At 47.1% G+C, this 288,358-nt stretch overlaps 2 protein-coding genes across 5 annotated transcripts; one reads left to right on the forward strand and one right to left on the reverse strand.

The window, feature by feature from the left end:
- Nucleotides 1-3,789: 3,789 nt before the first annotated feature.
- LOC147122050 (interleukin-12 receptor subunit beta-2-like) lies at nucleotides 3,790-56,617 on the forward strand. Its single transcript, XM_085982744.1, has 15 exons — nucleotides 3,790-3,865; nucleotides 9,574-9,858; nucleotides 16,098-16,212; nucleotides 17,263-17,489; nucleotides 24,556-24,695; nucleotides 24,980-25,127; nucleotides 26,483-26,562; nucleotides 31,901-32,111; nucleotides 34,131-34,325; nucleotides 37,631-37,732; nucleotides 38,012-38,164; nucleotides 46,722-46,862; nucleotides 48,695-48,803; nucleotides 50,295-50,394; nucleotides 54,136-56,617. Exons 1-15 carry the CDS (start codon nucleotides 3,796-3,798, stop codon nucleotides 54,661-54,663), a joined length of 2,604 nt encoding a protein of 867 aa, XP_085838870.1. The 5' UTR covers nucleotides 3,790-3,795; the 3' UTR covers nucleotides 54,664-56,617.
- Nucleotides 56,618-60,645: 4,028 nt separating this feature from the next.
- LOC147122051 (SERPINE1 mRNA-binding protein 1-like) lies at nucleotides 60,646-119,124 on the reverse strand. Of its 4 annotated transcripts, none has more exons than XM_085982742.1 (9): nucleotides 118,753-119,124; nucleotides 98,740-98,896; nucleotides 85,067-85,204; nucleotides 84,107-84,178; nucleotides 83,915-83,989; nucleotides 76,732-76,912; nucleotides 76,281-76,325; nucleotides 73,502-73,717; nucleotides 60,646-68,911 (listed from the first exon to the last, which is right to left on the reverse strand). In XM_085982742.1, exons 1-9 carry the CDS (start codon nucleotides 119,003-119,005, stop codon nucleotides 68,855-68,857), a joined length of 1,194 nt encoding a protein of 397 aa, XP_085838868.1. In that variant the 5' UTR covers nucleotides 119,006-119,124; the 3' UTR covers nucleotides 60,646-68,854. The 4 variants fall into 4 exon arrangements, with proteins under 4 accessions (XP_085838868.1, XP_085838867.1, XP_085838866.1 ...); XM_085982741.1 differs by having other exon boundaries at nucleotides 85,067-85,207; nucleotides 118,753-119,123; XM_085982740.1 differs by having other exon boundaries at nucleotides 84,107-84,190; nucleotides 85,067-85,207; nucleotides 118,753-119,122.
- Between the last annotated feature and the right edge of the window lie 169,234 nt (nucleotides 119,125-288,358).

Here is a 288,358-nt window from a genome sequence, read left to right on the forward strand (position 1 = left end):
ATAAAAGTGCGGTTTGCACTCAGCGCAGACTTGGCAGTTCTTGGTCATGGTCCTGACCTCCTCGATGGAGTAAGGCAGGTTGTGGGCCTTGATGAAGTGGAAGAACCTGGTGACCCCCGGGTGGCAGAGGTCATTGTGGAGGGCCCTCAGCCTATCGATCTGCGCGCTGGCGCAGGTGCCACGCGATAGGGCATCTGGGGGTTCATTGAGCTTCCCAGGCCGGTACAAGATCTCGTAATTGTAGGTGGAAAGTTCGATTCTCCACCTCAAGATCTTGTCATTTTTGATTTTGCCCCTCTGCTTGTTGTTGAACATAAAAGCAACTGAACGCTGGTCAGTGAGCAGGGTAAATTGTTTTCCGGCCAGGTAGTGCCTCCAATGATGCACAGCCTCCACAATAGCCTGGGCCTCCTTCTCAACAGCGGAGTGTCTGGTCTCCGGGCCCTGGAGGGTTTGTGAAAAGAATGCCACAGGTCTCCCCGCCTGATTAAGGGTGGCGGCCAGAGCGAAGTCGGACGCATCGCTTTCCACCTGGAAGGGGATGGATTCGTCCACTGCGTGCATGGTGGCTTTGGCAATGTCCTCCTTGATACGGTGGAAGGCCAAGCGGGCCTCTGCCATCAGGGGAAAAGAGGTGGTTTTGATCAGCGGACGGGCTTTGTCTGCATAGTAGGGGACCCACTGAGCGTAGTAGGAAAAAAACCCGAGGCACCTCTTCAGAGCTTTTAGGCAGTGGGGCAGTGGGAGTTCCATAAGGGGACGCATCCGGTCCGGGTCGGGACCGATGACCCCGTGTTCCACAACACAGCCAAGGATGGCGAGGCGGTCTGTGCGGAATATGCACTTCTCCTTGTTATATGTCAGGTTCAGGAGTTGGGCGGTGCGGAGAAATTTCTCGAGGTTTGCGTCATGGTCCTGCAAGTCATGGCCGCAGATGGTCATATTGTCTAGGTAAGGGAAAGTGGCCTGCAGCGCGTTTTGATCGACCATCCGGTCCATCTCCCTTTGGAAGATGGAGACCCCGTTGGTAACGCCGAAGGGAACCCTAAGGAAGTGATAGAGGCGGCCGTTTGCCTCAAAAGCAGTATACTGGCGGTCTTCAGGGCGGATGGGGAGCTGGTGGTACGCTGATTTCAGGTCAGTGGTCGAAAAGACGCGGTACTGCGCGATCTGGTTGACCATGTCAGCTATGCGGGGGAGTGAGTAGGCGTCCAGCAGGGTGTAGCGGTTTATTGTTTGGCTGTAGTCGATGACCAGGCGTTGTTTCTCGCCGGTCTTAACGACCACAACCTGGGCTCGCCAGGGGCTGGAGCTGCCCTCAATAATCCCCTCCTTCAGGAGCCGCTCCACTTCGGTTTTGATGAAAACCCTGTCCTCGGCACTGTATCGCCTGCTCTTTGTGGCGATGGGCTTACAGTCGGGGGTGAGGTTAGCAAACAGTGGGGTGGTGGGACTCAGAGTGTGGAGAGGTTGCATCTGGTGCGCGGCGGGCAATTTGGAGGCTGCTGGCTGCGGACTGTGAGTGGGGGGAGGGGGCCAGCGTAACGCTTTTGAGGTGGCACTGGAAATCCAACCCCAGTAGGACGGCAGCGCAGAGGTCGGGCAGGACCAGGAGTTTAAAATTATTGAACACAGTCCCGTCTACTACTAGTGTCACCACGCAGTAGCCGCCAATGTCCGCTGACTGGGACTCGGAGGCCATAGAAATCCGCTGGTGCGCAGGCAGGACTGGGAGAGAGCAACGCCGCACCGTGTCGGGGTGGATGAAGCTCTCTGTGCTCCCGGAGTCAAAAAGGCAGTTTATTGCATGGCCGTTTACCTTAACGTCCATTTTGGACCGAGCTAGCTGGTGCGGTCTCGTTTGGTCCAGCGTAACAGAGGCCAGCGTAGGGGTCGGTGTGTCGCTGCGGGTATCAGATGGGGGGGGGTTGGCGGTCTGCTGCGTCCCGGCTGGTGTCCAAGATGGCGGCGTCCATGATTCCCATGTGGCTGGAGTCGTCCAAGATGGCTGCTGCTGCGGTGGTTCGCACATGGCTGGGGAGGCCCAAGATGGCGGCCCGCACGGCCCACACGCGGCGCTGTTGGGGGCCCAAGATGGCGGCTCGCACGGCCCACACGCGGCGCTGCTGGCGTTCGGGGTGGCTTTGGCCTTGCAGACGCTGGCGTAGTGTCCCTTTTTCCCGCAGCCCGAGCAGGTCGCATTCTTCGCCGGGCAGCGCGCTCTGGGGTGTTTGGCCTGGCCACAGAAGTAGCATTTCTGGCCTTGGGATACTGCTGTCTGGCTTTGGGACACTGCTGCGGTAGTTGGGCCGTTGCTGGGGTGGCACGGTGCTATGGGGCTGTCCTACCGTGTCCCAGGTTGTCGTTCCCCGCGGCGTCCACGGTGCAGAGGAGTAGGCATCCATGCCCCGGAAGGCTGCGTCCAGCGTTAGTGCGATGTCGGAGGCTTTGTCGAGGGTGAGGTCACTCTGCTCCAGCAGTCGCTGTCGGGTGTAGTTGGACCTGTGGCCCGCTACGAAGGCATCCCGGATCAGTTCCTCCGTGTACTTAGCGGGCGTTACCACCTTACACCCACAGGCCCGGCCAAGCACGGACAGTGCTTGGAGGTATTCCTCAGTCGATTCCCCAGGTTGTTGCTTGCGACTCCCCAGACGGTGCCTGGCGTATACTTCGTTCACAGGGCACGTGTACTGGGTCTTGAGGAGCTGGAGGGCGGCTGTGTACGAGGTCGCATCCCGGATGACTGAGTACACTCGGTGGTTCACCTTGGAGATCAGGACAGACAGTTTGTCCGCATCCATTACAACCGCAGTGGAGGCAGTCAGGAATGTCTCGAAGCACGTGAGCCAGTGAGCAAACTTGGTGGAAGCGTCTGCTTCCCGACTGTCCAGGTCCAGGCATGCTGGTGTGAGGATCTTCTCCATTATAAAAAATTTAGTTAATAAAATTGATGCGCCATCAATTACTCAAAAGACTGAGGTTAAGCGAGTAACAACCAGGCTTTTATTAACTAAAGAATGAAGGTCTTGTCTCGAGTGGTCGACCCGTCCAGAATACTAAGGGACTGGGAGGTAGTCACTTATATACCTGGAATAGTGGGAGGAGTCAGCCGAGGCATGTCCAGACCTGTACCTAGTGGAATACACATACACATACAGACAGGTATAACAGTGTTTTACCACACTGTGTCAATGCAATCTAGTGTGATCATTCTTCATATAATATGGGAAACTGCTTCACTTCCACTCTGCAGCTGCCCACAACGGCTTAGCTGACATCAGGAACTTGCCATCTCTTTTGAAGTGTGTGCCAGTACTTTGACCTGAGTGAATATTCTTCAGGTATGAGCTTAGACAGCAAGTGTTGGCAGGCTATTTGACCATGAGTTGAATTCATTCTTATCCTCATTGGATATTTACATGTGTGTATTTCCGAGTAGAGATTACTGGATATCAATCAGGGGCAGTTGATTTTTCAACAGGGTGCTGGAGCCAATCACCTCTATCGCTACCTTGGCTGAAATAAGATAACTCAGCATAGACCAGGCACTGAACCTGGATCTTTCTGAGCTGATCTAAGAGCAGAGTACAGATCCGGGTTGAGGCTGACTCAAACTCATTTTACATTGGCTGGTAGAGGAACAAAAAGAAAGAACTTAACAAAAGGTGGGAATGCATGGAGCCAGCAAAGGTGGATTGAACCTGAAATATGGAACTGAGACTGTTGAATAATCTCTTTACAGGAAGAGTCTACAATCTGGAGTTTCTGGATCACGAGCTTCCCTTGCATTATTTGATGGAGTTTGTTGGAATATGTTGGTTAATCAAACTAGTCACCATCTTGCTGTGCAAGAATAAGGGAGCCGGTAAGTTTCATTTAAACAATTCTAATTATACATATTGATTACTGTGTTGTAAATCTTCTTTGAGCTCATTGCATTACTCAGTTACGTTAATCGTTAAATGCTGACTCATGCTGGATGTGGTTCCACAGGCACTGGCATCCCCCTGAAACTACAGCCAACCAGTCACCTTCATGTATGAGCCCAGACACTGAGGCCACGATTTTATCGATCGATGCAGCTTGGGAGCAGGTCAGCTGGTTTCAGGTTCCAGTCCCGCCCCCAACTTCATCCAGCCCACGGACGTGATTGTACGTCAGTTGGCCTTGTTAAGCCCGCCCTGCTGGATGTGGGCGTCAATTGCCAGCCAATTAAGAAGAAGCCGGTCAGATGACGTCATTTGATGATGCGTCATCTGCCGGTTTTCTTAAAGGGACCACGCACATTTTTTACTTGACAGCTCATTTCTCAGTGTTTAACAGCATTGAGGTGCTGCAAACACTGACAATGACTGTTCACAGGTGAATTTTTGCACCCATGCTCTCCAGTGACTCCCTCCTTAGGCTAGAACAGATGGCAGCTGCAGGTGAGGTTACAGAAGTGATCTATCACTGGTGAGAGAGGTTCTCCCAATGAGATGGGACTAGACATACAATTCAAAACTTGTTACCTACAGAAAAGTCTAAATGCATTAAAAATGAATTTCCCAACATTTACTTACCTCTGAAACTCACCAGTGCATCAATGGATCCTTCACACCACTTCTGCAGCTGTCATCAATGCAGAAACATTACAGCAGACTCACAACATGCCACACTTACCTGGACGTCGGGAAGCCCGAAGTAGAAGTGTCAAAATTGCAAAAGAGCCTATTAACTGCCTGTTAATCCTCTTTCCGCCGCTAGGTGTCGGGTCCATGCACAAATCGGAGACCCGACACTTGGGAAGATTGATTGGAGGCAGGTTATACCGGATGTCCTGCCTCCAAACCCACCCCCTGAGCGCCGGCAAAATTCCGGCCTGAGTATTGGATGGCTAGTCAATCTCAGGGAGCATCAGTGAACATAGGAACAGGAGTAGGTCATTCAGCCCCTCAAGCCCGTTCCGCCATTCATTGAGATCATGGCTGATCTGCAGCCTAACTCCATATACCCACCTTTGGCCCATATACCTAATACCTTTGGTTAACAAAAATCTATCAATCTCAGATTTAAAATTAACAATTGATCTAGCATCAATTGCCATTTGCACAAGAAAGTCCCAAACTTCTACTGCCCTTTGTGTGTAGAAGTGTTTCCTAATTTCACTCCTGAAAGGTCTGGCTGTAATTTTTAGACTATGCCCCCTAGTCCTAGAATCCCCAACCAGCGGAAAAAGTTTCTCTCGATCGACCCTATCTGTTCCCCTTAATATCTTGAAAACTTCAATTAAATCACCCCTTAACCTTCTAAATTCTAGGGAATACAACCCTAATTTGTTTAATCTCTCCTCGTAATTTAACCCTTGGAATCTGGGTATCATTCTGGTAAACATACGCTGCACTCCCTCCAAGGCCAATATATCCTTCCTAAGGTGTGGTGCCCAGAACTGCTCACAGTACTCCAGGTGTGCTCTAACCAGGGCTTTGTACAGCTGCAGCATAACTTCAACCTCTTGTACTCTAGTCCTCTAGATATAAAAGGCCAACATTCCATTAGTCTTTTTGATTATTTTCTGTATCTGTTCATGACATTTTAATGATCTATGTAGCTGGACCCCCAAGTCTCTTTGGACCTCCACTGTTTTTAGCTGTTCACTATTTAGAAAGTACCCAGTTCTATTATTTTTAGATCCAAAGTGATGACCTCACATTTGCCTATATTGAAATCCATTTACCACAGTTTTGCCCATTCACTTAATCTATCGATATCTCTTTGTAATTTTATGCTTTCATCTACACTGCCTACAATGCCGCCTATCTTTGTGTCATTGGCAAATTTGGATATGTGACTTTCTATCCCATCATCTAAGTCATTAATAAATGCAGTGAATAGTTGAGGCCCCAACACAGGTCCCTGCGGGACACCACTAGTCACATCTTGCCAATTAGAGTGCCTACCCATTATCCCTGCACTCTGGCCAATTAGAGTACCTACCCATTATCCCTAACTGGGCTCGATTTTGCCAATGGGGAGCTTTCGGAGGCGGGACTCCCACTTGTCGGGTTTCAGTCCCGCCTCCATCCACTTCTGGCCAACCCACTCTATTTTCCCTTGATTGACCTTGTTAAGCCCGCCCAGCAGGCTTAGCAGGCCAATTAAGGGAAAGCCGGTTGCAGAGAAGTTTTTGACAGATGAATTGTCATAGTTTGACAGCTCTGTGAAGCTGTCTAACACTGACATTCTCTGTAGTTTGATGAGTTCTTGAATTCAAGACCTCATCAAACATCTTTCTTTTGTAGAAATTAGACTGTTGCTGCATTGGAGAATCCAATGGCCATCTGTCATCTCTACCGCGGAGGTGCGAAACTCTCCACATACCCACCAACTGAAGCCTGCAGGAAGAAACAAAGGTAAGTACACTTTTTCTAACACTTTGCACTTACCTCAGATACTCACCACTCCACACTTGCAGCCATCACTCACCTCCACAGCACACTTTTGGACCCCTCCGACCCCCGCAGACCCACTACTCGCCTCGGTGACCTAGCGGGTTTCGGAGCCTTTGGGAAGCCCGCACTCGTGTGGTAAAAATGGTGATAAGCCTATTTTCTGCCTGTTAACTACCCGTTAACAGGCAGTTAAGTGGCTTTAATCCCTTCCTGCCTCCAAGGAGATGGGACCCGGCGCGGGACGGCTACCCGCCTCCTGGCAAGCTGGCATGGAGGCAGGTTGGGGGCGGGTTGAGCACCCACCCCCAAATTCTGCCATTTTCCCGGCAGTCCTGCCTCCATACCCGCCTCCCCAGGGCTGGCAAAATCCTGCCCTCTGTCTCCTGCCGCTCAGCCAGTTTCATAACCAGGTCAATAAATTGGCTTCAATTCCATGGGCTTCTACCTTAGTTAACAGAGGGATTTATCAAATGCCTTCTGGAAGTCCATATAAATAACATCAATCGAAACATAGAAACATAGAAAAAATAGTAGCAGCAGTAGGCCATTCGGCCCATCGAGCCTGCTCCGCCATTCAATATGATCATGGCTGATCCTCTATCTCAATACCATATTCCCGCTCTCTCCCCATACCCCTTGATGCCTTTGTGTCTAGAAATCTATCTATCTCCTTCTTAAATATATTCAGTGACTTGGCCTCCACAGCTTTCTGTGGTAGAGAATTCCACAGGTTCACCACCCTCTGAGTGAAGAAATTTCTCCTCATCTCAGTCCTAAATGTCCTACCACGTATCCTGAGACTGTGACCCCTCGTTCTAGAAACCGCAACCAGGGGAAACATCCTCCCTGCATCCAGTCTGTCTAGCCCTGTCAGAATCTTATACGTTTCAATGAGATCCCCTCTCATTCTTCTAAACTCTAGTGAATACAGGCCTTGTTGACCCAATCTCTCCTCATACGACAGTCCTGCCATCCCAGGAATCAGTCTGGTGAACCTTCGCTGCACTCCCTCTATGGCAAGTATATCCTTTCTTAGGTAAAGAGACCAAAATGGCACACAGTACTCCAGGTGTGGTCTCACCAAGGCCCTGTACAACTGTAGTAAGACATCCTTGCTCCTGTACTCAAATCCTCTTGCAATGAAGGCCAACATACCATTTGCCTTCCTAACTGCTTGCTGCAGCTGCATGTTTGCTTTCAGTGACTGGTGTACAAGGACACCCAGGTCCCTTTGTAGATCAATCTTTCCCAATCTATCACCATTTAAATAATACTCTGCCTTTCTGTTCCTCCTTCCGAAATGGACAACTTCACATTTATCCACATTACACTGCATCTGCCATGTATTTGCCCACTCACTCAACTTCTCTAAATCGCCCTAAAGCCTCTTTGCATCCTCCTCACAACTCACAATCCCACCTAGTTTTGTGTCGTCAGCAAACTTGGAAATATTACATTTGGTTCCCTCATCCAAATCATTGATATATATTGTGAATAGCTGGGGCCCAAGCACTGATCCCTGCGGTACCCCACTAGTTACCGCCTGCCACCCTGAAAAAGACCCATTTATTCCTACTCTCTGTTTCCTGTCTTTTAACCAATTTTCAATCCATACCAGTATCTTACCCCCAATCCCATGTGTTTTAATTTTGCACACGAACCTCTTATGTGGGACTTTATCAAAGGCCTTCTGAAAATCCAAATACACCACATCCACTGGTTCTCCCTTATCTATTCTACCAGTTCCATCCTCAAAAAACTCCAGTAGGTTTGTCAAACATGATTTCCCTTTCATAAATCCATGTTGACTTTTACTAATCCTGTTGATATTCTCTAAGTGTCCTGTTATCACATCCTTTATAACAGATTCTAGCATTTTCCCTACTACTGATGTTAGGCTAACCGGTCTGTAGACATTCCCCTGACCACTACTTTAGTCACCTCCTCAAAAAATTCAGTCAGGTTTGTCAGGCATGACTTGCCCTTTACAAATCCATGCTGGCTCTCTCTGATCAGCTGAAAATTTTCAAGGTGTTCAGTCACCCTATCTTTAATTATAGACTCTAGTAATTTCCCGACAACGGATGTGAGGCTAACTGGTCTATAATTCCCTGGTTTCCCTCTCTCGCCATTCTTAAATAGCAGAGTGGCATGTGCAATTTTCCAATCTAAAGGAACGGTTCCTGAATCGAGAGAACTTTGGAAGATTATAGTTAGGAGATCTGCAATATGCTCACCTATTCCTTTAAAACCCTGGAGTGGAAACCATCTGGTCCTGGGAATTTGTCAGTCTTTAGTGCCATTATTTTCTTCATTACTGTTATTTTACTTATATTAATTTTATGGAGTCTCTGATTCAATATTAATTTCCTTGGGATTTCTGGCATGCTATCCTCTTCCTCTACTGTAAAGTGCCGAATCCTGTCTTCCCCGATGTCCCTATGGATACAGCAGGTGTCAATGGCTAGCAATCAGAAAGGATCCTTGACTGATTTTTGTGCCCCAACATGGCCTCTCCTGTGATCAGCTAATTCAGCACATATGAGGATTGAACCGAGAATCTTTCTGGTCTAGAAATGCCATAATTCCACCATGGTACATTTGCCGCTGAGCCATGCAGGGAACACTAATTTTAATTACTTATCTAGGAATGCTATAAAACAATACCCAACGAGGAATTCTGGGATACAATTAGTAGTCTACCCATGGCACTGACCGTAAGTCATTTGTTTGAGTTATCAGGCCATCCTGCTCATGTCTTATCTGTTACTTACAAAACACAGCTTATTAAATGAGAAGATAGAGAGGCCTCTTCCACAAAGAAAGAAGAAGAAAATTGCAATTATATTGCACCTTTCCCAACCTCAGGACGTTCCAAAGCGCTTCATGGTCATTGAAGTACTTTTGAAGTGCAGTCACTGTTCTAATGTAGGGAAAGAGATCTACATTGTAAAGACATAATAATAGAAATTACTGTTGGCAATATTAGCAGACAAATCTTAACACAATTCAAATAAACAGGTTAACATTTGCATTACAATAGCAGGAGCAGAAATATCATACGAAAACGTTATCTTCTGATATCGTCAATAGCTTTTCTAGATTTTTACATGATTTTAAAAATGACACAATCTTGTTCCAGAATCCTGTGCTAATGGGGAAATGCGAGTCAGCCCTGCATCCATAATAAGACTTGGATCGAGCATTAACATATCGTGCATCTTAAAGGGATCATCCTACAATCAGTGTACAACTCAACAGCTATGTATTATTCAAGACAATACCAAACGGCTTATTACTGAACAGATCTCCACCAATGCAGTTACTGCACACATTCCAAAGTTTGAAAACCCCAAGTCCAGTTTTGCCTGTAAGCTGCATTGCAACACTGAATATTTGATCTGTGGAATTGATATTAAAGCTGGCAGTAAGTGGTATTTTTTAATTTTATTGATTGAATTGAGTGTACAATGCTATGACCAATTACTACATTTTATAAGCTTCTCAGTTCTTTGTTAATTGTTATAACTATGGCAACCGTCCATCTCGCAAGACGATGGTGTAAATGGCAAAACACTTCAGTTACTCTGCAACATCATGAGTGGCTGAAGAATCTAGTTCTCAAGCGACAGTCCTTGCCACAGATGGTGCCGGCGTAAATCACAGGACAAGGTGATGAAGCTTGATGGACTTTCCTCTTTGCTTTCGTCTCATAAGAACATAAGAAATAGGAGCAAGAGTAGGCCAATCGGCCCCTCGAGCCTGCTCCACCATTCAATAAGATCATGGCTGATCTGATCCTAACCTCAAATCTTCTATCACTCTGCATCCACCCGAACCCATGTGATCTCCCGGGAGAGGCGAAAAACCAGATAAAGACCCAATGGCCAATTTGGGAGAAAAAAATCTGGGAAATTCCTCTCCGACCCATCTAGGCGATCGAAATTCTTCCAGGAGATCACTCTGTCCCTATATTTTCTACAGTACTTACCTTCTGTAAAGGCGATCTCCACCCCAGCCAGGAACAGGAATAAAACCATCTCCTGAAATCTAACAGAATTAGAACACAGTAGGAGCAGAACAAGGCTACACGGCCCCTGGGCCCGCTCCACTACCCACAGGGCCATGACCATTCCGAACCCAGACTCATGTCCAATTTCCTGCCCGCTCCCCGTAACCCTTTATTCCCTTTACTTCTAGGAAACTATCTATTTCTGTTTTAAATTTATTTAATGATGTAGCTTCCACAGCTTTCTGGGGCAGCAAATTCCACAAACCTACCACCCTCTGAGTGAAGAAGTTTCTCCTCATCTCAGTTTTGAAAGAGCAGCCCCTTATTTTAAGATTATGCCCCCTCGTTCTAGTTTCACCCATCATTGGGAACATCCTCACCGCATCCACCCGATCAAGCCCCTTCACAATCTTATATGTTTCAATAAGATCGCCTCTCATTCTTCTGAACTCCAATGAGTAGAGTCCCAATCTACTCAACCTCTCCTCATATGACCACCCCCTCATCCCCGGGATTAACCGAGTGAACCTTCTTTGTACTGACTCGAGAGCAAGTATGTCTTTTCTTAAGTATGGACACCAAAACTGTATGCAGTATTCCAGGTGCGGCCTCACCAATACCTTGTACAACTGCAGCAATACCTCCCTGTTTTTATATTCCAACCCCCTAGCAATAAAAGCCAACATTCCATTGGCCTTCTTAATCACTTGCTGCACCTGCATACTAACTTTTTGAGTTTCGTGCACCAGGACCCCCAGATCCCTTTGTACTACAGTACTTTCCAGTTTCTTGCCATTAAGATAATAACTTGCTCTATGATTTTTCCTGCCAAAGTGCATAACCTCACACTTTCCAGTATTGTATTCCATCTGCCAAATCTCTGCCCACTTACTTAGCCTGTCTATGTCCCTTTGCAGGTTTTTTATGTCCTCCTCACTCACTACTTTCCCTCCCATCTTTGTATCATCTGCAAACTTTGATATGTTACACTCGGTCCCCTCCTCCAAATCGTTAATATAGATTGTAAAGAGTTGGGGACCCAGCACTGACCCCTGCGGAACACCACTAGTTACTGGTTGCCAATCTGAGAACGAACCATTTATCCCAACTCTCTGCTTTCTGTTAGAGAGCCAATCCTCCACCCACGCCAGAATATTACCCCCAATCCCGTGATTTTTTATCTTGAGCAATAATCTTTTGTGTGGCACCTTGTCAAATGCCTTTTGGAAGTCTAAATACACTACGTCCACTGGTTCCCCTTTATCCACCCTGTATGTTACTTCCTCAAAAAACTCAAGCAAATTTGTTAAACATGACTTCCCCTTCATGAAACCATGCTGAGTTTGCCCTATTAAATTATGTTTATCCAAATGTCCCGTTACTGTCTCCTTAATAATGGACTCTAACATTTTACCAACCACAGATGTTAGGCTAACAGGTCTATAGTTTCCAGCCTTCTGCCTACTACCCTTTTTAAATAAGGGTGTTACATTAGCAGTTTTCCAATCTGCCGGGACCTTTGCTGAGTCCAGTGAGTTTTGGAAAATTATTACCAATGCATCCACAATCCCTACCGCTACTTCCCTCAAGACCCTGGGATGCAAGCCATCAGGTCCAGGGGATTTATCCGCCTTGAGTCCCATTATTTTACCAAGTACCACTTCCTTAGTGATTTTAATCGTATTTAGTTCCTCCCCCCCAGAGCCCCCTGTTTGTCCAGTGTTGGGATATTCTTAGTGTCCTCTACTGTAAAGACTGATACAAAATAATTGTTCAGTGTTTTTGCCATCTCCATGTTTCCCACCATTAATTTCCCGGTCTCATCCTCTAAGGGACCAACATTTACTTTAGCCACCCTTTTTCTTTTTATATAACTATAGAAACTTTTACTGTCTGTTTTTATATTTTTTGCTAATTTACTTTCATAATCTATCTTCCCTTTCTTAATCAATCTTTTTGTTATTTTTTGCTGTCTTTTAAAGACTTCCCAATCTTCCATCCTCCCACTAGATTTGGCTACCTTATATGCCCTTGTTTTTAGTCGGATACTATCCTTAATTACTTTACTTAGCCACGGATGGCTATCTTTTCTTTTACACCCTTTTTTCCTCAGTGGAATATATATTTTTTGGAAGTTGTAAAATAACTCCTTAAATGTACACCACTGGTCATGTACCGTCTTACCCTTTAATCTATTTTCCCAGTCCACTCTAATTAATTCCGCTCTCATACCTTCATAGTCTCCTTTATTCAAGCTCAGCACGCTTGTTTGAGATCCAACCTTCTCACCCTCTAATTGAATATGGAACTCAACCATGTTATGGTCACTCATTCCAAGGGGATCCTTTACTAGGACATTTTTAATTAATCCTGTCTCATTACACAGGACCAAATCTAAGGTTGCTTGCCCCCTGGTCGGTTCAGTTACATACTGCTCAAGAAACCCATCCCTAATACACTCAATGAACTCTTCCTCAAGGCTGCTCTGCCCAATTTGATTTGTCCAGTTAATATGATAATTAAAATCCCCCATAATTATAGCTGTTCCCTTATTACAAGCCTCAACTATTTCCTGATTAATACTCCGTCCAACAGAGTTGCAACTGTTCGGAGGCCTATAGACTACACCCACTAGTGTTTTTTTCCCCTTATTATTCCTTACCTCCACCCAAACTGTTTCACTATCCTGCTCCTTTGACCCAATATCATTTCTCTGTATTATAGTGATTCCTTCCTTTATTAACATAGCCACCCCACCTCCTCTCCCTTCCTGCCTGTCCTTCCTGATTGTTAAATAACCTGGTATGTTTAATTCCCAGTCATGGTCACCCTGCAGCCATGTTTCTGTAATGGCCACAAGATCATACCCATATGTCATTATTTGTGCCGTTAACTCATTCATTTTGTTACGAATGCTACGTGCATTCAGATAAAGAACTTTCAAATATGTTTTGTAACACTTAGTTCCCCTCTCTTTCCCCTCTCTCTCTCTCTCTCTCTCAGGCATCTGTCTTCAGCCTCCTTGACTCCTTGATGCAACGCCAAAGGATCTTTTGCACAATTGTTGTGATTGCTTTTAAAATCAGTAGGGATGATTTTGTTTTCCTAACCTCTCAATTTGCGGTCAAAAACGGGATTGTAGCAGGTGGAAAATCAAATGTCAGACACACAGCTGACTGCTGTGCATCTTCAGATTATGTCAATGGCAGCTTCGTCCATAGTGGTGAGTATTTGCAGTGTGTCTAGCACACTCCTCCCATGCTAGTCCTCTCCCTCCTGCTGTGTACTGGCCTCTCCTGCAAGAAAAGTGGAGCTGGGTAAATATGTGCCCTAGGCAAGGGCTTCAACTCTCACCATGTATTAGTCAACTTAGCCAACGTACTATTGTGAGCATGATGACAGGAACCAGCAGCGAGTGTGGTCAAAGGGAAAAATAGTTGTGAAGGCTGTACCAGGTTTTGAGGGCGTGAGTACAAGCAGAAAGAGTGTGCAGGGAAGTTTTTCCTGCTCTTATGGAGAGCCATGGGAAGTGGGAAAGGGAAGGATTGATGGTGCTGAGGCAAAGGTGGGACTCTGCAAGGCTGTGCAGAAATAATCTGCGATGTGAAGGGGAGTCTTGGCACTCGAGGTAAGATCAATAAATTTCTTTCTGCACTGCAGCCAGGCCCTGAAGATCATGCTGTTGGCACCTCTCTCTCCATGCCCATTCACCAACTTGCTTTGGAACCTACCAACTATCCAAGAGGAAGCAGATATCGCTCCTCTCCCAAACTTCTCCATAGCTGTATCTGTAAACCTCAGGACTCGGTTGGAACGCTGGTATCTTTCTGTAGCCCCACAGCGTTGGCCACACAAGAGCAGCTCCTCTTTAAGCTGTTGCAAGCCCTTAAACCTGTAGCAGCACCCAGTTTACTGCTTCCGGATTGGCGAGCTGCCAATGGGGTGGCATGTGTCACACTGGCAGCCAGTCTCACTCGTGCAAAGGAGCAACGACCCATAAACTGGGACAGGTTCCCCATTAACTCCTCCGAGCAACCATTGCACTTACCCCACACACCTCCCGCCTTTCTCGATGGGAGACCAAAATCGACTTGGGTCACTTGGTAGCAGTTCTGGGTCAGAAGCTTGTAGTACCCCAAACCAGAATTTGAGCTGCAAGTCTAGACTAATCAGTTTAGTTTGCCAGATACTGAGGGATTGCTGCATTGTTGCAAATTCTGTCCTTTAGGTTAGACCAAGGCCCTATTCATCTGTTCTGATGGTTCAGGTGTTTTTTAAAGATCCCATGGCACTACTTTGAAGAAAAGTAGGGAGTTCTGCTAGTCCTCTCGCCAACATACTTCCCTCAATCAATAGCACACAAAACAACAACTGACAAAGGGTCTTGGTTATTTTACAGCTTTCAGTTCTGAGGCAAGATGTTGCATCAAAACCTTAACATGTCCTTTTTATTTACAGATGCTTACTTTATTTCCAGCATTTTCTGTCTTTATTCAAGATTGTTTATTAATTTTTTTGCTGTTTGTGTGATCTTACTAGGCCCAACCATCTTCAACTGCTTCATCAATGACCTTCCCTCCATCATAAGGTCAGAAATGGGGATGTTCACTGATGATTGCACAGTGTTCAGTTCCATTCGCAACTCTTCAGATAATGAAGCAGTCCATGCCCGAATGCAGCAAGATCTGGATGACATTCAGGCTTGGGCTAATAAGTGGCAAGTAACATTTGCGCCACACAAGTGCCAGGCAATGACTATTTCTAACAAGCAAGAGTCTAACCACCGCCCCTTGACATTCAATGGCATTACCATCATCGACTCCCCCACCATCAACATCCTGGGGGTCACCATTGACCAGAAACTTAACTGAACCAGCCACATAAATACTGTGGCTACAAGAGCAGGTCAGAGGCTGGGTATTCTGCGGCGAGTGTCTCAACTCCTGAATCCCCAAAGCCTTTCTACCATCTACAAGGCACAAGTCAGGAGTGTGATGGAATACACTCCACTTGCCTGGATGAGTGCAGCTCCAACAACACTCAAGAAGCTTAATACCATTCAGGACAAAGCAGCTCGCTTGATTGGCACCCCATCCACCACCTTAAACATTCACTCCCTCCACCACCGGTGTACCATGGCTGCAATGTGTACCATCTACAAGATGCACTGCAGCAACTTGCCAAGGCATCTTCAGCAGCACCTCCCAAACTTGTGACCTCTACCACCTAGAAAGCCAAGGGCAGCAGGCACATGGGAACACCATAACCTGCAAGTTTCCCTCCAAGTCACACACCATCCTGACTTAGAAATATATCGCCGTTTCTTCATCGTCACTGGGTCAAAATCCTGGAACTCCCTCCCCAACAGCACTGTGGGAGTACCTTCACCACACGGACTGCAATGGTTCAAGAAGGTAGCTCACCATCACCTTCTCAAGGACAACTAGGGATGGGCAATAAATGCTGGCCTTGCCAGTGACACCCACATCTCAGGAACGAATAAAAAAAAATACTGGCACAAAATAACTCTTGTTTCTGCTAGTCACTGCCTTTCACAAATTCATTGCGTAAAGCACTTTTGATGTTATAATAAACATGTTTAGAAATTCTAGGAAATAATTCTACATCAAAAATTCCAAATTCTGCCATTTCAGATCCTCCAGATCAGCCCCGAAACCTGACATGCATTCAGAATGGAAGAGACGGTGATGTAACGTGCACCTGGGAAGTAGGACAAGTCACGCACATCAGTACAAATCACATATTGTGGTAAGGTGATTCTCCAGATTCAACACTGGTGTTGCCCTTAAGCATTAACTGAATGATAGAGACACATAAGAAAGCATGGAATAAGAAAAGGCCATTCTGCCTTGAAGCTTGCTCCTTCCACAAACAATGTGCAAACTACCACATTGTGGAAACTGTCTCATCTAGTTAATTTTTTGAGGGAAAATTCTGCATAAATGCTCCCTGATCTCCAAATCCTGGCATCTCCATGATTCAACCCTGATCTGGGATTTCCACAAACACCTTTCAACTCTTTCTTCCCCCACCATGCACCCCGCACCCCCTAACTACCTCCTTGTCCCCACAGTGCAGCAACCATTGTGGTTGAAGGAAGCTATTTCTTTGCCAGAGCAATTCAAAACTAATCCTACTGCCCCCTGTACTCTTCATAACTCTGCTTCAAATATTTATCCAATTTTTTCCCTTAAAACATGCAATGATCTCTGCCTTAGCCACTCCCTTTTGGCAAAGTACTCTGTGCTCCAACAACAATCTGTATAAAGAAACTCCTCCTACGCTCTCTTCACACTCTCTCTTACTTGTAAATTGATGACCTCTCGTCACTGTGAGGAACCTATCTGTCTATGTTCCCATCAGCTACTGGTGCCAAACCTGTCCTTATTGGACTGTCTCTGGCTGCACCCTTACATTATACTGTCCAATGTGCAAATATATTTGCCTGGGCATCGCTGGGCATATCTCTACAGTGTCTCAGCTGAGGGCTGAGGACAGAAATATCCATACAGAGGATCATGGGTATGACAATGTGTCACGGTGCTTTGGAATTCTGGCAAAACTCACTGCCACCGCCCTACAATATATCTAGCAGCTCAGCAGATCTCAATCATGTGGGTGTTAAATGTTTTAACTATGGTCTGTGTTTTGCAGAGTATCCGGGAAATTTTGAACTTGAACTAACACTTTGGTTATTGCTATTGGTGTTTTTTTTCAGTGCAGAGAATGAAGTGCTGCACCTTTCATTTCAAACGTACAGATATGTTTAAACAATCATGACTGTAATACATTTTTCAGGTTCAGAAATGAGTCACACAGTTTCATTGCCTCAGCTGCATCTGCAGAGCCATCAACTGGAAAATGCACAAGGCACAGGAAGACTCAAGAACATCAAAAGCTGGGCTTTGCTTGTGAATCTGGGCACAGATTCAACCCATACTCTGTTTATTCAACTTGGGTAACTGCTTCAAACCAACTGGGGAATCAATCTTCAGCAGTCATGAACTTCACCTTGGATAAAATTGGTGTGTGGCAGTTTTTATAAAATGTTTATACTTGCACTCTGTACCATAGATCATGCTAGGCCAAGAGGCTGGGTGACTTGCTCCCTAAAATCCCAGAACTTGGCCAATGTTGTTTTGAAAATAGCTGCACAATACTGGCCTGGAGGTGATTCTTCCACTAATTTTCCCTCTACCCAGAGTGGATATGCAAGTAACTGACCCCAGTAATGGCAACCGCCACATTTTCTGGTCATGAAAGGGCTGAATGTGAGCAATACTACATGCTAACGATGCGGTTTTTGCATATCTTGCCTTTCTAGACTACCTTTAATCATCAGAGAAGATGCATGCCTAGAAATTAATCTGGTAATTTGCAACTTGCAAAGGAAAAATACATGGGTGTCAGAAATTATTCCCTGAAATATGTTAAAGCAACTAAGGGTTGAAAGAGATTTATTACTAGACTCAGTGTTTAACATGTCCAGTCAATACAGAGCAGCAATGAACATGACAAATAGAATGCTGAACTATTTAACCAAGACAGTAGAGTAGAAGTGTTGAGCTGCAAGATGCCAGTAGAGAGTGTGAGAGGCCCGAAGAGTGTGGAGTTTAGCCTCCATAAGAGTTCAGCCACAGACTGAGTTCAACCTTGAGTTTGGACAGGAATTTTTCCCCCTAAAATTAATATTTGTGTGAAGTGAGTAAGAGGAGTTTGATTCTTGCAGGAGTCTGGTGCTAGTGTGAGTTCAGGCTAACACTACCTACATTTTTTAAGTTAGGCACCGAGGGATGGCATTGCAGGGGACCGGAGTGATTTGTGTGGAGTGCAATGTATGGGCCAGCACTGAACCTCAGTGTATCCAGAGGCAGCGCATTTGAACTAAGTCTCAGAAAACGCAGTTTCTGGAGCATCACAGGAGTGTTATCAGAGAGAAACATTGAGACCGAGCCAAAGAAGGAGCTATTAGGAGAGGTGGCTTAAAAACTTGGCCAAAGAGGTCGGTTTTAAACAGGGTTTCAAAGGACAAGAGGGAGGTAGAGAGACGGAAAGGTTTAGGAGAGAATTCCAGAGCTTAGGGCCTAGACAGCTGAAAGTACGGCTGCCAAAGGTGGGACAAGGGAGTGGGATATGCGTAAGGTCAGAGTTGGAAGAATGCAGAGTTCTCAGAGGGTTGTAGGCAGCTACAGAGATTGGGGGAAAAGAGGCCATGAAGGGATTTAAACATGAGGATGAAAATATTAAATTGGAGGCATTTGAGGACCGTGAGTCAATGTAAATCAAGCGAATACAGGGGTGATGGGCAAGTGGGACTTGGTGTGGGTTAGGATACAGGTAGCAGTTTTGGATGAGCTCAAGCTTATGGAAGGTGAAGGATGGGAGGCTAGTCTGGCAAGCAATGGTATGGTCAAGTCTGGAGATGATAAAGGCATAGGTGAGGGTTTCAGCAGCAGATTGGCTGAAGCAGGGGCGGAGACGGGTGATGTTACGGAGGTAGAAGTAGGCGGTCTTTGTGTTGAAGTGGATATATGACTTTTAAACAACTACACATGCACAAATTTGTGCAGGAAACCTAATCATTTTGGAGTGGTTCTGTGTAATATAAAGACAGCATTGAACATTAAGGCCCTGGATTTATGCTGTGGGATACTAAAATACAAAGATAGGTTGTTTACATACACTTTCCTTAGAGAATAGTGTGAAGTAGCAGAAGGATATGCAGGCTGATAGGCCACAACGTAAACGCTCTTTCCATGTTCATAATCATCTTTATACCAATCGATAGGGTGGTTACTCCTATATGGCAGGAGGGTTTTGTGGGCTCCCATAGAGTGAGGGGAGGGGCACCCACTGGAAGTGGGGATCCCACTGGATGGCAAACCAGAATTCCAGACCCCCGTCTCCACTCGCCAGGACTGTCTGAAGTGAGGTATGAACCCTGCACCCACTGGCAATATTACACAATTAAAATCAATGAGCTAATGCCACTGCTAAATTAGCAGAAAAGAATTTCTGAAAAACACGCTAAGCATTTGTTGTTGTGTCCGTGTGTTAATAGAGACACTGAAGACAGGAGTTGGTTTCACAGGTGTTTACTGAACAAAGTCTGGAGGGGAACTAACTGATACAACACAATATACAGGCTTATATAGCCCGAGTGGCCATTACCGGCATTACAGGACACAGGGGGCTCTTAAAGGCACATACACTACAATTCCTCCCCTTTTAGCCAACCAGTAAATAATATTTTAAGTAATCATTAATTACATGTTACAAGAAAAATAATCTACACATTGCTGCAGTTAATCAATTATAAGTCAGTCTCTCTGGAGGCTTCCTGACTTGGTCCGGATAACGCCTCGGTGGTGTAGTAGTTTCTGGTGGTGTAGTAGGTTCTTTTGGCAAGGCTGATTCGGCTTGAATGCCAGTGTCGGGTTCATCGGGTTCCAGTATCACCGGATCGGAGGTAGATACTATGGGTATCTCTACTTCATCATTAGGCATATAGAGTTGTGGTGTAGGTTGTCCCTTTTCGGATGACTCTATGATTTGGTCAGCATGGCGCCTTATTATGCTTTCTCCGATGTCCACGGTATACATCAGCGGTCCTAGTCGTGTGCAGATAGTTCCAGGCTGCCATTTCTCGGTACGGTAGTCCCGGGCCAAAACTTGTTGACCTATCTGGACGGTTCTAGTTGGCCTTTCATTCATGCCTTGAAATTGCCGGTTCTCCACGTCCCTTCTGATGTTTGGCTTGATCAAATCCAGCCGGCATCCTAGGCTTCTATTGAAGAACATCATGGCGGGAGTTTGGTTTGTAACCATATGTGTTGCATTCCTGTATGCAAACAAGAAGTTATCCACCTTATGCTGAAGTTTTATGTCTTCATTACCCATGGCCTTTATGGCCTTCTTGAAGGTCTGGACAAACCTTTCAGCCAATCCATTGGTGGCGGGATGGTATGGGGCGGACGTGTAGTGCTTAACCCCATTGTTTTTTAAGAACTTCCTGAATTCTTCGGACACAAATTGCAGTCCATTATCAGAACAGATCTGTTCAGGCAGCCCATTCCTGGCAAATATGGTCCTTAATACTGTGATGGTTTTTTCCGTGGTGGTGGAGGACATCTTTATTACCTCCGGCCACTTGGAGTGTGCATCAACCGCGATTAAGAACATTGAGTCCATAAATGGACCAGCAAAGTCGATGTGTACCCTTTGCCATGGAGATGAGGGCCACTCCCATGGATGTAGAGGGGCTTGTGGTGGAGCGTTTTGGACCTTCTGGCATCCTAGGCAGCTCTTGGTCATTTCTTCGATGTCTCCATCGATACCTGGCCACCATACAAACGCCCTGGCTAGGTTCTTCATTTTCACTCCACCCAGATGCCCCTCGTGAAGCTCCTTTAGAACTTTATCCTGGAGTTTGGGTGGAATCACCACTCTGGATCCACACATCAAGGTTCCTCGGCACACTGACAGCTGTTCTCTTCTTTGCGAGAATGCTGGCAACAGTGGTTCGCCATGTGCTGGCCATCCCTTCACTGTTAAATCGTAGACTCGTGAGAGAGTCGGGTCATTTCTAGTTTCCCTTTCAATGGCAGAATTTGTTACTGGTAGACATTCGACTATGGTAGAGTGGAAAATATCCACTGGGTCTACGGTAGGCGCTTCTTCTACCGTTGGCAACGGTAGGCGCGATAAACCGTCAGCATTCCCATGCTGTTTTGATCCTTTGTATTCTATGTTATATTGGTGTGCCCCTAGAAAAAGGGACCACCTCTGTAGCCTTTGCGCTGTCATAATGGGAACACCCTTTTTAGGGTTGAATATGGAGATGAGGGGTTGATGATCAGTCAACAAGGTAAATTTTTGTCCGTGTAGGTAATGGTTGAATTTCTTCACTCCCCATACCAGGCTGAGTGCTTCCCTGTCGTGTTGGGCATAGTTACGCTCAGCTGAGTTCAATGAGCGTGACGCAAAAGCTATCGGCCATTCCGAGCCATCAGGGAATTTATGCGATAATACTGCTCCTACGCCGTAAGGGGATGCATCGCACGCCAGTCTGATTGGCAGTGATGGGTTGTAATGAGCCAAAATCTTTGGACGTGATTAAGTCTTTGCATTTATGGAAGGCACGTTTACAGTCTTCGCTCCATTTCCAAATTACTCCTGTTTGTAGCAGTTCATTAAGAGGGTGCAGAAGAGTTGATAAATTCGGTAAAAATTTATGATAGTAATTTATTAATCCCAGGAACGACCTTAATTGTGAAACATTTTCAGGTGCTGGGGCTTTTATGACCGCTTCAATTTTTTTCAGGTGACTTATGCAACCCTTCCTTATTAATTATGTGGCCACAATATGATATTTGATTCTGGAAAAATTCGCACTTGGGGCGATTTGCTCGTAGGCCCCGTTCTCTCAACCTAGTGAGCACCTGCTCCAAATTGGCAAGGTGCTCGTTGTCGTTTTCTCCTGTTACAAGGATGTCGTCTAGGTAGCATTGAGTCCCCGGAATCCCTTGGAGGACTTGCTCCATAGCTCTTTGCCAGATAGCTGGAGCGGATGCTACTCCGAAAACCAGTCGATTGTACTGGTACAGGCCTTTGTGTGTATTTATCATGAGATACTTTTTAGAGGCCTCTTCAACCTCCATCTGTCGATATGCCTGTGCCAAGTCAATTTTCGTGAAACGTTTCCCTCCGGATAGCGAGGCGAAAATATCTTCTATCCTCAGAAGAGGATACTGTACAGTGTGAAGGACCGGGTTTACAGTCACCTTGAAGTCTCCACAGATGCGAATTTTTCTCTGTTCTTCAGATTTATCATTATTCAACGTTTTCTTCATGACTGGGACGATGGGTGTTGCCCACTCGCTCCAATCTATTTTGGATAATACGCCTGCCTTTTCCAAATTCTCCAGCTCTGCCTCAACTGCTGGACGAATTGCGTATGGCACCGGTCTTGCCTTAAAAAACTTGGGAATTGCCGCATCTTCCACTTTTATTGAGGCGGTGATGCCTTTCAAGGTTCCTAGTTTCTCTTGAAACACTTCTTTGGCATTGGCCAAGATGTCTTTTAATCGTTCAGGTATGACATCATCATCGTTTTTTTCCTTACTGGTCACCGTCAGTGCCTGAATGGAGTGCCAGTCTAAACGTATTTTCCTGATCCATTCACGTCCCAACAGCGGTGGACCACCATCTTGTAGAACGTATAAATACAACTTTTGTATTTCCTTGCCGTTGTATACAACAGGCACCCTTATTTTTCCTTTGGGGTATACTTTCTGCCCCGTATATGTTTTCAAGATAATGGATGTGTCTTTTAAAGGTATATGCGGAAATAGCCGCTCGTAATCCCATCGATTTATGACGGTCAGAGCTGATCCTGTATCTAGCTCTATTTTAACTGGGGACCCTGCTATCGTGAGGGTAACCCAAATGGTCTGGTAATCTTCTTTGGCAATTACATTATGTAATTTGAGACAGCTTAGTCTCTTGTTTTCGGAGTCGCTATCGCTCTTCTGGTCTTCGGAGCTACTGTCCATCATCATTTGTACCTTTCTGTACTTTTCTTTATTGATTTTTTTTCCTGTCCATGGATTTTTTTTGTCCAGATCGGCATACCCATGCAATGTGTCCAATCTTTCCACATTGCCTGCATGCTTTGTCCTTGAACCAGCAGTCCCTCTGGTCATGGGTGGATCTGCCGCAGCGATAACAACTCTCGAAACCCTGTCATTTCATGGGTGCCGAAGTCCTGTGTCTTTTGTTGTATCTCTGCAGCTCCTCTTGCGGCTGCTTCGTATGATACAGCCATACTGAAAGCCTTGTCCAGTGTTAAATCTTTCTCAGAAAGCAGCCTTTTCTGTGTTCCTTCACTTAGGAGACTGCAGACGAATTTGTCTCGAAGATAATCTGCTAGTCCTGCCCCGAATTGGCAGTGCTTTGATAGCTTTCTTAATTCGGTGAGGTAATCAGCGTTTCTTTCATTCTTGTGTTGATTCCTCTTGAAGAATTTGAATCGTTCCGCTATCAGCAGCGGTGTTGGGTTTAAGTGCTCCTGTAGGGTATCAACAATTTCTTTAAAATTCTTGTCCTTTGGTTTGGCTGGAGTGATTAAGTTTCGTAACAGCCCGTATGTCTTTGCGCCCATTAGATTTAGAAGTACTGACGCTTTTTTTTCATTTTCTATTCCATTTGCGGTGCAATATACCTCCACTCTTTCCACATATGTGGTCCAATCCTCTATATCATTATCAAAAGCATCAATATTGCCAGACTTAGGCATCCTGGAAAAAAATGGCGCTTCCCGCGCTTTTCTTTCTTTTCTGCAGAAAAGCTATGGCGCTTCCCCGCCACTGCTGCCGATGACAACGCTGTTTTCTGCGGGTTTCTTTTTATTTATTTACAGGTGGAGACTCGTTCCCGCCGGACTCTTTCTGCTAGTTCTGAACGCCGACCTGCTTGCAGCGCCGGCCGTCTCCCGAGTGCTCCCTCCCCGTCTGTTACTGCTTGCCGCCACCTTCGCTGCTTGGCCTCGCTGCAAAGCCAGCCAATGGAGCCCCAGCCCGACGCCCAGGAAGGATTATTGCAGTACCTGCCACCAGCTCGGCTAGCTGGTGAAACCACAGCTTTTTCTTTTTCTTGCTTTTCTTCGACTTTGGATGCCAGAGGAATCGATGTCCTTGAGGTGCTGCCGAATTGCAGGTAAGTCCATTTCCAATTCATCGCCACTGTTGTGTCCGTGTGTTAATAGAGACACTGAAGACAGGAGTTGGTTTCACAGGTGTTTACTGAACAAAGTCTGGAGGGGAACTAACTGATACAACACAATATACAGGCTTATATAGCCCGAGTGGCCATTACCGGCATTACAGTACACAGGGCGCTCTTAAAGGCACATACACTACATTTGTATTCCAGCATCCCACAGCATACATTCTGTGCCTTTATATGATGCTGTCAGTCAGAATCAGTGCACATGCTTTTTATTTCTACATTGAACCAGTGCTTGGTCTTATTTGTAAATCGATATATTGATATCAATACAGTAACTATAACTGCAATCTATATTTTTTTCAGTGAAACCCAATCCTCCCAATATCAGCAAGATAGAATTCAGCAGCAGTTCACCTATAATTAGTACAGTATATTGGAAAGACCAACAGAAGGCAGAGTTGTTTGAAATCCGATGTCAAAGTACCAACAGAAGATGGGAAAAGGTAGCATTTATTTATTTTAAACTGTTTATTCCACTTGCAATATTTCCATTTGATAACTTACAAAAGCCTGGATTTCTCACCAAGTATTGGATAGTGGCGCAAACGGGTGGCGCTAAGGTAGGGAATTTCTAGGCCACAGAGCTGTGTTTAGTTTTAATAGTGCAATGTATCAACATAGGTCATACTTTTAAGCCAAAATGAGCAAGTCCGAGTGAAACACAACAGTTCTGACTTATTGGTGACTTTAGCCAGGTTTCTCATACTCTCTTCTGGCTTGATTTCAGACATTCTCAGTCAATTCGACAAGTTGCAAGGTGTATGATTTGCAGCATTTTGCAGAATATGAGTTCTGGGTTCGTTGTAAGTTTTGTTGCACCCAAGAACTATGGAGTGACTGGAGCCCTTCCTTTGTAAGCAAGACACCAGAGGCAGGTACAGTTTTCCTCCATTGCTGGATTTGTTTTGTGTCAGTTCTGTGGAATGATTTGTTTACTGTGTGAGCATCACTCCATTTTGGTTCTGGAGATCCACATTGCCATTTCTTAATTATGACTTCACAAGTTGCTCATTTGAAAGAATATAAAACAAAAGAAAACTGGAGAAAGACTCTTCCATTGTCTCAGCGGGTAAGTGATGTGGTAATGAACTATACAGAGCAGGAAGGCCCCAGTTTCAATCCTTGGTTGTGTTGAATTAACTGATCTCAGCCATGGTAGTGATAGGGACGTGGAAAATAGTCACAGTGCCCCTGAGTTCCTGCTCCTAATCACAGCCCAGTGACTCTTGCTGGAAGTTGCGTGTGGGAAGTCAGGTGAAGAGAGGATCGTGCTCCAGTCAAATATTCTGCCAACGTTCACTGTACTGGCTCACGCATAAAGAAAAGCTACTTGGATGAGGCACCAGAATGTGTCTGTAGAACTAAGCCATAGAATAATGCTTTCTAGATGAGTGAAGAAACTAAAATCCTAGAGGGTGGTTTGCAGGGACCAGTATTGGCTGGTTGCCTCTTTGTAGGTAACTCATACTGTACTTTTCACACCCAGCCTCCTGACTCAAACAGCTCCTGCTCAGTCACAAAGCAGAATGTTGACCTCATTACTTTCTTTATGAAGGACTAATGAATGATTTGACCAGAGGTGTGAAATGCATTTAAAATATTTCTTTCATTGTTAAATCTGTTGACTTTGTGCTACAGTAATACAGTTACACTGTGGGCAGCAGACACGTTGGAGTTCAGTTGGTGTAAAACGATTCCTGTCAATTCTGGCGTAGATCCAATAACTACAGCAACACACTCACGCTGACGTTTAAAATCTGAAATCCATCCACATGTCAGAATGCATCCTATGAACGCTGTGTTATGTGCAGATCATAAAATGTTTTAAGTGGCCATAGATTGAGCAGTCACAGCAAGTATGCAGCAGAGTCCTTGCTTGTTACACTGTATTTTGTCAATATTCTGAGAAGAAGGGAAGTCACCATGATTTAAGAATCTAGCAAATGGGTAACTTTGGAACTGTCTAGCTTATGCCTCCATATTGGATCTGTTGATAACATTGTACACATACGTGCATGATGTTGGTCAATCTTTCTATTTTATCCCTGACTCTTTTTTTCCATTAACAATCTGTGTTATATCAAAACTGATAGTGAAGTATTACTGTGCTGAAGAGGAATTCATTCAGTGAAACCTACATAATGATGGGCATTTACAATGAATATGCATTAACCTTTTATTCCAGGTTATTATGTCACTTCAGCAGGTTCTTTTTTTTGTCCTTGCACAGTTCCCGTAGGACAACTGGATGTCTGGTATACAATGGATCTGTCAGATGCTAACAACCCGAGAGTCACTCTCTTATGGAAGGTGAGAGATTCCAATTGCTAAATCAATGAGCCATTCTTAAAATAATTCAATGTCTGGTTTTACTTACCAGGTAAGTATGAGTAAACAGTAAGTTTAAGGATTAGCTCTGGTGATGATAATTAGTTTCACAGGAATAACCTGACTTCAGCCCATTGACTACCAAACCAGATCTCAGCCAGAGAGCAATGGCTGTCCCATGTACTGTACCTGCTGGGTTACTGATCAATGCTCTGACTGCATGTCAGTGAGTGACCATGAGGACAAGGTATTACAAGGGACGAATGGTTCTAGTCTTGAGCTTATACCATTCTGCTACTCCCTCGGTGCTCTCATAGCCAATGATGCCACCTGAAAAGGAGCCAATTCCTGGAGCCTTCTCCAGTTCAGCTCTGCTCCCTTTTATTGTATGCTAGAGAAGCAGTCCTGAGCTGTTGTTAGTTTAAGCAGCACATACAGTGATAAAAATGACCAGCATACATACCAACCTAAGCATTAGTAAATGAACATCCATATGCTGCATTGTGCAGCTAGTTTGTGTTAGAAGGATTTGCTGTGTGATGTCCCTTTAACAACAGTTGCAGTTCTAGGTTTTAGTGTGCATTGTGCCGTTGCATGGTAACAATTCAATAGGCAGTAATTTTGTATGAATGCTTTGTATGGGGCAGCAGGAAAAGAGTGACAAGTTATCAGGAAATGCTTTGTTCAAGGCTTACTTGAGGCAGCTACTTGCCATAGAAAGATGTTCTATAAACCCTACATTACAACACTAACTACATTTCAAAAGTGCTTCATTGGCTATAAAGTGCTTTGGGACGTCCTGAGGTTGTGAAAGGTGCTATATAAATGCAAGTTCTTTCTTTACCTTGGCAGCTTTCTTGAGGCTTGCCATCTCCTTCTGTATTTGAATCCAGCTCTTTTGGGTGGTGTACACAGCACTGTCCTGTCAGCCATCTTCTGCCAGACCTGCTCTACTGGTTGTTGCTGGGAGGGTTTTGTCAAGGACAAAGAGCCCTTTTTATTTTCACTTCCTGCAGCATCATCAAATCTAGTAGTGTGTGAACATTCTTTTGCGAATTTCCACTGCAAATCCTTTCCTACTGTCCCACGTGAAACTGTTACGGGTTAAATGGCTACTCGAACCATTTAAATTTGCTTCAGATGTTCATTTTGTGTACACACTGCATTAGACAGCCTGTTACTCAGGTAGTAGTTCACACAAAATCCTTATATATCTGCTACTAGCATGAGAAATAAATGAATGACTTCAACACAGGATAAAGCCAGCTAGGTGTCAGTTGCAATGGTTGTGCGAGTACCATCGTGAATGATAAGCGCTATTTTTTAATGTCTTTTATGTACAAGAACAAAATGTCTTAAACCGACATTCACAGGATTAATATCTGTGCATACTCACTGGGAACAGTAATGAAATAAGATCAAAGGATTGAGTGCACTCGAAGAGCTTTCCTCTGATAAACACTGGGTATAAAAATGAAAAAATGTTCATTTAGCAAAAGAGCCTTTTGTTTGCGAGCTGTACATCAGATAAGTTAATAAAGCACGATTCTTATCTGAAATTAAGGTGTTGCTGTTGATTAAATTCACACTCAAGGCTCATGTTAAAGATCGGGGGTTGAATTTCAACGAGGGTTCTGTAGCTTTCAATAGCAATCCTATCCAGAGTCATTCAATCTGTGGCTGTTCCCCAACACCAAGCTGTGAATGTGCACAGCTTTTGATCACACAGTTAGAGTAAGCAGTTTTACAGGTGACTGCAAATGATTGCATTTTTATCTATAAAGTAGTGGCAAGCTTGGGAACCGGAAAAAAATGGAAATGAGAAAAAGCTATTTAGCTTATCAAGTCAGTTCTTCTCACATATCATGTATAATTTTTCCAGTCATGCACTCATCATGATCCACTCAGTCATATGACGTAGGTGGCCAACTATAGATAAACTCCATGAAAATAATTCTTTGTAAAATTTCTCCCCCCCCCCCCCTCCCCCCCCAAGATAATTAATTGGGGTAGATTTTCAACTTGCTGCCTGGGGGTAAAACTAATTCAATGGTAATGAAAATTGAGGGGTTTCTACAACAGGCGAATGATTGCAATGACAGTTTAATGTCCGAGCGCCAAATTCAAAATCTACTCCCATAATTTTTCTTAAACCCATAATTATAACTCTGACCAGCTGCATCACACAGATGACTTATCCATAATCTGGAAGTATCTATAACAATGATTAACCTTTAATCCTGTTCTTAAATAGATATTCATCCAATTTGATTCACTCTTGACTGCTTTGGTTGGAAGTCTATTTCTCATATCCACTATTCTGTGGAAAGAGTGTCTTCTACTTGAGTCTTGCAATTTTACTGCATATATTTCCTCTAATGCTTACAGCTCGAATTCAATAACCCGTTTCCATCTACATTACCCGTACCTCCTGTCATTTTAAGTAACTGTACTGTGACTGTCATTCGAGTTTCAATAATTGTTCTTCTTTCAGGACAAAATAAATCCCACTGTGGAGAAAACAAAACAATTCTGTAGCGTATAGATATTTACCACCAAATGCTTCAGTCAATCTATTTTTGAATTTTTAAAAATCCCACATGAAAGGCCAAGTTGAAGACACCTTCAGATTTGAAAAGAGTAGGAAGAGGAGAGTAGGAAAAGAGGTAAATCAGGAAGTAAAGAATTAGGTGATGCTGCGTTTGAGTTTTAAAGTCTGTACGTTAGAGGAGAAAGAAAAGGTAAGGAGTTTTGAGGAGCTGGGAAAAATGAAGCTTAATAGGAGAGTTTGGTGAGTCCTGATTTCAGCAGAATGATGATGAAGGAGGAGGAAGCGTATGTAAGTCCACATATTTAAAATCTATAAAGCGTAAGAGAGAAGCTTGAAAAGAACAGAGCATAGTAGTATCAAATAAACAGAAAGAGACACACAAGAATCTGTTCCATCTTTAGATTCCCTACTAAACACATACCATTCTCCTGATGAGTGGGCAGGTCAGAGATCTACTCCCAGTGGGTGCTCTAGACCAGGGTGCATGGAGCTGATTCTCCATTTGATTCTTCTCCCTCCTTGTGAGAAACAGTTTGGCTTCCACTCTGTACTTACCCATAATCATCTTCTTCTTAGGCAGTCCCTCGGAACCGAGGATGACTTGCTTCCACATTAAAAATGAGTTCTCAGGTGACTGATGAGTCCAATGCGGGACCTACAGTCTCTGTCACAGGTGGGGCAGACAGTGGTTGAAGGGGCGGGTGGGTGGGGTGCTTGGGTTGACGTGCACTCCTTCCGCAGTTTGCGCTTGGCTTCCACTTGCTACCAGCGAAGTGACTCGAGGTGTTCGACACCTTCCCGGATGCTTCTCCTCCACTTTGTGCGGTCTTGGGCCAGGGATTCCCAGGTGTCGCTGGGGATGTTGCACTTTTTCAAGGAGGCTTTGAGGGTGTCCTTGAAGCGTTTCCTCTGCCCACCTGGGGCTCTCTTGCCGTGCCGGAGCTCCGAGTAGAGCGCTTGTTTTGGGAGTCTCGTATTGGGCATGCGGACGATGTGACCAGTCCATCGGAGCTGATCGAGCGTGGTCAAAGCTTTGATGCTGGGGATGTTGGCCTGAGCAAGAACACTGACCTTGGTGCGCCTATCCTGCCAATGGATTTGCAGCATCTTGCGGAGGCAGCGTTGGTGGTACCTCTCCAGTGCTTTGAGGTGGCTGCTGTACATGGTCCATGTCTCTGAGGCATACAGCAGGGCGGATATCACTACTGCTCTGTAGACCATGAGCTTAGTGCCGGGTTTGAGGTCCTGGTCTTCAAACACTCTCTTCCTCATGCGACCGAAGGCTGCACTGGCACACTGAAGGCAGTGTTGGACTTCGTCATCGACGTCTGCCCTTGTTGACAGTAGGCTCCCGAGGTATAGAAAGTGATCCACATTGCCCAAGGCCTTGTCGTGGATTTTGATAATCGGTGGACAGTACTGTGTGGCGGGGGTAGGTTGGTAGAGGACCTTTGTCTTACCGATGTTTAGTGTAAGGCCTATGCTCTCGTATGCTTCGGTGAAGGTGTTAACAATAGCAAGATCATGACTATATACATGGAGAATCACTAGGGCAAAACTTCACCCCCTCATTCCATAGCACAGCCCACTGGAGAACCAAACCATTACACCACCAAGACAGAATTCTAATTGTAGCTACTTCAAATCAATCTAAATCAGCAGCCAGAAGGTTCTGGCTATTGTATGTGTATAATATCAGTTTCAGTGAGCAAATCTGTCTGTCTCCTGGTTGTGAAATTAGTTTGGGATATTCTCACTGTGCTTCCTAATATGTTCAAGGCTACACTGCAAAACCATCTTGAGTTTGCTACATATTGGCAAACTCACTCAAAAGGTTGGGATGGGAAATAATTATGGCATACTGGACTAAAAGGGGATGCTGTTCTGGAGCTAAAGTTAAGACATACTGGGAGCTTTAATCCAGATCGGGCCTTTACTATAGCTGATTTGGAAGTGCTTGCTGCTGACTCTGGGCTGGGTGCATAAATTGAAACAGCGTTCCTTTCCCCAGCATCTCCTCATTTGACGAACTAAAAATGCACCCACCAATTCTAAGGAGAAAAAAATAAATTGGAAGCATGACTTAGCTTTATAGCCTTGAACTGGATAATATTGATGAGATTTGGAGGGAGGAATGCAGTATTTAAAAGAAGAAAGTGATGTCATTGTTACAGGTTGAGCGTCCAATATCCGGAGCTCCGGACTCCGGGACGATTGGTGGCAGGGTCGTCCGGAATCCGTACAATGTTCCGGAATCCGGAACTTCGGATTTTAGACGCTCAACTTCTACTTCAAAAAGCCATTAACTTTTGTTGTCTTTTTTTGAAAAATCCTATGAAAAATGCGAGTCGTGCAATAAAACTTCAGTGTGTTTTATCCTCCTTAATCTGCTCAGCTCCACTAAGTGTTTCCGCCAGGCTGCGGCCACGGCACCACGCCGCCCTGGTGGCCTAGTGTGGGCCATCGGATGCTCTGCAGAGCTCGCAGTGTCCCGACCCTTTAACAGAAGGGGAGGGGCGGAGAAACGCGTCAGCGCTACGCAGAGCGGCCCAGGCATTTCTGGACTCGGAACGTGTTTCTGATGTCCGAAGTCCGGAAACGCCCGAGCCCAGGTTGCGATGTTTTCGGACTTCAGAAACACGTTCCGAAATCCGGAAAAACACGAAAACCGGCTCAGCCTCGGTCCCGAGTTGCTGGATTTTGGACGCTCAACCTGTATCTTATTTTTAAAAGAAGAGAAAATGAACTAAATCACTGTTACTGTCATAGCTCCTCAAGGTGCTTGAAAGCAGAGGAAGAATCCTCGGTTACAATGTAACACTTCAGAAAAGCACAAAGGAAAAAACAAGCAACTGGACAGAGCAGACTGTGGACACATGGTACACTGTGGGCATCCCCAGGACAGGCTGTTCTGTCACTGTGTCTGCTTACAACTCCAAGGGAAACTCTCCACCTACTCAACTCCACATTCATTTCACAGGTAAAAAAAAGGCTTTTCTGTTTACAGTGTTGCAAGAAGGTCTGGTGTATCCGTTTTGAGGGAGATGAGAGGGGAGGGGGGTGGGATGGGGAGAAAACATGAGAAAACCAGAAAGAAAATAGTCAAATCGGGTTTTTTTGTTCAATTGTCTCCTATTTCCCACCCAACTAGTTATCCTCCTCCTTTTCCTGAAGACCCTGGTTTGTGCTGGGCGAAGGTTCTACAAATGCCAGCTTTCCCTTGGCACCTTGCCCAAATGGCCATTCTTCATATGTGAGCCTAGGCTTCAAGTACTGGCTGGATGTCTAACAGTGCAGCACATCACATTGAGCCTCATTCTTTCCTCACCGAATATCCACCATCCACATTTCCAGCAGAAGGCACTAAATAGTGATCAGGGTGGGGTGGGAACACTGGCTGAATTTACATCTTAGAATTACATAGAATTTTACAGCACAGAAACAGGCTATCCGACCCAAATAATTTATGCTCCTCTCACCTTACTTCATCTCACCCTATCAGCATATCTGTCTATTCAGTTCACCTTACATAAAGACAGGAGAATTCATGTGGCAGCATGTTATATTCCAGTAGCTGGTGTACAGAATAAGGGTTCTCTGTTACAATCCCTGGGCCATGCTATCATTATCTAGATATTTGGCAAAATAAAGATGCATTACAGGGATGCGAGGTCTGCTTACGAGTAATTGGTGACACTGAAGCAGAGATCACAGCCTTGAATTTCCTCGGACTTTCTGCCGTGTTTAAACAGGGTTTCCGCCACACTTCTGATGAATTTACGGCATCTCAGTGGCAGGAAGTCGAGAAAATTCAGGGCTAACATCTAGCATAAAACCTCAAAAACTGTGACAGCATTATATAGGAGAGTACTTCTCAACAAAAAGTACTGAGATTTTCCTTTTCCCATAAGAAATTCCAAAGAACATACATCAGGTGTGGTGAGATTAAGGAGAGTTAAAAATTGTAAAAAGGACAGATGCCATACATGATAAAAATGGGTAATATGGGACAACAGGTTTGAATTCATTTACAATAGAGACCAGAGCTCTTAAGAGGGAAGAGACATTATGAAGGACAGTCAACTGGAACCTATCATTCAAAGCTTGTCCATAATCTTCTAAAAATATTTCTGCATCTTGCATGGCATTGCACATGATAAATCAGATGATACGCTGTTTATAAGGACAGAAGTGTTTTATCATGTATTGCACAATTATCTTATTTTGCTATGGTAGCACTAAATCACTTTAAGATTACAAAGTCTAATTTAAGTAAATTGTGTTCAGTTTCCTCACCAAGGCTGATTATGGTGCCCCTATTTTCACTACAACTGAGATCAGGTAATTCAATGCAGACCAGACTTAAACCTAAGGCCTTTCTGGCTGAAAACCACACATGATCAACATCCATGGAATTGTACCTCAGAATGAGTCGAGGCCTGTAGGAGATGAACAAAAAAAACTCCAGGAAGCTATATAAAGCATTATTTATATTACACCTCCCTCAGCAGAACTCGCTGCTTGAATGGTTCCCAGATGTATTGAGATATTTTTCTTCCCTCCTCTCCTGAAAGCAGTGGTTCCTTGCTGGGATATGTTTCTATGGACACTGGGCCAGTACCTTACCCAAGTAATTCTTTTTGATGTTTGAGACTAGACCATGAGTGTTGCCAGAATCTTCCACCATGGGAACATTATAGTTGCACCTGTCCTCATACTATGTCTATTCATGCATACTTGAAGCAGGGATCACTGGGTAGCAATAGGAGCCCTGCCTGATTTCCCCTCCCTAACTCTTGAGGTGTTGAGGCTACCTGATCCCTGCACTGGCTAAAATAATTTGCCACAGACTAGATATTGGACCCGATACCTTCTTGATCTGCGTGGTACAGCTACTCACTGAGTAAATGCTCTGCGCCATAAGAAGAACCTGTACTTGTACATCTCTAACGCACTCTACTCACTTTTTTTATCCGTTGACTTTTTTTTAAATGGACAGATCTTCCTCCACCAAGAAACATCTCCGCTATGTATGCCGGAAACAACCGCTTCTTAATTGAGTGGATGGAGCCAGTCAAACAACCAACCCCGGTCCAAGGATATGTAGTGGAATGGACAGAAGTAAATGGCAAAGTTAATCTGAATATAAATTGGATTAAACTCCCTCCTCAGAACTGTTCAGCAACATTAACAGGTAAAATGGATCACTTTTTTTTAAACAAGCAGCAAACTTCACCTAACCTGTCCCACTGTCATAATCGGGTTTTTTGGCAGGGTTGGCAATAAATTCCACATGATTGTGTGACAGATCAGAGGTCTGTTCATTTTCAGATCTTAAGATTCTCTATATTATGGGATAGATTTTGCACCATCTGGGCCTGAGTGAAGCATAGGAAGGAAAACTGGCCAGAGGATTGTACGCCCATAACAGAGCCTGCCTGATCGTCCCTCCATTAATTTAAATGGAAGAAATCAACCATGATCCATTATGATCATGTGATCCTCCGTTCTGTGCTCCGCCTCCAGCTGGTTAGGATGAAAATCTACCCCTGTGCATTTTAAAATAAATTTTAACCACCAGTCCAATGGATTGTTTTTAATGGAATCTCAGCGAGTCCCTTGGGGAAGCTATTGTTTCTGCAGTTTGGGGGTGTTTAGTATGCAAAGTCAGGTCATCTGAGGGGGAAATTAATTAAATCTATACCCCTGTGCGGTATGTGACAACACTTTATAAAGTCATTTGTCTGACCTCTTGTTCAACTGGGTTGCTTCCCAAGTATTACAGATGACAAGCGTATCTGTTTTGGCTATTCCACCAGAGACAGACTCGCTCTTATTGTTGCTTTGTTCTACCAAGTATTAAAAATTGATGACGAAACCTGTCGGGCAACCTTTATGTCTTTGAACCCTACTTTGATTGACAATTTTGACTAATTATAAGGGTACCATAATCAGTCTTTTGTTGCAGCTTGGATTTCAATAGGAAGAGAAGCATATAACCCAGGCTAATAGGCCAGATTCTTTTAAAAAGCAAAATACTGCAGGTGCTGGAAATCTGAAACAAAATCAGGAAAGGCTAGCGACACTTAGCAGGAAGAAGAATGTTGTTGAATAGTGATGTGAGAATAGATGACTGCTCCAATGTATTTCATAGGACGCTGATTAGCAGCTTAAATGGGACTACTGCCAGACTCAGGTTGCATAGCTGTAGGCCCGGGGGGAGTATTGCCATGACCACAGTGATTGAAGCAATGGAGCGGTAGGTCATTGACCACCATTTTCGTGGTGTTACTGTCCCGTTTCTGCCGGGCAGAAGGCCTGATAATTCAGCCCTCTTATGTTTGTGTGTGGGCAGTAAACATATATCATGGCACAAACCAAGTGTACATGGCAATAGGTCAAATCTATACTGAAAATGCATTGATTGGTATTCAAGTTGGAATCAATATTTAAACACAGTGCGACTGAAAATCCTTGATCCCAATGGGCTATCTGGTGCGCAAGTTGGGCGCGGAAGGCCCAACGGAAATAGGAAGTCTGGCAGGATCCGGAAACAACAGGCCTCTCTCTGCATAGCCTCCCAATTTGCACAGAGGCCCGGGTGGGTGGAGCTTCTGTCCATCCCATAACCTAGTCCCTGATGACAAAGGGAGAGGAGCCAAGGGGGGGGATTTCCCACACTGGGGATTTCCTCAGCCCCAGATTTTCTTATGCCAAGGTAAACCTGATATACAGCTTGGCTCGGTAATGGAAATGGGGGTCCACCTAGGGATCCTGGGCTGGGCCCCCCATAAGAACGCAAGCAGACTGAGTTGTACCAGCTCCCTTATACAAACGTACATGTCTGGTCCATTGAGCCTATATAATAGCGGCATGGGGTAACTGCAGTGCTTCTTCACCATCACCCGAATTCAACAACTGCACCCCCCTGCCAAACTCAATGCAGCCAAACAATTTCCTGGGAGATTTTTTTTTAATTTTTTTTAAATCGCAGGCTAATTTAAGAAAAACCCTGGGAAATTCCTCTCCAACCTCCTAAAGGTGATCAAACAAGTTCCAGAGACTCGAGGAACAGCACCTCAAATTTCGATTAGGCACTTTACAGCCTTCTGGACTCAACATCGAGTTCAACAATTTCAAACTATAACAGCTGCCCCCATTTTTCATGCTGTATGATTTTGCCATTCCCATTTGCAACATTTTATCTTTCCTGCCTCTTACAAAAGCACAGTATGTTCCTTCAATTCCACCCCACCCCCCTCTCTGCACCTGCTTAATATCGGTTACATCTCCAGCTTTTTCCAGTTCTGATGAAGGGTCCCAGACCTGAAACGTTAACTCGGTTTCTCTCTCCACGGATGCTGCCTGGCCTCCCGAGTTTTCCCAGCGTTTTCTGTTGTTATTCCAGAGACTATGTTGACTAGGAGACACAATCTCCAAATGACCCACCTACCTTCTATATGAAAATATGTTAACCGCTCTCAAGCACTCATCCAGTTCACTTTTGAATGTTTGCAACAAATCCGCACTCCCTGCACAAGCCAGCAACATATTCCAGAGGTCGATGATCCTCTCCAAAAAGTACATCTTTGCATCTTGGTTCTATGTTTATGTAACTCACACCTATGCTCCCTGATCCTCCCTAACCTACCTAGCTCAAATAGCATATCCACTTGGACTAAGTCTATTCCTTTCATATTGTGATCTTCCAACGCCTATAAATTGGAGAAGAATGGGTAAACTTAACAACGTAAGGAGTTCCACAATTTTGAGATCTTGGAAAAGAATGAATTAGAGTGCGAGATGATCAGTTTTGAGTTGAACACGCTGAGGATGCAGGGAAGAAAAGGGCAAGTATTTGGAGGAACAAGAAAGGACAAATCAGAGGAACAATGATATTAGTAGCAGTGATAAAATAAAGAGGCATGAAAGGCTACAACAGGAAAAGGCTGATGAGGAATGAGAGAAGATAATTGTTTAAGGAGATTAAAGAATTTAATAGGGCAGATAGAGAGAAACTATTTCCTCTGGTGGAAGAGTTCAGATCAAGGAGGCATAATCTTAAAATTGGAGCTCGGCCATTCAGGGGTGATGTCAGAAAGCACTTCTTCACACAAAGGGTAGTGGAAATCTGGAACTCTCTCCCCCAAAAAGCTGTTGAGGCTAGGTCAATTGAAAATTTCAAAACTAAGATTGATAGATTTTTGTTAGGTAAGGGTATTAAAGGTTATGGAACCAAGGCGGGTAGATGGAGTTAAGATACAGATCAGTCATGATCTAATTGAATGGCAGAACCGGTTCGAAGGGCTGAATGGCCTATTCCCGTTCCTATTTTCCTATAACAAGCTACCCAGGAGTGTGAGAGATACACTAAAAGATTTTCCCCAGTTTTTTCACAACAAGCTGTCACATATTCTCTCTTCTGTCCCCCCCCCCCCCCCAATACATTAGGCACAACAGAATACTTTTGAGTACAACTACTATCTTTCTGTATTGCAGAAAATATAAAACCCAAGACTTGTTTTCGGATCTCAGTCTATGCCATTTATGAAAGTGGGGCAGGGAGACCACTGTCAACTCAGAGATACTCAGCACACGAAGGTAATCAAAGTAGTGGTAAAATTCAAACCATGAGTAAATAATCGACATGCGCTGGTGGTAATGAGTAATGAGCAATGTTCTCTGTAAGCTGCACTTTGTTCTACGTGGCCTGTTCCTTTTACTGCGCGGTCCCTTTAAATTTCTGCGCATGCGCGGTACTTACAATGGAAAAGCCGGTGAGCAGCCTGCGCGGGACCTTTCAGATTACTGTGCACCTTAGTGGGATCATTGGTAATGAGATGTTATTTTAATCAAAACTTTTAACAATTTTTTATTCAGCAGCACCACTGTCGGGACCTATAGTCTTAACCAAACACAACACAGCTGTAATATTCTGGAAGAATGTTCCACAAGACCAGGAGGAGGGCTGCATCGAAAGCTACACCATCTACTTACAGGAGGAGAATTCCGAGCTACCTCCTGCAATTTATAGTATGTACAGCGGAGAAATAGCGGTTAAGAATATAAGAAATAGGAGGAGTAGGCCATACGGCCCCTCAAGCCTGCTCCGTCATTCAATATCATAGCTGAACTTCTACATCAACTCCAGTTTCCTGCCCTCTCCCCATAAATCCCCAGTATGGAGAAATATCTGTATGTGAATGGAATTGAAAGTCTTAGAAATAGATAGAACCACAGAAGTTAGCAGCACAAGTGGAGGCCATTTGGCCCATCATGTCTGTGCCGGCTCTTTGCTTCAACTACTCCCTGTGGCAAAGCTTTCCTTACTCAAACAACCTTCTGTGTGAAGAAATTTCTCCTGACCTCTCTCCTTACTTTCTTAGGGACAGTTTTAAATTGATGATCCTTTGTCACTAGCTTCCCAACCAGAGAAAATGAGCTTTCCCTATTCACTCTGTCAAAACCCTCATAATTAAAAAATCTCAGTTAATTAGACCGAGAAGGTCTCCTTGACAGCTCAGATCATGAATTTAAGGTTGAGTGAGCAATAGAGCCATGTGCTCCAATCCCAAATTTGTGCTGTTATCTGTTCCCAGCTAGAATAGCAGTAGGAGCACTAAAATTGGCCTCAGTGTCACAGGATAGGGAGGGGAAATTAGCCAAAGTCTCCCCTGCTGATTGTTTTCCCAACATTGCAGGGAGGTGTATGTGTGTTGATGTCAGGTGAGGACAGGAGTGGGCTCAGCTGTAATTCCCTCATAGTTGAATAGTTACCAACACTCGCTCTATTCTCTTATATGAAGAATGACCACTTGAACAAGTTCCTGTGAAAATGTGTCCCGTGATGAGTTAGGACTTTCAGGAGCTGAGGGGAGAAAAAAAAACAAATATACTCAGACAGTGGAATAATCCACAAGCCATGATGCTCCTTTGTTACTGGGGTTACATCTGTGGAGGGCAGAACGCCAGAGGTTGGCTGACAACTGTGGAGGGCAGAACGCCAGAGTTGAATATAGGAATTATGAGGATGGATAAATATTCTGGGGTGATTATGGGCAAAAGACAATATTGTGGACAGTTTTTGAGTCCGTGATAGGGAATATTGCAAACGGCCTTTTCTCATTGCATAGTATTTTATATTCTAAGAAAGTTCTAAGCAAGAATAGGGACTGTATATATAGATTTATATGACAAACTGATCTCCTGTGGCATTACTCACAGGTAGTCTGGGCCTGGAGCAAGTCGTGATGTTTAGCTGCTAACCTGGCCTCACATTATGGCCACTGCTCTGATTCTCCGTGTGAATAGATCTGGAAGTCAATTGGGTATGAATCCAGTTACTCTTTGAAGTTCTTTACATTGACAACTGCTTGATTCTGCTCCTTGCAGAAAGGCCAGTTTATTTCAAGGTCAGGAAAATAGTCAGTGAATGGTTTTCTTTCTCTTTTTATATATATTTTTTCTGCAGAACCTCTGCTGAAAACCCTTAAAAATCTTACGCCTGGTAAAAGTAGGCAAAAAAGGCCTTTTACCAGCATAAGAATTTTAAAAAGTAAATAAAACATTTTTTTCCCACTCATTTATAATTTTTAAATACTTTAAAAAATAAGTTTATTTTTAGTCCCTAAAAAACTTTAATTTTTTTTCCAAAAAATTTAATTTTTGTTTAAAATATTTAATTTAATGTAATTTTAACTAATTTTAAAAACGTGATTTAATTTTTTTTTAATGTTTTGATGTGTTTTTGGAGTGATTTCCATTCATACTTTTGACAGGTCTAAGCTGTCAAAAATATGAAGGGAGATTCCCTTCTCCCATTGGGCGGCACGGTGGCATAGTGGTTAGCACTGTTGCCTCACAGCGCCAGGGACCCAGGTTCAAATCCGGCCTCGGGTGACTGTCTGTGTGGAGTTTGCACATTCTCCCCGTGTTTGCGTGGGTTTTCTCCGGGTGCTCCGGTTTCCTCCCACAGTCCAAAGATGTGCAGGTTAGGTTGATTAGCTATGATAAATTGACCCTTAGTGTTAGGGGGATTAAATACGTGGGGTTACGGGGATAGGGTGGGATATGTGTTGGTGCAGGGGTTACGGGGATCGGGTGGGGATGATCAGCCATGATCTCGTTGAATGGCAGAGCAGGCTCGAAGGGCCGAATGGCCTACTCCTGCTCCTATCTTCTATGTTTCTATGTTTACCCATGGCCCACGTGATCCCAGGGATGCTTGCGAACCGCATGCGCCCCTGGGATACGTGGGCCCTGCGCATTTCGTCGTGGAGAGGCCCAGGAGTGGAAATGGCCAGACCTCTGGAGCCCTCAGGTAAGGGCGTAGATTTTTTCCAGATCGGAGGCCTCCACACGCAGGAAGCCTCCGATTGGAAAATACGGGCCATTGTAAGTAAAATAACAGTAATGAAGAAAATAATGGCACTGAAGAGTGACAAATCCCCAGGACCAGATGGTTTCCATCCCAGGGTTTTAAAGGACGTAGGTGAGTACATTGCAGATGCCCTAACTATAATCTTCCAAAGTTCTCGATTCAGGAACCGTTCCTTTAGATTGGAAAATTGCACATGTCATTCTGCTATTTATGAATGATGAACGAGGGAAACCAGGGAATTATAGACCAGTTAGTCTAACATCTGTTGTCAGGAAATTACTAGAGTCTATAATTAAGGAGAGGGTTACTGAACATCTCAAAAATTTTCAGTTGATCAGAGAGAGCCAGCATGGATTTGTGAAAAGTAGGTCGTGCCTGACAAACCTGCTTGAATTTTTTGAACAGGTGACTAAAGTATTGGACAGGGGAATGTCTATGGATGTTATTTATATGGATTTCCAGAAGGCATTTGATAAAGTCCCTCATAAGAGACTGTTAACGAAGGTAGAAGTCCATGGAATTGAAGGCAAATTATTGACCTGGTTAGGAAATTGGCTGAGCGGCAGGAAACAGAGTAGGGATAACGGGTAGGTATTCAAATTGGCAGGATGTGACTAGTGGTGTCCCGCAGAGATCTGTGTTGGGGCCTCAACTATTCACAGTATTTATTAACGGCTTAGATGATGGCACAGAAAGCCATATATCCAAATTTGCCGATGACACAAAGATAGGTGGCATTGTAGATGAAAGCATAAAATTACAAAGGCATATCGATAGATTAAGTGAATGGGCAAAACTGTGGCAAATGGATTTCAATGTAGGCAAATGTGAGATCATCCACTTTGGACCTAAAAAGGATAGAACAGGGTACTTTCTAAATGGTGTAAAGCTAAAAACAGTGAAGGTCCAGAGAGACTTGGGGGTCCAGGTACAGGAAACTTTGTGCTATCCGGAGGTTGAATGTCTGGCAGCTTCGATCTAACGGCAGAAATCAGCAGCCGTTTTGGTTAGGTTTTTTTTCTTCTCCTAGCATTCTTTTCACAGGCAGGCTCTGGAAAGCGTCTTTGTAGCTCAGCAACAGCTTCAGAGACGCTTCCAAGCTACCGGGCCGAGTGTTTACAAGCTGTTGCTGAGCAACAGTGTTTGTGGTCAGATACGGCAGGCTCTAGAAAGCGTCTCTGTATCTTAGCAACAGCTTCAGAGATGCTTCCAAGCCATGGGCCAAGTGCTGACAAGCTGTTGCTAAGCAACAGTCTTTGTTGTCAGATACAGAGATGAAAAGTGTAGTGTATGTACCTTTAAGAGCCCCTGTGTACTGTAATACCGGTAGTGACCACTCCGGTATATAAGCCTGTATAGCGTCTTGTATCTTTTAGTTCACCTCCAGACTTTGTTCAGTAAACACCTGTTAAACCAACTCCTGCATTCCGTGTCTCCATTTACACACGGATACAACAGTGGCGACAAATTGGAAACTGACTTACCTGCAATTCGGCAGCACCTCAAGGAGATCGATTCCTCAGACGAAGGTCGAAGAAAAAAGAGAGAAAAAAAACTGTGGTTTCACCAGCTAGCCGGGCTGGTGGCAGGTACTGCACTAATCCTTCCTGGGCGGCAGGCTGGGGCTCGATCGGGTGGCTCTCAGCAGGGCCGAGCAGCGAGTCGGAAGGCGGAGGCAAACAGAGATGGAGGGTGGAGCACTCGGGAGACGGCCGGCGCTGCAAAGCAGGTCGGCGTTCGGACCAAGCAGAGGGAGGGGAAAGTCCCAGAGAGTCCGGCGGGAACGAGTCTCCAACTATTAAAAATATCTGTGTAAATAAAAACCGCGGAGAACAGCGTTGTCAGCAGCAGGAAAGCGCGGGAGGCGCCATTTTTGATTTTCAGGATGCCTAAGACTGGCAATATTACTGCTTTCAATAGTGATATAGAGGATTGGACCACATATGTGGAAAGAGTGGAGGTATATTGCACAGCGAATGAAGTAGAGGATGATAAAAAGGCATTGGTACTTCTAAATCTGATGGGCGCAAGGACATACGGGCTGTTACAAAACTTAATCACTCCAGCCAAACCGATGGACAAGAATTTTAAGGAGATTGTTGATACCCTACAGGAGCACTTAAACCCAACACCGCTGCTGATAGCAGAACGATTCAAATTCTTCAGGAGGAATCAGCACAAGAATGAAAGTAACGCTGATTACTTCACCGAATTAAGAAAGCTGTCAAAGCACTGCCAATTCGGGGCAGGACTGGCAGATTCTCTATGAGACAAGTTCGTCTGCGGTCTCCTAAGTGAAGGAACACAGAAAAGGCTACTTTCTGAGAAAGATTTGACACTGGACAAGGCTTTCAGTGTGGCTGTATCATACGAAGCAGCAGCAAGAGGAGCTGCAGAGATACAGCAAAAGCCACAGGACTTCGGCACCCATGAAATGACACGGGGTTTCGAGAGATGTTATCGCTGCGACAGATCCACCCATGACCAGAGGGACTGCTGGTTCAAGGACAAAGCATGCAGGCAATGCGGAAAGATGGGACACATTGCACGTGTATGCCGATCTGGAAACAAAAAATCCACTGACAGAAAAAAAATCAATAAGGAAAAGTACAGAAAGGTACAAATGATGACGGACAGTAGCTCCGAAGACCAGAAGAGCGATAGCGACTCCGAAAACAAGAGACTAAGCTGTCTCAAATTACATAATGTAATTGCCAAAGAAGATTACCAGACCATTTGGGTTACCCTCACGATAGCAGGGTCCCCAGTTAAAATGGAGCTAGATACAGGATCAGCTCTGACCGTCATAAGTCGACGGGATTACGAGCGGCTATTTCCGCATATACCTTTGAAAGACACATCCATTATCTTGAAGACATATACGGGGCAGAAAGTATACCCCAGAGGGAAAATAAGGGTGCCTGTTGTATACAACGGCAAGGAAATACAGAAGTTGTATTTATACGTTCTGCAAGATGGTGGTCCACCACTGTTGGGATGTGAATGGATCAGGAAGATACATTTAGACTGGCACTCCATTCAGGCACTGACGGTGATCAGTAAGAAAAAAAATGATGACGTCATACCTGAACGATTAAAAGACATCTTGGCCAACGCCAAAGAAGTGTTTCAACAGGAACTAGGAACCTTGAAAGGCGTCACCGCCTCAATAAAAGTGGAAGATGCGGCAATTCCCAAGTTTTTTAAGGCAAGGCCGGTGCCATACGCAATTCGTCCAGCAGTCGAGGCAGAGCTGGAGAATTTGGAAAAGGCAGGCATGTTATCCAAGGTAGATTGGAGCGAGTGGGCAACACCCATCGTCCCGGTCATGAAGAAAACGTTGAATAATGATAAATCTGAAGAACAGAGAAAAATTCGCATCTGTGGGGATTTCAAGGTGACTGTAAACCCGGCCCTTCACACTGTACAGTATCCTCTTCCGAGGATAGAAGATATTTTCGCCTCACTATCCGGAGGGAAACGTTTCACCAAAATTGACTTGGCACAGGCATATCTACAGATGGAGGTTGAGGAGGCCTCTAAAAAGTATCTCACGATAAACACACACAAAGGCCTGTACCAGTACAATCGACTGGTTTTCGGAGTAGCATCAGCTCCAGCTATCTGGCTATGGAGCAAGTCCTGCAAGGGATTCCGGGGACTCAATGCTACCTAGACGACATCCTTACAACAGGAGAAAACGACAACGAGCACCTTGCCAATTTGGAGCAGGTGCTCACTAGGCTGAGAGAACGGGGCCTACGAGCAAATCGCCCCAAGTGCGAATTTTTCCAGAAACAAATATCATATTGTGGCCATATAATTAACGAAGAAGGGTTGCATAAGTCACCTGAAAAAATTGAAGCGGTCATAAAAGCCCCAGCACCTGAAAATGTCTCACAATTAAGGTCGTTCCTGGGATTGATAAATTACTATCATAAATTTTTACCGAACTTGTCAACTGTTCTGCACCCACTTAACGCACTGCTACAAACGGGAGTAATTTGGAAATGGAGCGAAGACTGTAAACGTGCCTTCCATAAATGCAAAGGCTTGATCATGTCCAAGGAAGTGTTGGCTTATTACAACCCATCACTGCCAATCAGACTGGCGTGCGATGCATCCCCTTACGGCGTAGGAGCGGTATTATCGCATAGATTCCCTGATGGCTCGGAGCGGCCGATAGCTTTTGCATCACGCTCATTGAACTCAGCTGAGCGTAACTATGCCCAGATCGACAGGGAAGCACTCAGCCTGGTATGGGGAGTGAAGAAATTCAACCATTACCTACACGGACAAAAATTTACCTTGTTGACTGACCATCAACCCCTCGTCTCCATATTCAACCCTAAAAAGGGCGTTCCCATTATGACAGCGCAAAGGCTACAGAGGTGGTCCCTTTTCCTAGGGGCACACCAATATGACATAGAATACAAAGGAACAAAACAGCATGGGAATGCTGACGGTTTATCGCGCCTACCGTTGCCAACGGTAGAAGAGGCACCTACAGTGGACCCAGTGGAGATGTTCCACTCAACCATAGTGGAATGTCTACCAGTAACAAATTCTACCATTGAAAAGGAAACGAGAAATGACCCGACTCTCTCACGAGTCTACGATTTAACAGTGAAGGGATGGCCAGCACATGGCGAACCACTGTTGCCAGCATTCTCGCAAAGAAGAGAACAGCTGTCAGTGTGCCGAGGAACCTTGAGGTGTGGATCCAGAGTGGTGATTCCACCCAAACTCCAGGATAAAGTGCTAAAGGAGCTTCACGAGGGGCATCTGGGTGGAGTGAAAATGAAGAACCTAGCCAGAGCGTTTGTGTGGTGGCCAGGTATTGATGGAGACATCGAAGAAATGACCAAGAGCTGTCTCGGATGCCAGAAGGTCCAAAACGCCCCACCACAAGCCCCTCTACATCCATGGGAGTGGCCCTCATCTCCATGGCAAAGGGTACACATCGACTTTGCTGGTCCATTTATGGACTCAATGTTCTTAATCGCGGTTGATGCACACTCCAAGTGGCCGGAGGTAATAAAGATGTCCTCCACCACCACGGAAAAAACCATCACAGTATTAAGGACCATATTTGCCAGGAATGGGCTGCCTGAACAGATCTGTTCTGATAATGGACCGCAATTTGTGTCCGAAGAATTCAGGAAGTTCTTAAAAAACAATGGGGTTAAGCACTACACGTCCGCCCCATACCATCCCGCTACCAATGGATTAGCTGAAAGGTTTGTCCAGACCTTCAAGAAGGCCATAAAGGCCATGGGTAATGAAGACATAAATCTACAACATAAGGTAGATAACTTCTTGTTTGCATACAGGAATGCCACACATGTGGTTACAAACCAAACTCCCGCCATGATGTTTTTCAATAGAAGACTAAGATGCCGGCTGGATTTGATCAAGCCAAACATCAGAAGGGACGTAGAGAACCGGCAATTTCAAGGCATGAATGAAAGGCCAACTAGAACCTTCCAGATAGGTCAACAAGTTTTGGCCCGGGACTACCGTACCGAGAAATGGCAGCCTGGAACTATTTGCACACGACTAGGACCGCTGATGTATACCGTCACATGCACTATATAAGCTGTGTCTTTATGCATCTCTTCACTTCACCTGACAAAGGAGCAGCGCTCCGAAAGCTTGTGATTTCAAATAAAACTGTTGGACTATAACCTAGTGTTGTGTGACTTCTTACATTTTGAATGTGATGTAGGCAAAGGTCAGAGATCAGGTCACCCACCTACCCTCTCAGCTGATTACACTGCATAGCCCACGGAGACCCAATGAAGAAGAGAAAATAGCTTTAAACACATAGAAAAGCAGAATGCACTCAATGGATTCACTAACATTATAGTACAAGAAACATGAAAATAGGCCCGCCCCCAAGGCTCAGTTGTATTTCCACTACATGTTGTGGTAGTGAAATTCCTGGTCTGTGCCCAAGTTACCCAAGGTGGCAGTGGGGGTGCTATAGTTTACATTAGTGACCCTAGCTAGGAGAAGAGAAACAAACGAGACAGGATTCCAGTTCCACTGATCAGCCTCACTGTGGAGCAGCATGAGTCACCACTAACTGGGTAGGAGGGGGAGAAATTGAGGAGATGAATGAAAGTAACACAGATCCTAATAAAAGGACAAACTGGAACAGAATGATTTGGGGTCTATGATTTGTATTCATTCTTTGCTGTTGCACAGGGCATATTGATCCGACCAGCAGGAATTACACAATTCCAGATCTGAAACCCGGAGCAGGATACATTGTGTGGATGACAGCGGTAACTACAGCTGGAGAAGGGAAGAATGGAGAACAACAGAGATTTTACTTCAACCAAGAAAGTAAGGAAGTGTAACAGAACTCTGAATGTTTCTAAATGAATTTAAACAAATGTGTACAATAGGCATATTGGTTCAAACCTGCCACTGTTTTACCCCAGATAATAACATTGTAATATCAATGGCCATTGACTAAACCACGAAAGAAATGCATTAGGAGAGTTTAAAATGGCACACAAGCAGTGGATAAATCTATCTCCTTGGGGTGATTTTTGTGCTGCTATGGGCCAGTTTGTTTAGAAATGGGGCAGTAACGGGACCAAAATCAAGCAGCAGGTCATCATGCCGAATTACCATCCGTCCTGATTTTTTCTGGGCAGGCCAGAGGCTGGGAATTCTGCAGCGAGTGTCTCACCTCCTGACTCCCCAAAGCCTTTCCACCATCTACAAGGCACAAGTCAGGAGTGTGATGGAATACTCTCCACTTGCCTGGATGAGTGCAGCTCCAACAACACTCAAGAAGCTCGACACCATTCAGGATAAAGCAGCCCGCTTGATTGGCACTCCCTCCACCACCGGCGCACTGTGGCTGCAGTGTGTACCATCTACAAGATGCACTGCAGCAACTCGCCAAAGCTCCTTCAACAGCACCTTCCAAACCCGCGACCTCTACCACTTAGAAGGACAAGGGCAGCAGACGCATGGGAACATCACCACCTACAAGTTCCCCTCCAAGCCACACACCATCCTGACTTGGACCTGTATCGCCGTTCCTTCACTGTCGCTGGGCCAAAATCCTGGAACTCCCTTCCTAACAGCATTGTGGGTGTACCTACACCATATGGACTGCAGCGGTTCAAGGTGGCGGCTCACCACCGTCTTCTCAAGGGCAATTAGGGATGGGCACTAAATGCAGGCCTAGCCAGCCAGCGACGCCCACATCCCATCAATGAATAAAAAAAATCTCCATCCAGCCATCCATAGCTTCCATCGAAAACAGGCAGGAGGCGCTTGCATACATGCAGATCAGGGTCAGATGACAAAGTTAAGACCCCCAATGTCACACCTGACTTATGTGCAGTTCCTGGTCCCACCCACCAACCATGGGCAGTACAAGTCTGAAATCAGCCATTTCTCATAAAAATCAGCCTCAGTCAGGGAAAGCTGGACAGCGGTTTGGGAGATTTTATGGCAGTCACACGTGAGTCTTTTTGAACCTTAAAGGAAAAGTAAATTTTATGTATTTGCTGCTGTAGGTTCTGCACACAAGATGCCTGCTGCTCTAAAGTGCAGCCTGTTTTAATTCCAGATAATTAAACCCCTCCCCTTTAAAGTGCTGCTACAGGCCCTTCACATTCGTCCACCCCACCCGATTACCTGGCTCCAGATAGATGAGCTGCCGATTGGGGAGCATGGGTCACGCCGGCACTGAACACGTTATAATGAGGACCCAAGACCAATATGGATCGGGGACCACACTGACTGCTCTGGGCAGTCGCCACATGCAGTTTTAAAATGTAATACAATTCGGCCCACCACTTGCCTGAATAACCCTCGAAATGAAAATCCCCCAGGGTGTATACTGAACCATACAAACCAAAAAGGTCCCATAGGACCACACCAACCAATAAAAGCATTTTAAAACAGTCTACACCCACATGTGAAGGATAGCCACTTAGATGAGGTATCAGAGGGTGGTCATATCCTGGCAGTAGTCAAACGTCTTTAGTGGTTTAGAAGGATAGAAAATTGGACGGACAGGAAAAAACAGTTCTCAATATTGTAAGGGGGGAGATGGTCACTATTTTAGAGTTATAGGCAGAAGGTTGGTCAGTCTGTTGAAGTTGTTATTCTGCTCAGTGGATTGAAACTGTTGAAATGTTCTTGCCCTTCAGGTACTCCAAGCTTTGACAGCAAGTCCATCATAGTGGTCGTCGTTGCAGTAACGTTCTTGGGTGCTGTCATAATTTCTGGATTTTGTTTATGGCAGTCGGCTAGAAACAGGTAATAAATCTGAAATTATGGTATGCTTGCTGTGATTAAATGAATTCACAGTCTCTGTTTAAAGGTAGACCTCACTACTGTTTGTTATGTTGATAGCTCTGAATTTCTGGCACCAGTAAAGGACAGACCGCAGATTAAATAACAACTTACACCAGTCTTCATTTTTAAATCTTTCCCACCTACCAAACTTCTTTTAAACACTATTGCAATCAGGAGTTGCTTCTTCAATTTTGCCGTTGCTGAGTGTTATGGTTAGTAGAGAATAATTTACGCAATTTTCAGTGGCAGGTTGTGAGTGGCATTCAAGAGGATCTCCACTTGATGCGAGAGAAGGAAAAAAAACAACAGATGGATCGAGCTCTTTATTTTTTAAATTAAGATGTTCGGACTGGTTCATGCACTTTAGATTCAAGTATTTCTCATCCATTACCTTTTGCATGGGTGTAGCCATTGGTGGGCCTGGGAGGGTCACGATCCCTCCCCCATTAGCACCAGGCCCACCCAAATCCTGCCCACGCTGAAGCAAAATGCAACAGCAGCAGAGAAGCGTAGCGTAGATTCCCCCAAATTAACAGTCAGACGCAAGCAGAGCAGCAAAGCCCAGTCTTAAAACCAGGGAGATTGGCCACCAAGAAAGGTGATCAGAACAGACGTAGAGCGGACCTCTAAATGTACCGCCCGTCTATCAGTCTCAAGTCTTTTAACATTGTGTCCATTGGGGTGACTGGGAGGGAGCAGTAGTTGGAACAAAGAAGTGACTTGAGTTATTTGTACAATATATTATAAATGATTTGCTGCAACATCAGACCTTTGCCTGCCCACCCACCATAAGTTGGGGCCCATCCAAATTCCCATTCCTAGATACCTCATCGGCATAAATTAAACCAATCCCTGCTCCTGATCTGTTCAAATGTGCCCAACCACTCAAGGAGTGCATTATCAAGGGGTGGGGTGGGGGGAGTGGCGCAGGGGGGAAAAGGGTTAAAGGCTAGATTTTGGTTCCATTTAATTGAATATTCAAATTGTAACTATTCAATCAGTTGATTGATGGTCTGACACTTCAGCCTGATTTAAAGTGAACATTTTCCAAACCAGGAGTACAGCTCATTTTCATTCTGAATACTTACACTCCTCCTCTTTAAAGTGCTGCCGCAGGCCCTTCACATTCGGCCACCCCACCCGATTTCCCAACTCCAGAGCTGCCTATTGGGGAGCTAGTTTCACGGCGACACCAAGCACATTATAAGGCCAAGCACATTATAATGAGGACCTAGGACCAATAGGGATCGGGACCCATGCTGACTCCTCTGGGCAGCTGCCACATACAGTTTTAAATATAATATAATTTGGCCCCACCATTCACCTAAATAGCCCTCAAAACGAAAGAAATATTACAGAACGTGGACAATCAGTGTATGTGATCATTCCTCAAGCTAGGCTTTATGAACTGACAAAAGGTACTCATCTGTCTTGTATTTTATATTGCCGCAGGATTTGGTCCATTTTATCGAAACTCACATCTCGACTGTATGTTAGAAACATTCCTGATCCAGCTAACTGCACTTGGGCAAAGGAATACACTGTAATTAAGGTAACATGTTTGTTATAAAAACTTTCCATTCTATGTTCGAAAATACATTCTACATGGGTTGGGATAGTGTCAGTAAATACAAGTTATTTGGAGAATCCTTTTTCATTATTACTTTTCTTTGTCTGTCAATCAAATTTACAATGACTTTGAATCAAATAAATTGAACAGATTTTAGCAGTTCTTGGTCAAGCCACTAGATGGAGCACTATGCAAGTGTTATCCACTCCAACCCAGCAACAGGAAAAAAATAAGCTATGCTCCATTTGTAACTGTTTTAAGTGGTCCTCGCATTCAGAAAGATGTCACAGAGCATTTTCCAGGATGGAAGGGAAACAGTGACCAAGCAGGAGGAAGGAAAAAGGGGAAAAGGGAGCAGAAAGCACAGGAGAGCTTTTAAAAACAGATGGGGGGATGGCAAAGGTGAACTGTGTTCCTCCAACTCTAACCTCTTGTGCAACCCCCACTTCCTTTGCCCCACCATTGGCAGCTGTGCTATCATCCATCGAGGCCCTGCGTTCTGGAATTCCCTCCCCAAACCACTTCACCTCTCAGTTTCCCCAAGACACTGCTTAAAATCTACCTCTCCAACCAAGCATTTGGTCACATGCTCTAACGTACAATCATAAAATGAACACAGAAGTAGGGCATTCAGCCCATCATGCCTGTGCCGGCTCTTTGAAAGAGCTAATCAATTAGTCCCATTTCGAACGGTCTCAGCTGTGGCTCAGTGGATAGCACTCTCGCCCAAGTCAGAAGGTTGTGGGTTCAAGTCCCACTCCATAAACTTGAGTACAAAAGTCTAGGTTGACACTCCACTTCAGTACTGAGGGAGGTGCAGTCTTTCGTTGAGCTTCGTTGGAACAGTGCAAGAGGCCAAGGACGGAGAGGTAGCATAGTGGCTATGTTACTGGACTAGTAATCCAGAGGCCTGGACTAATGGTCCGGAAACGTGAGTTCAAATCCCACCACGGCAGCTGGGGAATTTAAATGCAGTTAGTAAATAAATCTGGAATAAAAAGCTAGCATCAGTAATGGTGACCATGATTGTCGTAAAAACCCATCTGGTTCACTAATGTCTTTTAGGGAAAGAAATCTGCTGTCCTTACCTGGTCTGGCCTATATGGGACTCCAGACCCACAGCAATGTGGTTAACTCTTAACTGCCCTCTGAAATAGCTGAGCAAGCCTCACCACCACCTTAAGGGCAATTAGGAATGGGCAATAAATGCTAGCCTTGCCAGCGATGCCCACATCCCATGAACGAATAAAAAGTCAGAATGGGAGTGGAGCAGAGAATTAAAGTGACAGGAACACATGCCCTTTTACCTCCTCCCTTCCCACTGTCCAGGGCTCCAAACACTCCTTCCAGGTAAAACAGCGATTTACTTGTACTTCTTGCAATTTAGTATAATGTATTTGCTGCTCACGATGCGGTCTCCTCTACATTGGGGAGACCAAACGCAGATTGGGAGACCACTTTGCAGAACACCTCTGTTCAGTCCGTAAGGGTGACCCCAAGCTTCCGGTTGCCTGTCACTTTAACTCTCTGCTCCACTCCCACTTTGACCTCTCTGTCCTCAGTCTTTTACGTTGAGCTTTGGAAGAACAGTGTAAGCTCGAGGAACAGCACCTCATCTTTCGATTCGGCACTTTACAGCCTTCTGGTTCAAGTTCAACAATTTCAGACCATAACCTCCGCCCCTATTTTTTTTTCCCACATGACAGCTGTTGATGATTCTGCCATTCCCATTTACACTTCATCTAGACTCATCTTGTGTTTCTTAACTTGTCCCATTACCATCTCCTTTTGCCTTGCAGCATCATCCCTCGTCACTTAATCACTCCTGTCTTCCATCCCATCACAGACCTTCCCTTTGTTCTTTCCTCCCCTCCACCTTTTCCCTGCCCTTGCTTAAAAATCTGTTACATCTCTAACTTTATCCAGTTCTGACGAAGGGTCATCGACCTGAGACGTTAGCTGTTTCTCTTGCTACAGATGCTGCCTGACCTGCTGAATATTTCCAGCATTTTCTGTTTTTATTTATTTTAGGGATGTTGCTTGAAGGATAAATATTGGCCAGGGCACCAGGAGAGCTTCTCTGCTCTTTGAACAGTGCAACGGAGTCTTTTATGTCCACCCGAGAGAGCAGAAGGGGTCTCGGTTTAACATCTGATCCAAAGATTGCACTACCTCAGTACTGAACTGAAGTGTCAGCCTGGATTATGTGCTAAAGTCTATAGCAGGGTTTGTACCCACAATGTTATGACTCAAGGGGCAAGAGTGCCATTAACAGAGCCAGGCTGGGTGATGAGGACCGGTTTTAAAACACTGTACAACAATCCTGCCAAAGCTTCTTGCAGATAAAGTTACTGACCTGAGTTAGGAAGGGGAATCGATAAGACAGGGAGCGATGTCCACTCTGATGGCAGTTTGTCTGTGGATTTTGAAAACCCACTCTGGGGAGCATACACTGTGCTAAATAGTTAAACAGAAGAAAAAGCAATTTCTGCTGATTGGACCCAGATATCACAGCACAGATATCACAGCAATTCACATATGCACACCACTTAAAATTTGCTCTGCACAGAAACAACCGACCTACCCCACCCACCTTTTACAAAATATTATCTGATAAATTTAGCCCTTGCTTACCTCTGGGCAACAACTCTGTCACAAGCTTTATTTCTACAATTGTCAGTGCTCCTCTGAACTTTCTCTTCTTCCCTCCCCCCAACCTAAAAAATCCTACATGCTGTTCTTCTGCAGTGAAATCAAGACTCGTCATGCAATTTCCTACACTGACTCATTCTTTCCCAACACCTGAAAACGGTGAAACTCATTACTTTTTAAACAGAATAGGGTTAACTCTTTCTGCAACAGAAAATCAAAGATTGATCCAGTCATAACTAATCCATCCATTTAGGCCTCTGCGTTTTTGCCCCTAATCAGTAAAGATAGTCAAAACTTCAGCATATTCATCCCTCCTCAGATCTCTACAATCCAATCTGGCCAGCTGCCCTCCAAAGACATCATTTCCACCCCCTCCCCCGAGCAGTACACAAAGCATTGTGTCCCGTGGAGCATTTAATCTATGCCTTTCCCTATAACCGCCAATATTATGTTACCAATTTCAGTAACAGTATTTCTTCAATGCTCAAGGATAATTTTGGCAAAGAAAACAGGTACACAATCAAACCACTTTCTTTCAGATATGACCATCTTTTTGTCTCTTGGATTTTTTTTAATTTTTTTTTTTAAACTCAGTGAATTTTCTTCTAACCCATTTTAATCAGGTGCTCAAGTGTCACTACCCCTCATCGGGTTGGTATACAACCTTGGGGTTGCCAACCATTTGATTTTAAGAAGTCTTCGATTGGTTTATATTTCATACATTTCCAAAACAGGCCAAAGAGATTGATCATAACCTCTTACAGCATGTCCAAATAGGAGGGAGTGAAAATCAGAGTCAGACCTTCATGGTCTCTGCTGCCTCGTGGCAACCAATTGCAGGCAATGTTGGCAGTTGCCTGTGAGAGGCCCACCTTCTTAACGGCAAGCTTCTACCCTGCCAGCAGAAAAAGATTCTTAAAAATACAAAAACACTCCATGAGGGGAAAGGGAAATTTTACCTAAAGACCCATTAAAAAAATTATAAAATGTACTTATCCATGGTTATTTGCACTTTTGAAATTTGATTTACAGATGCATGATTCCTGAATCTGCTCACTTTTCTTACTACAGGGCAAGATGGACTTGACATACACCGACTTCCAAACGGAATCAACTTCCGCTTATGAAGATCCCGAGACTCTACAAGTAGAGGAAATGTCATCCGAGCAGGAATTGTGCAGCAGTGTGGAGATTGTTGACCAAAATCAGAGTAGCCAGCAATCCGTATTGCTAATTCAGTCCACAACTAGTCAGCTGCAACAGAGCAAGGAACTGAGCCAAGGTCTTTCACCAGGGAACAGCCAAGAGAACATTCTGGACTACAAGTGCCAACTCCCTTGTTTATACATTGAAAAGCTGCCCTCTGTGGAAATTAACCAGGAGCTCACAGATTCAAACAACTCCATAATGAACCAAAATGTTGGTTACATCCCCTCCAACTTCCTACATGTTACTGACAACACTACAGAGACCAACAGTGATTTTTTTGCAGATTCCTTTTCATTCATGCCTCTTCCTTCCTTATCCAGAATGGAAATCCCCTATGGAGAACTAACATTAGATGTAGTGAAAATTGATTGTAGTTTGCTTGTGGAATAAGATAATCACATTTCTTAATTTTCTTAATCAAGCAGTACACACTGTATTTTGAGAGCATGAATTGCTGACCATTAACTGCCAGGGAAAGTATGACACTCTCAGATAATGGGCACTTCTTGCTCTTTTCCAACATTGTGCTATGTGATTGTTTGAGCATCCATCTAGGAAGGTTGCAGGTACTGTACTGCAGGGGTAAGCATTCGGGCCACTGAGTGCACATGTGCATGTAAAACAGAATGTTTCAATAATATTGTTATATACAAGGTGAGATAGCTGTGTGTCTCAGTCACCTTGAGCATTCCACCCCTCCCCCCCCCCCCCCCCCCAAAACTGTAGAACTGCTGGCTGGAGGCAGTCTGGGACCAGATGTTTTATTGTAAATATATTTTTCTGTGACATCATGAAGTTCTGCTCCAGTGCCATGAAGTAGATTTTATGGACATCGCTCCCCCATTAGTGGCAGCACTGGAACTTAATGACATCTTAAACACAATTCATGATGTCAAAGGAGCTTCACACAAAATTAGTGCTCCCAGGCTCCTCCAACCAGCAGTTTAACAGAGCAGTTAACTCCTGATGCCCAAGTTTTTGATGCATGAACATTTCCTTCAACTGAATGCAGACAAAACAAGAAACACCCTTTTCTCCTTCCATGCCTCTCTACTTAGTTCATCAACTTCCCCAACCAGCAATGCTGAACCTTGGCATGGTCTATTTCAAGTTTAATTTGCTCAGTCATCAAGACTGCCGTCTTCTAGCTCCACCTCTGCCACTGTTGCTGAAATTGTCATCCATGACCATCATCTCAAGGTGTGACCGCTAATGCTCTTATCCCATCTTCCCTGCTTCCACCCTCCATAAATTGGAACTCATGCAAAATGCTATAAGCCTTTCCTTACACGTTCAAAACCCCACACTTCCATTCCCGACGAGTTCCATAGGCTCCCTGCATCAAACTCCAAAATCCTTGCCCTTACCTTTAAAATGTCATGAACTCACCCCTATCCTACCTCCTCACATACTTCACTCTTCTGACACATTGTTCATTGTTCCCCATTCCCTGTACTCCCCTTGACGGCCGATGTTCACACAACTCCTCACTAAATCTCCTCCCTTCCGGCTTTCAAAAGACTTTTCAAAAAGGCACATACCCTTTCAGTCCCCATTGCCTAATTCCATCTACTTGTTCTTCCCTCTCAATATCCCGACATCCTTTCAACATGAACACAAAGTCAAAATACTGCAGATGCTGGAAATCTGAAATAATAAACAGAAAATGCTGGAAACACTCAGCAGGTCAGGCAGCATCTGTGGAGAGAAACAGTTAACGTTTCAGGTCGATGACCATCAGAACTGGAAAAAGTTAGAGATGTAACAGGTTTTAAGTTACAACTATATAAATACAAGTAGTTATTAAATACACTGGTGTGGTACAGAGCTATACAGACTGGGAAGGTGCTATATTTGATTCCCAGACAGGGTAGCAGTAGGAGAAAATCAACACGGGTTTCCAATTACTGGGCAGTGATACCTGCTGGTAAATTTGCATGTGGATGTTGGTCGAGGGCAGTTTTGAGCTCAGCTTTGATGCTCCCATGATCAAATAGCCTACCAACACTCAGTGTCTTGGCTCACAAATGAAGAATGGCAATTTAGGGGAGATACTGAAGGGCCATGGAACCATGCCCAGGCTTCAAGAAAATTGTCTAAAAAAGGAGAAAAAACACAGCAATAAAAAAGGCGATTGAGACACATGTATAAATGTACAGACATCTTTTATAACATTTAGGATTCAGTAACCAATATCGCCCTCATTTTAAAATAAATCATGATTTCTTCTATGCAATGAAACGCTCTACCTTAAAGCTATTGACCTGCATTATTTTGAGGCACTTTTTACACCTTATCTACTACTTTGACAAATAGGACTTGAATTAAATATCCTTTTGCAAGATCTTGGTTTAATGGCTCATCTGACAGACATCTCTAGCAGTGCAGCACTCCCTCAGTACTGCACTTATGCGCTCAAGTCTCTATCAACATTTCATTGTGCAGTACACAGTCTGCTGCATATTATGACAAATAAAATTGAATTGAGTGGAACTTGAACCCACAACATTCTGACTCTGATGACACTACCACCAGAGCCAAGGCTGACACCTTCTAGCCAACAGAGGGAATAATTTCATGCCATCCATCTGGGCTTATTTCAAAGCCAAGTCCGAGAAGTGAAATAATAGTGCTGTTAAACCAGTGGACCATCCAGTACCAATAATTTAATTCAAACATTACAGTAGTTTGAAGAGAATTCTGAAGGTGGCGAAAGTTGTAGCGGCTTATGATAAAAATTTCAGAGGGCAGAGGCTTGATGGCTGAAGGCTTTACTAGTGCCAGGGAAAACGACACAGGAGGCATGAATTGGAAGAATGGACAGTGCAGTATGGTGGCAGGTGATTACAGAAATAGGGTGGAGGAATGCCATGGTGGGATCTGTAAATCAGGGCAATGTGCTGGGAACACAAGGCCAAGGGGTATAGGTGAGCAGATCATAGAGGATGCAGGCAGCCCAGTTCTGGTGAATTCAGATTTTGTGTAGGGTGGAACCAGAAAGTCCAGCAAGAGCATTGAAGTAATTAAGGTACAGATGAGCACTTCAGAAGCTGTGGGATGAGGTGGGGACAGAGGTGGAAAAATTATGAGGTGGAAATAGACCCATCTTGTAGTTGGACTGGATGTGGGGTTTGATGCTTGGGACAGAGGTTGCACACCCTTTGTTTTAACCCGAGCTAGGAGATGGAAGAGGGATAAAAAAAATCAAGGCTACGGTGCAAAGTTTTTAAGCAGAGGGCAAATAGGATGGCTTCAGTTATGCCGATTGAGCTGGAAATGGTTCTGGCTCATACAACTCAATGCACAGTAACAGCTGTGGAATACAGGGTGGTGATGTAGAGGTGAAACTGGGTATTGTTAGCTGACCCTATGTTTACAGATAATTTGCTGAACAGCAATATGTAGATGAGAGATAGATCAAAGATGGAACATTTGGGGCGTACCAGAAACCTTTGCAGATGTGCCGACTAGTGGGTTAGGTAGGAATGGGACCATGAAAAGGCAGTCTCAGATGGGCCAAAGGAGAGTCACTGCATTAGGATCAAATGATCCATCGCATTGAGGTAGGGAAGGGATAACATAGAATATCATTGGTGACTTTGTCCAGGCCTGGGGGTGGAATTTAAGCTACTTTGAAGGGAGTGGCATGGAGTTGGCTGGCAACAATGCATTCAAGGACTTTGGAAGACCAGGTGGAAATGGAAGTTTTTGGAGAAGCCAGATGAGGTGAGGGTGGGCTTTTTAGAAAAGGACAAAGGTAATGATAGCAGTTTTGAAAGCGCAAAACAATGCCAGAGGAAAGGAAGCAGTGGATGACGCAAGTATTGGACCAGGGAGTAGTAAAGTGGCCACGAACAGAGCTGGGTCTGATGTGGATGGGAGGGGGAAGACGGGAGAAGCTAGAATAATATTTTATAGGAGAGGAAACAATATTGCTTGAAGAGCTCAAGGCAAAACTGGTGATGGTCTAAGTTGTTTGCACACTATGCACTCGATTTGAGGCTACAAGATGGATGTTGGACTGGGGTAAATGCTGGAAGCATGAGGCCATGAGCAGCAATCATCAGTGCCCCTGGACTTGGTGGGGGGTAGAGGAGCACAAAATTTGGGGCCCCTGTATGGTGAAAGAGCTTTTGAGCATTAGTAAGTGGCTCCTGCTAGAAAGCCTACACTGCGGCTGGCTGTTAAAGATCAGAGAGCTCATTTTTGCGTGTAAGCTTGAATAACAAATATCAACATGTAGTTCAACCAGTGGGGTGGAGCACCAAATGACCACGCTGGCAAAGAATCAGAGGGCTGCTTGCACTCATGTTACTGCTCTGAAGTGATCCTACAGGAAGGTGCACAGTGTGTGGCTGCCTCGATGGTGAAAAAGCCTGCCAGAAGCCACTGTTTAAGTTCATGAATCAGGAATGGCCACTTGTGCAAGTTATCAATGCTGCTGGCGATCTTCCAACTGGACCTCAGCATGGGTTAATGCCTTTAATTGTGTAGGAGAAGAGGCGAACTGGAAAATAAAATATAGAATAACCAGCTGAATAATTTCAATTGGTTCTTTTCCCAACTGGAAAGTTTATTTTTCTTCTGCAAACCACCGCTGTGCATTTTTAAGTGAACATATTCTGACTCAAACCTTCTGAATTGCATCAACGTAAAATGTATTTGGCTCTCGTGTACAATGTAGTTATTAATCAATTTAAACAAATTGCAGGTATAAATCCTAAGATTTTTCAATGAACTGTAGTGAAACAAGATCTTTTTCACAGCACAAAGATAGATTATGCTTGATACATTAATGTGTTTTTGATGTCATCAGCTGCCAATTCCTACTCCATGTTGCTATCACATGACCCCACAGTAAACAGTGCATCCCTGGACGCTGGCAAAAAACAGAATTCACCATCTAGACTTGGATGAATAGCCACTTGCACAAGATACACAAGAGTAACTTGGCACTCTTGACAGGAATACCAGCATGAATCAATGTCTTCAAGAAGGGGTCAAATTGAAGGATAGCTTGATAATGGCTTTCAATGTTGTGACTTAACAGAATGATGCCGTCAACTGCAAGAGCTACCTGAAACCATTTATAAAAATTAATAATCGAAGCCTTACCCTTAGGTTACAAATCACTAGATTACACCCTTATTTTCTATACTGCATGTAGAATTGTACATGTTTACTGATTGTTCCAGATACATCATCAGGTGTGTTCCATAGTCTCAGTGCACTCTGAATGACATTAACAGAGATATATTTCTGAGATTACTGAAGTTAATTGAAACATGCTGCTGTGGATTGAAAGGAAATACCATCCAATATAAACTAACATTAGTCACATCGTAGATACTGCTGTTTAGCTGAATTTCCTTAAATCTTTCCCATGAAATACACACAATCTTGAGTAACGAAACATGGAGGTGATTCTATTTTTGAAACGTATTTTGTAAAGTCCCATGCATTCAGCTATAGGTGGGGATACTAAAGCCATGGCGCTCTCGATGTGTGTGAAGTAGTTTTGAAAGTGAAACCCAACTGCTAAACATTACTGGGAAAACATGTGACTGAAGTTCATCAACTTGAGTATCCTAACACACCACCTTCCCATTAAAATGGTTTCTGCCCCACTACCTGCACCAAACACTCAAAAATTTTAGGTTAAGACACCTCCAATTAAACACACACTAATCCTGCAACTGCCTATTGACCAAATAAAATTCATGTGGTCTCCTCAAAAGGAACCTTCACCTCAAAAACCGTAACATGCTACAGGTTTACAGCACGAGGGGCCATTTGGCCCATGATGCCTGTACCAGCTCTTGGTTACAGCAATCCAAAACTATTCCCATTGCCCTGCACCGTCCTGTTTCCAATACTTATTCAAACTTCCCTTAATACCCTCTTAGCCTTCCACATTAGTTTCCTTGCTATGCCCTCAATATGACAGAGCTTAATTAAACTAACTGAAAGGACACTTGGGGTGCTTTAAAAAGGTATTGTCCCAAGAAAAAGGCAAGCCTTTTCATTTCACTGGAAACACAAAGTCAATGACAAGTCAAAGTACAGGTAGACTATCCTTTATCCGAACTTCCGAAAACCTCTAAAAACCGAAAGTTTTTTCATTCAGCGTAAGTCGTGCGCACGCCAACCCCCCGCTGACGCCGACCCCCACCAAATTTCCCAGTCTTATAAAATACCTTCTGAAATCCGAAATTTTCCGAAATCCGAAACACTGCTGGTCCCGAGGTTTTCGGATAAAGGATAGTCTACCTGTACTTACAAGCACACAATTTTTATCCCTTTCCCTCATGCCATTGGGCATAATTTGCCACAACTTTTCATTAAGAACTCCTTTAATGATTGTAAGTGACCAACAATGCAAAGGTATTTAATGTAGCATTTCCACATTAATGAAGCATTACATCACTGTTATTACACACAATGGAACTGCAAGATATGGAAAGAAAAATACAATTTTCAAAACTAAAGATTAACTTGTGACCAGTTGACTTCTCACGAGTATGAACTTTTTACTGGTGTTCAAGCAAAGTGTCACATTGAGATCATGTTGCTCCACTATAAATAAAACCATATTCTACATCCTCCTTTACAGTATCTGCTGCTCTTTCAATTCAGCTCCCTTATGCCATTGTGGATAGTAACTCCCAAGTCAGTTTTAATTTGTATATATTTGTTGGTTGTCATCAAAAAGTGGGTGAAATCTGATTTATTTTTTTTATTTTTTTTTATTAAATAAAAGAGGGTATTTCTGGATGCTTCTGTATTTTGCTCCCTTTTTCTTCACCTACCAGACCTTGCAGCCTGCTTCGAGTACCACCAGTCTCCTGTAACCTGCTGCTAGAGATATTAAGTGTGAACCTCCCCTCCAATTTCCTCTCCTCCCTGCTGAGAAGTCAAGTTTAAAGTTTAGGTTTAATTCCCGATGATAGGAAACATAACATTTTTATAACTGGAAATATTGAAATGTAGTAACTCATTGAATGATTCAAGGTACAGTAGCCCAATGGTTATGGTACTTGACGAGCAACACAGGAGGTGATGAATTTAAATCCCACCATTTGTTGTGAAAATGAATTCAATAAATTTGTCAATTTGTGGGCCAGCACCACAAAAGGACAAGCAGCTGCTGGATTGTTGCAAAAACCCAATTTGTTCATTAATGTCCTTCGGGCACTAATCAGGCACGATGGGCCGAATATGTGCTACAAGATTCTATGATCCAAGGAAAGGGAACTCGCCATCCCTAACTGGGTCTTGCCTACACGCAACTCCAGTTCCACACTACATGGTTGACTCAATGTCCTAAAGGGCAGCAAGGGATGGGAAATAAATACAGGATTGCCAGCATAAATCCATCCAAGAATTTTTTTTTTTCTATTTGTTCCTATGGATTGCCAACACCATCAGATTTAGTCCATCCTTCTCACTTCCAAGTGGAATGGGAGGAATAAACACTGATAGAAAACCACTTAATACAACATTCTACAATGTAGGGAGCAATACTTCTTGTAATAAACCTTCAATTGTATGGTTTTTATGCTCAATTTGTACAAATATGAAAAAGCTAGTTCAGATCAAAGTAAACAGCTGCTTAAAACAAAATAACTACAGACCAGTTCAGATCGATTACATTAACCTGACCATTGCAAAGCAATTGTTGGAGCAATAAATCAAATCCTATTGAACCTAAATAACAATTATGTTAAAAAACTGCAACGTCTTTCCTTAGCAATATTCACGTTTTTCCACAAAGGACTGACCAATACATTAAGACAGTTTCCATTGCGCAATAATGGAGAACATGCATATCTTCCAGTGTTTAAATAGCATTCACTTTGCAAACAAAACAGCTTCTTTTAAATATAGACAAACTCGGTTTAAAAAACGATCATGTTCCTCACAAATATGTTGCATATACTAACATAATTCAACACATCCAAACAGATTTCTGCTGACTCATGTTTCAAATCACTTCAATATAATGAAAGTTGCAAAGGGACATTGATGGAGTTTAATGTGGGAGAAGTGTAAGGTCATCCACTTTGGACCCAAGATAGATAGATCAGGTATTTTCTAAATGGTGAAAAGCTAGGAACTGTGGAGGAGCAGAGATTTAGGGGTCCATGTACAGAAACCACCAAAAGCTAGTGTATATCTACAAACAAGAATTAAAAAGGCTAATGGAATGCTGGCCTTTATGTAGGGTTGAAATATAAAGGGAGAGGTTGCTGTTACAGAATGCTCCGGTTATACCCCATCTGATGTAGTATGTTAAGTTCTGGGCACAACGCCTCAGGAAGGATTAGCCTGGGGCGGGGGTGGTGGTGAGGGGGGGCACCAGGGTTAAAAGGGTTAAATTATGAAGACAGGTTGCATAGACTAGGCTTGTATTCCTCAAAGTATAGAAGATCAAAGTGCTAAAATGGGATTTCATAGGAAGAGAGAAACTATTTCCTCTGGAGAGAGTCCAGAACAAGGAGGCATAACCTGAAAATTAGAGCTAGGCAGTTCAGGGGTGATGTCAGGAAGTACTTCTTCACTCAAAGGTTAGTGCAAATCTGGAACTCTTTCCCTCATCCCAACCCAAAAAGCTGTTGAGCCCAAGCTAATTGAAAATGTCAAATTGGTAGGCAAGGGTATTAAGGGTTATAGAACCAAGATAGGTAAATGGAGTTTACAGATCAGCCATGATCCAACTGAATGGCAGAACAGGTTCAAGGGGCTGAACGGCATACTCCTGTTCCTATATACCCAGTTTAGGTGGGCCATGATTAAGAAGTTTGCAGATGATACAAAAATTGGCCGTGTGGTCAATAAAGAAAGCTGTAGGAAGATGAAGAATCTGGAGAAGTGTGAAGTAATGCATTTGGGGAGGGCTAACAAGGCAAGGGAATACACTAAGTGGTAGGACACTGAGAAATGTAGAGTAACAGAGGGACCTTGGAGTGCATGCCCACAGATCTCTGAAGGTAGCAGGACAGGTAGATAAAGTGGTTAAGACTACATAGGGGAGTCTTTCCTTTATTAGCCGAGGCATAGAATGGAAGAGCAGAGGTTATGCTTGAACTGTATAAAACACTAGTTAGGCCACAGCTAGAATATGGCGTACAGTTCTGGTCACATTACAGGAAAGATGTGATTGCACTAGAGGATACAGAGGAGATTTACGAGGATGGTGCCAGGACGAGAATTCTAGCTTGAGGAAAGATTGGATAGGCTGGGGTAGATTTCTTTGGAACAGAGGAAGCGGAGGGGAGACTTAAATGAGGTGTATAAAATTGAGGGACCTAGATAGAGTGGATAGGGAGCACCTATTTCCCTTAGCAAAAAGAGGTCAATAGCCAGGGGCATAGATTTACAGTAACTGGTAGAAAGATTAGAGGGGAGTGGAGAAATGTTTTCACCCAGAGGGCAATGGGGGTCTGGAACACACTGTCTGAAGAGGGCTTCTGCCTCACATTTAAACAATATTTGGATATGCACTTGAAGTGCCGTAACCTGCAAGGCTATGGACCAAAAGTTGGAAAGTGGGATTAGGCTGGATAACTTTTCGCCCGGCGCAGACACGATGGGTCGAATGGCCTCCTTCTGTGCCATAAATTTCTATGATTCCAGTAGTAGCAGACAGGAAGTATAGTTTGCAGATAGCCATTAATTAAACAAAATCACAACAGAAAAATGTGGTGTACAACAGAGTTCTGTACCAATAGTGCGCATTAAAAAAAATTACCTCTAGTGCATTACCAGGGAGATTGCTGACAATATTTTAATTTTAAGTACTGAGTTTTATTTTGTGCAGACGTGATTACCCTTAGGATTACCAACAGCAAGTCAGAAGTATTGCAGTTTGTAAACATCAGGAGCAATTGTAAACATCAGGAGCATTGTATGATTTAACCCACTATGGTATGGTAGATCGCGTCCCTTTATAGCCACATTGTCTACAACAGGTAGAACGTCCCAAATCCAGCAACCTTGGGACCGAGGCCGAGCCGGTTTTCCCAGACTTCGGAACGTGTTTCTGATGTCCGAAGTCCGGAAACGCCCGAGCCCAGGTTGCGATATTTCCAGACTTTGGACATCAGAAACACGTGCAGAGTCCGGAAATGCCTAGGCCCAGGTTGCACTTTTGGTAAGCCTCCCTCAGGGTGTCCAGATTCCAGAACATTTTACAGATTCCAGACCCCTGCCACCAATCGTCCTGGAGTCTGGAACATTCTGGATTTGGGACACTCAACCTGTACGTGCTTTAAATAGGCACATCCTCAGATCAATTATACTGGGACAGATAGAGGTCAGTCAGAAGAAGAGTATGGGGAAGAGGGGTGGAGAGGACTGGAAAAAGTTAGAGATAGGGATGGGCAAGGCCAAGTAGGGACTTAAACACTAAAATAGAGATTTTAAATGAAGCATTGCGGACCAGCGGCCAATGTAGGTTCAGCGAGGAAGAGGGCGATAGGTAAGATAGAATAAGTGCAGAGTTTGATACAGGACCAGGCTGGCCAGATTAATGGAGAGAGTCAGGAAGTGACAAAGCCATGAGTGAGGGTTTCACCAGAAGATGGGTTGAGATAGTATATGTGGAAAGAGATACATGGTGGTCTTTTTGATGGAAAAGGCACATGATCAAACAGCTCAAAGTTGAGAACAGTGATTCAGCCAGAGTGTGTGGTCAGGTAGGGGGAAATAGTCAGTGGCGAGGATATGGTGTTTGTGCTGGGGCTAAAAGAATATGGTTTTAGCCTTCCCAATGTTTAGCTGTAGGAAATTATGGCACTTCCAAAAGTGAATTTGGAGAAGTCATCCGATAGCAGAGGGTTTAGAGGCAGAAGGGTAGAGCAGAGCATCATTAGCTGACCCTATACCTGCAGATGTTGTTGCCAAGAAGCAGCGTGTTAATAAGAGGGGGCAAGGATGGATCTTTGGAGAGGGGGAACTCCTAAAATGACAATGCAGGGATGGGAAGAAAAGCTGTTGCTAGAGATATTCAGGCTACAAATCGGATAGCATTAAAACCAAATCGAACATAGTCCTACTTAACTGGACATTGCAAGAGAGGCGGTGGCGCAGAATGTATGATCTGACCATATTTAAGAATGCAGAGGCTGAGGAGGAATAATGAATTAGTCAGTGAATGTCATTTGTGACTTCTGTTGGGCTGCATCAGTGCTGTGGGAGAGACAAAGGCCAGAACAGAATAATACAAATAGTTATGGGAAAGAGGGGCACAGATCTTGAACAACATGTCAACGTCATTGGAAAGGGAAGTTGGAGATTTGGTGGTAGTTAGAGAGAAGAGGTTATGAATGGGTTCTTTTGAAGAGGCAGAGTATGAAAAAAATTAGAGGACTTGCTTTTATGTATAGCACCTTCTCATGTTTCAATGTGCATAGAATAAATTATATTGTAGTAAAACATATGTAAGCAAATGTAGCAGCCATTTTGCACACAGCAAACTGTCACAAACAATGAGATGACTAGTTAATCTATTTTTGGTGGTAGTGGTTGAGGGAGTAATGTTGGCCAGGACACATTCCTTCTTCAACCATCAAAAGCAGATTAACTAGTCTTCAAATCCTATAGGATCTTTAATCTGCACCTAAACTTTAAAAGCAGGCAGACAGGATTGCAAGTTAACAACTCACCTAAAAGGTCTATGCCTCAAAAAAAAACACAATACAGGAAACTTTGGTTTATCCGGAGGTTGTATGGCCGGAAACTTTGCTCTAACGGCAGAAATCAGCAGCCGTTTTAGTTAGTTTTTTTTTCTTCTCCTAGCATTCTGTTAACGGGCAGGCTCTGGAAAGCGTCTTTGGAGCTTCGCAACAGCTTCAGAGACGCTTCAAGGTACGGGCCGAGTGTTTACGAGCTGTTGCTGAGCAAATGTTTGTTGTCAAATACAGAGATTTTCATCTCCGTATGCTTCAACGTTGACTTTGCATGTCCGGCACTTTTGATAGATCGGCAACACGCCGGTCCCGGATATCAGAACTTTTCCTGTATTCCATTCCTACTGCATTAAGAGTGTCAGCCTAGCTCGTGCTGAAGTTCTAGAGTAGTGCATTGTAGATACCTATACACTTACTAGTATTTCAGTCACTCCCAAGGCCCTTACAGTCAGGTCAGAAGCAGATATTTAATGGCAAACTTCCGATGATGGGACATTATGAATGAGAACACTCAATTGTGGACAGCATTCCTCATTCATCACAAGAGGGTTGAGGTCCATATAGGCAGTTTTTCCACCCCAGCCTATCCCATATGCAAATAGCAATTCCAAATGCATACAACAGGGTACCTTGCAGTAGAGGTATGTAAAATCCACCTTTAGAACATCTGGGATATCCGAGTAATTCGATAGACTACAGCTTGTACACCAAGTAAATCTGCTGCTCCAACGATTAATAAAATGTGGAACAGTTAATGACCATTTATGCTTATAGGTTTGTTATCTCGACTAAAAGAATCAAGGATTTAACAGGACATACCAGAAAGGGTGCAATGTAAAGATTTAGTGGATTTCACCGGTGAATGGATAGAAATCTTACCCCAAAAAGTAACTGTAGCACTTTTGCACATCCTTTTGCTGAGGTCTTTCACAAAGTGAAGCTGGCTAGATGTTGACATTAGGCAGTGTTTTTGGGTGAAATTTATGGATTTCTTTTTTGAAATGCTGGATATGGGGCACTTTCTCCTTTTAAACATCTAGTGCCTACATCAAGCAAGCCAAGTGCAAGTTAGAAGAACAAAGCTTTCCAGACTTTGCACCAATATGCCTTAACATGTCAAAAGATACTTCCAGTTTCAACTATAGCACCAGGAAGACTGACATGGGCAACAAGATTTTCAACTTGCTGGAATACTAAATTAAGGGCAATTTTGTATTTCAGGCTCTTGCCCTGCAAGAAAGCAATTGAAATTGAGAAGATGCTCATCCCATCATCAAGAGGTCAAAGACCAAGGTCTGACCCATTAAACCACTCAACTAAGGAGAAATTAATTCAATAAAGCCAATAAGCCCCACACATCTTTCAGCTGTTGCAAACCTGTAACAAACTCACGTTAACAGTTTACATTGGTTATCAGTTTGTGAATATATGGGGATTTTTTTTTTTTTTTTTTTGCAGTACACTAATAAAAATAGCCATTATCGTTATGTCTAAACAAGAGTCTTTCTGGGTTCAAAACAAAACTAGCAATTTGCTATCTGGCAACAACTATATGGACCATTTTAACTTGCTGGGGCAACGTTAAAGCAACCAGACAAAAATATACACAAGGTGTATAGTTAAACTTGGGATTTGTAGATTAAAAAAAAAAAATGAAATACCATTTCACTAAGTTAATTGACACGTCAATGGTATCTCACTTGTTTTTGTAACATTTCAAAAGTACACCTTTATTAAAACTTCAGCAACAGAAAAAGCTAGACTTCCACATTACAGCGTTTATTTTGAAATCCTAGTTTCCAGTATTTCAGGCTCACCATAAATACTAAAACTTAAAGAATCCACACCATCAAGGTGGCTCAGCAAATTGAGAGTATAAATCCAGTGCCTTAAAAAAGTAGTAATGTAGGTTGCTGTGCAGAGTGGCCAGTCTTCTCTCATTACCTCCTAAGGAAGAGGGGCAAGAGAAGTATTAAATAGAATGTCAATAGAGCTGCCTGGACACACTGGTCCAGCAGATGGCTAAACAGCACTATTTGGCAGGGGCCTAGAACATGAGTCCCACCACCCTCTCAGACACAGATGGCGTATGGTCCAGTGAGGCCTGTATATGAACAGAGAGTGGATTAGAAGGGGGTGAGGAGGGAGAAGAGAGAAGTAATTTTTTAAAAATGGGTACTAACCAGTGTCCATTTCAGTGACATCTGCTCCATTAGCCAAAAATATTCAAAATTGATCTTTCAGCAAATGTTCAGAATCTGCAACAATTGGAGGGGTGGGGGGGCAGTGGAATCCTAGTCCTTGCAATGTCAAACCACAAGACAATTTCTTCCCAGAAAAACAATTATCTTTGAGACAAGTAGTACCTTTTCCATTCTTACACAAGGTTGCATTTCCTCCAAACCCACTGCACCAGTTGGGTCATAGATCAGCAGCATACTAAACTGCACTAGGAGAGAATTCATCTGATGATGGCAAAAGGATTCTATACGCGTTGAAATAAAGCACCTCATTGGACTCATTGATGCACACTCTTCACACCTATATTTCAAGTTTGGAAATGCATATTTTCAAGCAGCAATACAAAAAAGTATCAATCCATGAAGAATGCATAATTTCTGAAAATTTATTATGAAAACAGCTTTTTTCCTCTGCTACCATTTACTTTTTTGTGGATATAAAACCAGCTACCAACATTTGTTGCTTCTGTGTAGCAAGAGAAGTCCATTTCAACAATTCCTTGTGGACAGTTCATATGTGTGAATGGCATGGATGACAGTCTTTTTTTTCCTTTTTTTCTGTTAATATAGTTGAGAAGGGTTCCTTAAGCATGCAAGCCTCATAGAGGGGGCCCCCCCCCGAGGATTTCAGGCCAGGCTGACGACATCCACTTAGGCCAGAGCTGGGAAAGCTTCTGGGTCATCAACATTTGGAACAGAGATGCTAGACTGCAAAATAAAAAAGAAATTTGATCAGAAAACCCAGAGTAAAGTAAGAGGTGTGCAACAAAACTAGCACTATAAAAAGCAAATTCAGAAACACTATTTAAGGAACAAAAATATAATATATCTGAGTTATCTAGGTTTCCAGGGCTTTATTTAGTAAGATTCTGGTTTAAATTTGGACAGCTCATTTCACTGCAATGTAAAGTACTGTTAAGAATTTAAGGGAAGTAACAAGTTTATATAATCAATATCTTATTTTAGTATTAAATGACTCTTTGATAGAGTTTGGATTACAAGATTAAATAAAACTGCCCCTTGTACAGTGATGTTCAACACTTAGTAGATTATAGTAATGAAAATTGAAGATAAGTGAGCGAGTCCATTGAGTTTAGTACTCCTGCAAAATCCTAGAGCTGAATGCCTGCAATCTTGAAAGTTAAATCAAATCAATAGTACTAGACACCTTTTGAGAAAACAAATTATACTGTCCACTCTCACTATAGGGAAAGCAAAATGTTTACTTTACTCGAGCATTTTTTTAAAAATCTGTTCAACCCAAGAAAATGTTTTATTAAAGATAGTTTTGGTATTCTGATTTACTTTCAATAAATTAAAGGATGCAGTAAAACTATTAAAACCAATAATAATGTTCCTGCTGAGAAAACAAAAAATTCCTGGAAGTTTTAAAATTGGAAACAAAAAACTATTTGCTGAGAAAATGTAGTCAGCTTGAAGTGTCACCTCAAGTACTGGTGCATGAAAAGGAAGGTAAACTGGTCTAGTTATGCAAGGAGAACAGCTTTCTTGTGCATTAACCTCGAAGCAACCAGATGAAGAATTTGACGGACGTTGGAGTGCCTCGATTAACAAAATGGGCTAGGAGCAATATTCAAAAGCAGCAAATCAAAAAATCTCATGCCATCTGATTAAATTGACCATTCACACGCTTTACTTTAATCCTGTGCTCATGCAACTGAGGAATGTTAGTGCTAGCGAATGAAACTGTTTACATTACAGGCATCCAATATCAGCATCAAGTGCACAGGCCAGTTACTGATCAACAATCCCTCTATTCAGCCCCAATAAAGTGCCTTAATCTCCATGCTACACCAGTGTGATATTCCATTTCACACACCAGTCACCCTGTGGGGGTTTTTTTTTCATAAATATAAAAAGATTACAATTTTAGTACCAAATTAAGGCCATTAGGAATTGATGCGCATTTCATAGAACCTTTACAGCTAGAGGAGACAATCACATCTGGGACCTGGGTTTAAATGCAGCCTAAACTGATGGGACGAAAAGTAAGTCAGTAGTTTTAAATACTGGCTGGTTTACTTCCCTTCTCCCCCCAGTATCAGAATACATTGTGGAGCATGTATAGGAATGGTATTTAAAGCTGAAGCTGCATCAAGTCAGCCAGCAAGTCTTGAATCTGAAAGCTCAGACTATGCAACCTAGTATAAAAATTGTGTAAAAGTACTGACCTTCCATTGAACTTTCTGCTCAAAATTCAAGGATTATAATGTTCCAGAAATAAAGCAATGCCCCACTTTCAGCATTAAGTGCCAGCATCAAAAGTACTAGACCAGGTACGCTAAGCAAATGGAGAGTAAAACTCCCCTTACTCTGCCAAACAATGTCCCTTAATACCTAACCTCAAGAGGGCTCCTTACATTCTTTGACCATACTAAATCTTAATAGCTTCTGAACAAGACTAGATTTATTACCCATTTGTGGGTAATTCTGCACTTCTTAACCACATCCATAAGGAATTAGATTTGAGTTTGCCAATTTACATAGTTGGCAGAATAGGCTCTCACTCCACTGCCATGGATTGGATTTGAAGCCAGTTTACTCGAGGTGAAATCATACTATGCTAATCCACTGTACTAGCCTCAATTTTAACTTGCATTGTGTTGAAGGAAAAGTTATGACTTGTATCTTTAGGCACAGTTCAACACCAAATATTAGAGTGCTCAACATTAATCATTCCCCAATTATTTAAATCATAAGGTTCAAACAAGGTTTCCTGTTGCAGCCCTATGTACTTTGAAACAAACCTATCACTATAGGAGCAGCACACATTAGGCAATGAGAGGGGAGTTAAGATAACAGAAAATACTACAGCTGCCTGGCACTTGGATCCCCAAAGCATGCACATACCCATTTGTCAAGCCATAGCTTAAGGACTGGTTTCTATTTTTGAGCAGTTAGAAAGAACATTTCATCTACAGAGCCATTGCTGATCAGTGGAAATGAGATGCGACAGTGAGTCTTGCAGGCCCCAGACGTGACAGTTTATAAGAATTGGGGTTGCAATTAGAAATCGTTAGCTGGTAAGATCTTAATTTTTTTTTGAACTTTTGCGATTCCACTGACTTATTACAGCTATTGAATTGGTTTAAGATTTCATTAGATTTAAACATGCACAAACAGAAAAGTGTAACTACAGTCCTGCTAATTGACAAAGTGCAACTGCTCATTCTAACTTAAAAATATTGATTGATACATGCATCTTTAACCATCTCATTTCAAGTCAACTAATCCATAATATTTAAATAAAGTACAACTTCTCTCAATCTTAGATATTATTTAGATGAGCATGGAGCAGTGTTTTGCTCGCACTACAACAGCTAACAAAACACAGGTGCACTCAGGTTTTAAAATCCTATTAAAATATTTTCTATTTGTCCATGTACCGTTGATAACCAGTTCAAAATATTTCTAGTACAAATTGAGAACCACTTGCAATTTTGTTGTTCAAATTATAGCAACTTTAAGCATAACAAGTGCACTGACACTACTCAACTCGTTACGGACATAAAAAACCTGCCTGCACACTTCTAGAAGAGATAAACACTGCACACTCAACTTTATAAAACAAGCCTTCCTCCCACCTCCAGGTCTAGTATAGATGATGGGATCAACCTTCCCATCACCGGATTACATTCATGCAAAACTATTCCCACCCATGAGAGAATATTTTTAATCTGTTCAACATTTTGCTGCTGTACCACTGATAAAAATGCAGCTAATTATTAATGATAAACTGATCAAATTTGCAGACTTAGGATTCCAGACTGCACTTGCAGTTTTCGCAAGTTTCTCTTGTACATATGCCTCAAAATCATTTCAGTACCTGGAGGTCACATCTTGCATGCAGTGAAAATCACACTGCAGTTTTTACACAAAATAAAAAAATGTTTGCTCCACATTTGAAGTTATCAAATTTACTTTGAAATTTTAGTTACCAAAACCTCAAAAAAATTGTACTCAACACAAACTGGCAGCAACCAGATATGCTGTAATTTAATGGCACACCCTAATTGGAGGGGAGGTCTTTTGGCTGGCCTCATCCTTGCTCAAAGCCTATTGGTGGTTTTATTAAAAAACCACACTGCACATGTCCACAATTTAACAGGTTATGGATTCCATGTTAAAACAGTTAAATCAAATATTGTACTCTTCAGTGCTTGGGCCAGGATCAGTTATTTTTTAAATTTAAAACATTAAAACGTTTTGCACGGTTTTTTAAGAAAAAATTGCCATTTAGTGGGTTATGTTCAATGTTTAAATGGAAAATGCTGTAAATTGGAGCAGGAAGCTTGAGATCATCTGTGAGAGCTGAACAGTGAGTGTTTTCAGCAAACTCCTTGCTTGCTGTGCTTAAAGAGCCCAGTGACAACTATGAAATGAGGCTTTGATCAATCTATGCATCAGATTGTTTCATGCAGGGATTTTTTAAAAATCTGCTTTAGTTTAATAAATACTGATTTTTTTTTAATTATTATTTTTTTTTTTAATTTTTTTTTTTTTTTTTAAAGATATATATGTACTTGATTAGCTTTTCTGGGACATTGAAGGCACAGTCTATCCAGTTCAGTAAAATACTACCTAGTGATCCTACAACAGTTGCACACTCGCTGATCAGATTTAGCAAGCTCCACCTTCATTAAGAAACTCTCAACCTGCCAACAGGGAGATAGAGGGAAAAAGCAAGAAGGGTAAACAAGGTCAACACTCTTCACATTGAGCATTAACCAGCTTTATTGAAATCCTAACAATCCTTTTCCCCTGGTTGTGGCTCAACTAAGTGCAGGTGCTCACAAGAAAAAGAATTTGCATTTGCAATACCTTTCACGACCTCAGGAGGTTCCTGGATTACAACAGTGACTGCACTTCAAAAGTACTGCATTGGCTGTAAAGCGCTTTGGGATGTCCGGAGGTTGTGAAAGGTGCTATATAAATGCAAGTCTGTCTCTCTTCTTTCAAAGCCATCCATATACGGACACTTTCCAGCAGTAGTCACTGAATAGTGAGCAGCAGTAGAAATCCTGGCTGAATTTCTTTTTCACTAGTCCCACACACTAAAGCCAATTGTACCGCACCAACTGCTCTCGAGTGAAGTGAACTCAGCAAAGAACCGGAAACAAACCTAGGACCTTCTGGTCTCTACAGCTTAGTATGATATTGGACAGTGTCGTTAACCATTATGAGCAGTGTTACTTGTTTTCTAAATCTTTAATTCTGTTTTAATAACTTGGCTGGAAAGTACCATTCCATCCAATGCTACACAAGTGCTATTGATACCTTGTCAGGTCTCATTCCACGGATGCTCCTGCTGCCGCCGCCGCCGCCGCCGCCGCCACCACCACCACCACCACCACCACGTCCACGACCACCTCGACCTCCTCTGCCACCACGGCCAGGGCGACCCAAATCACCAAAATTGATTTCCAGCTGGGAGGTTATATCATTTGCTGGTTTGCGAAAGTGATGCTCCAGACCAGATTCGTCAGCAGAGACCTAATAAAAAGAAATTCAGTTCACATTTCCATGCCACAATGCATTCATTTCATAAATCTCTCAAATGGAAACATTATATATGTGGAGACTTCTTTCTCTGCTCACCCAAAAGACATGCATATTCAAAGTGCTCAGAAGATACAAGATCCTCCAATGCTTAAAGCTACTGTGAACAGAGAACCAAAAATGTGAAACTGCAGATTCTAAAAACCAACTTTCCTACATTCCATTTGATTTCCAATTCAAAATACAAAGTTAGTTTAAGATAGTCTGAAGATTTTGATGAGTACAGAAAATAATTTGCATTGTTCTTCAGTATACTTTATCCGGTCTAATTTTAATCGTTTGGAATTACAGGTATTAGGTAAAGCCGAATGCAAACTGGGGAAAAATGTAGACCCACATTCAAAAGTCAGAACCAATCTGCATTTACAATTATATTGCAACTAGAATTTCAATGTGGATCAAGAGCCAAGTGTGGAAATATTCAACTGCCTCTACAGATCGACTGTGTAGCTTGAATCTTAATCAACTTAAATTGCACTTAAAAAGTCAATTCTCAGTCAAGTTATTGGATGTAATATTTCACCATGAGGGATGGGGTGGGGGAGAGGAAGAAAAATTCAGCAAGACCAGTGCAAGCCGATAGAATTGCCCCTCCTGGAGACATTTTTATTTTGAGCAGGGAAACTCACAATGACAGTTATCAAACCCAACTTAGCTCAAGGCCCTCTGAAAATGACAAAAATACAAAATACAAATAAGTTTTGAAATACGAGGAATCACATAATACAGAAAAGCTATTTGGCATATCCTTAGTACACCAATGCTATTTCCAAAAAAAGGTCTCGAGACAACATATCTGAAAGCAGCGCAGAAGCTAACAAACTGGCAAGTCTGCTGCCCAGATTTTTGCCCTTAGCTGAAGGAATCACTGCGGCAAGAGGGATCCGAATGATTAGAGAGGCATTTTTAAACAGAAATCAAATCAGAATTTGAATGGAATGGGCAACCATTACCCTCAGCTAAATGAATCTTGATGGAGGTCAAAGACAATCACAGGGGCTTGTTTACCACTAGGAGAAATCTTTAAAATGCAATTGAGTGATAATTGTGCACCATCATGCCAAACTGCAGGGAAAAAATAGGAAGACCTTCAATCTCAAGAAATTAAATCCATGCTGCATTTTCAAGACAGCAGACATGCATGAGTCTGTTACTGAGTATGTACTAAAGTGGATATAAACACTTTTGTTTGGGGTGGTTTAACCAAAGGCATCACCAAGTTTTTAAAACCTGTAATATATATTGAAGGTGAAGGCACTATGACAGGGTTAAAATGAACTAACCTTGGGCTGTAGCCAATATCTATATCAGCATTCCAATAAAAAATTCTACAGAAGTTCTAAAATTAATATATTTCCCCTAAAATGAAAGTGCTTTCCAAATTGTATACAGAACAGACAAAACTGAAAAAGTTAAAGCTCAGCTAATGTTGAAGTCAATGCAATTTAGGAAAACCTGACACTTAACACTTTCTTTGTAAACCCAAAAGTGCAATTACATCAAGGGATGAGACAAGCTGTAGTGTTTTATATTCTGTATATTGACACAGTCACAAAACTGCTTTTCCAGATATCCAGAAGCGGTTAGTCCATCTAACAGTGAGGAACCATGATACTGCTACAACCTGTGGAGTAGTAGGATCTGACTAGAGATTCATGGAGATTAAAGAATTGCAATTACATTTCATAACATCTTCAATTTGAAGCAATATAGCCTTCAAAAGGATATAAATGGGAAGCCATGGTATTAATTGACCAACTATCACTTTAGTCTTTTGCCAACACATTGAGGGGGAATGGTATGGAATTACAAATTGCAGAAATTATAATGCATTTGGAAACAAAATATCCATACAAGCTAAAATTGAATTGTGTGCCCAGTCCAAGTATTTATTCCAGAACACAATTTTAACAAAGTATAATTAAAAGCCATCTCCCAATACCACTCATGATTAAATAGGTCTGCCAGAATTCAGCTTACTATGCAGTAACCGTCAAAAAGTGATGATGTGTTGAACCGCCATGCTGATAATCCAAAATTTCTTTAAATAAGCATTTTTAGTGTCAATAGGTACTGACAAATCCAGGCAGCTTTACGAGGTTGTAAGTGCTTTCAAACACTAAGCCTGGCCATATCTAGTGTTTTCTTTTTGTTAAGTCTCCAACCATTCATTATGCTCTCTATATTGACCCCAAAGGTTTACTACACCAGCAATTTCCAGCACTGATCCAAAACATGCTCTCTCTGTATAGTCGCATCTCTGAAGAACTGAACAGTTTCGACTGGCATATTTTAGAACACGCAGTTTTCACCAGAGCGCAATTGGCCTTTAACTGTTTCTATTGTGTTTCATCTACTGCATAAGTATTAAATATCCAAAGTGATGACTTATAAAATTATACAAATTGTTGGGACACAATAAGGAGTTTATGACAAAGCTCAGCAACAATAAACAGAGAAAAATTGAAAATTTACAAAGTTATAGGAAATGTATTACCGTATATTCCAAGGTATGAACATCTGCTTCATTCTCAAAACGTTTCTAGCAAATAAAAATGCAAAACATTTCTGAATATAGATTTTTGGCATTGATAGAGATACAAAAGTGTAAGCTCATAGGCTACTGAAAAATCAGAAGTGATGTACTGCATGACGGCCGTTATCATACGATTTATACATATTATAAGATAGGAAACATTGTAAGTTTTGTGGTTTTCACAACTACTAGTGTAACTTTGGCCCAATTCTACAAACTGACATTTTCATGATTCCTAAAATGTTAGCTGTCTAGCTACAATGACATACGGCTTACTAAATAAAACTATGGCACAGCAACAGTTAGAACATATTTATTTTTCTTTTAAAAACAATTTACTGCAAGAATAACCATTCAAGATTATTCAATACAAGACTGTTCTGTTCTGCAATCAGAACTGTGCTGTACTTACCTCCTCAGTTTTAGGCTTGCGCAAAACAAAACCCTTTTTCCACTGACTGCTGTCACACCCCTCATTAGGCTTGCGGATGTTAAACTCAGCTTTTGCCCGTTCTTTATCTTGCATGGCTTTCCACTCATCCAGGGTCATTTCCTTTGGGCCTTCCTCTTTGACCTCTTCTACTTCGTTTTCCCTGTGATAGACAGGCAAGTATTAGGTACAGGATGCAACCACTGAACATGAATTAGATCTGTAAATTTTCTCAACAGTGACCAGCATGCATAGACCTTTTCTCGAGTACGGACATCTTGAAAACATGTTCCATTAACCATGACTAGCCTGTAGCTCCTCATTCTTTAAATATTTGCCTTTCCACAAAGTAGTCATTTTAAGCAACCAAGCATGGTCTCAGTACTTCATTGTATTTTAAAATGAGAACATTTCATGTTTACGATAACCTCTTATCCTACAAATGCTTTAAATGAACGAGAGAAAAAAACACATTAGCTCCCTATAGAATCACAATTTTACAGCACAATAGGAGCCCATTTGCCTCATCACACCTATGCTGCTTCCCCACTTAGTCCCATTCCCTACTAAAATTTACTTTTTCATATATTTATCCATTTTAAAAGTTTATGGATTCGGTTTCCACTACCGCTTTTGGTTCAGCATTTCAACCCTCTGCAAAAATTCTCTTAACATCTCCCGTCATGATCTTAAATGTATGCCCTCCGGTTACTGACTCACTGATCAGTGGAAATAGTTCTTCCTAATTTACTTTATCAAAACCTCTCTATTCTGAACACCTGTTCTAATAAAAAGATCCCAGAATCTCTAACCTCTTCTCATGAACTAAAGCCTCTTAACCCTGGAATCATTGCCAATCTCTTCTGTACCCTCTCCCAGGCCTTGACAGCCATTCCAAAGAAACTTGCACACAATTTCTAACTGCAGCCTAACCAATTATTTGTATTTGTTTAGCACTACCTCAGTTTTTGCACTCTATAACTCTATTCATAAAGCTGCGTTTTTTCATTATTTTTTTTTATAAAACAACTTCATCAATTTGCACTCACTTTTAGGGATTTATGTAACTAAACCCACAAGAGTCTACTCTTTTTGAAGTTTGATTATTTATTGTATGAACCTTCTCAGTCTTCCTCCCAAAATGCATCACCACATTTTCCATACTAAATGTCATCCAACATCTTTCTGACCAATCTACTAATTTGCCTCATGTCCTGCTAAGCCATTTCCAGTCCTCTTCACAATTAACTACACTCCCCATTTGTGTCACTTACAGATTTTGATCCTGTGCCGAAGTCTAAATTCCATATACATGCAGAGAAATGCTGTGGTTTCAACACTGACCAGTGGAAGACACCACTATTTACATCCTTCCATTCACCACTGCTGTTGGTTCTTTGACCAACTTCCTATCCATGCTGTCATATTCCCTCTAATGCCATGAGCCTGAATCTCTCAGAGTCCTCTGCAGCACCTTATCAAATGCATTCTGAAAATTCATATGCACATTTATTTTGTCAATGCACTCCACTGTATCCTCAATAACTTCCCTTTTATAAATCCATACAGGCTATCCTTAATTAACTCATCTTTCTAGAAGAGTATTAAGAGGCCTCTAGAAGCTTACCCATTAGGCTGACTGATCCATGGTTACCTGGTTTATCTTGCTCCCTTTTTGAACAGAGGTATTATATTGGCATCCCTCCAGTTCTCTGGTACAATTTCCATATTTAAAGGATATTTGAAAGATTGTTGAGAGTTTGTTATTTCCATTCCGACTTCCTTTGGTATTCCGAGATGCATGCCATTAGGACCTGGCGCATTTTCCTGAGTCCCAACAACTTTTATCAGTAATTCTTTAGTTATTCAATGTAATGGGCCCACTTTTTGTACCCCTTCATTTCCACTAGTTCTTTTTCATCTAATTAAAATTTGGCTTATTTCCAGTTAAGTACCTTTATCATTTGGCTATTCCTACTCCTTTTCCATTTTTTTTATTTTTTTTTTTATTGGATCCAATTGTGTTATGGTCGGTTTCTTAGATGTCCTTACATAGCCTACTTGCCTCACTTAATTCCCTAGAAATAGTTCTAGCAATGCAGCTTTTCTGTTTGACTGAAAACATTCATCCAAAAAAGCAGTCCTGAGCATATTGTAGAAACCAATCCGCCACTGACACTTACATCTACTGGTCTACATAACAAATAGGAGCAGGAGTACGCCATACATCCCCTCGAACCTGCGCCGCCATTCAATATCATGGCTGATCATTGACCTCAACTCCACTTTCCTGCCCGATCTCCATATCCCTTGATTCCCTGGGAGTCCAAATATCTATCTATCTCAGCCTTGAATATACTCAAAGACTCAGCATCCACAGTCCTCTGGTGCAGAGAATTACAAAGATTCACAACCCGCTGAGTGAAGAAATTCCTCCTCATCCGAGTCTTAAATGGCCTACCCCTTATCCTGAGACTATGCCCCCTAGTTCTAGATACTCCAGCCAGCAGAAACAACCTCTCAGCATCTACCCTGTCAATCCCCTTCAGAATCTTGTATGTTTCAATGAGACCACCTCTCATTCTTCTAAACTGGTTCAAGGTTCTTACTCCCTGTGGGGACAGGAGCAGGGACTGCAGGATGAGCAACCTGGCCACAGCACCGTGGAACGGGGGGGGGCCATTCAAGAGGGGGGAGTAAATAGAAATGTTGTAGTGGTAGGGGATAGTTTTATTAGGGGGATAGATAGAGTTCTCTGCAGCCGAGGGCGAGAGTCCCGAAGGCTGTGTTGCCTACCTGGTGCCAGGGTTAAGGACATCTCCTCTGGGCTGGAAAGAAACTTGGTGGGAGGGGGTGGATCCAGTTGTCGTGGTCCATGTTGGTACAAACGACGTAGATAGGACTAGGAAGCCGGTTCTGTTAAAGGAGTATGAGCAGCTAGGGGTCAAATTAAAAAACAGAACCGCAAGGGTAATAATCTCTGGATTATTACCTGAGCCACGAGCAAATTTGACTAGGACAAATAAAATTAGAGAGTTAAATGCGTGGCTCAAAGACTGGTGTGGGAGAAATGGGTTTTGCTTCCTGGGACACTGGCACCAGTACTGGGGCAGGAGGGAGCTGTTCCGTTGGGACGGGCTTCACTTGGCCAGTGCTGGGACTAGAGTCCTGGCGGATCATATAACTAGGGCTGTAGAGAGGGCTTTAAACTAACTAGTGGGGGGGGGGGGGGGGGGGGGGGGAAGGTTCCTAGAGAGCAAATAATACAAATGACAACAGAGAAGGTCATAGACTTAGGTAGCAGTGGGGAAATTAAAAACCAGAGCATGTCAGGAAGGGGCAGAAGGTATGGAGTAAAAGGTAAAGTAATAAAAAGGGCAAAAGCAGGAACTAAGTGTCACAAAACATATTTGAAAGTTCTCTATCTGAATGCACGTAGCATTCGTAACAAAATAGACGAGTTAATGGCACAAATAACTACATCTGGGTATGATCTTGTGGCCATTACAGAAACATGGCTGCAGGGTGACAATGCCTGGGAATTAAACATACCAGGTTATTTAACGATCAGGAAGGACAGGCAGGAAGGAAGGGGAGGTGGGGTGGCTATGTTAATAAAGGAAGGAATCACTAATACAGAGAAATGATATTGGGTCAAAAGATCAGGATAATGAAACAGTTTATGTGCAGATAAGGAATAATAAGGGGAAAAAAACACTAGTGGGCGTAGTCTATAGGCCTCCGAACAGTTGCAACTCTGTTGGACGGAGTAGCAATCAGGAAATAGTTGAGGCTTGTAATAAGGGAACATCTATAATTATGGGGGATTTTAACTATCATCTTAATTGGACAAATCAAATTGGGCAGGGCTGCCTTGAGGATGAGTTCATTGAGTGTATTAGGGATGGGTTTCTTGAGCAGTATGTAACTGAACCGACCAGGGGGCAAGCAACCTTGGATCTGGTCCTGTGTAACGAGACAGGATTAATTAAAAATGTCCTAGTAAAGGATCCCCTTGGAATGAGTGACCATAACATGGTTGAATTCCATATTCAATTAGAGGGTGAGAAGGTTGGATCTCAAACAAGCGTGCTAAGCTTGAATAAAGGAGACTATGAAGGTATGAGAGCGGAATTGAGTAGAGTGGATTGGGAAAATAGATTAAAGGGTAAGACGATACATGATCAGTGGTGTACATTTAAGGAGTTATTTTACAACTTCCAAAAAAAATATATTCCACTGAGAAGGGTGTAAAAGAAGACACCCATCCGTGGCTAAGTAAAGAAATTAAGGATAGTATTCGACTAAAAACAAGGGCATATAAGGTAGCCAAATCTAGTGGGAGGATAGAGGATTGGGAAAACTTTAAAAGACAGCAAAAAATAACAAAAAGATTGATTAAGAAAGGGAAGATAGATTATGAAAGTAAATTAGCAAAAAATATAAAAACAGATAGTAAGAGTTTTTGTAGTTATATAAAAAGAAAAAAGGGTGGCTACAGTAAATTTTGGTCCCTTAGAGGATGAGACCAGGAAATTAATGGTGGGAAATATGGAGATGGCAAAAACACTGAATGAATATTTTATATCAGTCTTTACAGTAGAAGACACTAAGAATATCCCAACACTGGACAAACAGGGGGCTATAGGGGGGGGGGGGGGGAGGAGCTAAACACGATCAAAATCACTAAGGAAGTGGTACTCGGTAAAATAATGGGACTCAAGGCGGATAAATCACCTGGACCTGATGGCTTACATCCTAGGGTCTTGAGGGAAGTGGCGGTAGGGATTGTGGATGCATTGGTAATAATTTTCCAAAACTCCCTGGACTCAGCAAAGGTCCCGGCAGACTGGAAAACTGCTAATGTAACACCCTTATTTAAAAAGGGCAGTAGACAGAAGGCTGGAAACTATAGACCGGTTAGCCTAACATCTGTGGTAGGTAAAATTTTGGAGTCCATTATTAAGGAGACAGTAACAGGACATTTGGGGATAATCATAATTTAATAGGACAAAGTCAGCATGGTTTTATGAAGGGGAAGTCATGTTTGACAAATTTGCTGGAGTTCTTTGAGGAAGTAACATATAGGGTGGATAAAGGGGAACCAGTGGACATAGTGTATTTAGACTTCCAAAAGGCATTTGACAAGGTGCCACACAAAAGATTATTGCTTAAGATAAAAAATCACAGGATTAGGGGTAATATTCTGGCATGGATAGAGGATTGGCTATCTAACAGAAGGCAGAGAGTTGGGATAAATGGTTCATTCTCAGACTGGCAATCAGTAACTAGTTGTGTTCCGTAGGGGTCAGTGCTGGGTCCCCAACTCTTTACAATCTATATGAACGATTTGGAGGAGGGGACCGAGTGTAACATATCAAAGTTTGCAGATGATACTAAGATGGGAGGGAAAGTAGTGAGTGAGGAGGACATAAAAAACCTGCAAGGGGACATAGGCAGGCTAAGTAAGTGGGCAGAGATTTGGCAGATGGAATACAATACTGGAAAGTGTGAGGTTATGCACTTTGGCAGGAAAAATCGTAGAGCAAGTTATTATCTTAATGGCAAGAAACTGGAAAGTACTGAAGTACAAAGGGATCTGGGGGTCCTGGTGCACGAAACTCAAAAGGTTAGTATGCAGGTGCAGCAAGTGATTAAGAAGGCCAATGGAATGTTGGCTTTCATTGCTAGGGGGATAGAATATAAAAATAGGGAGGTATTGCTTCAGTTGTACAAGGTATTGGTGAGACCGCACCTGGAATACTGCATACAGTTTTGGTGTCCATACTTAAGAAAAGACATACTTGCTCTCGAGTCAGTACAAAGAAGGTTCACTCGGTTAATCCCGGGGATGGACATATGAGGAGAGGTTGAGTAGATTGGGACTCTACTCATTGGAGTTCAGAAGAATGAGAGGCGATCTTATTGAAACATATAAGATTGTGAAGGGGTTGGATCGGGTGGATGCGGCGAGGATGTTCCCGATAATGGGTGAAACTAGAACTAGGGGGCATAGTCTTAGAATAAGGGGCTGCTCTTTCAAAACTGAGATGAGGAGGAACTACTTCACTCAGAGGGTGGTAGGTCCATGGAATATGCTGCCCCAAAAAGCTGTAGAAGCTACATCATTACATAAATTTAAAACAGGAATAGACAGTTTCCTAGGAGTAAAGGGAATTAAGGGGTACGGGGAGCGGGCAGGAATTTGGACGAGTCTAGGTTTGGATCGGACATGGCCCTGTGGGTAGCGGAGCGGGCCCAGGGGCCGTGTAGCCTTATCCTGCTCCTATTTCGTGTGTCTATTTCTGTTAGATTCAGGAGATGGTTCTGTGATAGTAGATTGGCGGTTAGGATCAGATCAGCCATGATCTTATTAAATGGCAGAGCAGGCTCGAGGGGCCGATTGGCCTACTCCTGCTCCTATTTCTTATGTTATGTAAACTTGAGAGTATCGGCCCATTCTACACATGGTCTGTTGCTGCACAATTAGTCACCCATTAGTATGACCTTATTGCTCTTGCATTTTTCTCCAATATGTCTACATCTCTTCCTCGATTTCCTTTCCTCAGCAGTCAAGTATAGTCTAAGCCACTCCTCCATCAATGGTATTACAACATACCCAGTCATAGCAATTTGTGTATCTAGTTCACCAATTTTATTCACGATACTTAGGGCATTTACATGCATTCTACACAAACCTCCTGTTTCACAATCTTCCTCACTTTCCTTCCTCCTCCATCTGATCTGTTTTTCTTTCATCTTTCCTATCGGGGAGGAGGTGGGGAATTTCCAGTGACCCAATCTCAGTAATGAATTATTCTGGATAATTAATTTTCATTAAAATCAATTCACAAGTTAAATTTAGTAAATTTTTCCGGCCTCGAGCTCACAGTTTGCACGGTCACTTGTGATTTACAAGACAATGACGTTGAATTATAGAACCAATTAAATATACATGCAAGGCTAAAGTTAAGTATTCAGTTTTACAGACTATATACTGGACCTTACTACAGAAAGATTCCTGTATGATCACATTCTACCAGGTTTTGGCAATTCTGAGATTTCTACTTATCCCTGAGATTACTGCAACAGATTTTGGCAAGTGAGAAGTTTGTTAGATTAAGATTTTTAAATGGATATAGTTGCGTCAGTTCTAAAAACTCACTTGTTCTCAGAGTCAACTACTTGTTGCTCTTCTCCCTCAGGCACCTCTTCAGTAACAGCCGATTGATCAAGTTCACTATAATGGTTGGATGAAGAAAAATAAAAAAGTTTACACAGGCAGTCTTCAGAGCCAAAAAAAAATTACATTTGAAATTGAACAAAAGGGAAACCACATTAGTGTTCTTGTACTAACCCAAGTTCATCCTTCACTGTTCCCCAATTATGTGATCCACTGCCGCCCCGTTTGTCCTCCGGTTTCAGGCTACTGGAAGAGAAACTATTCTCTCTATATATCTGCTGTATGTGCATAACCACTCAATTTAAAAAACCTCAAACTTAATAGCATTTCTACAAGTATTGGCACCCTGTAATATATTAGTACTTTCAATCAATTCACTGCACTGGCATTAAATACAAGCTACTTTCTTCTAAATTAGATTTTAAATGATCTTAAATTAACATTATATCTTCAGCAGACGCTTTATTCTGTTAGTTCAAAATTTATTGAGTACTTAAATAAAAGTTAAACAATTCATGTTTATTTGAATTGGCAAGTTACTGCAAGTATGAGGTTTTACATTTATCAATACAGGAAACTTTGCGCTATCCGGCACCCACGGGACCGAGCTACTGCCGTTGCCTCAAAACTTCTGGATAGAGCAGCGTCAATGTTATCAGATAGGAGCTTTTCATCTCCGTATCTGACAACAAAGACTGTTGCTTAGCAACAGCTTGTCAGCACTCGGCCCGTGGCTTGGCAGCGTCTCTGAAGCTGTTGCTAAGATACAGAGACGCTTTCTAGAGTCTGCCGTATCTGACCACAAACACTGTTGCTCAGCAACAGCTTGTAAACACTCGGCCCAGTAGCTTGGAAGCGTCTCTGAAGCTGTTGCTAAGCGACAAAGACGCTTTCCAGAGCCTGCCTGTGAAAAGAATGCTAGGCAAAGAAAAAAAACCTAACCAAAACGGCTGCTGATTTCTGCCATTAGATCGAAGTTGCCGGACATTCAACCTCCGGATAGCACAAAGTTTCCTGTATACCCATTTTGCTTGCTGTCAGGATTATAATTTATTTTAAGTTTAGTATTTTTGGTTAACAAAGCAAACGTGCAAGAATTTTATATTACAATAGTTAATTGTTATATCAACTTACGATCGGTCGCTTCCACTATGCCTGTCAAATTCACGTTTTCCACGGGAGTCAAAACCATCACTCCTTCCGAGACCACGACCACGGCCGCGTCCTCTTCCACCTCCACGTCCGCGCAGTGGTCTTTCACGATCAAGAGGCCTACTGTGTTAAAACAATAAATTAGACAGCATAATACCGGAATGTACTATCCCATGCTATATATACAGCCCACAATGATTGTCACCATCTTATATGCATCACACCAACTAACCCTAAAACCATAATTAAGCATCTGAACAAATTAATTTCAACAAAGAAATTGCTAGGTTAAAGGTCCAAAGTAATTTCCAGGACAGCATAAGCCAACCTTTGCTATAATTAGACTATACCATCTCATCTCCCATGATGTGGTTCTTGGTTAGTCTAGTGTCTGCATAGTTGTAATGTTAATATGCTAAATCTAACCCTAATAACTGTAGGAAAGTGGTCTTAATCAGGACACACTGACGTCAATTAGAAAGTAACCTGCTGTTGGCAGTTTCTCTGAAGTGCAGGTGCTTGGCTCAGAAATGAAAAACCTGCAGCAAATAATTGGTGTACACACACACACAAGATTTTTACAAAATGACAAGCAGGCCACAACATCCCATTTTAAAGTGCATTGAAAACTCCTGTACTCCTGAGAATGCATCTCAAGAGTCAACATTTGGGTGCAGTACAGCACTATGATGAGGTATTAAATATCAGGTACTATCGGGGCAAAAACTAAGCTGATTCTTTTTACTGGTCACTTTTCATGCAGTTACACACCCTGGCCAGCGGGTGTGTCTGTAGCAATTGAAGGCTACAATGCATGTGTTAAGAATACTACATGTAATTACCCATTTAATCTAACTAAATTATTTTCTGAAGTCTGCCTCCCCAGATTTCCTGCTTCCTTTAACCTTGCCTGACCTGGTCAAACTCAAGCTCCTACTTTGTCAAATTACTGGCTTCTTCTTCATAGGCTGCCCAGGTCTCGCCGTGCTTTGTTTACTTTCTGCAACATACCAGTCCCAAAGCAAAGGTTCCCGCACCATACCCGATCTCTCTACCCTCTCACCCATTGATACAAATGACCCATTAACTTTTCTGATCGCCCCGGAAGGTCAGATTCCTCACTTCCTCCTCCTGTGAATAATCTTCCATGTAAGATGTACAAGTTCTCCAACCCAGAACTGTCACCCCACTTGTCAAATTCCAACCCCCTCCAGCTGAAAGACTGAAATTCCCCCTGCACCACCCCACCCTGCTCCATGTCGTATTCTCCATCCACCCCCGACTGACTTTCCAGCCTGGAAACCCTTCCTCTCCAAACACTTTTCATCCCTTACTCCCATCCTCAAAAGGAAAGTTCTTCACCTTGGCCCACCAGCTGCATTTTCATCCCCCCCTACAATAGTTCACTGACCTACATTGGCTTGCAGTTAAGCAACTCCTCTATTTTTAAAATTCTCATCCTTGCTTTCAAATCCCTCCATGGCCTCACACCTCCCTATCTCTAATCTTCTCCAGCCTCACAACCCTCCGAGATATCTGAGCTCCTCTAATTCTGGCCTCTTGAGCATCCCCAATTTTAATCGCTCAACCATTGGTGACCGTACCTTCAGCTGCCAGGGCTCTAATTTCTGGAATTCCCTCCCTAAACTTCTCCGCCTCTTTTTCCTCCTTTAAGGCGCTCCTTAAAACCTACCTCTCATCTGCCCGAATATATCTACGTGGCTCGTTGTCAAATTTTGTTTTACAACGCTCCTGTGAAGTGCCATGGGACATTTTACTACGTTAAAGGCACTATATAAATACAAGTTGTTGTTGTTCCATCCCCAATGACAGTTTGCTGGTCTGTCCCAGTCCTCCTCATCCTATGCCTTGCTCCGCGCCCCTGCCAAAACTGGGGAGGGAAGGAGGACGGGGGAGGCAATTTTGTAACAGAGGAATTTTTAAAACGTTTAGGTTTAAAACAGGATATTGACCTTTGACAAATGTTTAAGTGCTAGACGCCTAAAGCTTTGTGTTGTGTCAATTCAAATCCACACAATACACAAATCTGTAATGTCTCGGTTAGCTCCTGACTTAGTACTAGTATGGCTTGGCTACCAACCAAATATGGTTATAAATCAGGGGTGTGTCAGTTCTTAGAAAAGCATCTTGGGATGTTTATACAGTACTACATTAAAGGCGCTATATAATGCAAGTTATTGTTGCCTGGTTAAGACCAATTGCAAATGGATTTCCAAAAGTTGTCTTCATTGGCAATGTTTTTAGTGGTGTTGGTTGAGTGATAAATGTTGGCCAGGGACTTTAACCCATAACCTTCTGTCTCAGAGGCAAGTGTGCTACCACTGAGCTGAGGGGAGGAGACAAAAAGAGGTCCCAAGGTATAGCAGCAGTTGAGTGAGTGCATGGCACGGCAGTGCTAGTAGGCTGAACTTTGGATGTGGTAGCATGGAGATAATGGCGAGGGTGAGTGTACTTTCGGAAGGAGCGAGTTGCTGTATGTGGAAGTACTGGGAGGGAGATCCTGATCAGTGTCAACAGTGGGAAAGTGGCAGGGTGCTGCTGATAGAAACATTCTTGAACCAGCAGCAGTGGAGATCAAAAGACTTGCATTTATATAGCGCCTTTCATGACCACCGGACGTCCCAAAGCGCTTTACAGCCAATGAAGTACTTTTAAAGTGTAGTCACTGTTGTAATGTGGGATACGCGGCAGCCAATTTGCACACAGCAAGCTCCCACAAACAGCAATGTGATGACCACCAGATAATCTGAGGGATAAATATTGGCCAGGACACGGGATAATTCTCCTGCTCCTCTTCGAAATAGTGCCATGGGATCTTTTACATCCACCTGAGAGTGCAGATGGGGGTCCTCGGTTTAACGTCTCACCCGAAAGACAGTCTCTACGACAGTGCTGAGGGAGTGCCGCACTGCACTGGAATGTCAGCCTAGCTTTATGTGCTCAAGTCCCTGGAGTGGGACTTGAACCCACAACCTTCTCACTCAGACGAGTGTGCTACCCACTGAGCCACAGCGGACACTTAAGTACTAAAAGCAGCGAGAAGTAGTAAGGATTGGGAATGGCAAGCTGGGAACAAGGTGCTTGGGGCAGGAGTGGGGATGAAGGATAAAAGGGTTTCTCCAGCATTGAACTGAGGAATTGTATATTAAAATACACATACTCAGTAGTATCTATTCTAAATGCAGGCTTCCCAGGTCACTACTGGGGAAACCTTTAAGAATCCCACTTTCACCCATGAAAAGAACCACATCGCCAGTCATTACTTTGAACTGGTTTTTAAGTGCTTAGCACATTTTTAAAATTGATCAGCTTTTTCCAAAAAGGACTGAAAATGGCAAAGAACTTCAAACTGGTCCATGGGAACAGCATTTGTGGGGTTAGGCCCTTGTGGCTCAAAGTTGGGTCGAGGGAGCTGCAGCAGGTAATTTTAGGCAACAGCACAACCTACCTTGGAAATGCAATCAGAGGTAAATAAAATTAACAGATTAGTTTAAATGTGAGTTAGGTGTAACAGAATTTGCTAAAGGAAGCAAATACAACACTTGTAGGGTGTATATGCAGTACTCAAAAGATATCTAAACTTAAAATATCCATTTTAGATGGCAGTGTCAATTTCATGAGATCATGAGGGCACCGTAAACCAATTTACAATTTCAAATGGAAAATTAAGATTTATTTTCATACAATTAAAAACAGTTAAACAATAAGCATTGCTAATAAAATTCTCTCAGTATTGCAGCTACATGGCACTTCAGTTTTGCCTTGTTAAACTAAGCTCAAATATAAATACCCCTCCACCAACCACCCTTTTCAGTGGGAGTGGCATTTTCTAATATCAGTGCCCAGTGCACAGGGAGGCACATACAGTTTTAGAATCACTGTTCTACATGTCTACTTTAAATAATAACTTTGGTTGGCATCCAATGGCTGTAGTTTCAGCACAAACCATTTCTTGGCCCAATCCTCTGCCTTAAGATAAATACCATTTACAGGCCAGTTTCCACGATGTTCAACTACCAGGGCTTTCACGCATAGCCCAACTCACTTACTGACACAATAGAAAACATTGCATAAAGGGATGTGTCAATTTGCGGACAATACCAAATTAGGGGCATGGTAAACTTGAAGAATGAGGAAAACAACAAGACTGTCAAGTTAAGGAAGCGGCCAGCTATGTGACAAAATGCAGATCATCAATGTAGATAAAAGGGAAGTAACATATTTTAGCAAAACCAGAAGGTAACATACCCTCTCATCAGAGTTAGAAGGTTGCATGTTCAAGCCCCACGAACAAGATCTTATCTGTCCCTTCAATGCAGTACTGAGGTAGTGCTGTATTGTTGGAGTGATCCGCCTTCGGAGGAGATATTAACCAACAACAATCCACCCGATTCAGGTGGACGTTAGTTCTCTTGGACAACATTTCTCCTTCTATTGGTCCATTCAGCTCATTGTGGTTTGTGGGATCTTGCTGTATGCAAAACACTCAAGTTGACCAACATAGCAAACCTGACTCCACTTCGAACCATTTGCTGCTTATGAAATATTGTGCGACACCCCAAACGCTACAATACACTATATAAATGCAAGTTCTTCTTTTCCTAAACAAATTCTCAAATGAAAAAGAGGAAAAGATCCTCGGCTGCAAACACACAAATCTTGAAAATCAGGACTGCAGGTAAAATTCACATAGGCAAATGGGGTGCTGCGTTTTATACTTAGGGGCTTTGAACAACGGTCGGTTAGGGAAAGCTAAAAGACTCATGTAGAAGAAGCCACATTTAACAGTAGAGTACGAAATTCAGCATCCTATTATAGAAAGAATAATGGCCATTGAAAAGGTGAAGCATGGATTCACAGATGTTAGGGATAAGATACAGGTATGATACGATGTGGAAAAACATAGGCAGAGGTTAATTAGGGTGGCAGAGATTCAATAGAAGCATGTAAAACTAACGGTTTTGAGAGAGTAATGGTGAAAGAGGATTTCTGGTGACCAGTGAATCGATGGTAAGGGGGTTCAAATCTATGAATAAAAGAAAAAAAGACTTGCATTTATATAGCGCCGTTCACGACCTCAAGACATCCCAAAGCGCTTTACAGCCAACGAGGTACTTTTTGAAGTGTAGTCACTGTTGTAATGTAGGAAATGTGGCAGCCAATTTGCACACAAGCTCCCACAGCAATGTGATAATGACCAGATAATTTTCTTTTTATAAATGCTGTTGACCGAGGGATAAGTATTGGCCAGGACACCGGGGAGAACTCTCCTGCTCTTCTTTAATATAGTGCCATAGCATCGTTTACGGCCACTTCAGAGCAGATGGGGCCTCGGTTTAATTTCTCATCCGATAGACAGCACCTCCAACGCCGCTCAGCGTTGCACTAAATAGTACTAATTCTAGAAACATAAAGGGAGATTTTCATGCAACAGATTATTAGAGTATAGAATGCATTAGCATGTGCCTATTGAAGCCAAATCATTCAACATTTAAAGAGGGAATTAGAAAAGCATGATGTAAATTGCTAAGAGAGTACAGGGAAATGGAATTAAGAGGGGAGGCGGAGCCAAGGTTTAACGTCTCATCGAAAGGCAGCACCTCCAACAGTGCAGAGTACTGGATTGGAGTGTCAGCTGAGATTTTTGCGCTCAAGCCTCTGGAGTGGGACTTGAACCCACAACCTTCTGACAGAGGCAAGGGTGCTACCAACTGAGTCATGGCTGACAATGGCCTCCTTCGGTGCTGAAATTTCTAAGATTCTGACCAGAATTAATTCTCTCCGATTCTATGGAGTCAACTAAATCTTTTGCTTTAATTATAAATCATTGAATCGTGGAAGTTTACAGCACAGGAGGCGGCCATTCAGCTTAGTGTCTGTGCCGGACACAATGCACATGCTCGAGTATTTTTCCTGGTTTCCAGTGACAGAAAGGAGGAGCCAGTTACACTACCCAGATGGATCACTGCCAAGTATCGCCGAAAATACTGAGATCTAAGCACAGAATGGTGATTAAACAGCCAACTGCTGTTGAAACTTAATAATTGAAAGGAGCTCTTTTTTCAAACCATTGGAAACCAACTGATGACAGAGGGCGCTGCAACTACACTTCAGCTGATACAGTGCTAGCTACGTAATATGCCATGTCCCTGGTTGAGACACACCAAACTCTGCACTGATGCAGTACACCAACACACACACAATAACAGGCATAAAATGCACAGAAGCTCAAAAGGTGAACTGGAGTAATCGCTATTAATTTCCAGAGGCTCAAAGTACAAGAGTACATCCTGAATTCCAACTATATAAAGAAACTGCTCGTTAAGCATATTCACTAGTGTAAAGACAACTCATCATGCTAATAGAACTACACGTTAGTGGAACATTTTTATATTATTTGCTTAACCTCGATACAGGATGCTAAATTTACTTCCTTATACAAAACACATCCCTTTACTGTTTCTGATAAAAGACCTCACCTGATGCTAACCAGGTTCGATATGTGCCACTTCATTATTGGAGGAGTTCTGAACGAAGCTGGAAATTGTGGAATCGTCAAACAGCCTCTTCCCTGACCATCCGGCAGAGGCAAGGTCATTGATGAAAGCAGCTGAAGATGACTAGTCAGAGTCCACTTCCCTGAGAAGCTCCTGCAGTGAGGATTGTGGCTGGTGGATGTCAATCATCTTCCTTTGCATGATGTAGGACTCCAACCACTGGAGGGTTTTCCCTCTGACCCCCCATTAACTTCAGTTTTGCGAAGGCTCCTTGGTCGAAAGCTGCCTTGACGTTGAGGACAGCTACCATCACCTCTCCTCTGGTGTTCAGCTCTTGCATCCATGTCTGCAACAAGGCTTGTGATGCGGTCTGGAGCCAAATGCTGTTGCGGAACCCAAAGTGTGTGGTAAGCAAGTTATTGTTGAGGTGTCGCCGTCAATGGCTCCTTCCATCACTTTACTGATGATTGGAAGGAGGCCGATAAGGTGGTAATTGATTATTTATCCTCTTTGTGGATAGGACATACCCGGGAAAATTTCCACATCAGATAGATGCCAGTGTCACTGTGCCCTCACCTTTGGTGGGTTGATGCTGCCGGTGGAACACACACAGGGGTAGCGACTGGAGTCTCGGATGTTGGCTTATAGATGAGATTCTGTGACCACAGCTATGTCAAGGGCTTGACTAGTCAGACAGCTCTTCCAACTTGGGCACCAGCCCCAGATGCTGGCAAAGATTTTGCAGAACTGACTATTATAGTCTCATTCTGATAGGATGGAATGCCTGGATTGTTACAGTTAGGCCCATCCAATCTCATTGAACACCGTTTCCAACTGGGTGGATTGTTACTTTGAAGGTCTTCAAGAGTCAACCAGTGTAGAACTCGTGCCACAAGTAGGCCAGATTTGGTAGGCTCCCTTTCCTGAAGACCACTATTGAACCAGTTGGGTTTTTACAATCCGGAAGCCTTCATGGTTAGTTTTCTGGTGTGAGCCCACAATTCACCAGATTTGTTGAATTTAGTTTCACAACTTGCCATTTGAATGCATGCCCTCCAAGTTGCTAGCCCAATATTATAATCCAATAGTGGATCCACCTCTCAATATGCCAGCCTTTGCTGACTACGGCAGCAACTCATGGTACTTCAACAGCACCTCCCTTCCCTGTCACCGCTACCAGAGGACAAAAGCAGCAATGTCGTGGGAGCACCATCACCTCCATGTCACAAACCACCCTGACTTGGAACATATCGTTAGTCCTTCATTGTGGGAACACATCACCATCAGGATTACAGTAGTTCAAGTTCCACAAACTGCTCAGGACAACTAGCAATGGACAATAAATGTGGCCTTGCCAGTATGGCCCATATCCCAACAAATAAAAAAAAACTCTCACCACTTTCATAAAATTACACCTGCACATTGCAGTAGTGCCACACTACACAATGATGGGTGCCCTCAGGGTGTGAAGACAAAGTCTCAGCTCCAAGAATTGTGCAAACTACTTTCTGAATTTTGGTTGAGTACTCAGCCAATCTAATTGTAAAACGGTCCAGAAATTTCACTGGATTTCCCATCACGTCATTTAATTTATGGAGGGCTGATTATATGGCTCCATTATTATTATTTTTTTTTTGAGAATGACAAACTGTCAACACTCATTCTAATAAAAGTATTCCTACTTGCATCATAATTTAGACAAAACTCCTTGCTGTACTCTACACTTTCAAAAGCATATAACCTATAGTATTGACTACAGCCTCAATATAAAGTGTCGACACACACCAGAGAGCAGTTTCAAATTTAAACCTGATCTACAAAGACCAGAGGATACATTGTACTTAGCAGCAACCAAATGTTTCTAAACAAACACCCTCAAGCACAATATTTACACAGTAACGTTCACATGATCAGAGCTAATTTTATACTGCAGGTTACTGTTACGAGAGCAGTCTGCTGACTGCAGCTGAAATCATGTAAACAAAGTAATGTGCTACTACAGGCAGAGCGGCCTGAATCCAGCAACCTCGGGACCAAGGCCGAGCCAGTTTTCGTGTTTTTCCAGACTCCAGCCCAGGTTGCGATATTTCCGGACTTCGGACATCAGAAACACGTGCCGAGTCCAGCAATGCCTGGGCCCAGGTTGCGTTTTTGGTAAGCCTCCTTCAGGCTGTCCAGATTCCAGACCCCTGCCACCAATCGTCCTGGAGTCCGGAACATTCGGATTTGGGATGCTCAACCTGTATAAAGTACAATCCCACTGAAGATCAGTGGTGTTGAAATTTGCTGCAGGTCAAAGTCTAAAACAGAACAGGGTCGCATACTAGCATTACCAAATCTTAATTCCAGCCACACTGAGGTACTATTGAAGAGGCTCCACATCTCCTCAGTTTCCATATATAAAACTAGTAGGCAGTAAGACCAGGATATATGAACATCTCCCGTCCTCCAGGTAACACCTTCCAACAGTTGCGGTCAGTCTCAAGAGTTTCCTGATCAGTTTGATGGTGGATACCCACTTACAAAGTCATTAAAAGACCTAAAAGGCAGATGTTGTGCCAGCCACATTGATGTTCTTGATAACCAAATCCAATGCAGTGTGCCAAGCTTACTCATTACCAGCTACTTAATCCACACATCCTCATGAGGTACTTTTGCAAAGAGGCTTGCCTGCCACAGCTGGCACCATTTGTTTTGAAGGGCCGGGCCCAAAGCTGTTCTTTTCACAGATGCCGATTGATCTACTGTCTACCTCCAACATTTTATTTCGGTTTCAGATTTCCCGTATTTATAGTTAACAAAAAATTATTCACCTTCCAGGCTATTCAATAACATGTCAATGTAGGCAAAGCCCTCCATCTCTGCAACTGCTCCTCTTCTCAGCAACAAAGAGTTCCAGATTAGTTATTGGCCTTAGACCATAGGAAGCCACTCCATTGCATGTCCAGTTCTGAACTACAAAGGAACAATGTTTGGACCGATCTTGCGCGTCACAAGCTTAACTTGCATGGGGACTCCGTTGTGATTCAAGACTAAATCACATTCACCCATTCTCTGTAGTCCTCAATGTGTCTGGGCTCAAGTTGGACATCCACCAGGCCCTCCAGGTACAGATATGAATTAATAGGAACAGATGTCGTGCAAGGCCATACCATACTGGGGTCATCCACCAACATCTCATTGATTAGTGCATAATTCAGCTGGTTAGTACAGCACATTTCCCAGATGAATCTGACCAGCAACAGGACCCCGAGTGAAAAGGATCTTGAAGCAGGAATAGGGTAGACTACATTTAGGTATAAATCAACCCCACTACCCAAATCTAAAGCAATTGCTAGCCTTGGCCCTAAAGCAAATATCTTCACCAAGGATACAATGAAACTAATTTTATTTATTTCATTAAATGGGGTGTCCTGAAAATGCAATTTTTCCAAGTTCTACACTTGATACTATCTGTCATACCTGGATGTAAATTCAATTTGTTTTGTGGAACTTGCTGGACATAATTGAGCACAAGACAATCTATATACAAGATGCCCCTCTTCCCTAAATTCAGCCAAAAACAACCTGGGGCAGAAAATGCATGACTAAGCAAAACACTGACTCAAAATCCCCATGGCTCATTTTATTTCACTTCAACCCGAGTATTCTATGCGATGCCACCGCTGTGCAACAGACAGGGAGCGGGAGGCCAGTGGCTTGAGACAGATTGGATAGAAGTACATGACCAGGCCAGCAGCAGGGGCATACACTCGGATGACTTGCTAAAACATCTGCACTTTCAACCCTCAAACTAACCCAAATGTTTAGTGTTATATACATGTACACTGCACTCCAGCGGAGCTATTGGAGTACTTTTCCTGCAGTGATCTTTGCATTCCCATTTAGATACTAACTTCAGAGAGTTTGGGCAAAAGGGTTCTTGCATAGAATTTTACAGCACAGAAACAGGCCAGCAGATCTAGGTCAGTGTTTATGCTTCACACAAGTCTTCTCCCACCTTTATACATCTCATGCTAGCAACATATCCTCCTATTCCTTTCTCCCTCATGTACTTATCTAGCTTCCCCTTAAAGGCATCTATGTTATTTGCCTCACTCAACCATTCCACGTGGTAGCGAGTTCCACATTCTCACCACTCTCCCAAGTAAAGCGGTTTCTCCTGAATTTCTCATTAGATTTATTGCCAACTATTTTAGATTTACGGCCCCTAATTTTGGATTCCCTGCAAGTGGAAATATCTTCTCTACGTTTACACTATCAAATCCCTTTATAATTTTAAAGAACTCTATCAGGTCTCTTCTCAGTCTTCTCTTTTTTTTTTAATAGAGAAAAGAGCCCCAGCCCGTTCAGTCTTTCCAGATAGTTGCACACCTCAGTTCTGGTATCCTTGTAACTCTTTCTCCAGTGCTTCTATATCCTTTTTGTAATATTCTTCACTGGGAAGCAGGTTTCAAAACAGATGCTGCACCAAAAATTCTTACCACAAAAGATACTAATGGCTAGACAAAAATTAAATACATCGAAAAATACAAACTAAGTTATAAAGAACAGCAAGAATTAAATAATCTGAAAAGTGCGCTGTAATATCTGCCAATTTTGCAGGAGCACCTAAAGTATTGTAAATCAGGAAATGTGCATTGCAGAGTCATTGTTATATCCACATGTGCTGCAATTTGAGGAATGCCACTTAGCTATAAAGCAGGTTCTCAACTCGTTGAAGCAGCATTATGGAAAACAAGCATTTCCTACTCTTGCCTAGAGCTTTGCTTGAATCAGCTAATCTTAAAACAAGAAAAAAAGTTAAAGCCCAGTATTTTTGGAGTCACTATCATACTTTTCAACAGTCTGTAAACTGCTGGGACATTAGTACATCATCACACCAGGCCTATGGTAAGGTTATTACTATACTACAGGTGAGACTAGTAAAATTGAAAAAGGACTGGAGAGCCAAATTGCTATATTGGTAGTTTGGTATTTCTCTATGCTCTGGGAAAGCCAATCTTCACGTTTGCAAGTATATGCAGTTTTATTCACCAGCATTCAAATGCTGGTTAAATTTTAATGTCTACAGCTCTCCAACATTAAAAATTAGTTTGAAGAATCCTGTTACCTAATAGACCATCCTCATATTAAAGTACTGTACCTGCAGAGAATCATGACTGAATGCCTATCGGATACAAGTGAGCAGTGACTCAGAATTTGTTGCAAGTTTGAGCATGTTTGGCTGCTTTCCGACACCGCCCCATGTGCACAGGTTACAACCTTCATTAAGTTCACAGCAACATCGAGCAGCACCTAGCGGACTGGAATGCAGGAAGGGGTGATGTTGGAAGGAGACCTCGAACTTGCACTATTTAAGGGGTCCTAATTAAACCACCTAACTATATACGGTGTGCACTGTACCACAACTAATTAAGCCGAAGAAATGTAAAATTCAAGGTCTGGCACGCCTTGGCCAAATTTGAATTGGACAATGTATCACAAACTACATTGCAGTTTGCACTGAAACAAAACCACGTTGCAACAAAACAAACTGCAGTGCAACTGACATATTGGCATTTCCTCACCAAAACTCGATCAACATTCTGCTTTGCTCTCTGAACAATTAAAAATTGAACAAAATAGTTTGCAAAATACCCCAAAACAATCCACTGGAAGACTACTTTCCTAGCACTGTATTCACAAAGCTGTAAGGAGACTGGAATAAGTACAAGAAAGTCCATCACTGAGGTTCTAAACCAGCTTAGAAGTTCTCTCACGAGTCCAACATAAAACCCTAAAACAAGGACTGTCTTATACTGAAAAAGGAGGAGTTATTCACGTCTATCTTATTACCTCATTTTACTAAATCAACTGTGGCATTTTCTTCAAATAGAGATTAAGCATATTTGACTGAAAGCACTGTTGTGGGCCACCTAAATGGCTCCATCAGTAAATACGCAGGCTAATGGGGAAATGAGTAATACAGACCAGTCTGTTGAAGTGAGCAATGACAGCAATGCAAGTGCTACTGAGCTGCAGAGAAGCCAAGGGGGTGGGTGGGGCTTGAAAAAAAAACATGGCTCTCCCTCCTGCTGGAGGTGTAGGTGCGTGGATGTTAGGCGAAGACAACAGCTGGGATCCTTCTAGATTTAAAGGTTGTTTAAATTCTATCTAGGATCGCACTTGGGTGAGGTACTATAGGGCAGCTAACACCCATAGAACTGTACCCAAACATTAATCACTGCCTTTAGGAGAAACACATCATTATTAATTTATTGCCATCAGGATTCTCAAATTAAACCTGGTATTTGCTCACTCCGTCACATGCTGCAGACAGTAAAAAAATTTTGCAATTGGACAAGACAATGTACTTAGATTTCCAATTCTAAAAGCTATGGAGAGGAGCTAGCAGTCATTTTTTTTTAAATGATAAAGGCTGTAGCAGTACAAGAGGTAATTCCCAGTGATCTTGATTTGCAGAGAACCTGGTTGCAACTTAAACATAAAACTCCTGTTTAAGGCCAAATTTAAACCTTGTCAAATGTTACAAGTGTGTTAATCATTGTGCGGTCTTTTTTAAAAACAAAGATTAGCATTGCAAACCTCAAAAGGGCTAATTTTGGTATCTAACCACTAACAAAAAGTAGGAGTGAAGCTAGGACTTCCTAATTGAACTCTACCTCCCTTCTCTACAATTTGCAGTGCTGTATACACCCTCTTATGTTAGATCATGTTTACATCTATTCTTAACTGGCTATATACCATGGTCAACTTTTTGAAAGTGAAGATCCAACATCGTTACAGTTTACAATGAATGCTCCATGTCTCTAGCAGCTTTAGAGGAGCAAATGTAGCCAAATTAGCACAGTAACTAATTTCTCTCTTCGTCAACTAGATCATATATTTGGCAAATAGTTTTAAGTACTTTTTACAGCACAAGTAGAAAAGCTGAACAATTTTCAGTGCTTCTCAGTTGGGTAATTTTCAATGATTCATGTATACTGATGTGTAACAGGTGAACCGTAACAACCATGCAAAAGCAGATCCAGTTAAAATCGAATTGACAGTACTCCAGTCGAAGGCTCAGCCTGCAGCAGTACTAGACTTCCCTCTACAAACCAGTGGACCCATTCACGGACACTTTGCACCTACTTTTCAGATGAGAATTCTGCCCCCTCAGCTTTTTCTTCCACAGGTCTATCGAAGCGTCGCTCGCGAGGTGGTGGTCTTCTGTCTGGCCTCCTCTCACCAGGTTTCCCTTCACCTTGAGATTGCTGCTGCTCAGGCTTTCTGCCAATCCTCCTGACACCTAAAATACAAGTTTGTAAATGATAAGAGGCATGTGTTATGACATCAGGCCATAGCAAGACTTATACCATATGACAAGACAGAAATTATTCCCAAGAAAAAAAAGTGATGTATTAGAAATACACTCACCCAGATTTCAGGGCAGCAACAGCCACCTGTAACACCCTCTAACAATTCTAAATGGTTTTAAAATAAATAAAGGACTGCAAAGTTTCCACCTCTACAAAACTAGCCATTTTCCTTTTCTTCAGTTCTCTACTTGGAATTGCACGGCATCAAAATAAAGTTACTGAAAAGCTAATGGGGGTTAACTTACCCGTGAACGAATACTAAAGAAATAATGAACTTGCATTTATATTGTGCCTTTCACATCCTCCTGATGCCCCAAAGGCCATTAAGGATTAATTTTTTTTTTTGATGTGCAGCAACTAGGGTTGCAAAGGGGTGGAAATTTTCCACGGGAAGTTTAGCTTGGGAATTTTGCCCAAAAAAGCACATGCTAGCATAATATTGTTTTTTTTGTATTTTTCTTTCCCCCCCCCCCCCAGGTCCTCTCTTAAAATTACTAACAGAGATGGAATCTTAATTATTAAGGAATTTCTTAATCAATATATGTTTATCTTCTTACTTGGCTTGTTTTAATAATTACAAGTTTTGTGTGTGACTGTGAACAAATGTGTCCTGATTGGTTGGATGAGTGGATGAGCGATTAGCTCCCTCGATTTGTAATATTTGCATATCGAATTGTGATTGGCCTGCAGGCATCTGTAAGACTGCTATAGTTTTTTTTTTTTAAGATCAGGTTAGGGGTCCTGAGGGAAGTCATTTTGTTTTCTGCTAATGTTGTGATGATGCAGTAAGTAAATCAAGACTTTATACCAAATAAACCAGTTACTTGTTGAACTCTGTTGTCCTTCAATTTAAAATATACAAAATAATACACTATTGGTGATGTAGCGTCGTGTGTGTGTGTACAGGTCATGCTTCCAGCACATGGAGCATCAGCAAAAATGTACTCACCCTGTTGCAATCGTGCTGATCGACCGCAGTTCGACAGAGATGAATGCCCTTTATTTCTCTGCATAGAACAATGCCACGTTTACCGTCGGATGTGTGGAAGCATTTTACCCCAGGCATTAAAGATGGAAAGACTGTGTACATGTGCAAACACTGTAGAAAGCCATATGTAAAGAATGCCACAAAGATGCAGCAGCATTTATCCAAATGCAACAACTTCACTCAAAGCTCACAGCAGTCAGCCCAAAGTTCCTCTGCTTCCATTCAAGAAGATGATGGTTCTCATTCAGCATCAGGCTCCTTATCATCAGCAACTCCTGGCCCACTTGGAAGGTTCTTTGATACAATGGATAACCATAGCCAGAAGAATGCAGATGAGTGTCTTGCTCGAGCTGTATGTGCAACAGGCTCACCCCTCATGCTCACAGCCAATGTGTACTGGAAGAGATTTTTCAATGTTATTCGCCCTGCATACTGTCCTCCCACCAGACATGCTTTGTCTACTTATTTGCTGGAGGCCGAGTATAACAGAGTCCAAGGAAAGCTCAAAGAAACGATAGCGATGGCAGACTGTGTTGCAGTTATCTCAGATGGGTGGTCAAATGTACGAGGGGAGGGCATCATAAACTACATCGTCTCCACTCCTCTCCCAGTGTTCTTCAAGAGCACAGACACGAAGGACAACAGACACACAGGCACATACATTGCTGATGAGCTGAAAGCGGTCATCAACGATCTTGGATCACAAAAGGTCTTTGCAGAAGTTACTGACAATGCTGCGAATATGAAGGCTGCTTGGGCTCAAGTGGAGGAGGCCTACCCTCATATTACGTCTATTGGGTGCGCAGCTCATGGGCTTAACCTGCTCAAGGACATCATGGGTTTGAGAACCATGGAAGCACTGTACAAGAGAGCCAAGCAAGTTGTTAAATATGTCAGGGGAAAACAGGTAGTTGCAGCAACCTACAACTCCAAGCAAATGACAAAGAACAAGAACACCACACTGAAGCTGCCCAACAACACTAGATGGGGTGGTGTTGTCATAATGTACAACAGCCTTCTGGAGGGTAAGGAGTCGCTGCAAGAAATGGCAATATCCCAGTCTGGGGATATGGAAACGACCATCAAGAAAATACTGCTTGGTGATGTGTTTTGGGAGAGAGTGGTTAGCAGCCTTAAACTACTCTCACCAGTAGCATCTGCAATTGCTCAGATTGAAGGAGATGACGCTGTCTTGTCAGATGTTCTCAGGCTTTTTACTGATTTAAAAGAACAAATCAGCATTGCCCGACCCACATCCCTGCTGCTCAAAGCAGAGGAGAAGGCAATTGTTCAATTCATACAGACACGTCAAGAATTTTGTGTCAAGCCGATTCATGCTGCAGCATACATGCTGGACCCAAAGCATGTTGGGAGACCAATACTTTCTGGCGAACAGAACAGCGCTTACAGTGTGATTTCTACCCTCTCACACCATCTCAATCTGGATGTGGGCAAAGTTCTGGGAAGTCTGGCAAAGTTCTCTACCAAGCAAGGTCTTTGGAATGGGGATGGGATATGGGAATCATGCAAGCATATCAGTGCACATACCTGGTCTTTGTGCATCTGAGGCCCTGTCACCTATTGCATCGGTGATACTCCAAATCCCACCTTCATCAGCGGCCTCTGAACGAAACTGGTCACTTTTTGGGAATACGCATACAAAGGTGCGCAACAGGCTGACTAACAAGAGAGTGGAGAAACTGGTGGCTATCCAGGCGAACCTACAACTTATTGAGCCAGATACAGAAGTGTCCACCACACAGCTAGACACTGACACAGAGGAGGAAATGGACACGTCAGAGCCAGAGAATCAGGAGGAGCAATGAGGATTAGAAGACTCAGAAGACTCAAAGGGACAAAATAAGGACAAATTACAGGCTAAATAAGCTGACGCTCTTTTTATTTTATTTTAGATGGGTCTTTTTTGTGGGGGTTCAATAAAGTTCAAAATTATAACCTAAATAAAGTTTTGAAAGCCTGTTTTTATTTGTATGGAACAGTATGTCTATTTTGACGACAAAGATAATATAAGGGTCAGAGACAAAAACCATCAGTGTGCAAAAAAACTCTAAATTCCCATAAATTCCAAAATTTCCCATGTAAAGTTTCCTCTTAAAAATTCCCAGAATTTTGCAACCCTAGCAGCAACTCTTAAGGCAAACATGGCGGGCAATATGCGCACAGCATGGTCTAACAAATCACAAATTAGATAAATGACCAAGTAATCTGCTTTGGCATGGTTGGTTAAGACAATTTCCTATTTTTCTGGTTACGATCTCAATATAGGCTACTCCAAAAATGCAGCACGCCTCAGTAATACACTGAAGGTTAGCCGTGTGCTCTGGTCCTTACATAGGGCTTAAACCAACAATATTCTGACTAGGGAGGAATTCTGCCACAGGCACAGCACAAATAAAGCTTGCCACTAGTTAGGAATGTTCAATTCAGATTCAGAAGCAAATTCAAATCTATTTTGGTAATTAATATTTAAGTGAACTCAATTCTAGCCCACAAGGGATAAACATTCAAGGGATTCTGAAGTAACCACTTAACCTTGCACAAAAATAGAATTTTCTTTCTTTGCAAACTAAATGAACATGTGCACTCCCCTAATTTTTTAAATAGTAAAACCTAAGCAACAAAGCAAATTTATAAATTTTAGGGGGGAAAACTGGATTAAGTTGCACCTTCTGGGAATCTCTAGTTACATTCCCTTGTTTGTTCATCTTCAATCTACAAGTTTGCAAATTCTTTCAGGCAACACATTCAAATGTCTTGTGCCACAAGAGTGTCTATGTCTGAAATAGAACACCTTAAACTGACATCAAGATTATTTGAAATTGGTTTTCTCAAACTACCACAAGTTGCAAGTGAATGTCAATAACTAGATAGTGTAATAGGGTTATGTTGCAATCAGTTGGATGAAGCATCCCTCTCATGATTGAACTAGTCTCTAATCCCGCAGATAAAAACACTGGGGCAGTGGAAGACCTAATCCACCATGTGTCACTGTTTGATGATGGGCACCAACAAATTTAATTAGCCATTTACAGGTGCAATTTGCCACTTTCAAAGTCAGTGGCAAAGTTGCAGTATAAACAAAGGCCATGCGCCAAAGTACTTGTTTTCAGCTGCACGCCAACAGAAGCAGTGCCTCGCCCGCCAAGGCTTCAGGAACTAGTTCCTAAATATAAATGAGCTGTAATTAAGATTTATCCATTTTTCCTGAAAAAGTATATTTTTCAGTCTCTACATCTATTAAGTTATATTAGCTCAGATTTTGATGTTGCATGTAGTTAGTTACAACAGTATAAAAATATAGATTACTAGCTGAAGTGCCCGGCGGTGCCGAGGCTTTTTCGAGGGAATGTTGTTGTTGGAAGAGGGGGAAAGAGAGCGAGCGACTGGGGGGGAAAGAGAGCGAGCGACTGGGGGGGGAAGAGAGCGAGCGACTGGGGGGGGAAGAGAGCGAGCGACTGGGGGGGGAAGAGAGCGAGCGACTGGGGGGGAAGAGAGCGAGCGACTGGGGGGGGAAGAGAGCGAGCGACTGGGGGGGAAGAGAGCGAGCGACTGGGGGGGAAGAGAGCGAGCGACTGGGGGGGAAGAGAGCGAGCGACTGGGGGGGAAGAGAGCGAGCGACTGGGGGGGAAGAGAGCGAGCGACTGGGGGGGAAGAGAGCGAGCGACTGGGGGGGAAGAGAGCGAGCGACTGGGGGGGAAGAGAGCGAGCGACTGGGGGGGAAGAGAGCGAGCGACTGGGGGGGAAGAGAGCGAGCGACTGGGGGGGAAGAGAGCGAGCGACTGGGGGGGAAGAGAGCGAGCGACTGGGGGGGAAGAGAGCGAGCGACTGGGGGGGAAGAGAGCGAGCGACTGGGGGGGAAGAGAGCGAGCGACTGGGGGGGAAGAGAGCGAGCGACTGGGGGGGAAGAGAGCGAGCGACTGGGGGGGAAGAGAGCGAGCGACTGGGGGGGAAGAGAGCGAGCGACTGGGGGGGAAGAGAGCGAGCGACTGGGGGGGAAGAGAGCGAGCGACTGGGGGGGAAGAGAGCGAGCGACTGGGGGGGAAGAGAGCGAGCGACTGGGGGGGAAGAGAGCGAGCGACTGGGGGGGAAGAGAGCGAGCGACTGGGGGGGAAGAGAGCGAGCGACTGGGGGGGAAGAGAGCGAGCGACTGGGGGGGAAGAGAGCGAGCGACTGGGGGGGAAGAGAGCGAGCGACTGGGGGGGAAGAGAGCGAGCGACTGGGGGGGAAGAGAGCGAGCGACTGGGGGGGAAGAGAGCGAGCGACTGGGGGGGAAGAGAGCGAGCGACTGGGGGGGAAGAGAGCGAGCGACTGGGGGGGAAGAGAGCGAGCGACTGGGGGGGAAGAGAGCGAGCGACTGGGGGGGAAGAGAGCGAGCGACTGGGGGGGAAGAGAGCGAGCGACTGGGGGGGAAGAGAGCGAGCGACTGGGGGGGAAGAGAGCGAGCGACTGGGGGGGAAGAGAGCGAGCGACTGGGGGGGAAGAGAGCGAGCGACTGGGGGGGAAGAGAGCGAGCGACTGGGGGGGAAGAGAGCGAGCGACTGGGGGGGAAGAGAGCGAGCGACTGGGGGGGAAGAGAGCGAGCGACTGGGGGGGAAGAGAGCGAGCGACTGGGGGGGAAGAGAGCGAGCGACTGGGGGGGAAGAGAGCGAGCGACTGGGGGGGAAGAGAGCGAGCGACTGGGGGGGAAGAGAGCGAGCGACTGGGGGGGAAGAGAGCGAGCGACTGGGGGGGAAGAGAGCGAGCGACTGGGGGGGAAGAGAGCGAGCGACTGGGGGGGAAGAGAGCGAGCGACTGGGGGGGAAGAGAGCGAGCGACTGGGGGGGGAAGAGAGCGAGCGACTGGGGGGGAAGAGAGCGAGCGACTGGGGGGGAAGAGAGCGAGCGACTGGGGGGGAAGAGAGCGAGCGACTGGGGGGGAAGAGAGCGAGCGACTGGGGGGGAAGAGAGCGAGCGACTGGGGGGGAAGAGAGCGAGCGACTGGGGGGGGAAGAGAGCGAGCGACTGGGGGGGAAGAGAGCGAGCGACTGGGGGGGGAAGAGAGCGAGCGACTGGGGGGGAAGAGAGCGAGCGACTGGGGGGGAAGAGAGCGAGCGACTGGGGGGGAAGAGAGCGACTGGGGGGGAAGAGAGAGAGCGACTGGGGGGGGGAAGAGAGAGAGCGACTGGGGGGGGAAGAGAGAGAGCGACTGGGGGGGAAGAGAGAGAGCGACTGGGGGGGAAGAGAGAGAGCGACTGGGGGGGGAAGAGAGTGAGCGACTGGGGGGGAAGAGAGTGAGCGACTGGGGGGGAAGAGAGTGAGCGACTGGGGGGGAAGAGAGAGAGCGACTGGGGGGGAAGAGAGAGAGCGACTGGGGGGGAAGAGAGAGAGCGACTGGGGGGGAAGAGAGAGAGCGACTGGGGGGGAAGAGAGAGAGCGACTGGGGGGGAAGAGAGAGAGCGACTGGGGGGGAAGAGAGAGAGCGACTGGGGGGGAGAGAGAGCGACTGGGGGGGAAGAGAGAGAGCGACTGGGGGGGAAGAGAGAGAGCGACTGGGGGGGAAGAGAGAGAGCGACTGGGGGGGAAGAGAGAGAGCGACTGGGGGGGAAGAGAGAGAGCGACTGGGGGGGAAGAGAGAGAGCGACTGGGGGGGAAGAGAGAGAGCGACTGGGGGGGAAGAGAGAGAGCGACTGGGGGGGAAGAGAGAGAGCGACTGGGGGGGAAGAGAGAGAGCGACTGGGGGGGGAAGAGAGAGAGCGACTGGGGGGGAAGAGAGAGAGCGACTGGGGGGGAAGAGAGAGAGCGACTGGGGGGGAAGAGAGAGAGCGACTGGGGGGGAAGAGAGAGAGCGACTGGGGGGGGAAGAGAGAGAGCGACTGGGGGGGGAAGAGAGAGAGCGACTGGGGGGGGGAAGAGAGAGAGCGACTGGGGGGGGGAAGAGAGAGAGCGACTGGGGGGGAAGAGAGAGAGCGACTGGGGGGGAAGAGAGAGAGCGACTGGGGGGGGAAGAGAGAGAGCGACTGGGGGGAAGAGAGAGAGCGACTGGGGGGGAAGAGAGAGAGCGACTGGGGGGGAAGAGAGAGAGCGACTGGGGGGGGAAGAGAGAGAGCGACTGGGGGGGAAGAGAGAGAGCGACTGGGGGGGAAGAGAGAGAGCGACTGGGGGGGAAGAGAGAGAGCGACTGGGGGGGAAGAGAGAGAGCGACTGGGGGGGAAGAGAGAGAGCGACTGGGGGGGAAGAGAGAGAGCGACTGGGGGGGAAGAGAGAGAGCGACTGGGGGGGAAGAGAGAGAGCGACTGGGGGGGAAGAGAGAGAGCGACTGGGGGGGAAGAGAGAGAGCGACTGGGGGGGAAGAGAGAGAGCGACTGGGGGGGAAGAGAGAGAGCGACTGGGGGGGAAGAGAGAGAGCGACTGGGGGGGAAAAAGAGAGAGAGCGACTGGGGGGGAAGAGAGAGAGCGACTGGGGGGGAAGAGAGAGAGCGACTGGGGGGGAAGAGAGAGAGCGACTGGGGGGGAAGAGAGAGCGACTGGGGGGGAAGAGAGAGAGCGACTGGGGGGGAAGAGAGAGAGCGACTGGGGGGGGAAGAGAGCGAGCGACTGGGGGGGGAAGAGAGAGAGCGACTGGGGGGGGGAAGAGAGAGAGCGACTGGGGGGGGAAGAGAGAGAGCGACTGGGGGGGGGGGAAGAGAGAGAGCGACTGGGGGGGGGAAGAGAGAGAGCGACTGGGGGGGGGGGGGGAAGAGAGAGAGCGACTGGGGGGGGGAAGAGAGAGAGCGACGGGGGGGAAGAGAGAGAGCGACTGGGGGGGAAGAGAGAGAGCGACTGGGGGGGAAGAGAGAGAGCGACTGGGGGGAAGAGAGAGAGCGACTGGGGGGGAAGAGAGAGAGCGACTGGGGGGGAAGAGAGAGAGCGACTGGGGGGGAAGAGAGAGAGCGACTGGGGGGGAAGAGAGAGAGCGACTGGGGGGGAAGAGAGAGAGCGACTGGGGGGAAGAGAGAGAGCGACTGGGGGGGGAAGAGAGAGAGCGACTGGGGGGGAAGAGAGAGAGCGACTGGGGGGGAAGAGAGAGAGCGACTGGGGGGGAAGAGAGAGAGCGACTGGGGGGGAAGAGAGAGAGCGACTGGGGGGGAAGAGAGAGAGCGACTGGGGGGGAAGATAGAGAGCGACTGGGGGGGAAGATAGAGAGCGACTGGGGGGGAAGAGAGAGAGCGACTGGGGGGGGAAGAGAGAGAGCGACTGGGGGGGGAAGAGAGAGAGCGACTGGGGGGGGAAGAGAGAGAGCGACTGGGGGGGGAAGAGAGAGAGCGACTGGGGGGGAAGAGAGAGAGCGACTGGGGGGGAAGAGAGAGAGCGACTGGGGGGGAAGAGAGAGAGCGACTGGGGGGGAAGAGAGAGAGCGACTGGGGGGGAAGAGAGAGAGCGACTGGGGGGGAAGAGAGAGAGCGACTGGGGGGGAAGAGAGAGAGCGACTGGGGGGGGGAAGAGAGAGAGCGACTGGGGGGGGGAAGAGAGAGAGCGACTGGGGGGGAAGAGAGAGAGCGACTGGGGGGGGAAGAGAGAGAGCGACTGGGGGGGAAGAGAGAGAGCGACTGGGGGGGAAGAGAGAGAGCGACTGGGGGGGAAGAGAGAGAGCGACTGGGGGGGAAGAGAGAGAGCGACTGGGGGGGAAGAGAGAGAGCGACTGGGGGGGAAGAGAGAGAGCGACTGGGGGGGAAGAGAGAGAGCGACTGGGGGGGAAGAGAGAGAGCGACTGGGGGGGAAGAGAGAGAGCGACTGGGGGGGAAGAGAGAGAGCGACTGGGGGGGGGGGAAGAGAGAGAGCGACTGGGGGGGAAGAGAGAGAGCGACTGGGGGGGGGGGGAAGAGAGAGAGCGACTGGGGGGGAAGAGAGAGAGCGACTGGGGGGGGGAAGAGAGAGCGCGACTGGGGGGGGGAAGAGAGAGCGCGACTGGGGGGGGAAGAGAGAGCGCGACTGGGGGGGAAGAGAGAGAGCGACTGGGGGGGAAGAGAGAGAGCGACTGGGGGGGAAGAGAGAGAGCGACTGGGGGGAAGAGAGAGAGCGACTGGGGGGAAGAGAGAGAGCGACTGGGGGGAAGAGAGAGAGCGACTGGGGGGAAGAGAGAGAGCGACTGGGGGGAAGAGAGAGAGCGACTGGGGGGAAGAGAGAGAGCGACTGGGGGGAAGAGAGAGAGCGACTGGGGGGGAAGAGAGAGAGCGACTGGGGGGAAGAGAGAGAGCGACTGGGGGGAAGAGAGAGAGCGACTGGGGGGAAGAGAGAGAGCGACTGGGGGGAAGAGAGAGAGCGACTGGGGGGAAGAGAGAGAGCGACTGGGGGGAAGAGAGAGAGCGACTGGGGGGAAGAGAGAGAGCGACTGGGGGGAAGAGAGAGAGCGACTGGGGGGAAGAGAGAGAGCGACTGGGGGGAAGAGAGAGAGCGACTGGGGGGAAGAGAGAGAGCGACTGGGGGGAAGAGAGAGAGCGACTGGGGGGAAGAGAGAGAGCGACTGGGGGGAAGAGAGAGAGCGACTGGGGGGAAGAGAGAGAGCGACTGGGGGGAAGAGAGAGAGCGACTGGGGGGAAGAGAGAGAGCGACTGGGGGGAAGAGAGAGAGCGACTGGGGGGAAGAGAGAGAGCGACTGGGGGGAAGAGAGAGAGCGACTGGGGGGAAGAGAGAGAGCGACTGGGGGGAAGAGAGAGAGCGACTGGGGGAAGAGAGAGAGCGACTGGGGGGAAGAGAGAGAGCGACTGGGGGGAAGAGAGAGAGCGACTGGGGGGAAGAGAGAGAGCGACTGGGGGGAAGAGAGAGAGCGACTGGGGGGAAGAGAGAGAGCGACTGGGGGGAAGAGAGAGAGCGACTGGGGGGAAGAGAGAGAGCGACTGGGGGGAAGAGAGAGAGCGACTGGGGGGAAGAGAGAGAGCGACTGGGGGGAAGAGAGAGAGCGACTGGGGGGAAGAGAGAGAGCGACTGGGGGGAAGAGAGAGAGCGACTGGGGGGAAGAGAGAGAGCGACTGGGGGGAAGAGAGAGAGCGACTGGGGGGGAAGAGAGAGAGCGACTGGGGGGAAGAGAGAGAGCGACTGGGGGGAAGAGAGAGAGCGACTGGGGGGAAGAGAGAGAGCGACTGGGGGGAAGAGAGAGAGCGACTGGGGGGAAGAGAGAGAGCGACTGGGGGGAAGAGAGAGAGCGACTGGGGGGAAGAGAGAGAGCGACTGGGGGGAAGAGAGAGAGCGACTGGGGGGAAGAGAGAGAGCGACTGGGGGGAAGAGAGAGAGCGACTGGGGGGAAGAGAGAGAGCGACTGGGGGGAAGAGAGAGAGCGACTGGGGGGAAGAGAGAGAGCGACTGGGGGGAAGAGAGAGAGCGACTGGGGGGAAGAGAGAGAGCGACTGGGGGGAAGAGAGAGAGCGACTGGGGGGAAGAGAGAGAGCGACTGGGGGGAAGAGAGAGAGCGACTGGGGGGAAGAGAGAGAGCGACTGGGGGGAAGAGAGAGAGCGACTGGGGGGAAGAGAGAGAGCGACTGGGGGGAAGAGAGAGAGCGACTGGGGGGAAGAGAGAGAGCGACTGGGGGGAAGAGAGAGAGCGACTGGGGGGAAGAGAGAGAGCGACTGGGGGGAAGAGAGAGAGCGACTGGGGGGAAGAGAGAGAGCGACTGGGGGAAGAGAGAGAGCGACTGGGGGGAAGAGAGAGAGCGACTGGGGGGAAGAGAGAGAGCGACTGGGGGGAAGAGAGAGAGCGACTGGGGGGAAGAGAGAGAGCGACTGGGGGGAAGAGAGAGAGCGACTGGGGGGAAGAGAGAGAGCGACTGGGGGGAAGAGAGAGAGCGACTGGGGGGAAGAGAGAGAGCGACTGGGGGGAAGAGAGAGAGCGACTGGGGGGGAAGAGAGAGAGCGACTGGGGGGAAGAGAGAGAGCGACTGGGGGGAAGAGAGAGAGCGACTGGGGGGAAGAGAGAGAGCGACTGGGGGGAAGAGAGAGAGCGACTGGGGGGAAGAGAGAGAGCGACTGGGGGGAAGAGAGAGAGCGACTGGGGGGAAGAGAGAGAGCGACTGGGGGGAAGAGAGAGAGCGACTGGGGGGAAGAGAGAGAGCGACTGGGGGGAAGAGAGAGAGCGACTGGGGGGAAGAGAGAGAGCGACTGGGGGGAAGAGAGAGAGCGACTGGGGGGAAGAGAGAGAGCGACTGGGGGGGGGGGGAAGAGAGAGAGAGCGACTGGGGGGGGAAGAGAGAGAGAGCGCGACTGGGGGGGGGAGAGAGAGCGACTGGGGGGGACGAGAGAGAGAGAGAGACTGGGGGGGGGGGGGGGGGGAAGAGAGAGAGACTGGGGGGGGGGGGGAAGAGAGCGCGACTGGGGGGAAGAGAGGGGGAGAGGGAGGGGAGGGGGGGAGGGGAGGGGCTGGGGGGAGGGGGAGGGGGGAAGGGAGGGCAGGGGGGGAAGGGAGGGGGGAGGGCGGGGGGGGGGGGGGAAGAGAGGGAGGGTCGTGTCGCCCCCCCCCCCGAGGTGAAGACCGCCGATTGCACGCGCAGCAGGAGCTGAGACGCGCCGTCTCTCTCGGCCAGCGGGCCCGGTTGCCAGGGTAACACTGGACGCTCAGCAAGCCCCGCCCCCCGGCCAGCCAGAGAGAGACAGCGCGTCTCAGCTCCTGCTGCGCGCGCACCCTAGCGGCGCTGGGCTGAGGCTCGGCCCTCCAGCCTTCGAGTGGGGCCGGGAGGTGCCTAGCTCGGGCGTGGGTGCGGAGGAGACGCCGAGGCTTCTAGGCCTACCTGGAAAAACGGGGAAAGGTAGGAAAGTTAATGAGATTAGATAAGTTAATTACTTTCTAAATCATTTTTTTAAAAAACAGTATGTTTTAAAAGCAATGTTTTTTTTAAGACACAGAAAGCGGGGAAAAAGAAAGGAAAAGTTTGGAATCAAGATGGCGGCGACTCACCTCGGTTCAGAACGATAAAGCCCGGCCCCACACGCACCGATTGGCCCGGCGGCACACGCCAGCAACCTGGCGTACGATTGGTCGAGCTCGAGGTCACTCTGTCGCTAATGAGCGGATAATGAGATGTTAATGAGCGGAATGTTGAAGGTTTTTGGGATACCGCGGGCGCAATTTTAGCCCGGCCGAAACGTAAATACGCTTAAAACCGTCTCGGAAGCATAAGCTTTCTTTGGAGGTAACGCGCGCGTAGGTACGCCCTGTAACTTTCGAGTGCATACCCGCAACGCACACGCGATGACAGACAGATAGACAGAATGACAGAAGTACCGATTTATATATATTAATAATATATATATAGATAGAAGATAAGATACGGATTCATATTTTGAATTTGCTGACACCTGCATGGTTGTAAAATGGCAGTTTCTACATGTAAAGTCTGTAGGTATTATGGCGAATTAATACACAGACTACAAGAGTAACTTTAACAGGACTTTACTATTCGAAGGTCAGGGCGAATCTGCCCAATAAATCCTGACACAGCACTTATATACCGGTGTGGTCACCGTCGGTATTACAGTATACAGCAGCCAAGATCAAATAGTGCCACACCTAAAATAGTTCTCTTAAAGGGGGACGGTTACATACAATAGTTCTCTTAAAGTTAGAACAGTTACATACACTACAATCCTCCCTTTTTAGCTTACAACATACTTATTCCCCATTAAACATAACATATATTCACTTCATGTAGAAACAGTTCACAGATATAGTCTCTGCGGAAAACAGTTCACAGATTCAGTCTCTGTGGAGGCGTCTCCTGTGCTTCTTGACTCGGTCCGGACAACGCCTCCGTGGTGTAGCAGTTCCTTGTGTAGTCGGTTCACGTTGCTGGAGTGACTCATCCAATAGTCCTTCCCTAACTTAACAGCTTGAACTTCCGTCACTTCTGAACCAGCATTGTTGACTTTTACAAACAGCTAGATTGCCTTGGGAAGTTTCTCTACTTCCCAACTGATTTGGCTCCGTTCGGAGGGACCACGTGCGTGCTCTGGTAGAGGTGATAATGGTTCAGATGGTCATCGTCTTCTGCTTCGTCTTTTCCTTTTCTGCTTCCTGGAGACTCTCTGGGCTCCACTGTCAGCTGCCAGTAGTAGCGCCACCATCTCCCGATGTTCCTTAGACTGTAGGTGATTCATCATGGTTTCGGCACTTTGGGAGTTTTCAGCACAAGCTGGGCAGACCAGGTCATCGTAATATTCAGTGTCGCTCAACAGGTCATGGTAATATTCGGTGTCGTCCTGAGCTAGACCAGCGAGAGGGTCTTCTATTTCCTCCTTACCCAGCTGGACGTTAGCCAACTTTTGTTCCAAATCCAGACATCTTTCCTGAAGAGACTTCTTCATGCGTTCAGCTTCATCCCGCTTTTCCTGGGCTTCCTGCAAGTCTTTTACTAATGACCTCATTTGTGATTTCAATACTTCAACTTCATTCGGAGATTGATTGATCGGACTATTCAATCCTTCTACTGACGTAGCTGTTTCAGCATTCCGTTGTTCTACATTGACGCGAGTCAGCGTACTTTTGGCATTCAAGGGCTGCTCTGCTGCAGTCTTCTCAGTCTGTGTTGCCACCTCAGCTATTTCAATAACTTGAGAGCTCCGAACCCCTTTTCTTTGAAGATTGAGGCTCGTGTTCAAGTTTTTTCCATTTTAGAGTCTTGTCCCTCAGCAGATGAAGGAGTTGGCTGACTGTTAATTCTTCTGCCATCATCCGTTTCCCATTAGCCGCAGGGCTGTTTATAACCTTGCCCTGGGGCTCCTTTGCGGTTTCTACTTCGCCATCATCCGCAGCCTCCACCATTCGAATTTCCACAATTGAATCGTCCGGTGATGCTGCACCCAACTTCAGTAGGAGCTCGGAAGTCATGTCGACCAACTCAGCCTTTTCTGCCTGCAACCTGCTAACACGCGCCTTCAGTTGCTGAACATCATGTTCCACCAGATTGAGCACGCACCTTCAGAACCCGAATCAGCTTTGATTCGTTTGGCCTCCTCGCGCAGACGGTTTGTGTGCTCCTGCTCCCTTTTCTCCCTCAGCTGCTTCTGTTGTCTTTCCAGATTCTCCCATTCGGTGTCCAAGAACTTTTGCATTGCTTTCATCTCTTGCTCGAGACGGCAACTCAATTGTTCTAATTGCTGTCGTAATTTGCAATGGAGTTGAGTTCGAGCTCGGTGTTCCTCAGTAATGTATATGTCTGTAACCTGGACACTCAGAATTCGCTGTCAAACTATGTTGTTCAGTAGAATTCTGTTCTGCAACTTTGTTCTCCTCTGGAGCATAAGCATTTATGCACGCCTTCGTTTTTCCAACCTTAGTCAGCAAGTCCATTTTAGACTTGTCTTTTGTACTTGGGCTGGTCTTATCGTCATCCGTTTCAGAGTCTGAGCTGATTGTCTGCACCGAGTCCTCACTCGTTATTGCTTTTAGGTAGTGCCATTCCATGTTTATTTCCTTGATCCACTCCCGTCCTAGAAGTGGTGGTCCTCCCTCAGGTAGTACATATAAATCCATTCCTGGGTGTTCTTTGCCCCTGTCTCTCACCTTGACTCTTATCTTTCCCATGGGGTATACTTTATGCCCCGTGTATGTCTGCAATACAAACTTAGTATCTCTCAAGGGTAAATGTGAGAATAGCCGGTTGTAATCCTTTCGATTTATGACTGATAGGGAAAAAGTCACCGCAGGAAAAGTACAAGGTACACAAGGTGGCTGAGAAGAGTTCAGATGAACAGAATTCGGATTCAGACCCAAACGGCCAGGAACTGGGTAGTCTGAGAATTCACAATGTGAGTAAAGAAACCGACCTACAAACTATATGGGTCATGCTAAAAATAGCCGGAGTCCGAGTGAAAATGGAATTGGACACAGGATCAGCCCTATCAGTACGAAAGACAAGTCTAAAATGGACTTGCTGACTAAGGTTGGAAAAACGAAGGCGTGCATAAATGCTTATGCTCCAGAGAACAAAGTTGCAGAACAGAATTCCACTGAACAACAACAACATAGTTTGACAGCGAATTCTGAGTCTGTCCAGGTTACAGACATATACATTACTGAGGAACACCGAGCTCGAACTCAACTCCATTGCAAATTACGACAGCAATTAGAACAATTGAGTTGCCGTCTCGAGCAAGAGATGAAAGCAATGCAAAAGTTCTTGGACACCGAATGGGAGAATCTGGAAAGACAACAGAAGCAGCTGAGGGAGAAAAGGGAGCAGGAGCACACAAACCGTCTGCGCGTCAGCTTCAGTGCGTTCCTTGTTCCCTTTTCTCGGCAGGGCAACCGGCGCTGGGTACAACCCGTTGACGGCGAACAGTTTCAGCCGCTGGGCTGGATCTCGCTCAGTCTCCCTCGCTCAGGCTCTGTCTCTCCCGCTCGCTCGGGCTCTGCCTCTCCCTCAGCGGCTTCCAATCGCGCCTCCCAGCCCTCGCGCAGTCCGGTGCTTTCCTCCCCGGCTGCGGCTGAGTTCTCCGTGATTTATTTATTTTTATATCTTCCCGCGCCTTACGATCCCGGTCGCAGCGCCTCGTGGCCTCGGTAGCTGCCCGGCCTTTTTCGCCGGTCGCGGTCTAGCTGTCTCACGGCGCCGTTGCGTCTCCCAGCCCGCTTGTACCGCGGCTTCCGTGCTCCACGCTGCCCCAGTCTCCACGCTGCCCCAGTCTCAGCGCCTCTGGGCCCGACTTCTGTCCGGCTCCTTTCCCCCCCGACCGTGGTTGAGTTCACCGCCCTTATCCTCCGCTTATTTTTTTTTATTTTCCCTTTACTCACAGTCACCGTGGCCGACTTGCTTCTCGTGCTGATCGGCTCACTCACCACCGTGGCAGAAGGGACAATCAGTGCCTGTTGCTGATGGAAGGCTTTGTGTCTGAATTCTTCCTTCTTCCTTGCTCTGCAGACTCGAGTTTTCTCTCAGCAGAACGACGAGGGCGGGTGCCTCTTCGACGCTCGTTAACTGCTTCGGAAGTATTGTTGCCGCAGGGTAAGATCGAACTCGTCGCCACTGTAAAGTCTGTAGGTATTATGGCGAATTAATACACAGACTACAAGAGTAACTTTAACAGGACTTTACTATTCGAAGGTCAGGGCGAATCTGCCCAATAAATCCTGACAGCACTTATATACCGGTGTGGTCACCGTCAGTATTACAGTATACAGCAGCCAAGATCAAATAGTGCCTAACCTAAAATAGTTCTCTTAAAGGCGGACGGTTACATACAATAGTTCTCTTAAAGGTAGAACAATTACATACACACTACATGCGTATTTTTTGTTAACCACAGTACAGGAAACTTTGGTTTATCCAGAGATTGTATGTCCGGAAACCTCGATCTAACGGCAGAAATCAGCAGCCGTTTTGGTTAGGTTTTTTTTCTTCTCCTAGCATTTTTTTAAGTCAGGCTCTGGAAAGCATCTCTGCAGCTTAGCAACAGCTTCAGAGACGCTTCAAAGGTATGGGCCGAGTGTTTACAAGCTGTTGCTAAGCAAGTGTTTGTTGTCAGATACGGAGATGAAAACCTCCGTATCCTTCAACATTAGCGCTGGTTTATCCGGAAGTTTTGATAGATCGGCAGCAGCTCGGTCCCGTCGGTGCCAGATATCGCAAAGTTTCCTGTACAATGGTTGAGTCGTAGAGAGGCAGCACGAACAAGTGAACATGGTTAAATTTAAGAGATGCCCAGTGCCTGAATGAGCTGAACTGCCTGCTCTCAGGGCTTTGGGACAAACTTATCTGCAGGCAGAAATTCACAGAGATTTTGGAGCAAAATTGCAGGATTTGATACTGGCCAGATCATAAGATTCCATTTTCCAACAATCTCCAGTTATCAAGATGGCTTCATGCCCCTTTCTGCAGAAGAGTTCTAAATTATCGGCAGGCATAACTTCCAACTTTTATTGGCAACAGTCTTGAAATTAAACCGTATCAACTTGGCTCAGTAGTGACACTTGTTCAAGTCAGAAGGCCATCAATGCAATCTCCACCCCAGGACATAACCACATAATCAAGGCTGACATTTCAGTGCTGCACTGAGGGAGTGTTGCATTGTTAGCGCTATCATCTTTCAATGGAGATGATAAAGCCATCTTACCTGTTCGAGTGGACGTTAAAGATCCCGTGCTGCTATTCAAAGAGTAGAGGATTTATTCCTTAACCAATACCATCAAAACAGATTATTTGGTCATTTACCTCACTGCTGATTGTGGGACCTTGTTGCGGACTAATTGGTTGCCACATTTGCCTACAAAACAGTTACTACACTTCAAAAACAATTCAATGGTTATAAAGCACTTTGGGCCAAACCAAGAACGTAAAAGGCACTAAAATAAATTAAGTCCTTTAGAGGGACCCCTTGGATAGACAAGCTCAGGGTACATACTATAAACTGAAGTGGAAACTCAATAACCACAAATTAAGAGGTTTTTCCACTGCATTTTCCATCATCCACTTAGAGGTCCCAAGTCTTCTGTGATCACAAGAGGTGTACTACGGAACTTCAGGGGCCACATTTAAAATTTTAATCAATGCTCCCATGAATCTGCATATATCTCAAGTTTCAGATCTTGGGTGTTCTGGTGTAGGACTTAGTCACCAATGAGACAACGGTGTTCAGCACCACCATTTCAAAATCTATAGGCCCACCAAATTCAAATGGAACAAACCAGCAAGTAAATCCAACTTCAGACTGCAGTGCCTGACCTGGTCTTCAAGGGCCAACTGCCAGGGCCATATGTGGTCCAAAGTCTGCGATTTACACGGTAGTTGCTATCATTTCCTCTAGCCTTACCTCATGAAGGCACCAAATGTCACAATAGATATGCAGAGTAGAGAGCCCAAAGCAACCAAATATACTGGCAATATGCAGAGGTGCAACTCATTAAAAAAAAAATGCACATAATAGTTTGTGTATTTGCACAGAACACAAAAGGTGGCTAAAATTCAACGGTGAACATCGTGCACATTTGGTGCTGAATTCTGCTCACTGCTGGAAAAAATGCTTAAATATGAAATTTGGAAGTAATAAAAGTCCAAACCAAAAAAAGTCAAAAAAGTTAACTCATACATAACAAAACTGTACCAAGTAGAAAACAATACTGTACATTAGGGATTTACTTCAAATGATTAAGAGCTCCTATGGATCATAGGTTATCAAACCAAGGCCCTTGAACTCTAGGTGAAGGAATTCCAAGGGGGTCTGTAAGCTCACCAGATTCAGATTTCTGCTCGTTTTGTATTTGACAACTGACTTGCACATTTATCTGTTGCTGTACCCAAACACTTTCGGCAAGACAGCACTGTGTTCATATAGGTAGCTATGGTCTTTCACAATTTAAGATAAGTGATCCTCATAGAAAAGTTTAAAATTACTGCTCAAATTTAAAGATATTATTTTTTTCTGGCCATTATTTCAGATTGAATGAGGGCTAATTTATCTGCAAAGCCATGCAACGGGGGCTGCATGATCCTTTGCACCTGTTCTCTTACAAAAACCTAGATACATAAGAGCATAATGCATCTGTAATCAAAATTATGTTTAGTTATAAATGCATACAACATACATTAAAAAGCGAGATCTCTACAATCTAATACACACTAACAGAATGTGTGTGTTGAGACTGCACTGTGCATCATACTGGAAATAGTTTTTATACAATGAGTAATGGGTCAGGTTTCCAACCACATTAAAATAAAAGAATAAAAACCCGAGTTATCGTGGGACAACTTCAGACTAGAAGCGTGTACATTATTCTGAAACAGCAAGGTTGAAACTTAAAAGTTCAAACTAAAGTACATTACAGCAAGCACCAAAATAAAGCACAGTACACAAAGCTAGAGTAGAAAATATGGTCGCTGACACAAGATGGTGGCCATTACAGAGGTCTCTGTACTGTAAAAGGGAAAGTTTTACCATATTTTGAACGAAACGGCAGTACATCAGCACATGCAAGATTTAGGGCGACACTCAACTGTTCGCTTTACATACATTGAACTGTTCAAACTTCCACGCCCCACCCACGTGTTCTTCCTGGTTTTATTGTAAACTAGCGTGAAAAGTTACATTTATACCTTTAACTTTTACTTGTTCGCAGTTTATTTAAATCTACAAACTAATCATACAGACTTCACCTGCACCAACTACACCTAAATTATTCCTTCAAATTAGTTAGATTTGTTCCAACAAATCATTGCACCTGGCTTTAAACAAATAACTTTAGTACACAGAATAAGTAAATGGTACGGTCACTAACTGCTGCGAGGGAAAAACGCTTGCTTTTGAAACACCGTGAAGTTGGGAAGAGGAATCATCCAGTAGATTACTCCTTTATGGCACCTTCCAAGCCTGTTGTTCTGTGATGAGTGTGCAACGAAGGAAACCAAAAGCACAGCATTAATTGCAATGCTTTAACCAAGTTATATTTTAAAAAATTAAGTCCTCGTCCATCAAAACATAAGAATATAAGTGAAGGTGCTATGGGTGCTAATCTGCAAACCTGCCTCTTAGCCTGTGTTGAGCATCAGTGCAAGTTTCGTGGGGAACGTAAAACACGCGGATTTTCAGGGACAACCCCCCATCTCCAATCCACACTCGCATTCAAGGGCCCGCCCGGGGACAGAAGCCTGACTGCGTGTGCGGAGAAACTGCCCGGGACTCTTGGAGGAAAGGGGGCAGCTCCTCCCGCTTCCTCAACACGAGGTTGGCTGACATTTGCCATGAGCGGGGCCCAACCTGAGACCTGTAAAATTAAAACAACCGCTAAACACTCCCCCTTCAATCAATTAATGTAACAAGACCAGCTCAGCACAGGTCCCAGTACCTTCTTTTCTCAAGGTCACGGGAGCCTGGGACTCTGGTTTAATGTCGCTGCTTGTTACGGGCACCTTCCTGTCCTTCTGGGACTCCTTCTTGGGCTGCGGTTTGGACGCGGCCGTCTTGCTGTCTTTCTCCTTCTTGTCTTTCTTGATTTCGGCCTCTTTCAAAATCTCGAACGGGTCGGATTCATCATCAAATAGTTGGTCGAACCGATTGGTCACGACGCAGCCGAAGCCTTCCTGTAAATTCCCGGGCATGATGGGCCCCCTTGAGCGTGGATTCTCCTCGGATGCTTCGAGGTTGCAGAAACCGCTCCGATCAGCCTCAAAATGGCCGGTTAGAGACGGTCTTCTTGCTCGCGCTGCATGATGGGCCGCGCCGCGCCATCCGGGAACTGTCCGGCCGCCGCGCGGTGCCTGCCGGGCGATGTAGTCTCTGCCCTGTGGCGCTCGCCCCGTGCCCGTAGAAGAAAGACCACAATCCCCAGCGTGCACTGCCTTGTCTTTTTTTGTTGCAAGCCCAGTGATACATGACTCCAATCCAACACACTGCTGAACAGGTGGACCAAGGCAGCTTGCAACCTTTGCAGCCTGGATGCAAAAAAACATATTTCATATCTCATATGGAGTGTGAGAGGTTGCAGCCCCTATTCGACTACTTAAAGGAGGGGGGCGGGGCTGCTCCACAATTTCTGGCTCACAGTTCAGCCCAACACTTTCTGATCTTTGGCCACCCAAAGGATGGGCAGGTGTTGGGGGTTGCAGGAAATGTCGGAGGACTTTCTCGTGGGTCTGCTCCTGGGTCTGGCGAAGACAGCCATTCGCAGGAACAGGATGAGCGAGGATTGCTTTGGCTGCCTGCCTCTCTTTCGCAGCCTAGTCCATGCCCGAGTAGCCTTGGAAAGGGAACATGCAATATTACCGGTACGCTTGGTACGCAACCAGTGGGCACCGTAGGGCACAAAGTGACATATAAGAATTAGGAGCAGGAGTTGGCCATACGGCCCTTCGAGCCTGGCTGATCTTCAATCTCAATTCAACTTTCCCGTCCGATCCCCATATCCCTTGATTCCCCTAGAGTCCAAAAATATACCTAAAGATAGTAACAACACCGATAATAATGTTGTGGTTTAAATTGGGAGTTACGTTTAATTAGATTTTATGTTTAATGGGGGCACTGGGATGGACTTCTTTGGCCCTAATTTTCCTTATCAGAATACAAAAGCCAGAAAAGTTATGCTAGTGGGGTACCGGAAGGTTTGGTGCTTGGGCCCCAGTTATTCACAATCTATATCAATGATTTCGATGAGGGGACTAATTGTAACATTTCCAAATTTGCTGATGACACAAAGCTAGGTGGCAGTGTCAGTTGCGAAGAGGATATGAAGAGGCTTCAAGGAGATCTCGACAGGCTCGGTGAGTGGGCGAGAACATGGCAGATGGATTATAATGTGGATAAATGAAGTTATCCACTTTGGTAGAAAAAACAGAAAGGCAGTGACGTAAGAAAACTACTAGGCACTTGGTCAGTATTAAACAAGGCTTTAATCGACTGTTTCACAACATGGAAGTCTAGTTATCCTTCACTAGTTCCTGTTTACAAAATGTCCTTCAGCAAGCTGGGCCCATGCCCGAGTATTTATACACTCCCTGGACAGCACCACCAGCAGGCCGCCCAGTATATTTCATAAGTCATTTCTACATGAATGGCACGATTTATGTCATTCTTCCCGCCTGAAAGATTGGAAGTCCGGTGGCTTCTTTCTACCGAATTAGTCGGACTAAGAATAGACGCAGTCGTTTGGATCTCCGTCGGTGGCCGGAAGGCACGTCTCCTCGGACCGTGTTTTGGTCCCTGGGTCGCTTAGTTCATACCAGCGGGCTGGCAGAGTCCGTGTCGCTTTGATCGACCTGAGGTGGACTGGGGAGATCGTGGCTCTGGGTGCGGGCCCCCACAGGCGCAGAGCTGGCTTCACCTTGCCCAGTAGTCAGTGACTGACCGGCGTCCTGGCTTCGGGTGGCCATCCCGCGGGGAGCACTCTGTTCCCCGGGTTGATCCAGCGGAATAGCTGGCAGATCCCTTGATGTACCGGGTAGGGCGTCATCCTCAGAGGAGCGCAGGGTATCGGCGTCATTGATACGGGTCCCACCATCGATTGGGTCCGTGGGACCGGTTGGGCAGGGAGCCAGATCCCGAAGTGACATTGCGGATTCCCAGCCATCAGGGTACCGCACGTATGCGTACATGGGATTGACATCCGTCAGTTCCACTTCGTCGACGAGGGTATCATTCTTAGAGGATCGGACGAATCTTCGAAGCAGCACGGAGCCAGGAGCTGCCAACCATGATGGTAGGGACGTCCCATGAGTGGAGCGATGCTGGAACCCGAAGAATCATTCATGAGGAGTAGCATTGGTGGATGTAGAAAGAAGAGACCTGATGGAATGCAATGCGTCAGGGAGCATAGTTTCCCACTGCTGGTCTGATAGGTTGTGTGACCTCAGTGCAAGACAAACAGCATTCCAAATGATAGCGTTGTATCTCTCAACCTGTCCATTTCCAATAGGATGATACGGTGTCATTCTACTTGTGGCGATTCCCCATTGGGAAAGATGACTTTTGAATTCGCTTAACATGAAGGAGGGACCCCGATCAGAGTGGATGAAATTGGCCATACCGCAAAGGGAAAAGACCTGATTGAGGCATTTGATCACTGTGGAAGTAAGCATATTGGGACAGGGGAAAGCAAAGGGAAAGTGTGAATATTCGTCCACCATAGTAAGCAAGTAGGTGTTTCGCGTTGAGGAGGGCAGTGGCCCCTTAAAGTCAATGCTGAGTCGCTGCAATAGGCTGTAGTGTGTATGAGCGAGCCATCCGACGGACGGAAGAATTGCGGTTTTAATTCCGCGCAAATTCTACAAGTGGAGCATGTTCTTCTCACGTCTTCCGTAGAAAATGGGAGATGTAACATACGGGTAACGCCAGGATGGCATAAGTCAGTATGAAGATCCGAAAGAGTCGAAGTTGACATGGAAGAGCAGAATGCGCATATGAGGGTATCCGGGGCCACATTCTCTTTGCCGGATCGATAATGTATGGTGTAGCCAAAGGCGGCCAATTCCATCCTCCAGAGCCGTATTTTGTTATTCTTGATCTTAGTGCGTTTCTGGTTATCCAGCATAAAAGCCACGGAGCACTGATCAGTTATAAGCTTGAAATGGTGACGAGTGAGAAAATTACTCCATTTACGTACTGCTTCGATGATAGCCGTAGCCTCCTTCTCGACAGGAGGATAATGGAGCTCGCTACCCTGCAAAGTTCTGGACAGAAATGCAACGGATCGACCACCTTGATTCAAGGTAGCCGAGATCGCCACATCCGATCCGACCACGAAAGGGAGATTTTCATCGATGGAACGAAGCGTGGCTTTTTCCAGTTGTTGCTTGAGGAGGTCGAAAGCTGAAATAGCCGTTGCCTTCAACGGAAATGACTATGCGTGAAGCAGGGGCTGGATCTTGTCGGAAAAGTGGGGTATCCACTTCGCATAATAGGCGAACATGCCGAGTGCCCGACGAAGAGAGCCGAGATTCGTAGGGGGAGGGAGCTCCTGAAGCGGATGAAGTCGCTCCGGATCCGGTTTGATGACACCATTGCCCACCCAGTAGCCAAGGATGTTGACTGATGGTACTGATTTCACAGATTTGGACTCATTTAAGGTTAAGTTGCGACGACGGAGAACGTCAAAAAATTTCTGGGGATTGGTATCATGCTCCTTCTGGTCATGACCAGCAATGGTGATATTATCCAGATATGGAAAAATGTCCATTAAGCTCTCCTGTTTGACTAGGCTATCCATTGCCCGTTGGAAGACGGCCACCCCATTGGTGACCCCAAACGGAAGGCGACAAAACTGGTAAAGCCGACCATTGGCCTCAAAGGCCGTATACTTCTTGTCAGAGTCCTTTAGCGGTACTTGATGGTATGCGCTCTTTAAGTCAAAAGTTGAAAATACCTTGTAGTTGGCAAGGTTATTGACCATGTCATCGATGCGTGGTAGTGGGTAGGCATCATAAGAACATAAGAAATAGGAGCAGGAGTAGGCAATCGGCCCCTCGAGCCTGCTCCGCCATTCAATAAGATCATGGCTGATCTGATCCTAACCTCAAATCTACTTTCACTCTCCATCCCACCCACACCCGTGTGATCTCCCGGGAGAGGCGAAAAACCAGATTAAAAACCCAATGGCCAATTTGGGAGAAAAAATCTGGGAAATTCCTCTCCGACCCATCTAGGCGATCGAAACTCGTCCAGGAGATCACTCTGTCCCTGTATTTCCTGCAGTACTTACCTTCTGTAAGAGGTGATCTGCACCCCAGCCAGGAACAAGCCCAATTTACTCTTGAAGGACTCCTAGCTGGCAGCCTGTTCCCGTGGTCTCCACTAATCCCTGTGAATAGAACCATCTCCTGAAATCTAACACAGAATTAGAACACAAGAAGTAGGAGCAGGACCAGGCTACACGGCCCCTGGGCCCGCTCCGCCACCCACAGGGCCATGACCGATCCGAACCTAGCCTCATGTCCGATTTCCTACCTGCTCCCCGTAACCCCTAATTCCCCTTACTTCTAGGAAACTGTCTATTTCTGTTTTAAATTTACTTAATGACGTAGCTTCCACAGCTCTCTGGGGCAGCAAATTCCACAGACCTACCACCCTCTGAGTGAAGAAGTTTCTCCTCATCTCAGTTTTGAAAGATTATTCTAAGATTATGCCCCCTAGTTCTAGTTTCACCCATCATTGGGAACATCCTCACCGCATCCACCCGATCAAGCCCCTTCACAATCTTATATGTTTCAATAAGATCGCCTCTCATTCTTCTGAACTCCAATGAGTAGAGTCCTGTGGTAAACCACTGTTTGTATTCCTGTTTGTCCTGTTTGTATTCCACTGTGTACATGCCTGGACATGCCTCGGCTGACTCCTCCCACAGGTCCTAGTATAAAGGTGACTGCTCCCCAGCCCTTAGTATCATGGACCGGTCGACCACGCGAGGCAGACCTCCATTCTGTTGTTAATAAAAGCCTTTGGTTACTCTTCTAACTCTCAGTCTTTTATGAGTAATTGATAGCGCATCAATTTTATTAACAACATTTTTATAATGGAGAAGATCCTCACACCAGCATGCCTGGACTTAGATCATCGGGAGGCGGACTCATCCACCAAGTTTACTCACTGGCTTAAGTGTTTCGAAAAATTCCTGACCGCCTCCGAAGCAATCAAATCGGACGAGGACAAACTGGATGTCCTGACCTCCAAAGTGAACCACCGAGTGTACTCGGTCATCCAAGACGCGACCTCGTACGCGGACGCTATCAAGCTCCTCAAGGACCAGTACACGCGCCCAGTGAACGAAGTGTACGCCAGGCACCTCCTGGGGAGTCGTAAACAACAACCTGGGGAATCGACCGTGGAATACCTCCAGGCACTGTCTGTGCTTGGCCGGGCCTGTGGTTGTAAGGATGTAAAGGCCGCCGTGTACACAGAGGAACTTATCCGGGACGCTTTTGTAGCGGGCCACAGATCCAATTACACCCGACAGCGACTGTTGGAGCAGAGTAACCTCGACCTCAACAAGGCCTCTGAACTCGCACTATCGTTGGATGCAGCCTACCAGGGCATGGATGCCTACTCCTCTGCACCGTGGACGCCGTGGGGAATGACAGCCTGGGACACGGTAGGACCGCCTCATAGCGCCGTGCCACCCCAGCCACACCCCAACAACGGCCCAACTACCGCAGCAGTGTCCCAAGGCCAGACAGCAGTGCCCCAAGGCCAGAAATGCTACTTCTGTGGCCAGGCAAAACACCCCAGAGCGCGCTGCCCGGCGAAAAACGCGATCTGCTCGGGCTGCGGGAAGAAGGGACACTACGCTAGCGTCTGCAGGGCCAAAGCCACCCCGAACCCCAGCAGCGCCGCGTGTGGGCCATGCGGGCCGCCACCTTGGACCTCCCCGGCCATGTGCGAATCACCGGTACAGCAGCCATTTTGGACGCCTCCAGCCACATGGGGATCATGGACGCCGCCATCTTGGACGACAGCCGGGACGCAGCAGGCCCCCGACACCGCCTCATCTGATACCCGCAGCGACACACCGACCCCTACGCTGGCATCCGTTACACTGGACCAAGCGAGACCGCACCAACTGGCCAGTTCCACAATGGACATTAAGGTAAATGGTCACGATACAATCTGCCTTTTTGACTCTGGGAGCACGGAGAGCTTCATCCACCCCGACACGGTGCGGCGTTGCTCTCTCCCAATCCTGCCTGCGCAACAGCGGATTTCTATGGCCTCCGAGTCCCAGTCGGCGGACATCGGCGGCTACTGCGTGGTGACACTCGTAGTAGACGGGACCGTGTACGATCATTTTAAACTTCTGGTCCTGCCTGACCTCTGCGCTGCCGTCCTGCTGGGGTTAGATTTTCAGTGCCACCTTAAAAGTGTTACGATGGCGTACGGTGGACCCCTACCCCCACTCACAGTCCGCAGCCAGCAGCTTCCAAACTGCCCGCCGCGCACCAGGTGCAACCTCTCCACACTCAGAGTCACCCCCCCCCAACTGTTTGCTAACCTCACCCCCGACTGTAAGCCCATCGCCACAAAGAGCAGGCGATACAGTGCCGGGGACAGGGTTTTCATTAAAACCGAAGTGGAGCGGCTCCTGAAAGAAGGGATTATTGAGGGCAGCACCAGCCCCTGGCGAGCCCAGGTTGTGGTCGTTAAGACCGGCGAGAAGCAGCGCCTGGTCATCGACTACAGCCAGACAATAAATCGCTACACCCTGCTGGACGCCTACCCACTCCCCCGTATAGCTGATATGGTCAACCAGATCGCGCAGTACCGCGTCTTCTCGACCATTGACCTGAAATCAGCGTACCACCAGCTCCCCATCCGCCCTGAGGACCGCCAGTACACTGCCTTTGAGGCAAACGGCCGCCTCTATCACTTCCTTAGGGTTCCCTTTGGCGTCACCAACGGGGTCTCCGTCTTCCAAAGGGAGATGGACCGGATGGTAGATCAAAATGCGTTGCAGGCCACTTTCCCATATCTGGACAATGTGACCATCTGCGGCCGTGACTTGCAGGACCATGACGCAAACCTCGAAAAATTCCTCCGCACCGCCCAACTCCTAAACCTGACATATAACAAGGAGAAGTGCATATTCCGCACAAACCGCCTCGCCATCCTTGGCTGTGTTGTGGAACACGGAGTCATCGGCCCCGACCCCGACCGGATGCGTCCCCTTATGGAACTTCCACTGCCCCACTGCCTCAAGGCCCTGAAGAGGTGCCTAGGGTTTTTCTCCTATTACGCCCAGTGGGTCCCCTACTATGCGGACAAGGCCCGTCCGCTGATCAAGTCCACCTCTTTTCCCTTGACGGCAGAGGCCCGCTTAGCCTTCCACCGTATCAAGGAGGACATTGCCAAAGCCACCATGCACGCAGTGGACGAATCCATCCCCTTCCAGGTGGAAAGCGACGCGTCTGACTTTGCCCTGGCCGCTACCCTCAATCAGGCGGGGAGACCCGTGGCCTTCTTTTCACGAACCCTCCAAGGCCCGGAGACCAGACACTCCGCTGTTGAGAAGGAGGCCCAGGCGATTGTGGAGGCTGTGCGTCATTGGAGGCACTACCTGGCCGGAAAACGATTTACCCTGCTCACTGACCAGCGTTCAGTTGCTTTTATGTTTAACAACAAGCAGAGGGGCAAAATCAAAAATGACAAGATCTTGAGGTGGAGAATCGAACTTTCCACCTACAACTACGAGATCTTGTACCGGCCCGGGAAGCTAAATGAACCCCCGGATGCGCTATCGCGTGGCACCTGCGCCAGCGCGCAGATCGATAGACTGCGGGCCCTCCACAATGACCTCTGCCACCCGGGGGTCACCAGGTTCTTCCACTTCATCAAGGCCCGCAACCTGCCTTACTCTATTGAGGAGGTCAGGACCATGACCAGGAACTGCCAAGTCTGCGCTGAGTGCAAACCGCACTTTTATAGACCAGACAGGGCCCACCTGATAAAAGCCACTCGCCCCTTCGAGCGCCTGAGCGTCGACTTTAAAGGGCCTCTCCCCTCCTCCGACCGCAATGTGTACTTCCTCAATATTATTGATGAGTACTCCCGTTTCCCGTTCGCCTTCCCCTGCCCGGACATGACCAGTGCCACGGTCATTAAATGTCTGAACAACCTCTTCACCCTGTTCGGCTTCCCCAGCTATATCCATAGCGACCGGGGCTCATCGTTTATGAGCGACGAACTCCGTCAGTACCTGCTAACTAGGGGTATTGCCACAAGCAGGACCACCAGTTACAACCCCCGGGGGAACGAACAGGTGGAAAGAGAAAATGCGACAGTTTGGAAGGCCGTCCTGCTAGCCTTAAAGTCTAGGGGCCTTCCAACCTCCCGCTGGCAGGATGTGCTCCCCGATGCGCTCCACTCTATTCGGTCACTGCTCTGCACTGCCACTAACGCCACCCCTCATGAGAAAATGTTTGTCTTCCCAAGGAAGTCCACATCGGGGACATCGCTACCGCCATGGCTGACGTCTCCAGGGCCGGTCCTACTGAGAAGACACGTGAGGACCCATAAAACGGACCCCCTGGTCGAGAGGGTCGACCTCCTCCACGCCAACCCCCAGTATGCTTACATCGCATACCCGGACGGGCGGGAGGACACAGTCTCCATAAGAGACCTTGCACCCTCGGGGGCCGCAGTAACCCACTACCCACTACCAACCCCCCCACGATCCAATATCCAGCCCCAGCAGACGGCAGGCCTGGGCCCCGCGACCCGCTCGACATCTACGAGGACGACACGCCTGTGCCACAGCCTACGCTGGACTCGACGCCGGAAACTTCACTACCCCTGCCGTCGCCACGCAGATCACAGCGGCAGACAAGACCTCCGGAGAGACTCCAATACACTAACTTTTAATACACTTCACCCCGCCGGATTCAATTTTAAACAAGGGGTGAATGTGGTAAACCACTGTTTGTATTCCTGTTTGTCCTGTTTGTATTCCACTGTGTACATGCCTGGACATGCCTCGGCTGACTCCTCCCACAGGTCCTAGTATAAAGGTGACTGCTCCCCAGCCCTTAGTATCATGGACCGGTCGACCACGCGAGGCAGACCTCCATTCTGTTGTTAATAAAAGCCTTTGGTTACTCTTCTAACTCTCAGTCTTTTATGAGTAATTGATAGCGCATCAAGTCCCAATCTACTCAACCTCTCCTCATATGTCAACCCCCTCATCCCCGGGATTAACTGAGTGAACCTTCTTTGTACTGCCTCGAGAGCAAGTATTTCTTTTCTTAAGTATGGACACCAAAACTGTATGCAGTATTCCAGGTGTGGTCTCACCAATACCTTGTACAACTGCAGCAATACCTCCCTGTTTTTATATTCCATCCCCCTAGCAATAAAAGCCAACATTCCATTGGCCTTCTTGATCACCTGCTGCACCTGCATACTAACTTTTTGTGTTTCGTGCACCAGGACCCCCAGATCCCTTTGTACTGCAGTACTTTCCAGTTTCTTGCCATTAAGATAATAACTTGCTCTATGATTTTTCCTGCCAAAGTGCATAACCTCACACTTTCCAGTATTATATTCCATCTGCCAAATCTCTGCCCACTTACTTAGCCTGCCTATGTCCCTTTGCAGGTTTTTTTATGTCCTCCTCACTCACTACTTTCCCTCCCATCTTTGTATCATCTGCAAACGTTGCTATGTTACACTCGGCCCCTCCCTCCAAATCGTTAATATAGATTGTAAAGAGTTGGGGACCCAGCACTGACCCCTGCGGAACACCACCAGTTACGAATTGCCAGTCTGAGAATGAACCATTTATCCCAACTCTCTGCTTTCTGTTAGATAGCCAATCCTCCACCCATGCCAGAATATTACCCCCAATCCCGCAATAATCTTTTGTGTGGCACCTTGTCAAATGCCTTTTGGAAGTCTAAATACACTACGTCCACTGGTTCCCCTTTATCCTCCCTGTATGTTATGTCCTCAAAGAACTCAAACATCCAGATTGGTATACTGGTTAATAGTTTGCGAGTAATCGATGCAAAGACGTTTCTTGTGTTGCTTCAGAGGATTTTTAACAACGACGACTTGAGCCCGCCAGGAAGATGAACATGGCTCAATTATACCGTCAGCTAGAAGGCGAGAGATCTCTGTCTTGATAAAGGATAGATCATCTTGGCTGAAACGTCATGATTTAGTGACTATGGGCTTACATCGGGGGGAAAGATTGGCAAACAAGGAGGGCTCGTCGAGCGAAGCTGCCGAAAGCGCATGAAACGGTACTTTGGAAATAGTAAGCTCCGGTTTTGACCCTCCAAACTCAAAAGTGAGTCTTTTGTGTTGTTTCTGGAAATCCTGTCCCAGGAGCACATCACTGCATAAGTTTTTGAGCACCCCGAGCTGGGTGGAGGAATAAATGCGGCCATTGAGAATAAGGTCGACAAGACAAAAGCCGGAAGAGTTGGTGGTCAGTGTCGTCAGAGCCATTGCAATTTCCCTGTCCGAGGGGTAAATACGCAGTTTTAACTTACTGACAGCCTGCTCACTGATGAAGCTGTCAGAGCTGTATGGGTCAATTAGTGCACTCAAAATGTGTCCATTTAACAAAACCTTTGTGGCTGCATGGGGCAGGCTTTGGGGAAAAACAGCTGTGATGGGAGGAGGCGTAGTTTTACCCTTGACAGTTGTAACCTTAGTAGTGGCTCTTGGGGGAGGAGCAGTTTTATAGATAGCAGCTGTAACCTTAGTGGTGGCTCTTGGGGGAGGAGCAGTTTTATAGATAGCAGCTGCAAAACTAACAGGGGCTCTTGACCAGTATACCTTCGAAAAGTGACCTTTCTTACTAACAGAGGCTCTTGACTGGCAAACCTTAGAAAAGTGACCTTTCTTACTGCAATGACTGCAGGTTGCGTTACGAGCAGGACAACATTTCCTACAGTGGAATGCACCTCCACAGAAGAAACACTCCCTTCCAGATTGCCAAGATGCCGCTAGGGCAGGGTCGTCATCAGTGAGGGCTTCTAGGGTAGGGTCGTCATCGGCTAGGATAGAGTAGTCATCAGTGAGGGCTTCTGCCCGAGGCCCATTGGCGGAGTCACCAAAAGTGATAGCAGCAGTCCGTGCACATGGTAAAAGATAGGCATCTGCATTTTTTATTGCTAAGTCCAGTGAACATGCCTGGTCATAGGCAGCTGCATTTTTTTTGCTAAGTCCAGAGAACATGCCTGGTCATAGGCAGCTTGTAACTTGAGGGTTTTATTCTCCAACAGACACTGGCGTATGAAAGGAGACGCAATTCCGTTAATAAAGGAATCATGAATTAACTCCTCCTGGTACTGCTCAGCTGAGACAGCTTTGAGATTACAATCCTTGCTGAGCCTGCGAAGCTTTTGAAGGAATTCGTCAAGTGATACCCCGGGTTGTTGTCGAGTTGTGGCCAGTAGATGCCGAGCAAAAATTTTGTTTGGGGCCTTAACATATAGTTGCTGTAGTATTTGGATAGCGGAGTCATTGTCTACACAGTCTTCGATATAGTCAAACACATGAGGGGATACATAATTGGCAAGTATCTCTAACTTATCAGGAACATTCTCACCACACACCCTGAGGAAGTTGCTGAAGGTACGATATCAGTGTTTCCATACCTTAGCCGTTGTAGGTGAATTTGGGTCCAGGTCAAGACGGGCGGGTCGGAGTAGTTTCTCCATGATGGATTGATTATTACCTCTGGTTCCCTTCTACCGCTTGAGTCGTAGCCGTCTGTTCCCAAATCCACTCAGAGCATGGAGCAGCAAACAGTCGATTAAATTGACGTAAGAAAACTACTAGGCACTTGGTCAGAGTATTAAACAAAGCTTTAATCGACTGTTTCACAACATGGAAATCTAATTATCCTTCACTAGTTCCTGTTTACAAAATGTCCCTGTGCAAGCTGGGCCCGTGCCCGAGTATTTATACTCTCCCTGGACAGCGCCACCAGCAGGCCGCCCAGTATATTTCATAAGTCATTTCTACATGAATGGCACAATTTATGTCAGGCAGAGTATTTCCAAAATGGTGAAAGATTGGGGAATGCAGATGCTCAAAGGGACCTGGGTGTCCTTGTACATGAGTCACTGAAAGTGAATGTGCAGCTGCAGCAAACCATTAGGAAGGCAAATAGTATGCTGGCCTTCATTACACGAGGATTTGAGTATAGCAGTAAAGAAGTCTTACTCCAATTATATAGGACCTTGGTGAGACCACACCTGGAGTACTGTACAATTGTGGTCTCCTTACCTAAGGACGGATGTACTTGCCATAGAGGGAGTGCAACAAAGGTTCACAAGATTGATTCCTGGGATGGCGGGACTGTCGTATGAGAAGAGATTGAGTAAACTAGGCCTGTATTGTCTTGAATTCAGAAGAATGAGAGGGGATCTCATTGAAGCATACAAAATTATTACAGGGCTTGATAGGGTGGATGCTGGGAGAATGTTTCCCTTGGCTGGGGAGTCTAGGATCAGGGGCCACAGCCTCAGGATAAAGGGTAGGCCATTCAGGACTGAGATGAGAAGACATTTCTTCACACAGAGGGTGGTGAATCTTTGGAATTCTCTACCCCAGAGGACTGTGGATGCTCAGTTATTGGGTATATTCAAAACAGAAGTCGATAGATTTCTGACTAGTAAGGGCATCAAGGGATATGGCGATAGGGCTGGTGAATGGAATTGAGGCAGAAGATCAGCCATGATCTCATTGAATGGCGGAGCAGGCTCGAAGGGCCGAATGGCCTACTCCTGCTCCTATTTCTTATGTTCTTATAAGCTTATATAAAACACTAATTCGGCCCCAACTGGAGTATTGCGCCCAATTCTGGGCACCCCACTTTAGGAAGGACGTGAAGGCTTTGGAGAGGGCACAGAAGAGATTCACTGTAATGACTCCAGGAATGAAAGAATACAGTTACGTGGATAGACAGGAAAAACTGGGGTTGTTCTCCTTGGAGCAGAGAAAGCTAAGAGGAGATTTGATAGAAGTGTTTAAAATCATGAATGGTTTAGATAGAGTAATTAAAGAGAAACTGTTTCCAATGGCTGAAGGGTTGATAACCAGAGGGCACAGATTTAAGGTGATTGGTAAAAGAACCAGAGACGATGCAACGAGTGGTTAGGATTTGGAATGCACTGCCTGATAGGGAGGTGGATACAGATTCAATAGTAGCCTTCAAAGGGGAATTGGATAAATACTTGAAGGAGAAAAAATTGCAGGGATATAGAGAAAGAACGGGGGAGTGGGACTAACTGGATTGCTCTTCGAAAGAGCCGGTGCAAACGCGATGGGCCAAATGGCCGCATCATGTGCTGAACGAATCTATGATTATATGATTAAAATTGAACAAAGACATTTTGCAGGTATGGAGATGTTCACGTGGCTTTGTAAAGAAGAATTCTCAGGATGTGGGTGATGCTGGCAAGGCCATGTTTATTGCCCACCCCTAGTTGTCCTGAGAAGGTGGTGGTCAATGTTCCCCGTAATTATTTGGGGGGCCCCTTTAAGAGGCTACGCGACCCATTCACAGTTTTACACTTGCGCAAAATTTTGCATTGAAAAAAGCCGGTACCGGGCTGTGCAGGACCAGCAGAGAGCTGCACGACCGCACAGCTGAGAGGGAACGTTGGTGGTGGTGGGTCTTTTCCTTGAACCACTGCATCCTTGTGGTGATGGTGCGATGTAGGGAATTAGGGAATTTTGGCCTAGAAATTCAGTATAGCCACGATTGGGGCGCTGCAGCCGGGCATTCGCTAAATTTTGCGCCCGGCGCAACTTAGCGCCACCTTCGCCGATATTCAGTTGCATCGCCCCAAGAGGTTGCTGCTGCGCTAAAGCAGGCGATGCATGACTATCATAAGGCGCTAAGCCGGCAAGCCGGGGCGCTACCACCGAGGGCGGGCGCAGCACAGGTGCGGTGAGTTGCTGATTGAAGGCAGACACGCTGGCGCAGGTCAGCTCTTAAAGGGGGAGGGTGGATTTGTTTGGCAGCTACGCCCTGCACACTGCAGCCCTGAAGCAAGGCCTGACCATTGCTGCTTGAACAGTTCAATGCCCAGGACAATGGAGAAGGCCAGGGAGAGAGCGCAGCGCTTCAGCGAGGGTGCCCTGAAGGTACTGGTTGGCGCCGTGGAGCGCAGGCGCCTTGTCCTCTTCCCGGATAGTGGCAGGAGGCCGCTGCCCAACGAGTATCGAAAAGCCTGGAGGGAGGTGGCAAACAGGGTGACCTCCAACAGCGTGGTTGGCAGGACTCCTGTCCAATGCAGAAAAAAGTTCAACAACCTCACTCAGGTTGTCAGGGTGAGTACCCTTTCCAGTATCCTCCTCATCCCTGCATGTGCACCTCACTTTATGGCCAAAGGGACCTGAAAGCCCCAATGCCCAGCCCTCATCCAGCAGCTATGGGACTGTCATGAAAATCACTTGCACATTCAGTACTTTACACACTGTCAGGGCTATTCCACCATGGGAGGCAGTGCAGGCGAGATCAGGGCTTCACACTGCCAGGGCTATTCCACCATGGGAGGCAGTGCAGGCAAGATGAGGGCTTCACACTGTCAGGGCTATTTCACCATGGGAGGCAGTGCAGACAAGATCAGGGCTTCACACTGCCAGGGCTGTTCCACCATGGGAGGCAGTGCAGGCAAGATCAGGGCTTCACACTGTCAGGGCTATTCCACCATGGGAGGCAGTGCAGGCAAGATCAGGGCTTCACACTGTCAGGGCTATTCCACCATGGGAGGCAGTGCAGGCAAGATCAGGGCTTAAAGGCCGCCCTTTCTCTTGCAGGGCAAGCTGGCCCACAACCGAAGGCAGCAGCGACAGACCGGGGGAGGTCGTCCTGACCTTAAACAGCTCAGTGACCTGGAGCAGCGTGTGGAGCGCATTATGTCAGGCCGGCTGATTGGCTCCGTCGCCAGTGGCAATGCCGACCCTGTTCTGGGCCCCAATGGTAAGGGCATCACCTTTTTGACCTCTCACTTTCCACTTGCGCCTCACACCAGCATCCTTTGCCACTATCGAACCAATGCAGTGCATAGCAGCACTCATGCATCCCTCGCTGCCGCCCTGTCCTCACTCTAAAGCAACTCTTGTCCCTCCCTGCTTTCAGATGCTGAATCACCAGGTGAGGAGGCGGGCCCTCAAGCTGGCACTGTCTCTGAATTAGAAATCGAGGAGGAGGAAGAGGAAGCCGGCCCATCAGTGACACCCTCAGCCAAGGCAGCCCATGGCCATGATGGGGACACATCTTCCCTGGAGGGGAGCAGGGGGGAAGGGTCTGAGGGGAGTGAAGCTCCGGGGCCCAGCAGGCTGCAGCAACGCGGGAGGGGTGGGGAAGCTTGGCGGCCTTCTCCCCGGAGGGTGAGTGCGGCCTCCAGTCCTGCTATGGTGAGCGCAGAGGAGGTGCGGCTCCTTGCTGAAATGGGCGCCCAGGCTGAGCGCAGGCACACTGAGCTCATGGCTGCAGTGGCAAGGATGCCTGACTCCATAGAGTCACTGGCAAGGAGTGTACAGGAATTTGGGGCAGCACAGGCCAGGAGTCTGCAAGAATTCAGTGCAGCACAGGCCAGGAGTCTGCAGGACTTCGCGGCAGCACAGGCTAGGAGTCAGCAGGACTTCGGTGCATCACAGGCGGCTTCCAGCCAAGTGCTCAGTCATGCCGTGCATTCACTGGCTGGTGTGATGCAGACACAGACCAGGGCCACATGGGCACTAACTGCTGCCACCCTCGCTGGATCGGCCAGGCCTCGCCGGGGCACTGGCCGCGCCGCAGCAGCCCAGCAGTCTGTGCTTCAGCAGATTGCTGCACATGCTGCAGTGCTGGCTGTAGTGTATGTACCTTTAAGGGGAGAACTACTTTTTACAGCTCCTGTATACTGTAGTACCGGCAGTGACCACACCTGTATATAAACCCTGAGTAGGGATCTGTATAGTTAGTTTTAGAGTAACCCTCATCCAGTAAACACCTGTTGATTGTTCCCTGCAGTCTCTTGTCTAATTATTGAAGGACACACAACATCAAGATACACGGATCTAACATTGGCGACAAGAAGATTCAAACCTACCTGCAACTCTGCATCACCTCCCAGGGATTCGCTCCTGGAGAACAGTGCAAGAAGAAGGCCGAGTCCAGAAGCACGGGTGTTGACCATCCAGCGGAGACTTGAGCATCGCAGGGGAGGCTGTTGAGTCCAGTCATGGTGGTCCAGTGAAACGGGCTGGCAACAGGTACGGCGCAGACCCTTCCCGGGCAGCGGCGGCTAGAGCCGACCGACGGCACAGAAAAAGGCCGAGCAGCGTCGACGGAAGAAGAGAGAGGGTAGAGCGCACAGGAGGGCGCAGCCGGTGTTCAGGACCGAGCGGTGTCGACGGGAGAAGAGAGAGGGTAGAGCGCACAGGGTGCAGCCGGTGTTCAGGACCGAGCGGCGTCAATGAGAGAGAACAGAGCGTAGCCGGTGTTCAAGGGCCGAGCAGCGTCAATGAGAGAGAGAGGCGCGCAGGAAAACGCGCAGAGCGCAGCCGGTGTTCAAGGGCCGAGCAGCATCGGCGGGGAAGAAAGGAAAGTGCAGGAGACGTCATTTTGAGCCGCAGCGGAGAAGAAGGGAGAGCGTGGGAGACGCCATTTTGAGCCAGTCTAACCACACCCAGGGATGCCGAAGAGTGGCAGTGTCACAGCGTTCGACAATGAAGTCGAAGATTGGACGACATATGTCGAACGCATAGAAGTGTACTGTAAGGCGAATGAAGTGCCAGATGACAGGAAAGCGCTGGTGTTGTTGAATTCAATGGGTGCAAAAACATATGGCTTACTGCGAAACCTAGTAACCCCAGAGAAGCCAGTGGAAAAGGATTTTGAAAACATAGTGTCAATCCTACAGGACCACTTAGGCCCCACACCGCTGCTGATAGCGGAAAGATTTAAGTTTCACAAAAGGAACCAGCATCAAAATGAAAGTAATGCTGAGTTTTTAACGGAACTGCGCAAGCTATCGAAACACTGCCAGTTTGGAACGGGACTAGCAGATACTTTAAGGGACAAGTTTGTGTGTGGGCTTCAAAGTGAAGGAACCCAGAAACGGCTTCTATCAGAAAAGGATCTTACGCTGGACAAGGCTTTCAGCATGGCAGTATCACACGAAGCAGCAGCACAGGGCGTGGCAGAGATACAACGGAGACCGCAAAAATATGGCACAAATGAAATGTCATACGGAACAGTGAAGTGCTATCGCTGCGGCAGAACAACACACGACCATAAGGATTGCTGGTTCAAGGACCAAGTGTGCAGACAGTGTGGAAAAGTAGGACACATAGCAAGAGTCTGCAGGTCGGAAAAGAAAACCAGCAGCAAGAAATCCCCACAGGAGAAGTACAAGAAGGTACATAAGGTGACGGAGAGTAGTGCAGACGAACAGAAAAGTGATACAGACACTGGAAGCAAGGAGCTGGGTTGTCTGAAACTACATAATGTGATCAAAATGGAGGATCACCAAACTACCTGGGTCACGCTCAAGATAGCCGGAGTCCAAGTGAAAATGGAATTGGACACAGGATCAGCCCTAACAGTCATAAACCGAAGGGACTACAAGCGGCTATTCTCACATATACCCTTGAGAGATACAGAGATTGTCTTGAAGACGTACACGGGGAAAAAAGTCTACCCCAAAGGAAAAATAAGGGTGAACGTTATATATAACAGCAAGGAAACACCAAAAATGGACCTATATGTATTGCCAGATGGAGGACCACCACTACTAGGACGTGAATGGATCCGGAAGATACAGCTAGATTGGCATTCCATACAAGCACTGACTGTAGATGCCAAAAAGGATGACGACGTCACACCTGGATGACTGTCAAAAATGCTAACTGACGCACAAGAAGTATTCCAGGAGGGACTCGGAACACTAAAAGGCATAACAGCAACGATCAAAATAGAGGAAAATGCAAGCCCAAAGTTTTTTAAGGCCAGACCGGTACCTTATGCGATCCGCCCAGCCGTCGAAGCAGAGCTGGAAGGTTTGGAACGTTCAGGAGTACTGTCCAAAGTGGACTGGAGCGAGTGGGCTACACCCATCGTTCCTGTAATGAAGAGGTCGTTGAGTAATACGCCTGGGGAACCAAAGAAGGTTCGCATCTGTGGGGACTTTAAGGTAACAGTGAACCCAGTCCTTCACACTGTACAATATCCGCTTCCGCAGATTGAAGATACTTTCGCCTCGCTATCTGGAGGGAAACGCTTCACTAAGATTGATCTGGCCCAGGTGTACCTGCAAATGGAGGTAGAAGAAGCCTCGAAACAGTACCTCACGATCAACACTCATAAAGGTCTCTACCAATACAACCGGCTGGAGTTCGGGGTAGCATCAGCTCCGGCTATTTGGCAAAGGGCAATGGATCAAGTCCTGCAAGGGATTCCAGGGACCCAGTGTTATTTGGATGACATCCTGGTCACGGGCGAAAATGACAGTGATCACCTCGCCAACCTGGAGCAGGTGCTCACTAGATTGAAGGAATATGGGCTCCGAGCTAATCGCCACAAATGCGAGTTTTTCCAGAAGCAGATCTCGTATTGTGGCCACGTTATTGATGAAGAGGAGTTACATAAGTCCCCTGAAAAGATTGAGGCAGTAGTCAAGGCTCCAGCACCGGAAAATGTGTCACAACTGAGGTCGTTCCTCGGGCTGGTGAACTACTACCATAAGTTCTTGCCGAATTTGTCTACAGTACTATACCCACTGAACACCCTACTGCAAACGGGGGTACCATGGAAGTGGAATGACGAATGTAAACGAGCTTTCCAGAAGTGCAAAGAATTGATCACATGAAAAGAGGTGTTGGCTCATTTCAACCCAGCACTACCAATTCGGTTGGCGTGTGATGCATCACCCTATGGCATTGGAGCGGTGCTATTGCACAAATTCCCGGACGGCTTGGAGAGGCCAGTAGCCTTTGTGTCTCGGTCACTAACCTCAGCCGAGCGTAACTACACCCAGATTGACAGGGAGGCCCTCAGCCTCGTGTGGGGAGTGAAAAAGTTCAACCACTATCTGCACGGGCAGAAGTTCACCTTGCTGACTGACCACCAACCACTTGTCTCCATCTTTAATCCAAAGAAGGGCGTTCCAGTGATGACTGCGCAACAGCTACAAAGATGGTCCTTTTTTCTAGGGGCGCACCAATATGAAATCGAGTATAAGGGCACGAAACAGCATGGAAGCGCTGATGGGCTATCACGCCTGCCACTGCTTACTGCGGAGGAAGCACCAGCAGTGGATCCTGTCGAAATATTTTATTCGACTATAATTGAACGCTTGCCAGTAACTAACGCTGATATAGAGAAGGAGACCCGAAATGACCCAACACTGTCTCGGGTATATGACTTGACGGTGAAGGGATGGCCAACACATGGCGACTCACTGTTGCCAGCATTCTCATCCAGAAGAGAACAGCTGTCAGTATGCCAGGGGACCTTGATGTGTGGATCCCGAGTGGTAATTCCACCCAAGTTAAGGGAGAGAGTGCTCAATGAGCTTCACGAAGGCCATCTGGGAGGGGTGAAAATGAAAAGCCTTGCTAGGGCTTATGTGTGGTGGCCGGGGATCGATCAGCAAATCGAGGACCTGACAAAGAGCTGCTCAGGATGCCAGAAGGTCCAAAATGCACCACCACATGCCCCTCTACACCCATGGGAGTGGCCCTCATCTCCATGGCAACGGGTGCATATTGATCTTGCTGGTCCATTCATGGACTCAATGTTTTTAATAGCCGTGGATGCGCACTCAAAATGGCCTGAGGTGATCAAAATGTCCTCCACCACCACGGAGAAAACTATTGCAGTCCTACGGACCGTATTTGCCAGGAACGGCTTGCCAGAGCAGATTTGCTCTGATAACGGACCACAGTTTGTGTCCGAAGAGTTTCGAAGATTTATGAAAAGGAATGGGGTAAGGCATTATACATCCGCCCCGTATCATCCAGCCAAGGACACACAACATCAAGATACACGGATCTAACACTGGCCCGTGAGAGTGCCATTGTATCAGCCAACCAGGGAGTACCTGTGCTCTGTCAGATTGGCAGCAGTCCTGCAGCCAACGCTCCTCCACTGCAGCTGCCACCACCCGTAGGACAGACTGCTGCCACCCAAGCAGAGTTGGAGCAGTCAGCAGCCGGCCCCTCCAGGCCCAGAGCTGGTCCAGGCTGACCCCAAGGGCATCTGTCGTCTCACCATCTGACCCTCAGCAGCCTTCCCCCAGCCTTGCTGCAGCCACTAGGGTCCCATTGAGGAGCTGCTGCAGGGTGGGAAGGGGCCACTCGCGGAAGCGAGACGGATCACCCTCGCAGGGGAATAAGTAGAAGGCGTGGCCAAATGATTTTTTTATATATGAGGCTGAGAGGGTTTTTTTATATATGAAGGCCGAGACTGTTGTGTTTGTTTTTTTTATGAAGGCCGAGACTGTTGTGTTCTTTTATATATGAAGGCCGAGACTGTTGTGTTCTTTTATATATGAAGGCCGAGACTGTTGTGTTTGTTTTTTATAAAGGCCGAGGATCATGGTCATTTTTGTTTAACTGCTTTTTGCATTTTCTGAATGTTGTGAGAGCCAGTTATGTCTCTGACTGTTTTTTGGAGGGTTTCTCTGAAATAGTCTGTCATGCGGGAAGGGCACAGAGTTTGCACAGTAAAAAATTTTCTTCAATCGCATTGTCCATGTTTGCTTTTGGAAGTATTTGTTGCCTTGACCGGCTGAGGGCTTGCGGAGCGGCAACATTCATCTTCTTTCATTGGCACAAGCCATTCCCTGAGAGGGGGCCTAGAACCTGTGGTGTATGTGCCTTTAAGAGCCCCTGTGTACTGTAATGCCGGTAGTGGCCACTCGGGCCATATAAGCCTGTATACTGTCTTGTATCTTTTAGTTCACCTCCAGACTTTGTTCAGTAAACACCTGTTAAACCAACTCCTGCATTCTGTGTCTCCATTAACACACGGATACAACAGTGGCGACGAATTGGAAATGGACTTACCTGCAATTCGACAGCACCTCAAGGAGATCGATTCCTCAGACGAAGGTCGAAGAAAAAAAAAAAGAAAAAACTCCGGTTTCACCAGCTGGCCGGGCTGGTGGCAGGTACTGCAATAAACCTTCCTGGGCGGTGGGCTGGGGCTCGATCGGCTGGCTCTGCAGCGGGGCCGAGCAGCGAAGACGGAGGCAAACAGAGATGGAGGGTGCAGCACTCGAGAGACGGCCAGCGCTGCAAAGCAGGTCGGCGTTCGGACCCAGCAGAGGAAGGGAAAAGTCCCAGAGAGTCCGGCGGGAACGAGTCTCCAACTATTAAAAATATCTGTATAAATAAAAACCGCGTAGAACAGCGTTGTCAGCAGCGGCAGCGGCGGAAAAGCGCGGGAGGCGCCATTTTTTCTCGGCAGGGAAGAAAGGAAAGCGCGGGAGGCGCCATTTTTTTTCAGGATGCCTAAGACTGGCAATATTACTGCTTTCGATAGTGATGTAGAGGATTGGACCACATATGTGGAAAGAGTGGAGGTATATTGCACAGCGAATGAAATAGAGGATGATAAAAAGGCATCGGTACTTCTAAATCTGATGGGCGCAAGGACTTACGGGCTGTTACGAAACTTAATCACTCCAGACAAACCGATGGACGAGAATTTTAAAGAGATTGTTGATACCCTACAGGAGCACTTAAACCCAACACCGCTGCTGTTAGCGGAATGATTCAAATTCTTCAGGAGGAATCAGCACAAGAATGAAAGTAACGCTGATTACCTCACCGAATTAAGAAAGCTGTCAAAGCACTGCCAATTCGGGGCAGGACTGGCAGATTCTCTTCGAGACAAATTTGTCTGCAGCCTCCTAAGTGAAGGAACACAGAAAAGGCTACTTTCTGAGAAAAATTTAACACTGGACAAGGCTTTCAGTATGGCTGTATCATACGAAGCAGCAGCAAGAGGAGCTGCAGAGATACAGCAAAAGCCACAGGACTTCGGCACCCATGAAATGACACGGGGTTTCGAGAGATGTTATCGCTGCGACAGATCCACCCATGACCAGAGGGACTGCTGGTTCAAGGACAAAGCATGCAGGCAATGCGGAAAGATGGGACACATTGCACGTGTATGCCGATCTGGAAACAAAAAATCCACTGACAGAAAAAAAATCAATAAGGAAAAGTACAGAAAGGTACAAATGATGACGGACAGTAGCTCCGAAGACCAGAAGAGCGATAGCGACTCCGGAAACAAGAGACTAAGCTGTCTCAAATTACATAATGTAATTGCCAAAGAAGATTACCAGACCATTTGGGTTACCCTCACGATAGCGGGGTCCCCAGTTAAAATGGAGCTAGATACAGGATCAGCTCTGACCGTCATAAGTCGACGGGATTACGAGCGGCTATTTCCGCATATACCTTTGAAAGACACATCCATTATCTTGAAAACATATACGGGGCAGAAAGTATACCCCAGAGGGAAAATAAGGGTGCCTGTTGTATACAACGGCAAGGAAATACAGAAGTTGTATTGATACGTTCTGCAAGATGGTGGTCCACCGCTGTTGGGACGTGAATGGATCAGGAAGATACGTTTAGACTGGCACTCCATTCAGGCACTGACGGTGACCAGTAAGAAAATAAATGATGATGACGTCATACCTGAACGATTAAAAGACATCTTGGCCAACGCCAAAGAAGTGTTTCAACAGGAACTAGGAACCTTGAAAGGCTTCACCGCCTCAATAAAAGTGGAAGATGCGGCAATTCCCAAATTTTTTAAGGCAAGGCCGGTGCCATACGCAATTCGTCCAGCAGTTGAGGCAGAGCTGGAGAATTTGGAAAAGGCAGGCGTGTTATCCAAGATAGATTGGAGCGAGTGGGCAACACCCATCGTCCCGGTCATGAAGGAAACGTTAAATAATGATAAAGCTGAAGAACAGAGAAAAATTCGCATCTGTGGGGACTTCAAGGTGACTGTAAACCCGATCCTTCACACTGTACAGTATCCTCTTCCGAGGATAGAAGATATTTTCGCCTCACTATCAGGAGGGAAACGTTTCACCAAAATTGACTTGGCACAGGCATATCTACAGATGGAGGTTGAGGAGGCTTCTAAAAAGTATCTCACGATAAACACACACAAAGGCCTGTACCAGTACAATCGACTGGTTTTCGGAGTAGCATCAGCTCCAGCTATCTGGCAAAGAGCTATGGAGCAAGTCCTGCAAGGGATTCCGGGGACTCAATGCTACCTAGACGACATCCTTGTAACAGGAGAAAACAACAACGAGCACCTTGCCAATTTGGAGCAGGTGCTCACTAGGCTGAGAGAACGGGGCCTACGAGCAAATCGCCCCAAGTGCGAATTTTTCCAGAAACAAATATCATATTGTGGCCACATAATTAACGAAGAAGGGTTTCATAAGTCACCTGAAAAAATTGAAGCGGTCATAAAAGCCCCAGCACCTGAAAATGTCTCACAATTAAGGTCGTTCCTGGGATTGCTAAATTACTTCATAAATTTTTACCGAACTTGTCAACTGTTCTGCACCCTCTTAACGAACTGCTACAAACGGGAGTAAATTGGAAATGGAGCGAAGACTGTAAACGTGCCTTCCATAAATACAAAGGCTTGATCACGTCTAAGGAAGTTTTGGCTCATTACAACCCATCACTGCCAATCAGACTGGCGTGCGATGCATCCCCTTACGGCGTAGGAGCGGTATTATCGCATAGATTCCCTGATGGCTAGGAGCGGCCGATAGCTTTTGCGTCACGCTCATTGAACTCAGCTGAGCGTAACTATGCCCAGATCGACAGGGAAGCACTCAGCCTGGTATGGGGAGTGAAGAAATTCAACCATTACCTACATGGACAAAAATTTACCTTGTTGACTGACCATCAACCCCTCGTCTCCATGTTCAACCCTAAAAAGGGCGTTCCCATTATGACAGCGCAAAGGCTACAGAGGTGGTCCCTTTTCCTAGGGGCACACCAATATGACATAGAATACAAAGGATCAAAACAGCATGGAAATGCTGACGGTTTATCGCGTCTACCGTTGCCAACGGTAGAAGAGGCACCTACAGTTGACCCAGTGGAGATGTTCCACTCAACCATAGTGGAATGTCTACCAGTAACAAATTCTACCATTGAAAAGGAAACGAGAAATGACCCGACTCTCTCACGAGTCTACGATTTAACGGTGAAGGGATGGCCAGCACATGGCGAACCACGGTTGCCAGCATTCTTGCAAAGAAGAGAACAGCTGTCAGTGTGCCGAGGAACCTTGATGTGTGGATCCAGAGTGGTGATTCCACCCAAACTCCAGGATAAAGTACTAAAGGAGCTTCACGAGGGGCATCTGGGTGGAGTGAAAATGAAGAACCTAGCCAGAGCATTTGTGTGGTGGCCAGGTATCGATGGAGACATCGAAGAAATGACCAAGGGCTGTCTAGGATGCCAGAAGGTCCAAAACGCCCCACCACAAGCCCCTCTACATCCATGGGAGTGGCCCTCATCTCCATGGCAAAGGGTACACATCGACTTTGCTGGTCCATTTATGGACTCAATGTTCTTAATCGCGGTTGATGCACACTCCAAGTGGCCGGAGGTAATAAAGATGTCCTCCACCACCACGGAAAAAACCATCACAGTATTAAGGACCATATTTGCCAGGAATGGGCTGCCTGAACAGATCTGTTCTGATAATGGACCGCAATTTGTGTCCGAAGAATTCAGGAAGTTCTTAAAAACAATGGGGTTAAGCATTACACTTCCGCCCCATACCATCCCGCCACCAATGGATTGGCTGAAAGGTTTGTCCAGACCTTCAAGAAGGCCATAAAGGCCATGGGTAATGAAGACATAAATCTACAGCATAAGGTAGATAACTTCTTATTTGCATACAGGAATGCCACACATGTGGTTACAAACCAAACTCCCGCCATGATGTTTTTCAATAGAAGACTAAGATGCCGGCTGGATTTGATCAAGCCAAACATCAGAAGGGACGTAGAGAACCGGCAATTACAAGGCATGAATGAAAGGCCAACTAGAACCTTCCAGATAGGTCAACAAGTTTTGGCCCGGGACTACTGTACCGAGAAATGGCAGCCTGGAACTATTTGCACACGACTAGGACTGCTGATGTATACCGTGGACATTGGAGAAAGCATAATAAGGCGCCATGCTGACCAGATCATAGAGTCATCCGAAAAGGGACAACCTACACCACAACTCTATACGCCTAATGATGAAGCAGAGATACCCATAGTATCTACCTCCGATCCGGTGATACTGGAACCAGATGAACCCGACACTGGCATTCAAGCCGAATCGACCTTGCCAAAAGAACCTACTACACCACCGAAAACTACTACACCACCGAGGCGTTATCCGGACCGAGTCAGGAAGCCTCCAGAGAGACTGACTTATAATTGATTAACTGCAGCAAATGTGTAGATTATTGTTCTTGTAAACATGTTAATTAATGATTACTTAAAATGTTATGTACTGGTTGTCTAAAAGGGGAGGAATTGCGGTGTATGTGCCTTTAAGAGCCCCTGTGTACTGTAATGCCGGTAGTGGCCACTCGGGCTATATAAGCCTGTATAGTGTCTTGTATCTTTTAGTTCACCTCCAGACTTTGTTCAGTAAACACCTGTTAAACCAACTCCTGCATTCCGTGTCTCCATTAACACATGGATACAACAGAACTGAGTTGCAATAAGCCACCGACGGACGGCCCTTGCACTTTGTGCCTCCCTCCCGTGCTGGTGCTCCTCCTCCTCCTCCTCCTCCTCCTCTGGTGGTCCTCCAATGTCTGCTGGCAGTGGCTGAGTCCTGCGGATAGCCAGGTTGTGCAGCATGCAGCACACTACAATGAAATGGGAGACTCGCTCGGGCGAGTACTGTAGGGCACCCCCGGAACAATCCAGACAGCAGAACCGTTGCTTGAGCATGCCGATTGTGTGCTCAATGATGTTCCTGGTTGCTTGATGGCTGTCATTGTATCGTTCTTCAGCAGGGGTGCTGGGCGCACGGAGCGGGGTCATCAGCCAGGTGCACAAAGGATAGCCTTTGTCCCCGAGAAGCCATCCTCATGGGTGAGCCTGGGCTTCGAAAATGTCTGCCACAGGAGTCTGGCGTAGGATGAAGGCATCGTGGCTGCTGCCTGGAAAGCGGGCATTGACAGCTAGTATGAGCTGCCTGTGGTCACACACCAAGTGCACGTTGAGTGAATGGTAGCCCTTCCGGTTGCGGTAATCCTCGGCATTCTGTAGAGGTGCCCGCAAAGTCACATGCGTGCAGTCAATGGTGCCCTGCACCATGGGGAAGCCCGCTAATGCTGCAAATCCCATTGCACGCTCTTGCTGCTTGTCCAGGGTCATGGGGAAGGAGATGAACTGACGTCTCCTTCTGAAAAGGACATTGGTCACCTGGCGGATGCAGCAATGTACCGCGAACTGGAAGATGTTGGCAATGTCCCCAGTGGCGGATTGGAAGGAGCCGGTGGCATAGAAGTTGAGAGCCACCTTCACTGCCACCGACAGAGACGTCCTGCTCCTCAGCTGTGGCTGCAGATCTCTGCGAAGCAGGTGGCAGACCTCCGTGACCACCTCCCTTCTGAATCGCAGCCTCCGAACACACTGCTCCTCAGATATGTTCAGATATGAGAACTGCTGGCGGTATACCCTGAGTGGGTAAGGCCTCCTGTGCCGACGCCTGTTGGCCCTTCTCCGTCTGGCCATGACTGGCACTCTCTCACGGCGTCTCTGAGCCCTTTGAATGCAATGCAGTAAGCCAACTTTTCCACCCATTGCAGCCCCCATTATATGTTTCTAATCAAGGCTATGGCACTGAAAGTTAAATCCAAGTGCAAAGCTCTGGCCTGAAGCCACAAGTACCTGTGCGAGCATTGAGTCAAACCAGAAAGCTCTCTCCCTTTGTCTCTCTCCAAATATCCGTCTCTCACAAAGAAGGAGTGGAACAAAATGGCAGCCACTTATACTGCAGGAGGAGTCCCCTTTAATTAGCGCCCCCCGCGCCCCGCAGCGACTGGGAACCGTTCCCCTCTACCAGTCGCTGGGGGCGCCAGGCGCACATAAGGGCAGCGCCACTGAAGTTCCGGTTCGGGGCGCACCAAGGGCATCAGGACGTCAGGATCTGCGCGCGCAGCTGAGCGGGCGCAGCGGTTTTGCGCCGCCGGTAAATCTTAAGTGAAGTTCGTGAGAGGCGCAGATCGCGCCGCACCCGGGCGCTAGCCACTTAGCACCCCACTTCTCCTCCTCCTAAGGCGCAAGCGGCTGGCGCTAACAACTGAATTTCTAGGCCTTTAGGTTTTTGACCCAGTGGCACTGAAGGAATGACTGTATATTTCCAAAAGTGTGACTTGGATGGGAAATTGGAAGTAATGGTATTATCATGACGTTGCTGCTACTGTCCTTCTTTGTGGTAGAGGTCAAGGGGCTGGGAGATGCTGTCGAAGTAAGCTTGGTGAATTGCTGCAGTGCATCCTATGTTTAGTATTTAGTACATACTATCACATTGCGCCATTGAATGGATATTGTGCTCAGTGGCAGGGCTGCTGATCATGTGGAATACTTCATCCTGGATAGTGTTTAGCTTCTTTAGTGTTGTTGTAGGTGCACTGATCCAGATGAGTTGTGAATATTCAATCACAATCCTGACTCCTGAGCCTTGTACTGGGTATATTGTGGACAGGCATAGCCACTGGGTGTTGATATGGATGGTCCAGTTAAACTTCTGGTCAATGATGACCTCCCAGGATGCTGATGGGGGGGACTCAGTGATGGTGGGACTGTTGACGGTTAGGGCACGGTGGTTGGGCTTTCTCTTATTGGAGATGCACTGCCTGGCACTTGCACGTCCAAGCTTGGATGTTGTTAAAGTCCTGCTGTAGGCTGGCATAGACTGCTTCATTAATGGAGGAGTTATGAATGGAGCTGAACATTGTAGAATACTCAGCAAACAGCCCCACTCCTGACCTTATGAAAGCGGGGAAGGGCATTGTAGTGTCCAAGGATCAATAATACTCAGACTGCAGGAGAACAATAAAACAGGTATTTACTGAACAGAGAGTAATTCAAGACTGAAGTACAGAAGCCTGCTATGGCTTTATATACAGGGGTGGTCACTGCCAGTACTGCAGTATAGAATCAGTTCTTCTCTTAAAGGTACATACACAACAATTCCTCCCCTTTTAGATAAACAGTACAGAACATTCATTTAACAACTAAATAATAACTAATTACAATTACAATTTTCTCTGTACTATATACATCAACTGAAATAATCATTTATAAGTTCAGTCTTTGAGGAGGCTTCCTGATCCTGACTGGATAACGCCTTTCTCGAGTATCCTGTTCTTGCGGCGGAGTTGATTCTGGCTCATTGTCATTGGTTGGTTCGTCAGCTTCCAATACCACTGCTTCTGAGGTAGATGCAATCTGTACTTCGGGTTGATTACCAGGTGCACCTGCTCGTGGTATGGGTTTGGCTTGTTCCTGTGACTCTAGAATCTGGTCAGCATGGCATCTCACGATGCTCTCTCCAACGTCCACTGTGTACATTAGTGGTCCCTGCTGTGTGCATATCGTTCCTGGCTGCCATTTTTCTGTTCGGTAGTCGCGGGCCAAGACTGGTTGCCCTATCTTGAAGCTCCTGGTTGGCTTCTCATTTATGTGCTGGAATTGCTTATCCTCAACATCTCGTCTTATGTTTGGTTTGAGCAAATCCAGGCGACATCTTAGCCTTCGGTTGAAGAACATTATGGCTGGAGTTTGGTTGGTGACTGCATGTGTCGCATTCCGGTAAGCAAACAAGAAATTATCCACCTTGTGTTGCAGTGGTATGTCGTCATTATGCATTGCCTTTATTGCCTTTTTAAAGGTCTGAACAAACCTCTCAGCCAATCCATTTGTGGCTGGATGATATGGGGCGGATGTGTAATGTTTCACCCCATTATTCCTCAGAAACCTCCGGAAATCCTCGGACACAAACTGTGGGCCATTGTCGGAGCAAATCTGTTCTGGCAAGCCATTCCTGGCGAAGATGGTCCATAGGACTGCAATAGTTTTCTCCGTGGTGGTGGAGGACATTTTGATGACCTCTGGCCATTTCGAATGGGCGTCCACAGCGATTAGGAACATTGAGTCCATAAATGGACCAGCAAAATCAATGTGTACCCGTTGCCATGGAGATGAGGGCCACTCCCATGGATGTAGCGGGGCCTGTGGTGGAGCGTTTTGGACCTTCTGGCATCTTGGGTGATTTAAAATGGCGCCTCCCGCGCTTTTTCTTCTTCCCCAATGTAATAAAATGGCGCCTCCTGCGCTTTTCCTTCTTCCCCAATGGAATAAAATGGCACCTCCCGCGCTTTTCCTTCTTCCCCTTGCTGCCACGCTGCTCCTAGCGTTCTACAGGGTAATGGCGGCGACCCGCGGCTTCGGCGCGTCTCACTTTTCCTTCCCCGCGTTCTATCCTCTCCACGCTGCCCTGTTCTTGAGCACCGACCGCGCCCTGTGTGCTCCACCCTCTCTCTTCCTCCCGATGACGCTGCACAGCCCCGTTGCAGAGCCGCTCGATCGAGCCCGAGCCCGCCGCAGTCCGGAAGGGTCAGCGCACTACCTGCTACCAGCACGACTTGCTGGAACACCTCGACTGGGGAGCCAGGCCCAGCTCTCCACAGCCTCCCCTGCAACTCTCTGATGGATCCCTGGGTGGTTGCCCGCGGTCGACGCCCGCCGTTCTGACTTCGACCTCCAAGAAGCTTCTCTTCAGGGAAAAGATCCCTGTGAGGTGATGCAGTACTGCAGGTGAGTTCAAACCTGCCCGTCGCCAGTGTAGTGTCCGAGGATTAATAATACTCAGACTGCAGGAGAACAATAAAACAGGTATTTACTGAACAGAGAGTAATTCAAGACTGAAGTACAGAAGCCTGCTATGGCTTTATATACAGGGGTGGTCACTGCCGGTACTGCAGTATAGAATCAGTTCTTCTCTTAAAGGTACATACATAACAGGCATTGATTTAAGTAGTTGAAGATGGCTGGGTTAAGGATGCTGCCCTGAGAACTCCTGCAGCAATGTCATGGTGCTGCAACAATTGCCTCCGACAATCATGATCATCTTCCTGTGTGCCAGGTATGACTCCAGCCACTGGTGGGTTTTCCAATTGATCACCATTGACCTCCTGTTTTGCTAGGGCACCCTGATGTCATACTCGGTTGGAATACAGATTTGTTATCGAAGGCTGCTACTCTCTCCGCCCCTCTAGCATTCAGCTCTTGTGTTCATGTCTGGATCAAGCATATGACAAGGTCTGGAGCTAAGTGTTCTAGCAGAACCCAAATTGGTGAGCAGATTATTAGGGATTAGGTTAATGGCAATATTGATGACTCCTTCCATCACTTGGCAGAAGGCTAATAGAGCGGTAGTTGGTCGGGTTAGATTTGCTCTGTTTTTTGTGGATACGACATACATTGGCAATTTTCTACATTTGTCAGGTGGATAGCACTGTCACAGTTGACCTGGAGTAGCTTAGCTAGGGGACTGGCTAGTGTTGGTGTGCAGGTTTTCAGCATTACAGCTAGGGTGTTATCAGCTTTTGCTATGTCTAGTGTACTCAACCATTTAAGAATGTAAGAACATAAGAAATAGGAACAGGAGTAGGCCATTTGGCCCCTCGAGCCTACTCCACCATTCAATAAGATCATGGCTGATCTTCTACCACAACTCCACTTTCCTGCACTATCCCCATATCCCTTGATTCCCTTAATATCCAAAAATCTATCGATCTCTGTCTTGAATATACTCAACGACTGAGCCTCCACAGCCCTCTGGGGTAGAGAATTCCAAAGATTCACCACCCTCTCAGTGAAGAAATTTCTTCTCATCTCAATCCTAAATGGCCGACCCCTTATTCTGAGGCTGTGACCCCTGGTTCTAGATTCCCCAGCCAGGGGAAACATCCTCCCTGCATCTACCCTGTCAACCCCTGTAAGAATTTTGTATGTTTCAGTAAGATCACCTCTCATTCTTCTAAACTAAAGAGAATATAGGCCTAGTCTACTCAATCTGTCCTCATAGGACAATCCCCCCATCCCAGGAATCAGTCTGGTGAACCTTCGTTGCACTCCCTCTATGGCAAGTACATCCTCCCTTAGGTCAGGAGACCAAAACTGTACACAGTACTCCAGGTGTGGTCTCACCAGGGCCCTATATAATTGCAGTAAGACGTCTTTACTCTTATACTCAAATCCTCTTGTAATAAAGGCCAACATACCATTTGCTTTCCTAATTGCTTGCTGTACCTGCATGTTAACTTTCAGTGATTCGTGTACAAGGACACCCAGGTCCCTCTGAACACCAAACATTTCCCAATCTCTCACCATTTAAAAATACTCTGTTTTTCTATTTTTCCTACAAAGTGGATAACTTCACATTTCTCCACATTATATTCCATTTGCCATGTTCTTGCCCACTCACTTAGCTTGTCTATATCCCCCTGAAGCCTCTTTGCATCCTCCTCACAACTTACATTCCCACCCAGCTTTGTATCATCAGCAAACTTGGATATATTACATTTGGTCCCCTCATCCAAATCATTGATATAGATTGTGAATAGCTGAGGCCCAAGCACTGATCCTTGTGGTACCCCACTAGTTACAGCCTGCCAACCCGAAAATGACCCGTTTATTCCTACTCTCTGTTTTCTGTCCGTTAACCAATCCTCAATCCATGCTGGTATATTACCCCCAATCCCATGAACCCTAATTTTGTTTAATAACCTCTTGTGTGGCACCTTATCGAATGCCTTCTGAAAATCCAAATACAGCACATCCACTGGTTCCCCCTTATCTATTCTGCTAGTTACAACCTCAGTAAACTCTTAACAGATTTATCAAACATGATTTCCCTTTCATAAATCTGTGTCGACTCTGCTCAATCCTATTATTATTATTTTGTAAGTGCCCTGTTACCACATTCTAGCATTTTCCCTACTACTGATGTCAGGCTAACTGGTCTGACCCGTTTTCTCTCTTCCACCTTTCTTAAATAGTGGGGTTACATTTGCTACCTTCCAATCCGTGGGAACCGTTCTAGAATCAATGGAATTTTGGAAGATGACAACCAATGCATCCACTATCTCTATAGCCACTTCTTTCAAAACCCAATTGTAATGTATATACCATTAAGGGGGGAACTACTTTTTACAGCTCATGTATACTGTAGTACTGGCAGTGACCACACCTGTATATAGCACTGAGTAGTAATCTGTACAGGCAGTTGCAGTGTGAGCCATGTTGAGTAAACACCTGTTGTACCGTTCTCCGCAGTCTGTGTCTTATTATACACGGACGCAACATTGGCGACGAGGCAGGTTTGAACCTACCTGCAACTCTGCATCACCTCCCGGGGATTCGTTCCTGTAGATCAGTGGATTGGAGGTCAAGGCCAGAGACTCGGGCGTCGACCACGGGCAACCGCCCAGTCATCCAGCAGAGACTCGAGATTTGCGGGGGAGGCTGTCGAGAGCCAGGCTTGGCTTTCCAGACTAGGTGGTCCAGCAAAACGGGCTGGCAACAGGTAGTGCACAGACCCTTCCCGGACAGCGGCGGGCTAGAGCCCGACCGAGCGGCACAGCAAAGGGCCGAGCAGCGTCGACGGGGGAGAGAGAGGGCAGAGCGCACAGGGCGCAGCCGGTGTTCAGGGGCCGAGCAGCGTCGGAGAGAGGGAGAGAGAGACGCGCAGAAACCGCCATTGCCACAAGGACCGCCGAGAGCGGCGTTGGCAGCAGCGCAGGAGAAGCACGCGAAACCTACAGGGCACCGCCATTGCCACGAGAACCACCGGGAGCGGCATTGGCAGCAGCGGGGGAGGAAGGAAAGCGCAGGAGATGCCATTTTAAGCCATTGGGAGACGCCATTTTAAACCACACCCAAAATGCCGAAGACTGGCAGTATCACCGCATTTGACAATGAAGTCGAAGATTGGACTACATATGTCGAACGAATAGAGGTGTACTGCAAGGCAAATGAGGTGTCAGATGACAAGAAAGCGTCGGTATTGTTAAATTTAATGGGTGCAAAGATGTATGGTTTATTACGAAATCTAGTAACCCCAACGAAGCCAATGGAAAAGAGTTTTGAAGACATAGTAATGATACTAAAGGAACATTTAAACCCCACACCGCTGCTGATAGCAGAAAGATTAAAGTTTCACAAATTGAACCAGCATAAGGATGAAAGCAATGCTGATTATTTAACAGAACTGCGCAAACTATCGAAACACTGCCAGTTTGGAGTGGGACTGGCAGATACCTTAAGGGACAAGTTTGTATGTGGGCTTCAAAGTGAAGGAACCCAGAAACGGCTTTTATCTGAAAAGGACCTTAAGCTGGAAAAGGCTTTCAGCATTGCGGTATCATATGAAGCAGCAGCACGGGGCGCTGCAGAGATACAACAGAGACCGCAAGAATATGGCACAAACGAAATGTCATATGGAACAGAGAAGTGCTATCGCTGCGGCAGAACAACACACGACCAGAATGATTGCTGGTTCAAAGACAAAGTGTGCAGACAGTGTGGAAAAGTAGGACACATAGCACGAGTCTGCAGGTCGGGAAAGAAAACCAGCAATAAGAAACCTACCAAAGGAAAGTACAAGAAGGTACATAAGATGACGGAGAATAGTTCAGATGAACAAAAGAGTGATAACGACTCCGAAAGCAGGGAACTGAGTTGTCTGAAACTACATAATGTGATCACAACGGAGGATCACCGAACCATTTGGGTCACTCTCAAGTTAGCAGGAGTCCAGGTAAAGATGGAATTGGACACAGGATCAGCCCTAACAGTCATAAACCAACGGGACTACGAGCGGCTATTCTCACACATACCCTTGAGAGACACAAAAATTATTTTGAAGACGTACACGGGGCAAAAAGTCTACCCCAAAGGAAAAATAAGGGTGACCGTTATATATAACGGTAAGGAAACACCAAAACTAGACCTGTATGTATTGCAAGATGGAGGACCACCATTACTGGGATGTGAATGGATCCGGAAAATACAACTGGATTGGCATTCCATACAGGCACTGACTGTGGCTGACAAAAAGGATGATGACGTCACACCTGGGCGACTGTCAAAGATCCTAACTGACGCGAAAGAAGTGTTTCAGCAAGGACTCGGAACACTAAAAGGCATGACAGCGACGATTAAAATTGAAGAAAACGCAAGCCCAAAATTTTTTAAGGCCAGACCGGTACCTTATGCAATCCACCCAGCCGTCGAAGCAGAGCTGGAGAGTCTGGAACGTTCAGGTGTACTGTCCAAGGTAGACTGGAGCAATTGGGCTACACCCATTGTCCCTGTGATGAAAAAGTCGTTGAGCAGCACGCCTGGGGAACCAAGGAAGGTTCGCATCTGTGGGGACTTTAAGGTAACAGTGAACCCGGTCCTTCACACCGTACAATATCCACTTCCGCGGATTGAAGATATTTTCGCCTCGCTATCTGGAGGGAAACGCTTCACTAAGATTGATCTGGCCCAGGTGTATCTGCAAATGGAGGTAGAAGAAGCATCAAAAAAATACCTCACAATCAACACCCATAAAAGGTCTCTACCAATACAACTGGCTGGTGTTCGGGGTAGCATCAGCTCCGGCTATTTGGCAGAGGGCAATGGAACAAGTCCTGCAAGGGATCCCAGGGACCCAGTGTTATTTGGACGACATCCTGGTCACGGGCGAAAATGACAGTGATCACCTTGCCAACCTGGAGCAGGTGCTCACTAGATTGCAGGAATATGGGCTCCGAGCTAACCGCCACAAATGCGAGTTTTTTAGAAAACAGATCTCGTATTGTGGCCACGTTATCAATAAAGAGGGGTTACATAAGTCCCCAGAGAAGATTGAGGCAGTAGTCAAGGCTCCAGCACCGGAAAATGTGTCACAACTGAGGTCGTTCCTCGGGCCGGTAAACTACTACCATAAGTTCTTGCCAAATTTGTCTACAATACTACACCCACTGAACACCCTACTGCAAACTGGGGTGCCATGGAAGTGGAGTGACGAATGTAGACGAGCTTTCCAGAAGAGCAAAACACTAATCACATCGAAAGAGGTATTGGTCCATTACAACCAGGCATTACCAATTCGGTTGGCATGTGATGCGTCGCCCTACGGCATTGGAGTGGTGCTGTCGTACAAATTCTCGGACGGCTCAGAGAGGCCAATAGCCTTTGTGTCACGATCACTAACCTCAGCCGAGCGTAACTACGCCCAGATTGACAGGGAGGCCCTCAGCCTAGTGTGGGGAGTGAAAAAGTTCAATCACTATCTGCATGGGCAGAAATTCACCTTGCTGACTGATCACCAGCCTCTTGTCTCCATTTTTAATCCGAAGAAGGGCGTTCTGGTGATGACTGCACAACGACTACAAAGATGGTCACTTTTTCTCGGGGCGCACCACTATGAGATTGAATATAAGGGCACGAAACAGCATGGAAATGCTGATGGGCTATCACGCCTGCCACTGCCTACTGCGGAGGAAGCACCAGCAGTGGATCCTGTCGAAATATTCCATTCGACTATAGTTGAATACCTACCGGTAACTAACGCTTGTATCGAAAAGGAAACCCAAAATGACCCGACAGTGTCTCGGGTATATGATTTGACGGTGAAGGGATGGCCAGCACATGGCGACTCACTGTTGCCAGCATTCTCGACAAGGAGAGAACAGCTGTCATTGTGCCGGGGGACCTTGATGTGTGGATCCCGAGTGGTAATTCCACCCAAGTTAAGGGATAGAGTGCTCAATGAGCTTCATGAGTGTCATCTGGGAGGGGTAAAAATGAAAAGCCTAGCCAGGGCTTATGTGTGGTGGCTGGGAATCGATAAACAAATTGAGGACCTGACCAAAAGCTGCTCAGGATGCCAGAAAGTCCAAAATGCACCACCACAGGCCCCTCTACACCCATGGGAGTGGCCCTCATCTCCATGGCAACATGTGCATATTGATTTTGCTGGTCCATTCATGGACTCAATGTTTTTAATAGCCGTGGATGCACACTCGAAATAGCCTGAGGTCATCAAAATGTCCTCCACCACCACGGAGAAAACTATTGTAGTCCTACGGACCACTTTTGCCAGGAATGGCTTGCCAGAACAGATTTGCTCCGACAACGGACCATAGTTTGTGTCCGAAGAGTTCCGGAGGTCCTTGAAAAAGAATGGGGTAAGGCATTACACATCCGCCCCGTATCATCCAGCCACAAATGGATTGGCTGAGAGGTTCGTACAAACCTTTAAGAAGGCAATAAAGGCTATGTACAATGACAACATTCCGTTGCAGCACAAGGTGGACAATTTCCTGTTCGCCTACCGGAATGCGACACATGCAGTCACCAACCAGGCCCCAGCCATGATGTTCTTTAACCGAAGGTTAAGATCTCGCCTGGATTTGCTCAGACCAAACGTACGAAGAGATGTTGAGAGTAAGCAATTCCAGCACATCCATGAGAAGCCAACAAGGAGCTTCAATGTAGGGCAACCAGTCTTGGCCCGCGACTACTGAACAGAAAAATGGCAGCCAGGAACGATATGCACACGGCAGGGCCCACTAATGTACACAGTGTACGTTGGGGAGAGCATCGTGAGACACCATGCTGACCAGATCCTAGAGTCACAGGAACAAGTCAACCCCATGCCTCGCCCATACGTACCTGGTGATGAACCCGACGTACAGGTCGCATCTACCCCAGAAACAGTAGCATCGGAAGCTGATGAACCAACCGACGACAGGGGGCCAGAATCGCCTCCGCACCAAGAGCAAGACACTCGGGAAAGGCGCTATCCAGAAAGGATCAGGAAGCTTCCCCAAAGACTGAATATATAAATAGACTATTTTCAGCTAATGTTGCATGTTAAAAGTGTTCATTGTAATTAGTTTGATATTTAATTGTTATATGAGTGTTATGGTACTGTTAATCTAAAAGGGGAGGAATTGTAATGTATATACCTTTAAGGGGGGAACTACTTTTTACAGCTCATGTATACTGTAGTACCGGCAGTGACCACACCTGTATATAGCACTGAGTAGTAATCTGTACAGGCAGTTGCAGTGTGAGCCACGTTGAGTAAACATCTGTTGTACCGTTCTCCGCAGTCTGTGTCTTATTATACACGGACGCAACATCTAGGATGTTAACATATGAAACTCACACCAATGTTTTCTGCCTCTTCTTGTTTCTTAGCTCCACCCAAACTGATTCTACTTCTTGATTTTTGGAGCTAAGATCCTTTCTCTCTAGTGTCCTTATCCCATCCTTAATATATTTCTTAATATAACTTGGAGTGAATCAAATTGGCTGGACACTGGCACCTATGATGGTGGAAACCTTGGGAGGAGACCGAGGAGGATTGTTCACAGGCAATGTTGGCTGAAGACACTTGCAAACACTTCAGATCATATTAGGCTAAAGCTTAAAGTCCTGGGCCTAGAAATTCACTTGGGCGCGGGCAGCTCGCTCGCGCCCAAAAGTTAGCGCTGGGCGGGGAGGCATTAGCGCACGCCGTATATTCGTCTTCTGCGCCCCAATTCGGAAGCGGGCGCTATACCAGGGTGTGCCCGCCTCCGTTTGGGGCGCTGCAACTGAATATCGGCGCGCTAGTTGCCGCAGCGCCACCCGATGCGGTGCGGCAGGCTGCGGTACTGCAGGCCTCCTCCTTCTCTTAAGGGGGAGGTGCCTGCAACGGCCGGAGCCCCGATCGCGAGTGCCAGCAAAAGAGCCCGGCACAACGGAGAAGTGCCGGGCTCCACGGAAACCAGCCGGCAATGCCGCGGGGGGGGTGGAGGAGGCCGGGGAAGGAGGTGCGGGCAGGCGGCCGCCGAAAAAGCAGCCGGCCGCACCTTCAGCTTTAAAGCGCCCCACTATGGCAGCAGGACGGCCCCGTTTTCCGTTCGCTGTTTGCGCCCGCTTCGGAGGAGGCGGGCGCAAATAAATATGGGGATCGGCGCGGTTTCGGGGCGTTACGGGCCACCGCACACACCGATGACGTCATCGGTCCCGGCGCAGCGCTAACAGCTACCGCCGCCAATACCGCTGCACTCAATTTCCGCGCTACCACCCCGCCGGCGCAAAAGACCTCTTTAGGCGCTAAGTGGGCGCAAGGCCCACTGAATTTCTAGGCCCAGATCCTTTAGCACATTGTATCCACATTCAGTAGCTAAATTATTTATTGAAATGCTGCACAGGTTACTGCATCAGCATCATTGAATTGGCACCTTATGTGTCTTTGGCCAACCACATCTCTTTGGTACAGAATGAAGACATCATTTTTAAGAGGGAGAACAGAGTCATAGACAGTTTGACCATTTTTCATTTAAGTTGATCATAATAACTTAACATATTTGAAATATGCAATAAAGCACACAGAACTTAAATCTGCCTTCAGTAGTTTTGAATATAAATGCTGTTATTTAAATATCAAGACAATGGCATTTTATGGAATATTCAACAGGACACACACCTGCTACTGATGGTACCAGTGGAGAATCAATTTTGGGCAATGGAGCATGTTAATGTTAATCCATGTTCACCCTTACACTAAAATGAGGCTGCTACTTTTTATTACAATACATTTTTTCCAAATACATAAAAAAAATTCTTTCTTCAGATTGGCTCCATTGGTAAGGAAACAGCTTACTGTGTAGCTGAGATGTAGTAACCAGGAATGCCCCAGGTTTGATACCACGTCTGCGCTGAATTAAGATTGGGCTGTGGTAGAGGTCCACAAGCAGCCTCGTGCCTCATAGCTGGGGAGGGGGTAAAAAAAAATTAGCCACTCTTGATCAGGATGGAAACTGTGTGCCTGTGGATGTTGGGTGAAGACAAGATTAGATTCAGCTGTGATTTCAGGTGCCTTCCTCCCCAAATGGCTATTTGAGCAAGGTACCAGAGGTAGGACTACCCCACCTACTCAAATAGACCTTTTTTCCCCCCTCTCCAATATTGTTATAACTAATAATGATGAACCTGTATAAAACACTGGTTCAGCCTCAACTGGAGTGTTGTGTCCAATTCTGGGCACTGCACTTTAGGAAGGATGTGAAGGCTTTAGAGAGGGTGCTGAAAAGATTTACGAGAATGGTTCCTGGGATGAGGGACTTCAGTTACGTGGATAGTCAAGAGAAAGCTGGGGTTGTTCTCCTTAGAGCAGATAAGGTTGAGAGGAGATTAGATAGATGTGTTCAAAATCATGAGGGGTCTAGACAGAGTAGATAGAGAGAAACTGTTCCCATTGGCGCAGAAGGGTCGAGAACCAGAGGACACATATTTAAGGTGATTGGCAAAGGAACCAAAGGCGACATGAGGAAAAACTTTTTTATGCAGCAAGTGGTTAGGATCTGGAATGCACTGCCTGAAAGGGTGGTGGAGGCAGATTCAATCATGGCTTTCAAAAGAGAATTGGATAAGTACCTGAAGGAAAAAAAATTGCAGGGCTACAGGGAAAGGGTGGGGGAGTGGGACTAGTTGAAGTGCTCTTGCAGAGAGCTGGCACGGGCTCAACAGACCAAATGGCCTCTTTCTGTGCTGTAACCATTCTATGATTCATTTGTGTAGTTGGCTTTCTGTCAGTGGCCAGCAATCCAGTGTCACCCCTATTGGTTTATTTAAAATAGGCAAAACAGGTGGAGCAGAAGTTGCAAACTGCCCGGGTCCACCAGTTTTACAGTGGCCTTGATTGGGATCATGTTTCTCTACGAGTTTGCAACAAAAAGACCACGAAGTGCACGCTGGGAATGGTTGTGTTTCTTCTGCAGGCATGAGGCGAGCCCCAAAACAATAGTAAAAGTCCTGCAATAACAAATCTGTAACGTTAACTTGACTGTATTCTCCGTAGGTACTAACTGGCCCAAGTGTTGCCAGTATTTTCTGTTTTCCATAAGAATACTAGATAATTACAGATGAAGACGACCAATTTGGCCCATATTAGTTCACCCATCGGTAACACCCTACAGTCCCCCATTACTGCATTTAATTGTTTCATAAATGCATCCAGAGTTTACACCTCCACCACACTGCCTGGAGGTCCATTTCAAGTGTTAATCGCTCTTTGCATGAAGAAGAACTTCCTGGTTATCAGTCCTCTTACAAGTTTGAACCTATGTCCCTTTGTCCTATTCACACAATTTAACAGAAAGTAATATTCTGGGAAATTATCTTTTCTTTACCATTTACTATCTGTATACTTCTAGAAGATCAGCATTCAGATGCCTCCTTTCCAGGTGTAAACGCCAAGTCTCTCCAGTCTTTCCACATATTTTAAACCAAGACACCAAGGATTAGCCTTGTGGCTCTTCTTTGCACTGCTTCCAGTGCGAGAATGTCTCCTTTGATCTCAGTGACTAGGACTGGACTCAGTACAAGCATTTGTTTTCCATTAAAAGAAATCAGTACATAACTTTGATCTGACCACAACATTGTACAGTTTGATCATGACATCCTCTGATTGCTGCTTTGCATTAGTTGTCCTTAGTTATTTAAACACCATTCATGGAGTACATATGTTGCTTATTAACCATCTTATGTGCAGTACTTTGCACTTGCTTGCATTAAATTTCATCTGCCATTCATCTGCCCACATACTTATTTTGTGTAACTCGCTCCGCAAGTTTTGAGCTGCTCTTCTTAAGTCAACAGCCCTTTCCAGTTTGGTATCTTAAGCAAATTTGACCACTTTGCATTGTTTCTGAGTCTAGGGCCCAGATATTTGTGGGGATGCGGCGAGGAAGGAGTGGGGGGTGGGTGGGGAGGTGGTTGTAGCGGTCGAGTAACCCGGAAATGTGGGTAATGTGGAGGTCCTGCCGAATTTAATGTTTGAATTTTTTTCTCCGTATCCAGATTGAGAGGTTGGCTAGCTGTCAGGTGGGAAGCCTGCAGCCAGGGAATAGAGAAGGGAGGGAGGAGAGATCGCGGGTGGCGGGGGTGGGGTGGGAGAGATCGGAGCGTGGGTTGGAGATCGGAGCGTGGGGCGAGTGGGAGATTGGGATCTCGGGGAGAAGCACTCCTGCTCCTCCTGGTCCACAAGCAGTGCTGGAAAGGCACTTAGCTGCTGGATCCGGCCATCCTCACCTCCCTTCAGCTGCCAGGTTTCCCGAGCCCTTAGAAACCTGGCCCACAGCCGTTAAATCTAAAAGTCTGTTCATATTTGAGGCACGCAGCCTATTTAGTAAATTTAAACAACTGACCCATCTCGCGAGAGCAGGTTAGTCGCCCACCCCTCCAATCCGCCTCCGTTAAAAACTGGAGACAGGTTGGGGTCGGGTTTCAGATTTGTGAGTGGGTCCTGGAGCACTCACTCAATTTTTGCTTCAGATATCCAGCATCTACAGTTTTTTGACCTTTGTTTATGGAATTTAATCCATTCAGTGACTGTAAACCAGTGGCCCAGATTTTAATTAATAGGCTCAGCCAGTGGTTTTCATTTTTTAGATTTCACAGCAAATGGGCAAAATCCTAGAACGTGATTGCTAAAACGTAGGTACAAATCCCACATAATATAAACTAAATTCAATGGGGTAGAGTTTCAGCTTTGGGCATAATCGGCGATCTGGGCGCAAATTGCGCCCGTTTTGAGAAGTGTTTTTGTTCTCTAGTTTCTGCTCAAACTCTGCCATATCGCTGAACGCAAAATTGGCCATGAACCAGCACAATCGGGCAGCGTTTTAGAATGTAATTTTTAAAAATTTGCTTTAAATATTATTCCCTGCTATATTTAAGAGTGGTAACTTGATGGAATTTTATTAATACAGCTGAAAATGGGTTTATCATAAAAAATAAGCATTTTTAGTCACCGTGTCAATCCACCATCAGTGAGTAAGCCAATTTTAAATTACTGAAAATGACTTAAAAAAATTATACAGAACCATTTCCAGTTATATTGGGGTACTGTAGTCAGTTTCTTGGAAAATGTTAAATAAATTACTTTTAAAAAGCTTTTATAACTTTCCTATTAGTGTCCTTGAGCCAAAAGAACCAGTTTAATTTTTAGAGCCTCCTTGACGTCCCGCAAACGAGCACAATTAGCAGAAACTCCCAATGGTGATTTATTCACCCATTGGGTGTGGCCAGTTTATTGGGGTGGGGTCGTCTTCTAGCGCGATCTTTTCTAAACTAGCGCAAAAGATCGCGGAAACTCAAGTTGCGCTGAATGTAATTTGCGCTTAAAATTCCGCGATCTTTTGCGCAGATTATACCGATTTTGGGCAAATTGCACCGAAAAGAACCAGTGCAACCGAGCGGAAACTCTACCAAAGGTATTCACTCTTTGTAAACCAGTGCTATTGATCCATGCCGCCTGACCGGCTGAGTATTTCCAGCATTTTCTGTTTTTATTTCTAATATTTTTTATGTCTGTTTTTGAACTTTTGCTCTCTAGAAAATGTAAACTATATTTTTGTTTTATAAAAGGGTATCTATCTGACTGCAGTTGCTCAGAGATGACTGTAAACATGTACCCAAACACTTAAGGTGCCCAGAGAATCAACGGGTATCATTAAAAACATTTATTTATGTTGTTATATATGCACACTGTAAACACAAGGCATTCACTGGCTCACGTCCATATTTTCACCACTGTCAAGTGACTTATCAAATATCACTAATTGCCACAGCACTCATTGTTGTTTACCTTAATCTGATTTTAAAAAAACTTTTCAGCAATCTGTCCTTTTGATCATGAATCTGACTTCAACAGTTTTAACATCACACTGTGTGACTTTTTTTCCAGCAGGTTCCCCACCTGGAACCCAGCCTGATTGATAGGCATGGCTGCCTGTCGGGCGGGGAACAGTCTGGAGAAGGCCACAGGCCAGGAGCAGGTAGGGAGCCTGCAGCTGGACTAGTGGTATTGGGGGGTGAGGGGGGGGGGGTTCGGATATTAGGGGGCTTCGATCCTGGAGGGGGGTGCAGGGGTTGGTGGTGGCCGATCTCGGGGCGGCGTCTGATCGCACGGGGGTTTGGTGATCCCGGGGGATGGGGGCTGATCACGAGGGGGTAGGCAATCGTGGGGAGCGCAGGTTGCGAGAGGGTGGGCGTCGCTTGGGGGGGGCGTGCGGGGGGGCTGATTGCGAGGAGGTGGGCGATTGCAGGGGGGCTGATCGTGAGGGAGTGGGAGATTGCAGGGGGGGCTGATCGTGAGGGAGTGGGCGATCGGGGGGGGGGGTCTCATCGTGAGGGAGTGGGCGATCGCCGGGGGGCTGATCGTGAGGGAGTGGGCGATCACGGGGGGGGGGGGCTGATCGTGAGGGAGTGGGCGATCGCGGGGGGGTCTCATCGTGAGGGAGTGGGCGATCGCGGGGGGGTCTCATCGCGAGGGAGTGGGCGATCGCGGGGGGGTCTCATCGTGAGGGAGTGGGCGATTGCGGGGGGGTCTCATCGTGAGGGAGTGGGCGATCGCGGGGGGGTCTCATCGTGAGGGAGTGGGCGATCGCGAGGGGGTCTCATCGTGAGGGAGTGGGCGATTGCGGGGGGGTCTCGTGAGGGAGTGGGCGATCGCGGGGGGTCTCATCGTGAGGGAGTGGGCGATCGCGGGGGGTCTCATCGTGAGGGAGTGGGCGATCGCGGGGGGGTCTCATCGTGAGGGAGTGGGCGATCGCGGGGGGTCTGATCGTGAGGAACTGGGCGATCGCGGGGGGGCTGATCGTGAGGCAGTGGGCGATCGCGGGAGGCTGATCGTGAGGGAGTGGGCGATCGCGGGGGGGCTGATCGTGAGGGAGTGGGTGATCGCGGGGGTGGGCTGATAGTGAGGCGGTGGGTGATCGCGGGGGGGTCTGATCGTGAGGGAGTGGGTGATCGCGGGAGGGGCTGATCGTGAGGGAGTGGGTGATTGTGGGGGGGGCTGATCGTGAGGGAGTGGGCGATCGTGGGGGGGCTGATCGTGAGGGAGTGGGCGATCGTGGGGGGGCTGATCGTGAGGGAGTGTGCGATCGCGGGGGGGCTGATCGTGAGGGAGTGGGCGATCACGGGGGGGCTGATCGTGCGGGAGTGAGCGATCGCGGGGGGGCTGATCGTGAGGGAGTGGGCGATCGCGGGGGGGCTGATCGTGAGGCGGTGGGTGATCGCGGGGGGGGCTGATTGTGAGGCAGTGGACGATCGCGGGGGGCTGATCGTGAGGCCGTGGGCGATCACGGGGGGGGCTGATTGTGAGGGAGTGGGCGATCGCGGGGGGGGCTGATCGTGAGGAAGTGGGCGATCGCGGGGGGGCTGATCGTGAGGGAGTGGGTGATCGCGGGGGGGGCGCTGATTGTGAGGGAGTGGGCAATCACGGGCGGCTGATCGTGAGGGAGTGGGCGATTGCGGGGGGGCTGATCGTGAGGGAGTGGGCGATCGCGGGGGGGGCTGATCATGAGGGAGTGAGCGATCGCGGGGAGGCTGATCGTGAGGGTGTGGGCGATCGCGGGGGGCTGATCGTGAGGGAGTGGGTGATCGCAGGGGGGCTGATCGTGAGGGAGTGGGCAATCACAGGGGAGCTGATCGTGAGGGAGTGGGCGATCGCGGGGGGGCTGATCATGAGGGAGTGGGCGATTGCAGGGGGGCTGATCGTGAGGGAGTGGGCGATCGCGGGGGTGCTGATCGTGAGGGGTTGGACATTCGCAGGTGGGTGCCTGATGGTGGGGTGGTCGATGGCAGGGTAGGTCGGTGATCGCAGGGGGGCAGCATTCCTGGGGAGGGGTTGCTGATCGCGAGGGGTTGGGCAATTGCGGGTGGGGATCCAATGGTGGTGGGGAGGGGTCGATGGCGAGGGGGAGGGTTGATGGCGAGGGGGAGTCAGTGACTGCAGGAGGGTATAGTTGATTATGGCAGTTGGGTGATCCAGGGGGGCCCTGATCGCAGAGGGGGTCAGCGATCGCAGAGCGGGTCTGATTTTGGGGGGGTCTGAACGCAGTGGATTAGCAATTGTCGGAATTGTCTGATCGTGGGGGTGGGGTCTGATTATGGTGGGGGCGGGGGGGAGGGGAAGCAGGCACGCTTGGTGGGCTGGGAAGAAGCACTCCCGCTCCTACTGGCCCACAAGCAGTGCTGTAAAGGCACTTACCTCTTCCACGAAGCAGTCCTCGCCTCCCTTTAGCTGCCAGATTAAACCTGGAGGACAGGATAAATCTGAGGCACGCAGCCTCATTATAATATTTAAATGACCAACCCCCTCCTGAGAGCGGGTTGGTTGCCCAGCCCTCCGTCCCGCCTCTGTTAAAACTGGAAGTGGACAGGTAGGAGGCTGGTTGAGGTCAGGTTTGAGATTTTAAAAATATTCATATCTCACCCAACCCAAACGCATCTGTTTTTGGGGGCTAAAATTCCCTCCAGAGAGTTTGGTTGGGGGAGGGGGCGGTTGTAGGGCTGGAAAAGGTTATGGAGATGGGGGAGGAATAAAACCATTGATGAATTTAAAGACATTGGCCTAGAAATTCGGTGGGCTGCGCCACCAGTTAGTGCCTAAAGAGGGCACTCAGTGGCTTTAGTGCCACTGGCCGCGCCTCCCGCGATATTTAGCTGGGGCGCTAATGGCGGCATTAACCTGTTGCGCTGCGCCGCCTCCGATGATGTCATCGGTGTGCGCAGCGCCCCGCTACCGCCCCGATCTCGATATTTGGCAGCGACCGCCTCTGTAGCGCCGTTCGCAAATGGCGCCCGGTTCACGGGGCCTTCCTGTGGCGGCAGTGGCGCAAATTAAGGTGGAGGTGCGGGGTGGCCGTTTTTTCCGGCAGCCGCCTGCCAGCACCTCTGTCCCCGGCCTCCTGAACGCCCCCCGTGGCATTGCCGGCTGTTTTCCGAGAGCCCGGCACTTCTCCTCGCTGCTGGGCTCTTTTGCCGGCACTCGCGATCTCTGATCGCGCTGGTGCAGGCCCCTCCCCCTTAAGAATGGGAGGAAGGCCTGCAGTACCGCAGCGCGTCGTGCTGCAGCGTGTGGTGCTGCGGCACGTTGCGCTGCGATATTCAGTTTCAGCGCCCTAAGAGGAACGCGGAGCGCCTCGAGCCTCGCCCCGTGTCCCTCTTGGGGCACTCAAGCTGAATTTCCGGCGGTCGCTACTGCTCCAAACGCAGCACTAAATCCGGCGCCCAGGCGAGCTTGGCGCCCCGTTTGCGGCTCCACCCAATTTCTCCCCCATTGAAATTATTTTAATTTTGAGGCATTAGAGGTCCAAGAGTCTATGTAAATCGGCGAGGAAAGGGTTGATGCAGAACTTGGTGGGAGATAAATTATGGGCAACAGAGTTTTGAATGAGCTGGAGTTTATGGAGGGTAGAGGTTGGGAGGAGGCCAAGGACAGCATTGCAGTAGTTGAGTCTGGAGGTGATATAGGCATGTACAAAGGTTTCAGTGGCAGAAAGGCTGAGGAGGAGAATGTGGGCGATATTGACAGAAAGAATGTGAGGTTAAAAACACAGCTCAGAGTTGAACATGACCTCAAGGTTGCAAATGGTCTGATTCAGTCTGAAAGAGTGGTCAGGAAGAGAATGGGAATCAGTGGCAAAAGAGCAGAGCAGGAGGGAGCAAAAATTATGGCTTTGGTCTTCCCAATGTTGAGCTGGAGGAAACTGCAGTTAATCCAAGTTTGGAGATCAGACAAGTAGTCTGACAGCACAGAGGTGGTGGAGTTGTAGAGCAAGGTGGTGGAGAGATCGAGCTGAGTGCCACTGTCAAAAACCGGCGGCAGTTGGGGAGCGGCGGCTGATTCAGCGAACGAGGCCCGACCAGAGCGGACCTGTGAGGGAGCAGCTGAGGAGTTTCAAAAACCGGCGGCAGTTGGGGAGCGGCGGCTGATTCAGCGAACGAGGCCCGACCAGAGTGGACCTGCGAGGGAGCAGCTGAGGAGTTTCAAAAACCGGCGGCAGTTGGGGAGCGGCGGCTGATTCAGTGAACGAGGCCCGACCAGAGCGGACCTGCGAGGGAGCAGCTGAGGAGTTTCAAAAACCGGCGGCAGTTGGGGAGCGGTGGCTGATTCAGTGAACGAGGCCCGACCAATTCAACAGCAGGGGAGAGAGGTAAAAAGTAATCCAAGTGTGACGTCACCAGGAAGCAGGTAAGTGATTGGTTGGTGAGTATTTCTTTCTTTCTCCTTTTCATTACAAGCTTAAATTCTACAGTTTATATTTTCTAGGGTCTCTGTGGTGTAGTGGGGACAGTTGGTAAATAAGCGCCCTAGAGTATCTTTAACTGGTGGTATTGAATTAATTTAAATTAATTAAAGGGGTAAGTCATGCCAGGAGAGCCCAGCCCCGTGTTATGCTCCTCTTGCTCTATGTGGGAATTCAGGGACACTGCCAGTGTCCCTGACGACCACGTGTGCCAGAAATGCATCCAGCTGCAGCTACTAACAGGCCGTATTGAGGCGCTGGAGCTGCAGATGGATGGGTTGTGGTGACCATCAGGCAGAGCAGTAGAGACAGGCAGGTAGTGCAGGGGACCACTGTGACCATCCCCCTTTCAAACAGGTATACCAATTTGGATACTGTTGAGGGGGATGACTTACCAGAGGAAGGCAGCAGCAGCCAACTTCCTGGCACCAGGGGTGCTTCTGCTGCTCAGGAAGGGAGGAAAAAGAGTGGGAGAGCAATAGTGGTAGGGGATTCTATCGTAAGGGGAACAGATAGGCGTTTCTGTGGCCATAGGCGTGACTCCAGGATGGTTTGTTGCCTCCCTGGTGCCAGGGTCAAGGATGTCACTGAACGGCTGCAGGGCATTCTGAAGGGGGAGGGTGAACAGGCAGAGGTCGTGGTTCACATTGGGACCAACGACATGGGTAGGAAGAGGGATGAGGTCCTGCAGCAAGAATTTAGGGAGCTAGGTAGCAGATTAAAGAGCAGGACCTCAAAGGTTGTAATCTCTGGATTACTCCCGGTGCCACGTGCTAGTGAGTATAGGAATAGGAGGATAGAGCAGATGAATGCATGGCTAAAGAGTTGGTGCAGGAGGGAGGGCTTTAGTTTCCTGGATCACTGGGCCTGCTTCTGGGGAAGGTGGGACTTGTACAAGTCGGACGGGTTGCACCTGAACCAGAGCAGGACAAATATCCTTGCGGGGAGGTTTGCTAGCACTGTTCGGGGGGGTTTAAACTAAAATGGCAGGGGGTTGGGAACCTGAGCAGGGAGACAGAGGAAAGGAAAACAGGGATAAAAGCAAAAGATAGGAAGGAGAAAAACAAAAGTGGCAGTCAGAGAAATCAACGGTTTAAATCAAACATGGCCACAATAAATAATAATTCTAATAGGTCTAAGAGTGTTAAAACAACAAGCCTGAAGGCTTTGTGTCTTAATGCGAGGAGCATTTGTAATAAGGTGGATGAATTGGCTGTGCAAATAGAGGTAAACGAATATGATTTGGTTGGGATTACGGAAACGTGGCTCAAGGATGGCCAAGACTGGGAACTCAACATCCTGGGGTATTCAATATTCAGGAAAGATAGGCAAAAAGGAAAGGGAGGTGGGGTAGCATTACTGGTTAAAGAAGGGATTTATACAACTGTAATGAAGGACATTAGCTCTGATGATGTGGAATCTGTATGGGTAGAATTGAGAAATACCAAGGGGAAAAAAACATTAGTGGGAGTGGTATATAGACCTCCAAACAGTAAGGCGGAGGTTGGGGATGGCATTAAAAGGGAAATTAAAGAAGCGTGCAATAAGGGCACAGCAGTCATCATGGGTGACTTTAATCTACATATAGATTGGGCCAACCAAATTAGTAACAATGCTGTGGAGGAGGAATTCCTGGAGTGTTTACGGGATGGCTTCCTGGACCAATATGTCGAGGAACCAACCAGAGATCAGGCCATCTTAGACTGGGTATTATGTAATGAGAAAGGATTAATTAGCAATCTTGTTGTACGAGGCCCCTTGGGTCAGAACGATCATAATATGATCGAATTCTTCATTAAGATGGAGAATGAAGTATTTGACTCAGAGACTAGGGTCCTGAATTTAAATAAAGGAAACTATGATGGTCTGAGGAGCGAGTTGGGTAGGATTGATTGGGGAATGGCACTCAAAGGGTTGACGGTGGATAGGCAATGGCAAACATTGAAAGACCGAATGGATGAGCTACAGAATTTGTTCATCCCAGTTTGGCATAAAAATAAAACAAAAAAGGTGACTCAACCATGGCTAACAAGGGAAATTAGGGATAGCATAAGATCCAAGGAGAGGACATATAAATTGGCTAGAAAAAGCAATAATCCTGAGGATTGGGAGCAGTTTAGGAGTCAACAAAGGAGGACAAAGGGATTAATTAAGAAAGGGAAAATAGAATATGAGAGTAAGCTTTCAGGGAACATAAAAACTGACTGTAAAAGCTTTTATAGATATGTGAGGAGAAAAAGATTGGTGAAGTCAAGCGTAGGTCCCTTACAGTCAGAATCAGGGGAATTTATAATGAGAAACAAAGAAATGGCAGACCAACTAAATACATACTTTGGTTCTGTCGTCACAAAGGAGGACACAAGTAACCTCCCAGAGATGCCGGGGAACATAGGGTCTAATGAGAGGGAGGAACTGAAAGAAATCAGTATCTGTAGGGAAATGGTATTAGGAAAATTGATGGGACTGAAGGCCGATAAATCCCCAGGGCTTGATGGTCTACATCCCAGGGTACTTAAGGAAGTGGCCCTAGAGATAGTAGATGCATTACTGGTCATCTTCCAGAACTCGATAGACTCTGGAACAGTTCCCATGGATTGGAGGGTAGCTAACGTTACCCCACTATTCAAAAAGGCGGTAGAGAAAAACAGGGAATTATAGCCTGACATCGGTAGTGGGGAAAATGCTAGAGTCCATTATAAAAGATGTAATAGCAGAGCACTTGGAAAGCAGTGACAGGATCGGACAAAGTCAACATGGATTTACAAAAGGTAAATCATGCTTGACTAATCTACTGGAATTTTTTGAGGATGTAACTGGTAAAATAGATAAGGGAGAACCAGTGGATGTGGTGTATTTGGACTTTCAGAAGGCTTTTGATAAGGTCCCACATAAGAGATTAGCGTGCAAAATTAAGGCACAAGGGATTGGGGGCAAGGTATTGACTTGGATAGAGAACTGGTTGGCGGACAGAAAGCAAAGAGTTGGAATAAACGGGTCGTTTTCCGAGTGGCAGGCAGTGACTAGTGGGGTACCGCAAGGATCGGTCCTAGGACCCCAGCTGTTCACAATATATATTAATGATCTGGACGAGGGAATTGGATATAATATCCCCAAATTTGCAGACGACACAAAGCTGGGTGCGAGGGTAAGCTGTGAGGAGGATGTCGTGAAACTCCAGTACGATTTGGACAGGTTGGGTGATTGGGCAGAAACATGGCAAATGCACTATAATGTGGATAAATGTGAGGTTATCCACTTTGGTGGCAAAAACAGGAAGGCAGATTATTATTTGAATGGCAATAGATTGGGAGAAGGGGAAGTGCAAAGAGACCTGGGTGTTATTGTGCACCAGTCGCTGAAGGTAAGCATGCAGGTGCAGCAGGCGGATAAGAAGGCAAATGGTATGTTGGCCTTCGTAGCAAGAGGGTTCGAGTACAAGAACAAGGATGTCTTGCTGCAGTTGTACAGGGCCTTGGTGAGACCACACCTTGAGTATTGTGTGCAGTTTTGGTCACCTTACCTGAGGAAGGACGTTCTTGCCATGGAGGGAGTGCAGCGAAGATTCACCAGGCTGATACCTGGGATGGCAGGAATGACGTACGTACGAGGAGAGATTGTGTCGATTGGGCTTATACTCACTGGAGTTTAGAAGATTGAGAGGGGATCTCATCGAAACCTATAAAATTCTGTCAGGTCTGGACAGACTAGATGCAGAAAGGATGTTTCTGATGGCTGGGGAGTCCAGAACCAGGGGTCATAGTCAATGGATAAGGGGTAAGCCATTTAGGACAGAAATTAGGAGGAATTTCTTCACCCAGAGAGTGGTGAACCTGTGGAATTCTCTGCCACAGAGGGCGGTGGAGGCCAGTTCATTAAATATATTCAAGAAAGAGTTGGATATGTTTCTTGAGGCTAAAGGGATCAAGGGATATGGGGAGAAGGCAGGGACAGGGTACTGAATTTGGATGATCAGCCATGATCTCATTGAATGGCGGAGCAGGCTTGAAGGGCCGAATGGCCTACTCCTGCTCCTATCTTCTATGTCTATGTTTCTATGTGGAAGCTGGCCCCATGTCTTTGGATGATGTCGTTGAGGGGAAGCATATATATGAGGAAGAGAAGCCAGCCAAGCATAGATCATTGAAGGCTGAGCGGGCACAGAGTAGGGGGATGAGGAGTAGACATTGCAGGAGATGCTCTGACTATATTTAGATAGCTAGAGTGAAACCAAGCAAAGGCAGTTCCATGGAGCTTGTAAACAGAGGAGAGGCATTGGAGGAGGATAGTGTGATTGACTATGTTGAACGCTGTGGAGAATCCAAGGAGGATGAAGAGAGCTAATGGACCATGGTTACCGTCATAGGAAATGTCATTCATGACTTTGATTATAGCTTGTTCAGTGCTGTGAGAAGGGCAGAAGCCAGATTTGAGGAATTTGAACATGGAACTATGGGAAAGATAGACACAGAGCTGGGAGGCAAAGGCACACTCAAGGACCATAGACAGGAAACAGAGGTTGAAGATGGGGCAGTAATTGGTGAAGACAAAATGGTTGAGAGTAGATTTTTTAGTAGAGGGTAATAACAATGATTTTGATGGGGAAGGGGAAAGTGCTTGAGGTGAAGGAACCATTGACAATATCAGCCATCATGGAGGTCAGGAAAGAAAAACACACCAAAAACACCACGATGCAACAACATGGTCACAGCAGTTGGCACCACAATAGAATAATAAGACTGTGCTTAGACATTCCCCACTAACCCCAGGTGGGATCCTCTGCATTCTAAGCCAAACTGACACCCATAAGCGCTGTCCACCTAACACTCCTGCCACATGGGTCACAGGAACTGTAATCTGAACTTATTATTGTCTTTAGCCCGTCACTTTGCTCTTGTTCCCAAACACGGGCAACCACAACTCTGCCTCTGGCATTGACCCCTGTCTAGGTAAAATTGTAACATAACAGCTGGAATTGCTGTGTAAGTAAAATTAAATCTGCAACCAAGGCCCTAATGCCCACCATCAGCCTTATTGACCTCACACATATCTCAGCTCACCAGGCAAACCAGACTCTGTTTAAAGGAGAGAGTCAAGCTAAATTTAGCCTCATTCCCTTATCTAGCAAATGGAAAAAGATTTATTCCTAACCATGTAACCTAGTGCCACAAAATAGTTGGGAAAGAGGGCAGAGGGAAATTCACTCAATTGTGCTACAAACACAATAAGCCAAATTCACTCCCCATACGACTGACATCAGGGGCGCAACAATCTAATTACAAGGGCTAAATGTGAGCTGCCTCATTATAAACTGAAAGCAGAGGAGTCCAGATCAACAAACACCTGTCCTCCACACAGATTACCATTCCAGGAGAGAATGGCTGTTCCGTTCTGGATAAGGATCAATTATCTGGTGAGCTAATCATAATTGAAATGCCTAAACATATACTGCTCTACATTTCCCAGAGCAACTCTCATAACACTCAAGACACCATCTGGAGGGATCTTTGGTAGTGGGGGAAGACTTGAACTGGTTGATACCAACCCATATCTAGACAAACTGTTGTCATAGGACATCAGAGTCAACTTGTTGTGGCAGTCCATTATGATGCAGTAGCTTACATCTCATGGATGCATGTTGTGTCTTGCACCCAACAGTAGAAGGATTTAACCTTCTACTCTAAATCATACAAGTTATGCTCCAGGCTGGACTATTACTTCCTGAAGTAACCTCACTGACCATGTATCAAAAGCTGTTGGACTGGCGCTGTAAATGCTCCAATCGTTAATCTGTCACCCTCCAGTTAATGCCCCAACCATTCCCCTCATGTGAACATAAATTCTCAGCCTCCACACACATCCAGCAAGCCAATTCGTTTCAGATAATGAGTCCTGGCAACTCACCACCATTGCAATGAGAAAGTGTCAAATCAGTCTTCAGAGTCCACATAATAGTCTATGCTTCAGCAAAAAAACCACAAAGCTGCATCATACCAAAGCTAATATAATGAGCAGGGAGTCAAACTTGGGAAACTCCTTCCATACACTCTGTACAAACAGACAGAACAGAGCCACTCTATCAAGTTGAGTCAAGTGAGATCACCAGTAATCCATTTAAATCAACAAAGAATTTGCCAAACTGTCCTCTAAACCTCAGAGGCACAGGCCACACAACAGAAAATAAAGCAGTACCTAGTAGATCTCCCACTCTCCTGCCTCTCAGAGATTACACAATAATTACGGATGAGGAAGGTCATTAGTTCCACCTAAGTTCATCCATCCAGCAAGATCCTAAAACCCTGTTGCAGCATCGAATTGTTTCTTAAATTATTCCAGGGTTTTTTCTTTTTGTGTGAAGAAAAACTTCCTAATACCAATCCTTCATTTGCCTTTTAGTAGTTTGAACTTGTGTTCCTTGTCATACACTTAAAATTTATTTTAAAATCCTTCTGGATTTATCTATTCCATACTGTTAACTATCTATGTAGCTGTAATAGATCACCTCTGTACTGTGAAAAGCCCAAATTTCTCCAATCTTCCCTCATGGCCAAATGGTCTGTTTCTGTGAAGTGCCTTGGGACGTTTTACTATGTGAAAGGCGTTATATAAATACAAGTTGTTGTTGTTGACTCAATGTAACTCACACCTTTGATACGAGGGATCAGCATTGTGGCTCTTCTCTCCACTGCCTCCAGTGTTTGAATGTCTCCCTCATGTCTCGGTGGCCAGAACTGGACACAGTATTGAAGGTACGTGTTATGTATTGTGTGTTCTCCTCCCACCTGCGGTGGCGCTGTCACAGCAGATAAATGGTTGGGGTTGTTCTCTTGGTTAAGTTTTAGTTCTCTTTGTTCGGTACTCTCCAGAACCTTCTTTTTGAATAAAGCACTTCATGTTTGAATCTCTGAGTTCTGAGTCCTAATTGTGTCTAGGTAGAAAGGTACAGACACAACAAAGTGGCGACGAGGATCGGATGAATCTGCATTGTGGGAACTTTCTTGTTTTCGACTGCAAAACACTCGGAACAGAGATTGCAGCATCACATTAACATTACGGGTGCAGTGAGTAAACAGAAATTAAAATTTGAAATGTGAGATGGCTACTATATTAGGAAACATCGGTGATTTTGATGAAAATGTGGAGCAATGGAGCGCTTATACGGAACGTTTTGACTATTTTGTTTTGGCGAATGCGGTGGCAAACGAAAAGGTCGTACCTACCTTTTTGAGTATAATGGGGGCAAAGACATTCAATTTACTTCGCAACCTTGTACAGCCAGATAAGCCAGGAACTAAAACATATAAACAACTAGTGGAAATTCTTGGAGCACATTTTTCACCAAAACCTCTGGTTATTGCTGAGAGATTTAGATTTCACAAACGGAATCAAGAGGAGGGGGAATCAGTGACGATGTTTATTGCTGCTTTAAAAAGGTTGTCAGAACACTGCGAGTTCAAGGAGGTGCTGAATGACACCATTAGAGACAGACTTGTGTGTGGTCTGCTAAGTGCAGCCACACAGAAGCGCCTTCTTACTGAGGACAACCTTACTCTTGAAAAGGCCATTGAAGTTAGTGTCTCCATGGAGATGGCGGAAAAGGAGGCTCACCCGTTGAGTTCAACAGGGAGAGTTCACAAGGTGTCGTCTGAGCCAAAAAGGGTGCGGAACGGCACATGTTACCGTTGTGGGAAAACGGGCTATCACGCTAATGACTGCTGGTGTACGGAGCTGGAATGCCGAAATTGTGGCAAAAAAGGTCACATTGAACGTGCCTGTAGAGGTAAAAAAAAGAACAGACAGAGCTGGGAAGCATGAAAGCAAAATGTCTGTATTTGGACAAGAGAAGAAAAAGAGTGTTCATTCAGTACAGTATGATGGAACAAGCAAAACAGAGGGGAGCGACACCTCTGAGGAGGAAGAGGTGCACATACTGACGGTTGCAGGTGGTCCAAATGGCTACTGGGTGTCACCACTGGTGGAGGGACAATCAGGGCGGATGGAGGTGGACACAGGCACGGCTGTGTCCCTTGTTTCAGACACTGTCTACAACAAAATGCTAAAGCATCTTACCCTTCCGCCAACAAACATTGTGCTAAAGACGTATACCGGTGAACCTGTGGCCATGAGAGGCGCTATTGAGGTGACAGTTAAATTGAATGGACAGACTGCGAAACTGCCACTATATGTGGTAAAGGGAAATTACCCATCTCTACTGGGACATGCGTGGCTAGAGAAAATCACGCTGGACTGGCCTGCAGTCCGCATGATGTCAAAAGGGGAGTCAGGTCTGACTGCAGTTTTAAACAAACATGCAGAACTCTTCAATGGTGAACTTGGGAGCATGAAAAAGATTAGCGTGAGGCTGGACATTAAACCTGACAGCAAGCCGAAGTTTCGCAAAGCCCGACCTGTACCCTATGCAATTAGGCCAAAAGTTGAGGCTAACTTGGAGGCCTTAGTCGAGAATGGAGTCCTGGAGCCTGTGAGCATGAGCAAATGGGCCACACCCATTGTTCCTGTCCTGAAAAAGGATGGATCTGTTCGAATCTGCGGGGATGTTAAAGTGACTATTAACCCGGTGCTGTCTGCGGAACAGTACTCTCTTCCCCTCATTGGTGATCTGTTTACAGGCCTGGCCGGAGGGCAAAAGTTCAGCAAAATAGACTTATGCCAGGCTTATCTACAAATGCATGTCGATGACAAATCAAAGGAGCTGCTGACAATTGTGACACACAAGGGGCTATACCGGTACTGCCACCTTCCGTTTGGAATTACGTCGGCCTCTGCTCTATTCCAAAGAGCAATGGATCAGATTTTGAGTGGACTGCCAGGAGTCCAGTGCTACCTGGACGACATCCTTGTCACTGGGACAAATGAGGAGGATCATCTTCTGAACTTGGATACAACACTACAACGACTGAAAGAGTACGGACTCAGAGTTTGTAAGGACAAATGTGAATTCTTTCAGTCTTCAGTTGAGTACCTGGGGCATGTGATTGACGCTACTGGCCTGCATAAGGCGCCGTCAAAGGTCAAGGCGATCGTGGAGGCCCCAGCACCCCAGAATGTGAGCCAATTACGTTCATTTCTGGGGCTACTTAACTACTATGGGAAGTTTATTCCAGACTTAGCAACATTGCTGAAGCCGTTACATCAGTTGCTATGTCAAGGCAAAACATGGAAATGGACTGAACGGTGCAACGAAGCTTTCGCCCAAGCAAAGAAAGCATTGCTGAAGTCGGAGGTCCTGACACACTTCGACCCAAAGCTACCCATGCAGCTAGCATGTGATGCATCACCATATGGTGTGGGAGCAGTCATATCCCACATCATGCCTTCGGGTGAAGAGAAACCTATCGCCTTCGCATCACGCACCTTGAACAAGGCCGAGATTAACTATGCGCAGATTGAGCGCGAGGCCTTGGGAATCGTTTTTGGAATTCGAAAATTTCATCAGTACCTGTTTGGGAGAGGGTTCACACTCCTGACAGACCACCGTCCATTGACTTCAATCTTCGGGCCCCACACCGGAATTCCGTCTCTTGCTGCAAGCAGGATGCAAAGGTGGGCTTTACTGTTGTCAGGACACACATACGACATCAAATATCGCAAATCAGACTTGCACGGCAACGCAGATGGTCTCTCGAGGCTGCCCTTGCCTGTTACTCCCCTAGAGCCTCTTCAGATAGACATCTTCTACTTTAGACAAGTGGAGGGAGCACCTGTCACTGCAGTTCAGGTGCGAAGGTACACCCGCAACGATCCAGTCCTGTCTGAGGTAATGGACGATGTCATTCGAGGGAGAGCTATAGGAGATTCTCCTAGTTTGAAACCTTACGTTTCAAAAAGAAATGAGCTCTCCGTCCAGGCAGGTTGTCTTCTTTGGGGACGCCGTGTCATCATTCTGCCACCTGTGAGGGAACCTATACTGCAACAACTTCATACAGGCCACAGTGGGATGGTTCGGATGAAGGAAATGGCAAGAAGCTACTCCTGGTGGCCAGGTCTCGATGGAAATATTGAGGAGAAAGCCAAAACATGTTCCCCATGTCAAAGGGTCCGGAATGTTCCACAGCTGGCAACCCTACACCCCTGGGATTGGCCTGAAGAAGTGTGGCAGCGAGTACATGTGGACTTCGCCGGTCCTTTCGAAGAGAAGATGTTTATGGTGGTTGTGGACGCTCATAGCAAGTGGCCGGAGGTCGCTGTGATGAGGTCTACCACGGCAGAGAAAACAATTGAGAAACTTGGTGAGATGTTCAGCCGCTATGGCTCACCGGAACAACTCGTAAGTGACAACGGTCTACAATTTGTATCACAGGAGTTTGCAACCTTCCTGCATGTGAATGGTGTCCAGCACATCAGGTCTGCGCCCTATCATCCCTCTACTAACGACCTGACAGAAAGGTTCATGCAAACTTTGAAGCACGCCTTGAAGGCATCGCAAGGTCAGGGCTCAATCCACCAACGTCTGAACAGCTTCCTGTTGTCCTACAGGAACGAGCCGCATGCCACAACCAAAACTTCCCCCGCTTCGCTCATGATGAAGAGGCAGTTGCGGACAAGTTTTGACTTACTCAAACCTCCAAGGGCAGAGCAGGTTGTCTATCGTCAACAACAAGTTCAAGCTGAAAAGAGAGAGAAAAGAGCCAAGGAGAGACAGTTTCATCCTGGAGAGCACGTCCCAGCTCGAAACTACAACACTGGACCGAAATGGGTTCCTGATACGGTGATCGCGCAGACGGGCCCTGTGTCTTACATGGTTGAGACTGCTGAGGACGTCGTCTGGAGAAGGCACACAGATCAACTGTTGCTAGGAGCAGAGACAGCCACAGAGGCTCCAAAGGCTGGTTGGCCTGAACTGTTTCCAGATGAGGAGGACATAAAAAACCTGCAAGGGGACATCGACAGGCTAAGTAAGTGGGCAGAGATTTGGCAGATGGAATACAATACTGGAAAGTGTGAGGTTATGCACTTTGGCAGGAAAAATCGTAGAGCAAGTTATTATCTTAATGGCAAGAAACTGGAAAGTACTGAAGTACAAAGGGATCTGGGGGTCCTGGTGCACGAAACTCAAAAGGTTAGTATGCAGGTGCAGCAAGTGATTAAGAAGGCCAATGGAATGTTGGCTTTCATTGCTAGGGGGATAGAATATAAAAATAGGGAGGTATTGCTTCAGTTGTACAAGGTATTGGTGAGACCGCACCTGGAATACTGCGTACAGTTTTGGTGTCCATACTTAAGAAAGGACATACTTGCTCTCGAGTCAGTACAAAGAAGGTTCACTCGGTTAATCCCGGGGATGAGGGGATGGACATATGAGGAGAGGTTGAGTAGATTGGGACTCTACTCATTGGAGTTCAGAAGAATGAGAGGCGATCTTATTGAAACATACGAGATTGTGAAGGGGTTGGATCGGGTGGATGCGGGGAAGATGTTCCTGATGATGGGTGAAACTAGAACTAGGGGACATAGTCCTAGAATAAGGGGCTGCTCTTTCAAAACTGAGATGAGGAGGAACTACTTCACTCAGAGGGTGGTAGGTCCATGGAATATGCTGCCCCAAAAAGCTGTAGAAGCTACATCATTACATAAATTTAAAACAGAAATAGACAGTTTCCTAGAAGTAAAGGGAATTAAGGGTTACGGGGAGCGGGCAGGAATTTGGACATGAGTCTAGGTTCGGATCGGTCATGGCCCTGTGGGTAGCGGAGGGGGCCCAGGGGCCGTGTAGCCTGATCCTGCTCCTATTTCGTGTGTCTAATTCTGTTAGATTCAGGAGATGGTTCTGTGATAGTGGATTGGCGGTTAGGATCAGATCAGCCATGATCTTATTGAATGGCGGAGCAGGCTCAAGGGGCCGATTGGCCTACTCCTGCTCCTATTTCTTATGTTCTTATGATACCGCAAACCAGCATCCTTTGCCACAGTGCTCTTCTCCAACACAGGAAGTCAAAGAGACTGTTCCACCTGTGCAAACTCCTGACTTTCGACTGACACAGGCACCTTCTCTATCTAGGCCTGTGTCAATGCCTACTGCTGTGGAAGCCAGCGATGACCGCCGGTATCCTGTCAGAGAGCGGCGGCCTCCAAGACGCTTGGATCTGTAGGCTTAGTGACTTACCCACAAGACTGGGGCAGAATAAACCCCAGGGTAAAGTCAGGGTTTGAGGCAGTCTACCTCTACCCTTGGTTAGTTGAGTGCATTGAAAGTAACTTACCTGTTGAGGAATAATGTGGACCTTTCATTTAAGAGGGGAGGAATATGTTATGTATTGTGTGTTCTCCGCCCACCTGCGGTGGCGCTGTCACAGCAGATAAATGGTTGGGGTTGTTCTCTTGGTTAAGTTTTAGTTCTCTTTGTTCGGTACTCTCCAGAACTTTCTTTCTGAATAAAGCACTTCGGCCTAGAAATTGTGTATAGCCCTGCTTGGGCCGTTAGATTAGGCGCTGCGCAAATTTTATAGCCAGACGCAACTTATCACCACCTCGCGCGATATTGGGTTGCAGTGCCTCTAAAGGTGATTGAGGCGCAAAATCAGGCGTTACACGGGACTCCTAAGGCGCTAACCTGGCGGCGCTACTCAATATCGGGGCGGGCGGGCGCAGCGCAGGTGCTCTCAATTACCGATGACCACGAGACGTCCAGGCGCCGGCCAGCTCTTAAAGGGGTGGGTGAGTAAGCATCAGCAGCCACACTGCGCCTTGTAGGCCTCAAAATCAGAGCTGGCCATTCTCTGGCGCAAAAAACTTGGAGAAGATGGAGAGGGTGAGGCAGAGAGCAGAGCGCTTCACCAATGCAGCATTGGAGGAATTGGTGGCCGCAGTGGAGCGCCGGAGAGATGTACTCTACCCCGACAATGGCAGGAGGCCTAATCAAAAGGAATACCGCCGAGCTTGGAGGGATGTTTCTCAGAGGGTCAACTCCAGCAGCATGGTGACCAGGAGCCCTGTGCAGTGCAGGAAGAAATTCAATGACCTCACTCGGGTCGTGAGGGTGAGTGGTGTTTATGCAAACTTCTGAATCCCTCCATCTGCACCTGACTTTATGGCTACAGGGTGCGCGATGCCCCAATGGCCATGTGTCAGCAAGCACCCATGGCCCTTTCTGGGCACACACATGCACATTTGACTCAGGGCATCATGTAAGGGCTCTTCCACCATGGGGGGCATGAGATGATAACTCAGGGCATCATGTAACATAACTTCCCGTCCTTTCTCCTGCAGGCCAAGCTAGCGAGGAGCCGCAAGGACCAGTTTCGCACCGGAGGAGGACGTCCTCAACTGCAGACTCTAACGATCTCGAAGAGAGAGTCCAGCAGATTGTTGGAGGTCGTCTGAGTGGTCCTGTCACCATGCAGCTGCCGACCCCATTGTCCACAGCGATGGTAAGGTCCTCACCTTTTACAGCTGTCTCCTTCCACTTGTTCCCCCCAGCAGCATGCTTTCTCACTGTGGACCCATGTCATAGCATTGCCACAATCTTGCATCCCTTGCTGCCAAGCTGTCCTTTCGCTAAAGCCACTCTTCAACCTCCCTGCTTTCAGATGCAGCATCACCAGCTCGGGAGCCGGGCCCTCAAGCTGCCAGTGCCACTGCCTCCGGAGGCGACGATCAGGAGGAAGCCGGAACATCCGTGCCAGCCTCGGGGGAGCCAACCCATCTGGAGACTGGGGATAGTAGTTCCCTGGATGGGAGAGGGGGGGGGGTCTCTGATGAGGAGCCAGTTGCAGGAACCAGCAGGCTGCAGCCACGCGAGGGGGGTAGGGAAGCTCAGGGGCACCGTCTCCCCGGAGGGCAAGGCAGGCCACGATGACTGCTGCACAGAGTGCAGAGGAGGTGCGTAGCCTTTCCGAAATGAGCGCCCAGGCCCGCCTCAGGCACACTGAGCTGATGGCTGCAGTGGGGAGGATGCCTGACTCGATCGACACACTGGCAAAGAGTGTGCTGGACTTTGGGGCAGCAATGGAAAGGACTGTCCAGGGCTTTGGGGCAGCAATGGAAAGGACTGTCCAGGGCTTCGGGGCAGCAATGGAAAGGACTGTCCAGGGCCTCGGGCCATCCCTGGAAAGGTCTGTCCAGGGTTTGTCCGAGGCAGTGGAAAGGACTGTCCCGGCCTTGTCCGAAGCAGTGGAAAGGACTGTCCAGGGCTTCTCCGAAGCACTGGCGCCTGCCACGCAGGTCCTCAGTGCTGCCACGCAGTCACTTGCTGGCCTCGTGCAGACGCATATTGAGGCCACGCGAACACTCACTGCTGCCACCCTAGCTGCATCAGGCAGGATTACCCGGGGCCCTTGCAGCACCACAGCAGGCCATGAATCTGTGGACCAGCCGATTGTGGCGGATGCTGTGGTGCTGCCCCGTCAGAGTGCCAGTGTGTCGGCCGACCACGGAGCAGGTGTCCTCTCTCGGCATGTAAGCATTCCTGATGCCACCGCTGGAACGTCTGCACTGCAGCTGCCACCACCTGCAGGACAGACTGCCTCCAACCATGCGCAGTTGGAGCAGCCAGCTTCTGGGCCCTCCAAGCCCAGAGGTCGTCCAGGCCGTCCCTCAGGGGCTTCTGCGCTTCCAGACACTCTGCAGGCGTCCCCCAGCCTTGACGCAGCCACTGGGGTCCAATTACGGAGGAGCTGCAGGGAGGGAAGGGGCCGATCTCGTAAGAGGAGTCGGTCTCCATCAAGGGGTCAACAGTAGAGGGAGGTGCTGAGACATCTCTTTTGTAGAATTCAAGGCCGTCCACACCTGCTGTGATTGTCATGTTTTGGTTCGTCTCGTGGGTTTGCCAGACAGTTATGTGTTAGTTCGTTAGTTATGCTTTCTGTTGCCATTATGTTGTCATGTTGGAAGGAAGCACTTTTTTGAAAATAAAGAAAATGTTTTATTTACAATGCAGCTCTAGACTATTTACAAGCATGGTGGCCTTCATAGGCTTTGAGCGAACCGACGGGCGCTGTTCCAATCACACCCCGCATTCTGTCAGAGGGGCCTAGAACCAAGTCCTTATGAGCCTCTGACGGACGGCCCTTCCAGTTTCTGGAGCCCTCCCATCTTCCTCCCCCTCCTCCTCCTCCTCCTCCTCGTCCGCCTGCTCCTCCTCCTCCTTCTCCTCCTCCTCGTCCGCCTGCTCTGCTGGACCTTGAGGGTCGGCTGGCATTGGCTGGGTGCGTCGAATGGCCAGGTTGTGGAGCATGCAGCAGACCACGATGATGCGCGCCACTTGCTCCGGCGAGTACTGTAGGGTGCCCCCCGAATGGCCGAGACATCGGAAACGCTGCTTGAGGACACCAATTGTGTGCTCCACAATGTTCCTGGTCGCCTGATGGCTGTTGTTGTAATGCTCTTCTGCCGGGGTGCTGGGCAAATGGAGCGGGGTCATGAGCCATGGGCAGAGAGGATAGCCCTTGTCGCCAAGAAGCCAGCCTCGTGGGTGAGCCGGGGCCTCAAGAAGGTCAGCCACTGAGGTCTGCCGCAGGATGAACGCGTCGTGGCTGCTGCCAGGGAATTGTGCATTGACCGCCATGATCATCTGCCGGTGGTCACAGACCAGCTGCACATTGAGGGAGTGGAACCCCTTGCGGTTGCGGTACTCCTCGGGATTCTGTAATGGCGCCTGCAAAGCCACGTGTGTGCAATCAATGGCCCCCTGCACCATGGAGAAGTCCGCAATAGCCGCGACGCCCTGCGCGCGCTCCCCCTGCTTCTCCAGGGTCAAAGGGAAGGTGATTAATTCCCGCCTCCTTCTATAGAGGGCAGCTGTCACTTGCCGGATGCAGCAATGCACCGCAAATTGTGAAATATTTGCTCTGTCCCCTGTAGCTGCCTGAAACGATCTGCTGGTGAAAAAGTTTAGGGCAACAGTGACTTTGACGGCCACCGACAGAGAGGTCCTGCACCGTAGCCGTGGCTGCAGATCTTCAGCAAGCAGGTGGCACAGCTCAGTCACAACATCCTTACCGAATCTGAGCCTTCGCAGACACTGCTCCTCCGACATGGTAAGGTATGACACCTGCTGCCTGAAAACCCTGGCAGTGTACGGTCGGATTTGGCGACGTCCATTGCCCCTCCTCCTTCTGGACAATCCCGGCCCTCTCTCCCTCCGCCTCTGTGCCCTTGCCAGATGTTCAGCCAGGAGGATGTTCCCCTCCAAAGCAGCTCCCATTGTAAAGTGAGACGAGTAAGACGCAGTAATCTCTCACGATCAAAGTGTTCTGGACAGGGCTGAAGGTCCAAAGGCACCGCTGGCTCAATGAAAAGAACGCTCTCCCACTGAAGGTCAGCAACTCTCTCCAGCAACGAGCAGGATGCCCACCCCAAATGGCTGCCGCTTTTATACTACTGCTGTCCCCTTTAAAGAGCGCCCCCAGAGTCCGACAAGGACCTGGGAACGTTCCATCCAACTGTCACTATTAGCGCCAGGCGGAGCGGAGGCGGCCGCCACTGAATTTCTGGTCCGGGGCACCAAAAAGGCGTTGCACACTGAAATGACGTCATGATTTGCCTGCGCTCGCGAGCGGGCGCTAAGACTTAGCGCCAGCGCTAAAAGGCTACTCAATATGGCAGGAGGCGCTGGGTTCACTGCGCCCACCCGAAAATTGGGTAACGCCCCAATTCTCGGGCTCTTTAGGCACTATTCGCTGGCGCTAGCAACCAAATTTCTCCCCCTTCATGTTTGAATCTCTGAGTTCTGAGTCCTAATTGTGTCTAGGTAGAAAGGTACAGACACAACAGTACGGTCTAACAAAGAGTTTCATCATGACTTTCTCTGACTTCTAATCTACTCTTTTGGTTATATTGTTTATCATTCTATTGGCTTTGTCGATTGATGTTCTGCATTGGCTGGACACACTGAACATCAAGTCTACTCCAAGGCCTTTCACCTTCACCCTTAGCTATTTCAGCTACTTTCAAGGAGTACATGTGTCACCAAATGTTTATTCTTTTCTGTAGTACTTTACAGTTGTCTGCATTAAATTTCATATTATGTAGCGGTTGTTGGTTGGGTGGTCGGTTTGGCCCGGGCCTGACCCAGTGGACGTTTTCAAGGCGTCCCCACACTCCCACTTAGTTCTGACACTGGGATCCTACCAGGCAGCTTGTTAAGTCTGTGTGTCCCAGTTATGCTTATTATAAATCACTGGACACAGACCACAAGAATAACTTTAACAGGTCTTTACTATTCGGAGGTCAGGGCTGAACTGCCCAGTAAATCACTACACAACGCTTATATACCGGTGTGGTCACCACCGGTACTACAGTATACAGCAGCCAAGAGAAAGTAGTACATCTCTTAAGGTAGTTCTCTTAAGGTGGAACAGGTTACATACACCACAATCCTCCCATTTTAGCTCAACAGTTATATCCCCATTTAACATAACATAATAACATACATATATATATACACACAACTTCATGCAAAACAGTTCAAAGATTCAGTCTCTGAGGAGGCCTCCTGATTCGAGTTGGATAACGCCTTTCAGGGGTCTCTGATTCTCGTTGCTGGGGTGACTCATCTAGTTGATCTCTTATGGATTGGACATCATCATCAGGTACATTCACTTCTGAGGTAGATGCTTCAGGTTCACTAACTTCTTCCACGGTTGTCTCTGCCGTAACCCTGGGTTCGACCCATGTTCTCGATTCTACCAGTTGGTCAGCATGACGCCGTATTACATTTTCACCAATATCTACCGTGTACATCAGGGGTCCTTGTCTGGCCCGAATTGTTCCAGATTGCCATTTCTCGTTTTTATAGTCCCGGGCTAACACTGGTTGTCCTATTTCGAAACTCCGAGTGGTCTTGTTATTTATATGCTGGAACTGTTTGTTTTCAACTTCCCTCCGCACATTTGGTTTTAACAAGTCCAACCTGGACCGCAACCTCCTGTTATAGAACATCATGGCAGGACTTTGGTTTGTCACTGCATGAGTGGCGTTTCGATATGCCAGTAGGAATTTGTCCACCTTGTGTTGTAGTGGAATCTGATCTTCGCTCATGGCCTTTATTGCTTTTTTGAACGTTTGTACAAATCTCTCGGCCAACCCGTTTGTAGCCGGATGATATGGGGCAGAGGTATAATGTTTCACCCCATTCTTCTTCATGAATTTCTGGAATTCTTCTGACACGAACTGCGGTCCGTTGTCTGAACATATTTGTTCTGGCAATCCATTTCTTGCAAATATCGTTCTTAGCACCGCGATCGTCTTTTCCGAGGTAGTGGTAGTCATCTTAATCACTTCTGGCCATTTAGAATGTGCGTCCACCGCAATTAAAAACATGGAGTCCATGAATGGACCAGCAAAGTCAATATGTACACGTTGCCATGGGGTTGAAGGCCATTCCCATGGATGCAGCAGTGCAATCGGAAGTGCATTTTGCACTTTTTGGCACCCTGAGCAGCTTTTCGTCAGATCCTCTATCTGTTGGTCGATACCCGGCCACCACACATAAGCCCTAGCAAGGCTTTTCATCTTGACTCCCCCCAGATGACCTTCATGCAGTTCCTTTAGAACTCTCTCTGTTAACTTAGGAGGAATAATCACCCTTGTTCCATACATCAATGTTCCTTGACAGACGGACAGCTGTTCTCGTCTTGCTGAGAATGCCGGTAACAGTGGATCACCATGTGCTGGCCATCCCTTCACTGTCACTTCGTAGACCCGGGACAGTGTCGGGTCGTTCCTGGTTTCTCTTTCAATACTTGCATTGGTGACTGGTAAACATTCGATGATGGTCGAGTGAAATAACTCAACAGGGTCAACCGTCGGTGCCTCCTCCTCTGTAGGTAGTGGCAGGCGCGACAGCCCATCAGCATTACCATGCTGCTTTGTACCTTTGAATTCGATCTGATATTGATGTGCCCCTAGGAAAAGGGACCACCTCTGGAGTCTCTGTGCTGTCATCACCGAAACACCCTTCTTAGGGTTAAAAATGGATACCAACGGCTGGTGGTCTGTCAGAAGCGTAAACATTTGGCCCTGCAGGTAATGATTAAACCTCTTTACTCCCCACACAAGGCTGAGAGCCTCCCTATCTATCTGAGCATAGTTGCGCACAGCGGAGGTCAATGATCTGGATGCGAACGCAACTGGCCTCTCCAGGCCATTTGGCAACTTGTGTGAGAGTACTGCCCCAATACCATATGGAGAAGCATCACAAGCCAAACGAATAGGCAGCGTTGGGTTGAAGTGAGCCAACACTTCCTCTGAGGTGATCAATGCCTTGCTTTTGCGAAAGGCCCTCTTACAGTCCTCGCTCCACTTCCATGGTACTCCCTTCTGCAAAAGAGCGTTTAGCGGGTGCAGCACCGTGGATAAATTTGGCAGAAACTTATGGTAATAGTTAATCAACCCTAGGAACGACCTCAACTGGGATACATTATCCGGAGCGGGAGCCTTCACAACAGCTTCGATCTTGTCAGGAGACTTATGAAGCCCCTCCTGGTCAATGACATGACCACAGTACGAGATCCGCTTCTGAAAGAACTCACATTTCTGGCGATTAACTCGAAGTCCGTATTCTTTCAATCTGGTGAGCACCAGTTCCAAATTTGCAAGGTGTTCCTCGTCATCATCTCCTGTAATCAGAATATCGTCCAGGTAACATTGTGTGCCTGGAATTCCCTGTAATACCTGCTCCATGGCCCTCTGCCAAATTGCTGGAGCTGATGCCACTCCAAAAACCAATCTATTATACCGGTACAAGCCTCTATGCGTGTTGATCGTGAGATACTGGCGTGACTCTTCCTCAACTTCCATCTGTAAGTACGCCTGCGCCAGGTCTATCTTGGTGAAGTGTTTCCCGCCAGACAACGAAGCGAAGATATCCTCAATCCGCGGAAGCGGATACTGCACCGTGTGAAGCACCGGATTAACAGTGATCTTGAAATCTCCAGAGATGCGAACCTTCCCTGGTTCCCCCGGCTTGTTGCTCGATGAACGCTTCATGACAGGGACAATGGGCGTGGCCCACTCACTCCAGTCTACATTAGACAGTACTCCTGAACGTTCTAGCCCTTCCAGCTCAGCTTCCAAAGCAGGTCGTATCGCATAAGGTACCGGTCTGGCTTTGAAAAATTTCGGGTTTGCATGTTCTTCAACCTTGATGTTTGCCGTAATTCCTCTCAGTGTTCCCAGTCCCTGTTGGAACACCTCTTTAGCATCGTCCAATATTCTGGACAATCGTTTAGGTTTGACATCTTTTTTACCGGAATCTACCGTTAGTGCTTTTAAGGAATGCCAGTCCATATTTATTTTCCTAATCCACTCCCGTCCCAGTAGTGGTGGACCTCCCTCAGGTAGCACATATAAGTCCATTCCTCAGCTTTCTTTGCCCTTGTGGACCACCTTTACCTCTATCTTCCTGATGGGGTATACTCTTTGCCCCGTGTATGTTTTCAATACAATCTCCGTATCCCGTAGGGGAATATGTGGGAATAACCTTTTGTAATCTTGCTTATTCATGACCGTCAATGTCGATCCAGTGTCCAATTCCATCTTCACTTGGATTCCTGCTATCTGACGTGTGACCCAGATTGTTTGGAGGTCTGCTTCATTACCAACATTGTGTACTCTTAGACTACCCAGTTCATTACTGCTGGAGTCTGAATTTGACTTCTGTTCGTTCGAACTGTTCTCTGTCACCTTGTGTACCTTTCTGTACTTTTCCTGCGGTGACTTTTTGTTGCTGGTCTTCTTTCCTGACCGGCATACTTTAGCTATGTGACCAAGCCTGCCACATTTTCTGCATTCCTGATTTTTGAACCAGCACTGGTTCTGATCGTGCGTTGTCTTTCCACAACGATAACATTTTACTGTACCCAAGACCATTTGATTGGTGCTGAGTTCCGGTGACCGTAGCTGCATTTCCGCAGTGCCTCTCGCTGCGGCTTCGTGCGATGCTGCAATAGTGACAGCTTTATCAAGCGTAAGCTCATTCTCCTCAAGCAGTCGCTTTTGTGTTCCTTCTTTTAACAATCCACACACAAATTTATCTCTCAGCGCATCTGCTAGTCCTGTTCCAAACTGACAGTACTTTGATTGCTTACGCAGTTCAATTAAAAATTCAGCGTTGCTTTCGTCTTTCAGCTGCGTTCTTCTGTAAAATTTAAATCGTTCCGCTATCATCAGCGGCGTGGGGTTTAAATGATTTTTCAGGACAGTAACAATATTCGCGAAAGTCTGATCCGCCAGTTTATCTGGTGATAGAAGGTGCTTCAATAGCCCGTATGTCTTCGCACCCATTGAGCTTAATAAGGTTAGTGCTTTCTCATCATCTGGTACCTTATTTGCTTTACAATAAACTTCCATGTGTTCTACATACGTGGTCCAATCTTCGATATCGCTATCAAAGGTATTAATGTTCCCATGTTTAGGCATCCTTACAAGTTTTTAAATTTTTCTTTTTCTCAAAATGGCGGCTTCCCGCGCTTGGCGGTCTTTCCCGCGCTCGTCTTCTTCCCCCGCCGACTACAATGGCGGATTCCGCATTTGCCTTCTTCCCCCGCTGGCTGCAATGGCGATTGCCGTGCTGCTGCCGTTCTCGCCTCCCCAGCGGTTCTCAATTCCCCGACGCTGCTTTTACTCCCCCGCGGTTCCCATGGGCATTCACGCTTCCCCTGCTGTTGCGCCTCTCAGCCCCGCATGCAGCCCGGTCCTTTACACCGGCTGCGTTTGAGTTCTCCGCGGCTCTTGTGCCTTAAGCTGCCCCAGTCGCTGCGCCTCTCGGCCTCGATTGCAGCCCGGCCCTTTTCACCGGCCGTGGTCGAGTTCTCCGCCCTTTTTCCTCCGTTTTCCCTCCCCCACTCCACAGTCAACGCGGCCGACTTTCTACTCGTGTCGCTGATCGGCTTACCCACCACCGTGGTAGAAGGGATGATCACTGCCTGTCGCTGATGGAGGGCTTCGTGGTCAGAATTTTTCTTTTTAACCTGGGTTCTCGATGCCTCCCGTGCGATGGTGCTCAGCAGGATGATGAGGGCGGATGCCTCTTCACGATGCCCATTCTGAGGACGAAGCTGCCTTGGATGTAAAACTGCCGCAGGGTAAGATCGGACTCGTCGCCACTGTTAAGTCTGTGTGTCCCAGTTATGCTTATTATAAATCACTGGACACAGACCACAAGAATAACTTTAACAGGTCTTTACTATTCGGAGGTCAGGGCTGAACTGCCCAGTAAATCACTACACAACGCTTATATACCGGTGTGGTCACCACCGGTACTACAGTATACAGCAGCCAAGAGAAAGTAGTACATCTCTTAAGGTAGTTCTCTTAAGGTGGAACAGGTTACATACACCACACAGCTGATGCGCAGAATAACAAGCTCGAGACAGACAAGCAGGTGAAAGGTTAAAATAATAAGTTTTATTGAGAGAAAAATAAAACAAAACAAGCAAGCGGAGAAATTAATTGGTTCAACGATACTAAACCAAGGCTACAGCTCTATACACTTTAAAAAGAAAAAAAAAGGAATACTATATATTCAAAACAGAGGGCACGCGAGTGCGGGAAGGAGTACAACACATCGAGGGGTATCACACATTAACACTCCCCTTAGCCTTATCCCCACCTCCTACACTATCCCTAACCTAGGTCGAACTAAAGGGGGGTCAGACTCTCATGCTCACCCAACGCATTGGAACAAAGGCCTTTAGGTTGTCCTGGGACTGCAGCTTTAGTTGGTCTGGCCTGGTAAAGTTCAGTGTGCACTGGCCACACATTCTCCCGTCAGTCAGGTAGTGGATCTTCCTCCTTGGCTGGGCGAAAAGGCTTCCCTCCTGGGTCGGGCTGCGCCGTTTAGCGAGGCCCGCTCTGGGCTCTGGTCCGTACCGGGATGGTGCACTCCGTCCCGTGTCTTCCTGGTTCCACTCTGAATCCCTGCCTGAGGTGGTGGGCACGGAGGGGGGGGGAACAGTCAGGTTTAAATCGGGAGGCAGTACGGACCGGGAGCGTCGCCTGCTTACCAAAGCATGGGCCTGCTGCGCATAGCCTTCCCCATCTTGGAGACTGCTTCTCCCAGTAGAGTCCTTGAAGTTTCCCTTTTGCAGCGAAGTCCCAGGATGAAATCGAAGTGAAATGTAGAAGCTGTCTCTCCCGAAGTGTGTTCCAAGTCGAAGTGTCTCGAACTGCTCTTTCTGTCTGCTTACTAAAAACAGTTATACACTCTCGATCTGCCTTGCCTCCCCCAGATCGAGAGGTGTCCCAGGTTACTTTGTTATCTGTAAATGGCTGCAAAACGGCCGATTTCCCACTAACGGCCTTATCACCGGCCCTCATTGTTTTTGGTTTCAGTCACACAATGGTGTCTCTGGTGCCTAGTCCTCTAAAACGGTTTCTGATATGATTGGATCTGTTAGGATGGGCCCGATGATGGTTTTAACTAGCTTAACCCTGATTGCAGTGCAACCAGGTTCATTGTTCTTACCGGCCTACTGGCGACTTGCTATAACATATTCAATTCCATGTCTGGCCTGGAATCCACATAGGGACTGTGGAATTCCAGGCCCTGTCCCCAGTCTTGTTGCTGGGGAGAAAAATGACTCGCTTCCAGCAGCTTCCTGGTCACGTGTCCCAGAACTCCATTTTGTACGTTTAAAAAGTGGCCAACTTTGTTTGATTCGGAAAGCAGTCGAGGTGGGGGAATTTTGCAAACTCCCTACACCCCCCTGTGATACATAATAATTTTTCTTGAAAATTCCATTACGTATCATAATTCTGGCCCTCCTTAGTCGACCTTCCCCTTAGATTAATCTCTTCCCTCTACAGATACCCGCGAGACATCGCACTTCCTATAACGCGAGACCGTGGTGTACACAAGCAGCTAGCAAAGGAAAAATCAACCAAGTACATTACATTACTTACATCCAAACATGGAGGGGCTCCGACGTCCCTGCTCAGTTCGGTACATTCATCATTCACAATCTTTATTAACAACCGCGCCGCAAGAATTCTCATAGTACGGAGAGTCCCTTGGGAGGGTTTACGCAGACGAATCCCCGTTGATTCCCACGTAGTGTTCCTGCCAAGTTCGTTGGTTGCGGAACTGTGTCAACTGGCCCCTCCCTCTACACTGCACGCAGACTAGGTACAGTACGATCCCTATCTGACACAACACCAGGATGTGGGAGGCCAGACGGATCCACGACGGGACCTCTATACTCTCAAAAATGTCCCATAGAAACATAGACATAGAAGATAGGAGCAGGAGTAGGCCATTCGGCCCTTTGAGCCTGCTCCGCCATTCAATGAGATCATGGCTGATCATCCAAATTCAGTACCCTGTCCCTGCCTTCTCCCCATATCCCTTGATCCCTTTAGCCTTAAGAAATATATCCAACTCTTTTTTGAATATATTTAATGAACTGGCCTCCACCGCCCTCTGTGGCAGAGAATTCCACAGGTTCACCACTCTCTGGGTGAAGAAATTCCTCCTAATTTCTGTCCTAAATGTCTTACCCCTTACTCTTAGACTATGACCCCTGGTTCTGGACTCCCCGGCCATCATAAACATCCTTCCTGCATCTAGTCTGTCCAGGCCTGACAGAATTTTATAAGTTTCGATGAGATCCCCTCTCAATCTTCTAAACTCCAGTGAGTATAAGCCCAATCGACACAATCTCTCCTCATACGTCATTCCTGCCATCCCAGGTATCAGCCTGGTGAATCTTCGCTGCACTCCTTCCATGGCAAGAACGTCCTTCCTCAGGTAAGGCGACCAAAACTGCACACAGTACTCAAGGTGCGGTCTCACCAAGGCCCTGTACAACTGTAGCAAGACATCCTTGTTCCTGTACTCGAACCCTCTTGCTACGAAGACCAACATACCATTTGCCTTCTTAACCGCCTGCTGCACCTGCATACTTACCTTCAGCGACTGGTGCACAAGAACACCCAGGTCTCTTTGCACTTCCCCTTCTCCCAATCTATTGCCATTCAAATAATAATCTGCCTTCCTGTTTTTGCCACCAAAGTGGATAACTTCACATTTATCCACATTATAGTGCATTTGCCATGTTTCTGCCCAATCACCCAATCTGTCCAAATCGTACTGGAGTTTCACGACATCCTCCTCACAGCTTACCCTCCCACCCAGCTTTGTGTCATCTGCAAATTTGGAGATATTACATCCAATTCCCTCGTCCAGATCATTAATATATATTGTGAACAGCTGGGGTCCTAGGACCGATCCTTGCGGTACCCCACTAGTCAGTACCTGCCACTCGGAAAATGACCCGTTTATTCCAACTCTTTGCTTTCTGTCCACCAGCCAGTTCTCTATCCAAGTCAATACCTTGCCCCCAATCCCATGTGCCTTAATTTTGCACGCTAATCTCTCATGTGGGACCTTATCAAAAGCCTTCTGAAAGTCCAAATACACCACATCCACTGGTTCTCCCTTATCTATTTTACCAGTTACATCCTCAAAAAATTCCAGTAGATTAGTCAAGCATGATTTTCCTTTTGTAAATCCATGTTGACTTTGTCCGATCCTGTCACTGCTTACCAAGTGCTCTGCTATTACATCTTTTATAATAGATTGTAGCATTTTCCCCACTACCGATGTCAGGCTTACCGGTCTATAATTCCCCGCTTTTTCTCAACCACCTTTTTTGAATAGTGGGGTAACATTAGCTACCCTCCAATCCATGGGTACTGTTCCAGAGTCTATCGAGTTCTGGAAGATGACCAGCAATGCATCTACTATTTCCAGGGCCACTTCCTTAAGTACCCTGGGATGTAGATTATCAGGCCCTGGGGATTTATCGGCCTTTAGTCCCATCAATTTTCCTAACACCATTTCCCTACAAATACTGATTTCTTTCAGTTCCACCCTTTCATCAGGCCCTATGTTCCCCGGCATCTCTGGGAGGTTACTTGTGTCCTCCTTTGTGAAGACAGAACCAAAGTATGAATTTAGTTGGTCTGCCATTTCTTTGTTTCCCATTATAAATTCCCCTGATTCTGACTGTAAGGGACCTACGCTTGACTTCACCAATCTTTTTCTCTTCACATATCTATATGTGGTGGAACCACTATCCAAAATCTTGGACGCTATATCTATCGTCTTTTGCTCTAGGGTGTAAAAGTGTTTTTGGGAAACCACTACGGCCTGCAGTAGCTTTGCGAGGTGTTCAGGGAGCGGGGGAATCTCGTAGCCGAAGTGTGCTACATACTGTAACAAGTTGGTTACATTCTCTTTAACAGTGAGGTGAACGGTGGAGGGCTCCGGGATGGGGACAATTCGTTCCTGGGCCACTTGAACTTCTGCCTCGGGTTTGAAACAGAAACTGCTATCACTCACCGCACACCAGCTGTGCTGTCCGTGCCGGTAGTGGGACGCGCCGGTGGTGACACAGTAGGTCCCACCTCCTATATATGCCACCTGGGGGGGGGGAACGTGGCCTTGTGCCATCGCCTCCATGGTGCAATTTATAGGCTTCGCGCCAGCAGCTCTGAACCCACACTGCGGTCTTAAAAAGGCATTCAAGTGCTGGGGACACAGGATTATGTGTGCTCCCCGGCTCCGGCACCCTGAAAGGTCCGTGCCTGTCATTTCGTGCTCCCACTTGATGACATAAGGCGGGACCGTGGCGAAACGAATGTGCGCACCCCCTTGGATCACTCCAATATTCTCCACCCTGTACACCGGTGCGGGTCGGGCTGTCCTACCCATGACCGGCATCCTAACAACCACCCCCATGACTGTATGGTTAGACTGACCACAGTCCAGGGGAACTGGATAAGCCTCAGAGGCTAGCCGGAGTTGGCACGGGCTCAATGCGTTCTCATACGGGTGGAGGGCGGCGAGGTGTTTGTTACTGATCCAGGAGGGGACCAAACCCTGTTTCAGTTCCTCCAGATTACTGCGGCCGTCGCCCAGTAACCATGCCCCGTACAGTACGCACACCCTGCTCTGCGCTGCTTGGTCAGACGCATTCCTGTCCTCCCGTATGAGAGCATTTACCGTTTTCGCATGCTTTTCCAACTCTGCTATGATTTCCTTCAAATGGACCGTCATAGCCTGGTCCTCATGCAACTCCGAGCTCACTACTTTGTTCTCATCCATGAGAATCCCCTTTAGCTGTGTTTTCAGCTCATTTATCTGGGTCTGTAACTCAAAGTCATCTAAAGAGTTGATGACAGAAGTCCCAGTATTAAACGCGGTGAAAGTATCACCCAAAATACCCCTTCTCTGTCTCCCCGTGTCGCCCCAAAACTCGCGTGGTGTAGTGTAGAGTTCAGTCCTATCCCCACTAGAAAAATCAAATTCATAAAACCTCCCGAACATGTCCTTTAAGAGGGCCTGGTATAACTGTTCTGTTTCCTTGGGGCACCACTCGGGTAGACGTACCTCGGTGAGATTTAAGATCACCGAGGCCATCGCGTAGTGTACCCCCTGGTACAGCACCTGATCGGTAGGCACTAGTACCAGTCCATTCCCAGGTCCCTTAGTGGTGGTAGGGCACCCTTCCCGGGGTGTCCTATTAGGTGGATTGGTGGGTAACGGCTTGCGGGTGCGCGCCACCAGTTCTGTGGCTTTAACTGGGGCTGCCCCTTGAAAAACCACGCATGAACGTATGTGAGAGACCCACCTTATCCCCTTCCCCTGGTCCTGCCAGGCGGCAGAGAAGACAACTGAGATTCCTGCGGGGCAGGCCTCCTTCGATCCCCACATAAATCCCTTGCTCGGATTCCCACCATTTGTCCCAACAGACACTTGTCCTTTCTGCCGTAGTAGTGACAGTTCGGTGGGTGTCATTGTCCATTCGCACCCACGTGGATGAAGCGTCTTTTAAGTCATTCTTTAACTTGCGGATCCACCACCATCGCGCGGCCGGGATCCTTCCGGTGCAGGTCAGGCAGACCTTCTTGCCAATGATGACTCCCACACACGCAGCCACTATTTCCACCGTGGGACACACTAGGGATGCCTCGCCGTAGGTGAAATCGGGCTGGTCAGAATACCGGGTGGAATTGGACCCGACCCATCCGGGCCAGCGCCCCTGGTGGGTGTAGGTGGCGGGTCCCTCGGAGTCTCTCTCACAGCTCCCTGCAGTGACTACCGGAGCTCTCGGTCCGGAGCACCCAAAAACGTGGGAGTCTTCTACGTCTCCCCGGAGTCCTCTGCTCCCCTCGATTAGGGCGAGCAGGATGGCCAGCTGCCATGCGCGAATGCCTCTGTAAAACAAAAAGGAACATGCAGCCAGGTCTCTCCAGAGATGCTCTGGCCTGGGTTAAGCGGTGGTTGGGTCCCTCGACCTTGAACCCAAACACATACACTGTGAGCAACAAGACTTACTTAACCACTAAACTTATAAACCTAACTTAAAATATACTATATACATCCGCCGCCCATCTCCGGACGGCTAAGTCAGTCCCTGGTAGGGCCCCGGCTTGCCATTGCTTCCGGCGGGCCCGCGGTGTCCCTACCTATGGCCCTTTCGCGGTCTGTGGCCGGCCGCTGGGGACCCCTGTCCTCAGCTTTCCAAATCCTCGGGACGGCTCTGGGCAAATGGAAGACGGGTGACCACGTCTTCTTGGGCTGGGGTGTGCGGGAAGACCTCCTGAGGGCGGGTGGAGCTTTCCTGGCCGGTGGTCCCCTGACTCGGGCTGCCGCTCCCTTGCATCCATCCCCCCCTCCTACCGTTGGGACAAACGTCCCGCTGCAGCCTACTGCTGCGACCCGCAGGTCTCCGCCCCCTGTTCCCACGACGGGGTCCGGGGCGGGGTTCCTGACCTCAGGTCCCTCCTTCCCTACACTTGAGCTAGGGGCGGGGCTACTCTCCTCGGTCTCCCCCCCCCCCTCCTCATCTGAACTGAGAGCGGAGGCGCTGCCCTCGGGCTCCTCCCCCTCTATACCCGAGCTGAGGCTGGAGACGCCGCTCTCGGGTTCCTCCCCCTCAGCCACATCCCACAGAAGTGGAGGAACGCCCCACTCGCCGGTGGCTCCTCCCTTCAGACACGTCACCAGACCTGCTGCGGTCAGTGACCTGGTTCCTGTTGTGTATGTACCTTTAAGAGAATAACTGGTCTCAGACTGCAGTACCGGCAGTGACCACCCCTGTATAAAAGGCGCTAGTGAGCCTCTGTTGTTTTCAGTTTCACTATTGACTTCCATCAGTAAAGACGTGTTTTGTTCAACTCCTGCTGTCCGTGTCTCAATCATTCACGGATGTAATACTGGCGACAGGCAGATACGAACCTACCTACGGTCTGCACCACCTCCTGGGATCCATTCCTACAGCGAAGTGAGCAGAGGTCGAGGCCAGAAAGAAAAGAAAGTAAGAGGCAGTAGAAACGGGCGTCGACCGTGGGCATCCGCCCCTGTGTTTGCGGAGTTGAAGATTGCTGGAGAAGCTGTCGGAAGCGGGGCCTGGTTCCTGTCGACGGTGCTTCAGCTAATCGGGCTGGTGGCAGGTAGTGCACTGATCCTTCCTGGGCTGCGGCGGTCGTGAACTCGAGCGGGTGGTTTGCAACGGGGCCGAGCAGCATTGTCAGGAAGAAGAGAGAGAGAGGGTGGAGCACACAGGGCGCGGCCAGTGCTACGAAGCCGGGCTGCGTATAGACCCATGAAGAGGGAGGCAAGAGTCCCACAGGGTTGTTCCACGACGGGAAAATAATAAAAAAAGAAATATTAAACGCGCAAGAAACCGCGAGGAGCTGCAGGTTGCAATGGGAACCGCGGAAAGCAGCGCTAACAACGGCGGGGAAGAAGGCAAAGTGCGGGAGGCGCCATCTTAAGCAGCGGGGAAGAAGGCAAAGCGCGGGAGGCGCCATTTTAGATTTGCAAGATGCCGAAGACTGGCTGTATCACTGCTTTTGATAATACATTAGAGGACTGGACCACGTATGTGGAAAGAGTCGAGGTATATTTCGAGGCAAACGAAGTAGCAGAGGAGAAAAAGGCATCGATATTGCTAAACTTAATGGGCGCTAGAACGTACGGCCTATTGCGGGACCTGATTACTCCAGCCAAACCGAAGGCGAAAAGTTTTAACGAAATTGTTGCTGTCCTACAGGAACACCTAAACCCGGCACCGCTGTTGATAGCAGAAAGATTTAAATTCCACAGGAGAACTCAGCGCAAAGATGAGAGCAATGCTGAGTACCTTACGGAACTACGCAAGCTATCAAAGCACTGCCAGTTCGGAGCAGGACTGGCAGATACCCTACGGGGCAAATTTGTCTGTAGACTCCTGAGTGAAGGAACACAGAAGAAGTTACTCTCAGAGAAAGAGCTGACGCTAGATAAGGCTTTCAGCGTGGCAGTATCGTATGAAGCAGCAGCCAGGGGAGCTGCAGAAATTCAACAAAAACCACAAGAATACGGCACCCACGAAATGACACGGGGATTTGCAAAATGTTATCGCTGCAGCAGAACTAACCATGACCAGAAGGACTGCTGGTCCAAAGACAAAATATGCAGGCAATGCGGGAAGATGGGACACATTGCACGAGTTTGCAGGTCTGGGAAGAAGATCAGCGACAACAAAAAGGCTACGAAGGAACCGTACAAGAAAGTACAAAAGATGACGGACAGTAGTTCCGAAGACCAGATGAGCGATAGTGAATCCGGGAACAGGAGACTAAGCTGTCTCAAACTTCACAATGTAATCGCAAAAGAGGATCACCGAACCATTTGGGTCACCCTCACGATAGCAGGGTCCCAAGTTAAAATGAATTGGATACAGGATCAGCGCTAACCGTCATGAATCGACGAGACTACGAGCGGCTATTTTCACACATACCCTTGAGAGAGACATCCATCGTCTTGACGACGTATGCGGGGCAAAAAGTATACCCCAGAGGAAAAATAAGGGTGCCTGTCGAATACAACGGCAAGAAAATACGGAAATTGTATCTCTACATACTGCCAAATGGTGGACCACCGTTATTGGGATGGGAATGGATCAGGAAGATAAACTTAGATTGGCATTCCATTCATGCAATGACGGTGGACGGTAAAAAGATGAAGACGTCACTCCTGGACGATTGTCAACATTCTTAGCTAATGCCAAAGAGGTATTTCAACAAGAACTGGGCACGCTTAAAGGCGTAACCGCCTCGATAAAAATAGAAGAGAATGCAGTTCCCAAGTTTTTCAAAGCAAGACCGGTACCATATGCAATTCGCCCAGCCGTCGAGGCAGAGCTGGAGAATCTGGAGAAGGCAGGCGTGTTGTCTAAGGTCAACTGGAGCGAGTGGGCGACACCCATCGTTCCTGTCATGAAGAAAACGTTAAGCAATAAGTCCGGCGAGCCAAGGAAGATTCGCATCTGTGGGGATTTCAAGGTGACGGTGAACCCAGTCCTTCACACAGTACAATATCCTCTTCCAAGGATAGAAGACATCTTCACCTCACTGTCTGGAGGGAAGCGTTTTACAAAAATTGACTTAGCACAAGCATATTTGCAGATGGAGGTTGAAGAGTCCTCTAGGAAGTATCTCACGATAAACACTCAAAGGTCTTTACCAGTATCATCGATTGGTATTCGGAGTAGCATCGGCTCCGGCGATATGCCAAAGAGCGATGGAACAAGTCCTGCAAGGGATTCCGGGGACTCAGTGTTACTTGGACGACATCCTTGTGACAGGTGAAGATGACAGTGAACACCTTAACAACCTAGAACAGGTGCTCACTAGACTACGGGAACATGGGCTGCGAGCCAACCGCCCCAAGTGCGAATTTTTAAAGAAACAGATATCGTATTGTGGCCACGTGATTGATGAAGAGGGGTTACATAAGTCCCCTGACAAAATTGAAGTGGTTGTTAAGGCCCCAGCGCCTGAAAATGTGTCGCAACTGAGGTCATTCCTCGGATTGGTGAATTACTACCATAAGTTTTTGCCGAATTTGTCGACAATTCTGCACCCACTGAACGCCCTGCTACGAACGGGGGTAGCATGGAAATGGAGCGATGATTGTAAGCGGGCCTTTCAGAAGAGTAAGGACTTAATCACTTCAAGGGAAGTATTGGCTCACTACAACCCAGCACTGCCGATCAGACTGGCGTGTGATGCGTCTCCCTACGGCATTGGGGCGGTACTGTCACATAAATTCCTTGATGGTTTAGAGAGGCCGATAGCTTTTGCATCACGCTTGTTAACTTCTGCCGAGCGTAACTACGCCCAGATTGACAGAGAGGCCCTCAGCCTAGTGTGGGGGGTGAAGAAGTTCAATCACTACCTGCACGGTCAAAAATTTACTCTACTAACCGATCATCAACCTCTTGTCTCCATTTTCAACCCTCAGAAGGGCGTACCGATAATGACAGCACAACGGCTGCAGAGGTGGTCCCTTTTCCTAGGGGCACACCAATATGACATCGAGTACAAAGGAACTAAACAGCATGGAAATGCTGATGGATTGTCATGTCTACCGTTGCTGACGGTGGAAGAAGAAGACCTTGCAGTGGATCCAATGGAGTTATTCCACTCGACCATAGTCGAATGTCTCCCTGTGACAAATGCAAACATAGAAAAGGAAACACGGAATGACCCGACACTATCACGGGTCTATGATTTAACGGTGAAGGGATGGCCAGCACATGGCGAACCACTGCTGCCAGCATTCTCGCCGAGAAGAGAACAGCTGTCAGTGTGCAGAGGAACCTTGATGTGTGGATCCAGAGTAGTAATTCCACCTAAGTTGACGGATAGAGTGCTCAATGAGCTTCATGAGGGTCATCTGGGTGGGGTAAAAATGAAGAACTTAGCCAGAGCGTTTGTGTGGTGGCCGGGAATCGATAGAGAAATTGAAGAGATGACCAAGAGCTGTGCAGGATGCCAGAAGGTCCAAAACGCCCCACCACAAGCTCCTCTGCATCCATGGGAGTGGCCCTCGTCTCCATGGCAAAGGGTGCACATTGATTTTGCTGGTCCCTTCATGGACTCGATGTTTTTAATTGCGGTGGATGCTCAAAGTGGCCAGAGGTAATAAAAATGTCCTCAACCACCACGGAAAAAACTATCACAGTTTTACGAACCATATTCGCCAGGAATGGGCTGCCTGAACAGATTTGCTCTGACAATGGACCACAGTTTGTGTCTGAAGAGTTCCGGAGGTTCTTAAAGAACAATGGTGTTAAGCATTACACATCTGCCCCATATCATCCAGCCACTAATGGATTGGCCGAGAGGTTTGTCCAAACATTCAAGAAGGCTATCAAGGCAATGTGTAATGAAGATATACCCCTACAACACAAGGTGGACAACTTCTTGTTTGCCTACCGGAATGCGACACATGCGGTTACCAACCAAACTCCAGCCATGATGTTCTTCAATCGAAGACTACGATGCCGCTTGGATTTGGTTAAGCCAAACGTCCGAAGAGATGTAGAGAACAGGCAGTTTCAGAATATGAATGAAAGGCCGACCAGGAGTTTTAAGATAGGTCAACCAGTTTTGGCCCGGGACTACCGCACTGAGAAATGGCAGCCAGGAATGATTTGTACACGGCAAGGACCTCTCATGTATACCGTGAACGTTGGGGAGAGCATTGTAAGACGCCATGCTGACCAGATTCTAGAGTCACTGGAAAACGTCAACTCCACACCACGATCTGATACACCTGGTAATGAAATCGACGTTCCAATTGCAGCTACCACAGAACCGGTAATATTAGAAGCAGATGAACCAAACAACGATATTGATCCCGACTCAACATTGCCAGAAGAACCTGATACCCCAAAGAAGCGTTATCCAGACAGAATCAGGAAGCCTCCTCAAAGACTGAACTTATAATTGCTTAAACTTAACCAATGTATCTAGCAACCGTAATTGTGATTGTAATTAGTTATCATTTAGTTGTTAAATGAATGTTATGTACTGTTTATCTAAAAGGGGAGGAATTGTTGTGTATGTACCTTTAAGAGAATAACTGGTCTCAGACTGCAGTACCGGCAGTGACCACCCCTGTATAAAAGGCGCTAGTGAGACACTGTTGTTTTCAGTTTCACTATTGACTTCCATCAGTAAAGACGTGTTTTGTTCAACTCCTGCTGTCTGTGTCTCAATCATTCACGGACGTAATAGTTCCCATATCGGGCTGGGGATTTCTATTCCCCAACCCCTGACCAGCCAGCTGTCCAGCCCTGCTTGGCTTAAACAGCTTGCACTGGTTGATATGAAACCACTTTGTACGCTGGGACATTTTCACGGCGTACACCATGGGGCTGGCTTTGTCTATCACACTAAAAGGGCCCCATGTACAAAGGCTCCAAACTTCCTACTCTGGCATAATTCCTGACCATGACCTGGTCTCCCACTTCCCATTCTTGGTGCCCTTTCGGTTCCAGCAGCAATCGGTTACTCTGATGCTGCCTCCCCATGTTCCCCGCTGCCTGCCCATGGACCTGCTTCAGGTGCTCATAGAGGGTTTGGGCGAACTTGTCCCGATTCACCTCCCGGAGTTGCCCCTCCGTAAGCAGCGGCGCTAACACATGGGTGGGGGTCCGCATGACCCTGCCTGTCATCAGCTCATACGGGGAGTACCCTGTGCTTTTTGACTGGCTGGCCCGGATCCCCATCAACACTAACGGCAGGATCTCGGCCCATTTGCGGGGCGAGTCCACCGTCTCCTTTCTCAGCCATTCCTTGAGGGTCCGGTTCATGCGCTCCACAATCCCGGATGACTGTGGATTGTGAGCTACATGCCACTTTCCCTCAATGCCCAACAGCATAAGGGCCGTCTGCATCACCTGTCCGGTGAAGTGACTCCCCTGGTTGGACTCCACATACTGTGGTAGTCCCCACCGCGAGAACACCTCTCGGACTAGGATCCTTGCAGTTCCCAGAGCCGTGGCATTTCTACAGGGGAAGGCTTCCACCCACTTGGTGAACACATCCACCAGGACTAGGCAGTACTTAAAGCCTCCCTGGGCGGTGGGCAGGGGCCCGATGTAGTTGACCTGGATCGACTGCCATGGTCCCTCTACCCGCCTGATGTGTCCGATGGGCACCTTCCTTTTCCGGGGGTCAGGGTTGTTTGCAGTGCACACGAGACAGTCTGCACAGAACTCGCGGACGTCCTCCCTGAGTTCCGGCCACCATCCCGCCTGTTCCACCCGCTGCCAGGTGGCCTCGGGCCTGGGGTGTCCCGCTCCCGGTCCCTCATGGGCCAGTTGCAGGAACTCCCTCCGGTGCTGTTGCGGCACAATCCACTGCTCCCCCCTGAACAGCATGCCCTCTTTAACGGAGAGGGTCGCTGTCCCATACGGCCACTCTACCCTCCTGCCCTCAATGACTGCGCTGAGGACAGCCTTCAGGGCCGGGTCCTGAGCCTGGACGGACTTAAGGTCCGGGGCTAATGCTACCCCTACCCTCCTTTGTGTCCCGTCCCTACCTCTGACCGCTGCCACAGGTCCGGACCCGAATGGATCCCAGAAAGTGCCGGTGCGGGCACCCTCCTTGGCAAGCAGGTCAGCCTGCTGGTTACCCTGACCGGGGGTTCTGTGGAGGAATGAGCTTTCACCTTATGGATGAACACGTCCCCTTCCTCCCCCACGGCTGCCAGAATCTTTTCCAGCAAGGGCTTCACTGTGAGGGGTCTCCCGTCAGCGGAGGTGTATCCACGGCGGGACCAGATGGCCAAATATTCCGTACACGAGTTGCACGTGAACATGCTGTCCGAGCAAATCGTGTAGGGGGTAGGGAAGATTTCGGGGTGTGTAATGACATACACCACCGCAGACAGTTCAGCCTGCTGGGCACTCATGGTGCTGGGGAGTTTAATTGCCAGGGCAATGCTTGCCGTAGGGTCATAAATCCCACATCCTGTGAGACGCTTGCCAGCGGACACCGTGCTGGAACCATCAACATAGATTTCGCGGCCTGTGGGATGTATCCCGGCCCGTAAACCTATGTTCACCTCCCAAACCCCTTCTACGGAACACCGATGGGCTGTTCCCGGGTAGACCAAATTGGCCGCGAGCTTTGGCTCGCAGAGACCCTTCACCCTCAGATCCATCTGGGAGAGGAGCAAGGTCCAGCGAGCAATGCGGGCACTGCTCACTGTCCCATCCTTAATTCTCCCATCCAGTAGCATCTGAATCGGCGTGTGATGCGTGAGGAGGGGATGGGAGAGGTGCCTGTGAAGATTAGGGACCTCTTCACAGCCCAATGCGTGGCTAACAGATGCCTCTCACAATTGGAGTAGCTCCTCTCAACATCAGTGAGCACCCTGGAGGAGTATACCACGGGCCGCAGCCGGCCGTGCCGCTCTTGAAGCAGCACTGAGCTCAGGCTGTCCCCGCTGGCTGCTACCTCCAGAAAAAACTCCTTTCCCTCATCTATGGCTCCCAGGGTTGGTGCGGTCTGCAGATTCTCTTTGAGCCCGACAAACGCTGCCTGGCACTCCTCATCCCAACGCCACTCCACTCCCTTGTGCAGGAGTCGGAGCAGAGGAGCTGCCGAGGCTGCATAGTCCTCAATAAAATCTCGACAGTAACCGGTCAGTCCTAGAAACGACCTCACACCCGATACTGTTTTTGGGATTGTGGTAAACCACTGTAGTTCACTGTGTTCACTGTTGTTGTTGTTGTTGTTGTCGTTCACTCTTGTTTCACTGTTGTGCCTGACTATGCCTCAGCTGACTCCGCCCCTGGGCTACCGAGTATAAGAGCGGCTGCATGGCAGCTCCTGGCATTCGGTCGTCCACTAGAGGCATAGTCCTGATCTGTCTGAAGTGCAATTCAGTAGTTAATAAAAGCCTGTTGTTCTGAACTCTGCCTAGCCTTTTATTAGAATTGATAGCGCATCAGGGATCGGTAGCTCTTGCACCGCCTCCCTCCTGGCCTTATCTATGGCCCTTTCTCCAGCGCGCACGGTCAGGCCCAGGAATTTTACCTCCTGCCGGCGAATCTGCGCTTTCTTGGGGTTAACTTTAAACCCCTTCTGCCCTAACAGCTCCAGCAACTCGGCCAATAGTGGGCCATGCTCCTCCTTTGAATTGGTGAAGAGGAGTAGGTCATCCACATATTGGGCTAGTTGTCTGGGCTGGCTAAACTCCTTGATGCTACCTGCCATGCACTGATGGAAGATGCTGGGGCTGTTGTGAAAGCCCTGTGGCAAGCAGTTCCAAGTGTACTGTTGCCCCCTAAACGTAAAGGCAAACTTGTACTGGTCCTCCCTCCGTACAGGGATGGACCAAAACCCGTTTGAAATATCCAGTACCGTGAACGTGGTCGCGGATGCTGGGATACTCCCAATTAGGTCAGCGACTGCTGCCACGGTGGGGGCGCAGGCAGGAATGTTACTATTGAGGACCCGATAGTCCACCGTGGCTCTCCAGGCACCGTCCGGTTTCCTCACCGGCCACAATGGAGAGTTCACGTGGGTTGCTATAGGTCTCAGAACTCCCTGCTGCACTAGGGAGGACATGGCTGCTTCCATGTCTGGCTCAGCTTCCCTGGGGAAATTATACTGTTTCTGTGGTCTGGCCATGGGATCCCCGTCTACCGTGACCTCAAACCCCGTGACCCTACCACAGTCGTGCTGGTGAGTGGCAAACGTGGCCAGGTGCGCCTTCACGAATGCCGAAACTCCTCGGGGACACCACTGACCATAAGCCCGAGGTCGTAGCCTCCCTTTGGCTTCATGGTGCACAGAGTCCCCTTCCCTTCCTTTCCCGGGATCACTACTACCTCACCATCCTTTATTCCACCTGCTCCCCACAAGCAGTGGTTCCTTAGATCCACCAGAATCCCGTGACCTACAATGAAGTCGGCCCCCAGGACTCTCCTTCCACCCTCCACTTCCCACCTCATCAGGATGCACTTCCATGTGGTGTGGAGTGGTCCCAACTTGATGGAAAGCGGGATGGACACCGACCCAGCCTGTTCCTTCCCTGTAAATCCCGATAGACTGTAGGGGACCCCGCTGGAGAAGGCCGAGGCGGCGGGGTTATCTGCATAGATTACGGTGCTTGATGCTCCCATATCCAGCAGATAGGTCCCCTTCAGCCTCTCCACCTCCATCTCCACGAGGGGTCTCCCCCACTCGTCATAACGGACAGAGCACAGGTGGACCGGTTGCGTTCTTGCTAGTCAGGGTTGGGGATTGGCTGGGGCTGCTGGAGTAAGAGCGCCGGTGGCCATTGCTACCTTCCCCTGGCCAGACAATACGGACCGTACGGCGTCCAGTATTATCTCGACCTGGCTGAGTCCTGCCCCCGCCGGTTGGGCTGGGGCAGTGGGCACCTTCCCCCTGGTCTCTTTCCAAGGGTTTCTACACTCCTTCCGCCAGTGGCCATCTTTACCACACCCGTAACAATTAAGTTTGGGGTGTGTTGGGGTAGTCCCTTCCTGGCACCACTCCTTCCTAACCGGCCCGGGTTTTGCCTCACGCAGCTTCCCTTTCGCTGGGAGCGCTTCGGCTGCCCGACCGTTCTTGTAGGCTAGGGTGAGCTGCCGGATCACCCCAGCTTCTGTGGCCCCGGGGTCCTTGGGGTCGAACCAAACTTCCGCTTTTGCTCTAACTTGCGGCAGGCTGTTCGCCACCAAGCAACGGAGCCAATGGGTCAGGGGATCTCCGTTCAGGAACGCCCGGTTGGGTGTCCCTGGGCAAGCTCTCCGGTACACCGGCCACAGCCGGTCCGCGAAAGCTTGCTGAGTCTCTTCCACCAATTGGACCGTTTTCTCCACACGGGAGAATGGACTAACGTCATCCATGCCCAATGCCTCTAAGACTGCATCCCTGAGCTCCTCGTACCCACTCTGACCTCTTTTATCCCCATCAGAGAGGGACTGGAGGAGGCTGCTTTCTCGGGAAAATAGCAGCATTTTGGCCTGCTCAGCGTCATCACAGTCGTTGACGCTGGCTGCCTGCTCTACCTCCCTAAAATGAACCGAGGGATCTCCCTTCTGGGAGAGCTTTGGAATATGGCTCACCATACTCCTAAGCTGTTGGGTATTAAAAGGGACCACAAACTGGTTCTGGAGAGGCCCTTCCCTTTCCCCTTCGGCGGGCAGACCTAACCTCAGCTGCCGGGCCGGGCACGTGGGCCCCGCTCCCGTCCTAGCCGGGGCTTGGACCACCTCCGCCTTCACCTCCCCTTGGTGCCACACTTCCCCGAAACTCGGAGTAGTGGGTGGTGGACGCGCGGTTTCCTCTCTTTCCTCTATTGCTTCCCTAGGTACCACTTGGGATGGTGAAATGGTCCTACCCTCGTTCCCCAGAAAATCCGCCTGACCCACCTTCGGATTCATCAGGCATACCATGCCCTTGGCCTTCCGGAGGGCTCGGCTAAGACTCTCTATCTTCTCCTGACAGGGGCTGTGGTCAGCTTCCCCGAACCCCTGTTCACTGGCCAGCTTATAGGCTGCCTTCACTTCCCTGACTTTCTCCTCCTGTTCTTTTACTTCCTTTACCAAGCGGGCACTTTTGTCCCGCAGCCTAAACTCATTCCCCTTGGCCTCGGTGACTTGACACCGCAGGTATTCCAACTGGGAATTATAATCCCCTAAGAGCTGCACCCTCTCCTGTGCAAGAGCCTGCAGCGCCACAACTAACTTCTCTCCTGCCTGAGCCTTCTCCTGGACTTCCAGTTCCAGCTCCTTTAACCTGGCTGCCTGGGCTGCGACGAGCCCATCCAGGAGCTGTAACTGCTTTTTGTAGCAGCACAGCCACACAGCCTTTTCAAGAGATCTCGTGTTCCCTCCCCTGCGTCCACTGAGCTACGGCGTCCACCGGACGGCCAGCCTTCAGGAGAGCGGTGATCCACTTCTTAGTGAGATTCACCTTCCTGAACACATAGTCCGAGATTCTCTCGTCCATCAAGCTTCTCTCATTCGACTCGCCATCTACAACACCAGATGCCTGCGCCCAGTGTCCTGCCACGGTCGCCATTTTGTAGGGGTTGTTGGTTGGGTGGTCGGTTTGGCCCGGGCCTGACCCAGTGGACGTTTGAGGCGTCCCCACACTCCCACTTAGTTCTGACACTGGGATCCTACCAGGCAGCTGATGCGCAGAATAACAAGCTCGAGACAGACAAGCAGGTGAAAGGTTAAAATAATAACGGTTTTATTGAGAGAAAAATAAAACAAAACAAGCAAGCAGAGAAATTAATTGGTTCAACGATACTAAACCAAGGCTACAGCTCTATACACTTTAAAAAGAAAAAAAAAGGAATACTATATATTCAAAACAGAGGGCACGCGAGTGCGGGAAGGAGTACAACACATCGAGGGGTATCACACATTAACACTCCCCTTAGCCTTATCCCCACCTCCTACACTATCCCTAACCTAGGTCGAACTAAAGGGGGGTCAGACTCTCATGCTCACCCAACGCATTGGAACAAAGGCCTTTAGGTTGTCCTGGGACTGCAGCTTTAGTTGGTCTGGCCTGGTAAAGTTCAGTGTGCACTGGCCACACATTCTCCCGTCAGTCAGGTAGTGGATCTTCCTCCTTGGCTGGGCGAAAAGGCTTCCCTCCTGGGTCGGGCTGCGCCGTTTAGCGAGGCCCGCTCTGGGCTCCGGTCCGTACCGGGATGGTGCACTCCGTCCCGTGTCTTCCTGGTTCCACTCTGAATCCCTGCCTGAGGTGGTGGGCACGGAGGGGGCGGGGAAACAGTCAGGTTTAAATCGGGAGGCAGTACGGACCGGGAGCTTCGCCTGCTTACCAAAGCATGGGCCTGCTGCGCATAGCCTTCCCCATCTTGGAGACTGCTTCTCCCAGTAGAGTCCTTGAAGTTTCCCTTTTGCAGCGAAGTCCCAGGATGAAATCGAAGTGAAGTGTATAAGCTGTCTCTCCCGAAGTGTGTTCCAAGTCGAAGTGTCTCGAACTGCTCTTTCTGTCTGCTTACTAAAAACAGTTATACTCTCTCGATCTGCCTTGCCTCCCCCAGATCGAGAGGTGTCCCAGGTTACTTTGTTAACTGTAAATGGCTGCAAAACGGCCGATTTCCCACTAACGGCCTTATCACCGGCCCTCATTGTTTTTGGTTTCAGTCACACAATGGTGTCTCTGGTGCCTAGTCCTCTAAAATGGCTTCTGATATGATTGGATCTGTTAGGATGGGCCCGATGATGGTTTTAACTAGCTTCACCCTGATTGCAGTGCAACCAGGTTCATTGTTCTTACCGGCCTACTGGCGACTTGCTATTACATATTCAATTCCATGTCTGGCCTGGAATCCACATAGGAACTGTGGAATTCCAGGCCCTGTCCCCAGTCTTGTTGCTGGGGAGAAAAATGACTCGCTTCCAGCAGCTTCCTGGTCACGTGTCCCAGAACTCCATTTTGTACGTTTAAAAAGTGGCCAACTTTGTTTGATTCGGAAAGCAGGCGAGGTGGGGGAATTTTGCAAACTCCCTACAATTACATGTTTTGTCTACCTCATTTTGTAATTTCCGAGCCACGTTTTGCTATTACACTGCACCTTCTAGTTTGGTATCGTCTGAAAATGTGACCAATTTGCAAGTCATTGATGTAAACTAGAAACAGTAATGGCCTCAACACCAATTCCTGGGGCAGCCCAATCAGCACCTCTCCCACCTTGACACAACTCCACTAACAAGTGCCCATTCATTTCTACTTTTAGCCAATTTTTTTCCATTCCCAAGATTTACCCTGAATTCCTACAGGGTTGATCTGAACTAATAGCCTTTCATGTGGAATCTTGTTAAATGCCTTTTGGAAGTCTAGATACAGCAGACTTTCCACAGTGCACTTTGGATGTCACTTCCTCAAAGAAGTCAAGGAGGTTGGTCTTCCCCTTTAAACCCAAGTTAACCACTGTTAATTAAATTATTATTGTACAGATAATCCTCAAGTTCACACTGATAACCAATTACATTATTTCACGTGGGACTGAAGTAAGACTTATGTATGTCTGCAGTTACCTATGGCTGTTTCGTCAATGTTTTTGAATATAGATGAAACTAAGTGACAACTTGACAATGAGGTGCAAATATGCTTGACACAATAAAGCTCTTTATACCACGGATGGGCCTCTTAGCAATAGAGGGATGGGTACGTCATCACAAATGAACTTGATCCTATTCTCATCTGGCATCCACTTTCAGCAACAATCACCAGACAGTGCTAGGAACTTACTTATTTTTCTTCTTTACTTATTTTTCTCTTCGCTCGCCAAATAACACTGCGACCAATTGTAATGTCACCATCACCATAATAAAGCAATTTCCCCTTCCACCCGTTGCCAAGCCTTCAACTCAAGGCTTGATTTCTCCAATGGTCGCCTCGCTGGCCTCTGCTTCCACCCTTCACAAACTCTAGCTTATCTGAAACTCCGTAAGTCATATGCGCTACCACACCCACAACGCGCTCAGGTTCCACTGGCTTCCTATGCCCCAGTAAATTCACTTCAGGCTCCTTAACTTTGTCTTTAAATTCCTCCATGGCCATGCTCCATTCTATTTGAATGGTCCCTTCTAGCATACGTCCTTCTCTGCACCTCTGAATATGGAATAGTATCTGTTCCCGGTGTCCTCCTAGCATCACAGGCCATGTTTTCAGTCATTAATTCCCTACTCTCTGAAATTCTCTACCAAAACCACTTACCCTTGTGTGATGAAATAACTCTGTGTTCTGGCATTTGTATTGTTGTTGTTGTTGTACTTGTTAATGTCTGGAATGTTCTACCGGTGTAACCACTAATACTCCTCCCTAGCCCCGCCCCTCTTCTGGAATGTTCTACCAAGGGCTGGGTCGGTGATGAATGATGGTTGCCCTGTGTTAACTTGATGCCATGTTCTTACTTAATAAAAGCCTTTAGTTTTAAGCTTTAACCTCATGGATTCAGGCAGTTATTTGGCACATCACCTTGTCATGTCTGTCGCTTCAAAAATCTTCAAAATCTGTTCTCTTCTTGTTCCTTTAGTCTTCCCCCGCCTCACTGAAAATTCCATCCTCCTTTCTTGTTGAGTATCCAATTTTCCTTCTTGTTAAACACAGATATTTGTTAATGCTATGCAAATGTTAATTATTGCTGCTATTTTAATCTGTAAACTAGGTGCTTTCAATTAAAGATACAAATTAATAGGAAATATTTTCTCCAGATCACAATAAAGAGAAATGAAAAGCCTTTAATAGAGGTTTTGTTGAAATGATCAGCGAGACCCGTTTGTTTGCACTGTTGGAACAGAGAAAATAAGGAAGCATCACCTCAGCCTTTAAATTGTTGCCCTGTGCTATTTTTAAGTATTATAAGTGACGTTAAAGAATCTGGCCTATAGCAGGCCTCAGCTATGTTTTTGGAAGGATTATGCACTGTGACCATAAGAGGCCTGTGCACATGATGACAGATAACACTTCTGACATTTCAATGCTGAGAACAGGCAGCAGCTGTGGTCTGGTTTTTAAATCCAGGAGCACTGCCAGTGGGGAAAGAGGCAGGCTGGCCTATACAGGGACGGGAGCAACTCTTCCAGAAACTTGGACATGTGAGAAAGACTACTGCAACTATATCAACATAGAACACAAAACAGGAAATTAGAAAACAGAAATGAAATGTTGTTGTTGGACTAGGACGCACAAGATGAACCTAACACCGTTACTTTATTTCAGTGTACTGTACTCTGTTGACTCCAATCCACACAACATTCTTGTAATTTGAGTCATTGCTTAACTCAGAGCCCCACCACTACAACACACCGATACGTCTGCAGTATTCTGTGCCAGCTATCTGTGATGGGAAATGTGAATGGATACGGGGGCTGTTGGGGGAGGATGCTTACAGATCAGCAGCAGACATATTGGGGCACTTATGCAGCAAGAGACTGGATCATTCAGACACATCCAGTACGCATTAATAGAGCATGCTTGAACTGCAGCCAAGCACTATGCTGATGGTTTCCTAAATTTATCCACAATAACTTTTGTTTTCTTTCCTCATCAGCCCAATGTTTGTGGTTCAAAAAGACAAGGGCCTAGAATTCAGATTGCACCCGAAAATGGGCGTGCTGGGGTTAGGGCGAGACTAACCGTGCCAAATACTCTCAATGCAGGTAGCTGTGCTGCCTGCTAATTATAACCATTTGTGCGTGCAGCTAGCACTACTTGCGCTATTCATTGGTTGCACGCCTATAGCGGTGGGCCAATATTGGGAGTCCAGGACACTACTTAAAGGCAGCCAGCACCTCTTAAAGGGGAGGTGAATTCTAGCTGTAGAGACACAAGAACAAGTTGCTGAGTAAATGGCTGCAGAAGGGAGCCAGCAGGTATGAAGGTTCTCCGATGCTGCAGTGGAGGCCTTGGTGCAGGCAGTGGAGAGGAGATGGTGCATCTTTTTTTCCCCCAGGGGACAGGAAGCCCACCAAGCATCTACTCAGGAAGCAGTAGGAAGGGATTGCTGAGTATGTCAATGCCAGGAGGATTGCACCAAGAACATGGCTGCAATGCCTGAAAAAAATCAATGATCTAACTAGAGTTGTTAAGGTAACAAGACTGTTAAAATACTTTCTGATCACAGCTGCACCACTCACAGCCTCATTAATTACAACACTCACAACACTTCCCTTCTCCACTACCCTGCACTGTCCTGCAATCACTGCACCACACTTTACTAAACTTCCTTCTCCTCATGCTCATACACCCACAACTATTACAACCCTCACTTACCCACAACTCACATCTCACACACAGACTTTCAGCTATTCCATTGTGATAACCACATTCTCCAACACATCTCAAGGCTCTCACTAACACACTTTCCTTTTTTTTGCAGGATAAGGTCGTGCACAATACAAGGCAACAGGCTGCCACCAGAGGAGACAGAGCCCTCTTCACCCTTGAATAGAGTGTGCTGATCATCATGGGAAGGAGCTGAGTGGGGGCCATGACCATTGGTGACACTGGAGGAGACGTCACGCAGGATTTCTTCCAACATAATCCTTTGTCTCTTCTGATTTCTCTCTTACCCCACACACTCTGCATGACAAGCTGCAGATGCTTTCAAAACCCATGTCTTTCACACAAGCTAATCCGTGTTCCTCTCTTTAATTGAATGTTGATACCCCTCAGCCAGTAGAGGAAGAGAAGTGCAGTGTAGCAGAAGATGTACCATCACCTGATTTGACTCTCGCAAGCACCAGCTCAGATGCTGACACCACGTGGACTTTAGAGGTTAGGTTAGAGGAGGGATCTGGTATGGGGATAGGATGTCATAGGTACAGCTCGCCGGAGGGCAAGGTCGAACACTAGTTCTGCTGCAGGGGACTCAGATGCTGACCTAGTCTACCGAAGATGACTCATGGTCATACACCGGGAAATTCTAGGTCCATGGGCAGCTTGCCAGAGAGTTTGCGCACAATGTCGCGGAGCACAGAGTTGTACAGCTCCAACTTGTCTCAAGGTTTTGCGCAGAGAATGGAGACCATTCTGTCTACATGGATCAAGTAGTTAGATCCCTCAACAGCGCAGTACCCCACCATGATGGAATGTCTTATGACACAAACTGCTAAAATGTTCCAAGATGCTTCACAGGAGCGTTATCAATTTGCCACCGAACCACACAAGGAGATATTAGGACAGGTGACCAAAAACCTAGTCAAAGAGGTAGGATTTAAGGAGCGTCTTAAGGAAGGAGAAAGCGGTGAAGAAGTTTAGGGAGGGAATTCCAGAGCCTAGTCTATCTAACAGTTAGCATGATTCAGGCAGCAGTACATGTCAGGTTTTTTTTGGCAGCAATCTGCTTCACTCAAAATATTTTTTTCCTTTGCCACATCCCAATGACCCAAGATGACCTTTATACCCTGTAACCTGGCCTTTTTTGTCCCTAAAGCTGCTCCTTTAATTATTTGCCTAATAAGGCTGCACAGAAACAGGAATTTTATCACAAGAGGCCATTTGGCTCTTTTTGCTAGTGCTGCATTTAGGCCCCACTCAGAGGTTGGTTCCACACACAAAAACCAAGACTCAATCTATTAGTTAATAGTCTATTTAGAATAAAATATGAAAATATAGAGGTCTCATCTTAGTTCAGTTGTAAACATCTAAAGGATAAATGGAGAATCAGTTTATATAACACTGCTTCAAAGGGAGATCATTCAATTCAAAAGACTAAAGAACCATTAACTTCTATTCAGTAGACATTAGTGACAATTGCAAGGACATTTTTGATTAGAATCAAAAGGATTTTCTTGGTGAAAAGCAGATTTTCTCAAGTGAAATTAATTGTATCTAGAAGATAGAAACAACTGATATTTAGTACCGGAAAATAGCTTATTTCAACTTACATAAGTGCATGAATCCCTGAGTTTTCTAGGCAACAACAATTTGCATTTTTATACCACTTTTAACATAGTAAGACATCCCAAGGCACTATTTCATCAGTGTTATCAACCAAAATTTGACACCAAGCTACAGAAGAAGATTTTAGGACAGGTGACGAGGTAAGTTTTTAAGGCATGTCTTAAAGGAGGAGAGAGGTGGAGAGGTGGAGAGGTTTAGGGAGGGAATTCCAGAGCTTAGGACCCAGGCAGCTGAAGGCACCAATGGTGGAGCGATTGAATTCAGGAATTGCGCAAGAGGGCAGAATTGGAGGAGCATAGAGATCACGGAGGGTTGTATGGCTAGAGGAGGTTACAGAGATATAGAGAGGCAGACCATGATTATTAGTATCCTTGCCCAGATGGATACAAATACACAATTCAGAGTAGGCTGCATATAATGATACCACTATTCCTGGCCAGAATGGAGATGTTTGGGTAATTCCCCCGTCAATTAAGCTTGGAGACTGCACTGCTGTAAGTGATTGGGATTGATTTTATGCACATAATTTGCATGTAATTATCCTCCACTCATTGTATTTTGCTGGAGAAATAACCCTGCTTTTATCAGGAGACGTAGCTGTAGTTTAGATCATGAGTTGTGTTTGCTGTAGTTTGTAGAGACTCCTTATAAAATAGACTCTGCAGTGCATTGTTTAAATAGAGTAAATAGACTTTGTTTGCTGTAAAATAGACCATTTGCTGTGAGCCCTGCCGGAAGACACGCCCCCCGCCTCAGTGGTGTCAATAAACACTCTGTTCAGGGGTAGGCCACAGGGAGCTCAATGCTCAAATCTCAAATGTATAGCTTTCCCAAAATTAAAATAACCTCATCCCAGTGGCCAATTTTGATTTGCCAGCCTTGGCAGGGTTTTGTCTGTGAGGCATACCAGCAAAGACTCAGCCATTTCTCATCTCATCCAGCATTCACAGACAGACATTCCAGCATAGGTCACTAGATAGTGATCAGGAGTGAGAACTGATTTTTTTCCTTCGCTAGTCTGCAGTCAATAGTAATACCCCTACTACCATCCCACTGAGATTGGTTAATTGAGCAGAGAATGGGTTGAACATGGAAAGTTCTTGGTCTTATTGCGTCAGTTCCATATATGTTATCGCAGTTACCAAACCAGACATCCTTTTAGAATGTTTTTAAATAGTTCATTTTTTACAAATAGGTATTAAAAGTCTTTAATCACAGTGAAGAGAAGTTTGGCCAATAAAAGAAAGACTTTTCATGACCTCAGGATGTCCCAAAGAACTTTACAGCTAATGAAGTGCTTTTAAAGTGCAGTCACTGTTGTAATCCAGGAAGTCTCTGACATAGGACTTGAACCCACAACCTTCTGACAGAGGTGAGAGTGCTACCCACTGAGCCACGGCTGACACTTTCATAAATACATTAAAAGAAAAAAGACTTGCATTTATATAGCGCCTTTCACAACCACTGGATGTCCCAAAGCACTTTACAGCCAATTAAGTACTTTTTGAAGTGTAGTCACTGTTGTATGTAGGAAACACGGCAGCCAATTTGCGCACAGCAAGCTCCCACAAACAGCAATATGATAATGACCAGATAATCAATTTTTGTTATGTTGGTTGAGGGATAAATATTGGCCAGGACACCAGGGATAACTCCCCTGTTCTTTTTTGAAATAGTGCCATAGGATCTTTTACGTCCACCTGAGAGGACAGATGGGGCCTCGGTTTAACGTCTCACCTGAGAGACGCCACCTTCCGACAGTGCAGCACTCCCTCAGTACTGCACTGGAGAGTCAGCCTAGATTTTTGTGCTCGAGTCTCTGGAGTGGGACTTGAACCCACAACCTTCTGACTCAGAGGCAAGGGTCCTACCAACTTTTTTAAAATTATTAATATACTTTATTGAACATTAAGAACATTTACAATATCGTGATCATTTCATTGTATGATACAAATCAATTCCGCCGCTCTGCACAGCCATTCCGCCACCACATTTTAATATCAGAACCTGAAGTTTAATTTGTCTCCTGTAACATATATTCATCGATTGTACTTTAAAAATTGATTGTAAAATACCATCTTTAAATTCCTTTCTGAATAAAACATCCACAGAGCCTTATAATGATCTTTTAGCTTATATTTAAAATACTCTTTTAGATTGATTCTCCTCCCCTTAAAAAAGAGCATTCCTTCTTTGCACAATCACGAATCTAGTCAAACTGAACATTAAATTAATTGCCGCTCTGCTAGACTCGGACAGATGCTCCTGCAATCCCCATCTCAAAATTGAGTCCCACGGGATTCCCATTCTCGCTCTTCGGTCCCCACCCAGCAAAAAAGCTTCACACAACTGTTGAACATAGTACTTAAAATCATTTAACTGCGGACATAACATCAGTAAATGGGACAGAGTCTCATCCCGTGTCCCACACACTGGGCAAGTTGCCCCCTCCACTCGCCCAATCTTGCACAAGACCGTCATGGTACAGGAAACTTTTGTTTAACTGGAGGTTAAATGTCCGGAAAGCTCTATCTACCGGCAAAATTCAGGAGCCGTTTCCTATAAGTTTTTTTGCTTCTCGTTGCTTTTTTTTTCCAGTCGTGGCTCCCAAGCGTCTAGCTGAAGCTGTTGCTTAGCTACAGAGATGCTTTTAAGCTGCGGCCGACTGTTTTGAAGCTGTTGCTAAGCAACAGGGTTTGTTGTTTCATACGGAGCTGAGAAGCTCCGTATGTTTTAACATTAGCGCTGGTTTATACGGCAGTTTTGATGGGACGGCACCAGCTCGGTCCCATCAGTGCCGGATACCAGAAAGTTTCCTGTAAAAATCCGGTTGTGAGCCAATTTGAAATCCAGTTCAATCCACTCTGGACATTTAAAATTCACCCACACTCCCTTCCAAATCCTGTTGAAGTCCAGCTGTGGGTATATACTCTGCCAAAACTCCTGACCAGCAGGTGTCTTGAATCTCCATTCTTTAAATACCTCATAGAAATCTCAGTTGTCAAATTGGACCAACTCTCCCCCTTTCTCCAGCAGAAAGCTTGGAAAAGCAGGACGCATTTTACTTCCTTTGGAGATTTCCGCATTTAGTTCTTCCATCCAATCCTGTGGCATTGCCCTCACAATCTTCTCATACATGATCCCTATTGCTTTTTCCTCTACCTCCTGATCCTCCTCCCACACCATGTCTCTCACTATCGCTTCCGGCAACCAACCTGGAATTACCTCGTATAATACATCTTTCACACATATAATACCAGCTTTTATAAAAGCTTGATTAAATAAAACCTCTCCTTCGATGTTGACCCACCTGTTCAAAAATAAGGGCTGTTCTAAAAATTCCTCAGCCCCCTTGGGCATAAACTGCACACTTTTTAAAAATTGGGCCCAAGTTTCTACAACCCCCTTATAAAACCTAGGGAGAAGTTTAATCAATTTCAAAAACATATTATTGTATTCCATATACAATATCCCCTGCCCTCCTATCCCACTTCGTTTTTAAAAATGCTCGAAACAACTCTTCCAAAAGCTTGTATTTGACTTCTGAAGAAATCTCTTCACCCATTTGATTCTAAAGGATTTTTTCTTCAAATCAATATCTGGGAAATTGAGTCCTCCCTGATTTCTCCGTCCAATGATGGTATTCCCTTCCCATAAAAACTTCACACAAGCCTCTCAGATGGACTTTTCCACCCACTCAGGAATATTCTCCACCGTCAATAAGTACCATAGCTTAGATAGCAGGAGAGCAGACACTACTTTTGCTCTTCCTTGCACTTTCAACCACCTTCTTTCCCATCTTCCCAAAATCTTCTTAATTTTCATAACCTTTGGTTCCCAATTTAATCGATCCACTTCATCCCTGTCTTTCTTGCACCCCATATGCACCCCCAGAACTTCCAAAACCTCCACCACCTTAAAGGGACTTTCCCCCAACCATTCCCCCCTACCCCTTCCTGCAACCAGGCATTGGGACTTACTATAATTCACTCTGGCTCCTGAAGCTCTACAATATTCCTCCACTCCATCCATAGCTTTCCTCACTGACTCCCCATTTCTTAATGTTAAGGTTGTGTCATCTGCATATTGGTGTATCACTGACACCAGCCCAGAACTGGGAACCACAATCCCAACTACATCTTGTTTCTTTCGCATCATGTAACTAATGGTTCTGCTACCAATGTGTACAACAACGGGGACAGGGGACAACCCTGTCTCACTGATCTCTGTATCGGAAAATACTTGGATAAAAAACCATTACATTTAACACAGCTAAATATGTTTGAATAAAAAATCCTTATGCACTCAATGAAATTTCCCCTGAAACCAAATGCTTCCAAAACCTTCAATAAAAACTCATGAGAGACCCTATCAAAGACTTTCTCTTGATCTATCTTTAATACATAAGCCTCCCTCCCACTCTCTTCCATGAGCTCTATCGCATCTCGGATTGAGACCACAGAGTCTGCGATGTCCCGGCCTATGACTCCATAGGACTGAGAGGGCAAAACTATCTGCGGCAACACCTCCTTCAAACGATTTGCCATAACCCTCATCAAGATCTTATAATCCACATTTAATAATGTGATGGGCCTCCAATTTTTCAGATCCCGTCTATCCCCTTTATTTTTATAAGCTAAGCTTATGACACCTCTCCTCATAGATGGGGCCAAGCTTCCCTCAATTTTAATTTCCTTAAAAACTTCTAAGAGCAATGGACTTAAAATCTCAAAAAATTCTTTATAAAATTCTGCACTTAGTCCATCGGACCTTGGGCTTTCCCCCCCCCCCCCTTCATTCCACTTATTGCTACTTTTATTTCTGCTAATCCTACTTCTTTGTCACACATGCTTCTCTCATTCTCCTTTAAACCCTCTTCAATAAAAGCAGTAACCTTCTCCATCGTCAAATTGGAAATGTCTTCTTTTGTATATAACTCTTGATAAAAGCTGCTAGCCGCCTCTAAAATCTCCCCACTTTCATGAATGATCTTCTCCCCAACCTTCAACTCTTCAATTAATGATAATCTCTGTCGCAGCTTCTCTTGCTCTAGAAAATATCTAGTGCATCTTTCGATCTCCAATGCATCTCTAGCCTTTGCATGGAGAATGGCCCCCTTGCATTTTTCAGCTTGCAATAATTCCCACTCTTCCTTTAGCACCCGGAACTTAGTCTCAGCTCCCTTATTCCCTCCGTCAACTGTTTTACAGACATCCGTAAACCTTTTGTTTATATTCTCTTCTTGACGCCAGTTAGCTGCCGCTCTCTTTTTCCCATAACGTACTGAAAAAAACTTTTATCTCATATTTGAAATTGTCCCACCAAACTCTTCTTTCTTTCAAGAACAAAGGTTCCTTCCGAGCATTCTTTATTATATTTAAAATCCCTTCTTTATAAGCAATTTCTTTCAGGTATTGATTGTTTAAAATCCACACCCCTGAACCGATCTTAACTCTGCTGTTCCTAATTCTAAGAACCAAAACCGAGTGGTCACTAAAAAATACTTTTTTATAATAAATCTCCATCACCTCAGAACTTAACCCTTCCCGCATTAACACAAAATCTATTTGGCTCTGTTTTAAAACATCACCAACCCAACCTGATCTGGAGAACTCCCTTTTTATTGGGTTCTGGTCCCTCCATAAGTCTCTCAAATTTAAATTTGTCATCATTTTTACAATCATCCCTCTGGAGTTATCATCCTTAAAAGGTCATCTGGGCTGAAATGTCCATCCGAGATAAGAATACATTAAAATCCCCCACTATACAAGGATTTTCCACCTCTGCCACTTCAGTGAATAACCCCCGAAAAAACTCGCGATGCTTGCAATGGTCGATCGGTGCATAGATATTAAAGAGATCGCAATTAAATTCCTCCATTTTTACCCTTAGCCGTAAAAATCTCCCCTCAGTGTCCTTGTCCACCAAGGCAATGTTCTCTTTTATGGATGGACTCACCAAAACAGTCACCCCTCTACGGTTATTGTTTGCACAACTTGCAAACACCTCTCCCTTCCAAACCTTCTGAACTCTTTCTAGAATATCCTCATCCCAAAAGGTTTCTTGCAGACACAACAAGTCCGTGCCTTTAAAACCCTGCAACAGCTGCTGCAATTTCTTCTCACCCCTCAGTCCGTTCACATTAAGCGAGACCAATGTAATCATGACTCCAAAGAAGGGAAGTATGCCTGATAATCTCCCCATCATTTAATCTCTGGCCCTTCCCTCCTCTCATGCTCCTTCCCAACTTTTCGGCAAGCTGTTGCTTTTTCCTGCAGCCTCCGACTCTTTCACCTCCTGTTTGATCCTTCCCTGCTGTTTCAGCCTCTTCCTTGCATTAAGTTTGGGCCAACGAATTGCCCTTTCCCCCCTCCTTCTGCCCTTACTAACTTTTCCCTTTCCACATGGTGCCACCCCACCCCCCACTTCCAAGTCTCTGTCCCCCTCTAATTCCTCACTCTCAAGCGCTTCTGTAACCCTCTGTGCCTGCTCCCTGTCAGATACATAATCCTGCTCCCCGTCAGATACATCATCTCCTATATAGAGAGTCTTCCTGCTATCGCCATTTCTCCAACAGTGCCGCTCCCTTCAACCTCATCTCCACCTCTGACCCTTGCTCCCTGATCCTTCTCTCTCTGGGACAATGGCACACCTATATTGCTCCCTTCTGGCGTCTTTGTCTCACCGCTCCCATCCTGCTGCCCCTTTAAGGCTCCTGCCTCTTGCACCCTCTCCTTGTCTTGCCCCCTCTTGCTCACTGAGATGTCCGACTCCCCGTCTTTCTTTGGAGTATTTACATTTACCATGCACCCCGCTCCCGCCTCCTCTCCTCCCACGGACACCAGATTCTTTAGGGAGAGCTGAACCATATTAAGGCTCGAGTCTGCACTCGTCTTTTGCTGCCTGCTGCTGTCTTTGTTCTTTTCCACTGTACTTGGTGTGTTTTCCACCATCTCCATCCTATTCTCTGCTCCGCAATGTTCTGCCTCTTCCAGTGCTCTTTTCTCCTTCAATTTACCAGCTGTGTCCTCTGACTGCTCCGCTCCTCCAGCCGTTCCACTCACACCTCCTGCTCCTTCTCCCATCTCCTCGTCACTCATAGAGCTTCCTTCTGCCTCACACTCACAGCGGGTGGAGCCTTTGTGACACACCCCACAGCTCTCCGCCTTGCAGCTCCGAGCGATGTGTCCAGACTCACCGCAATTATAACAGTACAAGTCTGGACAATTTCTTACAAGATGGTCATGTCCAAGACAATAATAACAAACTTTCACTTGGTTATCATGCAGTACTCAAAAGTACTGCATTCCTTCCAATGCTGTACGGTAATGACTTCACCCCCTCTGGGAACCGCACCTTTACGGAACGGGTTCCATCTGCTACCCGTGTTCCTGGATAGTACCTCCTCTTTATTGCTGAGCAAATTATAATGTCCCACGACTCCAACTTTTTGATTAGCACATCGTCCTCAATATAAACCAGCAGGTTTAAGAATGAGACCACCACCTCTTCCGAATATAGCAGAGATACCTCCAAGAACTTATCGCCAACTTTCAGACTGAGTAAAAGTCTTTCCACCTCCTCTCGGCCACTGACCGTCACCTCGAACCCAACATTCGGCTTTGGTTGGCAGGCAAAGCAGCTTCCCTCGCCACAGTCCTCATGTACCACTTGGATAATATCCCAAGCTCGTATCTCCTGATCCTCGCACTGAACCACCACCGTGTTTTCTTTTCCAAACTTCCTGGGGTCCCGGCCCAAATCTTTGGGCCTTTTTCTTTCCCTTCCAACCACAGTTTCTTCCCTAATTAAATTAATCTTGGGAACACTGTCCTCGGAGGGGCCCGGCACTCCGGACCCCTCAGCAGCCATCTGGCTGTCTTTTATGGGCCAAAAAGGCCCTAAAACCTGAAAACAAAAACCCCAAAACCCACCACCAACTTTTTACAAACTCACTCCAACTCCCTGCTGTAATCAAGCAACCAGTAACACCTGCTCACTCCTAGCCCCTCCCACCTAGAGAGTGATACCCACTGAGCCACAGCTGACACTGTATGTACTTTGTATATCATACATATCCTTCCTTGGATTGGGATGGGAGAGATTATGCATTTTCTTTAAATAGGTGCATTTATCTGCATCTTACTCATATTTTCTGCACTTTTTTTGCATTCCACCTCCTGACCTCTTCATTCATTGATTAAGTCAGACCAGGCAACAGCAGACTTCAATCATGAACTCATCGGCAGTATCCTCCATCATCTTCCTATAGGAGGCATGCTTGCTGCAGGGTGAGGTAGGCAGAGACATTTTCCTATGAAATATTTTTTGTAATTTCTCATTCTTTTGTAAAGAGACACAACAAGGAAAGAAAATATTAAAAGATCAAAAGTCATCCTCCTCCAACACTCTGAAGTAAAACAGTCCTGTCTCAAATACTCAATAGTATTTCAAATCCTTTAGCTCCCTCCACCGCCTCTTCTACAACCTAAGACTTTTAAAACATAACCTTGGGTTCATCTAGCCATTACTTCTTCTTTTCTCTTCCCAACCTTGGTGTTGACCTGTAGATGGGCCTTGCCCCTTCACCTAGACATTGATTTAAAACAAAACCTGTGCACTCACCGGCATTAATGCTGCATTTACTGGGTTTATCATTTTCCAACTGATATGAGAAGGTCTATCTCCACATCTATTATTATGTTAATAATCTTGTGTATGATCACACAAGATTGTCCACAAGCTTCATTCCTTATTGTCACTATTTTTGATCCAACTTGTTATGTTAACATTTATCATTCACTATGTAAACAGGTCCTTGTGACATCAGCTGCGATTTTCCAAACCTCAGCGGGTCCATGGCGGGCGACGTTGGTGGCGGGTCCTGACCCCGCTGTTGTCTCCATCCCGGCCTCCGAAATGAATTGCCCCTGATGGAGCTTGTTAAATCCACCCAGCGTGTTTGTCAGCCAATTAGAGGAAGTGGGTCTGGTGACGTCATTTGATGACACGTCGTCAGCCGGTTTCCTTAAAGGGACCATGGCCAAATTTACTTTGACATTACTGCTGCTGTCATTTTTCTACAGCATTGAGGTGCTGCAAACACTGACAAACACTGCACAGAGGTGCACGGCTGCACCCAAGCTCTCCCATGGAGGGAGTCACAGCACGCAGGGAGGTCCTCTCCTCTTCCCATGGGCGGAAGAAACCTCCCCAGGAGATCAACACAGCCTGGTTGCACATTGCAGAGGAGGACACAAGCAGGGATGTGGTCAGGCGGACCTGGGTGCAGTGCCGCAAACGTTTCAATGATCTCAGTAGATTATGAAACGTTAGTACAAAGCCACACTCAACCCTGCTGAGCCTCTCATCACACCCCTATCACTCTGCCTTCCCTACCCTACTCCTGCACATCCTTACTCACACCAACTTACCTTGCACCTCCACCCATCCCTCTCTATCTACATTGCTCATGTAAAGTTTCTGTTAATGTGGTGTCAAACATTGAAACCTTTATTTTCAACACTTTGGGGTCGATTTTAACTCAGGTGTGGGCTATTGTCGTGTTCCCCGAATTTCGTGTTTCCCACACAAATCTAAATGGATGTGGGAGATTGATGCAATTTTAACTCAATTGGCCAATTGATTTCCAACATGTGGGAAGCCTTTGCAAAGGGGTTTTTCATGACTGAAAGACCCCTCCGATGACGTCATCATTGCTGCTGCATTTAAGGTCCACAGCAAGCCTCGCTTCTTCTGCAGGCTTCCAAGCTTTCTCCATTTGATGGCACAGGAACCTGCAGGAACAGTGGCCAGTGGGAGGCCAAGAGCAGCTCCTAAGTTTGATGAGGCAGCACTACAGGCATTGGTGGATGGGGCTAGGGCCCACAGGGAGGTCCTGTTCCCTTCATCAGGGAGGAAGAGGCCTCCCAGTCAGACTAAGGCTGTGTTGATACAGGTGGCTGGGGAGGTCAACTCCTTGGGGGGTCACAGAGGGCACCTGGATGCAGTGCAGGAAAAGATTCCATGACCTTCAATGCACTGGAAAAGTAAGTATGAGGTTCCCATCACCCTCAATCTGATCCCCATTGTCTTTCCTCACCAGCACTCAGCTTTAGCAATCTCTTCCTCCACATCCCACTTGACACTCACATCCATGCACCCTTACCCATTCCCTCTCTCTCTATGCTCACAACCACATAACTATTCCACCATGCAGCCCTCACACTCCCTATCACGCTGATGCTTTGAACACAACTGACAACACACAGCGAGGGCCCTTGGTCTTGCAACCTCACTCCATCTTTGTCTTCTTTTAAGTATCTATGCTATGCAATCTCTACACTCACTCCTTCATTCTCACTCAACCTCCACTTGTCTCCCTCATTGCAGGAAAAGAGAGCTCACAATAAAAGGGAAAGAGCCAGGACAGGAGGAGGCCCACCATCATTAGCCCAGCTCACCCCCTGGGAGGAAGCCGTCCTGGAAATTGTCGGGGTTGAAAAAGATGCGCAAGTTGGGGACGGACAGACGGGTGCATCACAGCAAGCTGGTGACAGAATAGTTTTCCATCTCTCTCATTGACATTGCATGAGTCGTTGATAATGATTCTGAAGCTATAACAGATGGACTTATCATCATCTACAATATGCAATGTGCATGTAACCTTGACCTCACATCTCTAACTCTTTCATTTACTCCCCCACAGGACCATCGAGAGTCCCCGTCCCCACTGTCCAGGAGGAAGAGCCTGAGCTTCCAGACTCCTCAGAGGAATCTGCAACCTCTGAGGGCACAGCGTCAGCAGAAATAAGCGCACCCAGCACCAGCGCAGACACTCACACATCGGTGGGACCTTCGGGACATAGAGTAGTGTTGTCACCTGGTGTATCACAGTTCACAAGTGAGCATCAGCAGACTGTGGAGACAGGGACAGCAGTGGAGAGTCCTCGTCGGAGGGCGCGGCTCAGCTGCATGTCGACCCTCTGCCTCTGGGTCCATCCATAAGATCAGAGGTGATGGAACTCCATGCACAGATGCAGGAGTCTCTGGCAGGTTTTGTCTCTAGGGTCGCTGCGAGTATGGAGCGAATGGAGGAGTCCATAGCGAACATGAGCAGAGCCTTTGTGGAGTCATTGGCGCATGAACGCATCAACACGGAAAGGATGGCTACCTACGTGGAAATGATTGCTGCCTCTGTGGTAAGGCTGGCTACGGTAGAGGAGAGGAGGGCTATGGCCTTGGAGGAGGTTAGTCGCCAGGGTATGGAAAACATGGTGAGTGTTCAGAATAGAATGACATCTCTTGAGGAGCGATGGGCATCTATTGAACATAGAAACCAGACCTTCATGGAAGTCCTTCTGTAGGACTGCCATTGCAGATACGGGTCCCCATGGACCCCCTGATGTGCAGCAAGGTGCTGTTCAGCCACTTGCAGGCGCGGAGGGGGAGCTGACCCATGAGAGGGAGGTTGGTGGCAGACCTCAAGGAAGTGGGGGTTCCTCTCCAAGCGCTCACACTTCCATGCCACTGCAGAGCCCTCGGTCAGAGCCCCACCGGAGTCCACACCCAAGTGAGATAGACGTCTCAACCCCTGCACAGCTGCAGGAGCAGCAGACTGTTGACGAGCCCTCACAGGCTCGCCACCCCAGAGGATGCCCGCCAAAGGTGTTGAGACAGGAGCAGCAGGAACGTGAGCAAGGGGCCTCCACATCTGCTGAAGCCACAGGGGAACCACTACGTAGGAGCACGCGTAAGAGGAAAATAAAGCACAAGTAGTCACAAGGGTAGTCACTTGGGTGAAATTTTATGTATTGTTAAAAAAAGCCATCAGATGAATTCTGTCAATAAAAAGTCTGATGGCTACTGCTGTGTTTGTGGTGTGTGTCATTTCGCGAATGGGACTTTCACATTGAGGGCTTAGGATTACTTGGAATTGTCTGTATGCTGGACAAATAGCTAGGAATCCGCAGGGTCTTGGCCATTGTCGATGCTCAGGTAAGAAGCTGCGAGGCAAAAGTGCTTGATTGGCTAGGCTAAGCAAATCTGGCCAGGATGAGTGCGTTCCTTGCATCCCGGGCAGCAATGTCCTGGCGTAATGCTGCCGCTGGTTGTTGGTCCTCTGCAGGATGGTCGTTTTCACCCTCCTCCTCCTCATCATCTGAGGAGGCTATGTGAGGAGCCACTTGGTCCTCAGGAATCTGCAAGCCACGACGCTGTGCCATGTTGTGAAGTGCACAACAAACCACGACGATTCTGGAGACCCTGGCTGCTGAGTACTGTAGGGCTCCACCTGATCTATCCAGGCATCTGAAGCGCATCTTCAGCAAACCAATGGTTTGCTCGATAATGGATCTGGTGGAAATGTGGCTGGAGTTGTAGCGCTCCTCAGCTTCATTGGCTGGCCTCCTCAACGGCGTCATTAGCCAAGTCCTCAGGGGATAGCCCTTGTCTCCAAGTAGCCATCTGTGAAGTTGGTCTGGTGGCCTGAATAGCGGAGGCACACTAGACTGGCGCAGTATGAAGGAGTCATGGTAACTGCCAGGGTATTGGCACAAACATGCAAAATCTCCTTCTTGTGGTCACACACCAGCTGAACGTTAAGGGAGTGGAAGCCCTTGCGGTTGACAAAAATACCTGGATTGCGATGGGGTGCCCTAAGGGCCACGTGTGCAGTCAAAGACTCCCTGCACCCTTGGAAAGTCTGCCAGATGAACTAATCCAACCGCTCGCGCCGTCACACTTGTGCGATCCTTGGTGAAATGGATGTGATTGTGCGCGAGGGCAAAGAGGGCATCGGTTACCTGCGTGATGCAAGTGTGTGCGGCCGCCTGGGAAATGCCGCTGATGTCTGCTGATGATCCCTGGAATGAGCCTGAGGCAAAAAAGTTGAGTGCGGTGGTGACTTTGATGGCCACTGGTAAGGAGTGTCCACCTGGTCCTCTGGGCAGCAGGTCTTGCTGTAGCATTGCGCAGATGTCAGTCACTACCTCTCGTGAAAGTCGGAGCCACCTTTGGCACTGCTGCTCAGTCATGTTGAGGTAGCTGACCCTGTGTCTGTAGACATTTGGGGGGTATCTCCTGCGCCGATGGGCTTCCAGGCACTGGCCCCTTCTGGCCTGTGCAGCTTCAGGTGGGTGAGCAGCAGCCTGGCGCTCCTGCTGTTGCTGGTGCTGCTGTTGTTCTTGGTTCTGTTGCTGCCACGCCTGGTGCTCGACCTCCTCTAATGCCCAGAAGGGAAGGAAATAAATGGCTCCCATGCTTCTGGCATATGCCTCCGTTAGGGAAGCGCTGAGTGAAGGTGGCAAGAGGGGTTTCCCAGGAGTTCACACTGGAGATGTGTGTGAGGCTCCAACCTTCCACAGGTGTGGTTAAGCCTCATCCAGTAAACACCTGTTGATTGTTCCCTGCAGTCGCTTGTCTAATTATTGAAGGACACACAACATCAAGATACACAGATCTAACATTGGCGACGAGAAGATTCAAACCTACCTGCAACTCTGCATCACCTCCCAGAGATTCGCTCCTGGAGAACCGTGAAAGAAGAAGGCCGAGTCCAGAAGCACGGGCGTCGACCATCCAGCGGAGACTTGAGCATCGCAGGGGAGGCTGTTGAGAGCTGGGCTTGGTTCTCCAGTCATGGTGGTCCAGCGAAACGGGCTGGCAACAGGTACGGCGCAGACCCTTCCCAGACAGCAGCGGCTAGAGCCGACCGACGGCACAGAAAAAGGCCGAGCAGCGTCGACGGGAGAAGAGAGAGGGTAGAGCGCACAGGGCGCAGCCGGTGTTCAGGGCGGAGCGGCGTCGACGGGAGAAGAGAGAGGGTAGAGCGCACAGGGCGCAGCCGGTGTTCAGGACCAAGCGGCGTCAACGAGAGAGAGCAGAGTGTAGCCGGTGTTCAAGGGCCGAGCAGCGTCAACGAGAGAGAGAGGCGCGCAGGAAAACGCGCAGAGCGCAGCCGGTGTTCAAGGGCCGAGCAGCGTCAGCGGGGAAGAAAGGAAAGCGCGGGAGATGCCATTTTGAGCCGCAGCGGAGAAGAAGGGAGAGCGCGGGAGACGCCATTTTGAGCCGCAGCGGAGAAGAAGGGAGAGCGTGGGAGACGCCATTTTGAGCCAGTCTAACCACACCCAGGGATGCCGAAGAGTGGCAGTGTCACAGCGTTTGACAATGAAGTCGAAGATTGGACGACATATGTCGAACGCATAGAAGTGTACTGCAAGGCGAATGAAGTGCCAGATGACAGGATAGCGCTGGTATTATTGATTTCAATGGGTGCAAAAACGTATGGCTTACTGCGAAACCTAGTAACCCCAGAGAAGCCAGTGGAAAAGGATTTTGAAAACATAGTGTCAATCCTACAGGACCACTTAGACCCCACACCGCTGCTGATAGCAGAAAGATTTAAGTTTCACAAAAGGAACCAGCATAAAGATGAAAGTAATGCTGAGTTTTTAACGGAACTGTGCAAGCTATCGAAACACTGCCAGTTTGGAACGGGACTAGCAGATACTTTAAGGGACAAGTTTGTGTGTGGGCTTCAAAGTGAAGGAACCCAGAAACGGCTTCTATCAGAAAAGGATCTTACGCTGGACAAGGCTTTCAGCATGGCAGTATCACATGAGGCAGCAGCACGGGGCGTGGCAGAGATACAATGGAGACCGCAAGAATATGGCACAAATGAAATGTCATACGGAACAGTGAAGTGCTATTGCTGCGGCAGAACAACACACGACCATAAGGATTGCTGGTTCAAGGACCAAGTGTGCAGACAGTGTGGAAAAGTAGGACACATAGCAAGAGTCTGCAGGTCGGAAAAGAAAACCAGCAGCAAGAAATCCCCACAGGAGAAGTACAAGAAGGTACATAAGGTGACGGAGAGTAGTGCAGACGAACAGAAAAGTGATACAGACTCTGGAAGCAAGGAGCTGGGTTGTCTGAAACTACATAATGTGATCAAAACGGAGGATCATCAAACTATCTGGGTCACGCTCAAGATAGCCGGAGTCCAAGTGAAAATGGAATTGGACACAGGATCAGCCCTAACAGTCATAAACCGAAGGGACTACAAGCGGCTATTCTCACATATACCCTTGAGAGATACAAAGATGGTCCCTTTTTCTAGGGGCGAACCAATATGAAATCGGGTATAAGGGCACGAAACAGCATGGAAACGCTGATGGGCTATCATGCCTGCCACTGCCTACTGCGGAGGAAGCACCAGCAGTGGACCCTGTCGAAATATTTTATTCGACTATAATTGAACGCTTGCCAGTAACTAACGCTGATATAGAGAAGGAGACCCGAAATGACCCGACACTGTCTCGGGTATATGACTTGATGGTGAAGGGATGGCCAACACATGGCGACTCACTGTTGCCAGCATTCTCATCCAGAAGAGAACAGCTGTCAGTATGCCAGGGAACCTTGATGTGTGGATCCCGAGTGGTAATTCCACCCAAGTTAAGGGAGAGAGTGCTCAATGAGCTTCACGAAGGCCATCTGGGAGGGTTGGAAATGAAAAGCCTTGCTAGGGCTTATGTGTGGTGGCCGGGGATCCATCAGCAAATCGAGGACCTGACAAAGAGCTGCTCAGGATGCCAGAAGGTCCAAAATGCACCACCACATGCCCCTCTACACCCATGGGAGTGGCCCTCATCTCCATGGCAACGGGTGCATATTGATTTTGCTGGTCCATTCATGGACTCAATGTTTTTAATAGCCGTGGATGCGCACTCGAAATGGCCTGAGGTGATCAAAATGTCCTCCACCACCACGGAGAAAACTATTGCAGTCCTACGGGCCATATTTGCCAGGAACGGCTTGCCAGAGCAGATTTGCTCTGATAACGGACCACAGTTTGTGTCCGAAGGGTTTCGAAGATTTATGAAAAGGAATGGGGTAAGGCATTACACATCCGCCCCGTATCATCCAGCCACAAATGGTTTGGCTGAGAGGTTCGTACAAACCTTTAAAAAAGCAGTAAGGGCCATGTGCGATGACGACATTCCACTGCAGCATAAGGTGGACAATTTCCTGTTAGCCTACAGAAATGCGACACATGCAGTCACCAACCAGACCCCCGGCCATGATGTTCTTTAACCGAAGGTTGAGATCGCGTCTGGATTTGCTCAGACCAAATGTACGAAGAGATGTTGAGAATAAGCAATTCCAGCACATCAATGAGAAGCCGACAAGGAGCTTCAATGTAGGGCAACCAGTCTTGGCCCGCGACTACCGAACAGAGAAATGGCAACCAGGAACGATATGCACACGGCAGGGGCCACTAATGTACACAATGGATGTTGGGGAGAACATTGTGAGACGCCATGTTGACCAGAATCTAGAGTCACAGGAACGAGTCAACCCCATGTCTCGCGTACCTGGTGATGAACCCGACATACAGGTAGCACCTACCCCAGAAACAGTAGCATCGGAAGCTGATGAACCAACCGACGACAGGGGGCCAGAATCACCTCCGCACAAAGAGCAAGACACTCGGGAAAGGCGCTATCCAGAAAGGATCAGGAAGCCTCCCCAAAGACTGAATTTATAAATAGACTATTTTCAGTTAATGTTGCATGTTAAAAGTGTTAATTGTAATTAGTTGATATTTAATTGTTAAATGAATGTTAGGGTACTGTTAATCTAAAAGGGGAGGAATTGTAGTGTATGTACCTTTAAGGGGAGAACTACTTTTTACAGCTCCTGTATACTGTAGTACCGGCAGTGACCACACCTGTATATAACCCTGAGTAGTGATCTGTACAGTTAGTTTTAGAGTAACCCTCATCCAGTAAACACCTGTTGATTGTTCCCTGCAGTCTCTTGTCTAATTATTGACGGACACACAACATCAAGATACACGGATCTAACACATCCTGAATCTGTAGTGGAAATGCAGTTTAGAGAAGCTAGTGGTTAAAGGAGCATATCTCAATCAGCTGGGAGCTTAGACTTAACATTTGAAGCTGTCAACTCATCAGCTGATTCAATGGCCACTGACCTCCCACCTCAGCTTCACAGATGAGGTCTAGGCACAGTGGGAAACCGGTGGGTGACCTGTCAAATTCAAAAAGCTTGGAAAAAGAAATAAGTGGCTGTACACAAGCCACTAATGATTTTAATTGCCTCCCCGGCCGCTGCGTGTCGGGTCTGCTCAGCGCTGACAGACCCGACATTTGGTAAAGGCATGTGGTGGCGGGTTCACAGCGGGGTCCCGACCCACTGGCAAAATAAAATACTTTCCCACCCGACCCGCCACCGATTGCGCCTGCTAACCCACCCCTGCAAAATCTAACCCATTGTAGTTATAGGCTGCAGCACTAGATGGCATTGTAACTCCACTGTATCCAGTACCACTGTATCGGATATACCGTGAGCAACACCATGGGAGCTATACTAGTAGCTTTACAAAAGTGTATCAATAGTGTGTGCTTCGTACTGATTAATTTGTAGCCAACTTGACAGCCCTCCATTTTTTAAGTACAAATCCCACTAATGGAAATTATTTTGATTTACTAACCATTAATTACTAAAGCAGCAGGGAACGTCAGACCAATTTATGGCAAGAAGTAACTTTTCCTGAATTTCCCAGATGGTTTAGTTGGTAATTACAGCATATAGTGAAGCCAATTGACTGAGAAGGTCCCAGGTTCAATCCCCAGCAGTGCTGTAATTGATCCCGGTGCTCCTGGGCTAGGGAACAAAATAGGCCAGAGTTCGATTATTGTCTAATGACACCAATGGAATGTGAAGATGTGCAGCTGTTCAGTAAAGACGAGATTGAACACAGCTGTGATATCCTCCCATAGTGAGACAGCCTAGCAACATACAAATCTTCGTGTGCAAATCCCCCATGGCCTTGGCCCTCCCTATCTCTAACCTCTTCCAGTCCTACAACCCTCCAAGAACTCTGCGTTCCTCCAAATCTAGCCCCTTGTGCATCATCCACTTCCTTCGCCTCATCATTGGCGGCTGTGCCTTCAGCCATCTATACCCTAAGCTCTGGAATTCCCTCCCCAAACTTCTTCGCTTGTCCACCTCTCTCTCCTTTAAAAACGCTATTTAAAACCTATCTCTCTGGTTGCCTGTCTTAATGTCTCCTTCTTTGTCTCAGTGTCAAATTTTGTCTGATCACGTTCCTGTGAAGCACCTTGGGATGTTTCACTTTGTTAAAAGCACTATATAAATGCAAGTTGTTGCTGTAATGGAACATGACGATGTGTAGATGTTGAGTACAGACAAGTGATCGCCTCCTATCGTAAAACAGCCAGCCAACATACACATGGAGGCTGATTTTGACCTTTGGGTGGCTGACCGGTGGAACGCCGCAGCCGCCCGTTCCAGCAGCAAGGAGACAGCTGCCATTTTGAGGCTCCGGTCTCATTTGAATTTGGCGGGTGAGCTGCAGATGCCAAACGGGCGCCGCAGTGTTTTTGTGGAGTCAAGAGTAGCACTACTGCTCTGTCCGGTTCCTCAAAAATTTAATTTAGAAAATTTATCCGGCCATTTCCTGTTCGGAATGCCAGTGCACATGGGCAGAGTGTGCACAACGTAAACTCTGCCCATGTGTCCCTTAAAACTGCAATCTGGTCCCTAGCTATGCTGTAAGGACCCCAATTTGCACAGGAAAGAGGCCTGTTTCGGGCAGGCACTTCGTCCACCCTGGGGTAGGCCCCTTGCAAAATGGAGGCTGCTGGAGTGTTGGGGTTAACATGGTGGTAAGGCTACAATGTGGCAGAGCTACCAAGGGGACTCTGATCTTATGTACATAATTATCTTTAACTAATTGTTAGCTACAGAATGAATCTGTATCTCTGTTCATGCACATAGCGCGGTCCCTTTAAGACTGAGACCCAACGCGATGACGTCATCACGTTGATCACGTGATCTTCCAGCGGCGGGAAAACGTGATGACGTCATGACGTCTGACCAGGGAGGGGCTCTAGTCAGTCCTCGTGGAGCTAGCAACCAGTACAGACCTGTTATCCAGCTTTCCATTGCTTTAGTGTTAAACTCTGTTTATTAGTATTAAACATCGTTTGTTTAATAGACTGACTCGATCTCAGTCCTTTAGTTAGGAATCTAGCCGTTCCTACAGTGGTGACCCCGAATTTTCATGGACAATTTTCGCGAAAGAAGCGTAACGAAACATGAAAGCACACGCCGTGGATTTGAAGCTCTCACAGTTTTGGCAACAACATGCTGCCTCCTGGTTCATCCAAGCAGAAGCACAATTCGAACTCTGTAACATCGCCACGGATCAGACCCGCTACCTCCACGTGGTCTCCGCACTCGACAGCTCCACGGCCGCACGGATCATCAGCCTGCTCGAAAACCCCCCAGAGGCCAGCAAGTATGATGCTCTTAAAGCCCGGTTAATACAGGTCTTCAGACTCACGAAGGCAGAGCGGGCCCGCCGGCTGCTCGCTATGCCCGGCCTGGGCGATTCCAAGCCATCTGAGTTAATGAGCCAGATGCTCACGCTCCTGGGCTCCGAACCCCAATGCTTCCTTTTTCGGGAGTTATTCCTGAGTCAACTTCCCGAACAGGTTCAAGCCGCTCTCGTTAGATCGGACACCGTGGATCGCGCAGCACTGGCTGCAGAAGCAGACACGGTTTATGCGGTCACGCAGCAATACTGCTCTGCCACGAGACAACCTTCCTCCGTGGACGCCGCCCTGATGCCTCCATCCCCCGGCTTGTATTTTTACCACGCCCGTTTCGGCGTGAAAGCCAGAAGCTGCCGCCCTCCTTGCAGTTTCGCGCCTAAAAAAAAACAGCAACCCCGGCAGCAGCCCCAGAAAAGGAGGATCGAGTTTAAGGTATGGGCCGCGGCCGCGATGGCGATTGGGAATTCCGGGAAGTTCCTCTACATTACCGATTCCCTTCGGGCCGGCGCTTTTTATGCGACACTGGGGCGCAGTGCAGCATCCTTCCCGCCTCAGCACTTGACATCCAGTCTGGGAGGCACGGTCCCGCCCTCGAGGCAGCTAATGGCGGGGCCATTCGTACCTTTGGCAAACGGCAGGTCCGGGTGTGCTTCGGCGGACAATGGTTTCTGTGGGAATTTATCACAGCCAAAGTTTCACAAGCCATCCTCAGCGCGGATTTCTTATGCGCCAACAGCCTCTTGGTAGATGTCCGAAACCGTCGACTGGTCAACGCGGCTACCTTCCATTCCATTCCGTGCTTCCGCAGTTCCGCACCGGCCCATACTGTCTCCTGCGCGTTACCCTCGCCGGACGAATTCACCCGCCTACTAAGTGAATTCCCGGAGCTGACCAAGCCCACTTTCTCTGCCTCGGCAGCTAAGCATGGTGTCCAACACCACATTACTACGACCGGCTCCCCAGTGTACGCACGAGCTCGGCGACTGGAACCCGGTAAGCTCGCGGCAGCGAAGGCCGAGTTTGCCATGATGGAGCGGCTGGGGATGGCGGCCATGTGGGGACTACCGTCGACTGAATGATGCAATGACGCCCGATCGGTACCCGATCCCGCACATTCAAGACTTTTCCGCCCATTTGGCGGGAAACTCAATCTTCTCCAAGGTCGACCTCGTCCGGGGCTACCATCAGGTCCCCGTACACCAGCAGGACATCCAAAAAACTGCGGTTATTACTCCCTTTGGACTGTTCGAGTTCCTCAGAATGCCTTTCGGGCTCAAGAACGCCGCGCAGGCCTTTCAATGACTCATGGACTTGGTCCTGCGGGATCTTCAGTTTTTATTTGTCTATCTGGATGATATCCTGATAGCCAGCTCCACCAAAGCAGAGCACGTCGACCATCTCCGCACCCTTTTCGGCACCTCAGCCAGCATGGCCTCATAATCAACCCGGCCAAATGCCAGTTCGGCCTACATCAGATTGACTTCTTGGGCCACCGCATTACCCAGGAGGGTGCAATCCTGCTGCAGTCAAAGGTCGAAGCAATTTCGGCATTCCCGAAGCCACAGTCCACCAAAGCCCTCCAAGAATTCCTGGGCATGGTGAACTTCTATCACCGCTTTGTGCCGAAGGCAGCACAACTCATGCAGCCCCTCTACGAGGCCCTCAAAGGCAAGATGGGAAAGGATGCAATAACCTGGACGGTGGCAATGGACGACGCTTTCGACAACTATGTTGGCGCACCCTCTGCCAGGAGCCACCATCGCCCTCACCACGGACGCTTCCAACTATGACATAGGCGCCGTGCAAGCACAGTGGGTCAACGGGTCGTGGCAGCCACTGGCGTTCTTCAGCCGCCAACTCCGGCGCAACGAACGCAAATATAGTACTTTCAACCGTGAGTTGCTGGCACTGTTCCTGGCCATTCGCCATTTTCGCTTCCTGTTGGAGGGACGTCCCTTCACCGCGTTTGTAGATCACAAACCACTGACTTTTGCAATGGCCAAGACCGCCGAACCGTGGTCGGCCCGACAGCAGAGACAGCTAACTTACATTTCGGAATTCATGACAGACATCCAGCACGTAGCTGGCAAGGACAATTTGGTAGCCGATTGCCTTTCTCGCGTGCCCGTATGGGCAGTCCAGTTGGGCATCGATTATGCCCTCATGGCCACCGACCAAGCATCGGACCCTGAAACACAGTCGTATCGCGCCGACACCTCTAGCCTCCAACTGGCCGATGTGCAATTCCACGCAGCAGGCACCTCGTTGCTCTGCGATGTCTTCATGGGGGACCCTCACCTGATCATTCCAGCTGCCTGGCACCGCCAAGTCTTCGATGCCATCCATGGGCTTTCGCACCCGGGTGTGAAAGCATCCCAAAAATTACTGTCGGCTAAGTTCGTCTGGAGAGGAATGCGTAAGGATATCCGCGACTGGGCTAACACCTGCGTCGTCTGTCAAAAGTCTAAGGTGCAGCGCCACGTCAGGGCCCCATTGGCCACGTTCGCTGTACCAGAACGGCGATTCGACCACGTCAACGTGGATCTCGTCGGACCGCTGCCACCGTGTCAGGGTTTCACACACATTCTAACCATGGTCGATCGTACTACCAGATGGCCCGAGGCAGTACCTTTGGCGTCTACTACGTCTGCCGATGTAGCCAGAGCATTCCTCTCCTCGTGGGTCGCACGTTTCGGCGTTCCGGCGGATATTTCTTCAGACAGCGGTCCACAATTCTCGTCCGAGCTCTGGAACGCTGTGGCCCAGGGTCTTGGCACCAAACTCCACCGCACTACGGCCTGTCACCCACAGGCAAACGGTTTGCGCGAACGTTTCCATCGATCATTAAAGGCATCGCTGAGAGCCAGCCTCCAAGGCGCTGGCTGGGTGGATAAGCTTCCATGGGTCATGTTGGGGCTGCGCACGGCACCCAAAGAAGACCTGCAATCGTCTGCCGCAGAGCTCGTGTACGGTCAGCCGCTCCGCGTACCGGGAGATTTCCTGCCGCTTCCCACCGCGCCATGGTCTGTGGCCGACCTACTCAGCAACCACCGGGAAATGGCCAAGGCTTTCGCGCCCATTCCGACTTCGCATCACGGCCTGCTATCTTCGCACATTCCAGCGGAGCTAAAAAATGCTGAATTCGTATTCATTCGGCATGATGCCCATAGGGATCCGCTCAAGGTTCCCTACGCAGGGCCTTTCCGCGTAATAGAGCCCGGCGACAAGAGTTTCTTGGTTGACATCGGTGGTAAACCAGACCACATCTCCATTGATCGTCTCAAACCGGCGCATCTGGACATCGACCGGCCAGTAGAGACTGCACAGCCGCCACGCCATGGCCGCCTTCCAGCTGCACCCGCACCAGTCCGAAGGCTCCCATCCGCCAGCCTGCCCGCTGTTCAACAACGTTCCCTCCGAGAATACAGGAGTCGCTCTGACAGGCTTGTCAGACCTCCTAGTCGATTGACTTTTACTGTTAAAGACAATTCTGGGGGGCGCATGTGGCAGAGCCACCAAGGGGACTCTGATCTTATGTACATAATTATCTTTAACTAATTGTTAGCTACAGAATGAATCTGTATCTCTGTTCATATTATCGCATGTACATAGCGCGGTCCCTTTAAGACTGAGACCCAACGCGATGACATCATCACGTTGATCACGTGATCCTCCAGCGGCGGGAAAACATGATGACGTCATGACGTCCGACCAGGGAGGGACTCAGTGGAGCTAACAACCAGTACAGACCTGTTATCCAGCTTTCCATTGTTTTAGTGTTAAACTCTGTTTATTAGTATTAAACATCGTTTGTTTAATAGACTGACTCAATCTCAGTCCTTTAGTTAGGAATCTAGCCGTTCCTACAACAACACCATTTTGAGGCCCTTACCTCCTCGTTAATCAACGCCTATGGATGTTTACCCCATTAAGAATCAAAACCTTCGAGGGAGGAGGGGGAACTTTGGTTGAAAAAGTGATTTTCTGCTATCAGTGAAAGAATTCAGTTGTAACAAAAATCAGTCCACAGCAAGGACTTTGAATTATGAGGACAGTTTATTAGAGATAGCACAGCCCCCTATAGTAGCAGTATTAACCTGTTACAGGAACAAAAACAGATCTGTACAGCAGTTTGATTTCATTTTTGTTTCATAAAAGGTGAAAATTGGATTGCTGAAAATGTTCCATACTTGGAGCCAGGAATATTAGGACAGATAATTGTAGTGGTAAGGTTAATTTAATGTAACTTTTAACAATAATCACTGGATCGTGATAAAATTACACAGACTAACTACTCCCACAGTCTCCCTCCTATCTGAGTAGAGGCAACACACAAGAATATTTCAAAGTTCCTCCCATCTGAAACTCACTCCTATACTTGCCTGCTGTTGTCTTATCAGGTAAATTATGTAACTAATATATGTCTATACACAAATTATTTGTCACAAGTTTGATGATGCTTGGTCCCAAATCATTGTTTGCTACGAGTTAACAATCAAACTTATTCAGCAGTTGCAACTAGCTGATACTGAGTTCTAGAAATTATTACCGATACTTAAACTAATTTTGAAATTATTTATTGGTTGTACTCAGACTAATTTAACAATCACTATCTAATTAGTAGTTAACATTGTGGGTAGAATTTCCCATTCACAAACATTTTGTTCTCAAGCTGACTGCCTAGCAGTTATAAACATAAATTGGGGCAACAGGAGTTCATTAAGAAGTGTAGAGGTAGCTCTTACAATATTTAGGATTATAGGGGCAATTCAATAGATAACATTCCATTGATAATGCTGTTCATACAGAACCTGGAGTAATACACTTAATTACAGCTCCCCACAACCCCTCTCCCTCCCCTCGATTGCCTTCGCACCCAGCCCCAGCCCCACCCTTCTCACCACTTACCTGAATGCTGGGGCTGGGGGCTCCTACCTGCGATCTCCGCTCCTGCCCTCTGACCAGGTAGTGCATCTGGCTGGGTTCGGGTGGGACTCCGATGGAAGTTATGGTAATGAGTCCCGACCCTTAAGACCAGCCGCCTCTCCACATCCCCGGACTCTCCAGGTGCACCGCCCACATTAGAGCTCACCGCCCCTACCCACCCCCCGCCCCCTCGCCCCCTCCTCCAGCTTTACAATCAAGGCCACATAGAATTGGAGATAGCCTCGTAGCATGGCAGAGAACTGGTTGGGAGGTTAGGAAGCCGACAGTTGGGAGAAAACAACATTCCTCCCGGAGCCAGTGGAAGAGGAATGGCAGAAAATCTAACAGTACAAATGAAAGGGAAACAAAAACTGCAAATTCTGGAAATCTGAAATAAAAAGAAAATGCGCGCACTGCAGTCAGCATTTGTACAGAGAAAAGACAAGTTAGTGTTTCAGGTGCAACTCTTCATCTGGGCTGGATATTAGCTTGGAGGCAGTGAGGGTGCGGGGGGGGTGCGGGGGGGTTACTTTGAGGTTGGGAAACTTGGAAGTACAGGTTTTCACTGTCTGGCGAGAAATCCTGCAGCACAAGGCTGCAGCCGAGCTGGACTGAGAGCAGGTAGGTCTATTGGGGGGGTGGGACTGGTCGTTGGTGGGGGGGGGGGGCAGTGATCCGATTGCCCGGTGGGGGGGAGGTCCAACTGTGGGGAGGTCCAGATGGTGGTCGGGGGGTTCCGATCGCAGTGCCCGGGGGGTTTACAGGGTTAGCTTGTTTGGCCTGATTGAAACACTCCTGGTCCTCCTGGCTTTTTAATCACCCACCTGAACCAAACCCACCCATTTTTGAGGGTTAAAATGACCCCCATTATATTCCTGAGCAAACTCCTCCTCAATAGTACATAATTGCAGAAAGTCTCAGGATGAATCCCCTGGTATTTGCCGAGTTGGTTGTTGTAAATAAGGGCAGCAAAAAAGGTGCTATAACTGGCCTCAGCATGCCAGGATGGGGGTGGGGGGGGGGGCAGCAGAGGGCAGGGTGGGGAGCAGCCATTGTTACCACTCCGGACTGCTATCCAGCAACTCCTGCTGGAAAATAGCTGTGATATTCCTACTTTTTAACAGCTTGTCAGCACTCAGTGCCATGGTTTGAACACAAGGAACAGCTATTGCCCACAGAATTGTTCCCAAAATGGGAGGAAATGAAATTTTAAAAATCTCCAGAGGTGGAATTAGCCCCTGACACTGTAGGACAGGTTTGACCCAGTTAAACACACACAGATTAAACTATGTGACTGGCAATGATGCCTCAACATGCTGCAAAGAGGAATTACCATATTATAATAGAATGGCAAGGGAATTTAACGGAAAGGAAAGGGAGGGGAGCGTTATGGAAACAACTGTAAATTCAGCATCAAAAATGATATGCAAAAATAAAGAGGGTGCTTGCATTTTGTTTACTGAGGGGAAGACTATTTTCTCAGTTATTTTGACCCCATGACAAGGACCATCGATGAGCAAGAAGTGGGCAGATGGGCAGCCTGCTCTAAATGCCCTGCAAATGCCACTAGGAGGCAGTGCCCGAGCAAGTATAGTAGACACCCTCCCACTGATTTCCCCTCTTTCTTTGTGGGATACCAGCTGACCTTCACTCGGCATCTTAGCACAGTGGTGTGACTGAGATTAATAAATTGGCATATGGAGGAGACCATAAAGGCAAACCCACATCCCATCATATCAGATCACGTCAGTGCCTCAACACCAGCGAGTCCCCTTTTCTAATCTCTCCACACATGTCTTGAGCTATCAGTTTAAATATCTTAGAGTCCTTGTAAAGTCATCTGGAGGATGCCACACGGTTACAAATTAAGCAGAACCAAGTTAAACTTTTGCTCCTAAAACAATTAATAGATTTGTGTGCCAAACAAAATTAAAGATACTTCTTTATCACCAAGTTAATGACTAGGTCACTCATATAAACAAGTTGCCTGGAGAAAAGTTTAGTTTTGGGAACTAAATGCTGTTTGTAGGGGTTTTGACAGATTGTAGAACATTTAGTTATTTTCATGGAATCATAGAAACGTACAACGCAGAAGGAAGCCATTCGGCCCATCGTGTCTGTGCCGGCCAAAAAAGAGCTATCCAGCCTAATCCCACTTTCCAGCTCTTGGTCCGTAGCCCCGTAGGTCACGGCACTTCAAGTGCATATCCAAGTACTTTTTAAATGCGATGAGGGTTTCTGCCTCTACCATCCTTTCAGGCAGTGAGTTCCAGACCCTCCACCACCCTCTGGGTGAAAAAAGTTCTCCTCAAGTCCCCTCTAATCATTCTACTAATTACTTTAAATCTATGCTTCCTTGTTATTGACCTCTTTGCTAAGGGAAATAGGTCCTTCCTATCCATTCTACCTAGGTCTCTCATAATTTTATACACCTCAATCAAGTCTCCCCTCAGCCTCCTCTGTTCCAAAAACCCCCCCGGCCTATCCAATCTTTCCTCATAACTAAAATTCTCCAGTTCTGGCAACATCCTCGTAAATGTCCTCTGTACCCTCTTGAGTGCAATCACATCTTTCCTGTAATAAGGTGACCAGAACTGCACGTAGTACTCTAGCTATAGCCTAACTAGTGTTTTATGCAGTGAAAGCATAACCTCCCTGCTCTTACATTCTATGCCTCGGCTAATAAAGGTAAGTATCCCGTATGCCTTCTTAACCACCTTATCTGCCCATCCTGCTACCTTCAGGGATCTATGGACATGCACTCCAAGGTCCCTCTGTTCCTCTACACTTATCAGTATCCTACCATTTATAGTGTATTCCCTTGCCTTATTAGCCCTCCCTAAATGCATTACCTCACACTTCTCCATATTAAATGCCATTTGCCACTTTCCTGCCCACCTGACCAGTTCATTGATCTCTTCCTGCAGTCTACAGCTATCTTCCTCACTATCAACCTCACGGCCAATTTTTGTATTATCTGCAAACTTCTTAATCATGCCCCCTACATTGAAGTCTAAATCATTGCGATATACCACAAAAAACAAGAGGCCTAGTACCGAGCCCTGCGGAACCCCAGTGGAAAAAGCCTTCCAGTCACAAAAACACCCATTAACCATTACCCTTTGCTTCCTGTCTCCGAGCTAATTTTAGATACAACTTGCCACTTTCTCTTGGATCCCATGGGCTTTTACTTTTCTGACCAGTCTTCCATGTGGGACCTTGTCAAAAGCCTTGCTAAAACCCATGCAGACTACATCAAATGCACTACCCTCATTGATCCTCCTTGTTACCTCCTCAAAATATTCAATCAAGTTAGTCAGACACAACCTTCCCGTAACAAATCCATGCTGACTGTCCTTGATTAATTTGTGCCTTTCTAAATGATGATTTATACTGTCCCTCAGAATTTTTTTCCAATAATTTGCCCACCACCGAGGTTAGGCTGACTGGCCTGTAATTACTCGGTCTATCCGTTTCTCCCTTTTTAAACATGGTACAATGTTAGCATTCCTCCAGTCCTCCGGCACCACACCTGTAGCCAGAGAGGATTGGAAAATGATGGTCAGATCCTCCGCTATTTCCTCCCTTGCTTCTAGAAGGAGTCTTAAACAAATAGCAATGATTCCAGGGTTCTGTCCAAGCTCAAGTTCAGAGAACATGACCTCCCAACCTCTTTCATACATCATCAATTATTCAGTGTTGTTTCTTTCCTCCTGTCCTGGTCTGAAGGTGTTGTCTCTTGTTGGGGCACAATCCCAGTGGTGCCAGCAGCTCTCCAGTACCTCATCCAAGTGACCATTTTTCAGGTGTGAGCCTTGACAGTAAGTCTTGGCAGCACTTTGACTGTGGAGGCATCACATCAGAGCTCAATCCTGCACTCACCCATATCCATACATAGACATAATACTTTCCAGTGCTGGCCACAGACCCCTTGAGCCTGCTCCACCATTCAAAAAGATCATGGTTGGTCTTTGACCTTAACTCCGCTTTCTGCCTGATCCCCATATCCCTTGATTCATCTAGAGTCCAAAAATCTATCTATCCCAGCCTTGAATATGCTCAACGACTGATCATCCACAGCCCTTTGGGGCAGAGAATTCCAAAGATTCACAACCCTCTGAGTGAAGAAATTCCTCCTCATCTCAGTCTTAAATGGCCAACCCCTTATCCTGAGACTATGACCCCTAGTTCTAGACTCTCCAGCTGGGGGAAACAATCTCTCAGCATCTACCCTGTCAATCGACCTCAGAATCTTATATGTTTCAATGAGATCACCTCTCATTCTTCTAAACTCCAGAGAGTTTCAGCCCAATCTACTCAATCTCTCCTCATAGCTCAACCCTCTCATCCCAGGATTGATCAGCGAGTGAAGCTAGTTAACAGATGGGTGTGAACATAGAAACTCAGAAAGACGTACGGGAGTTAGATACAGGAACAGGCAACAAAAGAGGAAAATCTACAATAAAATCTGCACACATGAACATTAGAAGCATTACCTGAACTAGTGGCCATTTTGGATGTAGACAGAATATCAGTGACATGACTGACCCCAGAATAACTGTGAATACGATATACAGTTTTCGACAAGATGAAGTAGACAGGTAGTGCAGCCTATATCTCAGGGAAGCCTAGCATGTTAAAGAAGTTGATCCTGCGAAAGCTGAAAAATTACACAATGAACTACTGTACTCTGGTTAGACATCTTTAATGTGAAAAGCACAAAGCTAACACTACAGGTATGCTGGAGACCACCGGGTCAATATCAGAAGGAAAACAGTTTTATGAAGAGATAAAAGGGTATGTGAAAACGGAAAAGTTATATTAACGGGGCACTTCAATCAACCAAATATAAATTGGAATACGATGTGGCTCGGAGTCTGAGTCGGTAAGTGTCATACGTGGCTGCTTTGTGACCCAGCACATCAGGGCAGTCACGGGAAGCATAAGAACATAAGAAATGGGAGCAGGAGTAGGCCAATCGGCCCCTCGAGCCTGCTCCGCCATTCAATAAGATCATGGCTGATCTGATCCTAACCGCCAATCCACTATCACAGAACCATCTCCTGAATCTAACAGAATTAGACACACGAAATAGGAGCAGGATCAGGCTACACGGCCCCTGGGCCCGCTCCGCTACTCACAGGGCCATGAGCGATCCGAACCTAGACTCATGTCCAAATTCCTGCCCGCTCCCCATAACCCTTAATTCCCTTTACTTCTAGGAAACTGTCTATTTCTGTTTTAAATTTATGTAATGATGTAGCTTCTACAGCTTTTTGGGGCAGCATATTCCATGGACCTACCACCCTCTGAGTGAAGTAGTTCCTCCTCATCTCAGTTTTGAAAGAGCAGCCCCTTATTCTAAGACTATGCCCCCTAGTTCTAGTTTCACCCATCATCAGGAACATCCTCCACGCATCCACCCGATCCAACCCCTTCACAATCTTATATGTTTCAATAAGATCGCCTCTCATTCTTCTGAACTCCAATGAGTAGAGTCCCAATCTACTCAACCTCTCCTCATATGTCCATCCCCTCATCCCCGGGATTAACCGAGTGAACCTTCTTTGTATTGACTCGAGAGCAAGTATGTCTTTTCTTAAGTATGGACACCAAAACTGTATGCAGTATTCCAGGTGCGGTCTCACCAATACCTTGTACAACTGAAGCAATACCTCCCTATTTTTATATTCTATCCCCCTAGCAATGAAAGCCAACATTCCATTGGCCTTCTTAATCACTTGCTGCACCTGCATACTAACCTTTTGAGTTTCGTGCACCAGGACCCCCAGATCCCTTTGTACTTCAGTACTTTCAGTTTCTTGCCATTAAGATAATAACTTGCTCTACGATTTTTCCTGCCAAAGTGCATAACCTCACACTTTCCAGTATTGTATTCCATCTGCCAAATCTCTGCCCACTTACTTAGCCTGCCTATGTCCCCTTGCAGGTTTTTTATGTCCTCCTCACTCACTACTTTCCCTCCCATCTTAGTATCATCTGCAAACTTTGATATGTTACACTCGGTCCCCTCCTCCAAATCGTTCATATAGATTGTAAAGAGTTGGGGACCCAGCACTGACCCCTGCGGAACACCACTAGTTACTGATTGCCAGTCTGAGAATGAACCATTTATCCCAACTCTCTGCCTTCTGTTAGATAGCCAATCCTCTATCCATGCCAGAATATTACCCCCAATCCCGTGATTTTTTATCTTAAGCAATAATCTTTTGTGTGGCACCTTGTCAAATGCCTTTTGGAAGTCTAAATACACTACGTCCACTGGTTCCCCTTTATCCACCCTATATGTTACTTCCTCAAAGAACTCCAGCAAATTTGTCAAACATGACTTCCCCTTCATAAAACCATGCTGACTTTGTCCTATTAAATTATGATTATACAAATGTCCTGTTACTGTCTCCTTAATAATGGACTCCAAAATTTTACCTACCACAGATGTTCGGCTAACCGGTCTATAGTTTCGAGCCTTCTGTCTACTGCCCTTTTTAAATAAGGGTGTTACATTAGCAGTTTTCCAGTCTGCCGGGACCTTTGCCGAGTCCAGGGAGTTTTGGAAAATTATTACCAATGCATCCACAATCCCTACCGCCACTTCCCTCAAGACCCTAGGATGTAAGCCATCAGGTCCAGGTGATTTATCCGCCTTGAGTCCCATTATTTTACCGAGTACCACTTCCTTAGTGATTTTGATCGTGTTTAGCTCCTCCCCCCCTTTAGCCCCCTGTTTGTCCAGTGTTGGGATATTCTTAGTGTCTTCTACTGTAAAGACTGATATAAAATATTCATTCAGTGTTTTTGCCATCTCCATATTTCCCACCATTAATTTCCCGGTCTCATCCTCTAAGGGACCAACATTTACTTTAGCCACCATTTTTCTTTTTATATAACTATAAAAACTCTTACTATCTGTTTTTATATTTTTTGCTAATTTACTTTCATAATCTATCTTCCCTTTCTTAATCAATCTTTTTGTTATTTTTTGCTGTCTTTTAAAGTTTTCCCAATCCTCTATCCTCCCACTAGATTTGGCTACCTTATATGCCCTTGTTTTTAGTTGAATGCTATCCTTAATTTCTTTACTTAGCCACGGATGGCTGTCTTTTCTTTTACACCCTTTTCTTCTCAGTGGAATATATTTTTTTTGGAAGTTGTAAAATAACTCCTTAAATGTACACCACTGATCATGTATCGTCTTACCCTTTAATCTATTTTCCCAATCCACTCTACTCAATTCCGCTCTCATACCTTCATTGTCTCCTTTATTCAAGCTTAGCACGCTTGTTTGAGATCCAACCTTCTCACCCTCTAATTGAATATGGAATTCAACCATGTTATGGTCACTCATTCCAAGGGGATCCTTTACTAGGACATTTTTAATTAATCCTGTCTCGTTACACAGGACCAGATCTAAGGTTGCTTGCCCCCTGGTCGGTTCAGTTACATACTGCTCAAGAAACCCATCCCTAATACACTCAATGAACTCATCCTCAAGGCAGCCCTGCCCAATTTGATTTGTCCAATTAAGATGATAGTTAAAATCCCCCATAATTATAGATGTTCCCTTATTACAAGCCTCAACTATTTCCTGATTGATACTCCATCCAACAGAGTTGCAACTGTTCGGAGGCCTATAGACTACGCCCACTAGTGTTTTTTTCCCCTTATTATTCCTTATCTCCACCCAAACTGTTTCATTATCCTGATCTTTTGACCCAATATCATTTCTCTGTATTACAGTGATTCCTTCCTTTATTAACATAGCCACCCCACCTCCCCTTCCTTCCTGCCTGTCCTTCCTGATCGTTAAATAACCTGGTATGTTTAATTCCCAGGCATTGTCACCCTGCAGCCATGTTTCTGTAATGGCCACAAGATCATACCCAGATGTAGTTATTTGTGCCATTAACTCGTCTATTTTGTTACGAATGCTACGTGCATTCAGATAGAGAACTTTCAAATATGTTTTGTGACACTTAGTTCCTGCTTTTGCCCTTTTTATTACTTTATCTTTTACTCCATACTTTCTGCCCCTTCCTGACACGCTCTGGTTTTTAATTTCCCCACTGCTACCTAAGTCTATGACCTTCTCTGTTGTCATTTTTATTATTTGCTCTCTAGGAACCTCCCCCCAACTAGTTAGTTTAAAGCCCTCTCTACAGCCCTAGTTATATGATCCGCCAGGACTCTAGTCCCAGCACTGGCTAAGTGAAGCCTATCCCAACGGAACAGCTCCCTCCTGCCCCAGTACTGGTGCCAGTGTCCCAGGAAGCAAAACCCATTTCTCCCACACCAGTCTTTGAGCCACGCATTTAACTCTCTAATTTTATTTGTCCTAGCCAAATTCGCTCGTGGCTCAGGTAATAATCCAGAGATTATTACCCTTGAGGTTCTATTTTTTAATGCTCATATTGGCCTGCTGAATGGTAAGTGACCCAGACAACATACAGATAACAAAATAACAAAAAGATTGATTAAGGGAAGATAGATTATGAAAGTAAATTAGCAAAAAATATAAAAACAGATAGTAAGAGTTTTAATAGTTATATAAAAAGAAAAAGGGTGGCTAAAGTAAATGTTGGTCCCTTAGAGGATGAGACCGGGAAATTAATGGTGGGAAATATGGAGGTGGCAAAAACACTGAATGAATATTTTATATCAGTCTTTACAGTAGAAGACACTAAGAATATCCCAACACTGGACAAACAGGGGGCTAAAGGGGGGGAGGAGCTAAACACGATCAAAATCACTAAGGAAGTGGTACTCGGTAAAATAATGGGACTCAAGGCGGATAAATCACCTGGACCTGATGGCTTACATCCTAGGGTCTTGAGGGAAGTGGTGGTAGGGATTGTGGATGCATTGGTAATAATTTTCCAAAACTCCCTGGACTCGGCAAAGGTCCCGGCAGACTGGAAAACTGCTAATGTAACACCCTTATTTAAAAAGGGCAGTAGACAGAAGGCTGGAAACTATAGACCGGTTAGCCGAACATCTGTGGTAGGTAAAATTTTGGAGTCCATTATTAAGGAGACAGTAACAGGACATTTGTATAATCATAATTTAATAGGACAAAGTCAGCATGGTTTTATGAAGGGGAAGTCATGTTTGACAAATTTGCTGGAGTTCTTTGAGGAAGTAACATATAGGGTGGATAAAGGGGAACCAGTGGACGTAGTGTATTTAGACTTCCAAAAGGCATTTGACAAGGTGCCACACAAAAGATTATTGCTTAAGATAAAAAATCACGGGATTGGGGGTAATATTCCGGTATGGATAGAGGATTGGCTATCTAACAGAAGGCAGAGAGTTGGGATAAATGGTTCATTCTCAGACTGGCAATCAGTAACTAGTGGTGTTCCGCAGGGGTCAGTGCTGGGTCCCCAACTCTTTACAATCTATATGAACGATTTGGAGGAGGGGACCGAGTGTAACATATCAAAGTTTGCAGATGATACTAAGATGGGAGGGAAAGTAGTGAGTGAGGAGGACATAAAAAACCTGCAAGGGGACATAGGCAGGCTAAGTAAGTGGGCAGAGATTTGGCAGATGGAATACAATACTGGAAAGTGTGAGGTTATGCACTTTGGCAGGAAAAATCGTAGAGCAAGTTATTATCTTAATGGCAAGAAACTGGAAAGTACTGAAGTACAAAGGGATCTGGGGGTCCTGGTGCACGAAACTCAAAAGGTTAGTATGCAGGTGCAGCAAGTGATTAAGAAGGCCAATGGAATGTTGGCTTTCATTGCTAGGGGGATAGAATATAAAAATAGGGAGGTATTGCTTCAGTTGTACAAGGTATTGGTGAGACCGCACCTGGAATACTGCATACAGTTTTGGTGTCCATACTTAAGAAAAGACATACTTGCTCTCGAGTCAGTACAAAGAAGGTTCACTCGGTTAATCCCGGGGATGAGGGGATGGACATATGAGGAGAGGTTGAGTAGATTGGGACTCTACTCATTGGAGTTCAGAAGAATGAGAGGCGATCTTATTGAAACATATAAGATTGTGAAGGGGTTGGATCGGGTGGATGTGGGGAGGATGTTCCTGATGATGGGTGAAACTAGAACTAGGGGGCATAGTCTTAGAATAAGGGGCTGCTCTTTCAAAACTGAGATGAGGAGGAACTACTTCACTCAGAGGGTGGTAGGTCCATGGAATATGCTGCCCCAAAAAGCTGTAGAAGCTACATCATTACATAAATTTAAAACAGAAATAGACAGTTTCCTAGAAGTAAAGGGAATTAAGGGTTATGGGGAGCGGGCAGGAATTTGGACATGAGTCTAGGTTCGGATCGCTCATGGCCCTGTGGGTAGCGGAGCGGGCCCAGGGGCCGTGTAGCCTGATCCTGCTCCTATTTCGTGTGTCTAATTCTGTTAGATTCAGGAGATGGTTCTGTGATAGTGGATTGGCGGTTAGGATCAGATCAGCCATGATCTTATTGAATGGCGGAGCAGGCTCGAGGGGCCGATTGGCCTACTCCTGCTCCTATTTCTTATGTTCTTATGTTCTAAAATGGAAGCCATGGCGCCCTTGGCCGATAGCAAAAATAATCATGCTAGACATGATCTAGGATTCACAAATATTAAGGACCAAGGGGCTGGGTATATAACTTTAAAAGGGATTTCTTCAAAGAATTGAGAGAACAACATAAGCAAATTGATTTGCTGGGGGTCGGGTGGGGGGGGGTCATTGTTCAACAACATTTTGTACAGGACAGTGGAAGCCTTTAACGGCATAATGCTGAGCGTGCAGGTTAAGTACATGACTAGAATCAGCAACCTGAGACTAGAGAAGCATGATCCTAAAAGGATAAACAAACTGATTATCAATTAAATAAAGAGGAAATATGCCAAATCCTACAGGGAGCAAGGTGAAGGGGTTCATATAGGAAGGTTCAGAAACATAATAAAAGGTAGTCAGAGGGGCACAGAGTGACCAGTAAAAAAGCATCGTTGTAGACAGAAAACAAAATAGGAAGAAATTCTTTCAATACTTTAACAGTAAAAGTGCAGTGAGAAGAGGTGAGAACCATAAAAGATACAAATGGGGCTGAAACAGGGATAAGCAGAAAACAATCAATAGTCTAGAAATTCGATCGCGCTGCGCCTGTTTATCGGGAGCTAAATATGCGCATAAACCTCCAATATGGCAGGTAGGAAGCGTGCTCGCATTTCAAGCCAAACTGGATTGGGCATCTCTGCAGAGATGCAGAGCGCACGTCAGAAGTAATTAAAGCAATGAATAGCTTTTGTAAATAAGGCTCCTCCACTTGTTGGAGGACCCTTTTCCAATTTTAGTACAGTATGCCCCAGCTCGTGGCGCTGACAGGCAGCAAGGACCCATCACCAGAGAAAGAAAGAAAGACTTGCATTTATATAGCACCTTTCACAACCTCAGGACGTCCCAAAGTGCTTTACAGCCAATGAAGTATTTTTGAAGTGTAGTCACTGTTTTAATGTTGGCAATACGGCAGCCAATTAGCACACAGCAAGCTCCCACAAACAGTAATGTGATAATGACCAGATAATCTGTTTTTGTTATGTTCATTTTAGAGATAAATATTGGCCAGGACACCAAGAATAACTCCCCTGCTCTTCTCCAAAATAGTGCCATGGGATCTTTTGCGTCAACCTGAGAGAGCAGACGGGGCCTCGGTTTAAAGTCTCATCCGAAAGAAGGCACCTCCGACAGTGCAGCACTCCCTCAGCACTGCACTGGAGTGTCAGCCTAGCTCTTTGTGCTTAAGTCTCTGGAGTGGGATTTGAACCCACAACTATCTGACTCAGAGGTGAGAGTGCGACCCGCCGAACCACAGCTGACAGAGCTATTTAAAGGGATCAGGCATAATTACAGGTTAGTTGCTGATTTGTCATTTCAGGCTGCTGGTTAACTTCTGGATGTCATGTTTTCTGACTCTGGAAAGTTAAGTTTGACTGCTGAGAAGAAGATCGCAAGACTTCAAAACCATGTAACCCTTCAGCTCCCTCAGTCTTCACTTTCTCCTATAATCTATAAACTGTGAATAACTCAACCTTGTCATTACTTAACCACTACTTCTCAATTCGCCTTGTTTTCTCCCCATCTCTTTTCAACTTACTGGTGCCCTGCACTATAGTCCTTGGCCCATTACCTGGGTTTCTCAATAATAAAAAGAAATCAGTGTCCTAAGTTACCTAATTCCCGGTGGGGTTTTTTTTGTAAGAAGTACCATTGTTCAGTTTATACCTTGTTCATGTGACACGTTTTAAAGCTGAGGCTGTATTTCTATTTCTAGTAAGACTCTTGTACTTGCAATTATGCATGTTTAGCAAGTCTTCATTTTTTTCGAAAAGCAATTGGGAAACATAAAGTAAAAATCTGGCAAAAATGATTTAACCAATTTTCTTATCTGAAACGTGACTCAGACACTAAGCAGGGTTCAGAGAAGTCATATGCTCCTTTTCATAAAATAAAAACAGAAAATGCTGGAAATACTCAGCAGGTCAGGCAGCATCTGTGGAGAGAGAAACAGAGTTCACATTTCAGGTCAGTGACTTTTCATAGAACTCCATGTTACCTACGGAAATTTAAAAAACATTTTAAAATATAAGAAGCCAGAATAAAGTCCAAAGAATAGACACCAAATTTGTTTCTGATTCAAGCTCATCTACAGTGTCGGTATTAGTGCGATTACATGAATTAAAATATATATAAGCTATAAATTCAGAAATAAGTCATATGTTAAGATATTGAACATATGTTATAGTCTTTTAAAAGAGGATCATTGATGATTGTGGGGGAGGAGTTCAGAAGAACCAGGAGTTATTTTTATCACGGTGATGTCGCACACAAGTGGAGTTTTAGTGACACAAATGTTGACACTGTCGTGCAGTGGGTGAAATCCTGCCCTCAACTTATTGGTCTCCTCCTATTTGGTTGTCTTTATAAAAAAAAAAATTCTGGTTGTTTTCAAATTTATTGCCGGGTCTCAGCTATTTCCCGTTGAGGACGTATGCAAAACCTGTCACTGATGTTGTTTCTCTGGGTCACATGATTTATTGGTGTCACAATATGAACGTGTAGCGGGAAGAGTATTTCCAATAGAATAAAAATAAATATCTCTGAATATTCTTTGCCATTTCCTACTCTTCTAATGGTGCAGATTGTCTGCTGGGATATGGTTCCAGTACCTCACACAAGTCCCAGCAAGCTATTCCAACTTCAGAGGCCAATACACCACATACGTGCACCTACCAGCAGGAGTCACTTGATAGTGATCAGGAAGCAGAACTCTAGCTGATTTTCCATCCCTATCCGAGGTGCTGAGGTCAGCAGTAGTAACTAATCCTGGCTGAGATCAACACGGACCAGGATCAAATGCAGGACCTGCCCAATTGGTAAAGCTCAGTTCTGCACATTTACCAACTGGAGGAATTCCTCCCCCATACTCTAACTACTGGAAACTACTTAATTAATCGAGGAGTATAGGTGGATGTAAAAGATCCTATGGCACTATTTCAAAGAAGAGCAGAGGAGTTCTCCCTGGGCCCTGACCAACAGTTACCCTCAACCAGCACCACTAAAACAGATTATCTGCTCATTATCACATTGCTGTTTGTGGGAGCTTGCTGTGTGCAAATTGGCTGCCGTGTTTCCTACATTACAACAGTGACAACACTTCAAAAATACTTCATTGGCTGTAAAGCGCTTCGTAATGTCCTGAGGTGGTGAAAGGTGCTATATAAATGCAAGTCTTTCTTTCTTTACAGCAATTCAGTGCAGCCACTGAATGTCACCTGTTGGATAAATCCTGCAACTCTTACACACTTGATCTGAAATGTTAAACACAGTTGGCTGAGGTACTGTCATGCCTGACAAAATACTTCCACTTCTGTCACTATTCCGCAACCCCCACGCCTTCCCTTGCCTCTTGGTTCAAGTTGGTGGAGAGAACAGCCTTTTCTGGAAAGGGTAATTTAAATATTTTTTGTAACCAGTTGGTGGCGCACAAGTACAACATTTACTGTTTCTGACATTAACCTAATAATAATTAGCAGATTTTCTTCTTTTGCTCTTTCTTGCTTTCCCAGTGGTGTGCATCATCCTTAGTTGAGCAAGTGACCAGCTCTCAGGCTTTCGGTCAATGCCATTAATGAGCTTGCTGCTCAGAACTGCGCAACAACAGCAAGGCTCTGCTTGTTCTCCGATTCCTCTCTGCACAGAAGCACCTGGTCTTCAGTTAATGCTTCTTCTCACTGGTACTGGGGAGACCCAACACGGGGAATATAGGAATGTATAGTACTGAAAGAGATCATTCTGGTCCATCTGGCTAGTCCAAGAGTTTAAAAAATACTCTACAGTATCTCTCATATCCCTAATTCCCTTTCTATGCTAGGTATATTATCTAGTTCCTATCTGCCTCCACACCTTCCTAGGCAGTCTGTTCCACAACTCACCATCCTGTGTGCAAATGAGCTAAATCTAAATTGTCCCAATTCTCTTTTCTAAGCTTGAGTCCATAACATCACCCCCCTTATAGTATTATATTAATCGGGTTGTCTTCATTGCTTCGAACTTTGAATACCTAAATAAGGCTTCCCTTAGACTTCTTTTCTCCAGTGTAAACAGTCCCCATTTCCATAATCACTTCAAGTGGAAGTTGATAATCCAAGGTCTCAATTAATGTCAAGATGTCCCCCAGTGACCAATAATACTGTGCACATTACTCTATGTGAGCTCAGACCAATGCTTTATACAAACGCGTTTAGATAAATTCTCCCTTCTTCCCCCCCCCCCCCCCCCCACTTTACAGGCTAGTGGCAGAGTGAGAATACTGGCTCCCCTCCCACATGAATCCACCTCTAACCAGCAGCAATATCCTTCCAGAGCCTCAATTGATGCAGGGCAGGGTTGGAACAGTAATACCACTCCTGATAGGTTTACCACTCCTGCGACCAGTTACAGGGGAGCATCGCTTTTGGGCAGGAATGTCTGAAGTGGCAGCCCCCTGACAGCAGGTTAGATGATCACTATCTGAACTGAGCAACAGTGCAGAGGGAGATTGACAAGGAACAAAGAGTAGTGAGGGAAAGGTTCATACTGTCTCTGGGATATACCAAGTATTTTCCTCCAGGATGAAAGGAGGGAAAAATCAAAGGAAAAGTCTTCCATGGGCTGCACTCTGACATCTCCTGGGAGTTGAATTCAGAACAGAGTTAATGAAATCTGGAAACAGTTGTAACTCTCAGCCTTATAAAGTATGCGGCAGAGACCAAAACAGGGGTCAATGGAGATAAGGAGTTCTCTCCCGCTGGTTCAGTGCGTCAACCCATTGAGTAGCTGAGCTATATAGACCAGGAAGGTTGCAGGTTTGTCCCTGGCCTGTGTGGAGTTAGCTGATATCAGATACCAGCTGCCCTCAGCTCCACTGACTTAGGGAAGTAAAAATCAACCAGGGTTCCCATTTCTGATCATTATTCAGCAACTTCTACTGGAATACCGTACATGTGGGTGGCAGCTGAGAACAGCTTCAGGCTCAGCTGTGTTGGTTGAACATCCTGCCAACTAGGCTCGCATGTGGAGAATGGCTACTTGGACAAGACATTGGAAGGTGTCTGACACACATCAAGGCCCAGTTCAGCAACAGCCAGCAGCTTCAGCAGAGATGGGGGATTAGCGGGGGAGAGGAAAAATTAGAAATATGATAGTGAGTTTCCAGGGTTCCTAGTTTTGTTCATAAACTTCAGTTTGTTTACTCATAGCATAGTAACACAGGAAAGATTAACGTTCTTTCTAGTAAAAACACATTTCCTGATCCTGTTACAAGGGCAGATTGATATTAATGCAAATCTACAAGCACTTTCTCATTTAGTGACATTAGGAGTCAGCTGGTCCATTCATTTGTATCCTGCTTTTGGTGAACAGCTAACAATTCAAATGCCTGGATATAACTATCATCCCCCCTGTTAACTTTGGAATAAGATTTGATTTAATAAAATGGTGGGCCCCAAGTTCTGCAACCCCCAGTTCTCACACTTGGTGCTGACACACGATTCTCTGCCAGTTTAAGAGGATGGTGTGAAGCTCCTTCTCCCTTTCCTTGGCCTTGGAATCACATCGTTCCCTCTCTTCTTGCAATCTGTATTGCTCTCATTCTCACTCTGCTTCCCATTTGTATTGTCTTCCTCCTGCAATGTCAACATTTCTAATTGCAATTCCTTTTCCTTGTCTTTCTCCTCAGCCTCGTGCTGGCATACTTTCTCCTCGGGTGCCAATCATGCCAACGTAACTTCTGCTCCTTTTGCTCTGGCTGGCATTTCTAGATATTATTACTGTTTCTGTTTTGATCACTTTTAAATTTGATCCATTTTGAATCGCATTTGTCACCAGTGCTTTCAATTGTTACAAATTCAGGGCCTGCCAAAAATACCTTCTCGGGTTTAGTGATATCAATGGACTGGTCAGGTGGGCAGAAAAGTGGCAAATGGAATTCAATCCGGAGAAATGTGAGGTAATGCATTTGGAAAGGGCTAACAAGGCAAGGGAAGATACAATAAATGGTAGGACACTGAGAAGTGTAGAGGATCAGAGGGACCTTGGAGTCCATGTCCACAGATCCCTGAAGGTAGCAGGACAGGTAGATAAGGTGATTAAGGAGGCATACGGGATACTTTCCTTTATTAGCCGAGGCGTAGAATATAAGAGCAGGAAGGTTATGCTTGAACTGTATAAAACACTAGTTAGGCCACAGCTAGAATATTGCGTACAGTTCTGGTCACCACATTACTGGAAAGATGTGATTACACACAAGAGGGTGTAGAGGAGATTTACGAGGATGTTGCCACGACTGGAGAATTTTAGCTATGAGTAATGATTGGATAGGCTGGGGTTGATTTCTTTGGAACAGAGGAGGCTGAGGGGCAACTTTATTGAGGTGTATAAAACTATGAGGGGCCTAGGTAGCGTGGATAGGAAGGACCTATTTCCCTCAGCAGAGAGGTCAATAACCAGGGGGCATAGATTTAAAGTAATTGGTAGAAGGATTAGAGGGGAGTTGAGGAGAGAAATGTTTCACCCTCCTTCTGTGCCGTAAATTTCTATGATTCTATGATTCTGTGATATCAGTCACTGCCGTGAGCAGATCCCATGCCCCTTACATGCCGGACTTGGCTCGCACTGCCCAATATTTACTTATATAAAAGTGTAGCCCAGGGATGTAACAAGCCATCGCCCTTGACATATGAACTGGATATTGTGTCTTTCCTATGTGCCCTGATTTGTGCTTCTTCAATCTGTTCAAAGGTGGAGCAAGAAAACACTTGGGTGAGCCAAAGCCAGACACAAATCAATAAGCTGCTTTATTTCACAGACAGCAAGTGAACATACAGAGGATCAGTTATGCTTGGACTATCAGTGGGTCGTCTTGCTTTACTTAAACAGAATAACTTCTAAATATCCTGTATTCTGCCCTTTTTAGTCTGGTGAGGACAGTTTTTTGTTTAAAAATCTGACTGTCTACATGACCCCGATATTTACCGAGCTGTGCGATCATAGCGCGGGGTTGGGGGTGGGGGGAGGGTTTATGGATGGGAAACCCGAAAGCATGGGCTTCCCCAACAACCTGCAGTTTTAACTACAGGGTGTGTTTTAATTTTTGCTTGAGATTTCCCGCCCGATAGACAGGCTTGGCTGCCAGCCACAGGGAAAACCTGGATGCAGAACCATGCAGTGGAGGAGCAGGTAGGTCTAGTGGTGGGGGTCAGGGGGGAGAGATCGTGGGGATGGGGGCGAGATGGTGGTCAGGGAGATTAGTGTGTGGTCGATGGGGGGGTTGAGATGATGGTCGTAGGGGGTAGAGTGTGTGATGTGTGTAGTATGTGTATGTTTCACTCAATGATGGATTGAATGCCCACTTGGGTGATGTTCCAGAGGGCTGTTGGCATTCATGGTACCTGATATACCTTAAATAGCTACAGAGACTGGTAGTTATAACTCAAACAGTTGGCTTTTAATAGCTTAGAACTGGACAGAACAGAACACACATGTTAGCCTTCTGACCAGCTTCTCAGAAGTGAACTAGGAGGTGGAGCCAGGGGCGAAGCAACAGATCAGGACAATCAATGGCACAGCAGAGTGGTATACAGTACATCAGCATTCCTGGCCAACCAAGAAAACAGCAGGGTTACAATAGATTACAATAGGAAACTATACACAGGTAGAATAAGGTATATACTTATAAGACTTATTTCACCACATTCACCCCTCCTATAAGTTAAGTCTGACCGGGGGTTTTACAGTTTGTAGTGAGCGACGTAGCGTCGGCCGAGGAACCTCTTGGGGGACTTGCTCAGGTTCCTCCGCTGTCCCGGCGTCTGCTGGGTTTTCCAAAACGACGTTTTTTACGTCTTGTACCTCCGGGCATCCCACCCCCACAGGCGGCGCATCACGGTGCTCCACACCCGCATCTTCGCTAGCAGCATCGCTCTCTCTCTCTTCTCCTGCCGGAGCCAGGTCCTTTATTGAAACAGTATCCTCACGTCCAGCAGGGTATTGAATATATGCGTACTGAGGATTGGCGTGGAGGAGCTGTACTTCCTCCACTAGGGGATCAGTCTTATGACCTCTCACATGTTTTCGTAGCAGTACAGTGCCCGGGGACATCAACCACCCGGGTAGTGAAATACCTGAGGAAGATTTCCTGGGGAAACCGAACATCCTCTCATGAGGAGGAGCATTTGTTGCGGTGCACAGCAGAGGCCTTATGGAATGCAGTACATCGGGAAGAACTTCCTGCCAGCGAGAGGTCGGTAGGCCTTTCGATTTTAAAGACAGAACGACTGCCTTCCACACTGTCGCATTCTCCCTCTCAACCTGCCCATTGCCCCAGGGGTTGTAGCTAGTGGTCCTACTAGTAGCAATCCCTTTTGATAGTAAGAACCGGCGTAACTCATCACTCATAAACGACGTTCCTCTGTCGCTATGGATATAGTTGGGCATACCGAACAGACAGAATAAGTTGCAGAGGCTTTTGATTACCGTAGCACTGGTCATATCCGGGCAGGGAATGGCAAAGGGGAAACGAGAGTATTCGTCTATAACGTTGAGGAAATAGACATTACGATCAACCGATGGGAGAGGACCTTTGCAATCAAGGCTTAGGCGCTCGAATGGCCGAGTTGCCTTGATGAGGTGAGCTTATTTGGGCCTGTAGAAGCGGGGTTTGCATTCCGCACAAACGCGGCAGGCTCTGGTCATCGTTCGGACCTCCTCAATGGAGTAGGGTAAGTTGCGAGACTTGATGAAGTGATTCAATCGGTTGATTCCTGGGTGGCAGAGTGCGTTGTGGAGACTTTGGAGCTTGTCAGTACTAAGGCTGGCACATACCCCTCGAGATAGGGCATCGGGTGGCTCGTTGAGTGCTCCTGGCCTGTACATAATGTCGTAGTCGTAAGTGGACAGTTCTATCCGCCATCTTAGGATCTTGTCATTTTTTATCTTGCCTCTCTGCTTCGTGTTAAACATGAAGGCCACAGACCGCTGGTCAGTGAGGAGTGTGAAACGTTTGCCGGCGAGATAATGTCTCCAATGTCTGACCGCCTCGATAATTGCTTGTGCTTCCTTCTCAACGGAAGAATGCCTGACTTCAGGACCCTGCAGTGTACGGGAAAAGAAGGCTACCGGTCTCCCGGCCTGGTTGAGGGTTGCAGCCAACGCAAAATCAGAAGCATCGCTCTCTACCTGGAAGGGTATCCTCTCACCTACAGCACATACCACGGCCTTTTCAATGTCCCGTTTGATGTTGGTGAATGCCTCCTGCGCTTCTACTGATAGAGGGAAGGACGTCGACTTGATAAGGGCTCGGGCTTTGTCCGAATAGTTGGCCACCCACTGAGCATAATAAGAGAAGAATCCCAGACACCTTCTTAAGGCCTTAGGGTTATGTGGCAGTGGTAGTTCTTTAAGCGGGCGTAATCGTTCAGGGTCTGGCCCGATTACCCCATTCTCTACCACACAGCCGAGAATACACAGACGAGTAGTGTTGAAAGTACATTTGTGCTCGTTATAGGTCAGGTTTAGCTTTTGGGCCGTCTCTAGAAATTTAGCGAGATTCCGGTCATGCTCCTGTTGGTCGCGTCCACAGATAGTAACATTGTCCAGGTACGGAAATGTTGCCTCCAACGCATTCTCATCTGCCATACAGTCCATTTCCCGTTGGAAAACGGAAACTCCATTCGTGACCCCGAAGGGTACCCTAAGGAATTGGTACAGGCGCCCATTTGCTTCAAAAGCCGTATAAGGACGGTCGTCTACTTTTATGGGGAGCTGGTGATAGGCAGGCTTTAAGTCAATAGTGGAAAACACACGATACTGGGCAATCTGGTTCACCATCTCGGAGATGCGAGGCAAGGGATAAGCGTCTAGTTGCGTATATATGTTGATGGTCTGGCTGTAGTCGACCACGAGCCGTTTCTTTTCGTTAGTTTTAACCACCACTACCTGAGCACGCCACGGGCTATTACTATTTTCGATGATACCCTCCCGCTGTAGCCTTCCTACTTCTTCTTTTATACATTTTTTATCTTCCGAACTGTACCGTCGACTTTTGGTCGTGATAGGTCTACAGTTTGGGGCGAGGTTCGCAAACAGAGATGGCGGGCTTATCTTTAAAGTGGAGAGGCCGCAAACTGTGAGTGGGGGCTGGGATCCGCCATATGCAAGTGTGACGCTCTCGTGGTGGCACTGGAAATCTAGGCCTAGAATTAGTTTCACGCAGAGCTGCGGCAACACAAGGAGTTTAAAATCTTTATACTCTGTGCCCTTAACAGTCAGTGTTACTTTACAGAAACCGATTACCTCCGAAGTGAGGGACTTAGATGCCATCGCGATTTTGCTCCGGGTAGGGTACACCTTTAGTGAGTACGGTTTGATGAGGCTAGGGTGAATAAAACTCTCAGTACTCCCGCAATCGATTAAACACTTCGTCGGGTGTCCGTTTACCTTAACGTCCATCATAGACTTTGATAGTGGATGCGGTCTGGACTGGTCAACCGTGACTGAGGCTATCGTAGATCCGTAGGCGGCCGCTGAGACGGTATCAAATTCTGGGACCACGTGTAGGGCCGCGGAGACTGTATCAGGTATGGGATTCCCCTTACATACCTTGCTGAAATGTCCCCGTTTCTTGCACTTGAAACATGTGGCGTCTCTCGCAGGACATCGGTGTCTGGGGTGCTTGAGCTGGCCGCAGAAGTAGCATCTTGGTCCAGCGAACATCGCTGCAGTGGTGGGGCTGGGTGGAGACTCCCGTGGTGTAGGGCTGGTCCGAGGCCCAGGCGGAGAGGATGGCGCCTCCTCGCTCGGCGCGCACGAGGCTGAGAGGGCCGCATGGCCTGACGCATAGGTCTCGGAGTTCTTCTGCACCACATCCAGCGATCGAGCTGTAGCCACGGCCGTCTTTAGATCCAGAGTGTCCCTTTCAAGCAACCTCTGCCTAATGTAATTCGATCGAAGGCCCGATATAAACGAATCGCGAACCGCTTCTTCCTGGTACAAAATGGCCGTCATGGCCTTGTAGTTGCAGTCCTTCGCCAGGGCCTTTAGATTCTGTAGAAAATCATCCAGCGATTCCTCCGGTAGTTGCCTGCGGGTAGCCAAGAGATGCCTGGCATACACCTCGTTAACAGGCTTCAGGTATTGGGCCTTGAGAGTCGCAAGTGCATCCTCGTATGTAGAAGCGTCCTCGATTAGCGAGTAAGTCCGATGACTTACTAGGTTAGTCAGTAGGCCCAGTTTTTTGGCCCCATCATCGAGCGATGCAATGAAATGTTCGAAACACCGGAGCCAATGTGCGAATTTCTTCGATGCGTCCGCCAAATGTGGATCACTGTCTAGACGCTCCGGCTTCAGGAGTCTGTCCATCCCTGGAAGTAATAAGCTATTAAAATTGATATACCTTAAATAGCTACAGAGACTGGTAGTTATAACTCAAACAGTTGGCTTTTAATAGCTTAGAACTGGACAGAACAGAATACACATGTTAGCCTTCTGACCAGCTTCTCAGAAGTGAACTAGGAGGCGGAGCCAGGGGCGAAGTAACAGATCAGGACAATCAATGGCACAGCAGAGTGGTATACAGTTCCTGGCCAACCAAGAAAACAGCAGGGTTACAATAGATTACAATAGGAAACTATACACAGGTAGAATAAGGTATATACTTATAAGACTTATTTCACCACAGTACCCCAGCAAAATCAGCATCTTCATGAGAGGGGCAAAGAAAATTGGGGAGAAACATTAACCCCGATTTTAATCTGGGGCGGAAATCGGGGTTACGAGGGCAGAAATGGGTGGCGATTCATCCGGCCACTTGGAGCATGAAACCTGGGCGACCTTAACTCCTGAGCCTCTTTAAAATGTGCCCTACTGTCCCCCCTTCACCCTCCCTTCCCACCACCTGAAGACATAGAGGCCAGTGGGCGGAAGCAGGAAATTGCGCAGGCAGCTGTCAGGAACCCGTTGAAATGGTCCCTGCCATCAGGAAGGAGCGGGGTTGGGGTTGATCATAGCAGAGAAGGGGATTGGAGCCTGGGGCATAGGAAGCCCAAGGATTCCTTGTTGGGCCACGAGGCCTGCGCCACAAGGAACCTCACCAATACTTTAAAAATGACGATTTACCTGAGCCTCTTCTGGCCCGATGCTGCTAACATTCTGCGGCTCGGAGACTGTGCACAAATCGCGCATTTCGGGGTTGATTTTCCTAAAGCTGTCAGGAAGGAGGCGGGACTACAACTTTCGGGTTTTAGTCCCGCCTACATCGACGTTCGGCCAATCCACGCGATTTTCCCTTGATTGACCTTGTTGAGCCCGCCCAGCGGGCTCAGCAGGCCAATTAAGGGCCACCCGGCAACAGGTGACGTCACAGACTGAAATTTCATCTGTCAAGAGGTCTTGGCAGATGAAATATCAGTGTTTCACAGCTGGTTGAAGCTGTCAAACACTGACAGTCTGACTTCTAACCTGAGTCCTTCTACACAGACTCAGTTAGAACTGTCACTGGCAAAGAAAGCTGAAGGCTGTCACTTTTGACAGCTCGCAGCCATTTTGCTTTCAGTGCCGGCTGAGTGATGGACTCCCGAAACCTAGAGGAAGAAAGGCTGTTAAGGTAAGTACAGGAAACTTTCTGGTATCCGGCACTGACGGGACCGAGCTGGTGCCGTTAGATCAAAACTGCCGTATAAACCAGCGCTAATGTTAAAACATACGGGCCTAGAAATTCAGTCGCGTTTGCGCCCACTTATTGGCTATAGAGTGGTTTGCGCCGGAAGTTTCTTAGCGCCCGAAATTCAGTTGGTCCCTAACATCGGCGTTAGCCGGTAGCGCTGCGCCGGCACCGATGACGTCATCGGTGTGCGCAGCGCCCCGGTTCCAATGCTATTCCGTGCCGATGGCCAAATTCAGTTGCGGCCGCCTCGCCCGTAGCGGCCGCAAACAGCGTTTGAAAAACGGTGCCTTGCAGCTCCGAGAGGCCGGCGCATAAAGGTGGAGGGGCGGCCGGCCGCTTTCCCGGCGGCCGCCTGGCCGCACCTCCCTCCCCGGACTCCTGCACCACCCCCCCGCGGCATTGGTGTCTTGGCTCCCGCGAGCCCGGCACTTCTCCGTGGTGCCGGGCTCATTTGCCGGGGGAATCCAGCGGCGATCTCACGGCTGCAGGCAGCTCCTCCTTAAGAGAAGGAGGAGGCCTGCAGTACCCCAGCCTGCCGCACCGCATCGGGTGCCGCAGCGGCAGCTGGACGCCTGAAACTGACTTTCATCGCCCCAAACGAGGCGGCCAAACCCTGCAATAGCGCCCGCCTCCGTCTTGGGGCGGCGCAACTGAATTTCAGGCGGGCGCTACGGGAATCCGGGCGAGCGCAAAATTTCGGGCACTAAAGACCTGGCGCGGCGATACCGAATTTTTAGCCCACAGAGCTCTTCAGGTCCGTGTGAATCAAGAAACCCTGTTGCTTAGCAACAGCTTCAAAACAGTCGGCTGCAGCTGCAAGCGTCTCTAGCTGAAGCTGTTGCTTAGCTACAGACCTTGCAGAGCCTGACTGGGGGAAAAAAAGCAACGAGAAGTAAAAATACTTATAGAAAACAGCTCCTGAATTTTGCCGGTAGATAGAGCTTTCCGGACTTTTAACCTCCGGTTAAACAAAAGTTTCCTGTATAGGTAATTTAAACTTCTTTACACACTTTAGACACACCAAACACACTTACCTTTGCACTCATGCACCCATCACTCACCTGAACACCGACATCGCGACCCCTCCAAGTCCTTCAACCCGACGGCCCGACTCCTCTAACCTGGCGTGGTTTGGAGCCATCCCACATGACACCCCTCAAAATAGGGATTAGGCTAAAAACTGCCTGTTAACTACCTGTTAACAGGCAGTTAATTGGCACTAATCCCTTCCTGCCTCGGGTCGGCGGGTCCCAGTGCGGGGCGGGTACCCGCCTCCTTTGAAACTTACGTGGAGGCGGGTTTTGGGCGGGATGGTGTCGGGACCCCCAAAATCGGGATTTTCCCCCCCACGTACCTGAAACCCCGCCTGACGGCTCCAGGAAAATCGACCCCTTCAGAGTTAAAATTATATTGGGATCCGAGTTACATCATCAGACCCCGACATTTCAATATTTATTAAGCCCCCGCCTCCCTACAACAGACAGCCACCACGCTCCCGAAAACCCGGGAGTTTCACAGGGGGCAGAAACACTGCAGGAATGCGGTGAGCTCTGCGCTGTTCCCCCCAGATGGGCAGGGTTAAAATCGGGGCTATCCTATTGGTTAATCAGGTGAAGTATTATATTCAATTTGGAACTTCTGTATTTGCTCTTAACGAACTGAAAATTAGGCACGAAACCCAATTGCTGGACACAGCTCTAAATTTCACAGGGAGGAGTCTCTTGTCATGTTGTCACAGATCACCATGTTGCCTACTTTGGAGATATCTGCACCGTGTCTGAATATCTCAAGCTCATGTCAAAGTCATAAGTCTGAGTTGTGTGGTTTCTGTCATGTCTGATCTTTCTGTAGTTGGGAGAATTTTGTAAACTATCAGCTGAATTAATGGATAATACACTGCCTGAGTGCCAAGATATCATAACTGGGAGGGGGATCTGACAGAGGCCATTCGCCTCATTTTGGCCAATCACAACATTAATGACAGTTCAAGAAGCCAAAAACAACCCTGGAAAGTAGTAACTTGTACTTGAAGAGATGAAGGATTAAGCATAAGGGATGAAAGCATTTTATCCGAGGTAAAATGGATTACAGGAAACTCTCGATTTACTGGCACCTAAATAACCGGAAATCTCTGTTAACCGGCAAAATTCAGGAGTAGGTTCAGGTAAGTTTTACTTCATATTAGTGGCCGTTCCTGGATCTGTGGCCGTATAACCGGGGTTCCTACGCAACAGGGATGCCTGGATCTTGTGGCCGGGGTTCCTGCAGCTGTTGCTAAGCAACAGGGAAACCTGGATATGTTGCTGTGTACGGGGCTCTCGTACCTTTTACTATACCTCTCTGTAATCCGGACTTTTTGATAAACCGGCACCACAGCGGTCCCGTCGGTGCTGGATAAAAAAGAGTTTCCTGTACATGGGAACTGTAGGAGGAGCCACCCCATGGACCATGGAATCTCTGCACAATCCCAATCGCCAGCATGTGATTCTCTGCTTCACGAGTGTCTCTATCTTATCCACTTCTTAAAAAGGCTAAGTTCATAATAAAAGCCTTTGTTTCCTTCTTCTTCTCCCTCAGCCATGTCTATAGACTTACATTCTCATTTTTAAGTATCTGTGGGAAATCACACACAGAACTGCAAGAAGCAGTAAGCAAAGGGTTAATTTTTTACTACAAAGACATGGGCCTGGTTTCTCCGTCCATTGGTGGGTTTGCAACAAGGTGGTGCCAACACCCGCCAATGTGAAAGAGGGTGGTGCCAACACCTGCCAATGTGAAACAGGGTGGTCCCAACACCCATCAATGTGAAAGAGGGTGGTCCTAACTGATGTGCCCCCTAATTTTTTTTGAGGTGTGCAGCCCCTTTAAGGAGCTACGTGGCTCATTCATAGTTCCACGTATGCGTGAAGTTTAAGATTGGAACAGCCTGCCCCGGGCTGCGCAGGACTGGCAGACAGCTGTGCAGCCACGCAGCTTAGAGGGAACGTTGGTCCTAACACCTGCCAATGTGAAACCGCTGCTAACCCACCATTATTGCTTTATTAGCCATCAGGGTGGTTTGGGGGCCAGAAAACTGTCCTTCATTGGTTTACCACCTCTGGGAGGGAGGGAAATACAGCTCCAGTGCAACCTTTAAAAGGCTGCAACCAGTTCAAAGAGTCAAGGTCAGGTCAAGGAAGAACCATGGGCACCGAGGGTAGGAAACCCTTGAATAAGTGAAATCATTAATTGAAAGCCAGTTTTCTGATAGGTTGTGCTTGTGGAACTCTGACTATTTTGTAACAGTGAATGATAAGTGTTAGAGTCAACATATTTTACTAGCTCCCAGTGCCTTCAGGAGATATGGGGGAAATTTTGGATGGGAAACAATCCATTCTGGATCTGATTGCACAGATGACAGAGTGCATGGTTGTGAGGTACTCAGATCATGAGGTACTCGGATCATGGAGCTACAAATCACGACACACACAGATCACAAAGTGCTCCAGCTGGCAACTCGGCTGAGAAATAAACTTTTTGTTCATTTAATAGCCTTCACAAAACCTTCTGTCAAAATGATAGAAAATCAGAATATGTGCAACGCAATCCAACCAGCACAATGCCACCAACCGGTATGTCAATCCATTCACAAATCAGTCATCCAACACGCCACTGTCTGGGTGAGTAATAATATTTCAATCAGGCCACCCATGAAAATCCCAACACTATAAATATCACACACAACAGACAAATTCTGATAATTACACACAGTCAGCTTTCATTATCAGTGCTTCAATTTTATCTCTACTCGCATATGAAGGATCATAATTATTCACCTCAACTTCCTTTTCCTGGAGTATTTATTCTTTGCCTCCCTCCAATTTTTCTACTCTCTTGAATGCACTGACAGACACTACGTGGCCTGATGTATCTCTTCAAGTGCTATTTGTCATATATGATGCTAGACAGTGACTGTTGGCAGCTTAATCAGTGATGGAGGCATCAGAGCCAGGCTTGATCCTGCCTCCTTTTCCAGGTCTGTACAAGCATTTTCCAGTAGTAGTCACAAGGTGGTGATCAAGAGTGGGAACCCCGGCACATTTTTCCTCTCTTCCCTCTGGTTAGACTGAGGTCAATTGTGGCACCTCAATCGTTGCCTTGGCTGAGATCAGCCAACTCAGCACAGGCAAGGGATCAATCCTTTATGGTCGGCACGGTTATTTTTTAAAAATGTGTTCCTGTTCCTGGGATGTGGGCATCGCTGGCAAGGCCAGCATTTATTGCCCATCCCTAATTGCCCTTGAGAAGGTGGTGGTGAGCCGCCTTCTTGAACCGCTGCAGTCTGTGTGGTGAAGGTACTCCCACTGTGCTGTTAGGGAGGGAGTTCCAGGATTTTGACCCAGCGACGATGAAGGATCGGCAATATACTTCTGAGTCAGGTTGGTGTGTAACTTGGAGGGGAATTTGCATGTGATGGTGTTCCCATGCGCCTGCTGCCCTTGTCCTTCTAGGTGGTAGAGGTCGTGAGTTTGGAAGGTACTGCCGAAGAAGCCTTGGCGACTTTCATTCTATTCGTTTATGGGATGTGGGCGTCACTGGCAAGGCCAGCATTTATTGCCCATCCCTAATTGCCCTCGAGAAGGTGGTTGTGAGCTACCTTCTTGAACCGCTGCAGTCCATGTGGTGAAGGTACTCCCACAGTGCTGTTAGGTAGGGAGTTCCAGGATTTTGACCCAGCGACGATGAAGGATCGGCGATATACTTCTAAGTCAGGATGGTGTGTGACTTGGAGGGGAACTTGGAGATGGTGGTGTTCTCATGTGCCTGCTGCCCTTGTCCTTCTAGGTAGAAGAGGTCACGGGTTTGGGAGGTACTGCCGAAGAAGCCTTGGAGAGTTGCTGCAGTGCATCTTGTAGATGGTACACACTGCAGCCATGGTACACCGGTGGTGGAGGGAGTGAATGTTTAAAGTGGTAGATGGGGTACCAATCAAGCGGGCTGCTTTGTCCTGGATGGTGTCGAGCTTCTTGAGTGTCGTTGGAGCTGCACTCATCCAGGAAAGTGGAGCGTATTCCATCACACTCCTTACTTGTGCCTTGTAGATGGTAGAAAGTGTTAGATCCGTGTATCTTAATGTTGTGTCCTTCAATAATCAGACAAAAGACTGCAGGGAACAATCAACAGGTGTTTACTGAATGAGGGTTACTCTAGAACTAACTGTACAGATCACTACTCAGGGTTTATATACAGGTGTGGTCACTGCCGGTACTACAGTATACAGGAGCTGTAAAAAGTAGTTCTCCCCTTAAAGGTACATACATTACAATTCCTCCCCTTTTAGATTAGCAGTACCATAACACTCATTTAACAATTAAATATCAAACTAATCACAATGAACACTTTTAACATGCAACATTAGCTGAAAATAGTCTATTTATAAATTCAGTCTTTGGGGAGGCTTCCTGATCCTTTCTGGATAGCGCCTTTCCCGAGTGTCTTGCTCTTGGTGCGGAGGCGATTCTGGCCCCCTGTCGTCGGTTGGTTCATCAGCTTCCGATGCTACTGTTTCTGAGGTAGATGCGACCTGTACGTCGGGTTCCTCACCAGGTACGTATGGCCGAGACATGGGGTTGACTCGTTCCTGTGACTCTAGGATCTGGTCGACATGGCGTCTCACAATGTTCTCCCCAACATCCACTGTGTACATTAGTGGCCCCTGCCGTGTGCATATCGTTCCTGGTTGCCATTTCTCTGTTCGGTAGTCGCGGGCCAAGACTGGTTGCACTACATTGAAGCTCCTTGTCGGCTTCTCATTGATGTGCTGGAATTGCTTACTCTCAACATCTCTTCGTACATTTGGTCTGAGCAAATCCAGACGAGATCTCAACCTTCAGTTAAAGAACATCATGGCCGGGGCCTGGTTGGTGACTGCATGTGTCGCATTTCTGTAGGCTAACAGGAAATTGTCCACCTTATGCTGCAGTGGAATGTCGTCATCGCACATGGCCTTTACTGCTTTTTTAAAGGTTTGTACGAACCTCTCAGCCAATCCATTTGTGGCTGGATGATACGGGGCGGATGTGTAATGCCTTACCCCATTCCTTTTCATAAATCTTCGAAACTCTTCGGACACAAACTGTGGTCCGTTATCAGAGCAAATCTGCTCTGGCAAGCCGTTCCTGGCAAAAATGGTCCATAGGACTGCAATAGTTTTCTCCGTGATGGTGGAGGACATTTTGATCACCTTAGGCCATTTCGAGTGCGAATCCACGGCTATTAAAAACATTGAGTCCATGAGTGGACCAGCAAAATCAATATGCACCCGTTGCCATGGAGATGAGGGCCACTCCCATGGGTGTAGAGGGGCATGTGGTGGTGCATTTTGGACCTTCTGGCATCCTGAGCAGCTCTTTGTCAGGTCTTCGATTTGCTGATCGATCCCCGGCCACCACACATAAGCCCTAGCAAGGCTTTTCATTTTCACCCCTCCCAGATGACCTTCGTGAAGCTCATTGAGCACTCTCTCCCTTAACTTGGGTGGAATTTCCACTCGGGATCCACACATCAAGGTCCCCTGGCATACTGACAGCTGTTCTCTTCTGGATGAGAATGCTGGCAACAGTGAGTCGCCATGTGCTGGCCATCCCTTCACCATCAAATCATATACCCAAGACAGCGTCAGGTCATTTCGGGTCTCCTTCTCTATACCAGCGTTAGTTACTGGCAAGCATTCAATTATAGTCGAATGAAATATTTCGACAGGATCCACTGCTGGTGCTTCCTCCGCAGTAGGCAGTGGCAGGCGTGATAGCCCATCAGCGTTTCCATGCTGTTTCGTGCCCTTATACTTGATTTCATATTGGTGCGCCCCTAGAAAAAGGGACCATCTTTGTAGCCGTTGCGCAGTCATCACCGGAATGCCCTTCTTTGGATTAAAGATGGAGACAAGTGGTTGGTGGTCAGTCAGCAAGGTGAACTTCTGCCCGTGCAGATAGTGATTGAACTTTTTCACTCCCCACACTAGGCTGAGGGCCTCCCTGTCAATCTGGGCGTAGTTACGCTCGGCTGAGGTTAGTGACCGAGACGCAAAGGCTACTGGCCTCTCCGAGCCGTCCGGGAATTTGTGCGACAGCACCGCTCCAATGCCATAGGGTGATGCATCACACACCAACCGAATTGGTAGTGCTGGGTTGAAATGAGCCAACACCTCTTTTGATGTAATCAATGCTTTGCTCTTCTGGAAAGCTCGTTTACATTCGTCACTCCACTTCCATGGTACCCCCCGTTTGCAGTAGGGTGTTCAGTGGGTGTAGTACTGTAGACAAATTCGGCAAGAACTTATGGTAGTAGTTCACCAGCCCGAGGAACGACCTCAGTTGTGACACATTTTCCGGTGCTGGAGCCTTGACTACTGCCTCAATCTTTTCAGGGGACTTATGTAACCCCTCTTTATCAATAACGTGGCCACAATACGAGATCTGCTTCTGGAAAAACTCGCATTTGTGGCGATTAGCTCGGAGCCCATATTCCTTCAATCTAGTGAGCACCTGCTCCAGGTTGGCAAGGTGATCACTGTCATTTTTGCCCGTGACCAGGATGTCGTCCAAATAACACTGGGTCCCTGGAATCCCTTACAGGACTTGTTCCATTGCCCTTTGCCAAATAGCCGGAGCTGATGCTACCCCGAACACCAGCCGGTAGTATTGGTAGAGACCTTTATGAGTGTTGATCGTGAGGTACTGTTTCGAGGCTTCTTCTACCTCCATTTGCAGGTACGCCTGGGCCAGATCAATCTTAGTGAAGCGTTTCCCTCCAGATAGCGAGGCAAAAATATCTTCAATCCGCGGAAGCGGATATTGTACAGTGTGAAGGACTGGGTTCACTGTCACCTTAAAGTCCACACAGATGCGAACCTTCTTTGGTTCCCCAGGCGTATTACTCAATGACCTCTTCATTACAGGAACGATGGATGTAGCCCACTCGCTCCAGTCCACTTTGGACAGTGCTCCTGAATGTTCCAAACCTTCCAGCTCTGCTTCGACGGCTGGGCGGATCGCATAAGGTACCGATCTGGCCTTAAAAAAACTTTGGGCTTGCATTTTCCTCTATTTTGATCGTCGCTGTTATGCCTTTTAGTGTTCCGAGTCCCTGCTGGAACACTTCTTGTGCATCAGTTAGCATTTTTGACAGTCATCCAGGTGTGACGTCGTCATCCTTTTTGGCATCTACAGTCAGTGCTTGTATGGAATGCCAATCTAGCTGTATCTTCCGGATCCATTCACGTCCTAGTAGTGGTGGTCCTCCATCTGGCAATAAATATAGGTCCATTTTTGATGCTTCCTTGCCGTTATATATAACGTTCACCCTTATTTTTCCTTTGGGGTAGACTTTTTGCCCCGTGTACGTCTTCAAGACAATCTTTGTATCTCTCAAGGGTATATGTGAGAATAGCCGCTTGTAGTCCCTTCAGTTTATGACTGTTAGGGCTGATCCTGTGTCCAATTCCATTTTCACTTGGACTCCTGCTATCTTGAGCGTGACCCAGATAGTTTGGTGATCCTCCGTTTTGATCACATTATGTAGTTTCAGACAACCCAGCTCTTTGCTTCCGGAGTCTGTATCACTTTTCTGTTCGTCTGAACTACTCTCCGTGACCTTATGTACCTTCTTGTACTTCTCCTGTGGAGATTTCTTGCTGCTGGTTTTCTTTCCCGACCTGCAGACTCTTGCTATGTGTCCTACTTTTCCACACTGTCTGCACACTTTGTCCTTTAACCAGCAATCATTATGTTCGTGTGTTGTTCTGCCGCAGCGATAGCACTTCACTGTTCCGTATGACATTTCATTTGTGCCATATTCTTGCGGTCTCCGTTGTATCTCTGCAGTGCCCCGTGTGGCTGCTTCGTGTGATACTGCAATGCTGAAAGCCTTGTCCAGCGTAAGATCTTTTTCTGATAGAAGCCGTTTCTGGGTTCCTTCACTTTGAAGCCCACACACAAACTTGTCCCTTAAAGTATCTGCTAGTCCCGTTCCAAACTGGCAGTGTTTCGATAGCTTGCGCAGTTCCGTTAAATACTCAGCATTACTTTCATCTTTATGCTGGTTCCTTTTGTGAAACTTAAATCTTTCTGCTATCAGCAGCGGTGTGGGGTTTAAGTGGTCCTGTAGGATTGACACTATGTTTTCAAAATCCTTTTCTACTGGCTTCTCTGGGGTTACTAGGTTTCGTAGTAAGCCATACGTTTTTGCACCCATTGAATTCAACAATACCAGCGCTTTCTTGTCATCTGGCACTTCATTCGCCTTGCAGTATACTTCTATGCGTTCGACATATGTCGTCCAATCTTCGACTTCATTGTTGAACGCTGTGATACTGCCACTCTTCGGCATTTTTGGGTGTGGTTAGACTGGCTTAAAATGGCGTCTCCCGCGCTTTCCTTTCTTCCCCGCTGTGGCTTAAAATGGCGTCTCCCGCGCTTTCCTTTCTTCCCCGCTGCGGCTTAAAATGGCATCTCCCGCGCTGCTGCCAACGCCGCTCTCGGCGGTCCTCGTGGCAAATGGCGATGCCCTGTGGGTTTCATGCGCTGCTCCTGCGCTGCTGTCAATGCCGCTCTCTGCGGTCCTCGTGGCAATGGCAGCACCTCGCGTTTTCCTGCGCGCCTCTCTCCCCCGTTGACGCTGCTCGGCCTTTGAACACCGGCTGCACTCTGCTCCCTCTCGCTTCTCTCCCCGTTGACGCCGCTCGGTCCTGAACACCCGCTGCACCCTGTGTGCTCTGCCCTCTCTCTCTCCCACGTCGACGCTGCTCGGCCTTTTTCTGTGCCGCTCGTTCGACTCTAGCCGCCGCTGTCCGGAAGGGTCTGTGCAGTACCTGTTGCCAGCCCGTTTCGCTGGACCACCGTGACTGGAAAGCCAAGCCTGGCTCTCGACAGCCTCCCCTGCGATGCTCAAATCTCCGCTGGATGACTGGGCGGTTGCCCGTGGTTGACGCCCGTGCTTCTGAACTCGACCTACTTCCACTGTTCTCCAGGAGCGAATCCCTGGGAGGTGATGCAGAGTTGCAGGTAGGTTCGAATCTGCCTCGTCGCCAATGTTAGGTCCGTGTATCTTAATGTTGTGTCCTTCAATAATCAGACAAAAGACTGCAGGGAACGATCAACAGGTGTTTACTGAATGAGGGTTACTCTAGAACTACTGTACAGATCACTGTAAAGTCCGCACCTCAATAATACACGGACTTCGGGAGAACAGTTTAACAGGTACTTTACTGAACAAGAGGCAGCTTGAAACGGAAACTACAGAAGCCTGCTAGGGCCTTTTATACAGGGGTGGTCACTGCCGGTACTGCAGTCTAAGACCAGTTATTCCCTTAAAGGTACATACACAACAATTCCTCCCCTTTTAGATAAACAGTACATAACATTCATTTAACAACTAAATAATAACTAATTACAATTACAATTACAATTTTCTCAGTAATATATACATCAACTGAAATAGTTATTTATAAGTTCAGTCTTTGAGGAGGCTTCCTGATCCGGACTGGATAGCGCCTTTCTCGAGTATCCTGTTCTGGCGGTGGAGTCAATTCTGGCTCATTGTCATTGGTTGGTTCGTTAGCTTCCAACACCCCTGCTTCTGAGGTAGACACAATCTGTACTTCGGGCTCATTACCAGGTGCACATGATTGTGGTACAGGTTTGGCTTGTTCCTGTGACTCTAGAATCTGGTCAGCATGGCGTCTCACGATGCTCTCTCCAACATCCACTGTGTACATTAGTGGTCCCTGCTGTGTGCATATCGTGCCTGGCTGCCATTTTTCTGTTCCGTAGTCGCGGGCCAAGACTGGTTGCCCTATCTTGAAGCTCCTGGTTGGTTTCTCATTTATGTGCTGGAACTGCTTATCCTCAACATCTCGTCTTATGTTTGGTTTGAGCAAATCCAAGCGACATCTTAGTCTCCGGTTGAAAAACAGTACGGCTGGAGTTTGGTTGGTTACTGCATGTGTCGCATTCCGGTAAGCAAACAGGAAGTTATCCACCTTGTGTTGCAGTGGTATGTCGTCATTATACATTGCCTTTATGGCCTTTTTAAAGGTCTGAACAAACCTCTCAGCCAATCCATTTGTGGCTGGATGATATGGGGCAGATGTGTAATGTTTCACCCCATTATTCTTCAGGAACCTCCGGAAATCCTCAGACACAAACTGTGGGCCATTGTCAGAACAGATCTGTTCTGGCAACCCATTCCTGGCGAAGATGGTCCTTAGGACAGCAATAGTTTTCTCCGTGGTGGTGGAGGATATTTTAATGACCTCTGGCCATTTCGAATGGGCGTCCACAGCGATTAGAAACATTGAGTCCATAAATGGACCAGCGAAATCAATGTGTACCCGTTGCCATGGAGATGAGGGCCACTCCCATGGATGTAGCGGGGCCTGTGGTGGAGCGTTTTGGACCTTCTGGCATCCTGTGTATTACGTCCGTGAATGAATGAGACACGGACAGCAGGAGTTGAACAAAACAAGTCTTTACTGCTGGAAGTCAATAGTGAAACTGAAAAAAACAGTGTCTCACTAGCGCCTTTTATACAGGGGTGGTCACTGCTGGTACTGCAGTCTGAGACCAGTTAATCTCTTAAAGGTACATACACAACAATTCCTCCCCTTTTAGATAAACAGTACATAACATTCATTTAACAACTAAATGATAACTAATTACAATCACAATTACGGTTGCTAGATACATTGGTTAAGTTTAAGCAATTATAAGTTCAGTCTTTGAGGAGGCTTCCTGATTCTGTCTGGATAACGCCTCTTTGGGGTGTTAGGTTCTTCTGGCAATATTGAGTTGGGATCAATGTCGTTGTTTGGTTCATCTGCTTCCAATATTACCGGCTCTGCGGTAGCTGCAATTGGAACGTCGATTTCATTACCAGGTGTATCAGATCGTGGTGTGGAGTTGACGTTTTCCAGTGACTCTAGAATCTGGTCAGCATGGCGTCTTACAATGCTCTCCCCAACGTCCACGGTATACATGAGAGGTCCTTGTCGTGTACAAATCATTCCTGGCTGCCATTTCTCAGTGCGGCAGTCCCGGGCCAAAACTGGTTGACCTATCTTAAAACTCCTGGTCGGCCTTTCATTCATATTCTGAAACTGCCTGTTCTCCATATCTCTTCGGACGTTTGGCTTAACCAAATCCAAGTGGCATCGTAGTCTTCGATTGAAGAACATCATGGCTGGAGTTTGGTTGGTAACCGCATGTGTCGCATTCCGGTAGGCAAACAAGAAGTTGTCCACCTTGTGTTGTAGGGGTATATCTTCATTACACATTGCCTTGATAGCCTTCTTGAATGTTTGGACAAACCTCTCGGCCAATCCATTAGTGGCTGGATGATATGGGGCAGATGTGTAATGCTTAACACCATTGTTCTTTAAGAACCTCCGGAACTCTTCAGACACAAACTGTGGTCCATTGTCAGAGCAAATCTGTTCAGGCAGCCCATTCCTGGCGAATATGGTTCGTGAGACTGTGATAGTTTTTTCCGTGGTGGTTGAGGACATTTTTATTACCTCTGGCCACTTTGAATGTGCATCCACCGCAATTAAAAACATCGAGTCCATGAAGGGACCAGCAAAATCAATGTGCACCCTTTGCCATGGAGATGAGGGCCACTCCCATGGATGCAGAGGAGCTTGTGGTGGGGCGTTTTGGACCTTCTGGCATCCTGCACAGCTCTTGGTCATCTCTTCGATTTCTCTATCGATTCCCGGCCACCACACAAACGCTCTGGCTAAGTTCTTCATCTTTACCCCACCCAGATGACCCTCATGAAGCTCATTGAGCACTCTATCCATCAACTTAGGTGGAATTACTACTCTGGATCCACACATCAAGGTTCCTCTGCACACTGACAGCTGTTCTCTTCTCGGCGAGAATGCTGGCAGCAGTGGTTCGCCATGTGCTGGCCATCCCTTCACCGTTAAATCATAGACCCGTGATAGTGTCGGGTCATTCCGTGTTTCCTTTTCTATGTTTGCATTTGTCACAGGGAGACATTCGACTATGGTCGAGTGGAATAACTCCATTGGATCCACTGCAAGGTCTTCTTCTTCCACCGTCGGCAACGGTAGGCGTGACAATCCATCAGCATTTCCATGCTTTGTACTCGATGTCATATTGGTGTGCCCCTAGGAAAAGGGACCACCTCTGCAGCCGTTGTGCTGTCATTATCGGTACGCCCTTCTGAGGGTTGAAAATGGAGACAAGAGGTTGATGATCGGTTAGCAGAGTAAATTTTTGACCATGCAGGTAGTGATTGAACTTCTTCACCCCCCACACTAGGCTGAGGGCCTCTCTGTCAATCTGGGCGTAGTTACGCTCGGCAGAAGTTAACGAGCGTGACGCAAAAGCTATCGGCCTCTCTAAACCATCAAGGAATTTATGTGACAGTACCGCCCCAATGCCATAGGGAGACGCATCACACGCCAGTCTGATCGGCAGTGCTGGGTTGTAGTGAGCCAATACTTCCCTTGAAGTGATTAAGTCCTTACTCTTCTGAAAGGCCCGCTTACAACCATCGCTCCATTTCCATGCTACCCCCGTTCGTAGCAGGGCGTTCAGTGGGTGCAGAATTGTCGACAAATTCGGCAAAAACTTATGATAGTAATTCACCAATCCGAGGAATGACCTCAGTTGCGACACATTTTCAGGCGCTGGGGCATTAACAACCGCTTCAATTTTGTCAGGGGACTTATGTAACCCCTCTTCATCAATCACGTGGCCACAATACGATATCTGTTTCTTAAAAAATTCGCACTTGGGGCGGTTGGCTCGCAACCCATGTTCCCGTAGTCTAGTGAGCACCTGTTCTAGGTTGTTAAGGTGTTCACTGTCATCTTCACCTGTCACAAGGATGTCGTCCAAGTAACACTGAGTCCCCGGAATCCCTTGCAGGAATTGTTCCATCGCTCTTTGCCATATCGCCGGAGCCGATGCTACTCCGAATACCAATCGATGATACTGGTAAAGACCTTTGTGTTTATCGTGAGATACTTCTTAGAGGACTCTTCAACCTCCATCTGCAAATATGCTTGTGCTAGGTCAATTTTTGTAAAACGCTTCCCTCCAGACAGTGAGGCGAAGATGTCTTCTATCCTTGAAAGAGGATATTATACCGTGTAAAGGACTGGGTTCACCGTCACCTTGAAATCCCCACAGATGCGAATCTTCCTTGGCTTCCCGGACTTATTGCTTAATGTTTTCTTCATGACAGGAACGATGGGTGTCGCCCACTCGCTCCAGTCGACCTTAGACAACACGCCTGCCTTCTCCAGATTCTCCAGCTCTGCCTCGATGGCTGGGTGAATTGCATATGGTACCGGTCTTGCTTTGAAAAACTTGGGAACTGCATTCTCTTCTATTTTTATCGAGGCGGTTACGCCTTTAAGCGTGCCCAGTTCTTGTTGAAATACCTCTTTGGCGTTAGCTAAGATTGTTGACAATCGTCCAGGAGTGACGTCTTCATCTTTTTTACCGTCCACCGTCATTGCATGAATGGAGTGCCAATCTAAGTTTATCTTCCTGATCCATTCCCGTCCCAATAACGGTGGTCCACCATTTGGCAGTATGTAGAGATACAATTTCCGTATTTTCTTGCCATTGTATTCGACAGGCACCCTTATTTTTCCTCTGGGGTATACTTTTTGCCCCGTATACGTCGTCAAGACGATGGATGTCTCTCTCAAGGGTATGTGTGAAAATAGCCGTTCGTAGTCTCGTCGATTCATGACGGTTAGCGCTGATCCTGTATCCAATTCCATTTTAACTTGGGACCCTGCTATCGTGAGGGTGACCCAAATGGTTCGGTGATCCTCTTTTGCGATTACATTGTGAAGTTTGAGACAGCTTAGTCTCCTGTTCCCGGATTCACTATCGCTCATCTGGTCTTCGGAACTACTGTCCGTCATCTTTTGTACTTTCTTGTACGGTTCCTTCGTAGCCTTTTTGTTGTCGCTGGTCTTCTTCCCAGACCTGCAAACTCGTGCAATGTGTCCCATCTTCCCGCATTGCCTGCATATTTTGTCTTTGGACCAGCAGTCCTTCTGGTCATGGTTAGTTCTACTGCAGCGATAACATTTTGCAAATCCCCGTGTCATTTCGTGGGTGCCGTATTCCTGTGGTTTTTGTTGAATTTCTGCAGCTCCCCTGGCTGCTGCTTCATACGATACTGCCATGCTAAAAGCCTTATCTAGCGTCAGCTCTTTCACTGATAGTAACTTCTTCTGTGTTCCTTCACTCAGGAGTCCACAGACAAATTTGTCCCGTAGGGTATCTGCCAGTCCTGCTCCGAACTGGCAGTGCTTTGATAGCTTGCGTAGTTCCGTAAGGTACTCAGCATTGCTCTCATCTTTATGCTGAGTTCTCCTGTGGAATTTAAATCTTTCTGCTATCAACAGCGGTGCAGGGTTTAGGTGTTCCTGTAGGACAGCAACAATTTCGTTAAAACTCTTCGCCTTCGGTTTGGCTGGAGTAATCAGGTCCCGCAATAGGCCGTACGTTCTAGCGCCCATTAAATTTAGCAATATCGATGCCTTTTTCTCCTCAGCTATTTCGTTTGCCTCGAAATATTCCTTGACTCTTTCCACATACGTGGTCCAGTCCTCTATTGTATTATCAAAAGCAGTGATACAGCCAGTCTTCGGCATCTTGCAAATCTAAAATGGCACCTCCCGCGCTTTGCCTTCTTCCCCGATTTAACAAAATGGCGCCTCCCGCGCTTTGCCTTCTTCCCCGCTGATTAAGATGGCGCCTCCCGCGCTTTGCCTTCTTCCCCGCTGTTGCTAGTGTTGCTTTCCGCGGTTCCCGTTGCAACGTGCAGCTCCTCGCGGTTTCTTGCGCGTTTAATATTTCTTTTTTTTATTATTTTCCCATCGTGGAACAACCCTGTGGGACTCTTGCCTCCCTCTTCGCGGGTCTATACGCAGCCCGGCTTCGTAGCACCGGCCGCGCCCTGTGTGCTCCACCCTCTCTCTTCTTCCCGGCAACGCTGCTCGGCCCCGTTGCAAACCACCCGCTCGAGTTCGCGACCGCCGCAGCCCAGGAAGGATCAGTGCACTACCTGCCACCAGCCCGATTAGCTGAAGCACCGTCGACAGGAACCAGGCCCCGCTTCCAACAGCTTCTCCAGCAATCTTCAACTCCGCAACACAGGGCGGATGCCCACGGTCGACGCCCGTTTCTACTGCCTCTTACTTTCTTTTCTTTCTGGCCTCGACCTCTGCTCACTTTGCTGTAGGAATGGATCCCAGGAGGTGGTGCAGACTGTAGGTAGGTTCGTATCTGCTCGTCGCCAGTATTACGTCCGTGAATGATTGAGACACGGACAGCAGGAGTTGAACAAAACAAGTCTTTACTGCTGGAAGTCAATAGTGAAACTGAAAAAAACAGAGGCTCACTAGCGCCTTTTATACAGGGGTGGTCACTGCCGGTACTGCAGTCTGAGACCAGTTATTCTCTTAAAGGTACATACACAACACTGTGCATCTCTTGGTCATATCCTCGATTTCTTTATCGATTCCCGGCCACCACACAAACGCCCTGGCTAGGTTCTTCATTTTTACCCCTCCCAGATGACCCTCGTGAAGCTCATTGAGTACTCTATCTCTCAACTTGGGTGGAATTACCACTCGGGATCCACACATCAAGGTTCCCCGGCACACTGACAGCTGTTCTCTCCTTGGCGAGAATGCTGGCAACAGTCAGTCGCCATATGCTGGCCATCCCTTCACCGTCAAATCATAGACCCGAGAGAGTGTTGGGTCATTTCGGGTTTCCTTCTCAATACTTGCGTTTGTAACAGGCAAACATTCAACTATGGTCGCATGGAGTGATTTGGCATTTACATTCCTGAAAGGCACGCTCACACTCATCACTCCATTTCCATGTTGCACCAGTTTGAAGGGGGGCGTTCAGTGGGTGCAGTATTGTAGATAAATTCGGCAAGAACTTATGGTAGTAGTTCGCCAACCCGAGGAACGACCTCAGTTGCGACACATTTTCTGGTGCTGGAGCCTTGACTACAGCCTCAATCTTGTCCGGCGACTTATGCAACCCTTCCTCATCAATCTTGTGGCCACAATACGAGATTTGTCTCCTGAAGGACTCGCATTTGGGACGGTTGGCTCGTAGCCCATATTCCTGCAATCTCATGAGCACCTGTTCCAGATTGGCAAGGTGTTCATTGTCATTTCCGCCCGTAACCAGGATGTCGTCCAAATAACACTGGGTCCCCGGGATCCCTTGCAGGACTTGTTCCATTGCCCTCTGCCACATAGCCGGGGCCGATGCTACCCCAAATGCCAGTTGATTGCACTGGTAAAGGCCTTTGTGAGTGTAGATACGCTTGAGCCAGGTCAATCTTTGTAAAACGTTTCCCTCCAGATAGTGAGGCGAAAATATCTTCTATCCGCGGAAGCAGATACTGTACTGTGTGCAGGACTGGGTTCACAGTCACCTTGAAGTCCCCACAGATGCGAACCTTCCTTGGCTCCCCAGGCGTGCTGCTCAATGCTTTCTTCATTACAGGAACGATGGATGTGGCCCACTCGCTCCAGTCCACCTTAGACAGCACCCCCGAATGCTCCAGACTCTCCAGTTCAGCTTCCACAGCTGGGCGTATCGCGTATGGCACCGGTCTGGCCTTGAAAAATTTTGGGGTTGCGTTATCCTCAATCTTTATGGTTGCCTTTACTCCTTTTAGAGTCCCAAGTCCTTGTTGGAACACCTCTTCCGCGTCAGATAGAATTTGTGACAGACGTCCAGGTGCGACGTCATCATCTTTTTTGTCAGTCACAGTTAGTGCCAGAATGGAATGCCAATCCAATTGTAGTCTTCGGATCCATTCACGTCCCAATAATGGTGGTCCTCCATCTCGTAGTATATACATGTATAGTTTCTGTGTTTCCTTTCCGTTATATTCAACTGGCACCCTTATTTTTCCTCTGGGGTAGACCTTTTGCCCCGTGTATGTCTTCAATACAATGGACGTGTCCTTTAAGGGTATGTGTGAGAATAGCCGCTCATAGTCTCATTGAGTCATGACAGTTAGGGCTGATCCTGTGTCCAATTCCATCTTCACTGGGGACCCTGCTATCATGAGGGTGACCCAAATGGTTCGGTGATCTTCTTTTGCGATCACGTTGTGTAACTTTAAACAACTTAGTCGCCTGCTCCCGGAGTCCTTATCACTCTCCTGATCTTCTGAACTACTATCTGTCAGTTTCTTTACTTTCCTGTACTGTTCCTTAGTAGTTCTTGTCGTGTTGGTCTTCTTTCCCGACCTGCAGACTCTTGCTATATGTCCCATTTTCCCGCATTGCCTGCATATTTTGTCTCTAAACCAGCAGTCCTTCTGCTCATGGGTTGCTCTGCCGCAGCGATAGCACTTTGCTGCTCCATACGCCATTTCGTTAGTGCTGTATTCTTGTGGTTTCTGTTGTATTTCCGCAGCTCCCCGTGCTGCTGCTTCGTAGGATACTGCCACGCTGAAAGCGTCAGGTCCTTTTTTGAAAGTAGTCGTTTCTGGGTTCCTTCACTCTGGAGCCCGCAGACAAACTTATCCCGTAAGGTGTCTGCCAGTCCTGCTCCGAACTGGCAGTGCTTCGATAACTTGCGTAGTTCCGTAAGATAGTCAGCATTGCTCTCATCTTTGTGCTGGTTTCTTTTATGGAACTTGAATCTTTCTGCTATCAGCAGTGGTGTAGGGCTTAGGTGTTCCTGTAAGATATGAACAATCTCCCCAAAACTTTTCTCCATTGGTTTAGCTGGGGTAATTAAATTCCGCAATAGGCCGTACGTACTTGCACCCATCAGATTTAATAATACCGATGCCCTCTTTCCATCAGCCACCTCATTTGCCTTGCAGTACACTTCAATTCTTTCCACATACGTGGTCCAGTCTTCTACCTCGTGTCGAAAGCAGTGATGCTGCCACTTTTCGGCATCTTGGGTGATTTAAAATGGCGCCTCCCGCGCTTTTGCTTCTTCCCCAATGGAATAAAATGGCGCCTCCCGCGCTTTTGCTTCTTCCCCAATGGGATAAAATGGCGCCTCCCGCGCTTTTGCTTCTTCCCCTTACTGCCACGCTGCTCCTAGTGTTCTACGGGGTAATGGCGGCAACCCGCAGCTTCGGCGCGTCTCGCTTTCCTTCCCCCCCGTTTAGTTTCTCTCCGCTGTCCTGTCCTCGAGCACCGCCTGTGCGCTCCACCCTCTCTCTCTTGTTTTCTTTTCCCGGCGATGCTGCGCGGCCCGATTTGTAGAGCCGCTCGATCAAGCTTGAGCCCGCCGCAGTCCGGAAGGGTCTGCGCGCTACCTGCTACCAGCACGATTCGCTGGAACCACAGTCTCTCCCGCAATTCTCCGAACACCGATGGATTCTTTGGGCGGTTGCCCTCGGTCGACGCCCATTGCTCAGACTACGACCTTCCATGTCCTTCCTTTCAGGCGAGATCCCCGTGAGATGATGCCACACTGCAGGTGAGTTCGAACTTACTCGTCGCCACTGTAAAATCCGCGCCTCAATAATACACGGACTTCGGGAGAACAGTTTAACAGGTACTTTACTGAACAAGAGGCAGCTTGAAACTAAAACTACAGAAGCCTGCTAGGGCCTTTTATACAGGGGTGGTCACTGCCGGTACTGCAGTCTAAGACCAGTTATTTCCTTAAAGGTACATACACAACAATCACTACTCAGGGTTTATATACAGGTCTGGTCACTGCCGGTACTACAGTATATAGGAGCTGTAAAAAGTAGTTCTCCCCTTAAAGGTACATACATTACAGAAAGGCTTTGGGGAGTCAGGAAGTGAGACACTCGCCACAGAATACCTAGCCTCTGACCTGCTCTTGTTGCCACAGTATTTATGTGGCTGGTCCAGTTAAGTTTCTGGTCAATGGTGACCCCCAGGATGTTGATGGTGGGGGATTTGGCAATGGTAATGCTGTTGAATGGCAAAGGGCGGTGGTTAGGCTCTCGCTTGTTAGAGATAGTCATTGACTGGCACTTCTGTGACGCAAATGTTACCTGCCACTTATCAGCCCAAGCCTGAACGTCGTCCATGTCCTGTTGCATGTGGGCATGGACTGCTTCTTTATCTGAGGAGTTGTGAATGGCACTGAACACTGTGCAATCATCAGCGAACATCCCCATTTCTGACCTTATGTTGGAGGGAAGGTCATTGATGAAGCAGCTGAAGATGGTTGGGCCTAGCACACTGCCCTGAGGAACTCCTGCAGCAATGTCCTGGGGCTGTGATGATTGACCTTCAATCACCACAACCATCTTCCTTTGTGCTAGGTTTGACTTCAGCCAGTGGAGCGTTTTCCCCCCTGATTCCCATTGACTTCAGTTTTACTAGTGCTCCTTAATGCCACACTCGGTCAAATGCTGCCTTGATGTCAAGGGCAGTCAGTCTCACCTCACCTGTGAAATTCCATCACACTCCTGACTTGTGCATTGTAGATGGTGGAAAGGCTTTGGGGAGTCAGGAGGTGTGATACTCGCTGCAAAATACCCAGCCTCTGACCTGCTCTTGTTGCCACATTATTTATGTGGCTGGTCCAGTTAAGTTTCTGGTCAATGGTGACCCCCAGGATATTGATGGTGGGGGATTCAGCGATGGTAATTCCGTTGAATGTCAAGGGGCGGTGGTTAGACTCTCGTTTGTTGGAGTTTGTCATTACCTGGCACTTGTGTGGCGCGAATGTTACTTGCCACTTAACATCGCAAGTTTGAATGTCATCCAGGTCTTGCTGCATTCGGGCATGGACTGCTTCATTATCTGAGGAGTTGCGAATGGAACTGGACACTGTGCAATCATCAGCAAACATCCCCACTTTTGAGCTTATGTTGGAGGGAAGGTAATTGATGAAGCAGCTGAAGATGGTTGGGCCTAGAACACTGCCCCGAGGAACTCCTGCAGCGACATCCTGGGGCTGAGATGATTGACCGCCAACCACCACAACCAGTTGCACACGAGGTGGTACATTTAGCAACTGCCACAACAGAGGACAGCAAGTGATGGTTAACTTTGCATTTGAACTTCTGCAAACTAGGGTTAGAGTTCCAGGAAACAGCACAGCCTGGAAGAGAGTTTCACAAGCAGTGAGGTTTACTTCTTGTATTTTGAGCAGACTTTTTGAATTGATGTAGAATTTTGGGGCCAGCTGTAGTGTATCTTAGTATAAACATAGAGGTCTGGCTTAAACAGTAGCAACTCTTCAGATGCTGCTCTGGTTAAGATCTTGTGGAGACATTGATAGAATCAGCATTGGAATTATCACACATCCATTTCATATTTTTCAACAGATTCATTAATTTTTTGACATATTCAGTCACTTAGGCTATTGATTAGATAGGATGTACACAGTGTGCGATGGTGTGCGCTGGCGACGTATTTCTTCCGCCAGCTGCGCAGCTCAATTACGACACGCAGCTCCTGTTTGTGAAAGTGGGCGGTACGCGTGCCAGCCTGCGGGAGCTGCCTGTCTTCTACCAGGAACTGCTATGGGTTTGGAACTACGTCGCTTCCAGGCGGAGCTCTCCCCCGTCAGGAGTGGCGGCTGTCCTTCGGGAGCCGCTGCTCAGGAATCCGCACCTCCACGACCGTGGTTTCGGGTGGCTGGCAGAGCGCAGGGCTGTGCCTGGCAAGGTGACTAGAGTCGGGGACCTGCTCGATGGCGGAGGAGCGGGCTGGATGGCGCCGGAGGAGCTGGCACGGCGCCTGTCCTAGGCCAACGTCCGGCTCACGGTCAAAGCCATCGAGTCGGTGAAAGTGGCACTGGGCCCTGGCTCCACTAGGTGTATCGAGGCAGCTCAAGCACGTGGGGTGATCCCGTCCGAGCTTTCCCCCATTCGGACGGAATTCCTCATCGGCGCCCGGCCTCGAAACTCCCCTCGGGAACCGGCGCCTCGCAACTTGAGCCATCTCAAGGAAATACCCTCCGTGCCTTTTCATTCCGCGCGGAGGGGTTTCCTGTACGGGCTGCTCCTGCACACTCTCCACTTTGCCATCTTCGTCTGCTGTCCGGACACGCCTTGGCGTGGCATCTTGCCGACCGGCGGAGGCGGAGGTCCCCAATGGAGTGCTCTCTACGCGGGAGTCCTCCCTTGTTCCATCAGGGACTTGGCCTGGAGGGTGTTGCACGGAGCGGTCCCGTGCAATATGGTTTTAAATAGATTCACGGACTCCCAGGCCGCCTGCATTTTTTGCGGCCTGGAGGAGTCCGTGTTTCACGTTTATGTAGAGTGTGAGAGGTTGCAGCCCCTCTTTCATTACTTGAAGGGGCTGCTCCTCGATTTTTGGTTGCACTTCAGTCCCACGCTCTTGATCTACGGTCACCCGGTACGGAGGGGAGCGGGCAGGTTGGAGGACCTCCTCGTAGGACTGCTCCTGGGCCTGGCTAAGAAAGCCATTAATTGGTCCAGGCAGCGGGCGGTCGAGGGGGTCATTCAGCCAGATTGCCTGCCTCTCTTCCGCGGCCATGTTCGCGCCCGGGTGGCCCTGGAGATGGAGCACGCGGTGTCCGCCGGCACGTTTGAGTATTTCCGCGACCGGTGGGCGCCGCGGGGACTTGAGTGCATCATCAACCCGGACAATCAAATTCTAATTTAATTTGTTTCAGTTTCATTTGAAGTTTGTTTAATTTACAGTCAAAATTTGTTTAAAGTACCCAATAAAAGAGTACACAGTGTGCGAGTTAGGAGCACATGGTAAGCCATTTTAAACAGAAGTGTCCAATTTCTTCTATTTACTATAACATGCATGGAATTATTGCTAGGACGCTCACCATTTCAAACCAAGTGGGTAGGAGGTCTGCTCATCAAAATGAGGATGTTAGTGCTAGGGAATGGAACACTTTCCAGCACAGACACACAGGCCCTGATCTTGACAGGGGTGGGTTGCGTGGGGCGGGGCGGGGCGAGGTGCGGTATTTCGGACAAGAAACCCGGCATATTTTTTTTGCCAGGATTCCTGCCCGGAAGTCAGCCTGATTGACAGGCCTGGCTTTTTGTCAGACAAGGAGCACTCAGGAACAGGCCGCAGCCCTAGGAAGGTAGCCTGCAGCTGCTACTGGGAGCATGGGGGCGGGGTTCCGATCACTAACCCCGGGGTCTGATCACCGACCCCAGGAGCGGGTTGGCTGCCCACTGCTTGTGCCGATTCCACTAAACCCTGAAGTGGGCGGGTTGGAGATGGGTTGAGGTCAGGTTTGAGATTTTTAAAGTTTTAACATTTCACCCGACCCCAACCCAGCCGTTTTTGGAGGTTAAAATTCACCCCACATGTTTGCATCAAGCACTCCCAGATCGGGTATTGCATGTTTGCTGCAATCATGGAAGAGTACACCGACTGCATCAGTGCAATATTTTCCACCTCTCACGCTAGCCATGAGTGAGAGTACCAATGTAAGTGGAGATTTTCTATTTCAGTGCACCCACTGCACACCGTGAGTGCATATTGGGAAATTGTGCAATCCCAGCCTGTGATTTTCCATCCATGCCAAATTCAGTGAGTTGCTCTCTGCCTCCTCCTGATAGCACTGTTTGTCCATTTGAAACAGGTGAAGCAGTGCGTACTCAGCCTGCCCTGCAGGAGTAGGCTTCTTAAAGGTAAGTGTTGAGTCTGTGGTTTCAATTGCAGTTATACTGAATAACAGGACACAGACTACAGAAGTAAGTAAACAGGTCTTTAGTGATTGAGGGTCAGGGCTGACCTGGGATACACTTTGCTCTGCAGGGTTTATATACCAGTGTGGTCACCACCGGTACTACAATGTACAGGAGCCATCAAAAAGTAGTCCATCACCTTAAGGTATCCTCTTAAGGTGGTACAGGTTACATACACTACAATTCCTCCCCTTTTAGCTTAACAGTGTACACCCCAAATTAAACATTACATGGATAACATATATACAATTTACACACAACTGTTCAAAGATTCAGTCTCTGAGGAGGCCTCCTGATCCGGCCCGGACAACGCCTTTCAGGGGTCTCTGGTTCTCGTTGCTGGGGTGACTCATCCACTTGATCTCCTATGGATTGAACATCATCAGGTACGTTCGAGTCCGAGGTAGATGCTACAGGCTCAATAAGTTCTTCAACTGGTGTCTCTACCGTAGACATGGGGTCGACCCTTGTTCTCGATTCCACAAGTTGGTCGGCATGACGTCGTATTACGTTCTCTCCAACGTCCACCGTGTACATCAAGGGTCCTTGACGTGCACGAATTGTTCCAGGTTGCCATTTATCATCCCTATAGTCCCTGGCCAACACTGGTTGTCCTATTTTGAAACTACGAGTGGCCTTTTTATTTACATGCTGGAATTGCTTGTTTTCGACTTCCCTTCGCACATTGGGTTTTAACAAATCCAACCGGGACCGCAACCTTCTGTTATACAACACCATGGCAGGGCTTTGATTTGTCACTGAATGCGTGGCGTTTCGATACGCCATCAGGAAATTGTCCACCTTGTGTTGTAGTGGAATATGGTCTTCACTCATGGCCTTGATCGCCTTTTTGAACGTTTGAACAAATCTCTCGGCCAACCTATTTGTAGCCGGATGATATGGGGCAGATGTATAGTGTTTCACCCCATTCTTTTTCATGAATTTCTGGAATTCTTCTGACACGAACTGTGGTCCGTTGTCTGAACATATTTGTTCCGGCAACCCATTCCTTGCAAATATGGTTCTTAGAACTGCGATCGTCTTCTCAGAGGTAGTGGTCGACATCTTAATCACTTCTGGCCATTTAGAATGTGCGTCTACTGCTATCAAAAACATGGAATCCATGAATGGACCTGCAAAGTCGATATGCACACATTGCCATGGGGCTGAAGGCCATTCCCACGGATGCAGCGGTGCAATTGGAGGTGCATTTTGAACTTTTTGGCACCCTGAGCAGCTTTTAGTCCGATCCTCTATTTATTTGTCGATACCTGGCCACCACACATAAGCCCTAGCAAGGCTTTTCATCTTGACTCCCCCAGATGACCTTCGTACAATTCTTTCAGAACTCTCTCTCTTAATTTTGGAGGAATAATCACCCTTGTTCCATACATCAATGTTCCTTGACATACGGACAGCTGTTCTCGTCTGGCTGAGAATGCTGGTAACAGTGGTTCGCCATGTGTTGGCCATCCCCTCACCGTCAAGTCGTAGACCCGAGACAGTGTCGGGTCATTTCGGGTCTCTCTCTCAATACCCGCATTGGTGACTGGTAAGCATTCGATGATGGTCGAGTGAAATATCTCTACAGGGTCAACTGCCAGTGCCTCTTCCGCTGTAGGTAGTGGCAGGCGCGACAGCCCATCAGCATTACCATGTTGTTTTGTACCTTTGAATTCAATATCATATTGATGTGCCCCTAGGAAAAGGGACCATCTCTGAAGCCTCTGCGCCGTCATTACCGGAACACCCTTCTTAGGGTTGAAAATGGAAACCAACGGCTGGTGATCTGTCAACAGCGTAAACTTTTGGCCTTGCAGGTAATGGTTAAATTTCTTAACTCCCCACACGAGGCTGAGAGCCTCCCTATCTATCTGAGCATAGTTGCGCTCAGCGGAGGTCAATGATCTGGATGCGAAAGCGACTGGCCTTTCCGAGCCATCTGGAAACTTATGTGAGAGCACTGCCCCGATACCATATGGAGAAGCATCACAAGCTAAGCGAATAGGCAGCGTTGGGTTAAAGTGAGCCAACACTTCCTTAGAGGTGATCAGTGCTTTGCTCTTTTGAAAAGCCCGCTTACAATCATCGCTCCACTTCCATGGTATTCCCATTTGCAAAAGAGTGTTTAGCTGGTGTAACACCGTGGATAAATTTGGAAGAAACTTATGGTAATAGTTAACCAACCCAAGGAACGACCTCAACTGGGATACATTCTCCGGTGCAGGAGCTTTTACAACAGCTTCGATCTTGTCAGGTGACTTATGGAGCCCCTCCCGGTCAATGAAGTGGCCGCAGTACGAGATTCGCTTTTGAAAGAACTCGCATTTCTGGCGATTAACTCTGAGCCCATATTCTTTCAATCTGATGAGCACCTGCTCCAAATTCGCGAGGTGATCGTTATCATTATCTCCTGTAATCAGGATGTCATCCAGGTAGCATTGTGTGCCTGGAATTCCCTGCAATACCTGCTCCATGGCCCTTTGCCAAATCACTGGAGCCGATGCCACTCCAAAAACCAGTCTATTATACCGATATAAGCCCTTATGCGTGTTGATCGTGAGATACTGACGTGACGCTTCATCAACTTCCATCTGTAGGTACGCCTGCACCAGGTCTATCTTAGTGAAGTGTTTCCCGCCAGACAGTGAAACGAAGATATCTTCAATCCGTGGAAGCGGATATTGCACCGTGTGAAGAACCGGATTAACAGTGATCTTGAAATCACCACAGATGCGAACCTTCCCAGGTTCCCCCGGCTTGTTGCTCAACGAACGCTTCATGACAGGAACAATGGGTGTAGCCCATTCGCTCCAGTCCACCTTGGACAGTACCCTTGAACGTTCTAGCCCTTCCAGCTCTGCTTCCACAGCAGGTCGTATCGCATAAGGCACCGGCCTGGCTTTGAAAAATTTTGGGTTTGCATGTTCTTCAACCTTGATGGTTGCCGTAATTCCTTTCAGTGTTCCAAGTCCTTGTTGGAACACCTCCTTAGCATCGTCTAAGATTTTGGACAGTCGTTTAGGTTTGACGTCGTCCTCCTTACAGGCATCCACAGTCAGTGCTTGTATGGAATGCCAGTCCACATTTATTCTCCGGATCCATTCCCGTCCCAGTAGTGGCGGACCTCCATCAGGTAACACATACAAGTCCATTTTCTGAAATTCTTTACCATTGTAGACCACGTTTACTTTTATCTTTCCTTTGGGGTATACTATTTGCCCCGTGTATGTTTTCAATACAATCTCCGTATCCCTCAGGGGAATGGGCGAGAATAACCTTTTGTAATCTTGCTTATTCATGACCGTTAATGCCGACCCAGTGTCCAATTCCATCTTCACTTGGACTCCTGCTATCTGAAGCGTGACCCAGATAGTTTGGTGGTCTGCTGTGTTACCCACATTATGTATTTTCAGACAACCCAGTTGCTTACTGCTGGAGTCTGAATCCGTCTTCTGTTCATCCGAACTGTTCTCTGTCACCTTGTGTACTTTTTTGTACTTCTCCTGCGGTGACTTTTTGCTGCTGGTCTTCTTTCCTGACCGGCATACTCTCGCTATGTGACCAAGTTTGCCACATTGCCTGCATTCTTTGAACCAGCACTGGTTCTGGTCATGCGTTGTCCTTCCACAACGATAGCACTTTACTGTGCCCAATGCCATTTCATTGGTGCTGAATTCCAATGGCCTTTGCTGTATCTCTGCAGCACCTCGTGCTGCTGCCTCGTGGCATGCTGCAATGCTGAAAGCTTTGTCCAGCGTAAGGTCCTTTTCCTCTAGCAGTCGCTTCTGGGTTCCTTCCCTTAGGAGCCCACACACAAACTTATCTCTCAGCGCGTCTGCTAGTCCTGTTCCGAACTGGCAGTACTTTGATAACTTGCGCAGTTCTGTTAGGAATTCAGCGTTGCTTTCTTCTTTAAGTTGAATTCTTTTGTAGAATTTAAATCGTTCCGCTATCAGCAGCGGCGTGGGGTTTAAATGCTCCTGCAGGATAGTAACAATATCCGCGAAACTCTTCCCTACCGGTTTGTCTGGTGTTACAAGGTTCCTTAATAACCCGTACGTCTTCGCACCCATTGAGTTTAATAGGGTTAGTGCTTTCTTATCATCCGGTACCTCATTCGTTGTACAGTAAACTTCGATGCGTTCCACATAAGTGGCCCAATCTTCCACATCGTTATCAAAAGCAGTGATGTTACCCGTTTTTGGCATCCTTGCTGAGTTTCTCCTTCCCCTTTGGATATTATTATTTTTTTTTTTCTTTCAGAATGGCGGCTTTTCCCGCGCTTGGCGGCTTTTCCCGCGCTTGTCTTCTTCCCCCGCCGACTCAAAATGGCGATTCCCCGCACTGTTGCCGTCCACGCCTCCCAGCGGTCCTTTATTTTCCCCTGCGTTGCTGCTCTTGTTCCCCCGCCGCTCCCGCGGTCCCTGTGGCCATAAACGCTTTTCTGGCTGCTGCGCGTCTCTGCCCGAATGCAGTCCGGCCCCTGACACCGGCTGCGGTCGTGTTCTCCACCCTTTTCGTCGTTTTCCCTCCCCTTCTCCCCTGACAACTCGGCCGACTTCTCCCCCCCCCCCCGTGCCACTCGATCGGGCTTACCCGCCGCTGTCGTAGAAGGGATGCTCACTGATGCTTGACTTCGTGGTCAGCAAACCAACCCGGGTTTCCGATGGCCTCCCGTGCAATGCAGGATGTTGAGGGCGGATGCCCTTTTTCGACGTCCGTGTCTGAGGACGAAGCTTCCTTTGATGCAAAACTGCCGCAAGGTAAGATCAGACTCGTCGCCACTGTTGAGTCTGTGGTTTCAATTGCAGTTATACTGAATAACAGGACA

The sequence above is a fragment of the Somniosus microcephalus genome, chromosome 3 (assembly GCF_052327205.1).
Source record: "Somniosus microcephalus isolate GS21.2 chromosome 3, FLI_Smic_1.0, whole genome shotgun sequence".
In the NCBI taxonomy this organism is placed as follows: domain Eukaryota; kingdom Metazoa; phylum Chordata; class Chondrichthyes; order Squaliformes; family Somniosidae; genus Somniosus; species Somniosus microcephalus.

Bases quoted from the DNA above. Each gene is read 5' to 3' on its own strand.
- LOC147122050 (XM_085982744.1), top strand. From the start codon at position 3,796: ATGGAGTTTGTTGGAATATGTTGGTTAATCAAACTAGTCACCATCTTG. The intron at 34,326-37,630 runs GTAAAATGGATC...TCTGTATTGCAG, and splicing joins CTGTTCAGCAACATTAACAG to AAAATATAAAACCCAAGACT. The intron at 48,804-50,294 runs GTAATAAATCTG...ATATTGCCGCAG, and splicing joins TGGCAGTCGGCTAGAAACAG to GATTTGGTCCATTTTATCGA.
- LOC147122051 (XM_085982740.1), bottom strand. From the start codon at position 119,005: ATGCCCGGGAATTTACAGGAAGGCTTCGGCTGCGTCGTGACCAATCGG. The intron at 98,897-118,752 runs GTACTGGGACCT...CTTGTATTTTAG, and splicing joins CGTGACCTTGAGAAAAGAAG to GTGTCAGGAGGATTGGCAGA. The intron at 68,912-73,501 runs GTATCAATAGCA...TTTATTTTGCAG, and splicing joins GTGGAATGAGACCTGACAAG to TCTAGCATCTCTGTTCCAAA.